General features: G+C 42.8%; 2 protein-coding genes and 2 pseudogenes across 4 annotated transcripts; all 4 read right to left on the reverse strand.

The window, feature by feature from the left end:
* Nucleotides 1-29,506: 29,506 nt before the first annotated feature.
* Nucleotides 29,507-55,962, reverse strand: LOC308648123 (signal-regulatory protein beta-1-like; annotated as a pseudogene). Its single transcript, XR_014024407.1, has 6 exons — nt 55,890-55,962; nt 38,592-38,944; nt 34,600-34,917; nt 33,788-34,108; nt 30,461-30,575; nt 29,507-29,855 (listed from the first exon to the last, which is right to left on the reverse strand). The product of XR_014024407.1 is annotated as a signal-regulatory protein beta-1-like (transcript).
* An 11,371-nt stretch (nt 55,963-67,333) lies between these two features.
* LOC308648124 (zinc finger BED domain-containing protein 4-like) lies at nt 67,334-70,417 on the reverse strand (the record flags this gene model as incomplete). The annotated part of the gene is made up of 1 exon (XM_081292825.1): nt 67,334-70,417. One exon carries the CDS (start codon nt 70,415-70,417, stop codon nt 67,334-67,336), a length of 3,084 nt encoding a protein of 1,027 aa, XP_081148951.1.
* Nucleotides 70,418-79,323: 8,906 nt separating this feature from the next.
* On the reverse strand, nt 79,324-231,371 carry LOC308646448 (signal-regulatory protein beta-1-like; annotated as a pseudogene). Its single transcript, XR_014024408.1, has 6 exons — nt 231,299-231,371; nt 181,594-181,947; nt 127,776-128,128; nt 90,847-91,200; nt 80,669-80,783; nt 79,324-80,049 (listed from the first exon to the last, which is right to left on the reverse strand). The product of XR_014024408.1 is annotated as a signal-regulatory protein beta-1-like (transcript).
* A 9,100-nt stretch (nt 231,372-240,471) lies between these two features.
* LOC308646450 (signal-regulatory protein beta-1-like) lies at nt 240,472-260,836 on the reverse strand. Its single transcript, XM_081289361.1, has 6 exons — nt 260,722-260,836; nt 250,177-250,530; nt 246,778-247,095; nt 245,954-246,286; nt 241,549-241,666; nt 240,472-240,964 (listed from the first exon to the last, which is right to left on the reverse strand). The coding sequence occupies exons 1-5, from the start codon at nt 260,792-260,794 to the stop codon at nt 241,551-241,553; spliced, it is 1,194 nt and encodes a 397-aa protein (XP_081145487.1). The 5' UTR covers nt 260,795-260,836; the 3' UTR covers nt 240,472-240,964; nt 241,549-241,550.
* Nucleotides 260,837-288,290: the final 27,454 nt, after the last annotated feature.

The following is a 288,290-nucleotide window of genomic DNA, read 5'->3' on the forward strand; positions in this document are numbered from 1 at the left end:
CTAGTGCCAGACGTAGCCTCCCGTGTCTCAGTTTCCCCACTGCTCCCAAGCCCCGCCTCCTTCGCAGTGGCTGACCCTAGGCTGGGATGGGAAGGGGCAGGACCACAGGGCCGGAGGGAGGATCTGATTGCTCTTCGGCAGACACTGGTGTTTTCACAGTGGCCAGGACATCTCCATGCCTGGCGTCCTACTTGACATCTACAAAACAAACTCACCCGTCATGTCCCTCTCATGCCTTCCTGGGTCCTTCCTGCATCCCTATCTCAGCGTGTGACACCTGCTGCACCTCCCTCTCCACGGTCACCCCTGGCACAGACAGCCTCATCCACTTTCCCTGTGTCAGCCATCTGCTTACCCTGAGGTGGTCCTGTTAAAGGAGAAGTGTGATCACGTCACACTTTCAGTGCCTTCATGTCACTCTCTTTCGGTGGCTTCCCATTACTCTGAAACCCTTCTCTCGTCCGCACTGATTTGGCCCCCGATCCTTTGCCAGCGGCACTCCAGCCTTCACTTATGTTTGGGCTCAGCTCCACTGATCTCTCTGCGGGCACTCGAAGTCCCCACTGTCCTCCTCTCTTTCTTCCTTAGGTCTGAGGACACTGGATCTCCTGGGGATCATCTTCCTCCTTTTCCTCCTTCCCCCTAGCATCCTTGGCAGAGTCTGTACTCACCATTTGTATTTCATACTAGTCTTGCTTAAGGAGAACACAGCTCAGTGAGAACAGGGCGTGGTCTTCTCTGTTCTCTGCTGAGGATGCTCAACAGGTGTTTCTGAACCAGGAGAGGGTGTGGATGGAGGAGGTGGGTCCCTGGGGGCGTGCTTTGGGTTTATGTTTTGTCCTGGCATGAAGACACTTTACCTGCTTCCTGATTGCCACATCCTGAGCTGCTCTCCTCTGTTGTGCCCTTCCCACCACGATGCCCGGCCTCACCTCTGGCCCACAGCTATGGAGTTGGCCGTCTAGGGACTGAGACCTCTGAAACCATGAGCCAAATAAACTTTCCCTCCTCTAATTGTTCTTGTCAGGTCTTTTGGCCACAGCAATGAAAAAAATCTGACTAAAGCCAGGAATCTCGACACTCACTAACCACCACAGCAGTGGCCACAAGCCAGCTCATCCCTGACCCCACCTCTGTGAGGCCAGAGGCCACCTCTCCCATGGATTCTGATCCTCTCCTTCTTCTGGGAGACCCTTTTGCAAAGCTTTGCTCAAGCTCTGCTTCCTTCTTTACCACGCAGAGCTGTTTAGTGGACTTCAGGAGATTCCTGGAGGACTACCTAAGACAGAATTGGGTGTTCCCCTCTTCCAGATGAAACGTGGCACCCTTGGGCCCTTCTTGTACTGGCTTCTTCCCCTAACCTTAGCCTGATTCTTGTCACTCTTGTCCTGTGTCCTTGTGCCTCCAGCTTCTCCTCAGCCCTCTGTTTCCTGCAGAATGAAGGCTGAGATTCCATCACCAGAAGCAACCTGTGGCCTAGGAGGAGAATCACAAGAGCAAGGGTGGCAAGAAGAGTTGTCAGAGGTCACACAGGAACCCCTCCTCACTTTCCCATCCGAGTCACTGAGGCCCATCGTGGTGACAACTATTCCTGCTGCACAGCGCACCCTCCCTGGCGCAGAAACCTGAGGCAGGAGCCGAGGAAAACATGCATCTCACCCTCCTCCACCATTAGGTACCTTGCACACCTTGCTTGCTCCCAGCATAGTCACATGACATGGTTTATTATCTCCATGTTGGTTAGGAAACTGAGGCTCAGAGATTGTAGGGTCACAAGGTGGTGAGACTGGAACCCACATGTCCATTCCTGCTGTCCCTCTAGATACAGGACAGGAGACCCAGACACCCAGACACTGGGAATCTGGAGCCTGGAAACCAGGAGAACAACAGCAGGGCATAGGAGCATGTCTACCCTGGTATTAAGTGGCATCTAGACATGCGCCTGTCGGGAGAGCTCAAGGCTGACTTGCTCCGCACCAAGACCTGGGTTCATGCAGGAAATGAGGAAACTTTAGAAACCTCTGGGCAAGAAATCATTAAGAGCATTCAAGGAAATACGGACTCACTGGTCTGGTAGGAGTCTCAAACATTCTCTAGTCCTCCTCATTGCCAGTACCCCAAATCGACTTTTTGGGTACATGAAGCCTTAAAAGTATATATAGCAGATCATAAATAGGAGCTCTCTCCGCAGAGTTGAATTGGGTGTAATTTATTTATTTATTTTTTTAAATTTAGTTGTCAATAAAACTTTTATTTATGTATTTGTTTATTTATATGGAGCACTGAGAATCGAAGCCAGTGCCTCACACATGCCAGGCAAATGCTGTACCACTGAGCCACAACCCCAGCTCTTGAATTTTAATATTTAGTTTTTAATAGATAATTACACAATTTTGGATTGTGTGTGTGTGTGTGTGTGTATGCTTGTGTGTGAGTGAAAAGAGCAAGCAAATGAATGAAAGAGCAAAAGTGAGAGTGTTGTGTATGCATGCAAGAGAGAGAAAGAGAGAGAGAGGGAGGAAGAGGGGGGAGAGAGGGCACTGCAGGATTTGCTGTCATAATGTAAATTTCGTGTTGGAGAAGAAAGTCTTAAAGAAAGATGATGTAGGCTCTTTAAATAAATCACAGAGGCCTTGCCATTGGCCTGGTGAGCAGAAGCCCAAATGTCCTTTTTGCAGAGACCTTCTGCTGCCCATCTTGTTCCACCTGGTAGGTGAGGACAAGGTCCTCCACGTGGTCAGTTTTCTTCCCTGGGATGAAGCTCTGCTTGCTGCATAGTCCGTCGCTGCCTTTGGTGGGGATTAGAGTCTCATCTGTCTGGGAGACATTTCCATTCTTCTGCCAGGTCCGCTGTGCATTCTGGGGCTAGAACTTCTTTGCCTCTTGTCTTTTGAGATGGGGTTTGAAAAATAGACATTGTTGGTGAAACGGAAATAGCTCAGGACAAATGCTCAGACTTCATGAAATATCAGATTCACCTTGCTCACTACTTGGTGGCCATTTACTTGCCACCTGCCTTGCCTGGTGACAGTCCCTAGCACATGCATGAGCTCATCCAACTCAGCATTTCTATGAAGAGGGTGCTGCAGGCTCGGTGTGGCCCACACTGCAGATGGCATGAGAGCTGAAGTCCTCTGGAGCCCGGGTCACCTTAGGATTGTGTTGGCATTACTACTGTTCTTCAGCTGAACACCTGGAGGGATGAAGGTTCCTCTCCATTTTTGAACTACTTCAGGGTGATGTTTTTCTGGGAAAGAAGCCACAAGACAAGCAGCTGAGATCCACAGTCTGCCCAAGTAGGGCCCAGTACCATGGGCCTATTCCCACAGCTAGAGAGGGTGAGGCCCCAAGAAGGACGATAGGTACCCAATTAGAGTTGGTGAGCCAGAAACTGTTCAAGGCATTTTATATAATTTTAAGTCTAAAAACTACTCAGAATTAAAATTGATCATGTCAGTTATATTTATGATCATATCATTTATTGATATCTAGAAAGTGGGTACTGGAAGAGGGCAGGAATATGTGAGCAGGTGCTCATATTTTCCTAGACTCAGGATGGAACACAGATTTCTCTGCTTTGTGGGTACCATAAGGCTTACAAAGACATCTTTTGATTTTTTAAAATTTTATTTCAAATTATTTTGAAATAATGGCACTTAACCTTGATTGTAAAGATAAGGAACAAGAGATGTAAATATTAATAAAATATTTCACTCTTCCTCCCCTTATTTTGAATTTTGATGTCCTATTTTACATGTTTTATGTCACAGATCTCTTAACATACTAATGTAGATATTGTTGTTTTTGGCAGATGGCAGTTATTCAATGAATGGGAGTCATGATTATTGAGGTAATAATACACCAGACCAAGTAGGAGACATACTCACCAATAATAGACACTTGGGTGCCCTGACCTGATTAGTACTCTGTGTCACTTAGCATCTGCAAGAGATTTCACTGATATAAATGGAAAAAGTCTGTGCTGTTGGGTTTGTTGGTGTCTCCAATTGCTTTTAGTAAAGGAATGTGGCCTTTCTGGAAATTGTAGGTTAAATCTGGGGTTGGATCAGATCCCTTGAATCGTGAGACAGGCTCCATTTGGGATTGGAACTGGCATGTTGCAATCCACGGTGATTGTCTCTCTAGGTGACATGGTCTGTAACATCTCAGTTTGTTGCACCTCGAACACCTTGTCTGTGATTTCTGGAAAGAAATGAAAATAATTTCTCATGGCTTGGATGCAGGTCATGTTTGGGTCTTGTACCTTCCTTCTATTAATGACATGCATGCATGCCCACACTAAGAACAGAAAAACCTAAACCCTCAGTGCTGCAAGAGGGGCATCGGTCCACTTCCTCAGTTCCGTTTCTCAGTTCCTGGCTAGTAAGAGGAAGGCACAGGAAGCGTGGGGCCATTGGGATGGGTTAGTGTTCATTGAGAGACACGAGTTGCTTTACTCATCCGGAAGTCAGAACTTACTCAAGTTTGGAGGTGGGTGCCACTGTCATTCTGCCACTTCGCTCCTCCAGTGAGTTTGGAATTGACCTTCATCTGTCCTCAGAATCTGTGCAGAAATTAGTGCTTAGAGAAGTCAAGAGATAGCACAATGGAAAGATGTGGTCACTGTTCCCGTGCACAGCCCCACTGCTCATCTCTTTAAGAGGGAAGAGAGGGACAGTTCACTTTCATGAAGAATAATAGAGTAGAGCTGGGCTCAGTGGCACATGCCTGTGATTCCAGGCACCCAGCGACTTGGGAGGCTGAGGCAGGAGAATGGTGAGTTCAAAGCCAGCCTCAGCGATTTAGCAAGGACCTTGGTAACTTAGTGAGACTCCATCTCAAAATCAAACATAGAAAGGGCTGGGGATGTGGCTCAGTGACAGAGCACCCCTGGATTCAATCCTCAGTACCAGAAAAAAAAAAAGAATAAGAGAGTAGAGCCTCAGGGGTTCTCAAAAATTGGAAGTAGTACTCCATGGACCCACATACCCCATATTGTGTTGAGTGGACAAATCATCAAAATCACAGGCTAAAAGGAATTTAGGGAGAGAGGTGGCAGGAAAGAAGTCTTTGTTCCCATCAGCAAGCTTCAGGGAAATCTATGGTGTTCTTTGATCAGTTGGATGCCACAGAATGTGCCTGGACTCAGGCCAACATTGCTGGGAAGGTCAGGGCTCCTGGCTGAGCAGGAGGACCCCTGATCTCACTGCATTCATGAGGTTACTTCAGAGGGAAGAGAGGAGAAGGAAACTTGGGTTGTCCTCAGGGAAGAAGAGAAGAGAGACGGAGGGAGTGGAATCTCAGGGAAGAGCTGGGAAAGGCCAGTGTCAGGAGCATGGCTTGATCCCTCCTGCAGGGCTTTCTGCACACAGGGCCCGGAGAGGGTGCTACACAAGGCCTCTCCTCTCGTCTCAGAATTCCCAGAAGCAGCTCCAGCCGTGGAGAGATGACATGTCTAGTCGTTGAATGTCTGTGTGGGCAACATGGCCCTAGACTGGAATAGGGTGACCACTCAGGTTCCTGCTGCCAGTACCCCAGGACATCCTGGATGGTGATGTGGGGTGGGTGAGGGGGGTCTTGTAGGCAGGTGGCATCTTCCTTCCTGGGGAGGTCTCTTTGTTTTGGCTCAGGGGATATTGGGCACTTGGAATCCAACTTCACTCATGTTGGAATTCCATTCTGAAGCCAGAAGATTAGAGTTCAGATTAGACTTCTTAGACTGAAAGCTCAGGTGTAAAGAATAAGTCTTACACAGTGCATATAGTGGAGGTCTGAGTTGTTCCTAAACTCTTAGAAAAAGTCATTCAGCCTTCCAGGTCTCAGTTTTGGAAAGCTGACCAACATACCCTTCTCACTCAATGTAACTGAATCTCAGTTTCACCTCCTGTAAAACACCTAGCTCGTAGCCATGCTGTATACAAATATATTATATTTTTGTTTGGGAATATCTCTTTTCCTATGACCTTCAGTTCTGGTGATGTTGACCATCAGGGAAGTGTGTGGCCTATAAAAAAAACATGGCTTGATTCAATACTTGGCACAAGACTCTAGAATAGCTTATCAGAAGGGCCATCGGTTAAATCCTAACCCACAGGGATTTTTTTTTTTTTGGTGGAAGTACAGTGTATCAATTTGGTGCATGGTACAGATTGTTAAAGATTCATCTTAATGAGCCCAGGGAATGGTGTATGAGGCTCACCTTTCACAGACACGAAGGTGTCTGGACCCATCATAAACCCCACGTGGGGATACTCTACCTTCACACAGTACTGGGTGCCTACGTTCTTCAGTGACACATCGCTGATGCAGACGGAATGATTTGTCTTTTCTGGCCAATTATTTTTTTGCCACTTGGGTTACTCAGGGGAAGTGGCTTCTACTGAAACTAGATTAATTGTTGTCCTCATCTGGCCTTCTTGAACCATGAGACAATCCCTTTTGGTGGCAGGGCAGACATTTGTAGGCCAAGGTTAGGACATCTCCAGTTTTGACTGACTCTGAATTCTCAGGCTGATCCACTCTGAATTCTTTATCTGAAGATCCTCTAAAGAAACCTGGGATAATCTCTCACATTCCTTGCCTTGTTCCAAGATGGCTTGAGAGTCTGATTCTAGGTCAGGGGCCTCATTACTCAACCTTTGGGTGAAACATACTAGCACCCTTCATTTTATTTTTCTTAATTTAATTTATTTTATTTAAAAAATGACAGCAGAATGTATTACAATTCTTGTTACACATATACAGCACAATTTTTCATATCTCTGGTTGTACATAAACTCTGTTGACACCAATTCATGTCTTCATACATGTACTTTGGATGATGATGTCTATCACATTCCACCATCCTTGCTACCCCCCTGCCCCCTTCCTTCCTCCCACCCCTCTGCCCTATCTAGAATTCGTCTATTCCTCCCATGCTCTCCCTCCCTACCCCACTATAAGTCAGCCTCCTTATATCAGAGAAAACATTCGGTATTTGTTTTTTAGGGATTGGCTAACTTCACTTAAACATTATCTTCTCTAACTCCATCCATTTACCTGCCAATGCCATGATTTTATTCGCTTTTATTGCTGAGTAAAATTCCATTGCGTATATATGCCACATTTTTTAATCCATTCATCCACTGAAGGGCATCTAGGTTGGCTCCACAATTTAGCTATTGTGAATTGTGCTGCTATAAACATTGATGTGGCTGTGTCCCTGTAGTATGCTGCTTTTAAGTCTTTGGGTAGCACCCTTCATCTAAAAACTATACGTAGGATGAGGAGAAGGGGACCAGGGAGGCTAGCACCTTCCTCCTCCATCAGGACAGGTAGATAGCATGGGACATAGTAGACACTAAATATTTTTCATGAATAGATGGTTGATTTCATTTAAAAATATGAGATTGAACCTGAGTCATATTTTTCTTTATGTCCTCCAATAAAATCCTGAGCTAGGGACAGTGTGCTGCTATAATGTGAATTCAGAGAATGACCTGCAGGTGGAGGCAGCTCCTGTTTTGAATCAGCTCTTCCACCAGGCAAAAACCCCTTTTCCAATTCCCTGCAAGTAAGCACTGAGCCATGCATTTTTCGAGGTTGATATTTCCCCTACAAGGTACCAATTGGTTCCCGGGACGTGCACGCATTGTAGATATTACAATGGTTTCAGCAAAACTCAATCTTCCCAGCACAATTGTGTTCCTTCATACATAATTACTCTTGCTTTGTGTTCTTGGGTATCACACAACAGCAGTGAGATTTGAATTCATGGGAGATACATAACATGTGCAAGATAAGTGCTACAAAACTCTGGAAACTTCTTTTGACTGATTTATTTTTGATTGAGTCCAGCGTAATTGTTTCCCATTGCTGAGTAACAAAACACCATAAACTTCATGGCTGCAAACGACACACATTCTTTTCAAGGCTGTGTGTCCATATTTCAGACACAGCTTAACTGGTTTTCTGTTTCAGGGTTTCACCAAGTACCAATCAAGGTGCCAGCTGGGCTGTATTCTGTTCTGGAGGTTAAACTGGGGAAGTTTCATTGTAAGTTCACACGGGTTGTTGGCAGAATTCTGGCCTTTGTGGTCATTAGATTGAGGCCCTAATTTCTGTGGGATGCTTACAATTCTTTGCTCTCTGGTCTCTCCATAGGCAGCCCACACTACTCCTTGCAACTCCTGGCTCCTTTCTATTTCAAGGCCAGCACGAGAGAGAAGAGAGAGAGAGAGAGAGAGAGAGAGAGAGAGAGAGAGAGAGAGAGAGAGAGAGAGAGAGAGACACTCCAGTACTCCGTGCAATAAGTTATGTTATGTAACCTAATATAATTGGAAGAGTGATAGACATGTCCTACTGGGTAGAAGAACATAACAAGTCCTGCCCACGCTCTAGGGGAGATTATATAAAGGTGTGAACATAAGAATGCAGAGGGCACTTGGGATCACCTTATAGCCTATGCACTATATTCAGCAAGCATGATTATAAAGTTAAATTTTTTTGGCCTCAGGTATTTTTTATTAACTTTTACCTTAATTTTTTTTTCTAGTGAAACTTAATCCTGAAGAATAGCAGGAGGAAGTTCTAGATTTATTCTTACCCTGTATAAAGTACCCAGCATATAAAAACCTACATACACACATAAACAAGCACATATATCTGCGTTATTAAAATTTCGTAGGGGGGAGTGTTATGGATTTAATCCATCTTCCAAATACATGTTGAAGTCTTCACCTTTGGGGTCTCAGAATATTAGAATAGGTGAATCTTGGAGGCCTGTGGAATTTCTTCCTGCCTGAGGAACGCCTTTTTTTGGCTCAGGAGATATTGGGCTTTTTGGTTACAAGCTTCACCCATGTTGAAATTCTGTCCTGAAGCCAAAAACTAAGATTCTACTGAAAGTTCAAAGTCAGGGATTAAGTCAAAATATATACAATGCCTATATGGGAGCCCAGGTTTGTTATTAAGTCCTTAGAAAACTGGGTCAGCCTTCCCTTTACAGAGGTGATCAGGTTTATCTTAAAGTCACTGGTAGTGGCCCTAATCTTACATGGCTGAAGTCCTCATAAAAAGTTGAAATTGGACACAGAGAGACCACAGAGGTAAGGCCATGTGAAGACTTGGAGAGAACACTTTCTACAACCCGAAGAATGATGTGAGGTTAATAGAAGCTGGGAGAAGGGAGGGGGGAACTCACAGCCCCAGGGGGAACCCACCCCAAGCACACTTTAATTTTGTGTATTTTGCCTTCAGATCTGTGTAAGCCACCCAGTTTGAGTCCCTTGTTGCAGCAACTACTGGAAACTAAAACAGGGTGTCAGGGAAGCAAAAAATATAGAAAGACTTCTTAGCAGGATGATTATGGAAAAAGAAAGTTTGAGAAACACTGAAAACACTGAAAGTAGGGGAGGGGAGGAAGAAAGGAGGCCATCATATAGTTCAGAGAGAGAGGATATTCCCTTTGTGTCCTTCTTGGTGTCCTGACAGATAGTCATGACCACTAAGGGGAAAGTGGGGCTCATTTCTTGTGTAGTGTGGGCGAATCAGACAGCTTGCAGCTACTAGTACCTGAAGGAGGCGGCAGCAGGGAGTGGGTCTGTGTTCTCATGCGGAGGTTGAGCGGGGAAGGTGTGTTCTAAGTTGGCCCAGGTTGTTGGTAGAATCCAGGTCTTTGAGGGGGTAGGTCTGAGGCCCTCGGCTCCTCCAGGCTTCCCTCAGGTCCTTGTCATCTAGGCAGTTTACACAATGGCTCTTTGCTTTTTCAAGTTGGTTTAGTCAGCTTTTTCTGCCACATTAACTAAAACACCTAACTGGCACAATTGTAAAGGAGGAAACGTTTATTTGAGGGCTCAGTTTCAGAGGACTCAGTCCATAGACAGCTGGCTCCATTCCTCAGGGTACAAGGTGAGGCAGGACACCATGGTGGAAGCAGGTGGTGGACGGAGGCAGCTCATGTGATGATCAGCAAGCAGAGAGAGACTCCACTTTCCAGATAAAAAATATATACCCCAAAGCCATGCCCCCAATGCCCTGACTCCTCCAGCCACACCCCACCAGCCTTCAATTACCACTCAACGAATCCCATCAGGTGATTAATTCACAGATTGGGTTAATGCTCTCATAACCCAATCAATTCTTCTCTAAATCTTCTTGCCGTGTCTCACACTTGAGCTATGGGGGATACCTCACATCCAAACCATAATGAAAGGTTAACAAAAGAGCAAAAGGAACTCTTAATGTAATGAATCCTTTGTAGCCTAATTCGTCATCATCACTACCAAGTGGAAGCTGAGGTGCATTCCTTCTCTAATTGTGAGCAAATCCTACCATTGACAGCTAATAGAATCTAGAGAAGGAGGCAGCAGGAGCTGGCCCAGCCAAGGGAGGGATCAGAGAGCTGCCTGCCTGCCTCTGTGTGGTGCTAACAGGACTCTTAAGCTATTGCCCTTGGTGGGGTGGATGGAGGGAAGGTGGCTGAATTTGGAGCAACACTGGGGAAGCTGGGCTGTCCTGACATGCCGCAGTCTGGCTGGGCACAAAATCACGAGCCACTCAAGCAGAAACAAACTTTATTTTTGAAAATGCCGCCAATACCCCGTACTCGTCAGGGAAGAACCCGGTCCACACACCCGGTCGTTTTCTCCTGGAACCGGGAACAAGTTCCTCCCCCGGAATTCCCTCCTACTGTACTTCCCCAACCAATGGGAACTCTCCAGGAGTCCCGTAGCAGGCCGAGGTGAACAGCAGGAGTCCAATATCCATATGAATGCAAATCTTAACATAATCATATCATCTCAATGGCTAGCTGGCGTCACCTTACAACCAAAAGTGCCATGCATCACATTACTTGGCTGTGGCTCTTAGCACTGACAGAACTCCGAATTCTGAAGTTAATTCAAAAGGAGGGTGCGAGAGAGATTTTTTTCAGAGCCCCAAAGGAAGCAGCATTGTTTGGGGGGCTGTGCTCAGACACGGGGAGTGTGGAGTTCCTGTGGGTGGGACTCAGCTCCCTCAGGGTGGGCTCTAACAAGCAAGGCCTTGGATGTGGCTGCTGAGCAAGGGTGCTTGGTTTGCTCTAAAATTCTTCAGAGCAGCTCCAGGTCGGGTAAGAGAGCAAGCCCACTCAGTGGCTTCTAGTGGGGAACTTGCAGGCCCAGGCACCCTCCAGTTCATAATAGGAGGCCCAAGACTGTACAGGCCAGGAGAGGCTCCAGAGATGCTGAGGTTCCAGAGGACAGAAGGCCTGCCTCTGTTGAAGGGATAAAGGGTATCTGAGGACAACCCCGTCTATGTTGAACCACTTCCTATTCAGCCAGAGGCCGCAGGGGTCCTCCAGCGGATGTGGATTTCAGGCCTCTTCAGTGAAAGCTGGGTTGATGATAGACATGATAGACACCCTCACCCTCCCTGGAGGAAGAGAACCTGCAGGAGGGTTACCAGGAAGGGACCCAGCGGTGATTCATTTCCTCAGTGGGTGTGAGAGGGAGGAGTCACCTTGGAGGAAATCTCAGCTGTATAAATAACTCCTCTTTTATGTTAATTTAGGATAAAAACTATTGGAATTAATGTACCCCGGATTAAGAGATATTAACACCATAATTAGTGGAAAAGTGATGAAAAATAATAAATTCTGTTATCTATTTATAATATACTATTTCCTATAAGGAGATTAACACTCATTAATGCTGAACCATTCTCCTCCTTTTTTTTTTTTTTTTTTTTGTACCAGGGATTGGACATAACTACTGAGCCACATCCCCATCCCTTTTTGTATTTCATTTTGAGACAGGGTCTAGTTAAGTTGCTTAGGGCCTTGCTAAGTTGCTGAGGCTGGCTTTGGACTTGCGATCCTCCTCCTCAGCCCCCTGAGCAGCTGGGATAATAGGTGTGCACCACCAGCCTCTTCCATTTTCAAGCAGCTAAAATTTAGGCCCTGTCCACAAGCCTGATAGAGAAATTCTAAAGTGAAAATTAGGTTTTGAACTTTAGCAACTCATACATTAGCACAGAAGAATGTATTTCCATATATAACACTATCTCTGTAACTAATGACACATTCAAATAGAATTTTCTATTTGTAGAATTTTAATGACATTATTTTCCTTTTATATACATTATTGCATATTTATATGTAATATTTACACTCTTCCTTTATGTCTATTATTTCTCTATGACTAGCATAAGAAGAGAAAGTTTTAGGCTTTATTGACTTAAGAAGAACATTTTAATTTGGCAATTAAAAAATTGACCTTATATAACTTTGGTATTTTGTGGAAAGGTAAAGAAAAAAATGAATACTTCTAAATCCACTGATCTCCCGTCCCTGTTCTACTGAAAAGTTGTAAAAAACTTGACAGATTATGAAGACCCAAGGGATGCTAAGACTCGATTGAGAAAAAGAAATTAAAATTATGCTTTACTTGTTACTGTTAGTTTTCCTGAAGAATAACTTAAAGAATAAAGGCTTCCAGGAGCCAGAGGAAGAGAAAGCAATGTTAAAAACAAAGTTGTAAAACCTCACCCAGCAAGATAGGCACAGGACATGTAGCTTTGGGTCAGTAATGGATATACATTTCCCTTCCTTTCTGCTAGGTCCCCACAGGCGTAATTTATCTCAGGTTCAGTAATTTCAAGAGAACTACAAATATAAATATGGAATTACAGAAATTTATATATTTCTCTAAGCAAGTAATGGGTGAGTATAAGACAAGTATCAGTTTCCAATATATCAGTTACAATTAAATCACCTCTTTTGATTATCATGTAAGTAAAACATTCATATTTCCTTAAGTTGACCTTTAAAAATATTATTTTTTAATATGACAGCAGGGTATATTTTGAAATATTATACATCCATAGAATAAGTATAACTCGTTCCAATTAAGATCCCATTATTGTAATTGTATATGATGTGGAGTTACATTGGTCTTATATTTATATATGAGGATAGGAAAGATATGTCTGATTAATTTTACTGTATTTCCTGTTACCATTCCCCCTCCTTTTCCTTCATTTCCCTTTGTCTAGTCCAATGAACTTCTAATCTTCTCCTTACTTATTGTGGGTTAGCATCCACATAACAGAGAGAACATTCTGCCTTTGGGTTTTGTGGGCTGGCTTATTTCATTTAGCATGCTATTCTCCAGTTCCATCCATTTACCAGCAAATACCATAATTTCATTCTTCTTTAAGGTTGAGAAATATTCCATTGTGTATATATACCACATTTTCTATATCCTTTCATCTGTTGAAGGGCACCTAGGTTGGTTCCGTATTAAGCTGACTTTTTGGACCCAATTTAAATTAATGTAAAGCCAGGAGATCAATAAAGCCCTTGTTAACCTTGACACCAAACAGAAGGGTGACATTTAGAATGGGTGTCTTTCATTTATCAAACCAACATATTTTTTTTCTTAAAGTGGGATATTTCTATAAATTGTTGGTAAACATTTATTAGGAGTATTCAAGGTTAGCCAAGTATCATGCCAAACCAACCCGCATGCCTGGGTATACTTAATCATAACTGTAAGATCTTCTCTTCTGTTTACCTCTTAAAGAGAGTTTCAGCTCTCCTTTTCAGCCAGGATTTCATGGAAATAAATTCTATGACCTTTAATTCTGCAATATTGTTAGCCTATAATAAAACAGTTATTGCTTATATACTATACATGATATAAAAATAAAGTATTAACAAGGTTGTGGGATTTTTCTGGTCCTGCATTGGTTTAATAGGACAGCCCTGGTGACCTTAAGGAGATTTGTAAAGAAACTCATGAACCAGTGATCTGAGCTCTTCCTCAGGCTCAGATCACTGTTAACTACTAAGGCATATGGACAATTTCAATGGCTTTCCTCTCTCTCTGTTGCTATTGCAGTTATCTGGTCAACCTGTGCTTATAGTTCATTCAGTTTCCTCTCCTGTCCATGATGAGGTACTCCAAGGATGCTTGGAAATGCATCACTGAAAAATGTCTTGGAATTACTCATCTATCATATACATCATCAATCCTGGAATGCAGCTCAACTGACCTAATTATTATACCTAAATCATGTTGGTAGCCATTAGTAACCTAAGCATTTGTTTTCAGTATTTGTTCTTTATGAGTTCAAAGGAAGATCAATATGTTTCCATGAATGTATACAATTCTTTATTCTCTTTCTGCAAATACCTAATTTATCTTCTTTCTTGCTGCACAACCATAACTATCATGGACAAGGAATTTTTTTTTTTTTACTTAGATTACTTCATTACTTTTACACACTTGATTAAAATATTTTTTCAGATTCTTATCTGTCATCTTCATATCTTCTTTAGTGTGATGTCCGGGTCTTTTCCCCATTTTAAAATAGAGTTTTCTTTTACTTATTAATGAATTTTAAGAGTTTTTTGGGTATATTTTGAATAAGAGTCTTTTATAAATTTGTGTTTTGCAAATATTTTCTCCTAGTCTGTGGAAGATTTGACTTTTTAGATTCAACACCAAGGCATAATTGATGAAATCATCAATCAGCTGGACATCATTAGAATTAATCTTTTTTGTTCTGTTGAAGACACTGTCAAGAAAATTTAAAATACAAATCACACACAGGAAGTATATGGGAAGTATTTGTACCTTCAGCTCAAATTTTCTCTGAATCTGTAACTTATCTAATTTTTTTAAAAGTTCAAGACATATACAATGTCATCTTGGTTTTCTCCTGTTAACTTGTAGGAGTTTTATAGCTTTGTGTTTCACATTTAAGTCTAGGATTTATTTTGAGTTAATTTTTGTGAAGGGTGTAAGGTCTGTGTCTAGATTCATCTTGTTGCATCTGGATATCCTGTTGTTCCAGTACTGTTTGTTGAAAAACCTCTTTTTAAAAAAATCTATTATATTACCTTTGCTCCTTTGAAAAAGATCAGTTGGGGGCTGGGGTTGTGGCTCAGCGGTAGAGCGCTCACCTAGCATGCATGAGGCACTGGGTTCAATCCTCAGCACCACATAAAATAAAATAAAAGATATGTGTCCACATTTCATTAAAAATAAATATTAAAAAAGATCAATTGACTGTATTTGCATGGGTATATTTCAGACTCTAGATTCTGTTAGATTTGTCAGTGTGTTGGTCACTGTAATTTTACAGAAAACGTTGAAGACTTTGTTCTTCTTCAATATTATGTTGGCTGGGGGCTGGAGATATGGCTCAAGCGGTAGCGTGCTCGCCTGGCATGCGTGCGGCCTGGGTTCGATCCTCAGCACCACATACAAACAAAGATGTTGTGCCCGCCAAAAACTAAAAAATACATTAAAAAATTCTCTGTCTCTCACTCTCTCTTAAAAAAAAATATTATGTTGGCTGTTATGGGTCTTTTGCTTCTCCAAATAAACTTTGAAAAAAGCTCATTAATATCCACAAAATAACCTGCATGAATTTTGATTAGCAAAGTATGGAATCAATAGTTCAACTTAGGAAGAATTGATATCTTGACAACATTGAATGTTGCTCTCCCTGAACGTGGGATATCTCTCCATTTATTTAGTTCCTTTTTAATTTTTCCCATTAATATTTTGATATTTTCCTTATATTGATCTTGTATATATTTTGTTGGATTTATACATCAATATTTTTATGCTAATGTCAATGATTACTTGTTTACTTTTAGTGTATAGAAATGCAGCTGATGGCTGTATGTTGATCTTTCATCCTGTCAACTTGTTGGACCCATTTTTCTAGGAATTGTTTTTTAGTAGATTCTTTGAAGTTTTCTATGCAGACAATTATGTCATCTGCAATAGGGGCAGTTTCATTTCCTCCTTTCCAATCTGTGTGTCCCTCACCCATATCTACACTTTCAACACTATGTTGAAAGAGGTGAGAGTGAACACCCTTGCTTACTCCTGATCTTAGAGGGAGAAACAATCTTTCATTACTAAGTGTAATTTGATATATAGGCCTTTGTGGATGCTCTTTTTCAAGTTGGGAAAATTCCTTTGAAATTTCTAGTTTGCTGAGAATTTTTTTTAAATCATGGAAGATGTTGGATTTTGTGAAATTATTTTTCTGCACTAAGTGATATGATCATGTGATGGGTTACAAAGACTAATTTTAAGATATTGAAACATTCTCGTATGCCTGGAATAAACCTAATTAGTTTCATGGTGCATAGCTTTACACATTGTTAGATTCTATTGGGTAATATTTTGTTGAGGATTTTTGCATGTAAGTTGATGACAGATATTGGTGTACAGGTTCTTTTTCTTTTCCTTTTTGAATAGTCAATTTGGTTTTACTATCAAGATTTCATAAAATGAATTGGAAAGTGTTACCTCCTATTTTCTGGAAGAAATGGTACAAAATTGGAGTTTGCTAAAATTTCCCAGTGGACCTGGGTGTCTCATATCTTTTATTCTTGTCCTTCTTCATACTCAAGTAATGGTCTTGCTCCTGCTCTCATTGGGTCTGAACCCTTCAAGTCACCCATGGTGGCAATTGGGACTCAAAACCTCTAAAAACAGGGACCAAAGGGACTGAAGAGGTGATTCCCCATGCCACTTAGATTTTACAGAATATGGAAGCAGAACCAGTCAGGGGTTAACTTCCATTGCAGACCTGGAGAGATTTCTAGAAGTGGCCACATCTGGCCAGTGTTCCCTGAGCACTCAAGTTTCTGTAAAATTTTAGTAATAATTGTTTCTTGGTGCCATATCTTTTATTTAAAATTTTATGTTTTATAAAGATATTTTTTCTTCACTGAGAAGGCAGCAGTCTTGCAGTGGGAACTCAGATGGGTGCTGTACTCAGCCCTGTGACTAGGAGTGTGAATCCATTACCTGAACAAATAGTTATGGGACATGTATGGCCACTGAGAGATTTTGCAAACTGGGGGCCACCCCAGTTTAATCTTCCTAAATTATGACTGTTCTAGGATGGGACAGAGAAAACTGTTCCAGAAGAAATTCTACGGGAATGGGTAGGAAGAGCAGATAAACAGGTTGGGGAAATCTCTGCCATACATATACCTGAGGGCTTTATTAGTCTGCCTTTTATTACTGTAATAAAATACCCCAGGCAGGCTAGTTTTAAAAAGAGAAGAGGTTTTATTTAGCTTACAATTTTGGAGGCTAAAATCTTGGATTGGATTCAGGCAAGGGCCCTGTTGGCTGTGTTACCTTGTGGCAGATGGAAATATTGGGAGTGCATGCAGGAGGAAGAGATCACATTGCCAAAAAGCAGACAGAAAGAGGACAGATAGGGCCAGACTCATGTTTTTCTAAGTACCCCTCTCCTGAAAACCAACCAGAGTCCTGTGAGAAATATCTTAATCCTTTCCAAGGGTAGTGAGCCCAGAGACCTAAGGACTTCACACTAGGCCCCACTCCTTGAAAATCCACACATCCCCCAACACTGCCACACGGAGGACTGACCTCCCAGCCCGTGAACCCTGGGAGAAGGAACCACATCCAGACCATAGACAGCTCTGCTCATCTGGGAGTCCCAGGAGCAGGGGGAACAGTAGGGAAGACAGATGGGTGGGGCGAGGAGGCAGGAATGGCCATCTGGGGGCCTGCAGAGCCTGCTCTGTCTGAATGCCTGCCCTGAAGAGGTCTTGGACTCTGTGCTCTGAGGAGAGAGGGCAGGGGACTGTGATGAGAGGAAAGGTCATGGGGCTGGGACACTCCTTCCTGTATAATTGCCAAATTGGACAGACAGGTTGCTGCAAGCCGGGAAGTTGCTGCTGGGGATGTCCAAGGTCACTGGAGCTGAAAGTCTTGACATCTGCAAGCACGTTCTCCTTCCTGAGCCTCTCCCTTCTCAGAGGTTCCTTCCAACCTCATGGCCTTTGCCCCTCTAGGAGCCCCAGAGACATGGACTGGACCAGAAGTTTCTGGAAGGTTTTTCTGCGTGCCATTTCTGCAGGAGCCCAACATCTGGGTCTCATGGGGATGCACATCAGCCAAGACATAGACTTGCCCTCATGGTGAGGAGAATGGGGTATTAAAGATACCCTTCAAAATAAACCTTGATGTCTTGTGTCTCAGGGGTGCCTGACTTTGCCACAATCCCTGCACATAAGACTGGACTCACTTTTCCCTTCCTGCACAAGAATCAGGGACAGCTGGGAAAGGGACTTGAGTTTTGGAGATAGGAGTCACTTGTGCTTCAGAGGATGGAGGTGGTTTTAAGGGCAGAGGGTGGGTATGGGGAATATCTCCAGGAGGAAAAGCCACATACTTAGGGACACGACTGGAAGGTGAGGACTCCGTCTCCTCTCTGTGCCGGGGTTGAGATAAACTCCAGGGCAAAGAGTGGAGGGTCAGAAGAAAGTGACCCAGAAAGAGGGAGAATCACGCATTTAGGCTTCCTTCTCTCTTACCTCTGCAACAGGTTGTATCCAAACATAAAAGTTGTTTTCAGAGACTCTGAACCCACACTTAGCAGGCACCACTTTAACGTGCCAGGAATAGCACCCCAGGGAGGGGTTCTATGGCGTTCTCCCTATGGCTTCCTTGTGACCCTGCCTCCTTATCAGGTCCTACTAGATGTTAAGGCCAAGAGAGTTGTTAGAACAGGAGGGAAAAGAGAAGCAGGTCCTGAACATCCTTGTGAGATAACAAGACTCTCCTTTCTCCTCGTTGTCTACATCCCATCCCATTGTCCTGAGATGATGATTCCATGCCGGAATCCCCATCCTGCCTCTATCACTCTGTCCTCCCTACACCTGGAATCTTCCCACCTTCCATTAGACTCTATGCTCTCTGGAAGGGAAGTACTGATAGGTTGATGGCCAAGTTGATGGCTTTGGAACCAGGTACAATCTAAGATCAAACCCTTGAATCCATCTCCTAGTAGCTGAGTAATATTGAACCCATAGTGCAAACCCATAAATTCTGCATCCTTCTTGATGTCTTCATTTGTCTACTGCAAAGACTCAAATCTGAGGTCAAGATCTGCACTCACAGACCTTATCATCTCCTGCCTCTTCCATGGTTATATGGTACCATCATCCACCTGATTGATCCAACTACAAAGAGACCAATATTCTACACCCTCACTACCAGGCCCTATTAAATTTGCCTCCTAAATCCCCCCTGAACCCATCTATTTCTCCATCTTTATCATCATCTTTTTTGCAACACATATCTGATCACCCCTTTCTCTTACATAAACACTTTTGTGAATTCTCATTGCTCCTGAGAATTCACAAAACAATCCATCCTTCCATGACTGACTTGCACCTTAATAGGCAAAGGGGCCTCCACCTTTCTGATGTCTAGCACAACCTCTTTGTGCCAGGTTGGGTTTCCTGGAGATAGGCCCTGACATGAAGATGGACAAGCAGGTCATTTCTCAGAGGACTTTTATAATCAACATGTGTGGAAGGGAGGAGAAGGAAATGGGATTGGGTAGAAGGAGACGTTAAGTGGCCATGAGATCCCAGTGAAGATTTTGATTGACCTCATATGGAGCTCTGGTTCTGGGATGTTTCTTGGGATTTCTAGGATGTTCTAGGATGTTCCTTGTTGTGAATTATGGAGAGAACGCAGCCTCTCTACCACTAGCTGATGAATCATCAATATGGCCTGTTCCCAGACGTTACCTTCAGCCAGGTGGCTCTGCCCACCTGAGGCAATCTCTACCAGGGCTGACAGCTAAGGACCATCTCCTGCAGCCCCAGGCACCAGGACATCCTCCACACTCTTCTCTGGAACATACTCTACCTGCCAAGTTTTGAATCCAGGATCTCTATTCACTAACCCCATGAGGTTCTCAAAGGTATCTCACTTCACACAGGTAATCCCCAATTCTCTGTCCCCACTCAGCCTGACCTGGGATTTGCAGATTGGAAAAGTGTAGGGTCACCTTGTGAGTGACTGAGAAGCAGCAGCCTCTGTCATCTCTGGGTGCCTGGGATTGGGGTGAGCTCCGGCAGAGGACAGAGAAGAGAAGGACACACGGGGCTTGTGAAGTGAGATGAAACCTGGACCCATAGCAAAGTCTCCTGCTACTCATTTCCCTGTGTTGTTTCCCAAGGGGGTAAAAGAGGCAAAGAGAACTAACCAAGGGAAAGGTGTTGAGTTTTAAAAATAGACAATATTTTAAACAGTTTGGATTTACAGAAAAATAAATGATAATAGAATCCCCATACACTCCTAAACATATTCCCTTAATGTTCAAATCTTACATGTGTGTGATATATTTATTATAATTAATGAACCAACATTGATACATGTTTATCATGATTATCCAAGGTTTATAGTTTGTTTAGATTTGTTTATTTTTTAAAATCTCATTTCCATTTCTCTATTCCAGGATCCCCGTAGGTTACAGTGTTTCATTTGCTTCTCGTGGCTGTGATATTTTCTTAGACTTTCCTTGATCAGATGACCATTTCTGTTTTGAGGAATGATTGACAGGTACATTGTAACATGTTCCTCTATTGGAACTTGTCTAGAATTGGTCTACTAGAATTTTTCTCATTTTTAAACAGGCGCTATGTATTTGGGGTTGAAATTTGCGGAGGTGACTTGTTTGCTGTTCTTCTGACCCATCAGTGAATGAAGTCCCATGTCTTGCTCCAAGTCTGACCTGGTGGTTTATTCCAAATGTGTCACAGCACTAGGAGTGGGGAATGTTCCATATTCAATCATTTATTTATATCAGTATGGATGCATCAATATTTCTTTAATATTCTGGGTTACAAGACAATGCTACTTTGTTTCGTTGCTCAACTTGTTTCAATTTGGCCAGGGGAGCTCCTTCAGTTGGATCCCATATTCCTTTGGCAAACTCTAATCAATGTTGCTTTTGGTTTTGGGTTTCTGTATTTTTTCCTTCTCCTCTTTCTCCTTCTCCTTCTCCTTCTTCTTCCACTTTCTTACTCACATAGTTTGGATCTAAATTCTTAAATGTCCCTGGAAGGCCCTATGTTAAATGTTTGTGCAAGAGCTTGGTGCAATTAGGAAGTGGTAGACCCTTTATGAGGCAGGCCAAGCTGGAGATTCTGGGCCTCAGGGGCATGCCCTGAAGGGGTCCATGGGCCCACAGTCCTTTGCTCTCTGTTTTTTCCCATCAAAGGTAACCAGCTCCCTCTGCCATGTTCTCCTGCCATGACTCACTGCTTCTCCACAAGCCCAAAAGCAATGGCTCAACAATCATGGATGGAAACCTCCAAACCAGAATCCAAAACAAATATTTCCTCCTTGTAAGTTGATAACCTCAGCTGCCTTTTGACAGTGACACAAGGTTGACCAACACATTTTTAGGGATGTTGAATTTTGATGGGATTTTTTCTTTCTATTGTTGTAGATAATGATGGGAGTTGTTGTTTCATATTTTTATATGCACATAATCTAACAATATAATTTGGCCAATATCACTCCCCAGGACTTCACCCCTCCCTCCTGTGGTGGGATTTTTAACACATGAAGAAGATAGTCTTTAGAGAAAGAGTTGGAGAATATAAGAGCCATGCCATTGTATAAGGAAAAGTATGTTGAAATATAAGATCTAGAAGAAATCAACATCCCCAATAATGTTTTTATTCATTTATTTAAAAATTTGAAAACTGTTTGAAAAAAACATTGCAGTTACTGACCTAGACATGGAGGCTTAGATGGTCCATTCCCTGTTAGAACTCACATTCTATTTGAGGAAGATGGACAAGCAAATACAGGCAGTTCTCACTTTGGGGCTGATATGCATGAATTTTAGTTGCAACAGTTTAATTAAATAACACAAATCCCCCAAAACATGGCTCAAATTTATTGGTCACCATAGGTTTATTGCAATTGCATCGAGCAAATTCCACACTAGCTCTTTCATCCACAAAGCATTATGGGGACACCAAATGGTCCTCCTCTTCAGTGACCCATCACTGTTGGCTCTTGGATGGGTCCTGTGACTGTCTCACTCAGTTTCCACACAGACAGTGGAGCTTGGTTGTCACGTGACTTCCTTGTCTCCCAGCAATGAACCCGCATGACATTTTCCAGAAATGAATAATTAAAAGAGGGACTTGCCAACAGACATGAAAGGACAGGAGAGGTGACAACGCTGGAAGTGAGATTCACACTGGACACAAGTGGAGTCAGGATAGAAGTAGCTGGCCATGGTGTGTGGACACGGATCCCACATGGGGACTTCCCTTGGGCATACGGAGGAACCTAGTGAAGGTGAAGTTACCCACATACACAAGGGGAGTGGTGGTGACCAAAAGGATGATAGTGTTAAAGGGGCTGATAATTCCCCAAGGCAGAGAAGAGGCTTGCTTTATATATTTTTTTTCCTTTTTTAAAATTTTTTTATTGGTTGTTCAAAACATTACAAAGCTCATGACATATCATCTTTCATACATTTGACTCAATTGGGTTATGAACTCCCATTTTTACCCCAAATACAAATTGCAGAATCACATTGGTTACACACTCACATTTTTACATAATGGCATATTAATGACTGTTGTATTCTGCTACCTTTCCTATCCCCTACTATCCCCCCTCCCCTCCCATCTTCCCTCTCTACCTCATCTGCTGTTGTTCAATTCTCTCCCTTGTTTCCCCCCCCTTTCCCCTCACAACCTCTTCTATGTAATTTTGTGTAACATTGAGGGTCTCCTACCATTTCCATATGCTTTCCCTTCTCTCTCCCTTTCCCTCCCTTCTCATGACTCTGTTTAATGTTAATCTTTTCTTCCTGCTCTTCTTCCCTGTTCTGTTCTTAGTTGCTCTCTTTATATCAAAGAAGATATTTGGTATTTGTTTTTTAAGGATTGGCTAGCTTCACTTAGCATAATCTGCTCTAATGCCATCCATTTCCCTGCAAATTCTATGATTTTGTCATTTTTTAGTGCTGCGTAGTACTCCATTGTGTATAGATGCCATTTTTTTTTTATCCATTCATCTATTGAAGGGCATCTAGGTTGATTACACATTCTAGCTATTGTGAATTGTGCCGCTATGATCATTGATGTGGCAGTATCCCTATAGTACGCTCTTTTAAGATCCTCAGGGAATAGTCCAAGGAGGGCAATAGCTGGGTCAAATGGTGGATCCATTCCCAGCTTTCCCAGGTATCTCCATACTGCTTTCCAAATTGGCCTTACCAATTTGCAGTCCCACCAGCAGTGTAAAAGTGTACCCTTTCCCCCACATCCTCGCCAACACTTATTGTTGTTTGACTTCATAATGGCTGCCAATCTTACTGGAGTGAGATGGTATCTTAGAGTGGTTTTGATTTGCATTTCTCTGACTGTTAGAGATGGTAAGCATTTTTTCATGTACTTGTTGATTGATTGTATGTCCTCCTCTGTGAAGTGTCTGTTCAGGTCCTTGGCCCATTTGTTGATTGGGTTATTTGTTATCTTATTGTTTAATTTTTTGAGTTCTTTGTGTACTCTGGATATTAGGGCTCTATCTGAAGTGTGAGGGGTAAAAATTTGTTCCCAGGATGTAGGCTCTCTATTTACCTCTTTTATTGTTTCTCTTGCTGAGAAAAAACTTTTTAGTTTAAGTAAGTCCCATTTATTTATTCTTGTTATTAACTCTTGGGCTATGGGCGTCCTATTGAGGAATTTGGAGCCCAACCCCACAGTATGTAGATCGTAGCCAACTTTTTCTTTTATCAGATGCAGTGTCTCTGATTTGATATCTAGCTCCTTGATCCATTTTGAGTTAACTTTTGTGCATGGCGAGAGAAAGGGATTCAGTTTCATTTTGTTGTATATGGATTTCCAATTTTCCCAGCACCATTTGTTGAAGATGCTATCCTTCCTCCATTGCATGCTTTTAGCCCCTTTATAAAATATAAGAAAGTTGTAATTTTGTGGATTGGTTTCTGTGTCCTCTATTCTGTACCATTGGTCCACCCGCCTGTTTTGGTACCAGTACCATGCAGTTTTTGTTACTATTGCTCTGTAGTACAGTTTGAACTCTGGTATCACTATACCTCCAGATTCACACTTCCTGCTTAGAATTGCTTTTGCTATGCTGGGTCTTTTGTTTTTCCATATGAATTTCATGATTGCTTTATCTATTTCTACAAGAAATGCCGTTAGGATTTTAATTGGCATCGCATTAAACCTGTAGAGAACTTTGGGTAATATCGCCATTTTGATGATGTTAGTTCTGCCTATCCATGAACAGGTACATTTTTCCATCTTCTAAGATCTTCTTCTATTTCTCTCTTTATGATTCTGTAGTTTTCATTGTATGAATCTTTCACCTCTTTTGTTAGGTTGATTCCCAAGTATTTTATTTTCTTTGAGGATATTGTGAATGGAGTGGTTTTCCTCATTTCCATTTCAGAAGTTTTGTTGCTGATATACAGGAATGCCTTTGATTTATGCATGTTGATTTTATATCCTGCCACTTTGCTGAATTCATTTATTAGTTCTAGTAGTTTCTTTGTAGACCCTTTTGGGTCTTCTAGGTATAGAATCATGTCGCCTGCAAATAGTGATAATTTAAGTTCTTCTTTTCCTATTTTTATGCCTTTAATTTCTTTTGTATGTCTAATTGCTCTGGCTAGTATTTCAAGAACTAAATTGAATAGAAGTGGTGATAGAGGGCATCCCTGTCTTGTTCCAGATTTTAGAGGGAATGCCTTCAGTTTTTCTCCATTTAGGATGATGCTAGCCTGAGGTTTAGCATATATAGCTTTTACAATGTTGAGGTAAGTTCCTGTTATCCCTAGTTTTTCTAGTGTTTTGAACATAAAGTGATGCTGTACTTTGTCAAATGCTTTTTCTGCATCTATCGAGATGATCATATGGTTCTTGTCTTTAAGTCTATTGATGTGGTGAATAGTATTTATTGATTTCCGTATATTGAACCAGCCTTGCATCCCAGGGATGAATCCTACTTGATCATGGTGCACAATTTTTTTGATGTGCTTTTGTAATCGATTTGCCAGGATTTTATTGAGAATTTTTGCATCCAAGTTCATTAGAGATATTGGTCTGTAGTTTTCTTTCTTTGAAGTGTCTTTGTCTGGTTTCGGGATCAGGGTGATGTTGGCCTCATAGAATGAATTTGGAAGAGCTCCTTCTTTTTCTATTTCTTGAAATAGCTTGAAAAGTATTGGTATTAATTCTTCTTTGAAGGTTTTGTAAAACTCCGCTGTATACCCATCCGGTCCAGGGCTTTTCTGGTTGGTAGTCTTTTGATGGCTTCTTCAATTTCTTCCTTTGTTATTGGTCTGTTTAAATTGTGTGTGTCTTCCTGACTCAATCTGGGCAGATCGTATGACTTAAGAAATTTATCAATATCTTCACTATCTTCTATTTTATTGGAATATAGGGTTTCAAAATACTTTCTAATTATCTTCTGTATTTCTGTAGTGTCTGTTGTGATATTGCCTTTTTCACCCCGTATGTTAGTAATTTGAGTTCTCTCTTCTTCTCTTCGTTAGCATGGCTAAGGGCCTGTCAATCTTATTTATTTTTTCAAAGAACCAACTTTTAGTTTTTTCAATTTTTTCAATGGTTTTTTTTTTGGTTTCAATTTCGTTGATTTCTGCTCTAATTTTAATTATTTCTTGTCTTCTACTACAATTGCTGTTGTTTTGCTCTTCCTTTTCTAGGTTTTTGAGGTGTAGTGTGAGTTAATTTATTTGTTGGTTTTTTCTTTTTTTGAGGAAAGAACTCCAAGAAATGAATTTCCCTCTTAAAACTGCTTTCATTGTGTCCCATAGATTCCAGTATGTTGTGTCTGTAATGTCATTTATCTCTAAGAATTTTTTTATCTCCTCCTTTATGTCTTCTGTAACCCATTGATCATTCAGTAACATATTGTTCATTTTCCATGTGATGTAGGATTTTTCCTTCCTTCTTTTATCATTGATTTCCAGTTTCATTCCATTATGATCAGATATGGTGCATGGTATTATCTCCACGCCTTTATATTTACTAAGAGTTGCCCTATGGCATAATATATGGTCTATCTTTGAGTAGGATCCATGTGCTGCTGAGAAGAACGTGTATCCACTTGATGATGGTTGATATATTCTATATATGTTGGTTAAGTCTAGATTATTGATTGTGCTATTGAGTTCTATAGTTTCTTTATTCAGCTTTTGTCTAGAGGATCTGTCTAATGGTGAGAGCGGTGTGTTGAAGTCACCCATAATTATTGTGTTGTAGTCTATTTGATTCTTGAACTTGAGGAGAGTTTGTTTTATGAACGTTGCAGCTCCATTGTTTGGTGCATACAAATTGATAATTGTTATGTCTTGTTGGTGAATGGTTCCTTTTAACAGTATATTGTGTCCTTCTTTATCCCTTTTGATTAACTTAGGTTCAAAGTTGATTTTATTCGATATGAGTATGGCCACTCCTGCTTGCTTCTGAGGGCCATGTGAGTGGTATGATTTTTCCCAACCTTTTACCTTCAGCCTGTGTATGTCTTTTCCTATCATATGAGTCTCCTGAAGGCAGCATATTGTTGGATTTGTTTTTTTGATCCAGGTTACTAGCTTATGTCTCTTGATTGGTGAGTTTAGGCCATTAACATTTAAGGTTACAATTGAAATATGATTTGTACTTCCAGTCATGTTTATTTATTTATTTATTTTAGTTTGGCTAGTTTTTACTTTTTGGTTATTTTCCTCCCCCTTTACTGAGATACCTCCTGCTGTTAGTTTTGGGCACTATTTTTCAATTCCTCTTCTTGTAGTATTTTGCTCAAAATGCTTTGCAGTGCTGGTTTTCTGGCTGCGAATTCTTTTAGCTTTTGTTTATCATGAAAGATTTTAATTTGATTGTCAAATCTGAAGCTTAATTTTGCTGGATACAGTATTCTTGGTTGGAATCCATTATTTTTCAGTGTTTGAAATACATTGTTCCAGGATCTTCTCGCTTTCAAAGTCTATGATGAAAAATCAGTCGTTAACCTAATTGGTTTACCCCTGAATGTAATCTGCCTCCTTTCTCTTGTAGCTTTTAATATTCTCTCTTTGTTCTGTATGTTGGCTATCTTCATAATTATATGTCTTGGAGTCGGTCTATTATGGTTTTGAATGTTTGGGGGTCCTGTATGCTTCCAGGATTTGGCAATCCATTCCATCTTTCATCTCTGGGAAGTTTTCTAGAATTATTTCATTTAATAGGTTGTCCATTCCTTTGGTTTGATTCTCTATGCCTTTTTCTATCCCGATGACTCTCAAATTTGTTTTTTTATGACATCCCATATCTCTTGAATAGATTGCTCATGGGATTTAAGCATCTTTTCTGTGTTGACTATATTCTTTTCAAATTGATAAACTTTGTCTTCATTATCTGATGTTCTGACTTCTACTTGATCTAGTCTCGTTTGCGTTTTTAATTTGGCTTATAGTTTCCTGCATTTCTAGGATTACTGTTTGATTTTTTTTTTTAAGATTTCTATCTCCTGGTAAAGCTCGTTCTTTGCCATTTGAATTTGTTTGTTTAATTCATTTTCAAAATATACTTTTATTGCTTGGACTTGCTGTCTCATGTCTTCTCTAATATTCCTTTCCATCTGAGTTAGGTATGCCTTGAGTTCTTTCCCTATCCATGTTTCTGATGCTTCTAGGTCCTCCTGTAGATTTAAGTTGTCTTGCATTGTTTGTACTCCTTTTTTCCCTTGTTTTTTCATGATGTTCACGCTACTTTCCAGCTCTATTTGATTGCTGTTTTTCTGCTCTCTTCTATAAATTTGTTTTGGTTTTTTATATCTCTGTTGTCTCTCCTTTGTGTTGGTAGACTATGCCTGCTAAAGTGGATTCCGCTGGGAAGGAATTCTGATGGCTGAGCTCCAGTGACGTCACCTCTCTGCTATGGCGGGCCCCAGGCTCCTTGCCGGGGTGTCCGAATGGGGGGGGTGGGACTGGACTGTCTCTGGTTGGTTTCAGCTCCCGGACACCGGCGGCCGGGCGGTCTCTAGCCGCCCAGTCGTGCGGACAGCGGGTGGGCTGTCGCCGGCAGGCGGGTGATCTCTAGCCCAGTTGCGCAGGCAGTAGGCGGATGATGGGTCGCCGGTGGGCGTGTGGTCTTCAGCCGCCTAGTCGCAGCAGCAACCGGCCAGCTGTCGCTGGTGGGCGGGCGATCTCTAGCCTCCCAGTCGCAGGGGCAATGGGCCGGCTGTCGCTGGAGGGCGGGCAATCTCTAGCCGCCCAGTCGCGTGGTTGGTTGCCGGCGGGGGGCGGACTCCAGCCGCCCAGTCGAGCGGGCCTGGCCTCTAGTCCCCTGGTTTCTCCTGCTAGACCAGATTTCCCCTGAGTGATGCCTCTCGGCAGTTCAAACTGTACTCTGGGCCTGCCATTTGTTGGGCGTGGAGGGTGGCTATTGAGAACCCCAGCACTCTATTGTTTTGATTTTTTTCCGCTTGCCCCTCCCCCCGTGCTGGCAAGACAGGTTTCATTTTCGCCCGCTGATGGGAGGGGGAGTTGAAGGTCGCGTGTCTCTAGTTTTCCCGGTGTCTTTATGCAGGCTTGCTCTGATAATCCCTCCCCCGGAGAGCCTAGGAGAGATTTTATGTGAATTCCCCGCTGTATGGGAGATGAGCTGAGTAACACACACCTGTTTTATTGTTGTAATCTGTGGAGAGTGGTGGTGGTTACTTCAGCTCTCCAAGATGGTGGCCGCTGGTTTCCTTGGTGGAGTTTCCGTTGTGGGGGATAGAACTGTACCGCTTCCTTCCCCGTCTGAAATCCCGAACTCAGCCCGGGGCTCCGTGAGTGCTCAGGTGGCAGGATTCCACAGAATCTGCAGCAACGTTTCTCCCTGCTTGCTGGTCGCTTCTCAGCGGCTCCCCGCCGTCTGTAGCCACGGGGCGGGCCACGCCAATCAGTCAGCCCGGATCTCCGGTCGCACAGTTGGCTTGTGTATGAGACTCAATTACCGGACCTCGGTGCTGGAAATCCTTCCTCTAGGTTTCGGTGCACCCCCATTTTGCTGTAAGTTCCTAACAAGATAGTTTTTTGTCGTTCTAACTCGTTATTCACCCGCGCAGTGGCGCGGTACACGGGGTGTGATGCACTCTATTCGCAGCCATCTTGGGAATCCGCTTGCTTTATATTTTAAAGAAGAACAAGATGGACACTCTTCAGACTCCTCTGGATAAATTTTTACAAAGAAAAACAACACTACCACTCAGTTTCTAATGTTTCCATTTACAGTACACTAAGTGCTCATCTTATTATCATTTACATTTCCCTATACATTTAAACTGACATTTAATTGACATAATGAGAGTTTTTAATATTCTGAAAAAAACTGTGAATGTGCAAGAACAATCACTGTTTTTCTTAATCTTCATGGAGATGGCCCAGGGTTTCTGTGGGCAGCAAGGACTGCCATCATCCAGTATAATGCTATTATTAATAAGTGCTAAGGAAGAAAATCACTCAGATTAAGGCAAACTTTTTTTCCTGGCTTTGAGGCATGGGACATCTATGTAAAGGAGAATGAGAATTATTCTTATTAAATAATTATGAGTTTCCTTTGAGAACCTCAACACCTTGCACCTCAAAAAGGCTGGGGACCAAGGGTAGGCAGGAAAAAGAAGGTAGAATGACTCTTGAGAGCGAGGACTTGGGGTGCTTGATGGCTGAGCCCAAGGCAAAGGAGGAGAGCCATCCTGATGTGGTCAGATGGGGCTTTCTTGTCACGTTCTGGGGAGGGGTCATGAGTTGCTGTCCAGAGGCAGGTCCCAGGGCCCTGCTCAGGACCATGAGTGCAGGCTTAGCTTGGGGCATCGAGGACTGGGCAGAGGCACAACAGGGGCCTGCGGGCTGGCTGGTGTCCTGGGAGGAGGCATTTGGAACAGTCTACAGAGGCTTCTGGGCAGCTCCTTCTCTCAGGCTGAGCACCATGGAGCAGGAGGAAGGTGGCAGAGACTGAGGGTCCCAGGCAGCAGGGCTTGGTGAAGGATCTGTGGGAAACATGTCCACATTTGGTTATCTGCTCACCTTTATCACACATCTCCTGAGAGCTCTGATGTCCTGATGTGGTCGTCCTGGGATGCCTGTGGTGAGTGGCCCATCAGCCCCAAGACAGGACTCTGAGTTCAGCCTCTCCTATGTCCTGACTGTCATTCTCTCTCTTTCAGCTCGGCCACACTGAAGGTCAGAAGGGGAGCAGCCCTGAGCAGCCCATCTAGAACTTCTCGACATTGCTTCCTACGGTAGAATCTTCCTGTCCATAGAGATCTAGTGGTGGACTAATCTAGAGGTGGCCTCCAAGTGACACACCCAATCTGATGCTCTTCATTGTGCCCCATTATCCCATCATCTCTGGGGCCCCTAGGAATCAATTCACACCCATTGACAACCCTTGACCTCCTCATCTCCTGCACACCCCACACACTTCCTGGGAGCTGGGACCCCACAGCAGTTTCCTGAGATCCTGAGGGTGCTGGGGGTGTGTGCCTGGTTCTCTAGACCCACTGACTCTGCAACTGTGCACAGGTGGGCTGCACTCCCCATGGCCCTGCCCTCTGCAGCAGCCTGTGCTCCACCCTCCCTCCTGGGGACTTACAGTCAGGACTTCTGCTTCCTGTGGACGTAGACGGCAGAGACACTGACGGCCAGTAGGATCTTGGGGCCAAACAACAGGGCGATGAGGTGTGAAACTAGTGTAGACATCACTATTCCTGAAAATCAAGGGACAAGAGGGACTCTTAGAGGGCCTCCTAGGTGTCTCCTCCCAGAAAACTGCACTTGCCCCAGGTGAGGCTATGGGGGCCCAACAGAGTTGTGAAACTTGAGCACACACATGGTGTCCTGGCTGCCAGAGTCAAGAGATTCCTCATTCCCACTCGCCCAGTCTCAGGTCCCAGGGTGTGCTACCTGAGCAAAGGTGAAAATGTGTGCTCCGTGCACACTGCCCACCCAGCCATGCTGGTTCCCTCCGTGAGCTTCACCATCCTGCGCAGAGGGGTTATCATCTCCTCCTATAAGGAAACGGATTCCTGGGGAGTTTACGGAGGGTCACTGTTTAGTGGAATCCAAACCAGAGAAGTCCCCCCTCCCCTTTAGCCTTATATGGTTATTCCTGAATTCAAGTTCTTTAGACCCAGAGAGTGATCCAGTGTCTCTGGGCCATGAGAACAATTTTCAATGAACATGCACACGGGATGGGAGCCGTCCCATGGTGAGAGAAGAGAGCAAGCCTGCCCGCTCAGTACTGTGGGTGAGCTCAGTGACGCTGTGTCTCAGGAGAGCATTCTAAGGAGCCTGCTAAGGAGGTGCAGGCTGCAATAACAAGATCACTGGCTGGTAAACAGTCTGGTGAATCAAGGAAAAGGTTCTCATACTTGGGAGTGGCCTCAGTCTCCAAATAGCAGACCTCCCCTCCAGTGCTGTGTCACCTGAAGTCTTTCTGTTGGACACACAAAGCCAGATCCTGGCTGGCAAGCAGACCTGTGGAGTCTTTGCATTTTTACCATTAGTCTTTTTTGCTTTTAAGATGATGCTAACAAAGATAGAAAATTTTTTTTATAAAGAAAGAAATGCTTCCTTGTCCTTAAGAAGGAGAGGACACTTCGCCCTGGTGCCCTGCAACAACAGCCTGTGCTCCAGGGTGAGTGGTGCTCTGGGACTCCCCCTCCGTGGAGGAGAGCTGCACTGCCTGCCCCCTCCTCCCTCTAGAAGGCACCAGCATCAGAGCCTGGCTGAGCAGGGAGTGGAAGGCCCCGCCCCTCTCCTCCCCTGAAAGCAGCTCTGGGGTTCCTCTGGCTTCTGTGGGGGCAGCTGAGATGCTGCTTCTTCTCTCACTCAGGTGGGAGGGACCCTGATGTTTATCCTGAGAACATTCCAGAAAGCTCCCTCATCCCCTATGCCCATCACAGAAGGTACTTCCTTTGGATTCCCAGCTCATAGTAGAGTCTGGGAATCGGATTCTATAATGTGAGTTTGAACCTGGGACTATCACCTGGGTGGTAACATGACCCCAGTGCTGGGGGTCAGTGGCACCTGGGCAGGCACTGGCCTGTGTTGAGGTGCCCTTGTTCACTCCTTTACCAGAAGTGAACATGTTGTCTAACCTCAGGAAGGGAATTCTTGGCATCTGGTGCTTGAACTTCAATTGGGAAATGGCTGTTATTAGGCTCTGGCTTTGGAGGGCTGGTTCTGCACATCAGTCCTTTGGGGAAAGACAATGAGAAGCTAAGTGTGAGGTGTATTGAAAATTCCAATATGGAATGGAGGCTGGACAGAGGTCCACAGGGTAAAGAGGAGGGAGAGGCCCTGAGGCAGGAGAACAGAGCAGCAGGTGGGTGGAGAGACAAGAGGTAGGACAGTAAGTGTGGGGAGCCATTCTGACACGTGATTGGGTGACTCCCGTTAAGGGCCTGAGGCACTCTGGCTGTGTCGGAGTTATCCCGACCCTTTCCTGATGAGAGAGCCCATCCGTGTGGGGGTGTGCGTAACCACTGACCCTGGAGACCCAATCACTGACCCTGACCTTGGAGTACAGCCCCCCCTCAACCTTCATTGGATGGAATTCTCCCCTGAATTTCTTGTCCCCCCAAATAAAAGGCTACTCCCCGGCGTGTTTGCTCTCTCTCTCTCCTGCTAGCCCAGAGTAATCCTCGCTGCCCTGCTGGGCGGCTGGAGGCGGGGAACCAGGGAGGCGAGCCGTCTCGGACCTAGCAATATAAAATAAGGTACTGTCTGTGTGTTTTATTTTGATCTCTTCTAACTAACTTAATGCCAGAACCTCAGTAATGAAACCACTGCGCAGGCCGCGTGGTAGAAGTAAGATAGGACGGTTCCCCTCCCTCTCCTTCTTTAATGTCTGTTGAAAGATCCATGGAGAGATGGACTGAGGTCTTCACAGTGGGGACTCTTGGGGTGATTTCAGGGACTGTAATGTATATTCATAAACTTTTGAATTATTCTATAATGATTAGGAATACGAGAGAGAGAGAGAGAGAGAGAGAGAGAGAGAGAGAGAGAGAGAGAGAGAGAGAGAGACAAGATATAGAAAGACCCAGTCAGTTGGAGTGGAGTGGAGACTCCATCAGGGAGATATCTTTTTTGTTTTGGGTACCAAAGATTGAACCCAGGGGTATTTAATCCCTAAACCACATCTGCAGCCCCTTTTAATATTTAATTTATAGACAGGGTCTTGCTGAGTTCCTTAGGGCCTTGCTAATTTGCTGAGGCTGACTTGGAAGTTGTGATCCTCCTGCCTCAGCCTCCTGAGCTGCTAGGATTAGATACCTCACTTGGCCAGGAGGTGTCTGTACCCTGCTTTTTCTGGGGTCCCTGAAATTTAGCCTATGGCTTCTGGAGGTGGCTGGCTACCTGTCATGTGCCATTTGGCAAGTGAGCACCATATCCCCGCTCTGGGCACATGAGTTCTCCAGGAGCCTGCTCATGTGGTCACAGATCCCATCCTTGTTCTCTGGGATGGCTGAAGTGTGGACACATTTCCCTTCTCCAACCAGGTCACATGCAAGCTCTGGGGATAGAACTTCTTTGCCTGGCAGGTGATAGTCACCTGGTTCTGTGTTATTGTGTGTTTTTGGGTGACCTCCACAGTGGATAGAAAGAGAGGTGGAGGGGGAGGACAATTAGAGTTGACAAGTGTCAGGTGAAGAAGGCAAGTGGCGGCTGCCAGGACAGGCCCATCCCCCATCCTCCCTTCTTCCTTAGTGTCCCTGTTTGAAGGCCCCATGAGATGTGTGCCCAACCCAACAGAGGAGACCCCCAGAGTGTGGGTGTGGGGAGCTGACTAAGACGATGCTGTTCCCAGGCTCTGGGTGCCCTGGGGGAAGGGGGGGTCACTGCTCTCACGTCACAACACACAGAGTCAAGGTGAAGTTTAAAAGCATTTGGTCAGCTGGGGTGGAGTACTCACCGGGGGTGTTGTCCCTGGGATCAGCAGAGACCTGCAGGGTGTAGCTCCTGGTGGTGGCCGGCTGCCCGTCATGCTCCACCCGGCAGGTGAACGTCACATCCTCCCTGTGCACAGAGGAGTTGACCAGCAGCCAGCTCGTCAGGTTGAAGGTCCCGTCTTTGTTCTCTGAGCGGGTCGAGCCTGTTTCTGTCCTGTACAAGTTTCCATTCTCCACCCAGGTCACCTGTAGGCTCCGGGGGTAGAAGTGCTTCACCTGGCAGGTGACGTTCACCTGGTTCCCTGCCATGGTGGGCTGTGGGGTGACCTCCAGGGTGGGCGGAACTGAAACAGCACAGGCAGAAGCTGTGACCTTATGGGACAGTCAGCTGAGCTCCTCCCAGCAGCGCAAGGGCCTCCCTCGGGACAGGGCCAGGCATGAGAGGGGCTCAGACACTGAGGGTTTGCACAGGAGTGAATCAGTAACCACAGGGCCTGCCACCCACAGGTGCCAAGTGACCAGCAGCTCCCCTGAGGGTAAGTGAATGAGGTTGAAAAGCCCAACTCCTGGCCTGCAGGAAGTGAGCAAATAGATGGAACCTCCCTGCACGTCAAGGCTCGGCTCTGGGAGGAGCTCAGCAGTGGTAGTTGCTGCTGGTCAATGAAATGAAGCCACCAGCTCATGCTGGTCACATGGTGGGAGTCCATATGTGAAGGCAGGTGGCAGCACTGCCGGGAATTAGAGCCCAGGCCACTGAGGTCCTGGAGCAAAGGCCCCTGGGGAGCAGCAGGCTGGGTGGGCAGTGTGGGCTGAGGTGGGGAGCAGGGTCCTGTACCTCAGATGGTGTCCGACAAGTTGGCAGTCCCACGAAGAGGGCTGCCCTGTAGGGTGACGTGGGCCACCTCACAGATGACCTGAGAGTGGACGTCTCCAAGGGCCAGGGTCACCTGGGCTGTGCTGGACACACTGTAGGACACACTTTCTCCCCTGGGGTCCACGCTGGTCTGGGTGTGCGAGAGCTCATTCCCATTTTTGAACCACTTGAGGGTGATGTTCCTGGGGGAGAAGCCGTGGGACTTGCAGGTGAAGCTCACCATCTGCCCAGGTGTGGCCCTGGTCGCAGGACCCGACACCATGGGGGGAGAAGGTCTGGCTGCAGAGGAGCATTGAGAGACAAGTCAGGTGATCAGGAGGCCACCTCTGACCACAGCGAGTGACACTGTGAAGACCCTTCCTAGACGTTGTCTTTGTTGTCATTATTATTTGCTGTCCTGGGGTCATCCTCAGGTGCATGCTGAACGTCTGCACTGTCACTGGGCTACATCTGTTATCAGGACCATGATGCATTTCTGAATCCTCCTATTAAAGCTCTCTGGGTGCTGTGCTCATCCCTGTTGGTGTCCCTACCCTCCCGAGTAGGCGAGCACAGTGTCCACCAGACAGTGAGGACCTGAAGCCCAGGAGCTGCTCCAGGGCTGAGGTCTTGCTTTCCTCTCAGCACCAGGGCTCAGGGAGGAACTGGGGACCTGTCTCTCCCTCTCTTAACAACTGATTCCTCTGGCCTGCCCTGGAAAGATTGGCACCCAGGGGAGCCATTTATAGAAACAAATTCAGGGTACAAATGGCACCAGGACACCACCATGAACATGGGAACAAGGCTGGGACTTGGCCCAGTGCCACATCAGTGAACTGGGAGTGTTGCAGGTCTCCTCCCAGGACACACTGAGCACAGCTGGCCTTGGAACATTATGGAGACGCTTCTGGGAACAAGCACATGCTGGGCGTGTTGGCCCAAGTCTGTCGTCTCAGCGACTGGGGAGGGTGAGGCAGGGGATTGCAAATTCAAGGCCAGCCTGGGACACTTAGCAAGAACTTGCCTCAAAATAAAATATAAAAAGGGTTGGGGATGTAGTTCAGTGTAGAGTGCCATGATTTCAATCCTCCACCCAAACTAAAAAAACAATATAAAAACAAAACAAACCCAGGTCCATCTTTTCTAGACTTACTCTGTTCAGGGCTTGACCACAATTCAGAATTCACCTTGATTGTTCGTCTTTTGACAAATATGCCATGGGTCTCACCTGGGCCAGAACTGAATTTGAGAAGGAGAGGAGGAAGGATCTTTTTCTGAGTCTGGGCTTCCCTGGGTCACTTTGCATTGAAGTCACAGGTCACTGAGTGCAGAGGAAGCCACAGGGCTAAGTTCATAACTGATGGCTAATCATAAGAGATGCAGACCCAGGCCCCTGGGCAGGTCCTGAGGGCACTCAGGTGAGAGGATGAGCAGGCCATCTGCCTGTGATCGGGTCCTCAGACCCAGTTCCTTTGGTGTCTCCAGATTGCTCCTCACTACCTACCACCTTCTATAGTTGTCACCAGGCAGCAAGTATCATGATCATTGGCATTAGAAATATTGACCTCACTGCCTGACACGTGTTACATGCATGGAAGGCACAATATGCAGGATGTCACTGAAGAAGCTGAGTCACCCAGACCCCAGCAGCCTGGACGTCCCTACAGGGGTTAGAGACTCTGATCAGTGGCCACTCATGAAGATCTGCTCAGCATCACGATGGCCTGAGCCCTCAGAGCGCCTCAGCTCTTCCATTCCCATATGCCTTGTGAGGGGGTCCTAGTGAGAGTCTTTTATGGGATAAAGTTCAGAGAGCGGGGTGCTGGTCAAGGGCACCAGGCTCAGGAGAAGGGAACAAAATAGACTCCTGTCATTCACAGGACCATTAATCTAGCACTTGTTTTTTTTTTTCCCCTGATCCTCACTGTCCCCTTCTGTAGAGAGTGATTAAAAACACCATCCTGCACGTGAAGTGTGAAGGCAAGGCACAGCACTGCATGCAGTAGGAGCTTAATAATGACACCTGTGGCTGTATCCTCACTCCTTCGAAAACCAGTCGTCAGAAGGAGCAACAAATGCAGTGGGGACCCTGGGAAAAGCTCCACCCTGTTCCTGCAGCTGCCAGGAGAACCCAAGTGAGGGGAGGAGCAGACACCCCACCCCCGTGATGGTGCTCCGCCTGTTTTCTTGTTCACTGCCCCCCCCCCAAGGTACCAAGAGTCTACCCAGGGCCTCAGGGTGCTCAGCAGGAAAGCACCCCGCCCTCTCCCTGTGTTCTTAAGAGTTTCCCACAGGAAACAAGGTGGCAAAGTGCTTCTCACATCACAAACAGCATCACAGGGGTTTCATCCACAAAAGCTGTTTCCATAACATTGGGATCTATGAAGGGACAAGGGACAGATGCCTCAGTGACATTTTGGGTCATCAAGGCAGGGAGGGCTGTGTGCTGAAGAGCCAGGACTCACTGGGTCCAGCTCCTGTTCAGAGGCAGACACTTATCAGTTGTGGGCCCCAGAATGACGCTGGATCTGAGCGGGCTCTGTCTGGAGACCCTGCCACAGATCCCAGGGAGCTGAGCCCAGCACGTGCTGTTCTGAAGCATCCGCACCTGAGAGGGCTCCCACGCTCTCCCTCATTGCCAGAGGAAAATCCTAACTATTCCCCAGGGGCTTCAATATATCTAGAGGTTGTGAATCCTGTGTGTGTATTAGAACCTTCTGGAGCTACTATTTTTAGTTGCTCAGATGCCCAGACCCATGTTAGACCTTTTAAAGCAAATTTTCTAGGTGATGCCTGGATCTGGAATATTTTGTCTTCTGTTTCCCAAGTGATTTTTATGTATAGGGAGTGTGTAGTTCCCTGACCCCACCCACCATGGTAATAGGAGCAACTATAACATCTGCATAGAAGAAGTCTTTTGCTCTTGTTCAAACAACAGAGCATCTCTGTGTCCTGCTGGGGCATCTCCCCATGGAAGGAGATCATGGCTGATCTTCAGGAGAGGTTTCCCACTCACTGTGGCTTCAGGGTGTGAATGTGAGGGGCTTCCTGAACCTGTGGGAGAGGGAGATAGAGCAGGGACGCTGCTCTCTGCCCAGTGGATCAGGTCAGGTCTGTATTGAGCCCCTCCTGTGCCCTGGCTCCTCTGTGGGGACAGTGTCCAATCCCAGGACAGCAAGAAGCTTCGGCTGAAATCAGATCTGGGCTCTGTTCCCGATGCTGGTATTAATGCTGTATGAAAGAGGGCTGCCTGGACCTCCAGCTCTACAGGGTGGGCACAGGTGTGAAGCCCACAGTGTGCTGACCCTCTCAGTCTCATGACTTAGGAAGAGCATGCAGGGCTTTATGTAAGAGCCACACAGTGAGCTCCTTTGCTTCCTGAACCTGAAACCTCTGTGTCAACCATATAGGGAACAAGTTCTGGTGAGTGACCCAGCTTCTGCTCCAACCCAAAATTAATTATGAGATCCCATCCTGTTATGGAGGGCCAGATCCTCAAGGGAGGTACAGGAATGCTACAGCTTACCTCCGCTGTTCCCAGCTTTTTCCAGAGTCTCTAGAGTGGCACTCAGTGGGTCCTGGGTGCTGGTGGTATAAAGAGAAGGCTCACCCCACGGGGCAGTGCTCTCTGAAGGCGGCACACGTGGTCTGGCTCTGTGATTGGCAAGTCCCTCAAACCCCCAGAGCCCTCAGCTGGGGAGCCACAGGACTGGGCCAGACTGGAAAAGGTCAGGGCTGTGGAGCAGGCAGGTGAGGGGTGCAGATGCCCCCCATTTGCCAGCCATGGAGCCTGGACCAAATAGCACGGCCTCTGTCCACAGGCCTCTGCCTCCCTGACCTGCAGAAGGGGTGACTGCAGGTCATGACATGAGCACCCAGTGTTGCTCCTGCTTCTCAGCTGTGGCCCCCAGGGTGGGGGGTGTGACCTCTGACCTCCTGTCCCACCCCAGGGAGGAGGAGGCAGCTGCACTCACCTCGCACAGACAACTCGGTGCCTGGTCCAGACTTATACTCCTTATCAACAGGGGTCGATCTCTGGAACTTCACACAGTAGTAGGTGCTGGCGTCTGCTGGGGTGACATTACTGATGCAGATGGAAAAGTCCCTGTTGTCCCTCTTTGTGGCATCTGAGAGATTTGTGACTTGGGGAAGTGGCCTTCCTTGGTGTTGTAGATCAACACCCGGCCTGGCCCTGACCCCTTAAACCACTGGATGGGCCCCACGGGGAGCAGGGAGGTCACAGTGCAGTGCAGAGTGGCAGACTCTCCAGCAGCGACAGACACTGGCTTCTGGGGCTGGATCGCCTGCAGCTCCTGTGCAGCCGCTCCTGGGGGAGACACAGGGTGGTCACTGCTCATCCTGGGGATCCTCTTGGTTTATCACGTGGAATCAGCAAAGCCTGTCACTGACTGAGTGCCCACAGAGTGGCCTTGAGCTCAGCACAGGGCGTGTCCTCACACTGAGCCTCCCCTGGCCTGCACCTCCACACTGTGAGACACCTGCCCTGAGGCCCAGAGCCCTGAGCAAGGTGGAGGGAGGGGACTTGAGGGCTGAGCCCTTCCCCTAAGCTCTCATGTGTCACCAACTACTTGTTGATCTTCCCTTTCTGACCACAAGCTCACTGCTACTTCATGGACCATGACACTGGGTGGGATCATGTAGCCCCCAAGACTCCTGAGTTTTGGAGGAGTGTGGGTACAGTTAGTGGGGCATGCATTTCACTGTGAGAGTCTCTGGCTCAGCTTCCCTGTTCCACAGAGATTCCAGCTCATGATGGGGTTTCCTCTTTCAGCCTGGAGAGATCATGGTGCATACAGCAATGAATGTGCAGCTCAATTATGAAATCAAACACTGCTTAAATTTGTGCTGGACTGGAGTTCAGGGTCCTGTACCTTGAATGGTTGCAGACAAATTGGCAGTCCCACAAACAGAAGCTCTCCCCACTCCAGGGTAATGTGAGCTACCTCGCAGATGACCTGGAAGTGGACATTCCTGGGGGTAGGTCACTGGGGCTGTGCTGGTCACACTGTAGGACACACTTTCTTCCGTAGGGTCCATGCTGGTCTGGATGTGTGAGAGTTCATTCCCATTTTGAACCAGTTGAGGTTGATATTGCAGGAGGTGGAGCTGTGGGATTTGCAGGTGAAGCTCACCATTTACCCAGGTACGGTCCTGTCTCAGGACCCGACACCATTGGGGGAGAAGTTCTGGATGTAAAGGGGTATTGACAGACAAGTGAGGTGATCAAGAGACCACCTTGGACCACAGCAATTGACACTCTGAAGACCCTTCCTAGATGTTATTATTGTTGGTATTATTATTTGCTGTGCTGGGGACTGACCCAGTGCATGCTAAGGATGTGCTCTGTCACTGGCTTCACCAGAAATGACAAGACATGATTTTTAAATTCTCATAAAGCTCTCTGAGTGCTGTGCTTATCCTGTGGGGTGTCCCTACCCTCCTGTCTCTAAATGAGCACAGGTGTCCAGCCAGGCAGTGCAGAACGTCATCCCGGGCACTGCTCCAGGCCTGAGGTCAGAGCCTTCCTCTCAGCACCAGGGCATTGCTACCAACCTGGGCCCAGGGAGGATCTTACAGCCCTGTTTTAGTCTTTGTTAACAACTGTGTCCTGCTGGCCTGCTCTATAATTTAGACACCTAGAGTAGTCATTTTTAGAAACAAATATAGGATACAAATGGCACAAAAACATCACCATGAACTTGGGAACCAGCTCTCCATGCTGAGACCTGGCCCAGCACCTCATCTGTGGAATGGGGTATTTGGCAAATCTTCCCCAGGCCACACTGAGCACAGTTGGCTTTGGATCACACAGAGCCGCCTCTGGAATCTCAGCAAATGTAGGAAATGTTGCTCAGAGACTGGGGAGGCTGAGGCAGGAGGATTGCAATTTCAAGACCAGGCTGGGAAACTTAGAGAGAACCTTCCTGTAAATAAAACATAAAAAGGGCTGAGGATGGAGCTCAGTATTAAAGCACTCTGGGGTCTATCCTGAGTTCCAAAACCAAAAGAAACAAACAGATGCAGATCCTTCCTTCTCCCATACATTATTCTGTGCAGGGCTCCTCCACAGGTGGTTCTGAATTCACCTCAATTGTTCTTTTTTCCACAACATGCCATGGGCCTCACCTGGTCCAAGGCCTGATTTTGAGAGGGAGAGAATGAAGGATGCTTTTCTAAATCTGGGATGGGACCTTAGACGGGTCCCATGGTGTCTCCAGATTGTTCAACACCACCCAGCACCTTCTACAGCTGTTGCTAGGCAGCAAATTTCATGAATGTTTGTATCAGCAAGTTTTTACGTCACTGTCTGATATACTCCCAACAATTGGAGTGCACAATATGGAGGATGTCCCTGTAGAATCGGAGTCTCCCAGACTCCAAGCCTGGAAGGCCCTACAGAGGTTAGGGACTCTAGTCAGTGGCCACTTATCAGGAGCTGCTCAGCATCCTGATGCTGGCCTGAGCCCTCAGAGCCCCTCAGTTCTTGTATCCCCACCTGCTTCATGAGGAGGTCCTAGTGAGAGCCCATTATGAGACAAGGCTCAGTGAGGGACATGGCTGTCCAAGAGCCCCAGGCTGGGGGAGAGGGAAGAGAGCAGATTCCTGTCATTCACACAGGAGGACAAGGTAACACCTGTTCTTTTCTACTAAGCCTCAGTGTCCCCTTCTATAGAGAGTTCTTAAAAGCACCATCTTGCAAGACAAGGATGAAGGCAAGGGACAGCACTGGAATGGAGTAGGTGCCCAATAAATGACATCTGTGGCTGCTATTGTCACCTTCTAAACCCACACATTCATTGTTTAGTAACAAATGCAGTGGGGACCACAGGAACAGTCTCCATCTTGTTCCTGCAGCTGCCAGCAGAAACCCAGTGAGAGGAGGAGCTGAAACCTGTATTCTTATGACGGGGCTCTGCCTGTATTCTTGTGTCCTGTGGCAACCCCCTGCTCCCCAGGTACTGAGAGTCTACCCAGGGCCTCAGGCATGCTCAGCAGGCCTCCTCCACTGAGCTGCACTCCCGCCCTCTCCCTGTGTTCTTAAGAGTCCCCACAGGAAACAAGGTGACAAAGTGCTTCTCACATCATGAACAGCATCACAGGGGTTTCATCCAGAGAAGCTGTTTCCATAAAGCGGGGCTCTGTGAAGGGACAAGGGACAGATGCCTGAGTGACATTTTGGGTCATCAAGGCAGGGAGGGCTGTGTGCTGAAGAGCCAGGATTCAGTGGCTCCAGCTCCTGTTCAGAGACAGACTCATATCAGATGTGGGCCCCAGGCTGACGCTGGATCTGAGCGGGCTCTGTTGGGAGACCCTGCCAAGGGCCCCAGAGAGCTGAGCCCAGCACGTGCTGTTCTGAAGTGTCCACGCCTGAGAAGGACTCCCACACTCTCCTTCATGGGAGACCAGCTTTACCTGAGGAAGTACCTCCAAACTTTCCCCTGGGCTTCAAGAAATCTAGCTCAGGGGTTTTCAGCCCTGGAAGTGTATTAGAACCTTCGGGAGTAACTATTTTTAGTTATTTAGATGCCTAGACCCATGTCAGACATTTAAATGCAAAATTTCTAGGTGAATTCTGGGTCTGGCAGTTTTTGGCTTCAGTTTCCCACGCGATTCCTATGCACAGCCAGTGGGGAGCCCCTGACCCCACCCACCACAACAGTAAGAACAAGTGTAACATCTCTGCAGGAAAAAGAATTTGGCCCTTATTCAAACGACAGAGCAGCTCTGTGTGTCCTGCTGGGGCATCTCTCTGTGGGAGGAGATCATGGCTGACCTTCAGAAGAGTTCCAGTCACTGTGGGCTTCAGGGTATGAATGTGTGTGGCTTTCTGAACCTGTGGGAGATGGAGGTGGAGAAGGGACATTGCTCCTTGCAATTGGTCAGGTCAGGGTCTGTATTGAGCCCCTCCTGTGCCCTGGCTCCTCTATAGGGACAGTGTCCAATCCCAGGGCAGCAGGAGCCTGGGTTGGAATCAGATCTGGGCTCTGTTCCCGATGCTGGTATTAACGCTGTGTGGAAGAGGCTGCCTGGACCTCCAGCTCTACAGGGTGGGCACAGGTGTGAAGCCCACAGTGTGCTGATGCTCTCAGTCTCATGGCTTAGGAAGGGCATGCAGTGCTTTATGTAAGAACCACACAGTGAGCTCCTGTGCTTCCTGAACTGTGAAACTGTAGGTCACCCATATGGGCAACACTGCCTGGTGAGTGACCCAGCTCTGCTCTTACCCTGCAGTGCCTGTGATGGCTGGTCCCGGAGTCACAGGGATCTACAGGCAGACCCAGGGAAAGGCCCCACATTTTAGCAGCCCCTCCACCAGGGCCCCAGGTCTACAGGGAACCTGAGCCTGTCAGAATCCTCTCAGGTGCTGTTCCAGGAGAGGAAGGAAGGAAAGCATGCCCTGCCCCCTCCCTGCTCTGGAGGCCTGGTCCTCAGGGAGGGACAGGAACAGTAGCCTGTGGGAGGAGAACGTTAGCCTGCGCTGCTCCCCACTGGTTCCAGAGCATCAGGTGCTCCCAGAGGGAGACATATGGTCCTTACTGTTCATCCTGGGGATCCTCTTGGTTTATCACGTGGTATCAGCAAAGCCTGTCACTGACTCAGTGCCCACAGAGTGGCCTTGAGCTCAGCACAGGGCATGTCCTCACCCTGAGCCTCCCCTGGCCTGCACCTCCACACTGTGAGACACCTGCCCCTGAGGCCCAGAGCCCTGAGCAAGGTGGAGGGAGGGGACTGAGGGCCTGAGCCATCCCCTGAGCTCTCATGTGACACCAACTATTTGTTGCTCTTCCCTTTCTGACCATAAGGTCACTGGCAATTCATAGACCAGGACCTGGGGTGGGGTCATGTGGCTCTCGAGACTCCTGAGTTGTGGGGAAGGTGGTGGGTACAGTTAGTAGAACATGCATTTGACTGTGAGTCTGTGGCTCAGCTTCCCTGTTCCACAGAGATGCCCAAGGTCATGATGGAGTGATCATGTTACATACAACAATGAATGCACGGCTCAAGTGAGAAATGTTGACATTGCTTAAGCCCTTAGCATACCTTCCCCACAGTATAATCACAGTGTGGAAGTTTTCTAATGCTGCTTTGAAAAATTCCTGCAAACCGCATGCCTAAAACAACAGAAATCTATCATGTTATCATTGTGAACATCAGAAGCCCAAATTTGCTACACTAGGCATCTACTCAGGGGTCGTGAGAGCTGATTCATTATGAGGCTCTGTTCCTAGCTCTCCACATTCCAGGGGCTGCCTGAGCTGCATCCCCTTGTTTCCCATCCTCTTGTTCCTCCACCTTCTTGCCTTCCCCATCCCATGCTCATCCCTCCTAAGGTTCTCTCATCAGGACCCTAGTGACCTATTGGGCCCAACTTGAGAAGAGACCAGCAATTTGTTGTCTCAAACATGCTTGAAGAAAAATATGGACAGAGTAGAAAAGGAAATCTGGAATATGAACAGCAAATTGAGAACATCAACAAAGAGACAGAAAGTGTAAAGAAGAACCAAAGGAGAGAAATTTTGTAGTTGACAAGCTCCAATAACTCAGAAGTGCCCTACAGATTCCACCACAGACTTGAACAGGCAGTTAAAAAAATCACAAAATGTGGGGCAGGAACCATAGACATTGCTGACTCCACAATTCAGAAAAGAAAAAAGGGAATCTTAAAAAGAACCTAATGTCTATTCAGGCTATCAGCAAAGTGCACTGACACACATATGAGAACCCCAAAAGAGACAAGAAAGAAAAAAAGGCAACAGTTTATTTGAAAAAGAAATGTCTTCCACACTCTTGAATGTAATCAAGTATACGAGTGTACTAGTCCTCAGTACTGAACAAACTCCAGGTACCATCAACTCGAGGACCCACACTGAGGCACATTGGAAACCAATCTGCCAAAGCTAAAGTCAAATAATATTGAAGCAGAAAGAGAGGCCTGTCCACCACATACAGGGTTCCTCCTAAGGTTTGTATCAAGTTCTTAATGATGGGAACCAGAGGCAGCAAGATGATGTGTCTTAAGTATTGGAAAAATAAAAGGTACCAAGAACTTTCTACCTGGAAAAACAGTCCTTCAACATGAATGAAAAATTAAGATATTCCCATACGACCAAAAATTGAGGTGGTCACTACTTCTAGAAACATCCTGCAAGAAATTCTAAAGGAGGCCTTTGGATTGAAATGAAAGGATGCTGGATAATAAGGCCAAGATGTACCACAAAATAAAGATCTGTCATATCATGAATATTTTAAGCTTCCTGATGTCCCATCATCCCCCCACACAGATGTGAACACTCCTTCTGGCAACAGGTATGTCATTGCAATATGCTATTCTCAGCCACGAGTTACCTTGCTGCTCTCCCTGGATGGGGATCTAGTGGCATTCACACACCTGTGAAATCCCTCACAATGTTGACTTGGGTACTCTGCAGGGATCTCAACAAGGCACTAGCTCAGGGTTCTCTCTAGGAACTGTGTTCCTGGTAAATCCTTGATTCTTGTGCCTCTCCAGGTGCAGTTCCCACAGCTCTGTTGGCGTGATCCTTGGGTAGCTCATCAGTGGGATTAACTCTCCCATTGACAACACAGTGGTGTTGAGGGAGAGAGGTTCTAACATCATGTTCAAAGTCTCTGGGTCATGGCCTCTGACTGCTCATGTCTTTCTACCTGGCTGTCCTCAATGGCTCCACCATGTTGCACAGCTCTCTGGCCTGCTGGCTGGTTTGTGTAGCTCTCTGAAAACTCTCCACCTTACAGTGCTGCTCCTGTCCCAAACCCAAGAGTGTCCACTGAGATACCAGCTCCTAGCCTTGACCCCAGCTGCAGAATCATCCTACCATTGGAATCTGGAACACCAGAACATGTGAATTGGCTCTTTACCAGTGCACTGGTGTAGGAATGTGATTTGAGGAAGGACCTCTGCTGGTGGGTGTGTAGGTCCATGAGGTGCTGAGTATCCATTACTGAGTGCTAGTGTGAGAGTCAAGGGGGCAGAGGGCTACACAACAGCTGGATGTGCCTGTCCACAGTGTCCAGCATGTGGTGAGTGGCATTAGGAAAGGTAATTCATTCTGTTCCCCTTTGACTTCACATGGTCCCCCTCCCAACAACAGTCCTCCATGAAACCCCCTAAATGTCCATGCTGCTCTGTGGGAAGCTCCTTTTCTTCTGCATCCTTGGAGCTGCTGATCTCCACCTCCCACCCCACCCGTGGCTGCCATCACAGGTGATGGGTGGCTCCTGGTACAAGGAGAACAGGGGAAGGAGCATTTTGAGCCCTCTCTCCTTCAGATGCCCAAAGAAGTAATTTGAGGTTATAAATCTCCCTGAGCAACGTGCTTGGAATTTGAAGTGCTGCTGCTATTCACAGGCGAATAAATAATTTTAAAGACCCTTGAGATCACTACTGCTCCTCTGGATGGTGACCCTGACCCTCTGGGTTAGTCAACTTTGTATCGCTGCAATCAAATACCTGACAAGAACAACTTCACAAAGGATAGACTATTTTGGACTCACAGTTTTAGAGGTCAGTCCTTTGTCAACTGTCATTAAAGCAGGACATCCATAATATGAGGGCATGTGGTGGACAGCTCCTTAGTCCATGGCAATCAGAACCAGGAAGAAGAAGAAGGAGAAGGAGAATGAGAAGAGGATGAGAATGAAGAAGAATTAGAAGAATAAGGAGGAGGAAGAGGAAGAGGCAGAGGAGAAGGGGGAGGGAGTGAAGGGGGAGGGGGATAAGAGGGGAGGGGGACAAGGGGGTGGGAAAGAATGGAAAGAAAGGTGGTGTAGGTGGGAAGAGCAAGTACACATGGAAATCCATGGACAAGATACAGTCCTCAGGGACAAGCCCCAGGGACCTACTTCCTCTAGCCAGTCCCCACCTGCCTATAGGACCACCACACTGGAATTCCATCTCACTCCTGTCAGAATGGCAATCATCAAGAATATAAACTACAGATGGTGGTGAGGATGGGGAAAAAGGAACCCTTACTCAGTGTTAGTGAAAATGTCAGTTACTAAATCACTATGGAAATCAGTGTGGAGCTTCCTCAAGAAACTAAAAACACAACTACTGTATGATCAGCTCGACCACTGCTTGGTATTTATCTTAAAAGAATTGAAGTCAGGGGCTGGGGCTGTAGCTCAGTGGTAGAGCAATTTTCTCACATGCACGAGGCCCTGGGTTTGATCCTCAGCACCACATAAAAAAATAAATAAATCAATAAAAGAAAGGTATTGTGTCTATCTACACCTAAAAATATTTAAAAAAAGATTGAAAGTCAGTATCTTGTAGAGAACTGTAGAGACACATGCTTACCTACTGTTATGGTTTAGACATGAGGAGTTGCTCAGAAGCTCATGTGAGACAATGTAAGGAAGGTTAGAGGTGAAATGATTGGGTTATGAGAGCCTTAACCTAATCAGCATCTTAATCCCCTAAAAGGGATTAACTGAGGGTGCCTGCAAGCAGGTATGGTGTGGGTGGAGGAGGGGGTCCATAGGGGCATGCCTTTGGGGTCTATATTTGGTCTGTGAATGCAGGTTTATCTTTTTATGCTTCTTGGTGGCCAGACCTGCTTTCCTCTGCCACATACGTCTGGTATGCCTCAACTCCATGTGCCCCAAGGAAAGCTTCCATGGGCTGAGACCTCTGAAATTGTGAGCCTCCAATTTAATCTCTTTTCCTCTTCGAATTATTCTTGTCATGTCTTTGAGTCACAGTGGAAAAAAAGATGACTAAGACACCCATGTTTGTCACAGCACAGCTCATAATAACCAAGTCATGGAATCACCTCAGTGTCCTTCAACAGATGAATGGATAAACAATATGTGCTATATTTACACAATGGAGTTTTATTCAACCATAAAGAAGGAGGAAATTATGTCATTTTCGGGAAAATAAAAATTAAAAACACGAGACACCCCTGTTATTTCCTTCAACCAGAGCAAAAGTAAATTCTGCTTGGAATCTCTCAGACACTTAAAATGACCATAAGCTGCTTCATGGCTTTAGAAACAAACTTCTTCCCCTCATGCTCTTGTCTATGTATTATTAAAGCAGCAGATGTCTCCTGGTGATCTCCTGGCTCTCAAGGACTTAGAGGCTCCGGGAACAATGACCACCTGAATTTCTCCCCACAACTACCAAAGAATCATCAGGACAGGAGAGAGCCAAGCCTAGATCTTGGTGTGTCCCACCTGCAGGATGGTGTGGCTTCCCATGCTAGGCTCCTTACACAAAGCTTGGGTATCAAAGGGTGTCACCTCCCAACAGGCCCCTTGATACCTGGAGCCCTAAGAATTAACCTAGTGGACGTAATGGAAATCCATGGACTGTAGGAATGGCACAGCCACCCGTCATACACCCTGGAACTCAGTGGGATGTGGCTCCCTCCACCCCTTAACCAGAGCCTCCCTCTAAAGCATGGGAACCAAGGACAACACACCTTGCAAAGCCCAGGCAGTCTCCTGAGCTCAGGGCAATTCACCTCTCTGCTCCACCCCTGGAAGTGGCTCCCATTTCAATCAGAGTGAGAGGAACAGCCTTGAACACAGCAGGGACATCTGCTCTCACACCCTGTGCAGTTTCTCTATCAGGAAGCCCTTCTGCCAGAAAACCTCAGGGCCACTCCTGCCCCTCCTCTAAATTTCTGCTCAAATTCCCCTTCTCAGTGATGCCCGCCCAGACCACCCCATTTGCGGTATCTCTCTCCCACAGTTTCTCCAGTTCCCTTATTCAGCTGACTGATTTCACTTCTCATAGATCACTGTTTGGTATGTTACACGATTTACCTATTTTTTGTGTATATTGATCACAACCATTGTCCTTAGAGTGACCTTGGTTACACAGGGCAATTACTTTTTCTCTTTTGTGCCCAATGCATTTCAAGTTCCTGAAATAGTTCCTGGCACATAGTAGGTGTCCAATCAATGTGTGCTTCATGTGGGAATTGCTCAGTGCAACCCTCCCTGCATTGCAGAAGTCTATTGAAGGGAATGCATTTTGTAGAAATAGCCACAAGTTAAGGTTCCCATAGAGAATATTTAGCAAAACAAGAAACATTTGCCAAATATAGGCAGGAAGTAGAAGAGCCCAGGAGAATAAAAACACAAACCCTCTTCCCCTCACTCCACCATCCTCTACACCCATTGGTAGAAACTTCAGAAAATTCATAAATCACCCAACTTGTGCCTCATTTACTAATTTCACATACCTCTTAAGATGAAAACACAACTTTCTTTTTGCTTTCAAAAAAAATACTAAGATGGAATCAATATAAAATTCCTGTGAGGTCTCTAGACCACTCATGATGACCGTAAAATGCCCCAGGGCTTCAGAAGCAAGAATCTGCCCCCTGCCCCATGGTCTTGTACTATACGCCATTAAAACAGATGTCTGGCCACATGTAGGGTCAGGGCCACAGAGTTTGAGAAGATGGTGGGTGAACCACAAGCTCCAGATCAGAGCATCTGCATTCAAATAACACCCCTAACCCTAACCATTGAATGACCCCGGAGCTCCTGGTGCTTCTCTTTCTCAGCTGTAAATTGGGGTGACCAGAGTGTCTGCTGTGGGCATCATGATCACATGAGAGCTGTAGAGCATTTCAATGGAGTGTGGTCCATGGTGAGTGTTCAAGAAATTGAAAGTTATTACTCAGTTGATTTCCTGAGGCCTGGAGCCTTCCCCTGGCCCCCTATGATGTAGATTAGGGTAGGACATCGTCACAGCCTGTGTCAGTCATCTTTTCATTACTGTAAGTAATACCTGAGACAAATCCACTTATGAAGAGAAAAATATGATGAGCTCACAGTTTTAGAGGTTTCAGTCCAGCATTGATTGGCTCCATGGCTATTGGGCCTGTGGGAGGCAGCAAATCAATGGAGGGGAAGGTATGATGGTTGAAGTCATGTATCTCAAGGCAAGACTAGAGAGAGAGAGAGAGAGAGAGAGAGAGAGAGAGAGAGAGAGAGAGAAGGAGAAAGGGAGACATTGCTCCCTGCATGGCCTTAATCAGGTCGCCTCACCTCTTGGGGTCTCAGGAGTTATTAGAACTTAACATTGATCCTCTGGAAAGGTACTCTGTGAGCTGAATATTATAATATGCAGGTCATTCTTGTAAGCTGTTTGAAGCATCAGCTGATGTGATGTCTCTAGTCCCATCTTCAGAGGACATGTCCACAGAGACAGTGCTCAAGACCTTTGGTCTGGGCTCCAAACAATGCCCTGTCCTTGTCATGATAACAGAGCCTGTGTTTGTCCTGAGTCCCTGGGAGTCCATGGGCAGAGCTGACCTAGGGGCCAGTGTGGAGAGCCATTCTGACACGTGATTGGGTGACTCCCGTTAAGGGCCTGAGGCGCTCTGGCTGTGTCGGAGCTATCCCGACCCTTTCCTGATGAGAGAGCCCATCCGTGTGGGGGTGTGCGTGACCACTGACCCTGGAGACCCAATCACTGACCCTGACCTTGGAGTGCAGCCCCCCCTCAACCTTCATTGGATGGAATTCTCCCCTAAATCTCTTGTCCCCCAAATAAAAGGCTGCTCCCAGGCATGTTCGCTCTCTCTCTCTCCTGCTAGCCCAGAGTAATCCTCGCTGCCCTGCTGGGTGGCTGGAGGCGGGAACCAGGGAGGCGAGCCGTCTCGGACCTAGCAATGTAAAATAAGGTACTGGTTTGTGTGTTTTATTTCGATCTCTTCTAACTAACTTAATGCCTAGAACCTCATTAATGAAACCACTGCGCAGGCCGCGTGGTAGAATTGGCGCCCAACGTGGGGCATTCTGAATTAGTTAGATTGAGTGGGAGCGCGCGCTAAAAAGATAAGGAAAAGAATAAAAAGGAAGATAAAAAAGAAATAAAGATAAAGGAAGATAAGGAATAAAGATAAAGATAAGGAAGAGGTGACATTTGGGTCACAAAAGTACCGGGAGATATTGAAGGAAAGAGACATTAAATTACTTAAAATGGGAAATTCTACTTCTTCGGATAAGGAAATGTATCTGACTATTTTAGACAGTATAATTAATCAGAAAGGAAAACAGATAAAGAAAACTCAGTTATTACAATTCTTAAAGATTGTAGGTGAATATTGTCCTTGGTTTTGTGACCAAGAGTCTCCAAATTTACTTACTTGGGAGAAATTAGAAAGGAAAAAAGTTTGTCTTTTTAAAAATATGGGCCAGAGTTCACAGCCCCCTGAAGACCTTTTAAAAGGCATTCAAGGAGCTGTTAAGTCTATTCAGATGGAAAATCAGCCTGAGGCTGGGTTGATTTCCTTTCCCTTGAGCCATTTTAGAACAAAAGCACTAGGGACCAAGGTTAGAAATGTGAACTTAAAGTCGCAGCCCCATGCGGAGAATTCAAATGGCGCGGATCAGCCCGCTTTCTCACCGCCGCCGGCATTTCCTCCTAGCAGGAGCCCGGGAATTCCAGGGGAGGTCACACAGTGTGACGTCATCGCGCCGGCCATGGGGGCCGCCATCTTTAGATATACCGGAGCAAAACAAACAGTTTCCATGCCGATCATGGGGGCCGCCATCTTTAATTTTACCGGAGCAGAACCACAGTTTCCGTACAAACCCCTAATGATTTTCAAGGCTTTTAAGAGAGATATTTCAGCCTATGGGATCATTACAGCCAGGACTTCCCTCCCCCACAGCCATTCCTTTAGATTATAGCTTGATGGTAATAGATTTAAAAGACTGTTTTTTCTCTATAAGGTTACATCCTGAAGATTGTGAAAGATTTGCTTTCACTGTCCCAGCAATTAATTTTAAGGAACCTGTTAAAAGATATTGTTGGAAGGTACTTCCTCAGGGAATGCGTAATAGCCCTACACTGTGCCAAAAATATGTTGATCAAGCGATAGATCCCATAAGAAATAGCTTCCCTGATGCATACATTATTCATTTTATGGATGATATATTATTGGCTCATACTAATCCAGAAGTACTTTCAGAAATTTTTACTCAGCTAGAGACTTCACTTACAGCAATGGGTTTATGTATAGCTCCTCAAAAAATTCAAAATGTATCTCCTTTTCAATATCTAGGTCAGATAATTCAAGGGAGTACAATCCATCCTCAAAATCTTCAGATAAGAGTTAAGGAGTTACATACCCTAAATGATTTTCAAAAACTATTAGGAGATATTAACTGGCTAAGACCATCCTTAAAGTTAACTACTTCTGAGTTAAGTCCTTTATTTCAGATATTACAAGGAAATCCTTCTCCAACCTCTCCACGTCAACTAACTTTAGAAGCTAAGGCAGCCTTAAGGAAAGTGGAAATTGCAATTAAAAATGCACAGCTTACTAGAATAGATCCTAAAGAAATAATATATTTATTAATATTTCCAACCGAGCATACCCCAACAGGAGCCATATGGCAAAGATTAGGAGTTATTGAATGGATTTATTTATCTCACTCCCCTCAAAAAACATTAATTCCTTTTCATGATTCTATAGCTCAATTAGTAATTAAGGGTAGAACTAGGATTTTACAATTAATTGGATCTGAGCCTGATATCATAATTATTCCATTTTCTGTTCAACAGACTAATTGGCTTTTTCAAACTTCTAGTTCATGGCAGATAGCTTTTGCAGATTTTCCTGGCCAGATAGATAGCCATTATCCTCGTGATAAGATTGTACAATTTGCATCATTAACATCACTTATTTTTCCAAAGATTGTACGTTCTCATCCAATAGAGGGAGCTTTATCAGTGTTCACAGATGGTTCCAACTCTGGTAAGGCAGGTTTCTTCAGCCATGTTCACACAGAGGTAATACAAACTTCTTATACTTCTGCTCAAAGGGCAGAGCTTCAAGCTCTGATTTGTGCCTTAGATTATTTTTCAAATGAGCCTATTAATATCTATTCTGACAGCTTATATGCAGTCGGAGTTACCAAAAATATTGAAACCTGAGTTATTGGGTTTACTTCATCACAGGAGTTATTTGAATTATTTCATAATTTACAAAAGACAGTGCTAATGCAAAAGTACCCATGTTTTATTGGACACATCCGTGCCCATACTAACCTTCCTGGACCTCTAATTGCAGGTAAGGACAAAATTGATAAATTAGTAGCCTTTTGTCAACAGATGTCTTCATATGACTGTGCACTAGCTTCCCATTCCTTGCATCATCAAAATGCTTCTAGCTTACGTAAAAAATTTAGTATTACTAGAGAACAAGCCTGTCAGATTGTAAGCCAATGCCCTAAGTGTGTTATTCACACTCCATCTCTGCCATCAGGGGTAAATCCCCATGGATTAAAACCAAATCAGATATGGCAAATGGATGTAACTCATATTCCTCAATTTGGTAAGCAATGTTATGTGCATGTCATAGTGGACACTTATTCTAGATTTATTTTTGCTACAGCACGTACTAAGGAAAATACTCAACATGTAATTTCTCATTGCTTAGCAGCTTTTTCCATTTTAGGGTGCCCTATGCAGATTAAAACAGATAATGCTCCAGCTTATGTAAGCTCTTCTTTTCAACAATTTTGCCAAGAGTTTGAAATTAATCATAAAACAGGAATTCCTTATAACCCCCAAGGTCAAGCCATTGTAGAACGAGCTCATTTATCTATTAAGCTTCAATTACAAAAATTGAAAAAGGGGGAATAAGACAGTGACTCCCCAAAATAGCCTTAATCATGCCTTGTTTGTTTTAAATTTTTTAAACTGTGACACAGAAGGTCACACTGCTGCTGAGAGGCAAATGTCTCCCTCAGTAACAGGCCCTTTAGGCAGAGTTCTGTGGAAAGATTTACAGACTGGTCAGTGGAAGGGGCCGGACCCGGTAATAACATGGGGCCAAGGGCATGCCTGTATTTTTCCAGAAGGTGCTTTCCGTCCTATTTGGGTGCCTGAATGTGCTATCAGACATGGAGGAAATAGAACCCAGACTCAAGCGACTGAGGATCGAACCGGAGGAGCCACAACCCAGAAGGAGGAGATATCGGAAAAGGATGAAGAAAAACCAGATTGAACCAGCCAAAAAGCTGATTTCATGGAAAGATGTAAAGAAGCTAACAACCCAGGCTTCCCAAATACTTCGACGCCTAGGAAAGAACAGGACCCCAGTATTGATGGTAGCAACAGTAATTGCCCTACTGGGCTGTCAGGTAAAAGGGAATCAAGTAGACACTTATTGGACATATTTCCCAGATCCACCCCTGGTACACCCAGCTGTGTGGACTGGAGAATCTATTCCAGTATTTACTAATGACTCATTCATGATGGGAGGATTTACAGATACTCATATTACTCCCAATCATGTGACTAGATTTAATTATTCTGGCTACAGTGCCCAATTGCCTTTATGTTGGTCACATGATAAACATGCTGGCTGTCTGAAAGTATCATTTGAAGAAAAGACAGCAATTGGTAAACCTAGACTGACAAATAATTCTATTTATGGAGACTTAAAACCTAATACTAGATCAGTAATTAAGATGGGACTTTCCCATAACAAGCCAGTCATTTCTGCAAAACCTCCACCGGTACCCCACTGTCCAAATAGTTCTACAATTGAAATTGGCACCTTTCCTAAATGGATGGATTATATAAATACCTTTCCTGTACAACATAAGGTGTCTAAAGCTAGTGGGTATATTTTAGACTGGTCTCCAAAAATTGATAAGAGACAATTACAAAGAAATTCTGCTATGACACCTGCAGGATTTGTTAGTAATATTTTGACTTATAGTGAAGGAGGTATTCAAAAAGATATTTGGCGTTTAATTGCTGCCTCAGAATATTTACATTTTACAGATAAACCTTTACCAAAATTTGTTGGCAAGAACTGTAAAGAGGGATCTTGCTATGGCCTAAGAGCCTGTATCCAATCTCCTTATGTTTTAATTATTGGAAATATAAAAGTTAAATGGATAGATGACAGATATTTTGTTACTTGCAATAAGTGCAACCTAACCAATTGTATTTCTAGGTATAATGGAGGAAAAGGAGTGCTGATACTTCATCAGCCCTCTTTTGTTTTATTACCTGCTAATATTTCAGAGCCATGGTATACTGATGCTGGTTTACAAGTCCTGCAGCAAATTCATGCCCAGCTAACAAGACCTAAACGTGCTATTGGAGTCATAATTGTTGGTGTCTTAGCACTGGTCTCATTTATTGCCTCAACTGTCTCTGCATCTCTGACATTGTCTCAGAATATTCAGCATGCAAAATTTCTTAATAATTTAGCTCAAAATACTTCCAAGGCTCTGCGTAATCAAGTAAATATTGATGAAAAGATTGAGACTAAATTAAACGCCTTAGAGGCGACTGTTATAAACATTGGTAATGAACTTTCAGCCTTAAAATTTAAGGAAAGGCTTAAATGCCATGCTAATTATAAGTATGTATGTGTTACAGCTGCCAAGTACAATGCTTCTCTCTGGGATTGGGAGAAGGTTAAAAACCATTTATTAGGTATTTGGCAAAATAGTAATAATAGCTTGGATATTCTGGAACTTCATCACCATATCCAAGACATTCAAAATAATAGAGCTGAATTTTCAGATCCTTCTTCTTTGGCTAACCAAATATTGAAGGAGTTAAATGGATTCAACCCTGGAAATATTCTTAAACACTCCACTTGGTACATTATTGGATTATTCTCTTTGCTGTTAATTCTCTTTTGTATTGTAACTATAGGATGGCGAGTCTTCCAATCAAGAATCCGGGGACTCCAGAGAGTGAACCGCCTCCTCATTGTTAAGAAAAGAAAGGGGAAATATGTGGAGAGACATTCTGACACGTGATTGGGTGACTCCCGTTAAGGGCCTGAGGCGCTCTGGCTGTGTCGGAGCTATCCCGACCCTTTCCTGATGAGAGAGCCCATCCGTGTGGGGGTGTGCATGACCACTGACCCTGGAGACCCAATCACTGACCCTGACCTTGGAGTGCAGCCCCTCCTCAACCTTCATTGGATGGAATTCTCCCCTAAATCTCTTGTCCCCCAAATAAAAGGCTGCTCCCAGGCGTGTTCGCTCTCTCTCTCTCCTGCTAGCCCAGAGTAATCCTCGCTGCCCTGCTGGGCGGCTGGAGGCGGGAACCAGGGAGGCGAGCCGTCTCGGACCTAGCAATGTAAAATAAGGTACTGGTTTGTGTGTTTTATTTCGATCTCTTCTAACTAACTTAATGCCTAGAACCTCATTAATGAAACCACTGCGCAGGCCGCATGGTAGAGGCCAGGACACAGGAATCTCCCCAGACAGAGCTCACTCACCTGTGAGTCCCAGCAGGAGGGTCAGCAGCAGGACAGGACAGGGACGCTGGGGCCGGGAGGCAGGTGCAGACATGGTGGAGCCCTGAGGAGCCTGCCCTGTCCCAGGGTCTGTGCTGGGGAGATCCCTGACTCTGCTCTCTGGAGAGAACTGACACTCTGCCTCCCTAGTTGCAAGAGGAAGTGACAGTGACAGAGTGGCAATTTCCTCCAAAATTGAGAAGTAGAAACCAGGAGCACAGACCGCAATGGTTAAGGGTCTCTCATGCTGCAATTTCATAAGGAATTGGACAGACCTCAAGGAACAAGGCCTCCCTAGGCCTGTACTTGTCCACTAGGCCCCTCGTGGCTTCCTGGGCCTTAGTGATGGTGTTTGGGAGTCTCAGGACAGGCAGGATGTGCCCCAGCCTTGTGACCCTGAGACCCTGGTGTGGCTGGCTGGTGGCCTCACTCTGCAGCAGTCTCACTAAGCGCTACTCAGCAGAGGGAGGAGGAGGGGTCCTGGGGCCTGCTCAGTGTGGGGGAGGAAGTGGTCATTTCCTTCAATGGCCACCCATTGCGCACCTTTATTATATTTTTTAGAGGATTACTGTTACCTATATAGTTGGTTCATCCTGACAAAAACCATACATTCATGGAATTTGGTTTCAGCTCTGGATCCCTCCTTTCCCCTCCCAATCTCTCCTCCTTCCTCATCTCTACTAGACCTCCTTTTGTTCATTTCTATATTTGTTTTTGATTGGTCCTTTTTATTTATGCATAAAGGTGAAATTCCCTGTGGAATATTTATATTTGCAACTAAACATGATTTTATCCAAAGTACATGTATGAAGACTTCCTCCCCCTTTCTGTTTCTCCTCTCTGACTCCTTTTTTTTTGTTATTTGTTTTATTTTTTAAATACATGACAGCGGAATGCGTCACAATTCTTATTACACATATAGAGCAATTTTCATGCCTCTGTTTGTATATAAAGCATGTTGACACCAATTTGCATCTTCATACATGTACTTTGGATAATGATGTCTATCACATTCCACCATCCTTGCTAATCCGTGCCCCCTCCCTTTTCCTCTCACCCCTTTTCCCTATCTAGAATTCATCTATTCCTCCCATGCTCCCCTCTCTACCCCACTATGTGTCAGTCTCTTTATATCAAATAAAATATTCAGCATTTGTTTTTTTTTTTTTTTTGGATTGGCTAACTTCATTTAGCATTATCTTCTCTAATGTCATCCATTTACCTGCAAATGCCATGATTTTATTCTGTTTTATAGATGAGTAAAATTCCATTGTATATATATGCCATATATATTTTTTATCCATTCATCCAGTGAAAGGCATCTAGGTTGGCTCCATAGTTTAGCTATTGTGAATTGTGCTGCTATAAACATTGATGTGGCTGTGTCCCTGTAGTCTACTGTTTTAAAGTCCTTTGTGTATAGTCCAAACAGAGGGATAGCTGGGTCAAATGGTGGTTCCATTCCCAGATTTCCAAGGAATCTGCATAATGCCTTCCATATTGGCTGCACCAATTTGCAGTCCCACTAGCAGTGTATGAGTGTGCCTTTTCACCCACATCCTCACCAAGACTTACTGTTGTTTGTCTTCATAATAGCTGCCATCTGACTGGGGTGAGATGTTATCTTAGAGTAGTTTTGATTTGCATTTCTCTAATTGCTAGAGATGATGAACATTTTTTCATATATTTATTGATTGATTGAATATCCTCTTCTGAGAAGTGTCTGTTGAGGTCCTTGGCCCATTTAATGATTGTATTATTTGTTTTTTTGGTGTTTAGCTTTTTGAATTCTTTATATACCCTAGAGATTAGTGCTCTATCTGATGTGTGAAGGGTAAAAATTTGCTCCCAGGATGTAGGCTCTCTATTCACCTCACAGATTGTTTCTTTTTCTGAGAAGAAACTTTTTAGTTTGATTCCATCCCATTTATTGATTCTTGGTTTTAATTCTTACATTATAGATGTCTTATTAAGGAAGTTGAGGCCTAATCCCACATGATGAAGGTTAGGGCCTACTTTTTTCTTCTATTAGACACAGGGTCTCTGGTTGAATTCCTAAGTCCTTGATAGATTTTGGGTTGAGTTTTGTGCATGGTGAAAGATATGGGTTTAATTTCATTTTGTTTCATATGGATTTCTAGTTTTCCCAGCACCATTTGTTGAAGAGACTGTCTTTTCTCCAATGCATGTTTTTGGCAAATTTGTCTAATATAAGATAATTGTAATTTTGTGGGTTAGTCTCCGTGTCCTCTATTCTGTACCATTGGTCTACCAGTTTGTTTTGGTGCCAATACCATGCTGTTTTTGTTACTATTGCTCTGTAGTATACTTAAGTTCTGGTATAGCAATGCCACCTGCTTTGCTTTTCCTGCTAAGGATGCTTTAGTTCTTCTGGATCTCTTACTTTTCCAGGTGAATTTCATGACTGCTTTTTCTATTTCTATGAGGAATGCCATTGGGATTTTGATCAGAATTGCATTAAATCTGAATAATGCTTTTGGAATTATGGTCATTTTGATAATATTAATTCTGTCTATCCAAGAGCAAGGTAGATCTTTCCATCTTATAAGGCCTTCTTTGATTTCTTTCTTTAGGGTTCTGTAGTTTTCACTGTATAGATCTTTCACCTCTTTTGTTAATTTGATTCCCAAGTATTTTATTTTATTTTTTTGAGGTTATTGTTAATGGGGTAGTTTTTCTCATTTCCTTCTCAGAGGACTTGTCACTGATATACAGAAATATAGGTGTTGATTTTATAACCTGGTACTTTGCTGAATTCATTTACTAGTTCTAGAAGTTTTCTGGTGTAATTTTATGGGTCTTCTAGGTATAGAATCATATTGTCAGCAAATAGTGCTAATTTAAGTTCTTCTTTTCCTATCCATATCCCTTTAATTTCTTTCATCTGTCTAATTGCTCTGGCCAGTGTTTCAAGGACTATGTTAAATAGAAGTGGTGAGAGAGGGCATCCATGTCTTGTTCCAGTTTTTAGAGGGAATGCCTTCAATTTTTCTCCATTTAGAATGATGTTGGCCTGGGGCTTAGCGTAGATAGCCTTTACAATGTTGAAATATGTTCCTGTTATCCCTAGTTTTTCTAGTGTTTTGAACATGAAGGAGTGCTGTATTTTGTCAAATGCCTTTTCAGCATCTATTGAGATGATCATATGATTCTTATCTTTGAGTCTATGGACGTGATGAAATACATTTATTGATTTCTGTATGCTGCACCAACCTTGCATCCCTGGGATGAATTCCACTTGATCATGGTGCAGGATCTTTTTGATATATTTTTGTATTTGATTTGCCAGAATTTTATTGAGAATTTTTGCATCTATGTTCATTAGAGATATTGGTATAAAGTATTCTTTCTTTAATGTGTCTTTGCCTGGTTTTGGAATCAGGGTGATATTGGCATCCTAGAATGAGTTTGGAAGTGCTGCCTCTTTTTCTATTTCCTAAGATAAATTGAAGAGTATTGGTATTAGTTCTTCTTTAAAGGTCTTATAGAACTTGGCTGTGTTACTGTCCCATCCTGGTCTTTTCTTGGTTGGTAGACTTCTGATGGTGTCTTCTATTTCCTCATTTGATATTGGTCTGTTTAAATTGTGTATTTCTTCCTGATTTATTCTGGGCAAGTCGTATGACTTAAGAAATTTGTCGATGCCTTCACTATCTTCTATTTTATTGAAGTATAAGTTTTCAAAATAATTTCTAATTATCCTCTGTATTTCTGTATAGTCTGTTGTGATATTACCTTTTCCATCACGTATGCTGGTAATTTGGATTCTTTTTCTCCCTTTCTTCGTTAATGTAGCTTAAGTTCTGTCAATTTTGTTTATTTTTTCAAATAACCAACATTTTGTTTGTCAATTTTTTCAATTGTTTCTTTTGTGTCGATTTCATTGATTTCAGCTCTAATTTTAATTATTTCCTGACTTCTACTGACTGTGTGAGTGGTATGATTTATCCCAACCTTTCACCTTCAGTCTGTGTATTTCTTTACCTATCAGATGAGTCTCCTGGAGGAAGCATATTGTCGGGTCTTTTTTTAATCCAATCTGTTAGTCTATGTCTTTTGATTGGTGAGTTTAAGCCATTAACATTCAGTGTTACTATTGAGACATGGTTTGTATTACCAGCCATGTTATTTATCTTGACTTGATTTTCTTCTTTGATTAGTTTTTCCTTTAGGGTACTACCTCCCTCTGCTGATTTTCATGGTTGTTTTTTGTTTCCTCTTCATGGAACATTTTTCCAAAGATGTTTTGTAGTGTCAATTTTCTAGCTATAAATTCTTTTAACTTCTGTTTATCATGGAAGGTTTTTATTTCATCTTCAAATCTAAAGCTTAAGTTTGCTGGATACAAGATTCTTGGTTGGCACCCATTTTCTTTCAGAGCTTGACATATGTTGTTCCAGTATCTTCTAGCTTTCAGGGTCTGTGTTGAAAAATCTGTCCTTATCCTACTTGGTTTTCCCCTATATGTAATATGATTGCTTTTTCTTGTGGCTTTTAAAATTCTCTCCTTATTCTGTTTGTTGGGCATTTTCATTATAAAGTGCCTTGGTGTGGGTCTGTTGTGATTTTGTACACTCAGCATCCTGTAGGCTTTTTGAATTTGGATTTCCAATTCATTCGTCATGTTTGGAAAATTTTCTGATATTATTTCATTGAATAGATTGTTCATTCCTTTGGTTTGGACCTCTATGACTTCCTCTATCCCAATAACTCTTAAATTTGGTCATTTTATGCTATACCATATTTCTTAAATGTTCTATTTGTGGTCTATATTTTTTAAAAAAATTAATTAATTTATTTTAATTTGGTATATATGACAGCAGAATGCATTTTGATTCATTGTACACAATTGTAGCACAACTTTTCATTTCTCTGATTGTACATGATGTAGCGCTGCACCATATATGCAGTCATACACATACCTAGGGTAGTAATATCCATCTCATTCCACCATCTTTCCTGCCTCCATGTCCCCTCTCCTCCTCCTCCCTCCCCTTTGCCCAATCAAAGTTCCTCCATTTTTCCCCTGCCTACCACCACCCCCATTATGGATCAGCATCCACTTATCAGAGAGAACGTTTGTCCTTTGGTTATTTGGGATTGGTTTACCTCACTTAGCATAATATTCTCCAACTTCATCCATTTATTTGCAAATGCCATAATTTTATTCTTTTTTAATGCTGAGTGATATTCCATTGTGTATATATACCACAGTTTCTTTATCCATTCACTTATTGAAGGGCGTCTAGGTAGGTTCCACAGTTTAGCTATTGTGAATAGAGCTGCTATAAACATTGATGTGGCTATGTCACTTTAGTATGCTAGTTTAAAGTCTTTTGAGTATAGACCAAGGAGTGGGATAGCTGGGTCAAATGGTTCCATTCCAAGTTTTCTAAGGAATCGCCAAATTGCTTTCCAGAGTGGTTGCACCAATTTGCAGTCCCTCCAGCAATGTATGAGTGTGTCTTTTCCTCCATATCCTCACCAACACTTTGTTTGTATTCTTGATAACTGCCATTCTGACTGGTGTGAGATGAAATCTTAGTTTTGATTTGCATTTTTCTAATTACTAGATATGTTGAACATTTTTTCATATATTTGTTGATTGATTGTATATCTTCTTCTGAGAAGTGTCTGTTCAGCTTCGTAGCCCATTTATTGATTGGGTTGTTAGTTTTTTTGGTGTTAAGTTTTTTGAGTTCTTTATATATCCTGGAAATTGGTGCTCTATCTGATGTGCATGTGGCAAAAATTTGCTCCCCAAATATAGGCTCTCTCTTCACTTCACTGATTGCTTCTTTTGCTGAGAAGAAGCTTTTTAGTTTGAATCCATCCTATTTATTGATTGTTGATTTTATTTCTTGTGCGTTAGGAGTCTTGTTAAAGAAGTTGGGGCCTAATCCGACATGATGAAGATTTGGGCCTACTTTTTCCTCTATTAGGCACAGGGTCTCTGGTCAAATTCCTAGGTCCTTGATCCACTTTGAGTTGAGTTTTGTGCATGGTGAGAGACAGGGGTTTAGTCTCATTTTCCTGCATATGGATTTCCAGTTCTCCCAGCACCATTTGTTGAAGAGGCTCTCTTTTCTCCAGTGTATGTTTTTGGTGCCTTTGTCTGGTATGAGATAACTGTATCTATGTGGGTTTGTCTCTGTGTTCTCCATTCTGTACCATTTGTCTACATGTCTATTTTGGTGCTAGGAATTCCTTTTTTTAAAAAAAGATTTTTGTAGTTGTAGATGAACAGAATGCCTTTGTTTGTTTATTTTTATGTGGTGCTAAGGATCGAACCCAGTGCCTTACACATGCTAGGCAAGTGCTCTGCTACTGAGCTACAGCTTCAGTTCCCCAGGAATTCATTTTTTTTTATTTTTTAATTTTTAATTTTTTTTATCATTTTTAATTGGTTGTTCACAACATTACAAAGCTCTTAACATATTATATTTCATACATTAGATTGAAGTGGGTTATGAACTCCCAATTTTTACCCCAAATGCAGATTGCAGAATCACATCGGTTACACATCCACAATTTTACATAATGCCCTATTAGTAACTGTTGTATTCTGCTACCTTTCCTATCCCCTACTATCTCCCCTCCCCTTCCCTCACATCTTCTCTCTCTACCCATCTACTGTAATTCATTTCTCTCCTTGTTTATTTTCCCATTCCCCTCACAACCTCTTATATGTAATTTTGTATAGCAATGAGGGTCTCCCTTCATTTCCATGCAATTTCCCTTTTCTCTCCCTTTCCCTCCCATCTCATGTCTCTGTTTAATGTTACTCTTTTCTTCCTACTCTTCCTCCCTGCTCTGTTCATAGTTGCTCTCATTATATCAAAGAAGACATTTGGTATTTGTTTTTTAGGGATTGGCTAGCTTCACTAAGCATAATCTGCTCTAGTGCCATCCATTTCCCTGCAAATTCCATGATTTTGTCGTTTTTTAGTGCTGTGTAGTACTCCATGGTGTATAAATGCCACATTTTTTTATCCACTCATCTATTGAAGGGCATCTGGGTTGGTTCCACAGTCTAGCTATTGTGAATTGTGCTGCTATGAACATTGATGTGGCAGTATCCATGTAGTATGCTCTTTTAAGGTCTTCAGGGAATAGTCCAAGAAAGGCAGTAGCTGGGTCAAATGGTGGTTCCATTCCCAGCTTTCCCAGGAATCTCCATACTGCTTTCCAAATTGGCCACACCAATTTGCAGTCCCACCAGCAGTGTACAAGTGTACCCTTTTCTCCACATCCTCGCCAACATTTGTTGTTGTTTGACTTCATAGTGGCTGCCAATCTTACTGGAGTGAGATGGTATCTTAGGGTGGTTTTGATTTGCATTTCTCTGACTGCTAGAGATGGTGAGCATTTTTTTCATGTACTTGTTGATTGATTGTATGTCCTCCTCTGAGAAGTGTCTGTTCAGATCCTTGGCCCATTTGTTGATTGGGTGATTTGTTATCTTATTTTCTATTTTTTTTGAGTTCTTTGTATACTCTGGATATTAGGGCTCTATCTGAAGTGTGAGAAGTAAAAATTTGTTCCCAGGATGTAGGCTCCCTATTTACCTCTTTTATTGTTTCTCTTGCTGAGAAAAAACTTTTTAGTTTAAGTAAGTCCCATTTGTTGATTCTTGTTATTAACTCTTGTGCTATGGGTGTCCTATTAAGGAATTTGGAGCCCGACCCCACAATATGTAGATCGGAGCCAACTTTTTCTTCTATCAGACGCAGAGTCTCTGATTTGATATCAAGCTCCTTGATCCATTTTGAGTTAACTTTTGTGCATGGCGAGAGAAAGGGATTCAGTTTCATTTTGTTGTATATGGATTTCCAGTTTTCCCAATACCATTTGTTGAAGATGCTATCCTTCCTCCATTGCATGTTTTTAGCCCCTTTATCAAATATAAGATAGTTGTAACTTTGTGGATTAGTCTCTGTGTCCTCTATTTTATACCATTGGTCCACCCGCCTGTTTTGGTACCAGTACCATGCTGTTTTTGTCACTATTGCTTTGTAATATAGTTTGAAATCTGGTATCGCTATATCGCCTGATTCACACTTCCTGCTTAGAATTGCTTTTGCTATTCTGGGTCTTTTATCTTTCCATATGAATTTCATGATTGCTTTCTCTATTTCCACAAGAAATAACGTTGGGATTTTGATTGGCATTGCATTAAACCTATAGAGAACTTTTGGTAATATCACCATTTTGATAATGTTAGTTCTGCCTATCCATGAACAGGGTATATTTTTCCATCTTCTAAGATCTTCTTCTACATCTCTCTTTAGGGTTCTGTAGTTTTCATTGTATAAATCTTTCACATCTTTTGTTAGGTTGATTCCCAAGTATTTTATTTTTTTGAGGATATTGTGAATGGAGTGTTTTTCCTCATTTCCGTTTCAGAAGTTTTGTCGCTGATATACAGAAATGCCTTTGATTTATGTGTGTTGATTTTATATCCTGCCACTTTGCTGAATTCATTTATTAGTTCTAGTAGTTTCTTTGTAGACCCTTTTGGGTCTTCTAGGTATAGAATCATGTCGCCTGCAAATAGTGATAATTTAAGTTCTTCTTTTCCTCTTTTTATGCCTTTAATTTCTTTCATCTGTCTAATTGCTCTGGCCAGTGTTTCGAGAACTATATTGAATAGAAGTGGTGATAGAGGGCATCCCTGTCTTGTTCCAGATTTTAGAGGGAATGCCTTCAACTTTTGTCCATTCAGAATGATGCTAGCCTGAGGCTTAGCATAGATAGCTTTTACAATGTCAAGGTAAGTTCCTGTTATCCCTAGTTTTTCTAGAGTTTTGAACATAAAAGGATGCTGTACTTTGTCAAATGCTTTTTTTGCATCTATCGAGATGATCATATGGTACTTATCTTTAAGTCTATTGATGTGGTGAATAACATTTATTGATTTCCGTATATTGAACCATCCTTGCATCCCAGGGATGAATCCTACTTGATCATGGTGCACAATTTTTTTTTATGTTTTTTTATTCGATTTGCCAGAATTTTATTGAGGATTTTTGCATCTAGGTTCATTAGAGATATTGGTCTGTAGTTTTCTTTCTTTGAGGTGTCTTTGGTTTTGGAATCAGGGTGATGTTGGCCTCATAGAATGAATTTGGAAGAGCTCCCTCTTTTTCTATTTCCTGAAATAACTTGAAAAGTATTGGTATTAATTCTTCTTTAAAGGTTTTGTAAAACTCCACTGTATACCCATCTGGTCCTGGGCTTTTCTTGGTTGGTAGTCTTTTGATTGCTTCTTCAATTTCATCCACTGTTATTGGTCTGTTCAAATTGTGTGTATCCTCCTGACTCAGTCTGGGCAAATCATATGACTTAAGAAATTTATCGATGTCTTCACTATCTTCTATTTTATTGGAATATAGGTTTTCAAAATAATTTCTAATTGACTTCTGAATTTCTGTAGCATCTGTTGTGATATTGCCTTTTTCATCCCGTATGTTAGTAATTTGAGTTCTCTCTCTTCTTCTCTTCGTTAGCATGGCTAAAGGTCTGTCGATCTTATTTATTTTTTTGAAGAACCAACTTTTAGTTTTGTTAACTTTTTCGATAGTTTCTTTTGTTTCAATTTCATTGACTTCCGCTCTGATTTTAATTATTTCTTGCCTTCTGCTACATTTGCTGTTGTTTTGCTCTTCCTTTTCTAGGGCTTTGAGATGAAGTGTGAGCTCATTTATTTGTTGTTTTTTCTTTTTTTGAGGAATGACCTCCAGGCGATGAATTTCCCTCTTAAAACTGCTTTCATTGTGTCCCATAGATTCCGATATGTTGTGTCTGTATTTTCATTTATCTCTAAGAATTTTTTGATTTCCTCCTTTATGTCTTCTGTAACCCATTGATCATTCAGTAACATATTGTTCATTTTCCATGTGATGTAGGATTTTTCCTTCCTTCTTTTATCATTGATTTCCAGTTTCATTCCATTATGATCAGATAAAATGCAAGGTATTATCTCCACCCCTTTATATTTACTGAGGGTTGCCCTATGGCATAATATATGGTCTATTTTTGAGAAGGATCCATGTGCTGCTGAGAAAAAAGTATATCCATTTGATCATGGTTGATATATTCTATATATGTCAGTTAAGTCTAGGTTATTGATTGTGGTATTGATTTCTATAGTTTCTTTCTTTTTTTTTTGGAAAACTGCAAATAAAAAGTTTAATTTCAGAAACTGAATCCATCATTTATAAATACACTAAAGCACAGTCCCCTCGAATTGAGAGTGAGCGAACTTACAGTATTCAACAGAAGGACAGCTTCCTAGGGGGCCATGGCAGAGGAGCACGTCGCCTCACCCACAGCACCCAGTGGTCTGAAGTGACGTAGAACAGGAACCTTTTTCAGATGTTAAAGCAAACACTGACAACTGAATCTGACAACTGATAATTTCACTCTGATGTCCTGGGATTCTAAAATACCCCAGTGATGGCTGAATCTTCCCTATTATAAAAAAAGAAAAATCTAAACGCCTAAGGCTAGCCTCACCATTGTAGCCTGCCAGACACCCCCGTTGGTCACCACTGCCTCCAGGGCCCGGCTGTGTCCCAGCACCTGGGTCAGCGCACACAGAGCTCCACTGCTCAGGGACGCTCAGTCAGAGGCGCCAGACGCGGTCAACGGGCCCCCTGTTGCACTGCCACGCTCTGCACCGGCTGAACCCTTAGCAGGGACACACACGGGACTCTGAGCTCAAGGAGTCAGGACAGACAGTCGGGGACCTCTGAGTGAATGAACGGACCGTGCAACCCTGAATGCAAAGACCTGAAACGGAACGTGTCCGTGACCACGTCACTGCAACTGCACACTCCACGAGTCACCCAAGTACAGTTTTGTTTTCAAACGCTTTGTCTCTGTGGTAAGCAGTTAGCTTCCAGAATATTCTCTCCACTCCGACACATTTTAGAGCCTGCAGTTAAAACTGCCCAGTCAGGATGGCTTAAGCTCCACCTCCTATTTACAGGTTTCATTTCACAGCCACAAAAGCTGTTTTGTTGCAATTAAAGCAATATTTAACTAAAATACAGTACCTGATTCATGGTTTTTACACAATTGAATAAAAAGCCTACAGGATAAAACTGTTTACATCTTATCTCCATTCTAGGAACACACATTTCTGACCCCTAACTTTTAAAAAATGCTGCAGTCATGAATTAAAACCTGATCACCCCACTTCACAACCCACGAGACGGGCTGCTTCCAGTGGACTCCCAACACGCTGCGCCCTGGCCCGACAGGAGTAAGGCACGTGTGACGTTACGGTGCGAGCCGGCGGGTGGCCCCGGATGCTGGCCTGGTGTCCCCCCTGGCCCTGTTGGGCGGGTCACAGCCAGCACTGCCAAGAGCACGTCTGGTCTGGCAACTCCGTCGTGAGTTCAATACTGAAAGTAGATCAAGGGAAGATTCACTTTCAAAAAGATAAGTTTTTCAAAATGCTCCATCATGAGCCGGGGCTGGCCAAAGCTGCCATTCTCTGTAGGCGTGCTGAACAGCTTTTCCGAAGGGACGGTACTTGGGGGACAGCCCAAAAATCTGACAGCCAAAGTGGACAGCCCAGGCCAGGATGACCGCTTGAGGTTCCAATAGGCAAGTGGGTCACAGCTGTGCTCCAACACCTCCTCCTCCAGGTAGGCGAGCACCATGTCTTCCGGCAGCCTCTCCCGCCGTTCTTGCCCCTCCACCTTGGCCACCAGCGACCACAGGCTCTCCCCTCCGCCAGAGTCCCTTGACGGGGGCCCTGAGTCACAGCCATCGGAGGCAGCTGTGTCCTCTGAGGTAGAATTCAGTAGTTCTAGCTCCCTGATTAGATCCTGCCTGTACTGCTCCACCTCCTCCTCCGTGAACAGGGAGGCTTTGTAGCGAGGGTCCAGCAGCGTGGCAAAGACGTACCTGGGGTCGTGGAGGGTGGCAGACAGGCGGCTCGCCATGGCTTCCTTCAGCGACTTCAGCATAGTATCGATGCCCATCATCTCTCCAAAGAGCATCTCAACCTTCCTGCTGAGGATGTGGATCATGGGGATGACCTGGCTCAGAGTGGACACGTGGGCACTCATCTCCCGGCTGGCAGCATCAAAGGGCCTCAGCGCGTGACACACGGACTGCATGACCTCCCACTGGTCGCAGCTGATCAGCTCTCTGAAGCTACACTCGATGGACATCTTGTTAATGGCCCTCTTCTGCTCCAGCAGGCGCTCCAGCATGTGCAGGGACGTGCTCCACCTGGACGGCACGTCCTGGACAAGGTGGTGCTGTGGCAGCTCATACTCTCGCTGCAGCACGGCCAACTTCTCTCTGGCCGTGGGGGAGCACTGGACACGCTCACACAGCTTTCGGGCGGCGCTCAGTAGGCTCTGCACCATCCTCTGGCTCTTGATGGCTTCACTCACGATCAGGTCCACCGTGTGGCTGAAGCAGGGCACGCTCGAGTGCTCTGCCTCGGTCAGAGTCTTGCTAATGCTTGGGTTGTCAGTGACCGTGATGCCCACCTGGAGGCCAATGGATGTCACCCAGGCTTCCCACCAGCACTCCAGCTGCTTCTGGATGCTGCCACCGCCATGGTCACAGTCAATCTGCGACACATCCAGAAGTGCTGAGCAGTGGTGGTCCTCACAGTGCGGGCGGGCCGCGGATGCGAAGGTGACCCAGTGGGCAGTGAGGGCCAGGTACTCACGGCTCTGGGTGCCCGTCCAGATTCCCGATGTGAAGTGGACCATGCCACTCTCAGCCTCCCTCAGCTGGGACAGGACCATCTGCTTCACGCTGTCGTACATGCCCGGGATGGCCGTGCTACAGAAGTAGGAGGGCGGGGGCACGGAGTACTGGGGCCTCAGGTACCCCAGCAGCCTGTTGAAGCCAGCGCTGTCCACGAGGGAGTAGGGCTGGAGGTCCAGTGCGATCATCTCTGCTATCAGGCTGGTGATTTTTTTGGCAACTGGGTGAGAGTCATAGAACTTCTCAGTGGGGTCATCGAAGGAGGACGTGCCTGACAACTCTGTGCTCAGTGGTCCCTGGACTCCTGGAGAGCGGGACAGGGTGGTCTCCGGGTGGACATCGGCCTTGAGCACACGGCCGTGGAACCTCTGTAGGTGCCTCAGGAGGCAGCTGGTGCCCAGGTTGGTGGGCTTCTTGCCCCTGCTGATGGTCAGGCCACAGTGCAGACACACCACCTTGGTGGAGTCCGCAGAGCAGACGAAGTGGTTCCACAGCTTGGAGGTCTTCTTGCTGCTGACGGGAAACACGGCCTGGTGGCTCCTCCTGACCATGGCTGGCAGGGCCGGCGTCCTGGAGGAGCAGCTTTCTGCAGAAGCCAAAGTGGCATATGGAGAGTTCGCCAGACTGGCACCCAGGAAGCCCTTCTGGGTCCCGACCACCTCGGGGTGGCATCGGTACAGATGCGGCATCAAGCAGCTGGTGCCCACATCCCCCTTCTTCCCCCGGCTGATGACGCAGCCACAGTAGTGACACACGGCCTTCAGACTGTCCGTGGGGGCCAGGGAGAAGTGGTGCCAGACCTCCGACTTCAGCCTCTTCATGACCTTCTTGTTCTGCTGGAAGACAGCACCAGGCTCGCACCTCCTTGGGCTCGACCCGCTGGCCTGCTGCTTCTCAGGAGAGGCGCCCATAGAAGCCTCGCCCACGTCCTCGGAGGATGACAGCACGGACATGTCCGTGCCGAGTGTGTCTCCAGGCAGGTCCTCAGCCAGCCTGTCTGGGGACGAGGAGGCCGAGGGGCACTCTTGGACCAGCTTTCCTGGAGAGGACGACATGGAGTCCGGCTCCCCGTCTGGAGGCAGCAGGGTGGGCAGCAGGGTGGGGGGCGTGGGGTACAGAGGCAGGATGCCCGAGCCGCCCCCATTTTCCTGTAGGACGATGGAGCGGTGTGCTCTCCACATGTGCCGGATGAGGCAGCTGGTGCCCAGGTCCTTCCCGTTCTTGCCCCTGCTGAACTCGTTCATGCAGTGCACGCAGACGGCCTTGGAGCTGTCCAGTGGGGACAGGTAGAAGTGCTTCCAGACGGCCGACCTCCTCCTCGACCCCGATGTGCTCCTGGGAAGGCGAAGGCTTCTCTCTGCCACGCCCTCTGCAGTCTCGTCGTAGTGGAGTGGGGCAAGGTGGGGAGAGGACCCCGCCAGGGCCTCCTCTCTGCTGTACTTCTCAGTGACCGGCACATCAGAGACCTCAGAAGAGACCATGGACACGGGTTCCTCCTGCATGCGGTCAGGGGACGGGATTGTAGCTGCCATCTTGTGGGCAAGTCTGACGGGCGAGAGTGTGGAGGCCAGGTCCCCGACGTCCGCGGGCTGCGGAGGAAGCAGGAGCGAGGGTGAGGGCAGGGAGGAGCTGGTGGACACGCTCCCGTTCTCCTGCGCCAGCTTGGTGGGGTGCGCCCGCCGCACGTGCCTCATGAGGCAGCTGGTGCTCAGGTCCTTCTCTTTCTTGCCCCTGCTGAACTCCTTCATGCAGTACCGACATATTGCCTTGGTGCTGTCTGGGGGGAGATGAAGAAGTGCTTCCATGCTGGCGACTTCTTCCTGGAGCTGATGTGGCGGCTGGAGAGCAGGCTCTGGGCCACGGCCTCCATGGCCACTCTGTACAGCGTGCTGCTGTACTGGGGGAGCAGGGCCCCGCAGCCATCCTCACTCTCAGCAGGGAAGCAGGGGCCACCCGCCCGGCCCTCCGCCTGCTCCTCCCCACTGTCCGTGTGCCTCACATCCTCCCGCTCACCCTGAAAGTCCACTCCTTCCAAACAGCGGCTGGGAACTGGATCATCTTCTTCCTCCTCTATTTTGAAACTTATTTTACCAGAAACACAATCACTGTCCCCTCTGGGATGAGAGCCCTGGTTGTCCTCCATGGCCAACCATAACTACCCCAGCTCCTTCCTCATGCTAGTGTCTCAGGTCAGCGGAGAGCTGCTCTGAGTGCCCCAGTGCGCCGGCCCAGCATCACCTTCACCCTGTCACAGCCGTTCAGTCTCTAGGCTGTTGCTGTGAGTGCTCCGTGCTGGGCCTGGCCGTGGGGACGCTCGGCTGCACAGGGGAGACTGGCTGCGGGTCTTGAAGTCAGGGTCCCCACCACCTCGACAGCACACACAGCCCTCCTGCATGTCTGCATTCATGCTTCCAGAGGTCCACTTCCCAGTTCTCACTCTGCAAACTCTAGGCCTGCCAAGATCTGGGCGCCAGCTCGGCGCAGCGCGGTCTGCATGCTGGGGAGGAGGAACGGCGCAGCGCTGCGGGCGCGCCCATTCATTAGCCGCTTTGTCTGCCCCCGCTGCCCCTCCCGCAGCCCCGGCCCCTCCGCCGCCAGACGCTGTGCCCCTCCCAGGGCCCTGTGCGGCGCAGGGGCGGGGCTGAGGCGGGCCCTTCTATAGTTTCTTTATTCAACTTTTGTTTGGAGGATCTGTCCAATGGTGAGAGAGGTTTGTTGAAGTCACCCATAATTATTGTGTTGTGGTCTATTTGATTCTTGAACTTGAGAAGAATTTGTTTTATGAATGTCGCAGCACCATTATTTGGTGCATAAATATTGATAATTGTTATGTCTTGTTGGTGAATGGTTCCTTTTAACAGTATATAATGTCCTTCCTTATCCCTTTTGATTAACTTAGTCTTGAAGTCGATTTTATTTGATATGAGGATGGCCACCCCTGCTTGCTTACGAGGACCGTGTGTGTGGTATATTTTTTCCCATCCTTTCACCTTCAGCCTGTGTATGTCTTTTCCAATCAGATGTGTCTCCTGGAGGCAGCATATTGTTGGATTTGTTTTTTTAATCCATGATACCAGCCTATGTCGCTTTATTGGAGAGTTTAGGCCATTAACATTCAGAGTTACTATTGATATATGGTTTGTACTTCCAGCCATGTTTGATTATTTATCTTTTTTTTCTAATTTAGTTTGTTTCTCCATGATTATCTTTCCCCCCGCCCTCTGTCTTTACTGAGGCACTTCCCACTGATGGTTTTGGTTATTGTTTTTCATTTCTTCCTCGTGTAGTGTTTTGCTCAAGATGCTTTGCAATGCTGGTTTTCTGGCTGCAAATTCTTTTAACTTTTGTTTATCGTGAAAGATTTTTATTTCATTGTCATACCTGAAGCTTAATTTTGCTGGATACAGAATGCTTGGTTGGCATCCATTGTCTTTCAGTGTTTGAAATACATTGTTCCATGACCTTCTTGCTTTCAACGTCTGTGATAAAAGAAATCTGTTGTTAACCTTATTGGTTTACCCCTGAATGTAATCTGCCTCCTTTCTCTTGTAGCTTTTAATATTTTCTCTTTGTTCTGTATATTGGATATCTTCATAACAATGTGTCTTGGCATTGGTCTACTGTGATTTTGTGTGCTTGGTGTCCTGTATGCATCTACAATTTGTATATCTGTTTCCTTTTTTTTATTTCTGGAAAGTTTTCTGTAATTATTTCATTCAGCAGGTTACTCATTCCCTTGGTTTGAATCTCTGTACCTTCTTCAATCCTGATGACTCATGAGTTTGTTTTTTTTATGTTATCCCATAACTCTTGGATGTTTTTCTCGTGATTTTTTACCAGCCTTTCTGAGTTGGCTAGACTCTTTTCAAGATGATATATTTTGTCTTCATTATCTGACATTCTGGCTTCTACTTGCTCCACTCTGTTAGTGATACTATCAATTGAGTTTTTAATTTGGTTTGTTGTTTCCTTCATTTCTAGAATTATTGTTTGATTTTTTAATAATCTCTATCTCCTGATAAAGATGCTTAACTTCTTCTTTTAACTATTTATGTAATTCGTTTTCAATATGTTCTTTCACTGTTTGAATTTGCTGTTTCATATCCTCTTTAAGGTTCCATTCCATCTGTCTAAGGTGTTCCTTGAGTTCTTTATATGACCATTATTCTGATGACTCTAGGTCCTCCTGAATATTTAGGCTGTTCTACATTGTTTGCACTCCTTTTCTTCCTTGCTTTTTCATGCTGCTCATGTTACTTCTTGTTCTGTTTGACTGCTGAGTTACTGTTTACTCCTATAAATTTATTTGATGGTTGGGAGGAAAGGAAGTAGAAGGAAAGGGAAGAAGTCACTAAAGAGAATGAGAGTAGCAGGTAGAATTCAAGGAAGGGGGAATAAGAAAATTGAAAAGAAATGAAAAGACAAAAGAAGAAAAAATAGGAAAAAAAAGAAAAAAAATTTAAAAATAATAATAATAATAATAATAATAATAAAATAAAAATTAAAATTAGAAGAAAAAAATTTAAAATAAATTTAAAAAACAACAAGAAAGAAAAATGAAAATAAAAAAAAAAACCCAAATCAAAAAAAAAAGAAAAAAAACTAATAAATGCAGTCTTAGAGTTTGATTAACTTCTCTTCCAGTAGGTGGAGCTGTGCCCACCAGGCCAAGCTTCTCCTGTCAATATGCGGGAACCAATCACTGTGCAGCAGTTCCTCCTCCCAGACTGGGCGAGTCTCCAATCCTGAGTGCCTAGGGCCTCCTCTTGTGCCTAGTCACTTTCCCACTTTTCCTCCCTCTCACGGGTGCCGCTCACCACAATACTGGCTACACGCCAGGTCTGCTGCTCCCGGGAGCCCTGTTTTCATGAACGACTGGGCACACTCTCCCTGTTTGCCATTCCCTCAGACCCTAAGTTTGTAGAGCTAGAGGCTGAGAATCCTCAGCAAATTTTACTTGCCCTCCGGTAGCCACGTCCCCGGTAGCTGGTGCAAGAGACCTCAGTTGTCAGCACTGGTGGGAGCGGTAGCCGGGAGTTCTGCGCCGTGGGTCCCGCGCCACGTCTGATTCCCTTGGTCTGGCTATCGCACTCACGGGAGAGCTGGGAGGGGCCCTTAAGGTTTCCCCGATGTGTGGAGAGGGAAGGCTAGGGAATTACACACCTGTAGCCGCAGGTTTCAATGAAGTTATCTCCTCCGCCGCAGTCTCTCTGTATTTTTTTTCAAGATTATATATTTTGTCTTTATTGTCTGATGTCCTATCTTCCAAGTGGTTTACTTTGTTTGTGATGCTTTCTTTTGAGCTTTTAATTTGGTTTATTATTTCCTTCATTTTGAGGATTTCTGTTTTTTTTTTTAGCACATCTATCTCCCTGTTGGGGTGATCTTTTGCTTCCTGTATTTGTTTATGTAGCTCCTTGTCAAAGTAATATTTCACTGCCTGTATCTGCTCTCATACATCTTCCTTGAGTTCTCAGATCATTTTAACCATGTACATCCTAAACCCCTTCTCTGTCATTCCTCCGGCTGTGGCTGCCAAGGATTCTAATGATATGGTGTCTTCATTTGTTTGGGGCACTTTCTTCCCTTGTCTTTTCATTTTGCTCCTGTGTCTTCCTTTCCAGGGTCTAGATTGTTATTGTTTTGATCCTAAAGGTTTGTAGTGCTCTTGTATGGCTTCAAGACCTCTCCTTTGTGGGGAAGGACAATGTTAACAGATCCCAATTTCAATAATATACCACCTATGAACTATTGTTGTTTTTAGACATTTACAGTTTAGTCTCGATGTACAGACATGTTGGATTAAATTTTTATCTAAAATATAATCAGTAGTTTTGTAAAACGGTTACAGTTTCTGACAGTGGACAATAAACTGCACATGGCATTTAGGATGATATGTTGAGGAGGCAGAATGTGAAGATAGAGAATTAATATATCTTAGGAAGTATGAAGGAGAAATTTAGTGAAGAGGGTCAGTAGCAAGAGAATAGACAGGAAGTAATTTAGGGTAGGCAAGTATGTGGGATGACAGTAGAGTACATAAAACAAACCCACATATGTATTTAGAAAAATACAGATGTCAAACAGTAAAATTTGGAGTGGGAAAGAAAAATGAAAGAAGAGAAAAGGAAAAAAAAGGGGCATATAGAACACCTCTGTATTATATTATTCAGATGACTCAGTCCTCAAAGTCCTGTTTCATGCAAAGTTCTTGGTTTCACATATGTTGGGGATGTGAGGGCCGGAGATGGAGGGGTAGAAGAGAAAAAAACCAACCAACCAACTAACCAATCAAAAACTTGAAGGAAGAAGCCAGGGCTGTAGCTAACTTTAGAGATCCCTATCTTTCCGGCTTGTCTTCTCCTCCAGTAGGTGGCACTGTCTGCTGTAAGCTGGTGTCTCTGCCCTCTGGATCATGGAGGTGACCTGGATGGGAAGACTGGTCCTGGCACAGGGAACCTGGATGTGGGGGGTGCCACTCACCAGTCCCTGCAGAAAGACTGCACCTCATGGATCTCTTTTTGAGACCGCTTGTTCATGTGAGGTGAGTGCCCGGTACTATCTCCCTCTCTTGCCTGGAGATTCCCCAGTTCCTGTTCTCTCCCTCTCCCCCAGCAGTTCCCAATCGAGGAAACTCTCACCCCGGGGTTCCTGTAGGCAGCTCCCTGGTCGCACTGCACACCTATGTTGGGCAGCTACTGTGTTGGGTTACGACCGCTGGGGAATGAGTAAGGTTGGAAACCTGGTACCTGGCCTCTGGAGATCCGATCTGGGAACTGCCCCTAGGTGAATGGTGAGAATGTTGAGCCAAGATGGCAGTGGTCTGCTTTCAGTGCCGGGGTGCCTGGTGAGGTGGGGGGAACCTGGAGAGGTGGGGGGAGCCTGATGAGGTGGGGGAGCCTGGAGAGGTGGGGGGAGCCTGTGGAGGTGGGGGGAGCTGGGCGATGGCATTGTGCTGTGGGTAGGTAGCAGGTGAGTGACCTGTGTGGGAGCAGAGCGAAGTCTTGGCGATCTGCAGATGTGTTGATAGGTGATTCTGCTCAGGGACTCACCGAGTTTTGCATGGACTGGAATTTCTGGCTTTGGGTCTTGCTCCAACACCGGGCATCCTACTTGTACACTGAGGCCCAGATCCCTGCATGGGGTCACAGCGCTGGTGATTTCTGCAGAGAGCAGCTGGCTAGGGGTCCTCTAACACTCTCAGAATGTAGTATTCTGAGTAGGCAAATCTGCGGGTCTGGAGGTGTGGGGTGCCGGTAATGCGACAGCTCACTCCCTTCCTGCCATCATGTTTGAGAGCACTCTCTGACTCTTGATCTCCTTCTATGATACTGACCTTTCTTATATTTTTATTATACCCTTCCCTGCTCTCCTTGAGAAAAAATATCCCAACATTGATTTTCTGAGTCTGACTTATCTCACATAGCACAATGTTCTCCATTTTCATTTAATCACCACCAAATGCCATAATTTTATTCCTTTTTTTTTTTTGGCTGAGGAGATCTCCATTGCATATAAAACCACAGTTTCTTAATCCATTCATCTATTGAGAGGCACATGGTTTATTCCATAATTTAGCTATTGTGATTGTGCTGTGATAAACATTTAGCTGGCTGCATCCCTGTAGGATGCTGATTTTAGATCTTTTGGGAAAACACTAAGGAGTGGGATAGCTGGGTCATGTGGTGGTTCCATTCCTAGTTATTTGAGGATTCTGCACTCTGATTTCCTGAGTGGTTGCCTTCATTTGCAGTCTCACCAACAATACAGATTTCAGTGAACATTTCACATACATCCTTGCCAACACTTACTATTATTTGTAATCTTAGCATTTGCCGTCTGACTGGAGTGAGATAAAATTGTATTGTAGTGTTGATTTGCATTTCCCTGATTTCAAGGACTGTTGAAATTTTTTTCAAATACATATTGGCTGTTTGTGTTTCTTCTTTTGAGACATTCCCTTCATCATTTCCTTTGCTGTGCACCAGGTGTTAACTGATGGCATCCCACTTATTGATTCTTGATTTTCTTTCTTGCACTTTGAGGTTTCATTAAAGAACTTTTCGCCAGAACCTACATGATGGAGTGTTGGCCCTGTGTTTCCTTTTAGCATTTGCAAGGTTTGTGGACTAATTCTCAAATCTTTGATGCATTTTCATTCAACTTCTGTGCAGGGTGACAGATATGGATCTAGTTTCAATTTTCTACATGTAGCAGCTCTCCAGTTTTCCCAGCACCATTTGGTAAAGAGGGTTTTTTCCAAAATGTATCTTTAGCACTTTTGTCAAATATCAGGTAGCTGTCAGTATGTGGGTTTGTCTCTGTGCCTTTATCCTTTTACAGTGGTTTTCATGTCTGTTTGTTGCCAATGCCAACAAATTTGATTTTGTTACTACAGCTCTGTAGTATAATTTCAGGTCAGGTCTGGTGATGGTCCCTGCATCACTTTTCTTGCTTAGTATTGCCTTGGCTATTCTGGGTCTCTTATTCTTCCAAATGCATTTAAGATTTTTTTCTAATTCTGTGAATAATGTTACTGTCATTTTGATGAGGATTACATTGAATCTGTATATGATTTTTGGTAGTATGGCCATTGCTCTTGGTAGTAGGGCCATTTTGAGATATTAGTACTGCCTTTGAGAAAACATGGGAAATTTTTCATCTTCTATAGTTTTCTTCAATTTTATTCTTCAGTGTTCTTTAATTTTCATCTAAAGCTCTTTTAATTTTTTGAAAAGATTAAGTCCCATGACCTTTATTTGTTTGAGTTTTTGTGGGAATGGGATGGTTTTGATGATTTCTTCTTTGTCTAAATCACTGTTAAGAGTATAGGAAAGCAATTGATTGATGGTTATAGATCTCGTATCCTTCTCCTTTGTTGAATTTATTTATAAGCTCTAGAAATTTTCCAGTGGAGTTTTTGGGGTCCTCTAGGTATAAGATTATTCATTTGCAAGCAGATGATTTACTCTGTTCCTATTTGTATCCCTTAATTTCCATCTCTTGCCTAATTGTTCTGTCTAGTGTTTCAAGATTTATATTGCACAGGAATGGGGAGAATGGATAACTTGACTTGCTCTTCATTTTAGGGAAAATGCATTTAAATTTTCTCTACCTACTGTGATGTTGGTTGAGGTGTGTTATTCAAAGCTTTTAAAATGCTAAGGTATGATTCTCTGTCCTCACTTTCTCCAGCATTTTTAACATGAATTGATGTTCAAAAGATCTTTTCTGCATCTATTGAGATGGTCCTGTGATTCTTGCCCTTAATTCTGTCTAATTGGTAAATAACATTAGTTGATTTGCATATGTTGAACCAACCTAGCCTCCCTGGGATGAAACCCATTGATCATGCTGTATTTGCATCTTGATATGTTTTTCATGCAGGTTGGTAATATTTCATTAAGTATTTTTGCATCTAGGTCCATCAGTGATATTTGCCTGGTTTTCATATAAAGATTATTCTAGCTTCATAGAGTGCATTTGGGAGGGTTCCCTCCTTTTCAATTTCATGGCACAATTAGAGAAGGACTGGTGTTAGTTTTTCTTTAAAGGTGTGGTAGAACTTACCTGACGATGCCTGTGGTCCTCGTCTGTTCTTTGTTGGAAGCCTTTTACTTGCTGTTTGAATTTCACTCCTGACACTGTTCTGTTTTGGGGTTCAATCTGGGCAGGTCACATGTATCTAGGAATTTGTCAATACCTTCTAGATTTTTCTGTTTTTTTTTTTTTTTTGAGTCTGAATTTTGCACATAGTGTCCAGACTTCCTCTGGATTTCAGAAGTGTTTCCAGTGATGTTTCCTTTTTCATCTTTAATTTGATAAATTTGGGTCTTCTCTCCCTTCCTTTGGTCATTTGGCTAAGGGATTTTCAATCTTATTTAGCTTTTCAAAAAACCAGCTCCTCCTTGCATTGATCCTCTGTGTTGTTTTTCATTCTCAATTTCATTAATTTCTGCTCTGATCTTAATGATTTCCTATCCTCTACTCTTTCTGAAATTAGTTTGTTCTTCCTATCCTAAGACCTTGAGTTAGAGTATAACCTTATTTATTTGATATTTCTTTATTTCATTTAGGTAGGCACTCAGTGATTTAGATTTTCTTATTAGAGCTGCTTTCATAGTGTCCCAGAGATTTAGATATGTTGTATCTCTGTTTGAATTTGTTTCTAAGAATTTCTTCATTTCTACTTTCTTTTCCTCTTTGATCCATTCTATATTTAAAGATTAACCCACACAGAAAAAAGCACAATGAGGACAGGAGAGGTGACAATTGTGGAAATGAGATTAAACTGGGCACAAGTGGGTCAGAAGAGAAGCAGCTGGCCGTGGTGTGTGGACATGGATCCCGCATGGGGACTTTCCTTTGTGGATGGATGAATCTAGTGAATTGACATTACCCACATACACAAGGGGAGAGGTGGTGACCAAAAGGGCAATGGTATTAAAGGGGCTGATAAATCACCCAGGTAGAAAAGATGCTTGCTTCACATCTTCCAATAAAGAAGAACAGGCCAATTTGCTGAAATTCCTCTGGGTAAGCTTTTATAAAGACACAGAACACTAACACTCAGTGTTTCTAATGTTTCAAATGACTGGGCACTATGCCTTCATTTTATTATGGTTTTCGTTTCCCTATATGTTTAAACTGACATTTAACTGATATTTTGTGTCTTTCATATTGTGACAAACGGGTGAAAAGGTGGAAGAACCATCGTTATTTTCATGATTACTGTGGAGATGGCTTCCCAGGGTTTTGGTTTCAGTTTGCATGGTCATTTTGACAATCCTGCTCTTCCAGGGAGAGAAAGACTGCCTTCATCCAGGACAATACTGATGTTCATAAGTGCTAAGGAAGACAATCACTGGGTTCAAGGAGCACCTTTTTCTTTCTGGGTTTGAGGCATAGGACAGTTAGGTAAAGAGGAAGGAGCATAATTTTTCATATTAAACAGAATGAGTTTCATGTGAGAACCTCAACAAGGCTGGGGAGAAGGCGTAGGCAGGAAAAAGATGGCTGAGTGACCCTTGAGAGCAAGGACTTGGGGTGCTTGATGGCCAAGCCTAAGGCAGTGGAGGAGAGGCATCCTGACGTGGTCAGGTGGGGCTGGCTTGTCACATTCTGGAGAGGTCTGATGAGTACTGCTCAGAGGCAGGTCCCAGGGCCCTGCTCAGGACCATGAGTTCAGGCTTAGCCTGGGGCATTGAGGACTGGGCAGAGGAGCAACAGAGGCCTGCGGGCTGGCTGGTGTCCTGGGAGGAGGCATTTGGAACAGTCTACAGAGGCTTCTGGGCAGCTCCTTCTCTCAGGCTGAGCACCGTGGAGCAGGAAGAAGGTGGCAGAGACGGAGGGTCCCAGGTAGCAGGGAGTGATGAAGGATCTGTGGGAAACAGGTCCACATTCAGGTATCTGCTCACTATTCCTGAGAGTTTTCTGAGAGCAATGATCCTCATGTGGCTGTCCTGGGACACCTGGTTTTATTGAAACTCTGACCCCAAGACAGGACTCTCAGTCAGCCTCTCCTGAGTCCTGACTCCCCTTCCCCCCTTCCCTCCCCACTGCAGTGGGCCACAATGAGAGTCAGAAGTGAGCACCCTGAGAGCAGCCCACCTAATCTTCTCAGCATTGCTCTGTATGGTAGAATATTCCTGCACATGGAGGCCCAGCAGTTGACTATTAGACTAATCTAGAGGTGGCCTTGAAGGGACACACTCAATCTGCTGCACCTCTTTGTACCCCCATGACACATCATCTCTGGACCCCCTAGGACTCAGTGGACACCCATTGCCAACCCTTGACCTCCTCATCTCCTGCACATCCCACACACTTCCTGGGAGCTGGGACCCCACAGAAGATGCCTGAGATCCTGAGGGTGCTGAGGGGTGTGTGCCTGGTTCTCTAGACCCACTGACTCTGCAGCTGTGCACAGGTGGGCTGTACTCCCCCGGCCCTGCCCCCTCTGCAGCAGTATGGGTGCACCCTCCCTCCTGGGGACTTACAGTCAGGACTTCTGCTTCCTGTGGACATAGACGGCAGAGACACCGACTGCCAGTAGGATCTTGGGGCCAAACAACAGACCTATGAGGTGTGAAACTAGTGTAGACATCACTGCTCCTGAAAATCAAGGGACAGTGGGAGCCATTAGGAGGACTCTTATGTGTCCATTCCCAGAAGTCTCTACTTGCCCCAGGTGAGGCTACCTGGGCCCCCCCCCCCAATTGTGAAGCAATAGCACACACATCCTGTCCTGGCTGCCATAGTCAAGCCTGAGGCAGAACCTGGTCAAGGGGTCCCTTATTCCCACCCACCCAGTCCCAGGTCCCAGGTGTCCTCCCTGAGGGAAGGTGAAATTGTGTGCTTTGTGCCCACTGCCATCCCAGCCAGGATGATTCTGTATTGAGCCTCTGTGTCTCATGGAGATGGATCATCTCCTCCTGATAAGGACACTGAGGCCTGGGAGTTAGGGAGGTCACAGCTTAGAGGAACCCAAACCCAGAGAAGCTCCTCCATGGAGTCCTATATGGTGACACCTGAGATCATGTTTTTGGACCAAACAAATGCCCAGTGTCTTCAGGCCCAGAAAACTATTTTCAGTGGGGCATGCACATGGGGTGAGGGCCCTTCCCTGGTGAGAGGAGAGGGCAAGGTTGCTGGCTCAGGTCCATGGGTGAGCTGAGGGGATCTGGGTCTCAGCACCTTGGGGAGCCTGCTAAGGAGGTGCAGGATGAACTAAGAAAACCGCTGGCTGAAAAAGACTTTCATGGGTCAAGAATATGTTTCTCCTATGTGGGAGGGGCCACAGTCTCCTAATAGCAGACCCCCCTCCAGTGCGATGTCACCTGAAGTTTTTCTGTTGGACACACAAACCAGATCCAGGGAATTAGACCTGGGGAGTCTTTTCTTTGTTGCCATGAGCCATTTTTTCCTTTTAAAATGATGCTAACAAAGACGGAAAAGTATTTTATGAAGAAAGTAATGCTGTTGGATCCTTAGGCAGGAGGGGACACCTCACCCAGTAGGGCTGCTGCCCTGCTGGGGGCCATGGTTCTCAGCTGAGTGCTGCTCTGGGGCTCCCCCTCCGTGGAGGAGAGCTGCACTCCTGCCCCCTCCTCCCTCTAGAAGGCACCAGCATCAGAGCCTGGCTGAGCAGGGAGTGGAAGGCCCCCCGTCCTCCACTGATAGCAGCTCTGGGTACCTCTGGCTTCTGTGAGGGCAGCTGAGCTGCTTCTGCATCTCTCTGCAGGTGGGAGGGACCCTGATGTTGATCCTGAGAACATTCCAGGAAGCTCCCTGATCTCCTGTGTCCATCACAGAGGGCACTTCCTATGGAAACCCAGCTCCAGGAGAGGTCTGGGAATCAGACTCTACACTGTGCGTTTGAACCTGGGACCCATCAGCTGGCTGGTAACATGGCCCCATGGGGGTCAGTGACACCTGGGCAGGCAGTGGCCTGTGGTGGAGGTGCTGAAGTGAACCTGCTATTGAACCTCAGGAAGGGAACTTGTGGCATCTCGTGCTTGAACATGAAGTGGCTGCTATTAGACTCTGGCTTTGGAGGGCAGAGGTCAGCAGAGTAAGTAGGAGAGAGAGGCCGTGAGGAAGGAGAACAGAGCATCTGGTAGGTGAACACCAGTCCTTTGGGGAAAGACAGTGAGAAACTAAGCGTGAGTCATCAGAAGGTAAAGGTGAAGTCTGGGAGCCAAAGGAGTTCCTGGTGGATTTTTTGTCCCCTGGAGCCAGAGGGCAGCAAAAGCAGAGGTTTGGTTCCTGGATGTAATTCCAACAGTAGTAGAGATTCAGAGGAGTTGACATTCTCAGGTTCAAGGGCTCTTACTGATAGGGAAGTTGAGGAAGCTGGAAATGAACGTTAGGGCCACATGGATCAAAGCACACGTAGACCTTCAGTGGACGTCTGGATTGCTGGCCACAGTCTCAGCAGGATGGCTGCCAATTAACTCTGCCCCAAAGACATCCAGGGCCATCTTCCATGTTCCATCCCAACAAAAATGCCTCTCCTGCATCATGTAATCCTCACCACATCCCAGAAAGTAGAAGTGCTGTAGTTCCATGTTACAGAGAGGATCTGGGATGCGCCAGGGCACACCTCCCATGGGCTGGCCCTCAGGATGCACTTTTTATGCTGGTGTCCAGGTGTGTCACAGGAAACTGGGAGAGTCTCAGACCAATAACTGAAGCCTCCCCCCACAGAAGCAATAAAAAGAAGATTGATATAAACCCGAAGTAAGCAGAATAAAGGAAATAATAAAGAAAAGACTCAAAATTCAATAAAATGGAATACAGGGAAGTAATAGAGAAAATCACTGAAACACAAAGTTGATCCCTTTGAAAGATCAATAAAATAGAAAATTCTCTTGCAAAATTGATGAAAGATGAGAGAGAGAGAGAGAGAGAGAGAGAGAGAGAGAGAGAGAGAGAACATGGCAGGAAAGAGGACTCCCTAGTAACATCAAGATTTAACATTGTGTATTGCTACAGATTCTGCAGATATTAGACTGATAATAAAGAGATATTAGGTTCAAATATGCAGTTACAAAGTTGACACCTTAGGTAAAATGAACTGAAAATGCTTCAAGAATCACAACCTATCCCAATACACCCAAAATGAAATCTAGCATGTAAGTGGTCCTAAACTGCTAAGGAAATACATCATTTAAAAAGTTGGCAAAAGCTTACTGATGCCCAGGTGGTTTCCTAAGGAGGTTGTACCATGCATTTAAGGATGAATTAAAGCCAATTTTGGTGCAGAGCAAAGAGGTATAAAAGGAATTTTGAAAAATTTGAATACATACTCCAATAATTTTTAATGATTAGAGAAAATTATCATTATTATTTTTTTAACTGGGATAGTGCTGTTGGATTTGTAGAAGAATGTCCTTCATCATTTGACAACTCCAGCTGTGGACTCCTGGTACTGGTGTGCATACATGTCTAAGTTTTTAGCAGATGTGTTTATGAAGCTTCCATGTATCTCCTACTATGAGGAAAATTGCATTTGCTTCCTATCATTACTCTTCCTTCAAGACAGGGACAAATCATGGACCAGTGTTGACCCAGCACATGAAGCCCAAGATAGGGCATCTGGAAGGAACTTGCACCTTGAAAGAGTTTTTTTGGAGTCCAGACCTGCTATTGTGGTTACATAGGAAATAATACACATTGGGCTACAGAATGGGGTCTCCAGACAAGTATGGGTCTTTGGGACAATTTTTCATGGGAGAAGGAACATTGTTTTTAATTAGCAAAAGTTTGCTGTATGGGCTGGTATTGGCCCTGTCCCCAGCAACTTAGATTTGCATTGAGTAGTATGGATATTCTCTCCATGTGTCAGGGCAGGAAGCCATCAGCCACGTTCCCATTGCTCTCCAGGGCGGTCCTAGTTTCCCTTTCTGTCAACTCCTAACACACAGGTAGTTGGAGCATCAAAGGACAATATACACAAGCAGAAATTTGCATGTTGTGATGAGGCTTTGAGGGTTGTCATTACAATAGGTCTGTGACCACAAATCAGGAGGAATTCAATAAACCTGTGGAGACCACTCAAGGTCACCTAGGGGCCTGGTCCAAACAGTCTCCACCTCCCCAGGGAGTCCTTTCCAGATTTCCCCTAGAGGAGCCAGAGTCTGCTTAGTAAGGATACAGATGTGTATGGAAAATTCTTTTCTTTTTTTTTTTTTTTAGAGAGGGAGAGAGAGAGAGAGAGAGAGAATTTTTTAATATTTATTTTTTAGTTTTCGGCGGACACAACATCTTTGTTTGTATGTGGTGCTGAGGATCGAACCCGGGCCGCATGCATGCCAGGCGAGCGCGCTACCGCTTGAGCCACATCTCCAGCCCTGGAAAATTCTAATACGGAATAGAACCTGGGCAGAGGTTAGCAGGGTAAGTAGGAGAGAGAGGCCCTGAGGAAGGAGAAGAGAGCAACTGGTAGGTGGACAGACAAAAGGCTGAACAGTAGGACAGGAGGGTTCCCCTCCCTCTCCTTCTTCTCTAATATCTATTTATGTCAGAGGATCCATGGAGAGATGGACCAAGCTCTTCACAGGGGAGACTCTAGGGGTGAGGAGTGGGGGATTGCCAGTGAATGTAAGGTATATATACACACTTGATAATTATTCTACAGTGAATAGGAATACTACCTGTAGCACTAAAAAAAAAAAAGATAGAAGATAGTAAAGACCCAGTCAGCTGAAGTGGACATTCCACCAGGGAGAATCTTTTTCTTTTTGGTGTTGGAGATTGAGCCCAGGGGTGCTTATCCACCCAACCATGTCCCCAGCCCTTTTCAATATTTATATACAGACATGGCCTCTATGAGTTGCTCAGGGGCTTGGTGAGTTGCATAGGCTGACCTGGAATTTGCCTTCCTCCTGCACCAGCCTCCTGAATGGCTGCGATTGGACACCCAGCCTGGCCAGAGAGGTGACTGTACCCTGTTTCTTCTGGGGGGGGGCGGAGATATCCAGCCTATGATTTCTGGAGGTAGCTGGTGGCCTTTCATGTACCAGCTAGCAGGTGACCACCGCATCCCCACTGTTGGCACAAGAGTTCACCAGGAGCCCCCTCATGTGGTTACAGGTACTGTCCATGGTCTCTGTGATGACTGAGGTGGTTTCATCTTGGACACTTCCATTCTCCAGCCAGGTCAGATGCAAGCTCAGGGGATAAAACTTTTTTGCCTGGCAGGTGACAATCACCTGGTTCTGTGTCACTTGTGTGTTTTTAGGTGACTTCCATAGTGGGTAAAAAGAGAGGTGGAGGGCGAGAGCAATTAGAGTTGACAAGTGGCAGGTGCCAGGACAGGCCCATCCCCCATCCTGCCTTCTTCCTTAGTGTCCCTGTTTGAAGGCCCCATGAGATGCGTGCCCAACCCTACAGAGGAGACCCTCAGAGTGTGGGTGTGGGGAGCTGACTAAGACGATGCTGTTCCCAGGCTCTGGGTGCCCTGGGGGAAGGGGGTCACTGCTCTCATGTCACAACACACAGAGTCAAGGTGAAGTTTAAAGCAATCGAACACCTGGGAGAGGCCTCACTGGGGGTGTTGTCCATACCTTGCTCCCTGAAGCTTGAAGAGACCGTCAGGGTGTAGCTCCTGGTGGTGGCTGGCTGCCCATCATGCTCCACCCGGCAGGTGAACGTCACGTCCTCCCTGTGCACAGAGGAGTTGACCAGCAGCCAGCTCGTCAGGTTGAAGGTCCCGTCCTTGTTCTCTGAGCGGGTCGAGCCTGTTTCTGTCCTGGACACATTTCCATTCTCCACCCAGGTCAGCTGTAGGCTCTCAGGGTAGAAGTGCTTCACCTGGCAGGTGACGTTCACCTGGTTCCCTGCCATGGTGTGCAGGGGGATGACCTCCAGGGTGGGTGGAACTGAAACAGCACAGGCAGAAGCTGTGACCTTATGGCACAGATGCTGAGCTCCTCCCAGCAGGGCAAGGGCCTCCCTCGGGACAGGGCCAGGCATACAGAGGGGCTCAGACACTGGGGGTTTGCATGGGAGTGAATCACTAACCACAGGGCCTGCCACCCACAGGTGCCAAGGGACCAGCAGCTCCCCTGAGGGTAAAAGTGAGTGAGGTTGATAAGCAGAATTCTGGCCTGAAAGAAGTTTAGCAGAATAGATGGAACCCCCCCCCCCCCATTCAGCAGTGGTAGTTTCTACTGGTTGATTTAATGAAGCCAGTAGCACATGCTGGCCATGGGGCAGGAGTTCACATGTGATGGCTGGTGACAGCACTGCTGGGAATTAGACCCCAAGCCACTGAGGTCCTGGAGAAAAGGCCCCTGGGGAGCAGCTGACTGGGTGGCCAGTGTGGGCTGGAGCAGGGAGTAGGGTCCTGTACCTCGGATGGTGTCAGACAAGTTGACAATCCCCTGAAGAGGAGGGCCCCCCTCCAAGGTGAAATGGGCCACTTTGCAGATGACCTGAGAGTAGATGTCTCCAGGGGCCAGGGTCACTTGGGCTGTGCTGGACACACTGTAGGACACACTTTCTCCCCTGGGGTCCACGCTGGTCTGGGTGTGCGAGAGCTCATTCCCATTTTTGAACCACTTGAGGGTGATGTTCTGGGGGAAGAAGCCGTGGGACTTGCAGGTGAAGCTCACTGTCTTCCCAGGTGTGGCCCTCAACGCTGGACCTGACACCACAGGGGGAGAGGGTCTGGCTGTGAAGGGGATTGACAGACGAGTCAGGTAATTGGGAAACCCCTGCTGCCCACAAACCGGTGACATGGTTAACAATCGTCCCCGACGTTATTGTTGGTGTTCTTATTTGCTGGGCTGGGGATTGAGCCCAGGTGCATGCTGAGCACATGCTCTGTTACTGGGCTACAACCACAGTGACAAGACATGATTTTTTTAATGCTCCTAATAAAGCTCTCTGGGTGCTGAGCTGATCCCTGTATTGTGTCCGTACCCTCAAGTCCCTGGGTGAGCCCAACTATGTAGCAACACAGTGAGGAACGTCAGCCCAGGTGCTGCTCCAGGCCTGAGGTCAGAGCCTTCCTCTCAGCACCAGAGCATTGCTACCAACCTGGGCCCAGGGAGGACCTCACAGCCCTGTCTCACCCTTTGTTAAAAACCTTTTCCTGCTGGCCTGCCCTGGAATGCTTGACACCAAGGAAGGTCATATTTAGAAACAAATGCAGGGGACAAACAGGACCAGGACACTAAAATGAACATGGGGACCAGCTCTTCATGCTGAGACGTGGCCCAGCACCTCATCTGTGGGATGGGGTGGTTGGCAAATCTCCTCCCAGGCCACACTGAGCACAGCTGGCTTTGGATCACACAGAGCTGCCCCTGGAATCTCAGAAAACTGTAGGGCATGTTGTCCAGAGACTGGGGAGGCTGAGGCAGGAGGACTGCAATGTCCAGACCAGACTGGGAAACATAGCGAGAACCTGCCTCAAAATATATAATAAAAAAGACTGAGGATGAAGCTCAGTATTAAGGTGCCCCTGGTTTCAATCCTGAGTAACAATAACAAAACAAACAAAAACAAACAGGTCCATCCTTCTCCCAGACTTTACACTGTGCATGTCTCCTCCACAGGTGGTTATGAATTCACCCCAATTGTTCTTCTTTCCACAAGTATGCCATGAGACTCACCTGGGCCGAGGCCTGAATTTGAGAAGGAGAGGATGAATGGGAGCTTTTTTTTGAATCTGGGCTTCTCTGGGTCAATTGGCATCGGAGTCACAGGTCAGTGAGTGCAGAGGAAGCCACAGGGCTAAGTTCATAACTGATGGCTAATCATAAGAGATGCAGACCCAGGCCCCTGAGCAGGTCCTGAGGGCACTCAGGTGAGAGCATCAGGAGGCTGCTTGCCTGTGGACAGGTCCTCAGATGGGTCCTTTGGTGTCTCCAGATTGTTCATCACCACTCAACACCTTCTAAAGCTGTCACCAGGCAGCAAAAATCATGAAGGTTTGTATCCGCAAATACTGACCTCACTGCCTGACATGCACCCAACTCTCAGAGGACACAATATGCAGGATGTCACTGAAGAAGTGGAGTCACCCAGACCACACCAGCCTGGAAGGCACTACAGGGGATAGAGACTCCATTCAGTGGCCTCTTATCAGGAGCTAATCAGCATCCTGATGCTGCCCTGAGCCCCCAGAGCCCCTCAGATCTTGATAACCACCTGCCCCATGAGGAGGTGCTAGTGAGAGCCCATTATGAGACAAGGCTCAGAGAGGGAAATGGCCAGCCAAGGGCATCAGGCTGGGGGAGAGGGAAGAGAGCAGACTCCTGTCATTCACACAGGAAGACAACGTAACACCTGTTCTTTTTCTGCTGAGCCTCAGTGTCCCCTTCTATAGAGAGTTCTTAAAGCACCACCCTGCAAGACTAGGGTGAAGGCAAGGGACGGTGCTGGAATGGAGTAGGTGCCCAATAAATGACATCTGTGGCTGCTATTGTCACCTTCTAAACCCACACACTCATTGCTTACCAACAAATGCAGTGGGGACCCCAGGAACAGTCTCCATCCTGTTCCTGTGTCTGCCAAGAGAGGAGGAACAGAAATCAGGCCTCGGTCCAGGTGAGACCCATGGCATGTTGTGGAAAGAAGAACAATTGAGGTGAATTCATAACCACCTGTGGAGGAGCCCTGCACAGAATAAACCTGTGTGAGAGGAGGAGCAGAAATCCCTGGATGATGATGAAGCAGTGGTTTTCTTGTCCCCCCCAGCCCCCCAGGGAGGTACTGAGAGTCTACCCAGGGCCTCAGGGTGCTCAGCAGGAACCAGCACTGAGCTGCACCCCCGCCCTCTCCCTGTGTTCTTGAGTCCCCACAGGAAACAAGGTGGCAAAGTGCTTCTCACATCATGAACAGCATCACAGGGGTTTCATCCAGAGAGGCTGTTTCCATAAAGAGGGGCTCTGTGAAGGGACAAGGGACAGATGCCTGAGTGACATTTTGGGTCATCAAGGCAGGGAAGGCTGTGTGCTGAAGAGCCAGGACTCAGTGGCTCCAGCTCCTGTTCAGAGACAGACTCATGTCAGATATGGGCCCCAGGATGACGCTGGATCTGAGCGGGCTCTGTCGGGAGACCCTGCCAAGGGCCCAGGGAGCTGAGCCCAGCACGTGCTGTTCTGGAGCATCCACAGCTGAGAAGGGCTCCCACGCTCTCCCTTACTGCCAAAGGAAAAAACACCAGCTTCCCTTCCATGTGTTCAGGACATGGATCTCAGGAGCCCTGGCTGTGTGTTAGAACCTTCTGGAGTAAGTAAAATCTTCAGATGCCCAGACTCATGTTGGAATTTAAAATCAAAACGTCAAGGTAAATCCTGGGTCTGGGAGTTTTTGTCTTCAGTTTCTCACATGATTCCTATGCACAGCCGGTGGGGAGCCCCCGACCCCACTGACCACAGCAGTAAGAAAAAAAATATAACATCTCCACAGGAAGAAGTCTTTTGCCCTTGTTCAAACAATGGAGCAGCTCTGTGTGTCCTGCTGGGGCATCTCCCTATGGAAGGAGACCATGGCCAACATTCAGCAGAGGATCTCTAGTCACTGTGGGCTTCAGGGTGTGAATGTGAGTGTCTTCCTGAACCTGTGGGAGAGGGAGGAGGAGCAGAGACGCAGCTCCCTCCCAGTGGGTCAGGTCAGGGTCTGTGTTGAGCCCCTCCTGTGCCCTGGCCCTTCTGTGGGGACAGTGTCTATTCCCAGGGCAGCAGGAGCCTGGGCTGGAGTCAGGTCTGGGCTCTGTCCCCTCCTGGCATTAATGTGCTGTGTGAGAGAGGGCCTGCTGGGCCTCCAGCTCCCCAGGGTCAACAAGGGTGGGCACAGGTGTGAAGGTCCATGTGTGCTGACCACCTCCGCCTCATGGCTTAGGAAGGGCATGCAGGGAGTCTTGTAGGAACCACACAGGGAGGACCTGTGCTTCCTGAACTGGGACCCCTGTGTCACCAACATGGGGAACATTCCCTGGGGAGTGACCCAGCTCTGCTCCTGCCCTGCAGGGCCTGTGAGGGCTGGTCCCTGAGACACAGGGATTTACAGGCAGACCCAGGGCAAAGGCCCAGACTCTTGGCAGCTCCTCCACCAGGGCCCCAGGTCTACAGGGAACCTGAGCCTGTCAGAATCCTCTCAGGTGCTGTTCCAGGAGGGGAAGGAAGGAAAGCATGCCCTGCCCCTCCCTGCTCTGGAGGCCTGGTCCTCAGGGAGGGACAGGAACAGTAGCCTGTGGGAGGAGACCTTTACCTGCTCTACTCCCAGCCCTTTCCAGAGCATCCAGAGTGCGGATTGGCACACAGTGGGTCCTGGGTGCTGGTGGCAAAAAATAAGACTCATCCATACAAAGGCAGTGCTCTCTGTAGGCAGCAGACATGCTTTGGCTCTGTGATTGGCAAGTCCCTCAAACCCTCAGAGCCCCCTGCTGGGGAGCCACAGGTCAGGCCAGACTGGAAAAGGTCAGGGCTGTGGAGCAGGCAGGTGAGGGGTGCAGATGCCCCCCATTTACCAGCCATGGAGCCTGGACCAAATAGCACAGCCTCCACAGGCCTCTGCCTCCCTGACCTGCAGAAGGGGTGACAGCAGGTCATGACATGAGCACCCAGTGCTGCTCCTGCTTCTCAGCTGTGACCCCCAGGATGGAGGGCGTGACCCCTGACCTCCTGTCCCACCCCAGGGAGGAGGAGGCAGCTGCACTCACCTCGCACAGACAACTCGGTGCCTGGTCCAGACTTATATTCTTTATCAACAGGGGTCGATTTCTGGAACTTCACACAGTAGTAGGTGCCGGTGTCTGCTGGGGTGACATTACTGATGCGGATGGAAAAGTCCCTGTTGTCCCTCTTTGTGGTATCTGAGAGATTTGTGACTCGGGGGAAGTGGCCTTCCTTGGTGTTGCAGATCAACTCCCGGCCTGGCCCTGCCCCCTTAAACCACCAGACGGGCCCCACGGGGAGCAGGGAGGTGACAGTGCAGTGCAGAGTGGCCGACTCTCCAGCAGCGACAGACACTGGCTTCTGGGGCTGGATCACCTGCAGCTCCTGTGCAGCCGCTCCTGGGGGGAGACACAGGGTGGTCACTGCTCATCCTGGGGATCCTCTTGGTTTATCATGTGGAATCAGCAAAGCCTGTCACTGACTGAGTGCCCACAGAGTGGCCTTGAGCTCAGCACAGGGCGTGGGTCCTCACACTGAGCCTCCCCTGGCCTGCACCTCCACACTGTGAGACACCTGCCCCTGAGGCCCAGAGCCCTGAGCAAGGTGGAGGGAGGGGACTTGAGGGCCTGAGCCCTCCCCTGAGCTCTCATGTGTCATCAACTAATTGTTGATCTTCCTTTTCTGAAGGGTCACTGGCCCTTCATGGACCATGACATTGTGTGGGGTCCTGTGGCTCTTGGGTCTCCTGAGTTTTGGGGAAGTGTGGATACAATTAGTGGGAAATGCATTTGACATGAGTCTTGGCTCAGCTTCTCTGTTCCACAGAGATTCCAGCTCATGATGGGGTTCCCTCCTTCAGCCTGGAGTGATCATGGTGCATACAGCAATGAACGTGCAAATTAAGTAGGAAATGAAACTTTGCTGAAGCCCCTGGCATATCTCCCCACAGTACGACCACCTTGTGTAAGTTTCTAATGCTGCTGTGACAAAGGACTGCACAGCTAGTGCCTACAGCAACAGAAATCTATCATGTCATGGTCGTGACCATCAGAAGACAAAATTCTCGGTCACTGGGTCCACCCAGGGGTCCTTGTGAGAGCTGTTTCCTTAGGAGGCTGTTCCCTGCTCTCCACACCCAGGGGGCTGCCTGGGCTGCTTCCCCTTGTTTCCCATCCTCCTGTTCCTCCTCCCTCTTGCCTCCCCCGTCCCACGTCCTTCCCTAGCTCTTACCCTCCTGCCTCCTCCTCCTCAGGACCCTAGTGATCTATTGGGCCCCACCTGAAAAGACACCAACACTGTGAAGCAGCTGTCTTCAACATGCTCCTGGAAAATTGGGATGAAGTGGAAAGAAAATCTAGAATATGATCAGCAAAATGAGAACATCAACAAAGAGAGAGAATGTATATATAAAAAAAGAGAAATATGGGAGTTGATAAGCTCAATTAACTCAGAAGTTCACTGGTGTTTCCACAACAGGTTTGAACAGGCAGTTGAAAAAAAATCACAAAATGTGGAGCAGGATCCATTGACCTTGCCGATTCTGCAATTCAGGGAAAAAACAAAACAAAACAATACCTCAGAATCTTAAAAAAAAAACTAAAGTCCATTCAGGATGTCAGCATTGACAAACATGAGAATCCCAGAGATTCAAGAAAGAAAAAAAAATGACAAAAGTTTATTGGAAAGATAAAAGTTCTCTACAATCTTGAATATGATCAAGTATTTGAATGTTCTAATCCAAGATACTGAACAAACTCCAGGAACCATCAATGTGAGCAAACCCACACTGAGGCCACTGGAAACCAATCTGCCAAAGATGAAATAAAAGAGAAAATACTGAAGCTGAAAGAGAGGCATGTCCACCAGATACTGGAGAGCTTCCTGAGTTTTAAAAAAAAAAATTTAAATTTTTATGTAAGTTTATGTAAGTTATATATAAGTATATATGTGTACATATATGAGTTTTGACCACTAACATTCAGGGTTATTATTGAGACATGATTTGTATTCCCAGCCATTTTTGTTTATTTTTGTTATTTAATGTGACAGCTCTGTTGGGGTGATCCTTATGTTGCTCATCAGTGGGATCAACCCTCCCATTGACCACACAGTGGAGATGAGGAAGGGAGGAAGTAACGGGCAAAGTCCCTGGGACATGGCCTCTGTCTGCTCATGTATTACTCCCTATCTGTCCCCAAGGCTCCACTGTGTTGCACAGCTCTCTGGCCTGCTGGCTGTTTTGTGCTCTGCTTTGTGAAGCTCTCTGTTGCTTTTTCAGAGAGCTTATAATGGTCTTCACCTTAGAGTGCTGCTTCCATCCCAACCCCAAGAATGCACATTGAGATACCAGTTCCCAGCCTTGACCCCAGCTACAGAATCATCCTACCATTGAAAGGAACACCTGACGATGTGAATTGGTTATTTATCAGTGTACTGTGTGGGAATGTGATTTGAGGAAGGGCCTCTTCTGATGGGTGTGCGAAGAGGTATTAGGGGAATTAGGTAGTGAATTTGATCATTTTATGTTATATGCATGTATGAATATGCCAAAACCCATTATTTTGTCAAATTCATATATGCTCCACCATCCAAAAATAACAAAACAGTTTAAAAAAAGAAAGAGGAACAAAGGCCCCTGGCATTTCCCCAGATACTTTTCTAGGCAGAGGAGGGGGATTCCTGTTTGCAGAGCAATGATGTGGGAAGCTTCAAGCAATGTCAGCATCATAGCTGCTATAAAAATTCACTGTGGAGGGATCCAAGAAGATGGGCCAGAAGGAGGCACATTCTGTGTCACTCTGTCACCGGGGACCCAAGTAGTGAGAGTATACTGCTTCTCTGCAAGTGATTTTTCTGCTTCTGAACAGGAATAATGGCCACTGTGTGCATGCAGGGCTCCAGGCCTCAGTGTCAGAGTAGGTCTCCCAACTACTCACCCACCCAGAACTACTGGGTGCCCAAGCAGGACCATCAGCATCAGCACCCACACAGAACTTATGGTCACCCACATGAGAAGAAATCCAGAATGCTGCTTCCACGCAAGACTCCTGGAAGCTACCCGTATGTGGGAACTCTGGCCACCACTCCTGTGTGAACCCCCATCTACTAATGTTGGGCTCCCCTGGTTGCCTCCGTCTTGGGACTCCACAGCAATGGAGATAGTCCCCTATGCACAGTAGCCTGCCTGCACCTGGGGACTTCACCTAGGCTCTGAAGACAGCCAGCTTGTCACGAATACATTGTTCATTGCCATCTTCCAGCTCCTCCCATCTGACCTGACACCCCATTGCTGAAAGAAGCTGCCTCCATCTTGGGTCACATCTTGGGGGCAAGTCCCAGTTTGGAACTCTGGCTGGCCAGGTTCTGGGCCCATGAGTTGGAAAGCAGCCTATGTGGCCTATGTGAGGGATTCTCAGGGTCCAGCACACTGAACCAGGATACAGTGGTTAGCACACTACCTGCACTCAGCCCAATCACCATGGTAACCTGGCCTCCCTCAGGTGTACAGCATGTTTCTTTCCTTCTGCTTTTCTGCCATTGACTTTTTAGACCATTGGCCACCACTCGTAAGCATGTTGCTAGCTCACTGGGTTATGTGACCCTCAGATGAATCTGCCCAGTAACAGGCTATGCATAAAAACTTGCCTATGCAATAATAAAGTGGATTGAGTTCTCTGAAACTGATCTCTGGAGGTCTCTTTTCGGCTCCATTGCCACACCTTCCTCAGCTCTTTGGTGGGCTTTGGCTGGACCTAGTGAGCCCTCAGCCAGGTACCCAGTTTCTACCCCCTCTCTCAGCAGCTGCTAGCTCAGCACAGTGACTGCCCAACACAAAACAGCTCTTGTAACATGCCCAAAGTGCCCCCCACAAGATTCCCAGAGAAAAATGTCCCTTATTATGAACTAGTAAGGGAGAGGGTGAGTGTGATAGAGTTTAGAGACTAACATAGAGACCAGGAACTGGGAGTCCTTCAGGCGAGATAAGGAGATAAGACCAGGTGCTCACATCACACAAGTGGGCCCAAAAAGAGATCCTTGAGGTGCAATCTTCCTTTGTGGACTGGCAGGTGCCACACTTTAATTTCTGGTGCCCTCCTCCCAGGACCAACCCTCCCTCCCTGATTTCCTTCACTGTCCTGAGGGTGGAGATACCAGCTAACAACAGACAACCCTCCCATTGGATGAGAAGGGAAGCAGGGAAGATCCTGATCTCCAACCAAAATATTCCTGATTTCTTCCTTCAAGATTATTTTTCTTTCCTTTTTCTTCTCCCTCTCTATTTTCCCTCCCTCATCCTCAACATATGTGAAACCAAGTACTTTGCATGAATTGGGATTTTGAGGACTGGGATACTGAATAGTATATCACAGTTGTGTTGTATATATATTTTTTCCCTCCAATTTTTACCATTTTACCATTTTAAATTTTTATTAATGCATGTGTTTTTTAAATGTATTCTACATAGTTCCCACTTGTCTACCTAAAATTACTTCCTCTCTATTCTCCTGCTACTAACCTTCTTCTTTAGATTTCTCTTTCACACTTCTTAAGATATAATAACTCTATATCCTCACCTCCTACCTCCTCAGCATATCATCCTACAACTCACCCCCAGAGTCTTTGTCCACTGTCAGAAAATGTAAACCCTTTTACAAACCTATGGATTATATTGTAGATAATAATTGAATTCAACATTTCTGTATATTATGATCAAACTGTAAATGTCTTAATAGCAACTATTTGCTTTAAGGCTGTATATTGTTTATATTGGGATCTATTAACATTGCCTTTTGCCTCAAAGGAGAGGTATTGGGACCCTACAGGAGCACTATAATCCTATAGGGTAAAAATGGTAACACCTTGGATCTGCAGTGCTAGAAGGGAAGACACGTGAAGAACATGAAAAGACAAGGGAAGAAAGTGTCCCAAATAAACCAAGATACCACTTATTAGAATCCATGGCCAGCACAGCAGAGGAAATTACATAGAAGGAGTTCAGGATGTACATAATTAAAATTTTTTGTGAATTAAAAGATGATATAAAAAAGCAAACACAAGCAGTAAAAGATCATTTTGAGGGGTTGGGGATGTGGCTCAAGTGGTGGCGCGCTTGTCTAGCATGCGTGAGGCACTGGGTTCGATTCTCAGCAGCACATGGATCCTTCTCTAAAATAGATCATATGTTATGCCACAAAGCAAATCTTAGTAAAATATAAAAAAGTAGAGACACTACTCTGCATTCTATCAGATCAATATGAAATGAATTGGAAATCAATGATGAAATAATAAATAAAATCCACTCCAGAGACCAGAGGAGGAAGCCCGGTGCCGTGCCAGACCAGAGGAGGAGCCTGGGGCCAGCCCTGTGCGCTAGTCCAGAGGAAGCCCATCAACCCATCAAAGGGGGTGTAGCTACCAGCACGGTTCTGCAGCTGATCCAGGTACCCGGTTTCCAACTCCCCCACCCTTAGCTGCGATAACTCAAAATATTTCCCACAAGCTTTTGGGGGGGGGGGTGTAGCTATCAATGCAAAGCAACAACTGTACAGGCACCTGGTTTCCACCTCAGAGACTAGAGTAGGGAGGATACTGGTGGAAGCTCATGTCCTTTCACACTGGCTACATCCACCACCCTGAACACAGAGGCTCAAGCTAGGAATAGACAATGTCACCTACTGGAAGAAAGGAAAACAGAGTTCTGAGAGACTTTTTAAAATCTTTCTCTCTTCTCTCTCTTTCACAACCTCAACATATGTGAAACCAAGAACTGTGCATGAACAACTGAATCACCAAAATAATATAATATAGAGGAATTGCATATGCCCTGCCTCCCCCATTTTTTCCTTTTATCTTCCTTACTTTCTTTTTCCTTCTCTCTCTTTTCTCTTTTCTTCCTTGTTTTTTCTTTTTCTTCATTCTTATTCCCTCTATCCCACTTTCAACCCCCTAACTTTTACTATCTATACATAGGGTAACTATCTAAATACAGATAGGAGGTTGAATCTATACATTCTTCCATAAATTACCAGTCTATTGGTTAGAGTTTTCCAAAGTTGCTAAGTTAGATTAACTTCATACCCTCACTCCTTTCCCCCTAAGTATAACATCTTTAATCTGAAATTCAGTTATCTATATGCCACCAGATACGGTATGCCTTTTTGAAACTAATGACTATATTTTTAAATAATAGTTGAAACAAATATCTGTAGACTTAGATTCTAACTATAAATGTATTAATAATGAAAACTTGTGCTTAGATGATGTACTGTTGATATTGGGAACTGTTAACATTGTCTTTCTCCCCAAAAGAGGGATTTTGGAGCTATACAAGACAATATACACATATAAGGGGAAAACCATTAACACAACAGTTTCACAAAGCTAGAAAGAAACATGAGCAGTATGAAAAGACAAGGAAATAAAGTACCACAAACGATGCAGGTCAATTCAACATTAGAAGAGGTAATATCTGCAGCAGATGGAATGTCAGACAAAGAGTTCAGGATATACATGCTTCAGATGATCTGGATTCTCAAGGAAGACATTAGACAGCAAAATCAGACAATGAAAGATCACTTTGACAATGAATTACATAAACAAATCCAAGAAGCAAAAGATCAACTCTACAGGGAGATAGAGGATATAAAAAAACAAAACAAAACAGAAATCCTGGAAATTCAGGAAACAATAAACCAAAATAAAAACTCAAATAAAAGTATTACCAGCAGAGTAGAACACATAGAAGATAGAACATCAGACAATGAAGACAAAGTTGAAAAAGAACATAGACAGCTCAGCGAGAATGTTAAGAAATCATGAGCAAAACATCCAAGAAATATGGGATAACATAAAGAGACCAAACTTAAGAGTTATTGGGATACAAGAGGGTATAGAGGTCCAAACCAAAGGAATGAGCAATCTGTTCAATAAAATAATACTAGAAAACTTCCCAGACTTAAAGAATAAAACAGAAATCCAAATATTCAGGACGCTGAATGTACAAAATCATAAGAGATTCACACCAAGACACATTATAATGAAGATGCCCAACATACAGAATAAGGGGAGAATCTTAAAAGCCACAAGAGAGAGGAAGCAGATCACATTTAGGGGTAAACCAATCAGGATAACGGCTGATCTTTCAACACAGACTCTGAAAGCTAGAAGATCCTGGAACAACATATTTCAAATGCTGAAAGAAAATGGGTTCCAACCAAGAATCATGTATCCAACAAAATTAAGCTTCAGGATTGAAGATGAAATAAAAATCTTCCATGATAAACAAAAGTTAAAAGAATTTGCAACTTGAAAACCAGCTCTTCAAAACATCCTTGGCAAAACATAACAGGAAGGGGAAATGAAAAATAACAATGAAAACCAACAGCAGGAGGTAGTACAATAAAGGAAAAACTAATCAAAGAGGAAAAACAAATCATGTTAAGTAACATAAATAAACAAATATGGCTGGAAGTACAAACCATATCTCAATAGTAACCCTAAATATTAATGGCTTAAATGCACCAATCAAAAGACATAGGCTAGTAGACTGGGTTAAAAAAATCCAATAATATGCTGCCTACAGGAGACTCATCTGATAGGAAAAGACATACACAAACTGAAGGTGAAAGGTTGGGAAAAATCATACCACTGATATGGACCTCTGAAGCAAGCAGGGGTGTCCATACTTGTATCAAATAAAATAGACTTCAAGCCAAAGTTAATAAAAAGGGATAAACAAGGACACTACATACTGCTCAAGGGAACCATACACCAACAAGACTTAATGATCATTAATATATATGCCCCAAACAAGGGTGCAGCTACGTTCATCATCTTCTCAAGTTCAAGAGTCAAATAGACCACAACACAATAATCATGGGAGATTTTAACACACCTCTCACCACTAGACAGATCTTCCAAACAAAAGTTGAATAAAGAAACCATAGAACTCAATAATACAATTAATAACTTAGACTTAATTGACATATACAGAATATACCACCCAAGATCAAGCGGATACACTTTCTTCTCAGCAGCACATGGATCCTTCTCAAAAATAGACGATATATTATGTCACAGGGCAAATCTTAGCAAATACAAAGGAGTAGAGACACTACCATGCATTTTATCTGGTCATAATGGAAAGAAATTGGAAATCAATAATAAAATAAGAAAGAAAAATTCCTACATCACATGGAGAATAAACAACATGATTCTGAATGAACAAAGGGTAACAGAAGACATCAAAGAGGAAATTAAAAAATTCTTAGAGGTAAATGAAAACTCAGACACAACATATCGAAAACTCTGGGACACTATGAAAGCAGTTCTAAGAGGAAAATTCATTTCATGGAGTTCATTCCTTAAAAGAAGGAAAAGCCAACAAATAAATGACCTCACACTACACCTCGAAGCCCTAGAAAAAGAAGAACAAATCAGCAGCAAATACAGTAGAAGGCAAGATATAATTAAAATCAGAGCTGAAATCAATGAAATCGAAACAAAAGAAACAATAAAAAATTGACAAAACTAAAAGTTGGTGCTTTGAAAAAATAAATAAGATTGATAGACCACTAGCCATGCTAACAAAGAGAAGAAGAGAGAGAACCCAAATTACTAGCTTATGGGATGAAAAAGGCAACACCACAACAGACACTTCAGAAATACAGAAGGTAATTAGAAATTATTTTGAAACCCTATACTCTAATAAAATGGAGGATAGTGAAGGCATTGATAAATTCCTTAAGGCATATGAGCTACCCAGATTGAGTCAGGATGATATAAACAATCTAAACAGACCAATATCAAGTGAGGAAATAGAAGAAGCCATCAAAAGACTACCAACCAAAAAAGCCCAGGACCAGATGGATATACAGCAGAGTTTTACAAGAACTTTAAAGACGAACTAATACCAATACTCTTCAATTTATTTCAGGAGATAGAAAAAGAGGGAGTACTTCCAAATTCATTCTATGAGGCCAATATCACCCTGATTCCAAAACCAGATAAAGACACTTCAAAGAAAGAAAACTTTAGATCAATATCCCTAATGAATATAGATGCAAAAATCCTCAATAAAATTCTGGCAAATCGGATACAAAAACATATCAAAAAGATCATGCACCATGACCAAGTGGGATTCATCCCCAGGATGCAAGGATGGTCCAATATACGGAAATCAATAAGTATAATTCACCACATCAATAGACTTAAAGATAAGAACCATATGATCATCATGATAGATGCTGAAAAAGCATTTGACAAAATACAGCATCCCTTTATGTTCAAAACTCTAGAAAAACTAGGGATAACAGGAAATTACCTCAATAAGGTAAAAGCTATATACACTAAGTCTCAGGCCAGCATCATTCTAAATGGAGAAAAATTGAAGGCATTCCCTTTAAAATCTGGAACAAGACAGGGATGCCCTCTCTCACCACTTCTATTCAACATAGTTCTTGAAACACTAGCCAGAGCAATTAAACAAACAAAAGAAATTAAAGGCATAAATATAGGAAAAGAAGAACTTAAATTAGCACTATACGCTGATGACATGCTCCTATATCTAGCAGACCCAAAAAGTTCAACCAAGAAACTTCTAGAACTAGTAAATGAATTCAGCAAAGTGGCAGGATATAAAATCAATACCAATAAATCAAAGGCATTCCTGTATATCAGTGACAAATTCTCTGAAATGGAAATGAGGACAACTGCTCCATTCACAATATCCTCAAAAAATAAAATACTTGGGAATCAACCTAACCAAAAAGGGGAAAGGGCTATACAATGAAAACTACAGAACCCTGAAGAAAGAAATAGAAGAAGACCTTAGAAGATGGAAGGATTTACCTTGCTAATGGATTGGTAGAATTAATATTATTAAGATGGCCATATTACCAAAAGCATTTTACAGATTCAATGCAATTCCCATCAAAATCCCAATGACATTCCTTGCAGAAATAGAAAAAGCAATCATGAAATTCATCTGGAAAAATAAGAGACCCAGAATAGCTAAAGTAATTCTAAGCAGGAAGAGTGAAATTGGTGGTATCATGATTCCAGATTTTAAACTATACTATAGAGCAATAGTAACAAAAACAGCATGGTACTGGCACCAAAACAGGCTGGTAGACCAGTGGTACAGAATAGAGGACACAGAGACAAATCCACAAAATTACAACTACCTTATATTAGACAAAGGTGCCAAAAACATGCAATGGAGAAAGGATAGCATCTTCAACAAATGGTGCTGAGAGAACTAGAAATCCATATGCAACAAAATGAAATTGAATCCCTTTCTATCATCATGCACAAAAGTCAACTCAAAATGGATCAAGGAGCTAGGAATCAGACCAGAGACTCTGCATCTAATAGAAGATAAAGTTGGCCCTAATCTTCATCACTTGGGGGCAGGCCCCAAATTTCTTAATAAGACACCTATAGCACAAGAGTTAAAACTAAGAATCAACAAATGGGATGAATTCAAAATAAAAAGTTTTTTTCTCAGCAAGAGAAATAATATGTGAGGTGAATAGGGAGCCTACATCCTGGGAACAAATTTTTACCCCTCAAACATCTGATAGAGCTCTAACCTCTAGGGTATACAAAGAACTCAAAAAGTTAAACAACAAATAACCCAATAACAAATAACCAAATAACCCAATCAACAAATGGGCCAAAGACTTGAACAGAAACGTCTCAGAAGAGAATATACAATCAATCAACAAATACATGAAAAAATGCTGACCATCTCTAGCAATCAATGAAATGCAAATTAAAACTACTCCAAGATACCATCTCACTCCAATAAGAATGGCAGCCGTTATGAAGTCAAACAACAAGTGCTGGTGAGGATGCGGGGAAAAAGGTACACTCATACATTGCTGGTGGGACTGCAAGTTGGTGCAGCCAATTTGGAAAGCAGTATGGAGATTCCTTGGAAAGCTGGGAATGGAACCACCATTTGACCCAGCTATTCCCCTTCTCAGACTATACCCAAAAGACCTAAAAAGAGCATACTACAGGGACACAGCCACATCAATATTTATAGCAGCACAATTCACAATAGGTAGAATGTGGAACCAACCTAGATGCCCTTCAATAGATGAATGGATTAAAAAATGTGGCGTTTATACACAATGGAATATTACTCAGCACTAAAAAATAACAAGATCATGGCATTTGCAGACAAATGGATGGCAATAGAGCAGATTATGCTAAGTGAAGTTAGCCAATCCCTAAAAAACAATGCTGAATGTCTTCTCTGATATAAGGGGGATGACTCAAAATGGGATAGGGAGGAAGAGCATGAGAAGAAGACTACCACTAAATAGGGAAGAGAGGTGGGAGGGAAAAAGAGGGGGAAAAGAGGGAGTTGCATGGAAGATGGAAGGAGAACCTCATTGTTATACAGAATACATATATGATGTCGTGATGAGAAAAAGAAAAAAAAGTGTGTCACATTAGATTGGATAGAGAGAAAGGATGGGAGAGGAGGGGAGGAGTAGGGAGGATAGGAAGGGCAGCAGAATAGAATAGACAATATGAATGATGTATGTACATTCCATGTATGTATTATATGTCAAAATACATTCTGCTGTCATGTATGACTAATTAAAACGAAATAAAAATAAATCGCATGGCAAAAAAAGGGAAAGAGAAAAAATATAATGAAAACAAAACAAAAACAAAAACAAAACAAAAACGACAACAAAAAGAATCAGAGAATTACGTTTTACAGAGAGCACTTTAGCCTATGGTTTAAAAATAGGGGATTCAATAATACCAAAAGACAAGGAATGTTTTCTATGTGGTTGATCCTATGACCAAAGGTAAACAAAATGATCCCAAATCCAAAGCAAATGCATTTCCCATCTGTGTAGTACAAGGAAAACCAGTAAAGCGTGATCTTGACTTTGATGGTCCAAAAAAAAAAAAAAAAAAAGAAAGAAAATCCACTCCAAAACCTGGAGACTAAATTAAATAATATGCTACTGAATGAACAATGGGTTTCGGAAGACATCAAGGAGATTAAAAATTTTTTAGAGGAGAATGAGATCACAGATACAACATATCAAAATCTCTGGGACACTATGACAGCAGTTCTAAGAGGAAAGCTCATTGCATGGAGTTCATTCCTTAAAAGAAGAAAAAGTCAACAGATAAATGACCTCACTTTACATCTCAAAGCCTTAGAAAAAGAAGAACAAATCAACACCAAATGCAGTAGAAGACAGGAAGTAATTAAAATCAGAGCTGAAATCAATGAAATTGAAACAAAAGAAACAATTGAAAAAAATTGACAGAACAAAATGTTGGTTCTTTGAAAAAATAAGTAAAATTGACAAACCCTTAGACATGCTATTGAAGAGAAAGAGAGAGAAAACTCAAATCACCAACATACATGATGAAAAGGGAAATATCACAACAGACACTACAGAAATACAGAAGATAATTAGAAATTATTTTGAAAACTTGTACTCCAATAAAATAGAAAATATTGAAGGCATTGAAAAATTTCTAGAGTCATATAATTTACCCCAATTGAATCAGGATTATATACACAATTTAAACAGATGAATTCCCAGTAATAAAAAAAGATGATGCCATCAACAGTCTACCAACCACGAAAAGCCCAGGACCAAATGCATACACAGCCAAGTTCTACAATACCTTTAAAGATGAACTAATACCAATATGCTTCAATTATTTTAGGAAATTAAAAAAAGAGGGAGAACTTCCAAACTATTCTATGAGGCCAATATCACCCTGATTCCAAAACCAGGCAAAGAAACACAGCAAAAAAGAAAACTTTAGACCAATATTTTTAATAAACATAGATGCAAAAATTCTAAATAACATTCTGGCAAATCAAATATAAAAACATATCAAAAAGATTGTGCACCATAGTCAAGTGGGTTTCATTCCAGGCATGCAAGGTTGGTTCAACATATAGAAATCAATAAATGTAATTCATCACATCAATAGCCTTAAAGATAAGAATCATATGATTATCCCAATAAATTCAGAAGACAGTTCACAGAATACAGCACCCTATTATGTTCAAAACACTAGAAAAATTAGGGATAACAGGAACATATCTCAACATCAAAAAGGCTATCTATGCTAAGTCCCAGGCAACATCATTCTAAATGGAGAAAAATTGAAGGCATTCCCTTTAAAAACTGGAACAAGACAGGGATGCCCTCTTTCCCCACTTCTATTGAACATAGTTCTTGAAATACTGGTCAGAGAAATTAAACAGATGAAAGAAATTAAAGAGATACACATAGGAAAAGAAGCACTCAAATTGGCACTATTTGCCGATGATATGATTCTATACATAGAAGACCCTAAATGTTTCACCAGAAAATTTCTAGAACTAGTCAATGGATTCATTAAAGTAGTAGGATATATATTCAACACCCATAAATCAAAGGCATTTCTGTACATCAGTGACAAATTCTCAGAAAGGGAAATGAGGAAAACTACCCCATTTATAATAGCCTCAAGAAAAAAACAAACAAACAAACTTGGGAATCAACTTAATGAAATAAATGAAAGACCTCTACAAGCATAAAACTACAGAATGCTAAATAAATAAGTCAAAGAAGACCTTAGAAGATGGAAAGATCTACTTTGCCCTTGGATAGGCAGAATTAATATTAACAAAATGACCATACTTCCAAAAGCACTATATGTATTTAATACAATTCCAATCTAAATCCCGATGACATTCCTCATAGAAATAGAAAAAGCAGTCATGAAATTCATCTGGAAAAATAAGAGACCCAGAATAGCTAAAGCAATCCTTAGTAGGAAGAGTGAAGCAGGTGGCCTTACTATACCAGACCTTAAACTATACTACAGAGCAATAGTAACAAAAATATCATGGTTTGGCACCAAAACAGACTGGTAGACCAATGGTACAGAATAGAGGACACAGAGACTAGCCCACATGGTTACAGTTATCTCATATTAGACAACGGTGCCAAAAATACATTGGAGAAAAGATAACCTCTTCAATAACTGGTGCTGGGAAAACTGGAAATCCATATGCAACAAATTGAAATTAAGCCCCTTTCTCTCACCATGCACAAACTCAACTCAAAGTGGATTAAGGATGTAGGAATTAAAGAAGAGACATGTGACTTATAGAAGAAAAAGTAGGCCCAAATCTTCATCATCTTAGATTAGGCCCTGACTTTCTTAATAAGACTCCCATAGTGCAAAAATTAAAACCAAGATTCATTAAATGGGATGGATTCAAACTAAAAAGCTTCTCAGCAAAAGAAACAAATCAGTTAGGTCAATAGAGAGCCTACATCTTGGGAACAAATTTTTACCACTTGTACATTAGATAGAGCACTAATCTCTAGCTTATATAAAGAAGTTAAAATTCTTAACTTAACCAGAAAAATAAATAAAAAGCTCCACAAATAATTCAATCAATAAATGGTTCAAGGACCTGAACAGACACTTCTCAGAAGATGATATATAATAAATCAACAAATATATGAAAAAATGTTCAACATCTCTAGCAATTACAGAAATGCAAATCAAAACTACTCTAAGATTTCATCTCACTGCAGTCAGAATGGCAGCTATTAAGAATACCAACAACGATAAGTTTTGGTGAGGATATGGGGGAAAAGGCACACTCATATATTGGTGGTGGGACTGTAAATTGGTGCAGCCAATCTGGAAAGCAGTATGGAGATTCCTTGGAAAACTAGGAATGGAATCACTATTTGACCCAGCTATCCCATTCCATGGTCTATACCCAAAGGACTTAAAAACAGCATACTACAGGGACACAGCCACATCAGTGTTTATAGCAGCACAATTCACAGTAGCTAAACTGTGGAACCAATCTAGGTGCCCTTCAGAAGATGAATGAATGAAGAAAATGTGGTGTATATTCACAATGGAATATTATTCAGCATTAAAAGACATAAAATTATGGGGTTTGCAGGTAAATGGATGGAGATGGAGAATATAATGCTAAGTGAAGTTAGCCAATAACAAAAACAACAAATGCCAAATGTTTTCTCCGATATAAGGAGGCTGATTCACAGTGGGGTTGGGAAGGGGAGCCTGGGAGGATTAGACAAACTCTAGATAGGGAAAGGGGTGTGCAGGGAAGGAAAAGGGCATGGGAGTAGAAAAGATGGCAGAATGAGATGGACATCATTACCCTAAGTTCATGTTTGAAGACATGAATGGTGTAAATATACTTTGTATAGAACCAGAAAAAAAGTGAAAAAAATAAAAGATTCACTATCAACATAGGCTTGGAGCCCAATTAGGGGAGAAGTCTGGAGTCTCCAGAGTAGCTTTTCATTAGAGAAGGATCTCACAGCATCTCCCAGCAACCCCAGAGCCCAGGCTGCTCTAGCTTGGTGCTGTCTTAAGAAGTGAGATATTGTCTGAATTTATTGCTTGAGGGAATAAAACAACTATATGTCCTCTACTCTGGCACCCCACAGTTGATGAAATGAGAATGGAATAGAATAAGAAATCAATGATAAAAAATAGAAACTACTCTAACACATGGAGAAAGATAATACACCCTTGAGTGACCAATGGATAGTAGAAGAAATCAGAGATGAAATAAAAATACTTAGAGGTAAACGAGAAGAGTAATACAACATGTCAAAACTCTGGGACACTGTGAAGGCAGTGCTGAGAGGAAATTTCACTGCATTGAGCTCATTCATTAAAAGAACAGAAAGTCACAAAATAAATAAGTTAGTGTTATATCTGAAGTCCTAGAAAAACAAGAAAAAAATCAACACCAAACACAGAAAAATACAGGAAATAATTAAAAGATGATGTCAATAAAATTGAAACAAAAACAATTTTAAACATTGAAAAGGAAAAGTTTGGTTCTTTGAAAAAAGAAACAAAAGTTATAAATGCTTAGCCAAGCTAACACAGAGAAAGAGAGAGAAAACTCAAATTATAAAAAATTGTAATAAATAAGTAAATAATTCCATGGACACTGCTGAAATGCAGAAGATAATCAGAAACTACTTTGAAAATATAAACTCTGATAAAACAGAAAATCTTGAAGACATTGACAAATTTTGAGACATATATGATCTATCCAAATTGAATCAGAAAGACATAGAAATGAAGATGACACCAAAAGCTGACCAACAAAGAAAAAGACCAGATGGATTCTCAGCCTAGCTTGAACAGATCTTCAAAGAAGAAATAATACTAATGCTCCTCAAATTATTCAATGAAATAGAAAAGGAGGGAACCCTTCCAAACTCATTATATGAGGCTGGTATCATCCCTAATACCCAAACCAGACAAAGCCACATCTAGGAAAGAAAATTTCTGAACAATATCCCTGGTGAACATAGATACAAAAATTATTGATAAAATACAAATAACATAAAAACATATTAAAAAGATAATGCACCATGGTCAAGTGAGGTTCATCCCAGGAATGCAAAGTTGGTTCAACATATGGAAATCAATAAATGTGATTTATCATGTCAATAGACCTAAATACAAGAACCAGTTTATTATCTCAATAGATACAGAAAAAGTATTTGACAAAATTCAGAATAAATTCATATTCAAAACACTAGAAAAACTAGCGATAATGGGAACATACCTCAACATTGTCAAAGCTATATATGCAAAACACAAGGCCAACACCATTCTATATAACAAAAAAATGATAGCATTTCCTCTATAAACTGGAAAAAGACAGGGACACCCTCTCACCACTTTTATTCAACATCGTCCTTGAAACTCTAGCCAGAGCAATTAGACAGAAGAAAGAAATTAAAAAGATACGCATAGGAAAAGAAGAACTCAGACCATCTCTGTTTGTCGCTGACATGATTCTATACATAGAAGATCCAAAAAAATCCCACCATAAAACATTTCTCAAAAATGAATTCAGAAAACAGAAAGATATAAAATTAACACTCATAAATAAATTGCATTCCTATATATCAGTGATGAATTAACTGAAAAAGAAGTTAAGAAAACCATCCCATTCAGAATGGCCTCAAAAATACTTGGGAATCAATCTAACAATGAAAAGTACAAAAACACTAAATAAAGAAATAGAATAGTACCTTAGAATGTGGAAAGCTCTCCTGTGTTCTTGGATAGGCAGAGCTAATGTCATGATGGCTATACTACCCAAAGCACTATGCCTATTTAGTGCAATACATATTATAATTCCAATAATGTTCTTCAAAGAAGTAGAAAAAGTAATTGTGGAATTCATTTGAAAAAAATAAGAGTCCCACAATAGCAAAATAATCCTCAGCAAGAAAAGTGAAGCTGGAGGCATCACAATACCAGACCTTAAATTATACTACAGAGTGATAGTAACAAATCAGCATGGTTTCAGCATCAAAACAGACATGAAGACCAATGGTAGAGAATAGAAGACAAACAGATGCACCCACATACACAGTTCTCTCATACTAAACAAGGCACCAAAAACCTACCTGGAGAAAAGAGAGCCTCTTCCCAAATGGTACTGGCAAAACTGGACAGCTGCATGTAGCAAAATGACATTAAACCTTTATCTATAACCCTGCACAAAACTTAACTCAAGTGGATCAAGGATGTAGGCATTACATCAGAGACCTTGTGCCTACTAGAAGAAAAAATAGGGTCAATTCTCCATCATATCAGCTTAGGAAGCAAATTCCTCAATAAGACTTCTAAAGTGCAAGAAATAAAATCAAATATCAATAAAAGGGATGATATCAAAAGTTCAAAGCTTCTTTACAGCAAGGGGAACATGAAGAAGTTGAACAGAGATCCCACAGAACGGGAGAAAATTTTTGCCACCAACATCTTAGATACAGCATTAATCTCCAGGATATTTAAAGAATTCAAAAACTTAACACCAAAACAAACAAACAACCCAGTGAATAAATGGGAAAGGAATGGAACAGTCACTTCAGAGACAAAGAAATATAATCAGTCAACAAATATATGAAAAATGTTCAATATCTCTAGCAATTAGAGAAATGTAAATTAGTACTTCAGTGAGATTCCATCTCACTCCTGTCAGAATGGCAATTATCAATAATACAAGTAACAATAAAATGTTGGCAAGGATGTGTCGGGGGGAAAGGTACATTCAAACATTAATGCTAGGACTGCAAATTGGTGCAGTAAATGCACAACCAGTGTAACCCCACAGCATGCACAACCTCAAGAATGGGAAGTTATACTCCATGTATGTATAATATGTCAAAATACATTCTACTGTCATGTATAACTAAAAAGAACAAATTTAAAAATTAAAAAAAGACCAACACTCACCCCTGTTATTCCATTTAAGCAGCAGACAGAAATTCCCCTTGGAGGCACTGGACCACTCCTCAGGATCATAAACTGCCCCCTGGCTTTGGGAAATTCTTCCCCTCACGGACTTGTCTACATATCATGAAAACAACAGATGTCTGGGGACCCCTTGGCTCTCTAGGGCTTAGATGCTCCATGATCACTGCTCACCTCAACTGCTCCCCACAGCTACGAAAGCATCATCAGAAGAAGATAAAGCAAAAACTAGACCATCTGGCCTTTCCCACTGGCAGGATGGGGTGACTTCCCTAGGCTTAGACCCTTAGACAAAGCCTGGGTATCAGAGGGGGTCACCTCCCACCAGGCCCCTTGGCTAGCTGGAACCCTAAGAATTAACCTAGTGGACATAATGGAAATCCATGGACTGTAGGAATGGCACAGCCACCCGTCATACACCCTGGAACTCAGTGGGATGTGGCTGCCTTCCACCCCTAACCAGAGCCTCTCTCTAAATCATGGGACCCAAGGACAACACACCTTGCCACAGCCCAGGCAGCCCCTGAGCTCAGGGCAATTCACCTCTCTGCTCCACACCTGGAGGTGGCTCCCATTTCAATCAGAGTGAGAGGAACAGCCTTGAACACAGCAGGGACATCTGCTCTCACACCCTGTGCAGTTTCTCTATCAGGAAGCCCTTCTGCCAGAAATCCTCATGGCCACTCCTGCCGCTCCTCTAAATCTCTGCTCAAATTCCCCTTCTCAGTGATGCCTGCCCAGACCACCGCTTTTGCAGTGCCTCTCCCACTCGTTCTCCAGTTCCCTTATCCCACTGATAGTTTTTAAGTGGCATTGATCACTGTTCAATATGTGATATGATTTACCTCTTTGTTGAGTGTTGATCTCCACCATTGTCCCTAGAGGTACCTTAGCTACACAGGGCAAATCCTTTGCCTCTTTTATGCTCAACACACTGAAAGTTTCTGTAAGAGTTCCTGCACACAGTAGGTGTACAATAAGTGTGTACTTAGTGTGTGAATTGCTCAGTGCAACCCTCCCTGCATTGCAGAAGTCGATTTTCAGTGGATACATTTTGAGAAATGGCCACAAGTTGAGTTTCCCACACAGAATACTTAGCAAAACAAGAACTGTTTGCCAGATATAGGCAGAAAGTAGAAGAGCCCAGGAGAAAAACCACAAACCCTTTTCCTCCACCATTCTCTACAACCATTGGCAGAAGCTGTACAAAATGTGTAAATCAGTCTACATGTGCATCATTTACTAATTTCATATACAAATGTAAACCAGGCACCCTTCTTATTGCCTTCAAAAAAAGAAGAAAGAGAAGAAACAAGATCCAAATCCTCTTGGGGTCTCTAGACCACCATGATGAGCATGAGATGCCCCAGGTTTTTGGAGCAGACATCTGACCCCATGATGTCATGCTACACACCATTAAAACAATGTCTGGCCACATGTAGGGTCAGGGCCACAGAGTTTGAGAAGATGGTGGGTGAACCACGAGCTCCAGATCAGAGCATCTGCACCCAGACCCCAGCCCTCGCACTGCCCCTCAATGACCACGGAGCTCCTGGTACTTCTTAGCTGTAAGGTGGGTGGCCAGAGTGTCTGCTGTGGGTGTCATGGTCACGTGATGAGCTGTACAGCATTTCAGAGAGTCTGGCCCATGGTGAGTGTTCAAGAAATTGAAAGTCATTACTCAGTAGATTTCCTGAGGCCTGGAGCCTTCCACTGGCCCCCTATGATGTAGATGAGGGTAAGACATCGTCACAGCCTGTGTCAGTCAACTCTTCATTACTGTAAGTAATACCTGAGACAAATCCACTTATGAAGAGAAAAGTAGGATGAGCTCACAGGTTTAGAGGTTTCAGTCCAGCATTGATTGGGCCTATGGCTATTGGGCCTGTGGGAGGCAGGAAATCAATGGAGGAGAAGGTATGATGGGACAAAGACATGTACCTCAAGGGCAGACTATGAGAGAAAGAGAGGGGGGGGGCAGGGAGGGGGGATCGCTTACTCCATGGCCTTGAGGAGATCACCTCCCCTTGGCTATCTCAGAAGTTATCAGGATTTACACATTGATGCTCTGGAGAGATGTTCTGTGAGCTGAAGGATTATATTATGCAGGTGATTCTTGTCACTGCTGTTTGAAGCATCAGCTGATGTGACGCCTCTTGCCCCACCTGCAGGGGAGGCCTCCCAGAGACGCTGCTCAGGACCCTTGGTCTGGGCTCCAGAGAATGCCCTGCCCCAGCCTCCATGGCAGAGCCTGTGCTTGTCCTGAGTCCCTGGGAGTCCATGGGCAGAGCTGACCTAGGGGCCAGGACACAGGAATCTCCCCAGACAGTGGTCACTCACCTGTGAGTCCCAGCAGGAGGGTCAGCATCAGGACAGGACAGGGACGCTGGGGCCAGGAGGCAGGTGCAGACATGGTGGAGCCCTGAGGAGCCTGCTCTGTCCCAGTGTCTGTCCTGGGGAGATCCCTGACTCTGCTCTCTAGAGAGAACTGACACTCTGCCTACTCTGTTTCAAGAGGAAGTGACTGTGACAAGCAATTTCCTCCAAAATTGTGAAATAGAAACCAGGAGCACAGACAGCAAAGGGTAAGGGTCTCTCATGCTGCATTTTCAGAAGGAATTGGAACACACCTTGCAGGAAGAAGGCCTCCTTCCCTGGGCCTGTACCTAGGCCCCTCACGGTTTCCTGGGTCTTAGTGACTTTCTATTTGGGAGTCACAGGACAGGCAGGATGTGCCCTGGACTCTGACCCTGAGACCCTGGTGTGGCTGGCTGGTGGCCTCACTCTGCAGCAGCTACACACAGAGCTACTCAGCTAGAGGAAGGAGGGGTCCTGGGGCCTGCTCAGTGTTGGGGAGGAACTGGTCACCTCCTGCCATGGCCAATCACTGCAAAGCATTTTTTCTGTAAAGGATCATAGTTCCCCATAACAGTTGGGTGCATCCTGACAAATCCATACGTGCATGGAATTAGGGATCAATCCTGGATCTCCCTTTTCCTCTCCTGTGCTCACCCCACACCCTCCTCCTTCCTAATTTCTACTAGACTTCCTTTTGCTCATGTCTTCATTTATTTTTCTTTGGTTCTTTTGATTTATCCATAAATGTGAAATTCCCTGTGGTTTTATTTATATTACACTTAACATAATTTTAGAAGAATTCCTTCTGCATTTCCTTCCTTTTCCATCCCTCCTCTTAGACTCTTGATCTCCTTCTGTTCTACTGACCTTTCCCACATCTGTGTGGTATCCTGTCCTTCTCTCCTTCTTTCCTTATTACACTCTAGTGTGCAGAGCTGAGAGAAAACATTAGACCTTTGACTTTCTGAGGGTGACTTCTTTACTTAACATGATGTTCTCCATGTCCATCAACTTACTGTCAAGTGCCATGATGTCACTCTTCTTTGTGGCTGAGGAGAACAGGAAGTGACCATGACGGAGTGAGAAGCAATTTCCTTCAAATTGTGAAGTAGAAACCAGGGAGCACAGTTTTTTAATCTCTTTATCTATTGACAAGCACCTGGTTGATTCTATGATTTAGCTATTGTGAATTGTGCTGCTATAAACCTCTATCAGCCCCATCCCTGTAGGATGCTTATTTTAGATGTTTTGCAAAAGTTCCAAGGAGTGTGTTGGCTGAGTCATGTGGTGGTTCTATGCCTAGTTATTTGAGGATTCTCCTTTCTGCTTTTCTGAATGGTGGTCTTCATTTGCTGGTCCACCAACAATGTACATTTCAGCATACATTTCACCTGCATCCTCACCAACACTTGTTTTTATTTCTAATCTTGGTATTTGCTGTCTGACTGAAGTTTTGATTTGCATTTGGTTACAAGGAATGTTGACAATTTTTTTCATGCACATATTGGCTATTTGTGTTTTTTCTTTTGAGAAGTTTCTGTTAGTCTTTTGGCCCATTTGTTTTTTGGGTTATTGTTATTATTAGAATTTAGATCGAATGTGTTGGAGTTCTTCACATACTCTGAGTACTAGTCCCCTGTTGGGGGAGTGGCTGGCAAAGCTCCTCTCCCTTCTGTAGGCTCTTTCTTTATTCCCTTCATCATTTCCTTTGCTGTGCACAAGATGGTAACTGACGGCATCCCACTTATTGACTCTTGATTTTCTTTCTTGCTCTTGGGGGTTTCAGTAAAGAAGTTGTGGCCAGCACCTACAACGATGGGCCTATGTTTTCTTTAAGCATTTGCAAGGTTTCTGGACTAATTCCCAAGTCTTTGATCCATTATGATTTGACTTTTGTGCAGGGTGAGAGACACAGATAGATCTATTTTCCTTTTTCTACATACATCTAGCGTCCAGTTTTCCCAGCACCATTTGTTAAAGAGGCTTTTTTACAAAGTGTATTTTTAGCACTCTCGTTGAGTATCCCTAGACAGCTGTGAGTGTGTGGGTTTGTCTCTGTGCCCTAATATCCCTTTACACTGGTCTTCATCTCTATTCATCAAAAAAAATTTGTAGCCAATGCTAGGCTGGTTTTGTTACTATGGTTCTGTGCTATTATTTCAGGTCAGGTATCTTGATGCCCCCTGCATCATTTTTCTTGCTTAGTATGGCTCTTGGTATTTCATGTCTTTTATTGTTCCGAATAAATTAAAGAATTGTTTTTTCTAATTTTGGGAGGAATATTATAGTCATTTGGATGGGATTGCATTGAATCTTGGTAGTATGGCCACTGCTCTTGGTAGTATGGCCATTTTGAGATATTAGTTCTGCCTGTGAAAAAACATGGGAAGTTTCTTCATCTTCTACACTTTTCTTCAATGTCATTCTTCAGTGTTCTTCAATATTCATGTAGAGCTCTTTTGCTCCTTGAGTAGATTAGTTCCCATAACCTTTATTTTTATTTTTTATTTTTTGTGAATGGGACGACTTTGATAATTCCTTCCTTGGCTGAATCACTGTTAGAGGACAGGAAACCAATTGATTTATGGGGGTAAATCTTGTGTCTTTCTCCTTTGATGAATTGATTTATATCTCTGTTAATCATCTGATGAAGTATTTGGCATCCTGTAGTGTCAGCATCATGTCATTTCCAAGCAGATGGCTTGTTCTATTTCTATTTGAATCCCTTAATTTCCATCTCTTGCCTGAGTGCTCTGTCTAGTGTTTCAAGATCTAAATTGCACAGGAGTGGGAAGGGTGGACAACCTTGACTTGTTCTTTATTTTAGTGAAAATGCATTTAAATTTTCTCCATTTGGTGTGATGTTGGTTGACATTTGACATTCACAGCTTTTACAATGCTGAGGTAAGATTCTTCCATCCTAACCTTCTTCAGCATTTTAATCATGAATTGATGTTCAAAAGATCTTTTCTTTACCTATTGAGATGATCTTGTGATTCCTGTCTATAATTCTAAGTGGTGAAAAACATTTATTGATTTGTGATTATTGAACCAACCTAGCCTCCCTGTGATAAAACCCATTGATCATGCTGTATTAGCATCTTGATGTGTTTTTCATGAAGGTTGGTAATATTTCATTAAGTATTTTTGCATCTATGCCCATCAGTGGTATTGGCCTGAAGTTCATTCTATGTGTCTCAGTCTGGTTTTCACATAAATATTCTACTAGTTTCAGAGAGTGCATTTGGGAGTGTTCCCTCCCTTTCAATTTCATGAAACAGTTAGAGAAGGATTGGTGTTAGTTCTTCTTTAAAGGTGTGGTAGAACTTAGCTGATGATGCATGTGGTCCTCGTCTGTTCTTTGCTGGAAGCCTTTTTATTGCTGTTTGAATTTCATTCCTGACACTGCTCTGTTTAGGTTTTCTGTATCTTTTGGGCTCAATCTGGGCAGGTCACTGTGTCTAGGAATTCGTCAATGTCTTCTAGATTTCCTAACTTCTTTGAGTCTGAATTTTGCACATAGTGTCCAGACTTTCTCTGGATTTCAGAAGTGTTTCCAGTGATGTTTCCTTTTTCATCTCTAATTTGATATATTTGGGTATTTTCTCTCTTTCTGTGGTCATTTGGCTGGGACATTTTCAATCTTATTTAACTTTTTAAAGAACCAGCTCCTCCTTGCATTGATCCTCTGTGTTTTTTTTCATTCTCAATTGCAATAATTTCTGTTCTGATCTTTATGATTCCCTATCCTCTACTCTTTCTGAAATCAGTTTGTTCTTCCTATCCTAAGGCTTTGTGTTAGATTATAACCTTATTTATTTGATATCTCTTTATGTCATTCAGGTAGGCATTCAATGATTTAGATTTTTATATTAGAGCTTCTTTCATAGTGTCCCAGAGATTTAGATATGTTGTATCTCTGTTTGAATTTGCTTCTAAGGATTCTTTATTTCTACTCTCATTTCCTCTTTGATCCCTTCTATATTTAAAGACTAATCAACACAGAAAAAAGCACAGTGAGGACAGGAGAGGTGACAATTATGGAAATGAGATTAAACTGGGCACAAGTGGGTCAGAACAGAAGCAGCTGGCCACGATGTGTTGACATGGATCTTGTATGGGGACTTTCCTTTGCAGACAGATGAACATACTGAAGGTGACATTACCCATATACATAAGGAGAGTGGTGGTGACCCAAAGGGCAATGGTATTGAAGTGGGCTGGTAATTCATCAACGTAGAAAAGATGCTTGCTTTGAATATTCAAATATAGAAGAACAAGGCCTGCATGTTGACACTCCTTTGGATAAGTTTTTACCAAGGTACAGAACACTAACACCTGGTGTTTCTGTTTCAAATGAGTGTGCACTAGGCCCCATTTATTATTGTTTATGTTTCCCTATATGTTTAAAGTTACATTTAACTGATATTTTGAGTGTCTTTCATATTTTGATAAATGCTGAAAAGTTGGAAGAACCATGATTATTTTTCATGATCACCATGGAAATATCTTCCCAGGGTTTTGGTTTCAGTTTTCATGATCATTTTTATAATCCTGCTCTTCATGGAGAGACAAGACTGCCTTTATCCAGGACAATAGTGTTGCTCATAAGTGCTAAGGAAGAAAGTCTCTCAGGTTAAGAAGAACCTTTTTCTTTTTTTCCTGAGTTTGAGGCAAAGGACACTAAGGTAAAGAGGAAGGAGAATAATTTTTTCTTATTAAACTAGAATAGTTTCATGTGAGAACCTCAACAAGGCTGGGGAGGTGGGGTAGGCAGGTAAAAGATGGCTGAATGACTCTTGAGAACTAGGACTAGGGGTGCTTGATGGCCAAGCCCAAAGCAATGAAGGAGAGTCATCCTGACTTGGTCAGGTTGGGCTTGCTGGTCACATTCTGGGGAGGTGTCATGAGTTGCCAACCAGAGGCAAGTCTGAGGGCCCTACTCAGGACCATGAGTGCAGACTCAGCCATGGGGCATCAAGGACTGGGCAGAGGTGCGACAGGGGCCTGTGGGCTGGTGTCCTTGGAAGAGGCATTTGGAGCAGTGTCTACAGAGGCTTCTGGACAGCTCCTTCTCTCAGGCTGAGCACCATGGAGCAGGAAGAAGGTGGCAGAGACAGAGGGTCCCAGGTAGCAAGGAGTGATGAAGGATCTGTGGGACACATGTCCACATTCAGGTATCTGCTGACGATTCATGAGAGTCTCCTTAGAGCTATGAAGTCCTGGTGGGGCCATCCTGGCATGCCTGTGGTGAGTGAACCAACAGCCCCAGGTTAGAACTCTAGAGTCTCTCTTGCATTCTTAATCCCCTTCCCTCTCCCTGCAGTGGGCCGCAATGAGGGTCATAAATGAGCACCCTGAGAGCAGCCCACCTAGGTCTTCTCAACATTGCTCTGTATGGTAGACAATTCCTGTGCATGGAGGCCCAGCAGTTGACTATTGGACTAATTGAGAGGTGGCTTCCAAGGGACAGCCAATCTGCTGCATCTCTTTGTTCACCCTTGGCCCATCATCTCTGGACCCCCTAGGACTCAGTGGACACTCATTGCCAACCCTTGACCTCCTCATTTCCTGCACATCCCACACACTTCCTGGGAGCTGGGACCCCACAGAAGTTGCCTGAGATCCTGAGGGTGCTGAGGGGTGTGTGCCTGGTTCTCTAGACCTACTGACTCTGCAGCTGTGCACAGTGGGATGCCACTTCCCCTTACCCTGCATTCTGCAGCATTCTGGGTGCACCCTCCCTCCTGGGGACTTACAGTCAGGACTTCTGCTTCCTGTGGACATAGACGGCAGAGACACCGACTGCCAGTAGGATCTTGGAGCCAAAGAACAGGGCGATGAGGTATGAAGCAAGAGTAGACTTCACTGCTCCTGAAAATCAAGGGAAGTGAGAACCATTAGGAGGACTCCTATGTGTCCATTCCCAGGAGCCTGCACTTGCCCCGGGTGAGGCTACCTGGGCCCAACGAAACTAAGAAGCAATAGCACACACATCCTGTCCTGGCTGCCATAGTCAAGCCTGAGGCAGAACCTGGTCAAGGGGTTCCTTATTCCCACCCACCCAGTCCCAGGTCCCAGGTGTCCTCCCTGAGGGAAGGTGAAATTGTGTGCTCTGTGCCCACTGCCATCCCAGCCAGGATGATTCTGTATTGAGCCTCTGTGTCTCATGGAGATGGATCATCTCCTCCTGATAAGGACACTGAGGCCTGGGAGTTAGGGAGGTCACAGCTTAGAGGAACCCAAACCCAGAGAAGCTCCTCCATGGAGTCCTATATGGTGACACCTGAGATCATGGTTTTTGAACCCACGAATGCCCAGTGTCTTCAGGCCCAGAAAACTATTTTCAGTTGAGAAATGCACATGGGGTGAGGGCCCTTCCCTGGTGAGAGGTGAGGGCAAGGTTGCTGGCTCAGGTCCATGGGTGAGCTGAGGGGACCTGGGTCTCAGCACCTTGGGGAGACTGCTAAGGAGGTGCTGGATGAACTAAGAAAACCACTGGCTGAAAAAGACGTTCCTGGGTCAAGAATATGTTTCTCCTATGTGGGAGGGGCCACAGTCTCCTAATAGCAGACCCCCCTCCAGGGCTCTGTCACCTGAAGTCTTTCTGTTGGACACACAAACCAGATCCAGGGAATTAGACCTGGGGAGTCTTTTCTTTGTTGCCATGAGCCATTTTTCCTTTTCAAATGATGCTAACAAAGATGGAAAAGTATTTTATGAAAAAAGTAATGCTGTTGGATCCTTAGGCAGGAGGGGACACCTCACCTTGTGGGGCTCCTGCCCTGTTGGAGACCTCAGTTCTCAGCTGAGTGCTGCTCTGGGGCTCCCCCTCCGTGGAGGAGAGCTGCACTGCCTGCCCCCTCCTCCCTCTAGAAGGCACCAGCATCAGAGCCTGGCTGAGCAGGAAGAGGAAGGCCCCCACCCTTCCACTGAAAGCAGCTCTGGGGATCCTCTGGCTGTCTATGGGAGAAGCTCAGCTGTTGCTTCCTCTCCCACTCAGGTGGGAGGGACCATGATGTTGATCCTGAGAACACTCCAAGAAGCTCCCTGATTCCCCGACCATCACATTGGGGGAACTTCATATGGAATCCCAGCTCCAAGAGTGGTCTGGGAATTGGACTCTACAATTTGAGTTTGAACCTGGAACTCATCAGCTGGCTGGTATCACTACACCAGTGCTGGGGGTCAGTGGCACCTGGCCAGGCACTGGCCTGTGTTGAGGTGCCCTTGTGCACACTTTCACCAGAAGTGAACTTGTGGATTAACCTCAGGAAGGAGATTCTTGGCATCTGGTGCTTGACCATGAATTGGGAAATGGCTATTATTAGGCTCTGATATTGGAGGGTTTTTTTCTGGGAATCAGTCCTGTGGGGAAAGACAACGAGAAAGTAAATATGAGTCATCAGAAGATAAAGGTGAATTGTGAGAGCCAAAGGAGTTCCTGGTGGATTTGTGGGGTTTTGTCCCCTGGAGCCAGAGGGCAGTAAAAGCAGAGGTTAGGTTCCTGGATGTAATTCCAACAGTAGTAGAGATTCAGAGGAGTTGACATTCTCAGGTTCAAGGGCTCTTCCTGATAGGGAAGTTGTAGAAGCTGGAAATGAAGGTTAGGGCCGTATGGATCAAAGCACACGTAGACCTTCAGTGGACTTCTGGGTTGCCGACCACAGCTGCAACAGGATGGCTGCCAATTAACTCTGCTCCAAAGACATCCAGTGCCATCTTCCATGTTCCATCTCAATAAGAATGCCTCTCCTGCATCATGTAATCCTCACCACATCCCAGAAAGGAGAAGTGCTATGGTTCCATGTTACAGAGAGGATCTGGGATGCGCCAGGGCACACTTCCCATGGGCTGACCTTCACACAGAAGCAACAAAAAGAAGATCAATATGAATCTGAAGTAAGCAGAATAAAGGAAATATTAAAACTAGAAAAGTGTCAAAATTCAATAAATGGAAGTAATAGAGAAGATAATTGAAACACGAAGTTGATCCTTTGAAAGATCAATAAAATTGAATATTCTCTTGCAAAAGTAATTACAGATATGAGAGAGAGAGAGAGAGAGAGAGAAGAGAGACAGAGAGAGAGAGAAGAGAGACAGAGAGAGAGAGAGAGAGAGAGAGAGAGAGACACTCTCTAGTTACACCAAGATTGAACATGGTATATTGCTACAGATTCTGCAGATATTAGACTTATAATAAAGAAATATTAGGTGCCAATCTAAATTTGACACCTTAGACAAAATGGACCAACAATGCTTCAAAGACACCCAATCTACCCCAATATACCCAGAATAAAATCTAGCATGTGAAAGGTCCTAAACTTCTAAGTAATTACATCATTTTAAAACTTGACAAAAGGTTTCCTGATGCCCAAATGGTTTTATATGGAGATTGTACCATGTATTAAAAGATTAATTAAAACCAATTTTGGTGCAGAGAAGAGCTATAAAATGAATTTTGAAAAATTGGAATATATACTTCAATCATTATTAATGATTAGAGAAAATACCATCATTTTTATTAGATTTGTAGAGGAATGACCCTCATCATTTGAGCACTCCAGGTGTGGACTGCACTTGTACTATTTTGCACACCTGTCTAAGTGATTAGCACAGGAGTTAGGCAGCCTCCATATATCTCCTACTGTGAGGAAATTGCATTTGCTTCCTGTCATTACTCTTCCTTCAAGAAGGGACAGGGAAGAATCAGTAGCCCATTATTGACCCAGCAGCACAGGAAGCCCATGATAGGGCCTGCTGGAAGGACCTCTATCCTGAAAGAGTCTTGTGGATTCAGACCTGCTCCTGTGGTTCACAGGGAAATAACACACATTGGACCACAGAATGGGGTCTCAAGACAACTGAGTCTTTGAGACAATTTTTCATGGGAGAGGGAACATTGTTTTTAATTAGCAAAAGTTTGCTCTATGGGCTGGTGTTGTCTCTGTCCCCAGCAACTTGGATTTGCCTAGAGTAGTACATGTGTCAGGGCAGGAAGTCACCAGCCACGTTCCCATTGCTCTCCAGGGCTGTCCTAGTTTCCCTTTCTGTCAACTCCTAACACACAGGTAGTTGGAGCATCAAAGGACAATATACACAAGCAGAAATTTGCATGTTGTGATGAGGCTTTGAGGGTCGTCATTACAATAGGTCTGTGACCACAAATCAGGAGGAATTCAATAAACCTGTGGAGACCACTCAAGGTCACCTAGGGGCCTGGTCCAAACAGTCTCCACCTCCCCAGGGAGTCCTTTCCAGATTTCCCCTAGAGGAGCCAGAGTCTGTGTGGTGAGGACACAGATGTGTATGGGAAATTCTAATATGGAATAGAAGCTGGGCAGAGGTCAGCAGGGTAAGTAGTAGAGAGAGGCCCTGAGGAAGGAGAACAGAGCAACTGGTAGGTGGACAGACAAGAGGCTGAACAGTAGGACAGGAGGGTTCCCCTCCCTCTCCTTCTTCTCTAATATCTATTTATGTCAGAGGATCCATGGAGAGATGGACCAAGCTCTTCACAGGGGAGACTCTTGGGGTGAGGAGTGGGAGGTTTCAGAGAAGGTAACGTTCTAATGTAAGTTTATAGACTTGAGAATTATTCTACAATGAACAGGAATACTACCTTTAGCACCAGAAAAAAAAAAAGAAAGAAAGAAAGACAAAAAGAAGATGGAAAAGACCCAGTCACCTGGAGTGGACACCAGAGAATTTTTTTTAAAATTTTTGGTACTGGATATGGAACCCAGGGGTGCTTATCCATTCAACCATATTCCCAGCACTTTTTAATATTTTATTTAGAGATAGGGTCTCGATGAATTGCTTAGTGCCCCACTAAGTTGTAGAAGCTAACTTGGAATTTGCCTTCTTCCTGCACCAACCTCCTGACCCACTGGGCTTAGACACTGAGCTTAGCCAGGGAGGTGTCTGTCCCCTGCTCCTTCTGAGGAGTGGAGATATCCAGTCTATGGTGTCTGGAGGTGGCTGGCTGGCCTTCATATACCACCTAATGGGTGACCACCACATCCCTACTCTGGGTACAGGAGTTCTCCAGGAGGCAGCTCACTTGGTTAAAGGTCCTATCCATGGACTCTGTGATGACTGAGGTGGTTTCCATATTGGACTCGTTTCCATTTTCCAACCAGGTCACATGCAAAATCAGGGGTTAGAACTTCTTTTCTTAGCAGGTGATGGTCACTGGATTGTGTCACTGCAAGTTTTTGGGTGACCTCCAAGGTGAAAGAGAGGTGAATAGGGAGGGCCATGAGGATGTGACAAGGGTCAGGTGAAGAAGGCAAGTGGCAGCTGGCAGGACAGGCCCATTCCCCCCTTTCTCCTTAGTGTCCCTGTTTGAAGGCCCCATGAAATGTGTGCCCAACCCTACAGAGGAGACCCCCAGAGTGTGGGTGTGGGGAGCTGACTAAGACGCTGCTGTTCCCAGTTTAAAGTTTAAAGCATTTGGTCAGGCCTCATCAGGGGTGTTGTCCAGGCCTTGCTCCCTGGGACCAGCAGAGACCTGCAGGGTGTAGTTCCTGGTGGTGGCTGGCTGCCCATCGTACTCCACCCAGCAGGTGAACGTCACATCCTCCCTGTGCACACAGGAGTTGACCAGCAGCCAGCTCATCAGGTTGAAGGTCCCGTCCTTGTTCTCTGACAGGGTCGAACCTGTTTCTGTCCTGTACAAGTTTCCATTCTCCACCCAGGTCAGCTGTAGGCTCCGGGGGTAGAAGTGCTTCACCTGGCAGGTGACGTTCACCAGGTTTCATGCCATGGTGGGCAGTGGGGTGATCTCCACGGTGGGTGGAACTGAAACAGCACAGGCAGAAGTTGTGACCTTATGGGACAGACAGCTGAGCTCCTCCCAGCAGGGCAAGGGCCTCCCTCAGGACAGGGACAGGCATGCAGAGGGGCTCAGACACTGAGGGTTTGCACGGGAGTGAATCACTAACCACAGGGCCTGCCACCCACAGGTGCCAAGTGACCAGCAGCTCCCCTGAGGGTAAAATTGAGTGAGGTTGACAAGCCCAACTCCTGGCCTGCAGAAGGTTAGCTCTACTAAGAACTCAGTTGTGTTAGTAGCTGCTGGTCAATGAAATGAAGACACCAGCACATGCTGGCTACAAGGCATGAATCCATACATGCATGGCAGGTGGCAGTACTGCTGAGAATTAGAGCCCAGGTCACTGAAGTCCTGGAGCAAAGGCCCCTGGAGAGCAGCAGTCTGGGTGGCCAGGTGTAGACTAGGGTCAGGAGCAGGGTCCTGTACCTCAAATGGTGTCAGACAAGTTGGCAATCCCAAAAAGAGGAGCTCCCCCTGCAAGGTGAAATGGGCAACCTGGCAAATGACCTGAAAGTGGACATCCCCGGGGGACTAGGGTCAACTGGGCTGTGCTGGACACACTGTAGGACATAGTTTCTCCCCTGGGGTCCACACTGGTCTGGGTGTGCGAGAGCTCATTCCCATTTTTGAACCAGTTCAGGGTGATATTGTGGGGGGGAGAAGCCGTGGGGCTCGCAGGTGAAGCTCACCGTGTGTGGCTCTGGTCACAGGACCTGACACCACAGGAGGAGAAGGTCTGGCTACAATAGAGCAGTGACAGACAAATCAGGTGATTGAGAGACACCCTCTGACCACAAGTGAGTGACACTGTGAAGAATCTTTCTCCACATAATCATTGTTATTATTATTATTATTACTATTTGCTGTTGTGCTGGGAATCGGCCCCAGGTGATGTTAAGCTAAGCACATGCTCTATCACTGGGCTACACCAGAAATGACAAGACATGATTTTTTAAATGTTCCAAATAAAGATTGCTGGGCACTGAGCTCATCCCTATACTCATGTCCCTGAGCGAGCACAGCTGTCTAGCAAGACAGTGAGGAACGTCAGCCCAGGTACTGCTCCAGCCTGAGGTCAGAGCCTTCCTCTCAGCACCAGGGCACTGCTGCCAACCTGGGCCCAGGGAGGACCTCATGGCCCTGTCTCACCCTTTGTTAACAACTGTGTCCTGCTGGCCTGTCCTGGAATGCTTGACACCAGGGGTGGTCAGTTTTAGAAACAAATTCAGGGGACAAATGATACCATGAAACCACCATCAACATGGGAACCAGCTCTCTGTGCTGAGACCTGGCCCAGCACCTCATCTGTGGAGTGGGGTGGTTGGCAAATCTCCTCCCAGGCCACACTGAGCACAGTTGTCTTTGATCACACAGAGATGCCCCTGGAATCTCACCAAATAGTAGGGCGTGTTGTCCAGAGACTGGGGAGGCTGAGGCAGGAGGACGGCAATGTCCAGACCAGACTGGGAAACATAGCGAGAACCTGCCTCAAAATATATATATAAAAAAAAAGGGCTGAGGATGTGGCTCTATTAAGGTGCTCCTGGTTTCAATCCTGAGTTCCAAAACTAAAAACAAAATATAAAAAAAACAAAACAAACCCAGGTCCCTCCTTCTTCCAGACTTTATTCTGTGCAGGGCTCTTCCACAGGTGGTTATGAATTCACCCTCATGGTGTGATAGTAGGAGCAAATATGACTCCATTTTGTTTTATGACTTCATCCTCTAAAACAACCATGCCAAGTAGAGGAGTCATGACTGGGGCAAAATGTTCTTTTCCTTTTGCTATAGAAAACTTTAAGAACACAAAACTACCTAATGGGGCATCGTTTCTGTAACTAGGGTAAATGGGCTCTGTTTCTGTAACTGGAGTGACTGGGCTAACTGTGATTGGTTAGGCTTCCCTCCGCTCGACTGCACTGTCCCGCTTCTGTAACCTGGCTTGCTTGCATTGGCTAGACCCCCGAACATCCCTTTTACAGTTTTCAGGCTTATAAGGAGTGCCCTTGCAATTGTTCTGGGCTGATCAGGGAACAGCTTTATGTTCTGGTCAGCGCCACCGGTGTGCTTCAATAAAGGCTTGATTCGATTATATGTGAGTGGTCTGGAAGTCAGTTTATGAAACCCTGGGACGAAGCTTTAACTATAACAATGGCCCACTTTCTACAATATGCCATGGGCCTCATCTAGCCAGGCCTGGATTTGAGAGGGAGAGAATGAAGGAGTTCTTTTCTGAATCTGGGCTTCCGTGGGTCACTTTGCATTGGAGTCACAGGTCACTGAGTGCAGAGGAAGCCACAGGGCTACGTTCATAACTGATGACTAGTTTCAAGACATGCAGATTCAGGCCCCTGAGTAGGACCTGAGGGCACTCAGGTGAAATTATCAGGAGGCTGCTTGCCTGTGGACAGGTTTCAGATGGGTCCCTTGGTGCCTCCAGATTGCTCATCACCACCCAGCACCTTCTACAGCTGTCACCAGGCAGCAAAAATCATGAAGGTTTGTATCAGCAAATATTGAGCTCTCTGCCCGACTGGCACCCAACATTGGAGCGCACAATATGGAGGGTGTCACTGAAGAAATGGAGTCACGTAGACACCAGTATCCTGGAAGTCCCTACGGGAGTTAGAGACCCTAGTCAGTGGCCACTTATCAGGAGCTGATCGGCATCCCGATGCTGGCCAGAGCCCTCAGAGCCCCTCAGCTCTTGTATCCTCATCTGTTCCTTGAGGGGGTCCTAGGGAGATCCCATTCTGGATCAAGGCTCAGAGGGGGACATGGCCGGCCAAGGGCATCAGGAGGGGAATAGGGAAGAGATGAGGCTCCTGTCACCCACACAGGAGGACAAAGTAACTCCTGTTATTTTTCTGATGAGCCTCTATGTTCCCTTCTATAGAGAGCTCTTTCTTTTTAAATATTTTTTTTAATTGTAGTTGGACACAGTACCTTTATTTCACTTATTTATTTTTATGTGGTGCCGACATTCGAACCCAGGGTCTCGCATGTGCGAAGTGAGCTCTCTATTGCTGAGCCACAACCCAGCCCATATAGAAAGTCCTTTTTTTAAAAAAAATTTTTGGTTGTTGATGGACATTTATTTTATTTATTTGTATGTGGTGCTGAGAATCGAACCCAGTGCCTCACATGGGCTAGGCAAGTGTGCTACCACTGACGTTGCGTGCCACAACCCCAGCCCTAGAGAGTTCTTAAAAGCACCTCCCTGCAAGACAAGGGTGAAGGCAAGGGGCAGCACAGGAATGGAGTAGGTGCCTAATAAATGACATCTGTGGCTGCTGTTGTCACACCTTCCAAAACACAGCCATTGTTTAGCAACAAATGCAGTGGGGACCCCAGGAACAGTCTCCATCTTGTTCCTGCAGCTGCCAGGAGAATCCCAGTGAGAGGAGGAGCAGACACTCACAGAGGATGGTGCTCTGCCTGTATTCTTGTGTCCTGTGCCCCCCCACCCCTGCCCTCAGGTACTGAGCGTCTACCCAGGGCCTCAGGTATGCTCAGCAGGAACCACCACTGAGCTGCACCCCGCCCTCTCCCTGTGTTCTTAAGAGTCCCCACAGGAAACAAGGTGGCAAAGTGCTTCTCACATCATGAACAGCATCACAGGGGTTTCATCCAGAGGGGCTGTTTCCATAAAGAGAGGCTCTGTGAAGGGACAAGGGACAGATGCCTCAGTGACATTTTGGGTCATCAAGGCAGGGAGGGCTGTGTGCTGAAGAGCCAGGACTCACTGGGTCCAGCTCCTGTTCAGAGACAGACTTATGTCAGATGTGGGCCCCAGGATGACCCTGGATCTGAGCGGGCTCTGTCGGGAGACCCTGCCAAGGGCCCAGGGAGCTGAGCCCAGCACGTGCTGTTCTGGAGCATCCACAGCTGAGAAGGCTCCCACGCTCTCCCTCATTGCCAAAGGAAAAAACACCAGCTTCCCTTCCGTGTCTTCAGGACATGGATCTCAGGGGTCAAGAGCCCTGGCTGTGTGTTAGAACCTTCTGGAGTAAGTAAAATCTTCAGATGCCCAGACTCTTTGGAATTTAAAAGCAAAATGTCAAGGTAAATCCTGGGTCTAAAATTTCCCTCATCAGTTTCCCATGTGATTCCTATGCACAGCCAGTGGGGAGCTCCCGACCCCACCCCCCACAACAGTAAGAACAACTGTAACATCTCCCCAGGAAGAAGTCTTTTGCCCTTGTTCAAACAACAGAGCAGCTCTGTGTGTCCTGCTGGGGCATCTCCCTATGGAGGGAGATCATGGCTGAGATTCAGGAGAGGATCTCCAGTCACTGTGGGCTTCAGGGTGTGAATGTCAGTGGCACCTGAACCTTGGGAGATAGATGAGGAGCAGAGACACTGCTCTCTGCCCAGTGGGTCAGGTCAGGGTCTGTGCCCCAGGTCAGGGTCTGAGCCCCTCCTGTGCCCTGGCCCCTCTGTGGGGACAGTGTCTATTCCCAGGGCAGCAGGAGCCTGAGCTGGAGTCAGGTCTGGGCTCTGTCCCCTCTTGGCATTAATGTGCTGTGTGAGAGAGGGCCTGCTGGGCCTCCAGCTCCCCAGGGTCAACAGGGGTGGGCACAGGTGTGAAGGTCCATGTGTGCTGACCACCTCCGCCTCATGGCTTAGGGAGAGTATGCAGAGCCTCCTGCAGGAACCACACAGTGAGCACCTGTGCTTCCTGAACTGGGACTCCTGGGTCACCCACATGGAGAACACTCTCTGGGTGAGTGACCCAGCTCTGCTCCTGCCTTGCAGGGCCTGGAGGACTGGTCCCTGAGACACAGGGATTTACAGGCAGACCCAGGGCAAAGGCCCAACCTCTTGGCAGCTCCTCCCCAGGGCCCCAGATCTTCAGGGAACCTGAGTCTGTCAGAATCCTCTCAGGTACTGTTCCAGGAGGGGAAGGAAGGAAAGCATGCCCTGCCCCTCCCTGCTCTGGAGGCCTGGTCCTCAGGGAGGGACAGGAACAGTAGCCTGTGGGAGGAGAACTTTACCTGCTCTGCTCCCAGCTCTTTCCAGAGCATCCAGAGTGCAGATTGGCACTCAGTGGGTCCTGGGTGCTGGTGGTATAAAGAGAAGGCTCACCCCACGGGGCAGTGCTCTCTGAAGGTGGCACACTTGGTCTGGCTCTGTGATTGGCAAGTCCCTCAAACCCTCAGAGCCCTCAGCTGGGGAGCCACAGGGCAGGCCAGACTGGAAAAGGTCAGGGCTGTGGATCAGGCAGGTGAGGGGTGCAGATGCCCCCCATTTGCCAGCCATGGAGCCTGGACCAAATAGCACGGCCTCTGTCCACAGGCCTCTGCCTCCCTGACCTGCAGAAGGGGTGACAGCAGGTCATGACATGAGCACCCAGTGCTGCTCCTGCTTCTCAGCTGTGGCCCCCAGGATGGAGGGCGTGACCCCTGACCTCCTGTCCCACCCCAGGGAGGAGGAGGCAGCTGCACTCACCTCGCACAGACAACTCGGTGCCTGGTCCAGACTTAAACTCCTTATCAACAGGGGTCGCTTTCTGGAACTTCACACAGTAGTAGGTGCCAGCGTCTGCTGGGGTGACATTACTGATGCAGATTGAAAAGTCCCTGTTGTCCCTCTTTGTGACATCTGAGACATTTGTGACTTGGGGAAGTGGCCTTCTTTGTTGTTGTAGATCAACTCCCGGCCTGGCCCTGCCCCCTTAAACCACTGGACGGGCCCCACGGGGAGCAGGGAGGTCACAGTGCAGTGCAGAGGGGCCGACTCTCCAGCAGCGACAGACACTGACTTCTCAGGCTGGATCACCTGCAGCTCCTGTGCAGCCGCTCCTGGGGGAGACACAGGGTGGTCACTGCTCATCCTGGGGATCCTCTTGGTTTATCACGTGGAATCAGCAAAGCCTGTCACTGACTGAGTGCCCACAGAGTGGCCTTGAGCTCAGCACAGGGCGTGTCCTCACACTGAGCCTCCCCTGGCCTGCACCTCCACACTGTGAGACACCTGCCCCTGAGGCCCTGAGCCCTGAGCAAGGTGGAGGGAGGGGACTTGAGGGCCTGAGCCCTCCCCTGAGCTCTCATGTGTCACCAACTGTTTGTTGCTCTTCCCTTTCTGACCACAAGGTCACTGGCTCTTCATGGACCATGACACTGAGTGGGGTTATGTGGCTCTTGAGACTCCTGAGTTTTGGTGGAAGTGGTGGGTACAGTTTGTGGGACATGCATTTGACTGTGAGTCTCTGGCTCAATTTCCCTGTTCCACAGAGATCTCAGCTCATAATAGGATATTCTCCATCAGTCTGGAGTGATCATGTTACATACAACAATGAAACTGCAGCTCAATTAATAAATATAAGATTTCTGAAGTCCCTAAAGTATCTTCCCAAATATAATCACATAATTTAAGTTTTCTAATGTTGCTATAAGAAATGACTACAAACCTGGTGCATAAAAAATAGAAATCTATCATGTTATGTTGGTGTATATGAATAATCTAAATTTGTTGTCACTGGGAATCACCCAGGGGTCCTCATGAGAGCTGTGTTTCATTACGAGGCTGTTTTTTTTTTGCTCTCCACATTAATGTGGGGGTGCCTGATCTGCTCCCCTTGTTTCCAGTCCCCCTGTTATTCCTCTCTCTTGCCTCAACCATTCCAAGTCCTTCCCTACCTCTTACTTTCCTGCATTCTTCTCATCAGGACTCTAGTGTTCTATTAGACCCAAGCTGATAAGAGACTACTACTGTGAAGCAGCTGTCTCCAACATGCTCTAGGAAAATATGGACAAATAAAAAAAAGCAATCTGGAATATTAATAGCAAATTGAAAACATCAAGGGGTGGGGCAGAGGAAGGAGAGAGAAAGAGAATAAAAAGGAACCAAACAAAAGTTTGGAAATTGATAAGCTCAGTTAACCTAGAAGTTTACTAGACGTTCCAACACAGGTTTAAACAGACAGTTAAAAATTCCCAAAATGTGGAGCATAAACCATTTCCATTTACTGAGTTTGTAATTCTAAAAAGAAAAAAATGAATCTTAAAAACGAACAAAATTCCTTTCAGGATATCAGCAAGTGCACTGATACACATATTAGAACCCCAGAAAACAGGAGAAAGAAAAAAAGTAGTGCAAAATCTATTTGAAAAAAAAAAATCCTCTACAATCTTGAATGTGATCAAGTATATGAGTGTACTAATCTAAATACTGAACAAACTCTAGGAATCATAAACTGGAGCAGACCCACAGTGAGACTGTGGAAAAAAAAATACTTGAATAGAAAGAGAAGCATGTTCACCCTCTACAGGAGGTCCTCCTAAGGTTTTTTTAAATCAAGTTCTTAATGACAGGAATGCAAGGTAGTATGATGATGTATGTGAAGTGTCCAAAAAAGAAAGAAAGAAAGAAAGAGAAAGAAAGAAAGAGAGGAGGAAGAGAAAGAGGCTTAGGAGAAGGAGGGATGGAGGAAGTAGAGAATTTTATACCTGGCACAACTGTCCTTCCAACAAGAATGAGAAATGAAGATATTCCCTGATAGACGAAAATAAGCAGGTCTAGAAATGTCCTGCAAGAAATACTAAGGGAAGCCTTTAGGTTGAAGTGAAAGGATGTGAGCTATGAGAACAAGTTGTACCACAAAATAAAGACCTTTGGTGTCACAAATATTTTAAACTTCCTGATGCCTCAATATCCCCACAAGCAGATGTGAACACTCTATTCAGCCAACAGATACATCAGTGCAATAAGCTGGTCTCAACCATGAGTTACCTTGTTGCTGTCTCTGGACTGGGATCTAGTGACATTCACACACCTGTGAAATCTCTCACAATTTTGATTTGTTTGCTCTGCAGGGACTTCAACAAAGCACTTCCCCAGGGGTTCTCTCTAGGAACTCTGTACTAAAAAATTCTTAATTTCTGATGTATTTCCAAGAGTAGTTCCTACAGCTCTGTTGGGATGATCCTTATGTTGCTCATCAGTGGGATCAACCCTCCCATTGACCACACAGTGGAGATAAGGAAGGGACGTTCTGAAGTCAGGTGCAAAGTCCCTGGGACATGGCCTCTGATGGCTTATTCCTTACCCTGACTATCCTCAATGGCTCCACCATGTGGCATAGCCCTCTGGCTTGCTGGCTGTCTTGCGCCCTGCTTTGTGCAGCTCTTTGTTGCTTTTTCAGAGAGAGGAAAATGGTCTCCACCTTACAGTGCTGCTTCTGTCCCAACCCCAAGAATGCACACTGGAATACCAGCTCCTAGTCTTGACCCCAGCTGCAGAATCATCCTACCATTGGAATCTGGAACACCAGACCCTGTGAATTGGCTCTTTACCAGTGCACTGTGTGGGAATGTGATTTGAGGGAGGATCCCTGCTGGTGAGTGTGTAGTTCCATGAGGTGCTGAGTGTCCATTGCTGAGTGCTAGTGTGAGAGTCAAGGGGGAAGAGGGCCACACAACAGCTGGATGAGCCTGTCCAGTGTCCTGCACATGCTGGAGTGGCCTTAGTGAGAGGTGATTCTTTCTCTTCCCTCTGGACTTCACGTGGTCCTGCTCTCAACCACGGCCATCCATGACCCCCCTCAATGTCCATGCTGCTCTGCGGGCAGCCCCTTCTCTGCTGCTTCATTGCTGCTGCTGATCTCCACCTCCCACCCCGTCCATGGCTGCTGTCCAAGGTGATGGGTGACTCCTGGTACAAGGAGAACAGGGAAAAGAGAAATTTAAACCTCTCTCCTTTAGATGCCCAAAGAAATAATTTGAGATTACAAATCTCTCCTGGGCAATGTGCTTGGACTTTGAAGTGCTGCAATCAATGACAGGCTAAGAGTCTCTCCCTTATAATTATGTGGCTCCAAATAAAGAATTAAAAGACACAATGAGTCCACTATTGCTCCTCTGGATGACGACCCGTGCCCCTCTACATTAGTCAAGTTTGTATCACTGTGATCAAGAACAACTGAGAGGAGGAAATGTTATTTTGGGATCAGAGTTTCTCAGGTCAGTCCATTGTCAGCTAGCACCAAGGCAGGACTTCCATGGCAGGAGGGCATGTGGTGAAGAGCTGCTCAGTCCATGGAGGTCAGTGCAAGGAAAAAGTGAGGAATGGAGGGAGGGAAGGGAGAGAGAGGAAAGAGGAAGAGAGAGAGAGAGAGAGAGAGAGAGAGAGAGAGAGAGAGAGAGAGAGAGAGAGAAGAAAGGGATGGAGTAAGATAGAGAAAAAGGAAGAAAGGTGGAGGTGGGAAGAGCCAGTGTGCATGAGGATCAGAAACAAAATACAATCCTCAGGGCCATACCCCCGGGACCTACTTCCTTCAGCCAGCCCGCACCTATAGTTACCCCCACATTGTGATTCCATCTCCCTCCTGTCAGAATGGCAATCATCAAGAACACAAACTATGGATGGTGGTGAGGATGTGGGGGAAAAGGAACCTTTACTCACTTTTAGTGAAAATGTCAATTAGTAAACCCACTATGGAAATCAGTGTGGAGCTTCCTCAAGAAAGTAAAAACAGAAATACTGTATGATCAATTCTAAAACTTCTTGGTATTTATCTTAAAGAATTGAATTCAATATACTGTGGAGGCACACGCATACCTATTGGAATGAGATGGGCATCATTACCCTAGGTATATGCCCATCTCACACATGGTGTGACTCTACACAGTGTACAACCAGAATGAAATGTTGTGCTCTATTTGTGTACACGTAATTGAAATGCATTCTTCTGTCATGCATAACTAAGTAGAACAAATTTACAAAGTGGAAAAAAATATATATTTGTCAAATATAGGCAAGAAGCAGAAGAGCATAGGAGTAATAAACCACAAAACCTCTTTCTCTTATTCCAGCATTTTCTACACCCATTGGTGGGCAACATATCCCTTACTTACTAATTTCACTTAAAAATTAAAAGAAGACCCTCTTATTGCCTTCAACAAAAGAAAGAATGAAAGAAAAGAAACAAGATCAAAATTGTCTTGGGTCTCTAGACCACTCAAGATGATCATAAGATGCCCCAGGGATTTGGAAGCAAAAATCAAATCCCATGGTCTTGTGCTACACTACATTAAAACACAATGTTTGAGAAGAGGAGTGGTTGAACCATGAGCTCGGGATCAGACCGCCTGCCTGGAACCCCCAGTCCTCGCACTGCCCCTCAATGACCACGGAGCTCCTGGTGCTTCTGCTTCTTATCTGTAAGGTGGGTGACCAGAGTGTCTGCTGTGGGTGTCATGATCACATGACATGAGAGTTGTACAGCATTTCAAGAGAGTCTGGCCCATGGTGAGTGTTCAAAAATTCAAAGTCATTACTCAATAAACTTCCTGAGGCTGAGAGCCTTCCACTGGCCCCCTATGATGTATGAACATCGTCACAGCCTGTGTCAGTCAACTCTTCATTACTGTAAGTAATACCTGAGACAAATATGTTACCTCATCTACAAGTTGGGGTGACCAGAGTGCCTGCTTTGGGTGTCATGATCACATGACATGACAGCTATATACAGTATTTTTTTCAAGAGAGTGTGGCCCATGGTGAGTGTTCAAAGAATTAAAAATCATTACTCAGCAGATTTCCTGAGGCCCGGAGCCTTCCCCTGGCCCCCTATGATGTAGATAAGGTTAAGGACATCGTCACAGCCTGTGTCAGTCAACTCTTCATTACTGTAAGTAATACCTGAGACAAATCCACTTATGAAGAGAAAAGTAGGATGACAGCTCACAGTTTTAGAGGTTTCAGTCCAGCATTGATTGGCCCCAAGGCTATTGGGCCTGTGCAAGGCAGTAAATCAATGGAGGAGAAGGTATGATGGGACAGAGCCATGTACCTCACGGCCAGACTATGAGAGAGAGTCAGAGAAAGCACATCCTCCATGGTCTTAAGAAGGTCACCTCAACGTGCCTCTTGGGATCTCAAGAATTTCAGGATATAAACAATGGTCCTTCTGGAAAGTTATTCTGTAGGTGAAATATTATAATATGCAGGTGATTCTTGTCACTGCTGTTTGAAGCATCAGCTGATGTGACGCCTCTGGCCCCAGCTGCAGGGGAGGCCTCCCAGAGACAGAGCTCAGGACCCTTGGTCTGGGCTCCAGAGGATGCCCTGTCCCAGCCTCCATGGCAGAGCCTGTGTCTGTCCTGAGTCCCTGGGAGTCCACAGGCAGAGCTGACCCAGGGAGCAGGTCAGAGGACTCTCCCCAGACAGAGCTCACTCACCTGTGAGTCCCAGCAGGAGGGTCAGCAGCAGGACAGGACCAGGACTCTTGAGCTGAGAGGCAGGTGCAGACATGATGGAGCCCTGAGGAGCCTGCTCTGTCCCAGAGTCTGTGCAGGGGAGGTCACCGAATCTGCTTTATGGAGAAATAGATGCCCAGCTTCTGTTGTTGCAAGAGGAAGTGATGGAGTGACAAACAATTTCCTTGAAGGTTGTGATGTAGTGACCAGGGAGCACAGGCAGCAAAGTTCAGGGTTTCTCATGCTCAGTTTTCAGAAGGAATTGGACAGGTCTTGAGGAACAAGGCCTCCTTCTTCTGGGCCTGTACTGGGGTTCACAAGGCCCCTCGTAGCTTCCTGGGTCTTAGTGACAGTCTATTTGGGAGTCCCAGGACAGGCAGGATGTGTCCTAGACTGCTGATCCTGAGACCCTGGATGTGGCTGGCTGGTGGCCTCACTCTGCAGCAGCTACACACAGAGCTACTCAGCAAAGGAAGGAGGAAACTCCTGAGGTCTGCTCAATGCTGGGGAGGAACTGGGTCACCTCCTGCCATGGCCAATCATTGCAAAGATTTTTTTCTTTAGAGGATTATGGTTACCCATAACAGTTGGGTTCATCCTGACAAAACCATGCATGCATGGAATTTGGGGTATCATTTCTGGATGCCCCCTTTTTCCTCCTGTCCTCACTCTACACCCAATTCTTCTTCCTAATTTCTACTAGACTTGCTTTGACCCATGTCTTCCTTTATTTTTTATTAGTTCTTTGGATTTATACAAAATGTGAAATTCCCTGTGATATATTTTTATTTGCACATAACATGATTTTTAAGGAATTAATGCTGCATTTCCTCTCTTTTTCCATCCTTCCTCTTTGATTCATGATCACCTTATTCTATTCTACTGACCTTTCCCACGTCTTTATTCTATTGTATTCTTCTTTCCTTCTTTTCTTTATTTAACTCTAGTGTCCACGGCTGAGAAAACATTTGATGTTTGGGAGTGTGACTTATTTAACTTAGCATGATGTTCTCCATTTCCATTCATTTACCAGCAAATGTCATAACATCATTCTTCTTTGTGGCTGAGAACAGGAAGTGACCGTGATGGAGTGACACGCAATTTCCTTTAAAATTGTGAAGTAGAAACCAGAGAGCACAGTTATAAAAAGCATGGTTTCTGAATCTGTTATAGACCGGCACCTGGTTGATTCTATAATTTAGCTATTCTAAATTATGCTGCTATGAACATTTAGGTGGCTATGTCCCTGTAGGATACTGATCTTTGATCTTTGGAAAAATATCAAGGAGTGGGATAGCTGGTCATGTGGTGGTTCCGTTCCTAGTTACTTGAAGAATCTACGTTCTGCCTTCCAGAATGGCTGCCTTCATTTGCAGTCCCACCAACAATGTATGAGTGTACTTTTTCCCCTCATCCTCACCAACACTTACTATGATTTGAAATCTTGGCATTGGCCATGTGATTAGAGTGAGATGAAACCTCAGTATAATTTTGATTTGCATTTCCTGGATTACAAGGAATGTTGAAAAAATTTTCATATATATATTGGCCATTTGTGTTTTATCTTTTGAGAAGTTTCTGTTTAGTTTTTTGGCCCATTTGTTTTGGGATTATTATTATTTTGATGATTTAGGCTGTATGTATTTGAGTTCTGTATATATTCTGAATATTAATCCCTGTTGGAGGAGTGGCTGGAAATGATCTTCTCCTATTCTGTAGGCACTTTCTTCATTTCCTTCATCATTTTCTTTGCTGTAAACAGATGTTAACTGACAGCACCCCAGTCATTGATTCTTGGTTATCTTTCTTGCAATTTGGGGGTTTCATTAAAGAAGTTGTTGCCAGAATCTACATGATAAGGTATTGACTTTATATATTTTTTTCTTTTTTTAGCATATGCAAGGTTTCTGGACTAATTCCTAAGTCTTTGATCCATTTTTATATGACTTCTGTGCAGAGTGACAGATATGGATCTCATTCCATTTTCTACATGTAGGAGCTATCCAGTTTTCCCAGCACCATTTGGTAAAGAGGCTTTTTTACAAACTATATTTTCAGAACTTTTGTCAAATATCAGATAGATGTGAGTATGTGAGTTCGTCTCTGTGCTTTCTATTCTCTTCCATAGGTCTTCACGTCTATTTGTTGTCAATACCATGCTCTTTTTGTTACTATAGCTCTATAGTATAATTTCAGGTCAGTTCTATAGTAAAATTTCAGGTGATGACCCCTGCATCATTTTTCTTGCTCAGTATGGCTTTGGGTATTCTGTGTCTCATATTTTTCCAAGTGTATTAAAGAATTTGTTTATTCTAGTTCTGTGGAGAATGTTATTATTATTTTGATGGGGATTGCATTGAATCTGTATATTAATTTTGGTAGTAAGGTCATTTTGAGTAATTAATTCTGCTTATGCAAGAACATTGGATGTCTTTCCATCTTCAAAGGTTTTCTTCAATTTCAATCCTTAGTGTTCTCTAATTTTTACTGTAGAGCTCTATTATCTCATTGGTTAGATTAATTTACATGACTATTTTTTTCCTTGAGGTTTTCTGAATGGGTGGCTTTTCTGATTTATTCTTTGGCTGAATCACAGTTGGAGTATAGGAAAGCAACTGATTTTACAAATGTAGATGATGTGTCCTGTTCCTTTTCTGAATTGATTTATAATTTCTAGAAATCTTCTGATGCAGTTTTTGGGGTCCTCTAGTTAGAGGATCATGTCATTCACAAGCAGATGGTTTCTTCTTTTCCTATCTGTATCCCTTAATTTTCATGTCTTGCCTGATTACTCTGTTTGGTGTTTCAATAACTACATTGCACAGGAGTGGTGAGAGTGGACAACCTGTCTTGTACTTAATATTAGATGAAGTGCATTTAATTTTTCTCCATCCGTGGCTCTGTCATTCATAGCTCTTATAATGCTGAGGCAAGTTTCTTTCTTCCTCACCCTCTCCAGAATTTGTAATATGAAGGGATGCTGGTTTTTATGAAAGGTCTTTTCTTTACCTATTGAGATGGTCCTGTGATTCCTGCCCTTAATTCTGGCTAAGGGGTGTATATCATTTATTGACTTATGTATGTTGAGCCAACCTAGCATTCAGATTTGGTTGCATGTGCCCACACCCATTTTGGAATTCTGGTAAAGGTCTGTGGTCATGGTGCCAGCAGGTTTACCACCATAAGAGTCTTTGTCTGGGGACTCCAGGCAGTATTTGCAGGTCCAGTGTTGGTATTCCTATGGTTTTGGAGGTGCCTGGAGTCTTCCTGCTGGGAGTGCTGGTGTCCCTTGTCTTGCTGCTACATCTCAGGGTTGCTCCTTTGCATGAGTGTATCCCTGGTGGTCTCTCTGCAAGGAGGAACAGCAATGAGATCTTGGGATGACAGCTTCAGAGAGCCTGCAGTCTCTGAAGCTCAGATCTATTGGATGGAGACTGGGTTTGCAAGAGCTAATCTGGGTCTGGTGATCCAAGGGGACATTAGAGACAAGGCTGAGAAACTTTTGAATGCTGAGACAGTTTGGCTTTTTATCAAGATTTATTTTTGCAATTTGCTAATATCTCCACCATACTTGTAACAGTGTGTTCTCTATGCATCAGTGTGTGGAAGACAATGGTATATGAATGGTGTTTTGCATTTTCATTGTATTCTTATGTCTTTCATTTCCCCCTTTGTTCATATTCTTTCTCTCATTTGTCTGTTTTCTTGAAATTTCTTTCCAACTTTTCTCCAACCAACAGAAAATCTCTGTTAGCTTCTCTCCCACTATTCCTGTCAATTTTTGCTTCTAGCTTCTCTCATCCTCCCTCATGAACATCATGTACTATGCTACTTCTGTTCTCTCATCCACCATTTGAAATTGTAAATCATTGTAGCACATTTTCTGTTTACACTATAGAGAGTTATTGAACTCATCATTTGGGTGTAATGCTTGAAAGGAGAAGAAGCCTTAGTGGGGAGCTATAAGGTTTAAGGCTATATTTTATTTATACTGGATGCTATTGATACTGATCTCACCATTAAAGGTGAGATACTGGAAACTTTCAGGGACACAGGGTAGAATTTGTGCTGCCTTAGGTCTATATTCCTAAATGGGAAAATACATGAACAACATGAAAAAAAAAACCAAGGGAATAAAGTGCCCCAACAAACCAAGATGCTCCAATGACAAAAGCCACTGATAACACAGTAGAAGGAATGTTCAAGAAGGAGTTCAGAATGTACATAGTTCAATTGATCTGTGAAGTAACAGATAGTATAAGAAATAAAATCAAAGAAAAAATACAGGAAGTAAAACATCACTTTAATAAAGAGTTAGAGATTGGGAAAAAAGCAGAAATTCTCAAAATGGTGGAATCAGTAAATAAAATTATAAAATCAATAGAAAGCATCACCAGCACACTAGATCCCTTGGAAGACTGAATCTCAGACAATAAAGACAAAATATATACCCTTGAAAGTATAGTTGACCCTGAAGAGATGATGGTAAGAAACCATGAAGAGAAGAATTATGGGATAACATGAAAACACCAAATTTAAGAGTTGTCAGAATAGAAGAAGGAGCAGAAATACAAATCAAAGGAATACACAATTGTTTCAATAACACAATAGAAGAAAAATTTTCACACCTAAAGAATGGAATGGAAAATCAAATACAAGAGGCTTACAGAACTCCAAATGTACAAAATTATAGTAGAACCATTACATGACACATTATAATGAGAATGAATAACATAGAGAATAAAGATAAAATCTTACAAAGACTGTGAGAGAAAAAATGAAATTACATATGGGGGAAACCAATTCAGATCTCAACTGATTTATCAATCAAGACCCTCAAAGCTAGTAGGTCCTAGAATAATATATTTCAAGCTGTGAAATATAATGGATAACAACCAAGAATTTTGTACCCAGCAAAATTAAATTTCAGATTTGAAGATGAAGTTAAAACCTTTCACACTAAAGAAAAATTTTAAAAATTCTCAACTAGAAAAAGCTTTCTAGTTACACAACAGAACATTCTCAACAAAATATTCTATGAGGATGAAGTGGGAAAAAAGGTGAAAACCAGCAAAGGGAGGATCTACACTAAAGGAATATTTAATCAAAGAAGACACTAAGTCAAATTAAGAACCAGAAATAAATCAAAAGGACAAAGGATAGAAATCATATCGTAATAATAACCTTAAATATTTATGGCCTAAAGTCATCAATCAAAAGGCATATATAAGCAGATTGGATTATGAAGCAGGACCCAACAATATGCTGTCTTCAAAAGATTCACCTCATGGGCAAAGGAATTCACAGGCTAAAGGTGAAAGGATGGGAAAAAACTTATCACTCATTGATTGCATAAACAAGCAGGTTTTCATTCTAATCTCAGATAAAGTAGACTTCATATCAAAGTTAACCAGAAGAGACAAAGAAGAACACTTCATACTTCTTAAGGGAAGTATGTATCAGCAGGACATACAAATTATAAATATTTATGCCCCAAACAATGGAGCATCTACGTTCATCAAATAAACCCTTCTCAATTTTAAGAGTCAAGAAAACCAAAACACAATAAAACTGGGTGACTGTAACACAGCTCTATCACTACTAGACATATCTTCCAAACAAAAGCTAAATAAAGAAACTATAGAACTAAATAATACAATCAATAATTTAGACTTAACAGACATATATAGAATACTTCTTTCATCAACAAACAAATATACTTTGTTCTCAGCAGCACATGGTTCATTCTCTAAAATAGACCATATCTTATGCCACAAAGAAACTCTTATTTAAAACACAAAAATAAATAAATAAAACAGAGATAATATTCTTTATTTTATTAGATTACAATGGAATAAAATTAGAAATCAGTGATAAAATAAAAATAGAAGCTAGTGTAACAAATGGAGACTAAATAATATACTATTGGATAATGAGTGGATAGTAGGAAAAGTCAAGGATGAAATTTAAAAAAATTCTTAGAGGTAATTGAGAATAGCAATACAACATATTTCTGGGACACTATAAAGGCAGTACTGAGAAGAAATTTTATTGCATTGAGCTCATTTATTAAAAAAAATAAGTCAACAAATAAACTAACACTACACCTCAAACCCCTAGAAAAAGAAAAACAAATCAACACCAAAAGCATTAGAAGACAGGAAATAATTAAAATAAGAGCTGAAATCAAATAAATTAAAACAAAAGAGATGATTGAAAACAAATTGTTGAACCAATGAGTTGATTCTATGAAAAAAAATAAAGAAAATAGATAAACCCCTGGCCATGCTAAAAGGAAAAAAGAGATAAAGCAGAAGAAGAAAAAAAATGAGAGATAACTCAAATTACTAAAATACACGAAGAAGAAGAATATGTTAAAATGGACCTGTCTGAAATACAGAAGAAATTGAAACTATTTTGAAAATTTATAGTCCAATGAAATAGAAAATATCAAAGACATTGACAAATTTCTAGAGACATATGCACCATCCAAATTTAATGAGGAGGTCATGCATGATTTAAACAAAAATTTCAAGTAATGAAATAAAAAAAATGCCATCAAAAGCCTAACAAAGAGAAGCCCAGGACCAGACATATTCTCAGCCGAGTTCTGCAAGACTTTCAAAGGAGAATTAACATCAATACAGTTCAAAATATTCCAAAAATAGAGAAAGAAGGGAACCCTTCCAAACTCTTTCTAGGGGGCTAATATCACTCTTATACCAAAACCACATAAATACACACCAAGGAAAGAAAACTTTAGATCAATATCCCTGATGAACATAGATGCAAAAATTCTCAATAAAATTCTGAAAATCACATACAAAAACATGTTAAAAAGGTGCACTATGATCAAGTGAGGTTCATCCCACGGAGGCAGGGTTGGCTCAACATATGGAAATAAGTAAACATAACTTATTATATTAATAGGCTTAAAAACAAAAATTATATGATCATCTCAATAGATGAAGAAAAAGTATTTGACAAAATATAGCACACCTTCGTGTTCAAAAATACTAGAAAAACTAGGGATAGTAGGAACATATTGTAATAAAAACAAAAAGAGAGAGAAGCAAGATACAGAGGCCAAATAAAAGCTCCTCACCCAAGTTCCAGCTTTATTTATATAAATAGATCACATTAGGTCATTGATATTATTAGAATATATTGCTTATTGTATAAAGTAACTGTGATGTGGGCATGTTTAAGCCCAGTGACACATTGACGTTATCTAAGAGTGTTCCTTTATTACCAGAAGCTGATGTCTGAGATTAAGGTCAGCATCTGGCACAGGTCCTCCTCATGAAGAATATTACTATAGCAGTTAGGCTTTGAGAATTTATTAGTCATCTTACCAGTTTCTTGGAGAAATGGCAGAATATTCAAAATTTTGGAAACAGGCTACCTGTTACCCTCCCCCAGGAGTTTGCTCACCAGAAGAGTGCTTCTTGTACGTTTCCCCAGCCAGAATCTCAACCTTGTAAAAGCTATATATACTACCCCTAAGGCCAGCATCATTCTATTTTTTATTTTATTTTATTGGTTGTTCAAAACCTTACAAAGATTGCAGAATCACATCGGTTACACATCCACATTTTTACATAATGTCATATTAGTAACTGTTGTATTCTGCTACCTTTCCTATCCTCTACTATCCTCCCTCCCCTCCCCTCCCATCTTCTCTCTCTACCCCATCTACTGTAATTCATTTCTCTCCTTGTTTTTTTCCCCCATTCCCCTCACAACCTTTTATATGTAATTTTATATAACATTGAGGGTCTCCTTCCATTTCCATGCAATTTCCCTTTTCTCTCCCTTTCCCTCCCACCTCATGTCTCTGTTTAATGTTAATCTTTTCCTCCTGCTCTTCCTCCCTGCTCTGTTCTTAGTTGCTCTCATTATATCAAAGAAGACATTTGGCATTTGTTTTTTAGGGATTGGCTAGCTTCACTTAGCATAATCTGCTCTAGTGCCATCCATTTCCCTGCAAATTCCATGATTTTGTCATTTTTTTAGTGCTGCGTAGTACTCCATTGTGTATAAATGCCACATTTTTTATCCATTCATCTATTGAAGGGCATCTGGGTTGGTTCCACAGTCTAGCTATTGTGAATTGTGCTGCTATGAACATCGATGCGGCAGTATCCCTGTAGTATGCTCTTTTAAGGTCTTCAGGGAATAGACCAAGAAGGGCAATAGCTGGGTCAAATGGTGGTTCCATTCCTAGCTTTCCCAGGAATCTCCATACTGCTTTCCAAATTGACCACACCAATTTGCAGTCCCACCAGCAATGTACAAGTGTACCCTTTTCTCCACATTCTCGCCAGCACTTGTTGTTGTTTGCTTCCTAATGGCTGCCAATCTTACTGGAGTGAGATGGTATCTTAGAGTGGTTTTGATTTGCATTTCTCTGACTTATAGAGATGGTGAGCATTTTTTCATGTACTTGTTGATTGATTGTATGTCCTCCTCTGAGAAGTGTCTGTTCAGGTCTTTGGCCCATTTGTTGATTGGGTTATTTGTTTTCTTATTGTTTAATTTTTTGAGTTCTTTGTATACTCTGGATATTAGGGCTCTATCTGAAGTGTGAGGAGTAAAAATTTGTTCCCAGGATGTAGGCTCCCTATTTACCTCTCTTATTGTTTCTCTTGCTGAGAAAAAAACTTTTTAGTTTAAGTAAGTCCCATTTGTTGATTCTTGTTATTAACTCTTGTGCTATGGGTGTCCTATTAAGGAATTTGGAGCCCGACCCCACAATATGTAGATCGGAGCCAATCTTTTCTTCTATCAGACGCATAGTCTCTGATTTGATATCAAGGTCCTTGATCCATTTTGAGTTAACTTTTGTGCATGGCGAGAGAAAGGGATTCAGTTTCATTTTTTTTGCATATGGATTTCCAATTTTCCCAGCACCATCTGTTGAAGATGCTATCCTTCCTCCATTGCATGCTTTTAGCCCCTTTATCAAATATAAGATAGTTGTAATTTTGTGGATTGGTTTCTGTGTCCTCTATTCTATACCATTGGTCCACCCGTCTGTTTTGGTACCAGTACCATGCTGTTTTTGTTACTATTGCTCTGTAGTACAGTTTGAAATCTGGTATTGCTACACCTCCTGATTCACACTTCCTGCTTAGAATAGCTTTTGCTATTCTGGGTCTTTTATTTTTCCATATGAATTTCATGATTGCTTTATCTATTTCTATAAGAAATGCCATTGGGATTTTGATTGGCATTGCATTGAACCTATAGACAACTTTTGGTAATATCGCCATTTTGATGATGTTAGTTCTGCCTATCCATGAACAGGGTATATTTTTCCATCTTCTAAGATCTTCTTCTATTTCTCTCTTTAGGGTTCTGTAGTTTTCATTGTATAAATCTTTCACCTCTTTTGTTAGGTTGATTCCCAAGTATTTTATTTTTTTTGAGGATATTGTGAATGGGGTGGTTTTCCTCATTTCCAGTTCAGAAGATTTGTTGCTGATATACAGGAATGCCTTTGATGTATGCGTGTTGATTTTATATCCTGCCACTTTGCTGAATTCATTCATTAGCTCTAGTAGTTTCTTTGTAGACCCTTTGTGTCTTTTAGGTATAGGATCATATCATCCGCAAATAGTGATAATTTAAGTTCTTCTTTTCCTATCTTAATGCCTTTAATTTCTTTTGTCTGTCTAATTGCTCTGGCCAGTATTTCGAGAACTATATTGAATAAAAGTGGTGATAGAGGGCATCCCTGTCTTGTTCCAGATTTTAGAGGCAATGCCTTCAGTTTTTCTCCATTTAGAATGCTGCTAGCCTGAGGCTTAGCATATATAGCTTTTATAATGTTGAGGTAAGTTCCTGTTATTCCTAGTTTTTCTAATGTTTTGAACATAAAGGGATGCTGTACTTTGTCGAATGCTTTTTCTGCGTCTATCGAGATGATCATATGGTTCTTATCTTTACGTCTATTGATGTGGTGAATAACGTTTATTGATTTCCGTATATTGAACCAGCCTTGCATCCCAGGGATGAATCCTACTTGATCATGGTGCACGATCTTTTTGATATGTTTTTGTATACGATTTGCCAGAATTTTATTGAGGATTTTTTCATCTAAATTCATTAGGGATATTGGTCTGTAGTTTTCTTTCTTTGAGGTGTCTTTATCTGGTTTGGGGATCAGGGTGATATTGGCCTCATAGAATGAATTTGGAAGTTCTCCCTCTTTTTCTATCTCATGAAATAGATTGTGGAGTATTGGTATTAGTTCTTCTTTAAAGTTCTTGTAAAACTCTGCTGTATATCCATCTGGTCCTGGGCTTTTCTTGGTTGGTAGTCTTTTGATGGCTTCTTCTATTTCCTCCACTTGATATTGGTCTGTTTAGGTTGTTTATATCTTCCTGACTCAAACTGGGTAGTATATATGCCTTAAGGAATTTATCGATGCCTTCATTATCTTCTATTTTATTAGAGTATAGGGTTTCAAAATAATTTCTAATTATCTTCTGTATTTCTGAATTGTCTGTTGTGATGTTGCCTTTTTCATCCCATAAGCTAGTAATTTGGGTTCTCTCTCTTCTTCTCTTTGTTAGCATGGCTAGTGGTCTATCAATCTTATTTATTTTTTCAAAGCACCAACTTTTAGTTTTGTCAATTTTTTTGATTGTTTCTTTTCTTTGATTTCATTAATTTCAGCTCTAATTTTAATTATTTCTTGCCTTCTACTGTATTTGCTGCTGATTTGTTCTTTTTCTAAGGCTTCGAGGTGTAGTGTGAGGTCATTTATTTGTTGGCTTTTCCTTCTTTTAAGGAATGAACTCCATGAAATGAATTTTCCTCTTAGTACTGCTTTCATAGTGTCCCAGAGTTTTCGATATGTTGTGTCTGAGTTTTCGTTTACCTCTAAGAATTTTTTAATTTCCTCTTTGATGTCTTCTGTAACCCTTTGTTCATTCAGTAGCATATTGTTTAATCTCCATGTGTTGTAGGATTTTTCCTTTCTCATTTTATTATTAATTTCCAATTTCATACCATTATGATCAGATAAAATGCATGATAGTATCTCAACTCCTTTGTAATTGCTAAGATTTGCCCTGTGACATAATATATGGTCTATTTTTGAGAAGGATCCATGTGCTGCTGAGAAGAAAGTGTATCTGCTTGATGTTGGGTGGTATACTCTGTATATATCAATTAAGTCTAAATTATTAATTGTATTATTGAGCTCTATGGTTTCTTTATTCAACTTTTGTTTGGAATATCTGTCCAGTGGTGAGAGAGGTGTGTTAAATTTTCCCATGATTATTGTGTTGTGGTCTATTAGACTCTTGAACTTGAGAAGAGTTTGTTTGATGAACGTAGCTGCACCATTGTTTGGGGCATATATATTAATGATCGTCAAGTCTTGTTGGTGTATGGTTCCCTTGAGCAGTATGTAGTGTCCTTGTTTATCCCTTTTGATTAACTTTGGCTTGAAGTCTATTTTATTTGATACAAGTATGGACAACCCTCCTTGCTTCTGGGGTCCGTATGAGTGATATGATTTTTTCCCAACCTTTCACCTTCAGTCTGTGTATGTCTTTTCCTATCAGATGAGTCTCTTGTAGGCAGCATATTGTTGAATCTTTTTTTTTAATCCATTCTACTAGCCTATGTCTTTTGATTGGTGCATTTAAGCCATTAACATGGGTTACTATTGAGATATGGTTTGTGTTTCCAGCCATATTTGGTTATGTTTGTTACTTAACATGATTTGTTTTTCCTCTATGTTTAGTTTTTCCTTTACTGTACTACCTCCTGCTGTTGGTTTTCATTGTTATTTTTCATTTCCCCTTCCTGTTATGTTTTGCCAAGGATGTTTTGAAGAGCTGGTTTTCTAGCTGCAAATTCTTTTAACTTTTGTTTATCGTGGAAGATTTTTATTTCATCTTCAATCCTGAAGCTTAATTTTGCTGGATACATGATTCTTGGTTGGAACCCTTTTTCTTTCAGCATTTGAAATATGTTGTTCCAGGATCTTCTAGCTTTCAGAGTCTGTGTTGAAAGATCAGCCGTTATCCTGATTGGTTTACCCCTAAGTGTAATCTGCTTCCTCTCTCTTGTGGCTTTTAAGATTCTCTCCTTATTCTGTATGTTGGGCATCTTCATTATCATGTGTCATGGTGTGAATCTCTTATGATTTTGTACATTCGGTGTCCTGTAGGCTTCTAGTATTTGGATTTGTTTTTCATTTGTTAAGTCTGGGAAGTTTTCTAGTATTATTTCATTGAATAGATTGCTCATTCCCTTGGTTTGGACCTCTATACCCTCTTGTATCCCAATAACTCTTAGGTTTGGTTTCTTGATGTTATCCCATAATTCTTGGATGTTCTGCTCATGATTTCTTAACATTCTTGCTGAGCTGTCTATGTTCTTTTCAAGTTGAAAAACTTTTGTCTTCGTTGTCTGGAGTTCTATCTTCTAAGTGTTCTATTCTGCTGGTAATACTCTCATTTGAGTTTTTAATTTGGTTTATTGTTTCCTGCATTTCCAGGATTTCTGTTTGTTTGTTTTTTATATCCTCTATCTCCCTATAGAGTTGATCTTTTGCTTCTTGGATTTATTTATGTAATTCATTGTCAAAGTGATTTTTCATTGTCTGAATTTGCTGTATAATGTCTTCCTTGAGAGTCCAGATCATCTGAAGCATGTATATCCTGAACTCTTTGTCTGACATTCCATCTGCTGCAGATATTACCTCATCTAATGTTGAATTGACCTGTATTGTTTGTGGTCCTTTCTTTCCTTGTCTTTTCATACTGCTCATGATTCTTTCTAGCTTTGTGAAACTGTTGTGCTAATGTTTTTCCCCTTATATATTTGTATTGTTCTTGTATAGCTCCAAAATCCCTCTTTTGCGGAGAAAGACAATGTTAACAGTTCCCAATATCAACAGTACATTATCTAAGCACAAGTTTTCATTATTAATACATTTATAGTTAGATTCTAAGACTATAGATATTGGTTTTAATTATTACTTCAGAATATATTCATTCATTTCATAAAAGGCATACCCTATCTGGTGGCATATAGAAAACTTAATATCAGACAAAGGATGTTATACTTAGAGGGAAAGGAGTGAGGGTATGAGGTTAAACTAACTTAGCACCTTTGGAGAACTCTAATAAATAGACTGGTAATTTATGGAAGAATGTATAGACTCAACCTCCTATCTGAATTTAGATAGTTACCCTATGTATAGATAGCAAAGTTTAGGAGATTGAAAGTGGGATAGAGAGAATACGGATGAAAAAAAAAAGAAAAAAAATAACAAGGAAGAAAAGAGAAATAAGAGAAGGAAAAGGAAAGTAAGATAGAAATAAAGAAAAAAATGGGGGGAAGGTGGGGTATATGCAATTCCTCTATATTATATTACTTTGGTAATTCGGTTGTTCATGCACAGTTCTTGGTTTCACATATGCTGAAGTTGTGGAAGAGAGAGAAGAAAAGAGAGAAAGAAAGAGGGGAAAAAAGTCTCTCAGAACACTGTTTTCCTTGCTTCCAGTAGGTGGCGTTGTCTATTCCTAGCTTGAGCCTCTGTATTCAGGGTGGTGGGTATAGCCAGTGTGAAAGGAAATGAGCTTCCACCTGTATCTTCCCTGCTCTAGTCTCTGAGGTAGAAACCAGGTGCCTGTACAGTTGTGGTTTTGCGTTGATAGCTACAACCCCCCAAAGCTTGTGGGAAATATTTTGAGTTATTGCAGCTAAGGGTGGGGGAGTTGGAAACCGGGTACCTGGATCAGCTGCAGAACCGTGCTGGTAGCCACACCCCTTTTGATGGGTTTTAAGGGTTGATAGGCTTCCTCCAGGCTAGCACTAGGGGCAGGGCCGGACTTCCTCCTCCCGTCTGGTTTGGCGCCCCAGCATCATTCTCAATAGAGAAATTGAAAGCATTCTCTCTGAAAACTGGAACAACACAAGAAAGTCCTCTTTTATTATTTTATTTCAACATCTTCCTTGAAACTCTACCCAGAGCAATTAGACAGAAGGAGAAAACTAAAGGAAGACAAATAGATAAAAAAAAAGAACTCAAAATATCACTATTTGATGAGGACATGATTTTATATCTAGAAGATCCAACAAATTCCACAAGAAAACTTCTAGAACTAATAAATAAGTTAAGAAAAGTAGCAGAATATAAAATCAACACCCATAAATCAAATGCATTCCTATATATCAGCAATGAATCCACTGAAAGAGAAATTAGGAAAACTACTCCATTCCCAATAGCTTAAAAACAAACAAACCTGGGAATCAATCTAACAAAAGAGGTGAATGACGTCTACAATAAAAACTACAGAACACTAAAGAAAGAAACTGAAGAAACCCTCAGAAGAAGGAAAGATATCACAAGCTTCTGGATAGGCAAAATTAATATTGTCAAAATGACCATCCTACTTAAAGTTTTATACATATTTAACACAATTCCCATTAAAATCCCACTGATATTCTTTACAGAAATATAAAAAGAAATCATAAAATTTATTTGGAAAAATAAGAGACCCAGAATAGCTAAAGCAATCCTCGGCAAGAAAAGTGGAGCAGGAGTCATCACAATACCAGACCTCAAACTATACTGCAGAGTTATAGTAACAAAAACAGCATGGTATTGGCACCAAAATAGACTTGTAGATCAATGGTACAGAATAGAGGACACAGAGATAAACCCACATAAATAAAGTTATATCATACTAGACAAAGGTGCCAAAAACTTTCACTGGAGAAAAGATAGCCTATTCAACAAATGGTGCTGGCAAAACTGAAAATCCATATGTAGCAAAATAAAATTAAACCTCTCTCACTCACCCTACACAAAAATCAACTCAAAGTGGATCAAGGACTTAGGCACTAGAACATAAACCCTGCACCTAATAGAAGAAAATATAGGCCCGAATTTTCAACATAGTTTCCAATTATCATCTGTATTTCAATATTATTTGTGTTGATATTTCTTTCTTCAACACAAACTTTAGTAATTTGATTTTCTGTATCTCTTCATTAGCATGACTCAGGATTTATAACTTTTTTTTTCAAAAAAACATTTTTTGTCATTAAATTTAATTGTTCTTTTTTCTTGTTCTATTTCATTGATTCATCTTTAATTTTAATCACTTCCTGTCTTCTACTGCTTCTGGTGTTGGTTTGTTTGTTTTTTCTAGGTCTCTCAGTTGTAATGCTAAGTTATTTATTTGTTGACTTTCTCTTCTTTAATGAATGAGCTGAAGGCCTTGAAGCTTTCTCTCAGCACTACTTTTAAGTGCCCCAGAGATTTTGATGTGTTGTTTTGCTATTCTCATTTACTTCTAGTTATTTTTTATTTTTTTCCTGATTTCTTCTGCTATCCTTTGGTTATTCAATAGTATGTTATTTAAGTTCTAGGTGTTAGAGTAGTTTCTATTTTTTATTACATCATTATTTTATTTAATTCCATTATTATCTGATAAACTGCAAGGTATTATCTCTATTTTTTAAAATTTACTAAGAGTTGCTTTGTGGCCTAAGATATGGTGTATTTTAGAGAAGGACCCATGTGCTGCTGAGAAGCACGTGAATTCAGTCAATGATGCATGAAATATTGTTTATACATCTGTTCAACCTAAATTATTATTTGTATATTTTTAGTTCTGTAGCTTCTTTAGTTTTTGTTTTGTGGATCTGTCCAATAATGAGAGAGGCACTTTAAACTCACTCAGTATTATTGTGTTGTGATCTGTTTGATTCTTGCTACTGTGAAAGATTTTATGATGTATGTAGAATCTCCATTGTTTGGGGCATAAAGATTTATGATTGTTATGTCTTATTTATGTATAATTCCCTTAAGCAGTTTGAAAAAGCCCTTGTAGTCCCCTTGATTGACTTTGGCTTGAGGTCCATGTTGTCTGATACGAGGATAGAAACCCCTCCTTATTTGTAAGATGCTTCTGAATGATATGTTTTCTTCCAAACTATTACATTCAGTTGGTTCTATCTTTCCCTGTGAGGTGAGTCTCTTGAGACAGAATATTGTTGGGAGTCTTTTTTAAAATTCAATATGTCAGTCTATGTCTTTTGATTGATGAGTGTAGGTCATTTACATTCAATGTTATGGAGAAATGATGTTTATTCCCTGTCATTTTTAGGTATTTCTGGGTTTTACTTTGAATTAATTTCTCCTTTGATTGACTATTCTTTAAGTAGTTCTCCCTTTGAAGATTTTTAACATATATTTTTCATTTCTTCTTCATGAAATATTTTATGGAGTATGTTTTGTAGTGTAGGATTTCTAGTTATGAGTTATTTTATCATGCAAATTTTTTAATTCATTGTCCATTATGAAGGATAATTTTGCTGCATATATATACTATTCTTAGTTGACATATATTTTTTTCAGCTTGCTTGTGGGAGATGGAGGAGGAGAAGAGATGCTGCTCACTGCCCAGTGGGTCAGGTCAGGATCTGTATTGAACCTCTCCTGGGCCCTGGATCCTCCATGGGGATGGTGTCTATTTCCAGGGCTGCAAGAAACCTGGGCAGGAATCAGGTCTGGGCTCTGTTCCCGATGCTAGCATAAATGTGCTGTGTGAAAGAGGTCCTTCAGTTCCCCAGGGTCAACAGGGGTGGACAAAGGTATAACGTTCCGTATAGTGTGCTGACCATCTAAGACTCATGCCTTAGGAAGAGCAGGCAAGGCCTCTTGCAACAAACAGAAAGTGAGCACCTGTGCTTCCTGAACTGGGAACCCTGTGCACCCACATGAGTAATGTTGCCTGGTAATGGACCCAGCTATGCTCATACCCTGCAGGGCTTGTTAGGGCTGGTCCTTGAGACACAGGAATTTACAGGCAGACCCAGGGCATCGGCCCCACCTCTTGGCAGCTGCTCCAATAGGGCTTCCAGGTCTACAGAAAACCTGAGCTGGTCAGAATCCTCTCAGGTTGCTGATCCAGAAGAGGAAGGAAGGAAAGCATGCCCTGCCCCCTTCCTGCTCTGTAGGAGCCTGGTCCTTAGGGAGGGTTAGGAACAGTAGCATGTGGAAGAAGAATGTTAGCCTGTACTGCTCCTGACTTTCTGCAGAGCTTACAGAGTGCAGTTTGGAATCCAGTGGACCTTGGTGCTTGGGGCAAAAAGAAGACTCACCCATACAGGGGAAATGCTCTCTGAAGGCAGCAAACATGGTCTGGCTTTGTGACTGACAAGTTACTCAAACCCTCAGAGTCCTCAGCTGGGGAGACACAGGGCAGGCCAGATGGAGACAGTCAGAGCTGTGGAGCAGGTAAGGGGTGCAGATGCCCCCCATTTACCAGCCATGGAGCCTTGACCAAACAGTATGGCCTCCACAGGCCTCTGCCTCCCTGACCTGCAGAAGGGGTGACAGCAGGTCAGGACATGAGCACCCAGTGCTGCTCCTACTTCTTAGCTGTGGCTCTCAGGATGGAGGGCATTACCTCTGACCTCTTGTCACACACCAGGGAGGAGGAGGCAGCTGAATCACCTCGCATAGACAACTCCATGCCTGGTCCACACTTAAACTTCTTATCAGTGCACAATTCCTGGAACTTCACACAGTAGTATATCTGTGAGTGTGACATTACTGATGCGGTTGGAAAAGCCCATGTTGTCTCTCCTAGTGACATCTGAAAGATTTGGGACTCAGGAGAAGTGGCCTCCTAAGAACTTGTAGATTAACTCCCAGCCTGGCCCTGCTCCCTTAATCCACTGGATGGGCCCCACGGAGAGGAGGGTGGTCACAGTGCAGTGCAGAGATCACTCCGAAATTTGGGAGTTGATAAGATCAATTAACTCAAAAGTTCACTGGAGATTCCACAACAGATTTTAACAGGCAGTTAAAAAATCACAAAATATGGAGCAGGAAACATTGACATTGCTGAGTCTGCAAATCAGGAAAGAAAAACAGAATCTTACAAAGAACCTAGCTTCCATTCAGGATATCAGGAAGTGCACTGACACACACATGAGAACCCTGGAAGAGATGAGAAAGAAAAAAGAAGCACAACAGTTTGTTTGAAAAAGAAATGTATTCCACAATCTTGAGTGTAATCAAGTATATTAATGAATTAATCCAAGGTGCTGAACAAACTTCAGGTAACATCATCTCAAGAAGACCCCCACTGAGGCACATTGGAATCCAATGTCCCAAAGGTAAAGTAAAGAGACAATGGTGAAGCATAAAGAGAGATATGGTCACCACATACAGGACATCCTCCTATGGTTTTTATCAAGTTCTTAGTGATGGGGATGAAAGGCAGGGAGATGATGGACCTGAAGTGCTTAAAAAAATAAAAAGTTACCAAAAATTCTATATCTGGCACTACTGTCTGTCCAATAAGAATAAAAAATGAAAATATTCCCAGAAAAAAAAACCTGAACAGGTCTCTAGAAACATCCTGCAAGAATTCTAAAGGGAGGCCATTAAGTCAAAATGTACCACAAAATAAAGATCTGTCCTATCACAAATATTTTAAATTTTCTGATTCCTCAACATCCCCACAAAGAGATGTGAACATTCTATCAGGCAACAGGTGTATCATTTCAATTGGACTGTGATCTAGTGACATCAACATGCACTTGTGAAATCCCTCACAATGTTGGCTTGTGTTCTCTGCAGGGACCTCCAACAAAGTATTTTCCCAGGGGTTCTCTCTAGGAACCGTGTTCCTGAAAAATCCTTAACTTCTTGTGCCTCTCCTGGTTTATTTCCTATGGCTCTGTTGGTGTGGTCCTTAGGTGGCTCATCGGTGGAATTCACTCTCCCATTCACAACACAGTGGAGATGAGGAAGAGAGGTTCTAAAGTCAGGTGCAAAGTCCCTGGGACATGGCCTCTGACTGCTCAGGCCTTATTCCCTTGCTGTCCCCAAAGGCTCCACCAGTTGCACATCTCTCTGCCCTGCTGGCTGTTTTGTGCCCTGCTTTGTGTAGCTCTCTGTTGCTTTTTCAGAGTATTGCTAATACTCTACATCTTACATTGCTGATCCTGTCCCAACACCAAGAATGCACACTGAGATTCCAGTTCCTAGTCTTGACCCCAGCTACAGAATCATCCTACTATTGGAATTTGGAACACCATATCACTAGAATTGTCAGGTGTCTCCTTGTACAAGGAGAATAGGTTAGGAGCAATTTGAGCCCTCTCTCCTTAAGATGCCCAAAGAAGTAATTGGAAGTTATAAATCTCCCCTGGGCAATGTGCTTGGACTTTGAAGTGCTGCTACCATTGACAGCCTATGAGTCTCTCCCTTGTAATTAACTGGTCACAAATAAAGAATTTAAAAGTCACAATTAAGACCCCTTCCCCTCTGTATTAGTCAAATTTGTAACTCTGTGATCAAACACCTGACAAGAACAACTTAGAAGAGGGTGGGTTATTTGGGTTCACAGTTTCAGAGGTTAGTTTTTGTCAACTGCATGAGGGTAGGATGTCCATAACAGGAAGAAAAGTAGTGGAAAGTCAGTGCCAGGAAGAAGAAGAAGAAGAGGAAGAAGAAAAAGGAGGAGGAGGAGGAGGAGAGCGAGAGTAGAATGAGAAGAATAGAATAAAAGGTAGTGTCAATGGGAAGAGCAAGTGCACATTATAGTCCAGGGACAACATGCAGTCCTCCCATTCATGCCCCAGGACCTACTCTTTCCACCAGTCCACACCACATTTTGATTCCATATCATGCCTATCAGAATGGCAATCATCAAGAATACAAACTATAGGTAAGGATGTGGGAAAAAAAGCAACTTTTACTCACTGTTAGTGAAAATGTCAATTAGTAAACCCACTATGGATATCAATGTGGAGCTTCCTCAAGAAACCAAACACATGGTCAAATCTATCACTCCTTGGTATTTACCTTAAGGAATTAAAGTCAGTATAGTGTAGAGAACTGTAGAGGTATATTGATGTTTAGACATGAGGTGTTGCTCAAAAGCTCATGTGAGACTATCCAAGAAGCTATGGAGATAAAGTGATTGGGCAATGGGAGCCTTAACCTAATCAATGTCCAGTTGGACAATGTTTTCTCTGATATGTGGATGCTAACACACAACAAGAGAGGGTGGGGAGGGAAGCATAAAATTTCATTGGATTAGACAAAGGGGAATGAAGGGAATGGAGTGGGAGATGGGAACAGGAAAGACAATAGAATGAATCAGACATAACTTTCCTATGTTCATATATAAATACACAACCAGTGTAACTCTAGAGCATGTACAACCATAAGAATAAAAAATAAACAAAGTTGATAAACCATTAGCCATGCTAATGAGAGAAAACTCAAATCCCAAAAGGGATTAACTGAGGTGTGACTACAAGCATGTATGGTGTGCCTGGAGAAGATAAGTCCATGGGAGCATGCCTTTGGGGTCTAATATTTGGTTTGCGAATGAAGTTTTATCTCTTTCTGCTTCTTGGTGGCCATGTCCTGACCTGATTTTTCTGCCATAAACTTCTGGTATGATGTTGTGCCTCAATTTGAAACTTGAGGAATGGAGCCTCTATGGGCTAAGACCTCTGAAATTGTGAGCCCCCAAATTAATCTTTTTCTCCTCTAATTATTCTTGTCATGTCCTTGGGTCATAGCAGAAAAATAGATGCCTAAGACATCCATGTTTATCACAGCACAGCTCATAATAACCAAGTCATGGAAACACCGAAGTGTCCTTCAGTGGATGAATGGATAAACAATATGTGCTATATTTACACAATAGAATTATATTCAACCACAAAGAAGAATAAAATTATGTCATTTTCAGAAAAGGGAATATAACTGCCAATCATCATATCAAGCAAAATAGGACAGACTCAGAAAGACAAGTAATGTTTTCTTTTGTATGTGGAAGACAAAGGGGAAATCCAGGGTATCTTGAAAGTAGAAGAAAGGGAAGAAAATCATGCTAGTGGAAAAGGAGGGTGCATAGAGGTATTAGGGGCCTTAGAGAGTCAATTCAATCAGATCATATCTTATGCATACATGAATATGCCATAAGGAAACACATTATTTTGTAAAATTCCAATATGCTCCACCCTCCAAAAAAATAAAACAGTAAAAAAGAAAGAGGAATCCCTGGAAGTCACACAACCCCACTTCTGCAATTCATTTGTGATGAGACCACAGAGCCCTGTCTATATAATTAAAGAGAGGGGCAACAAAAGGATGTGCCAACATTGATAAGCATGTAGAACTGTATTGCCAAGGTAAATTTTGAAAAGAAAATTGGTCCTAGTATTGATCAAATCTTTTTCTAATCTTACCAACATTTTCCCCTAACTCTGTTGATTTTCAAAAGTCATGTTAAAACCTTAAAAAGAAAAAAAGAAAGAAAAAAAGAAAGAAAAAGAAAAAGAAAGAAAGAGGAACTAAGCCCTCTAGCGTTATGTCCATGCTGCCTTCCAGGCAGAGGAGGTGGGACTACTCTTTGCAGAGCAATGATGGGCCAAGCTATGTCAGCATAATAACTGCTCAACACATCTATAATGTCTACACAGTTAGGGTAGCAACAGGGGGTTTCCACAGTAGCTTTGCATTGCAAAAGGATCTCACGTCATCTCCCCCACCATCCCCAGAATTCCCTATTTGCCAATGACATGATTCTATATTTAGAATTCCCCATAACTCCATCAGAAAATTTCTAGAACTTGAAAAAAGAGTTCAGTAAAGTAGTAGGCTATAAAATTGACACTCGTAAATCAATTGCAGTTCTATACATTGATGATAAATCAATTGAAAGAGAAATTAGAAAAACTCTCCCATTCATGTTAACCTTTAAAGAAATTGAGAATCAATCTAACAAAAGAGATGAAAGACCTCTACAATGGAAACTACAGAACATTAAAAAAAGAACTTGAAGAAGACCTCAGAAGATAGAATGATCTGCTGTAACTTGGTGCCATCTTAATAAGTGAAGTACTGTCTAAATTTTTACTGCTTGAAAGGATCAAAAATCACTGTGTATCCACCACTCTGATACCCCACAGTTAATAAAATAATAATAAAATAAAATTAGAAATCAACAATAAAATAAAAAATAGAAGTAACTCTCACACCTGGACACTAAATAATATGCTGTTGGATGACAAATGATTGCAAAAGAAATCAGGGATGAATTAAGAAAAATACTTAGAGGCAAATGTGAATAATTACACAACATATCAAAACATCTGGGATTGTAGGAAGGCAGTTCTAAGAGAAAAATTCGTTGCATTGAGCTCATTCTTAAGAAGAAGGAATGTCACAAAATAAATAACTAACATTACTCTCAAAGTCCTAGAAAAAGAAAAAAAAACAAATCAACACCAAAGCACTGGGAGGCTAGAAATAATTAAAATAATAGCTGAAGTAAAAAATTGAAACCAAAATCTATTAAACAAAAGACAAAAACAAAAAGTTGTTTCTTTGTAAAAAAATAAATAAAAGTGATAAAACTTTGGCCAAGCTAACAAAGACAAAGATAGAGAAAACTCAAATAAATTTGTGATGAAAGTAAAACATCACCACAGATGATACTGAAATACAAACAATAATCAGAAACTATTTAAAAAATTTATACTCAAATAGAAAATCTTGAAGACACTGGCAAATTTCTAGAGACAAATGACCTATTTGAATTAATCAGGAGGACATAGAAAATTTAAACAGATCAATTTAAGCAATGAAATTTAAGATGCCATTTCAAGTCTACCAAGAAAGAAAAGCCCTGTATCAGATGGATTCTCAAAGAAAAACTAATACCAATTCTCCTCCAATTGTTCTATGACAAAGAAAAAGAGAGCTCATTTCAAGAAGCTAATATCACCTTGATACCAGAAAGACACATCAAGGAAAGAAAGCTTTAGACAAATATCCCTCGTTAACATAGATGCAAAAATTATTAATAAAATACCACCAAATCATATAAAAACACATGAAAAAGATAGTGCACTATGATCAAGTGGGGTTCATCTCAGGGATTCATGTTGTCTCAACACACAGAAATCAATAAGTGCAATTCATCATCACATCAATAATTAAAGATAAGAACCAAATGATTATCTCAGTACATGAAGAAAAATCATCTGACAAAATTCAGCATCCATTCATGCTCAAAACACTAGAAAAACTAGGGATACTAAGAATATACCTTATAAAGACTATATATGCTAAACCTAAGGCAGATCATTCCATATAGAGAAAAATAGAAAGCATTCCCTTGAAAAACTGAAACAAGACAGTGATTCCCTGTTTCACCACTTCTACTCAATAGAGCTCTGGAAAATCTAGCCATAGAAATTATACACACACAAAAAAGAAAGAACTTAATGGAATACATATAGAAAATAGTAACTCACATTATCCCTATCTGCCAATGACATGATTCTATATTTAGAATTCCCAAGAACTCCATCAGAAAATTTCTAGAACTTGAAAAAAGAGTTCAGCAAAGTAGCCTCTAAAATTGACACTCATAAATCAATTGCAATCCCATACACTGATGATGAATCAACTGAAAGAAAAATTAGAAAAACTCTCCCATTAATGTTAACCTTAAAAGAAATTGAGAATCAATCTAACAAAAGAGATGAAAGACCTCTACAATGGAAACTATAGAATATTAAAAAAAAAGAAATTGAAGAAGACCTCAGAAGATAGAATGACATCCTCTGCTCCTGGATAGGCAGAATTAATATTGCCTAAGTTGCCAGCCTACCAAAAGTGCTATAAAGATTTAATGCAGTTCTCATTACAATTCCAATTACACTCTTCATAGAAATATGAAAAGCAATCATGAAATTTATTCAGAACAATAAGAGGCCAGAATAGCCGAAGCAATTCTTATTGAGAAAAGTGATGCAAGAGGCATCACAATAGCAGACCTTAAATTATACTTCAGAGCTGTAATAATAAAAACAGCATGGTATTGGTACCAAAACAGACATGAAGACCAATGGAACACAAGAGAAGACACAGAAGCAAACATACATAAATAGTTATTTCATACTAGACAAAAGCACCATGAACACATTGGAGAAAAGATAGTCTCTTCAACAAATTGTTCTGGGAAAACTGGAAATGCATATGTAGCAAAATGAAATTAAACCCCTATCTCTTACCCTGCATAAAAATAAAGTCAAAGCAGATCAAAGACCTTAGTATTAGACCAAAGGCCTTTAACCTACTAGAAGAAAATGTACACCCAACTCTACATCACGTCAATGTAGGAACTGACTTCCATAACAAGACTCCTAAAGTACAAGTGCAAGAAAAAAAATCAGAAATAAATAAATGGGATAATGTCAAACTATCTTCTTCACAGCTAAGAAACAATCAGGAATGTGAAGAGAGAGCCAACAGAATGGGAGAAAATCATCACCACCTGTACCTCAGATACAGCAAAAATCTCCAGTATAGAAAGAACTTAAAAATTTTTAATACCTCCCACAAAACCCCAAATAATCCAATCAATAAATGGGCAAAGAAACTGATCATGCACATCACAGAAGAAGAAAATATGATTGGTCAACACATATTTTTAAAAAGTTTCAACATTTCTACAAATTAGAAAATGCAAATTAATACTTTACTGAGATTCCTTCTCACTCCAGTCAGAAGGCAATTATCAAGAATACAGGTAAAAATAAATGTTGGCCAGGATGTGGGGAAAAAGATTCACTCAGACACTGCTGGTGGGACTGCATATTGGTACAACTGCTCTGGAAAGCAGTATGAAGATTCTACAGAAAACTTGGAATGGTACCACCCTTTGACCTAGTTATTCCACTCTTTGGCATATACCTAAAGGTCTTAAAAGCAGACTACTACAGTGATGTGGCCATGTCAATGTATATAGTAGCTCAACTCAAAAAAATAAAGCTACAGAATCAACTTAAGTGCCCTTAACAGATGAAGAAATAGGAAGAACCAGGGAGAGGCCCACCCTGCCACACTTTGTGCCCCTGTTCTGGGGTTCTTTACTTACCAAAGCTTGGCTGCATAGCCCACCATCAGAGTACATATAGGCTTGAGGCTGCCCCACCATGAAACTGGAATATCACCGCTTCTATCAAGGGACAACAATAAGGACCTGGTAAGATGTCACCAATGTTCTCTGTGGCCTGGATACACCAGAGGTTTCTCTACTAGGAGTTATAACAGTTATCCTGTTGCTGAGGTAACAGGAATTCTTGCCTGGGGTTGCCTATCTCTTGTTTCTCCTACTAACAACCAACTTCTTATGATTACTCTCTCACTAGTCATATAACCTAATACCTCTGTATTCTCACATCCTAACTCATAAACATCTCAGCCAACCTCCCAGACCCCCTTCTACCATTAGAAACTGTAAACCATTACACAAACCTATTGACTATACGGTAGAAGATAACTGAACTCATCATTTCTGATTATAGTGACAAAATTGTAAATGTAAAAACAGAAGCTAACTGATATATGACTGCATGTTGGGTACATTGAGTGCTGTAATATTGATCTCTCCCTTAGTAGTGAGGTATTGATAACTTAAAGGGAAACTATAATACAATAGGGCAGAAGCTGTAATACCTTGGATCTACACTGCAAGTGAAGAAGACACATAGACATCATGAAAAACCAAGGGAGGAAAGTGCCCCAAACAAATCAAGATATTACAACAACAGAATCCATAGATACTGCAGTAGGTTAAATGTCAGAGAAGGAGTTCAGAATATACATAACTAGAGAAGGAGTTCAGAATATACATCACTAAAATGATTTGGGAATTAAAAATGACCTAAGTGAGCAGATGCAGGCAAAAATCGATCACTCCAACAAAGAGATAAGAGAGCAAAGACAGGTTACAAGAGAATACTTCAAGATATAGGAATTCTGAAAAGAAAAACCCAGAAATCCTTGAAATTAAAGAAACAATAAGCCAATTAAAAACTCAATAGATAGCCTCAACAACAAACTAGATCATTTGGAAGATAGGACCTCAGACAGTAAAGACAAAATATACAGTGTTGAAAATAAAGTTGACCTCACAGTGAAGATGGTAAGAAACCATGAACAGAATATCCAAGAATTATAGGACACATCAAAAGACCAAATTTAAGTTTTATTGGGATAGAGAAATGTTCAGAGATTCAAACCAAAGAAATTCACTATCTCTTCAATGAAATAATATCAGAAAATTTCCCAAGCATGAAAAATAAATTGGAAAATCAAATACAACAGGCCTATAGGATACCAATTGTACAAAATTACAACAGATTTACACCAATACACATTATAATAAAAAATGCCTAGCATACAGAATAAGGATAGAATTTTTAAGGCCGCAAGGGAGAAAAATCAGATTACCTATATGGGAAGACCAATTCAGATCTCAGCAGATTTTTCAATGCAGGCCCTCAAAGCAAAGAGAGCCTGGAACAACATATATCAAGCTCTGAAAGATAATGAATGCCAACCAAGCATCTTATATCCACCAAAATGAAGCTTCAGATTTGATGATGAAATAAAAACCTTCCATGATAAACAAAAGCTAAAAGAATGTACAGCAACAAAGCCTACATTATAGAACATTCTTGGCAAAATATTCCATGAGGAGGAAATGAAAAACAACAATGAAAATCTGCAAGGGGAAGAACTACTATAAAGGAAAATCCAACCAAGGAGAAAACAAGTCAAGCTAAATACCAAAAATAAACAAAAATTATCAGTAATATAAATAATCTCTCAATAATAACCCTGAATGTTAATGGCCTAAAATCACCAATTAAAAGGCATACACACACACAAGGCATACACATCACACACACAAAAAAATTCCAAAAATGTGCTGCCTTTGAGAGACTCATCTCATAGGAAAAGATGCCCACAGACTAAAGGTAAAAGGTTGGATAAAATACACCATTCCCATGGTTCATGTAAACAAGCAGGAGTTTCCATCCTCATACTTGACTTCAAGCCAAAGTTAATCAAAAGAGATAAAGATGAACACTTCATACTGCTGAAGGGAACCATACATCAACAAGACACAACAGTTATAAATATATATGCCCCAAACAATGGAGCATCTATGTTCATCAACCAAACTCTTTTCAATCTTCAAGAGTCAAATAGACACTACAAGATAATTTTGGATGACATTAATGCATCTGTTTCACCATTGGAGAGATCTTCTAAACAAAAGCTAAACAAAGAAACCAAATAACTCAATAAAACTATCAATAACTTTGACTTATCTGAAATATATAGAATATTATTATCCATCAACATGTGTATACACTTTCTTCTCAACAGCACATGAATCCTTCTCTAAAATATACCATATATTATGCCACAAAGCAACTCATATTAAATACAAAAAAGTAGGGATACTACTCTGTATTCTATCACACCACAATGGAATGAAATTAGAAATCAATGATAAAATTTAAAAAAAAAAAAGCTACTCCAACACCTGGAGACTAAATAATATGCTACTGAATGAACAATGGGTGGCAAAAGACATCAAGGAGGAGATTTAAAAATTCTTAGAGATAAATTGAGAACACTGATACAACATATTGAAAAAAATCTGGGACACTAAAAAGGCAGTACTAAGAGGAACGTTCCTTGCATGGAGTACATTCCTTCAAAGAAGAAAAAGTCAAAGAAAAAGTCAACAAACAAATGACCTGACATTATATCTCAAAGTTCTAAAAAAAGAAGAACAAACAAACACCAAAAGCAGTAGAAGACAGGAAATAATTAAAATCAGAGATGAAATCAATGAAATTTAAACAAAGGAAACAATCAAAAAAATTGACAGAACAAATAGTTGGTTCTTTAAAAAATAAATAAATAAAATGGATAAACCATTAGTTATGCTAATGAAGAGAAGGAGAGAGAAAACTCAAATCACTAACAGTCATGATGAAACAGGAAATATCACAATGCACACTACAGAAATACAGAAGATAATTAGAAATTATTCTGAAAATTTGTACTCCAATAAAATAGAAAATATCAAAGACATCGACAAATTTCTAGATGCATATGATACACCCAAATCAGGATCATACACACAATTTAAACAGATAAATTTTAAGCAAGGAAACAGGATTCCATCAGAAGCCTAGCAACCAAGAAAAGCCCAGGACTGGATGGATACACAGCTGTGTTCTACAAGACCTTTAAAGAAACTAACACCAATACTTCTCAAACTATTTCATGAAATAAAAAAAGAGGGAACACTTAAAAAACATTCTATGAAGCCAATATCATCCTGATCCCCAAACCAGACAAAGACACATCAAAGATAGAAAACTTCAGACCAATCTCTCTGATGAGTATAGATAGAAAAATTCTCAATAAAATTCTGGCAAATTGAGTACAAAAACATATCAAGAAGATAGTGCACCAAAATCAAGTAGGGTTCATCCCAGAGATGCAAATTTGGTTCAACATATGGAAATCAATAAATGCAATTCATCACATCAATAGACTTAAGGGGACAAGTGCATGGAGTACTGGATACATGGCATATGTTAAGGGTGTGTGAGTGGCAAGCTACTCCCTTCATGTTAGGCATGTGAGCCTCAAGCCACTCACCCCATAGCCACAGCCCTGAGCATGAGGCCATGTTGTAGTCCTGGCCCTTCCTCCACTGCCCACTCCTTAATTGGTCACTGCAAGGACATTTAGCTGATATTGCATTGGTGGCTGGCAGTAATCTGCTTAGCTATTGCTATCATGTATATGTACATGATAACTGCACAATAAAATTAGACCTGCTTCCTGCTTGGTCTCTGGAGGTGTTGATTAGAGACTCTGCAGCCACACTCTCCTCTACCCTGTTCCATGGACCTCCTCGATGAATGAGAGAGATCCAACAAATAGACTCAAAGATAAAAAACATATGATCATCTCAATAGATACAGAGAAAGCATTTGACAAAATACAGCACTTCTTCATGTTCAAAACACTAGAAAAACTAGGAATATCAGAAAAATACATCAACATTGTAAAGCCTATCTATGATAAGCCCCATGTCAACATCATCCTAAATGAAGAAAAATTGAAAGCCTTCCCTCTAAAAACAGAAACAAGACAGGGATGCCCCATTTCACCACTTCTATTTAACATAGTTCTTGAAACTCTAGACAGAGCAATTAGACTGACAAAAGAAAATAAAAGAATATGGATAGGAAAAGAAAAACTCAAATTAGCACTATTCGCCAATGACATGATTCTATACCATAGAAGAAAAAAAATCCCACTAGAAATCTTCCAGAACTAAAAAATTAATTCAGCAAAATATCAGGATACTGTCTACTTTTGTTATTTAACTTAACTTGGTTTTCCTCTTTGATTAGTTTTTCCTTTATTGTGCTACCTCCCTCTGCTGGTTTTCATTGTTGTTTTCCATTTCCTCTTCATGAAATATTTTGTAAAGGATGTTTGTAATGCCAGTTTCCAATCTATAAATGCTTTTAACTTTTGTTTATAATGGCAGGTTTTTATTTCACCTTCAAATTTGAAGCTTAATTATGCTGGATACAAGATTCTTGGTTGGAACCCATTATCTTTCAGAGCTTGAAATATGTTGTTCCAGGATCTTCTAGTTTTCAGGGCCTGTGTTGAAAAATCTGCCATTATCCTAATTGGTTTACCCCTATATGTAATATGATTGCTTTCTCTTGTGGATTTTAAAATTCCCTCCTTATTCTGTATGTTGGGCATTTTCATTATAATGTGTCTAGGTGGGGATCTGTTGTTGTTTTGCACATTCGGCATCCTGTAGGCTTCTTGGATTTGGATTTCTGTTTCATTTTTCATGTCTGGAAAGTTTTCTGACATTATTTCATTGAAGAGATTGATCATTCCTTTGGTTTGGACCTCTATGCCTTCCTCTATTCCAATAACTCTTAAATTTGTTCTTTTCTATGCTATCTCATATTTCTTGGATGTTCTGCTTGTGTTTTTTTTTATCATTCTTTTCAAGATGATATACTTTATCTTCATTGTCTAATGTCCTGTCTTCTAAGTGGTCTACTCTGTTGGTGATGCTCTCATTTTAGTTTTTAATTTGCTTTATTATTTCTTTCATTTCAAGGATTTCTGGTTTTTTTTGTATAACCTCTACTTTCCTGTTGAGTTGATCTCTTGCTTCTTCGATTTGTTTATGTAGCTCATTATTAAAGTGATCTTTCACTGCCTGTATTTGTTGTCTAATGTCTTCTTTGAGATCCCAGTACATTTCATCAATGTATATCCTGAAATCTTTCTCTGTTATTTTTTCTGCTGTAGCTGTCAGTTCTTCTAATGATGTGTTGTCTTGAATTGTTTGTGGTACTTTCTTCCCTTGTCTTTTCATGTTGCTTGCGTTTCTTTTTTTCCAGCTCTGTGGGTCTGGTGTGTTATTATTTTTACCCTGTAGATTTGTAGTGTTCTTGTATGGTTCCAAGATCTCTCCTTTTTGGGGAAGGACAATGTTAACAGATCCTAATATCAACACTACATCACCTATGAACAAATCATTGTTATTAATACATTTATTAGTCTCAATGTCCAGAAATGTTGGATTCAATTATTTAAAATATAATCAGTAGTTTTATAAAAGGTGTACAGTTTCTGGTGGCAGACAGTGAACCGGGGGTTGGGCATAGAACAATCTGCTAAGGGGGAAAGATGTGAGGGTATTGGGCTAATATAACTCAGGAAATTTGAAGGAAAACTCTAATGAAAAGGGTTAGAAGCAGGGGAATAGACAGGAGGTGATTTAGGGTAGACAATTACTTGGGAGGACAGTAGAGTACATAAAAACAAAGGCACATATGTATTTAGAAAATTACAAGATGTTAAAATAGTAAAATTTGGAGGGTGAAAGAAGAAGAGAGAAGAAAAAGGGAAAGAAAAAAGAAAGAGAAGAAAGAGAAAAAAAGAAAAAAGAGAGAATAAAAAGGGGGGCCTTATGTAATTTCCCTATATTATATTTTCCAGGTGACTCAGTTCTCAAAGTTCTATTTCATGTAAAGTTCTTGGTTTCACATATGTTGGGGTTGTGAGGTTCAGAGGATAGAAGTGTAGAGGAGGAAGAAGTATAAGAAGAAAAAACAACAACAACAAAAAACCTCTTAGAATTCCGTTTCCTTCCTTTCTGCTTCTCTTCTCTCCCAGTAGGTGGGGTTGTCTATTTAAGCTGGAGTCTCTGTCCTCAGGGTGGTGTAGGTAACCAGGGTGAGAAGACTTGAGCCCCGCTCCCCCCATTGTCTCCCCCTCCTGCCTTGAGCACCCCAATCCTGGTCTCTCTTATTTGCTTCAGGTTTTTTAGACCCCTCCCTTACTTTGCTTATCACCCTCAGGTTCCTGCCGGGTGGGTGGTGCCCTGGTCTCACAGAGCTCCAGTTCAGCTGAGAGTGGTTTTTGCGCTGGGCAGTAAAGGTGCCGAGTAATCACAGCTGGGGGTGGGGTTGGGGAGGAAGTTGGAAACCAGGTACCTGTTCAAATGGAGGTCCACGCTGAGAGCTACACCCACCAAAAAAAATGGCGAGAGAGGTTTTCCAAGAAGGAGTCGGTCTGCTTCTTGCGCCAGGATGTCTGGTGAGGTGGGGGGAGCTGGGATGGCCTTGTGCTGTGTGATTACAGCCGTGTGGCCTGCGTGGGAGTGGAGAGCAGCTGATAAGGTGGTTCTGCTCTGCTGCTTGAGAGCCGTGTGCACTAGAACTGCAGGCTTTGGGTCCGGAGTCCAGAGTCTTACTGGAACAGAGGCTCTGATTTCTGTGCAGGTGGTTGGTAGTAGATCTGATGGTTTCTGTGAAAATCCCCTGTCTAGGAGTCCTGTTGTACTTTCTGAGATGTTGTATTCCGTCTAGGTGAGACCTGTCTGACTCTTTTCTTGGTTTAATTCCACAGAGCAGCCAGAAACAGTACCTCCTCTATTCCGCCATGTAGTCTTGAGCTTTTCTTTGTTGGAAGGCTTTTAATTGCTCTTTGAATTTCATTCCTTGATACCATTCTGTTTAGGTTTTCCATACCTTTCAGGTTCAGTTTGGGTAGGTCACATGTATCTGGGAATTTGTCAATGTCTTCTAGATTTTCCAATATTTTTGAGTCTAAATTTTCAGCATAGTATCTGTCCAATGTTCCTGGATTTCAGAAGTTTTTCCAGTGATATTTTCTTTTTGTCTCTACTTTGATTGATTTGTGTCTTCCTTCTCTTACTTTTGGTCATTTGGCTGAGAGATTTTCAATCTTACATATCTTTTAAATGAACCAATTCCTCCTTGCTTTGAACCTTTGTATTCTTTTTCTTTCTTAATTTCATTAATTTCTTCTCTAATCTTAATGATTTCCTATCATCTGTTCTTTTGGGAATTATTTTGTTCTTTTCCTAAGATCTTGAGTTGGAGTATGAACTTATTTATTTGAAATTTCTTTATTTCATTAAAGTAGGCACTCAGTGATTTAGATTTTCCTGCTAGAACTGCATTCATAGTGTCCTAGAGACTTAGATATGTTGTACCTGTGTTCTCATTGCTTCTGAAATTTCTTGGTGTCTACTCTCATTTTTTTGATCCATTTTATATTTAAAGAATAAGCAACTGAGATGAAAGTGCAGTGAGGACAGGAGAGGTAATAATTCTGGAAGTGAGATTAAACTGGGCACAAGGGGTCAAAACAGAAGTTGCTGGCCATGGTGTGTGGACACTGATCCTTCATCAGTGGCCTTTTGTGTGGCAGATAGAGGAAACTGGTTAAAGTGGCATTACCTACCTACACTAGAGGGAGGGAAACAGTGGTGCCCAAAAGGGTGATGGTATTAAATGGGGCTAATAATTGACCAAGGTAGAAAAGATGCTTGTTTCACATCTTCAATTAACCAGGTGGACATAGTTGAAACTCCTGCAGATAAGGTTTTACAAATAAATAAATTACTAATGCTCAGTGTCTAGTGTTTCAAATTGCTGTTCACTAAGCTCACATTTTATTATTATTTACATTTCCCTATATGTTTAAACTGACATTTAACTGATAATTTGAGTGTTTTCAATATTTTGAAGAAACACTGTAAAGGTTGAAGAATGATAGTTATTTTTAACGACTGCTATGGAGAGTCCCAGGGTTTCAGTTTGCATGGTCATTTTTACAATCCTGCCCTTCCATGGAGAGTGGTGACTGCCTGTATCCAGGACAACATGATGTTCATAACTGCTAAGGGAGAAAATATCTCAGGTTATGGGGCACTTGTTTTTCTTTCTGTGTTCGAGGCATAGGACACTTAGTTAAAGAGAAAGGAGAATAACTATTTGTATTAAACCATTTGAGTTTCTTTTGAGAAACTCAACAAGGCTGTGGAGGAGGGGTAGATAAGAAAAAGAAGACAGAATGACGAATGACTCTTGAGAGCAAGGACTTGGGGTACTTGATGGCCAAGCCTACGGCAATGGAGGAGAACCATCGTGACATGTTCAGGTGGGGCTTGCTTGTCACATTCTGAGGGGGGTGTCATGAGGTGCTACACAGAGGCAGGTCTGCAGACTCAGCCATGGGACATCGAGGGCTGACAGAGGAGCATCAGGAGCCTGTGGGCTGGTGACTGTTCTGGGAGAAGGCATTTGGAGCAGCATCTATAGAGGCTTCTCAGTAGCTCTTTTCTCTCAGGCTGAGCACCATGGAGCAGGAAGAAGGTGGCAGAGACGGAGGGTCCCAGGTAGCAGGGAGTGATGAAGGATCTGTGGGAAATATGTCCACATTCAGTTATCTGCTCACCATTCATAAGAGTCTCCTTAGAGCTATGAGGTCCTGGTTGACCCTTGTTAGATGCCTATCTTGAGTGAACCAGCAGCCCAAGAACACACCTGTCAGCCTCTCCTGTGTCCTGATTCCCTGCGGGTTAGTCACACTAAGAGTCACAAGGGGAGCAGCCCTGAGAGCAGCCCACCTAGAACTTCCCAACATTGCTCCATTTGGTAGAACCTTCCTGTCCATGGATGCATAGCATTGGACTATTGGTCTAATCTAGAGGTGCTATCCAAAAGACACACTTAATCTGCTGCCCCTCATTGCATTCCCTCAGCTCATCATCTCTGGAGCCTTAGGACTCATGGACACCCATTGCCAACTCTTGACCTCCTCATCTCCTTCACACCCCTCATACTTCCTGGGAGCTGGGGTCCCACAGGAGTTGCCTGAGATCCTTGGGGTGCTGAGGGATGTGTGCCTGGTTTTCTAGACTCACTGACTCTGCAGCTGTGCACAGGTGGGCTGACACTCCCCCTGGCCCTGCCCCTTCTGCAGGCTGTTGTCCACCTTTTCTCCTGGGTACTTACAGTCAGGACTTCTGCTTCCTGTGGATGTAGATGGCAGAGACACTGACTGCCAATAGGACCTTAGGGCCAATAAATAGGGCTATGAGGTATGAAGAAAGAGTAGACTTCATTGCTCCTGAAAATCAAGGGACAAGAGGGGCTATTAGAGGGACTCCTAGTTGTCCATTCTCAGGTGCCTGCATTTGCCCCAGGTGAAGCTACCAAGGCCCCCAAAGTTGTGAAGCTTTAGTGCACACACCCTGTACTAATGTCCTGGTCAAACCAGAGGCAGAAGTCCAGTCAGAGTTTTTTCATTCCCACTCACCCAGCCTTAGGTCCCAGGGTGACCCTCTGAGGGAAGGTGAAAATGTGAGCTTGGTGCACATTTCCCACCCAGCTATACTGGTTACCTACTTGATTCTCAGTCTCCTGTGCAGAGGGATTATCATCACCTCTTGATAAGGAAATTGAGGTCTGGGGAGTTTCAGGAGGGTCACATCCTAGAGAAATCCAAACCCTATATGGTGATTCCTGAGACCATGTTCCTTGGACCAAGGGAATGGTCCAGTATTTCTGGGCCATGAGAACAATTTTCAATGGGGCATTCATATGGGGTGAGGGCTGTTCCATGGGAAGAGAGGAGAGCCAGGCTGCCCACTTGGTACTGTGCGTAGCTCAATGGACCTGTGTCTGGGGACCTTGGGGAGCCTGCTCAGGAGGTGTAGGATAAACTAACAAAATTGCTGGCTGAAAATTACTTTTGTGGGTCAAGAAAACATTTCTCATACATGGGAGGGGCCACAGTCTCCAAATAGCAGACCATCCCTCCAGTTCTATGTCACCTAAAGTCTTTCTGTTGGACACACAAAGCCAGATCCTGGCAAGCAGACCTGTGGAGTCTTTGAATTTTTACCATTACCCATTTTTTTTCTTTAAATGATGCTAACAAAGATGGAAACATTTTTAATAATAAACAAATGCTGCCAAGTCCTTAAGAAGGAGTGGACTCCTCAACTCCTGCTGCCCTGCTGGAGGCCAAGGTTCTCAGCTGAGTGCTGCTCTGGGACTCCCCCTCCGTGGAGGAGAGCTGCACTGCCTGCCCCCTCCTCCCTCTAGAAGGCACCAGCATCAGAGTCTGGCTGAGCAGGGAGTGGAAGGCCCCGCCCCTCTCCTCCACTTAAAACAGCTCCACCTTTCCTCTGACTCTCTGTAGGAGCAACTGAGTTGCTGCTTCTTCTGTCTCAGGTGGGAAGGACCCTGATGTTGATCCTGGGAACATTTCAGAAAGCCCCCCGATCCCCTATGTCCATCACAGAGGGCACTTCCTATGGAAACCCAGTTCCAGGAGTGATCTGGAAAACAGGCTCTACCATGTGAATCTGAACCTGGGACTCTTCAGCTGGCTGGTCACATAGATGCCAGATCTGGTGGTCGGTGGCACCTGAGCAGGCACTGGCCTCTGGTGGAGGTGCTATTGTTCACACTTTGCAAAAGTGAACTGGTTTTCTTGGCATCTGGTACTTGAACATAAATTGGGAAATTGTTGTTATAAGACTCTGGCATTTAAAGGCTGTTTCTTGGCATCAGTTCATGGGAGAAAGATAATGAGAAGCTAAACATGAGTCATCAGAAAGTAAAGGCCAAGTGTGAGATCCAAGGGACTTCTTGGTACTCTTGTAGATTTTTTGTCTCCTGGAACCAGAGGGCAGCTGAAGCAGAGGTTACATTCCTAGACATAATTCCAAAACTAGAAGAGCTACAGAGGAGATTGCATTCTCCAGGCTCAAGGACTTTCCCTAACGGGGAAGTTGTAGACGCTACATATGAAGGTTAGGGCCATATAGATGGAAACACTCGAAGACCTTCAGTGGACTTCTTGGTTGGTGATCACAGTCACAGCAGGATGGCTACCAATTAATTCTGCTCCAGAGACATCCAGTGCCATCTTCCATGTTCCATTCCAACAAAAATGCTTCCTGTGCATCATGTAATCCTCATTCCATCTGAGAAAGGAGAAGTGCTATGGTTCCATGTTACAGAAAGGATCTGGAAGGCACCAGGCCACACTTCTAATGGGCTGGCCCCCATTTTCAGTTTTCATGCTGGTATCCATGTGTGTCAGAGGAAATTGGGAGAGTCTCAGATCAATAACTGAAATGTTCTACCACTGAAGTAACAACAACATGAAGAAAATATACCCTATTCAAGCAGAATAAAGGAAATAATTAGGAAAAATCCAATAAAATAGAATACAGAGAACTATACAGAACATAATGGAAACACACAGTTAGTCCCTTTGAAAGATCAATGAAATTGAAAATGTCTTGCAAAACTAATGACAGAAAAAAAGAAAAAAGAAAGAGAGAGAGAGAGAGAGAGAGAGAGAGAGAGAGAGAGAGAGAAATGGAAAGGACACACTACTAACATCAAGATTGAACAGGGTGGTTGCTACAGATCTTGCAATCTCAGGTATAAATAAAGTTGACCCCTTAGATAAAATGGACCAAAATGCTTTGAAAAGCACCATGTACCCCAATATACTCAAATTGAAATTTGGCATGGCAATAACCCTAAATTGCTGAAAAAGTACATCATTTTAAAATTTGGGGAAAGACTTCTTGATGCCCAGATGGTATCCTAAGAAATTTTTACCATACCCTTAATGACGAATGAAAAAAAAATTGGTGCAGAGAAAAGAGATATAAAAAGAATTTTGAAAAACTTGAATACATACTGCAATCCTTTTTAATGATTAGAGATAATTATTATTAATTTTATTAACTGGGATAAGGCCATTGGATTTGCATACAAATGTTCTTCATCATTTGGCCATTCTAGCTGTGGATTTCACTGACACTGTGTTCATTCCTGATTAAACACTGGTCGATGGGCTTAGGCAGCTTCCATGCATCTACTATCAAGGAAATTGCTATTCACTTCCTATCACTACACTTCCTACAAGAAGGCACAGGGACAAATCAGTAGTCCAGTGTTGACCTAGCCCATGAGGTACATGGTAGGCATGCTGAAAACAACCTGGAACTTGAGAGTCTTGTGAAGTCCAGACCCACTCCTGTGGTTACACAGGGAAATAACTCACATTGGGTCACAGAATGGAGTCTCCAGATGACTCTGGTGTTTAAGACAATGTTCATGGGAGAGGGACATTTCTTTAATTAGCAAAAATTTTTATTATAGGCTGGTGTTGGCCCTGTCCCCAGGGACCTTAGTTTTGCATTGAGTCATGTAGAAAGTCACCAGTGGTCAGGGCAGGAAGTCATCAACAGTGATTCCATTACTCTCCAGGGCCATTCTGGTTTCCCTACTGTAAACTCCTAACATACAGGTAGTTGAAGCAAAAATGAAGGATATACACAAGCAGAAATTTCCATGTTGTGAGCATGCTTTAAGGGTCCTCATTACTATTGGTCTGCTATCACAAATCAGAAGGAAAAGATCTGTGGAGTCCACTTAAGGTCACCTAGGGGCCTGGTCCAAACAGTCTCCACATCCTCAGGGAGTCTTTTTCAGATTTCCCCTAGAGGAGCCAGTCTGCTGGGTGAGGATAAAGATGTGTATGGAAAATTCTCATCTGGAACGGAAGCTGGGCAGAGGTCAACATGGTAAGGAGGAAGAGGAGGCCCTGAGGAAGGAGAACAGAGCAATTGTTAGGTTCAGAGATGAGAAGCAGGACATTAGGACAGGATTGTTCCCTCCCTGCATTTCTTTTTAAATATCTGTGTATTTCAGAAGATCCATGGAGATTTGTACCAAACTCTTGACAGTGGAGACTCTTGGAATGAGGAGGGGAATTGCAGGTGAATGTAAGGTTCTAATATATATTTATAGACTTTAGAATTGTTCTATAATGAATAGGAATACTAACTTTGGCAGTATTTAAAAAAAGATACAGGATATAAAAGACCCAGTCAGTTGGGTGAGATGGCTCACGCCCGTACTCAGTGGCTTGGGAGGCTGAGGCAGAAGGATCACGAGTCTAAGCCAGCCTCAGCAAAAGCAAGGCCCTGAGAAAGTCAGCAAGATCCTGTCTCTAAGTAAAATACAAAATAGGGTGGGAATGTGGCTCAGTGTCTGAATGCCCCTGAGTTCAATCCCTGGTACCTCCCACCCCCAAAAAAGATCCTGCCAGCTGGAGTGGAGACCCCACCAGGGAGACATCTTTTTCTTTTTCATACTAGAGGTACTTAACCAGTGAACCACATCCCTAGGCTTTTTTTAATATTTAATGTCCCCACTCTGGGCACATGAGTTCACCAGGAGCCAGCTCAGTGGTTAGTTCCGATCTTAATTATCTGTGATGACTGAGGTTTCTGTCCTGGACACATTTCCATTCACATTCAGGTCACATGCAAGCTCAGGAGGTAGAACTTGTTTGCCTGGCAAGTGATAGTCACCTGGTTGTGTGTCACTGTGAATTTTTGAGTGACCTCCAAGATGGGTGGAAAGAGAGGAGGATGGAGAGGGCCAAGAAGACATGACAAGTATCAGATGAAGAAAGCAAGTGGTGAGTGCCACAATGGCCCATCCCCCATTCTGCTTTCTTCCTTAGTGTCCCTGTTTGAAGGCCCCATGAGATGTGTGCCCAACCCTACAGAGGAGACCCTTAGAGTGTGGGTGTGGGGAGCTGACTAAGACGCTGCTGTGTTCCCAGGCTCTGTGTGCCCTGGGGGAAGGAGGGGTCACTGCTCTCACAACACAGAAAATATCAAGGTAAAGTATAAAAGCGTTAGATCAGCTGGGAGAGGCCTCCGCAGGGGTATTGTCCAGGCCCTGCTCTCTGGGGCCAGCAGAGACCTGCAGGGTGCAGTTTCTGGTGGTGGTTGGTTTCTCATCATGCTCCACCTGACAGGTGAACGTCATGTCCTCCCTGTGCACAGAGGCATTGACCAGCAGCCAGCTCATCAGGCTGATGGTCCTGTCCTTGTTCTCACAGAGGGTCAAGGCTGTTTCTCTCCTGGACATGTCGCCATTCTCCACCCAGGTCAGCTGTAGGCTCTGGGAGCAGAAGTGACTTCACCTGGTTCCCTGCTGTTGGGGTTTAAGTGTGCAGAGTTTAGCTCCTTCAGCCTGACACTTTGCAAAGAGCTGTGGCTGTGATTTAGGTCAGCTGAGGCAAGCCTCAGCTAGGAGGAGGAAAAGTTCTCTTCCCCTTATCGCAATTCACAAGCTCTGCATGGTTTGGCCTAGAGGAAGAAGCTTCCTGCATACTGGACCTGGGAACAGTATATTCGGGGATTAGATAATGTCTACAAAGAACTTTGGGAGGGTACTTATCAAATGAACAGGAACAGTCTGAATTTAGCTCTGTGTACCCGCTGAGACATGATATTTGGGCAATGTAGATGAAATGTTACTGAAGAATTGCTTGCTTTGTTAGAAGAAGAATATAAAAGGAACTTACAAATAAACCTCAGCATGCAGTTGCAATTGCTGCCTTGGCTCTGCATCCCCTGTGTCCCGGTGATTTCGCGACCCTTACCCAGGGACCCAAACGCACTAGACGTTCACACCCTGCCATGGTGGGCTGTGGGGTGACCTCCAGGGTGGGCAGAACTGAAACAGCACAGGGAGAAGCTGTGACCTTATGGCACAAACAGCTGAGCTCCTCCCAGCATGGCAAAGACCTCCCTCGGGACAGAGCCAGGTGTGAAGCAGGGGCTCAGACACTGAGGATTTGCGCAGGAGTAAATCACTAACCACAGGGCCTGCCACCCACAGGTGCCAAATGACTAGCAGCTCTCCTGAGGGTAAAGTGAGTGAAGTTGACAGGCCCAACTCCTGGCCTGCAGGAAGTGAGCACAACAGATGAAATGACCCTGCACCTTGAAGCTCCACTCTGTTAGGAGCTCAGCAGTTCTAGTTGCTTCTGGTCAATGAAATGAAGCCACCAGCTCATGCTGGACACAGGGCAGGAGTCCACACTAGCACCGCAGGTGGCAGTAATGCTGGGAATTAGAGCACAGGTCACTGAGTTCCTGGAGCAAAGGCCCCTGGGGAGCAGCAGTGTGGGCTGGGGCAGTGAGCAAGGTCCTGTTTCTCAAATGGTGTCAGACAGGTTGGCAGTCCCACAAAGAGGAGGGCTCCTCTGCAGGATGACATGGGCCACCTTGCATATGACTTGAGAATGGACATCCCTGGGAGTAAATGTCATCTTGGCTATGCTGGACCTACTGTAAAACACAATTTCTTCTGTGAGATCCATGCTGGTCTGGGTGTGCGAGAGCTCATTCCCATTTTTGAACCACTTGAGAGTGATGTTGTTGGGGGAGGAGCTGTGGGACTCCCGGGTGATGCTCAACGTTTGCCCAGGTGTGGCCTTGGTTGCAGGACCTAACACCATGCGGGGAGAGGGTCTGGATGCAAGGAAGCATTGACAAACCAGTTAGGTGATCAGGAGACCCCGTCTGAGCACAAGCATGTGACACTTTGAAGAACCTTCCTAGAAGTTTTTGGTGTGGTGGCTGTTACTGTTGTTATATTATTATTATTTGCAGTGCTGGGGAACATCCTCAGGTGCTGCTAACCATCTGCTCTGTCACCCATAAGCACAACAAGATTTCATTTCTTAATCCTCCTCATGAAGCTGCCTGGGTTCTGAGCTTACCCGTGTGGTGTCCCTAGTGTCATGCCTCTAGGAGAGCACAGCTGTCCAGCCAGTGAGGAGTATCCACCCAGGTGCTACTCCAGAACTGAAGTCACAGCCTTCTTCACAGTATTAGGACACTGCTACCAACTTGGGCTCTGAAGAACTTACTGACTTGTCTCTGTAACAACTGTTTCCTACAGCCCTGACCTGGAATTTTTGACAACCTATTGAGGGCCACAGCCAAGTTGGGATGATGCATGGCATCTTGCCAGAAGGGAGTGGTTGAGAGGTGATGCCAGCGAGCCATTGAGATTGATGGTTATGTTAAGCTGTGTATTCAATTGTATATAGACCCTTGCTGTCAGCCTCCAGCGCCCACTACTTTGGAGTTCTCCCGGGGATTCCTGGGGAGTTCGAGTTGGTGGGTGGAGTTCCAGTGGAAGGAGTTCCGGTTGGTGTGTGGTGTGCCTGGAAGGGCCGCGTGGGTGGAGTTCGCGTGAGTTTGGAAATAAAATTTGTTCCTGCTTGAGTGGCTCATGATTTGTGCCCAGCCAGACTGCGGAATTTGGTGGCCTGTGTGGGGAATGCCTGAAGCTTGGGGGTAAGTGAAATTGCTCGCCCCTGAGGGAAGGCGAGATAATGGGTGACCATTTCAAAAAACAATGTGTTCTTGTTTTGATTTGTTTTGTTTTTGTTTCAAGGTGCCTGTCCATAGAACTTTCTCAGGAAAACTGGGAAAATGGTTGGCTCAAGGTTTGAAGTTGTTCAGCCCTGAGGAAGAGATAGAGATAGACCATGAAAATACATTTCAAGAAAATAGGAAAATTGATACAATGAATTTTTGTTCCATTTTTGTTTCATTCTGTTTTGGTTTTGTTTTGTGTTATCTTGTTGGGTTGCATTATCTTTATAGTAGTTTAGAAATTAGTAAAAAACAAACTGAAAGAGGGTTAAGTAAATTGTTAGAGATCCAGAATATGGTAAAAAACATGTTAGATCAAGCAAAAGAGAAGGTCTCTCGAGCTAGTCAGACAGAGGAAGAAAATTTAAAGGAAGAAGGGCCATCAGGAGGGAAAAACTTACAACAGGAGGCTGCTACTAACACCTTTCTACCACCAGAGGGCGTTAGTGTCCAACCAACAGCTCCACCTATAGAGACAACATATGCTGGGGGGCCCCCAACCCCCATAGTTGATAGATGGGATCCTGAGACAGGACTTCAAAGATTAGCATGCCCTGTACTTGAGCAGGAAGAAGGGCAGCGAATTCACTGTGCTTTAGATTTCAAAACAGTGAAGCAGTTAAAGGAGGCTGTAACAACCTATGGTCCCCAAGCACCCTTCACTGTAAGCATGGTTGAATCCATTACCAACCTGGACATGATGCCAGCAGATTGGGCTAGTATGTGTAAAGCTGTGCTAAATGGAGGACAATACCTGCTATGGAAGGTTGCTAATGAGGAATTTTGCACAGAGACGGCTAGGCAAAATGCAGCAGCTGGTTATCCTCAGAGAAATCTAGATATGTTGTTAGGAAAAGGACCTTATGAGGATCAGCAACAACAAATTAGATATGATCTGCTATATACTCACAAATTGCTGCAGATGCAGTTAGGGCATGGAAGACTTTACAAGGACCTGGAGATTTACAAGGTCAGTTATCTAAGGTAATACAGGGACCTAATGAACTTTACGCTGAATTTGTAGATAGGCTTATTCAAACAGCTACCAGAGTTTTTGGGGATACAGAACAAGCAATGCCATTAATAAAACAACTGGCTTATGAGCAAGCAAATTGTTGGTGCAGAGAGGTCATTAGACCATGGAAACATGAAGATTTAAACACATATATTAAATTATGTAGAGACATTAATGAACAAGGGCAAGTCTTGGCAGCTGCAGTACAACAGGCTTTAGATGCCAGGCCAAAAATATGCTACAATTGTGAGCAAACAGGACATTTTAAAAGGAATTGCAACATAGGAGCAGGGTTTAACAAAACTAGGTATCAAAGGGATAGAATACCGGGTATTTGCCCACGATGCTGTGGAGGGAGACATTGGGCTAAAGAATGCCGTTCTCAAACAACCATAGAGGGTACTCTGTTATCAAAAAACGGACAAGAACCAGGTGTTTACCCATGATATCATGGAGAAAGTCATTGGGCTCCATTGCCAAAAAAACGGACAGGAGGGCCCAATGCTCTGGGGCCCACGACCACAAATATACAGAGCACTGGAGGAACCCAGCAACACCATCAGGGTAGTGCCTAGGACACATTATCCATCAGATCTCTCAACAGAAAAACCAGAGGGAGCACAGGGTTGGACATCTGCTCCTCCGCCAGGGCAGTACTAACTCTAGAGATGGGAGTTCAAATCATTCCCACAGGGGTAAAAGGACCTCTTCCCCAAGGAACAATAGGCTTATTATTGGGATGAAGTTCTTCTACTGTAAAAGGACTTATGATAAGTCCTGGGGTAATTGATCCTGATTATAAAGGTGAAATAAAATTATAGCCAGTTCTCCAAAGGGTATATCAGTAATTTCACCAGGAGATAGAATAGCACAGTTATTAATAATACCCAGCCTACATGATAAATTTTCTAGTCATACTGTAGAAAGAGATTCCAAGGGATTAGACCCCACAGGTGTAGATTCGGCTATGCTTTCTTTAAATTTAGATTCTCGCCTGATGCTAAAACTAAATATTCAAGGACATGAATTTAATGGGCTACTGGATACAGGTGCAGACCTTAGCATCATCTCTCATCAAGAATGGCCAAAACATTGGCTATTACAATAAGCCACTCAAACTCTTCAAGGCATAGGAGTGGTGACTAATCCCCATAGAAGTGCAATGGTATTAGATTGGAAGGATCCTGAAGGATGTGAAGGAACTATACAGCCATATGTATTGGATCATCTTCCTATAAATTTATGGGGACAAGATGTCCTAGATCAATTAGGTTTGACATTAACAAATAACATCAATCCAAATGCGCCCACTATTATGGCTAGACAAGATTTTAGGAAAGGAAAAAAGATTAGGAGAAAAAGGACAAAGTATAGTGGTGCCATAAAAGAAGATCAAAAAATAGATAGACATGGATTGTGTTTTCAGGAGGGGTCACTGAGACAATAAAAAATACTTGGAAATCAGAAAGACCAGTGTGGGTTCCTCAGTGGCCCCTGACTAAAGAAAAGATACAAGCAGCCTATGATCTGGTCAAACAACAATTAGCGGAGGGACATATACAACCTTCCATATCTCCCCATAATACTCCCATTTTTTTGTCATCGAAAAGAAATCTGGTAAATGGAGATTATTGCAAGATTTAAGAGCCATTAATAATGAGATGGTTATTACGGGACCTGCTGAATCGGGGATTCCCCAATTGTCTGCTTTGCCAAAAACCTGGTATGTTTTAGCTATAGATACTAAAGATTGTTTTTTTTTTTTGTCAATTCCAATTCATCCTGAGGATAGTCCACGTTTTGCATTTACTGTCCCTGCACTGAATCATGAAGGTCCCAATCAGATATTTGAATGGAAAGTATTCCCTCAAGGGATGGCTAACAGCCCAACTATGTGTCAAATTTATGTTAACAAAGCAATCCATCCACTTAGAAATCAAAATACTGAACTACAAATATTTCACTATATGGATGATGTGTTGTTAGCACACAAAGATAAAAACACATTGCTAGAATGTTATGCCACACTTACAAACTTATTAAAAAATTATAATCTAGAGATAGCAATAGATAAAGTACAATTAAATTTTCCAATTAATTATTTAGGAGTTCTATTATCCTCAACCATGGTCTGTCAACCAAAAATTCAAATACAAGTAGATAAACTCAAATCACTTAACGATTTTCAAAAGTTATTAGGAGACATAAATTGGATAAGGCCTTATCTAGGTATACCAACAGGAGAGTTGGGACCTTTATTTGATGTCCTAAAAGGTCCATCAGATCCAATTTCACCCCGCATGTTAACGCCTAAAGCAAGAAAGACATTAAAAATCATTGAAACATATATGGAAAATATGCATTTGGATAGAACTGGTATAAGTTTGCCTTTATTATTTATTGCACTACCAACAAAAAATATTCCTACAGGAGTATTTTGGTAAGAAGGTCCATTATTATGGATACATTTATCTTATTCTCCTAACAATATTCTTACTAGGTATTCTGAGGCTCTAGGACAATTAATACTCAAAGGAATAAAAGCAGCAAAGGGAGTGTTTGGAATTTCTCCCAATAAAATTATTACTCCATATACTATGGATCTAATTGATGAATTAGCTAATGAGTTAAATACTTGGGCAATAATCATGTGCAAATCTAATGTTTCATTTGATAATCACTTACCATCTAATCCTTTGCTGTCTTTTTGGTCTGCGTATCCTGTAGTTTTTTAAAAATAACAAGAAAAACACCTATCATGAATGCTCCAAATATATTCACTGATGGGTCAAATAATGGTACAGCAGCAGTAGTTACCCCTGATCAAACTTTTACATTTTTTAGTACCCAAACAATCAGCTCAAAAGGTAGAGCTTAATGCAGTATTACAAGCTTTTGTGATGTTTAAAGATTCTGTATTTAATTTATTTTCTGATAGTCAGTATGTAGTTAGTGCTATAGTATCCCTTGAAGATGCTGGTAGGATTTTCCCTTCCTTTACTGTTTTCTCTTTGTTTTCCACTATACAAATCTAATCTGGGACAGAAAAGATCCATTCTTTATAGGACATATCAGGGCACATACAGGATTGCCTGGAGCCCTTAGTTTTATCTGCTAAATCATTGCCCCAAACTTGGGCAATGATTTAGCAAATAAAACTACACATGACATACATATTTTATCTACACTAGAAGAAGCTACACATTTTCATAAAAAGTTCCATGTCAATGCTAATACTTTACAAAAGCATTTTAAAATAACTAAGGAACAAGCTAGACAAATAATAAAACAATGTCAAAATTGTGTGACCTTTTTACCACAAGTTAATCTTGGAGTCAATCCTAGAGGACTGATACCTAACCATATTTGGCAGATGGATGTCACACACTTGCCAGAATTTGGAAAATTAAAATATTTGCATGTTACAGTTGATACTTCTTCTGGATTTTTGATGGGCTCCCTTCATGCTAGAGAAAAAACTATAGATATTATAGCTCATTGCTTACAAAATTTTGCCACTATGGGCGTTCCAAAACAGTTAAAAATAGATAATGCCCCTGGTTATACTTCTACCTCTTTTAAACAATCTTGCCCATCATTTGGCATTACTCATATAACAGGAATCCCATACAATCCACAGGGACAAGGCATAGTTGAAAGAGCTCATCAAACTATTAAAATGTACTTATTAAAGCAAAAAGAGGGAATTGGGAAGGGGTATATATCCCCCAAAGATAAACTTAAAATAACCCTTTTTACTCTAAACTTTTTAAATTTGGATTCATCAGGGCTTAGTGCTGTGGAAAGGCACATGTGTCCAAAAAATGTACATAAGCCAAAGGTACTTTGGAAGGATATTCTAACAGGACAATGGAAAGGTCCTGACCCAGTGATTGTCTGGAGTCAGGGGTCTGTTTCTGTGTTTCCACAGGGAGAACAGCAGCCGATTTGGATTCCAGAGAGACTAACTAAAGCGATTTCTACAGACCAAAAAGAAGATCACTTGGCTCAAATCCATAACAGCTGATATCCTTACATCTGCAACAGTGGTTCTTCCACACCTGGAGGCTAATGAATAATGAACACCATTAAAGCCTATTTCAAATGTAAAAAACCTTGGGCTTGCTTGTGGGAATACCTTCAGACCCATTATGCAAGTTATAGGAAAAGGATGAGATATCAAAAGAAGAGTCAAACTCAGGTGGTAACCAGGATGCTTTTTTCAATATTTATTTTATTATTGCCTTTTCCCACATCATGAAGTTCTATTTTATTTTTTGAGCTCATAGAGACTTAGGTTAATGTTTTTCTGATCAGTTCTATTTTTTGACTGTGGAGTTTTTAAACATTGCAATGGAGATTTCACCTGTGAAAAGCTACAAGGCCTTTACTATTATGTTATGTGTTGTATGTATTGTGTTATGTGTGTTGTATGTCTGTATGTGCATATGTCCATATATCATATATGAGGAGCACTCATGAAAAAATGAATCCAAATATATTTTTTTATTCACGTGATTTAAATGGTTTAATTTAAATTGGTAAACAGCTGTTGAGGATTGTTTTAATATGTGAACAAAAAAAGAGGTTAACAGATCTGTTTGTTTACTTTCACCTTTCCTTTTCATTATATTTAATAATTCTGTTCAGTATAATGTAAATTGTGTAGAAAATTGCTTTCTTTTAGTGCCTGCTGGAATGTTACATAATTTTTTTTTAGCCATCATTGCCAGAATTCCTATCTTCATCCCAGTGCTGGTGAAGACAAAGATAAAACTAATCTACAGTTTCTTCAATAGCTATCACAGTAAACTGTATAAACTGATGCATCAATGAATAATAACTTAACAAGTGATGCTCAATCACGGAGTCGATTTACTTTGAGAGGAAATGGACATATTAATAGATTCCTCTGCTTTTAACTGCTTGCAGAACTTGCCTGGACTATGTATTACTTGTATGCATTGTGAACTATCTATTGGTGCAGCGAATTGTGGTAGGGCTCAGGTATCTTTGCTGATGGTGTCATCGGTGGTACAATTTTTCCAAAAGGAACCGTCATTTGGCTTGGTGTGGCATTTTTCATCCTCCTCCCTTCTGCTTGTGATGGTCTAAAATTTGGGGGCCAACACAGGTGAGGCAAAGAACCTCATCCCCCCACACTGGCACCAAGGCAAAATTTGGGGGCCAAGAGAGGTGAGGCAAGTCCCTCAAACCCTCAGAGCCCTCATCTGGGGAGCCACAGGACAGGCCAGACTGGAAAAGGTCAGGGCTGTGGAGCAGGCAGGTGAGGGGTGCAGATGCCCCCCATTTATCAGCCATGGAGCCTGGACCAAACAGCATGGCCCCCTCAGGCCTCTGTCTCCCTGACCTGCAGAAGGGGTGACCGCAGGTCATGACATGAGCACCCAGTGCTGCTCCTGCTTCTCAGCTGTGGCCCCCAGGATGGAGGGCGTGACCCCTGACCTCCTGTCCCACCCCAGGGATGAGGAGGCAGCTGCACTCACCTCGCACAGACAACTCAGTGCCTGGTCCAGACTTATACTCCTTATCAACAGGGGTCGATTTCTGGAACTTCACACAGTAGTAGGTGCCGGCGTCTGCTGGGGTGACATTACTGATGCGGATGGAAAAGTCCCTGTTGTCCCTCTTTGTTGCATCTGAGACATTTGTGACTCGGGGGAAGTGGCCTTCTTTGAAGTTGTAGATCAACTCCCGGCCTGGCCCTGTCCCCTTAAACCACTGGGTGGGCCCCACGGGGAGCAGGGAGGTGACAGTGCAGTGCAGAGTGGCCGACTCTCCAGCAGCGACAGACACTGGCTTCTCAGGCTGGATCACCTGCAGCTCCTGTGCAGCTGCTCCTGGGGGAGACACAGGGTGGTCACTGCTCATCCTGGGGATCCTCTTGGTTTATCACGTGGAATCAACAAAGCTTGTCACTGACTCAGTGCCCACAGAGTGGCCTTGAGCTCAGCACAGGGCGTGTCCTCACACTGAGCCTCCCCTGGCCTGCACCTCCACACTGTGAGACACCTGCCCCTGAGGCCCAGAGCCCTGAGCAAGGTGGAGGGAGGGGACTTGAGGGCCTGAGCCCTCCCCTGAGCTCTCATGTGTCACCAACTGTTTGTTATTCTTCCCTTTCTGACCACAAGGTCACTGGCATTTCAAGAACCATGACATTGGGGGAGGGGAGGGTCATGTGGCTCTTGAGACTCCTGAATTGTGGGGGAAGTGGTGGGGTCAAGTTAGTGGGACATGCATTTGACTGTGAGTCTGTGGCTCATCTTCCTTGTTCCACAGAAACCCCCAAGTTCATGATGGCATTTCATCTACCAGCCTGAAGTGATCATCTTGCTTACAACAATGTACAGCTCAATTAAGAAATGAAACATTACTCAAGCCCCTTCCATAACTACCCACACTATAATCACATTATGTAAGTATTCTTGTGTTTCTGTGAGAACTGACTGCAAACTAGTGTCTAAAACAACAGCAGTTTTTCTATTATGGTTCTGAACATCAGAAGTCCAAATTTTCTCTCACTGAGCATCCACCCAAGGTCATGAGGTCTGTTTTATTACTAGGCTCTTTCCCTGCTCTCCACATGCAGGGGGGTCCCTGAGCTGCTTCCCCTTGTTTCCTGTCCTCCTGTTGCTCCATCCTCTTGTCTCCCCCATCTCAAGTCCTTCCCTAGCTCATTTCTCCTGCCTCCTTCTCATCAGGACATATAGCCAAAGTAGAAAAGGAAATCTGTAAAATGATCAGCAAAGTGAGAACATCAACAAGGAGAAAATATAAAAAGGAACCAAATAGAAATTTGGGAGTTGGTAAGGCTCAATTAACTCTGAATTTAATTATAGATTTCACCAGACTTGAACAAGCAGTTGAAAAATCCCAAAATGTGGAAGAGAAACCATTGACAATGCTCACTTTGCAGTTCAGAATGGGAAACAGGAATTAAAAAAAAATTTCATTCAGGATACCAGAAAATTACACTGACACACATATGAGAATTCCAAAAGAGAAGAATGAAAAGAGAAGGGGCAAAACCTTATTTTAAAGTGAAATGCACTTCACTTTCTTAAATGTCATATAATATATGAAAGTACTAATCCAAGATGTTGAACAACCTCCACGTTCCATCGACTTGAGCAGATCCACGCTGAGGCACATTGTAAACCAATCTGCCAAAGCTAAAGTAAAAGAGACAACACTAAAGCAGAAAGAGAGGCCTGTTCACCACATACAGGGTTCCTCCTAAGGTGTTTATCAAGTTCTTAATGATGGGAACCAGAGGTAGTAAGATGATGCATCTACAGTGTTGAAAAAAAAAAGGTACCAAGAATTCTCTACCTAAGAGAAAAAAACAGTCCTTCCAACATGAATGAGAAATGAAGATATTTCCAGAAAAAAAAACTGAGCATTTCACTCCCTGTAGAAATGTCATGCAAGAAATTCTAAAGGGAGACCATTAGGTTGAAGTGAAAGGATGTTAGATAATAAATCCAAGTTTTACCAGAAAATAAAGCTCTCCTGTTGTATCATGGATGTTTTAAACTTTCTGATGCCTCAGTATCCCCAGAAACAGATGTGAACACTCCCATAGGCAACAGGTACATCAATGCAATAAGCTATTCTTGGCCATGAGTTCCCTGGTTGCTGTCCCTCGACTGTGATCTAGTGACATACACACACACACACACACACACCCACAGACATCTGTGAAATCTTTCACAGTGTTGGTATCTGAGTTCTGCAGGAACTCACAATGAGACACTGCCCAGAGTTTCTTTCTCTAGAAAACTGTTTTGCTGATAAATCCCTAATTTCTTGTGCCTCTCCAGGTGCAATTTCCAATGCTCTGTTGGCATGGTCCTTAGTTGGCTCATCAATAGGATTAACTCTCCCATTGACAATACAGTGGAGAGGAGGAAGGGAGGTTCAAAGGTTAGGAGCAAAGTCCCTGGGGCATGGCATCTGACTGCTCAGGACTCACTCCCTGGCTGTCCCCAGTGGCTGTACCATGTTGCACAGCTCTCTGGCCTGATGGCTGTCTTATGCCCTGCTTTGTGCAGCTCTCTGTGGCTTTTTCAGAGAGTTTATAACCCTCTCCATATTATAGTGATACTTCTGTCCCAACCCCAAGGATGCACACTGGAATACCAGTTCCTAGCCTTGACCCCAGCTGCACAATCATCCTACCATTGGAATCAGGAACACCAGACCCTGTGGAATTGGCTCTTTAGCAGCACACTGGAGTGAGAATGTGATTTGAGGAAGGACCTCTGCTGGAGGGTGTGTACTTCCATGAGGTGCTGAGTGTCCATTGCTGAGTGCTCTTGTGAGAGTCAAAGCAGTAGAGGGCCAGTATACAGGTATATGAGCCTGTCCACAGTGTCCAGCATGTGGTAAGTGGCATTTGTGAGAATAGTAATTCATTCTCTTCCTTCATGACCTCACATGGTCCCTTTCCCAAGGAGAGTCCTCCATGACACCCCCTAAATGTCCACACTACATGTGCTGGCAGACCCTTCTCTGCTGCTTTCTTGATGCTGTTGATCTCCATCTCCCATCCCATCCATGGCTTCCATCCAAGGTGATGTACAAGGAGAAGGGGGAAAGAGCAATTTGAGCCCTCTCTCTTTAAGATGTCCAAAGAAGTAATTAAAGATTATAAATCTCCCATGGGCAATGTACTGAAAACCACTGACATGCTAAGAATCTTTCCTCTTAAATTGAATTGTAACAAAATAAAGAACTTAAAAGATGTAGTTCAGACCACTATTGCTCTTCTGTCCTGAAAGGAGGGTGCATGTTGGAGAGTACCTCAGGTCATGGCAGCCAGAACCAGGAAAGAGAGTAATTTGTGGTGGTGGGAGGAGCATGCAGCAGAGCAAGTGAACACCAGGATCCACGGACAATATGCAACCTTGAAGGACATGCCCCCAATGACCTGCTTCCCCCAGTAATCCCCGCATGTCTAGGGTACCACCCACGGCTCATTAAAACTAAAATCCATCAGGTGGATTGATCCATATTTGGTTGCAGCTCCATAACTGAGTCATTCCCCTCAGAACCTGCTGCAGTGTCTAATACACAGGGGATTTCAAGGAATGCAACACATCCAAACATAGCACCCTGTGAGTCTGAATGGTACACCCTTGGAGAAAGGTCACTGCTCACAATAGGGAACACTCCAGAGAATGAGAAGCTTGTCAGTTAAGAGTGAAATAGATTGAGAAAAATTTAGCCACCCAGGGTATAAATCATGGGCAATATTTTGCTCAAGAAGAAAAACGTGTGGGCAAAGGGGCAGATTATCCTTTTGTAGGGTCACCCCAAGGACAGACCCCTTCTGAGGACACCAAATCTTTCTATTCCTGATTTTTATTTCCTTTTAGCAACCAGAGGCAGACACTGTTGCAGTAGGTAAGAAGATAAAACATAAAAAAAGAAGGGGAAAGGCTGTCACTTTAGATACCTACTAACTCAGAATAATCAAAAAAAGAATTTTAACTCTTGTGCTCATTCCAGAGAGAGCAAGGTAGATTTAGAATATGCATCAATTTAAAAAGAAGATATAGGGCATAAAATAAATGGGAGTGAAATAAAGTGTAAGCAATGTAACATTTTATGCAGTTATGTAATAAGTTAACCACTGAGAGGGATTTAGAATGGTGGGCCAGAGGGGACAGAATTCTGTGTCGCTCCATGACCTGGGTCTCAACTAGTGGTAATATTGTTTCTCTGAGAGTGATAGAGGCCCCCCTCCACAGCTGTTCCCACACAGGAATCAAGGCCCTGTGCTTGTGCAGGACTCTGGGACTCAGCATTAGAGCAGGACTCCTGACTCCTGGCTACTCAAACTGCATGTCTCCCTGGTACATTAGTGGGACCACCAGCATCAGAACTGGTGCAGAATTCCCAGATGTCACTCCCATTGGGGACACTCAGCCTCTACCCATCTGCAGGAACTCCATCTACCACTCCCGTGTGGATTCCCATCCATCTTGGAACTGGGAAGCTATTGCCCTAGGCCCCTACAGGCACAGTACCCTGTCTGCACCTGGGGACATCCCACAGGCTCGAAAGACAGCCAACAGCCATAACACTGCATGCCACAGAGCTCACCTTTGAACCCATCACACAATGACATTGACTGGCTCCCCCAATCCGAACTGAGACCCCATTGCTGAAAGCAGCTGCCTCCAACTTGGGTCACTTCCATCACCATCTTTAGTTGGGGCAGCTACCATTTCGGAACACTGGATAGCCAGGTACCCATAGTTTATAATTCCCCCCAATCCCAAACAGCCGCTAACCCGGCACAGTGACTGCCCAATACAAAACTGCCCTCAGCAACAGGTGCGCAGCCACCAGAGGGTGACACACAAAACTCCCAGAGAGAAACCTTCCTTATTAGGAAGTAGAAAGGGAGAGGGTGAGGGAGCTATACTTTAGAGACTAACTTAGAGGGCAGGAACTGTGAGGTTTACAGGCAAGATTAGGAGATAAGACTAGGTGCCCACATCACAAAAGCATGATGTTTAACCACACTTCTTTCATCACTGGATGGATATTCCACACAAAAGTTAGACAAAGAATCTATATAACTCAATAATACAATCAATAACTTAGACTTAACTGACGTATACAGAATATTTGATCATTCAACGAGCCTATATACTTTCTTTTCAGCAGAACATGGATCCTTCTCTAAAATAGACCATATATTATGCCACAAAATCTCTCTTAGCAAATACAAAAAAGTAAAGATACTACCCTACATTCTATCAGATCATATGGAATGGAAATAGAAATCAATGATAAAATTTTAAAAAGCTACTCCAACACATGGAGACTAAATAATATACTACTGAATAAACAATGGGTTGCAAAAGACATTGAGAAGGAGATTAAAAAATTCTTAGAGGCAAAGTGAGAACACTGATGAAACATATCAAAATCTCATGGACACTATAAAGGCAGTACTAAGAGGAAAGTTCATTGCATGGAGATTATTCCTTCAAAGAAGAAAAAGTCAACAAATAAATGACCTGACATTACATCTCAAAGCTCTAGAAAAAGAAGAACAAAAAACACCAAAAAGAGTAGAAGACAGGAAATCATTAAAATCAGAGCTGAAATCAATGAAACTGAAACAAAGGAAACAATTGAAAAAATTGATAAAACAAAAAGTTGATTCTGTGAAAAATAAATAAAATGACACCTCCTATTCATGCTAATGAAGAGAAAGAGAGAGAAAACACCAATTACTAACATCCATGATGAAAAAGGAAATATCATAATGGGCGCTACAGAAATACAGAAGATAATCAGAAATCATTTGAAAAACTTGTACTCTAATAAAGTAGAAAATACCAAAGTCATCAACAAATATCTAGAATCATATGATTTTCTTAAATTGAATCAGGATGATATACACAATTTAAACAGATCAACTTCAAGCAATGAAATAGATGATGCCATCAGAAGCCTACCAACTAAGAAAGCCCAGGACTGGATGGATACACAGCTGAGTTCTATAAGACCTTTAAAGAAGAACTAATACCAATACTCTTCAATTTATTTCAGGAAATAGAAAAAGAGGCAGCACTTCCAAACTCATTCTAGGATGCCAATATTACGCTGATTCCAAAACCAGACAAAGACACATTAAAAAAAGAAAACTTCTCTGATGAATATAGATGCAAACATTTTCAATAATTCTGGCAAATCAATACAAAAACATATCAAAAAGATAGTGTACCATGACAAAGTGGGATTCATCCCAGGGATGCAAGGTTGATTAAACATAAGAAAATCAATAAATGTAATTCATCACATCAATAAACTTAAAGATAAGAAATAAATGATCATCTCAATAGATGCAGAAAAGACATTTGACAAAATACAGCACTCCTTTATGTTCAAAACACTAGAAAAACTAGGGATAACAGGAACATATCTCAACATCTTAAAAGCTATTTATTGCTAAGCCCCAGGCCAACATCATTCTAAATGGAGAAAAATTGAAAGTATTCCCTCTAAAAACTGGAACAAAACAGGGATGCCCGCTTTCACCACTTCTATTTAACGTAATTCTTTAAACAATGGCCAGAGCAACTAGACAGATAAAAGAAATTAAAGGAATATGAATAGGAAAAGAAGAACTCAAATTAGCACTATGTGCTGATTATATGATTCTATACCTAAAAGACTCAAAATATTCCACCAGAAAACTTCTAGAACTATTAAATGAATTCAGCAAAGTAGCTAGATATAAAATCAACAATCATAAATCAAAAACATTTCTGTACATCATTGAAAAATCTTCTGAAAGGGAAATTAGAAAAACTACCCCATGTACAATAGCTTAGGAATTAAACCAGAGACACTATGCCTAATAGAAGGAAGGCCCAAATCTGCATCATGTCAGTTTAGGCCCCAACATCCTTAATAAGACTCTTATAGTGCAAGAATTAAAATCAAGAATCAATAAATGAGATGGATTCAAACTAAACAGCTTCTTCTCAGCAAAAGAAGTAATTAGCCAGGTGAATAGAGAGCCTACATTTTGGGAGCAAATTTATACCACATGCATATCAGATAAAGCACTAGTCTCTAATATATATATATATATATATATATATATCAAATCTTAACACCAAAAAACATAACCCAATCAATAAATTGGCCAAGGAACTGAACAGACACTTCTCAGAAGAGGATATACAATCAATCAACAAACATGAAAAAACATCTCTAGCAATTAGAGAAATGCAAATCAAAATACTCTAAGATTTCATCTCACTCCAGTCAGAATGGCAGCTATTAAGAGTACAAACAACAATAAGTTTTGGCAAGTATGTGGGTAAACAGGCACATTCATAGATTAGTGGTGGGACTGCAAATTGGTGCAGGCAATATGGAAAACAGTATGGAGATTTCTTGGAAAACTGGGAATGAAAACACCATTTGACACAACTATCCCACTCCTCAGCTTATACCCAAAGGACTTAAAAACAGCATACTACAAGGACACAGCCACATCAATGTTTATAGAAGCACAATTCACAATAGCTAAACTGTGGAACCAACCTAGATGCCCTTCAGTAGATGAATGGACAGGGAAACTTTGGTATATATACACAATGGAATATTATTCATCATTAAAAGAGAATAAAATCATGGGATTTGCAGGTAAATGGATGAATTTGGAGAATATAGTGCTAAGTGAAGTTAGCCAATCCCTAAAAAACAAATGCTGAATATTTTCTATAATATAATAATGTTGGTTCATGGCGGGGTTGGGAGAAAGCATTGGAGGATTAGATGAACACTAGATAGGGCAAAGGGGTGGAAGAGGAAGGGAGGGGGCATGGCAGGTAGGAACGATTGTGAAATGAAATGGACATCATTACCCTAAGTACATGTATGAAGACATGAATGGTGTAATTCTAATTTTGTAAAACAAGAGATATGAAAAATTGTGCTCTATGTGTGTACTATAAATCGAAATGTATTCTGCTGTCATATACAACAAATTAGAATAAAAATGAAAGAAAATAACCCATTTGATAAATGGGTAAATGAGCTGAGAAGGTACTTCTCAAAAGAGGATAGAGAACAGAGAAAGGAGAACAAGGGAGGAAAGTCAGGATGGGAGGGGAAAGGGGAGGATAAAGAAGGAGATCATGAACTGAAATTGAATTCCATGCATGCATGAGTTTGTCAAGATGAACCCAACTACTATGTATAACTATAAAGATCTATTAAAGATATGTCCCACTAAAATTTATCTAAAAAGTACAAGGAGCCAAAATATCTAAGAAAAGGTGTTCATCATTCTTTTTTTTATTGGTTGTTCAAAACATTATAAAGCTCATGACATATCATCTTCCATACATTTGATTCAAGTGGGTTATGAACTCCCATTTTTTACCCCAAATACAAGTTGCAGAATCACATCGGTTACACATCCACATTAACCATCAGGAAAATGCAAATCCAATCCACATTGTGATTTCATCTTACCCCAGTCAGAATGGCAACCATCAAGATGCAAACACTATGGTCACTTTGTGATCCTGCATTCCCTACCCCCATGATGTGATGCTCTGAGAAGTGAGCTGATGCCAGTGCTATGCACATGAATCTCCTACTCTTATGCTAACTAAACCTCTTCTCTTCCTCTTCTTCTAAAAAAAAAAGAATATTAACAATAAATACTAGTGAGGATGTGGACAAAAAACCCAAACCTCATACTCAGTATTAGTGAAAATGCAAATGGAAATCAGCATGGAAGTACCTCAAAAATCTAAAAAGAGAACTATCATTTGATCTAGTTACAGCATTCTTTGGTATTTATCTGAAAGAATTAAAGTCAGCATACTGTAGAGATACATGAACACCCATGTTTATCACAGCACAACTCACAGTCACCAAGTTATGAAATCACCTAGCTGTCTGTTCACAGAGGAATGGATGAAGAAAATGTGCTATTAAAACCCAAGGAAATAATTTGGTTTTTGGTACTGGTGATTGAACCAGAGAACCTAAACCAATAAACCACATCCTCAGCCCTTTTTCAGCATTTTATTTTGATAAATGTTCCTGCTATGTTGCTTACTGTGGGGACAGGTGCATGGAGTACTACATACATGGCATATGTTAAGGGCATCTGAGTGGCAGGTCACTTTCCTCATGCTAGGCACATGAGCGGCAGGCCACATACCCCACAGGCACAGCCCTGGGCATAAGGCCATGTGTTGCAGTCCCTGAGCTGGCTCCACAGACCACTCCTCAGTCACTTCAAGAACAGCTGCAGAAATTTCATTGATGGCTGCCTGTAATCTACTTAGCTACTACCTGAGTTTATATACATGGTAACTGTAAAATAAAATCAGACCTGCTTCCTGCTTGGTCTCTGGAGGTTTTGATTAGTGACTCTGCAGCCACACTCTCCTCTATCCTGTTCCATGGTCCTCCTTACTGAATGAGAGAGAGAGCCTACACACCTTAGGGCCTCACTGAGGCTGGCTTTGAACTTGCAATCCTACTGCCTCAGAATCACAAGTTGCTAGAAATAAAGGCATGTGCCAGCATGCTTGGCACACAAAGGAATTTTATTCAACCATGAAGAAAAGAAAACTTATGTCACTTTCAGGAAAAGGAATGGTACTGGAGACCATCATGTCAAATGAAATAAGCCAGACTCAGAAAGAAAAGTACTGTATGTTTTCTATATGGAAGATACAGGGAAAAAATACTATGGTATCATGATTGTAGAATAGAGACCATTGGTATAGAGGAAGAAAAGGAAACTGGGGAAAGGGGAAAGAAGGGTACAGAGAGGTATTATGGAGTGAATTTAATCATATTATACACATGCATGAATATGCCACCAAGAAACACATTATTCTGTATAATTAATATGAATACCCCAAAAATGCAGGAAAAGAGAAGAGGAAAATGAACAAAGCACCATAATGTTGTTCACCCTGTATCCCCAGCCAGCAGAGGTGGGACTCCCTTTTGCAGAAGAAGGTTGAAGAAGAATGTCCAAGTAACTTCATCACAATGGATGTCAGCATCATGCCTATTGGAAAGGTTCATAGTCAACACAGGCTTGCAGCCCAGTTATGGGAGCAGGCTGGAGTCTCCACAGTAGCTGTGCATTGGAAAAGGATCTCACATCATCTCCCCACCAACCCTAGAACCCAGATTGCTGCAGCTAGGTGCCATCTTAAGAAGTGAGGTATTGTCTAAATTTGTACTGCTTGAGGGAAACAAAAACCACTGTCTATACCCCACTCTGGTACCCTACAGAAAGCCACCACATAAACACCAGTTGTTGCATTCTCACAAATCCAGGTAAACCTAGCAGACCAGCGGTGATCCCAAAACTCAGGTGTGCTCTTTGCCCTGTGTTCCAGCAGATGGCTGTGATAGCTCAGTGGGGAATGAATGGGTAGCTCCCTCCAGAACTAAGAAAAGAGCTCTCATCCTCAGGGGTTACGAGTACAGCCATGTGTGTGTGGTTTTGTGCCAATGCCAGGACAGGTACCCAGCTGGTACTGGCTTCCATTGTGCCCCTATGCCATGTCTATGTGCTCTACTCATGTCTATCAGCTCTACTAAGGAGGCTGATAGAATGCTCAAAATAGGGGGCACTGTGGTTTCACTCTGCTCCTCCCTGTGCAGTGTATGGTGTCAACCATTGCCTGATCTGTGGGAAGGTATTTATGACCCCCAAGTTATGCTGAAGCTGCTTATGCCAGAGGATATTTCCAACAGCAGAGTGGCAGAGAAGTTGTCCATCACCCAACTGATGCCATCACCCCCATTGTTGAACATGCTTCAGAATGGCCATCCCTTATCCAGTGCTGTGTGAACCTGAATCCTAACAGAGTTTCCTCACCTGCTACAGTATGCACTTTGCCCAAAGTCAATCTTACAGCCCAAGTACTATGGGAGTCCATATTGTGGTCCTTGGCTGGAAAAAAAGGCAGCATTACATATCAAACCAGCAAGACACATCTCCAGGAAATAGCCTTTTACTCTATGAGGTTCATCCCATCAAACTAGGACAAATAACTGATCCATCAGATGCCCAAATCCCAATATAGGAGCATATGAAACATGATAAAGATCAAAATAATTCTAGCAATCTATCTAGCAATAGATTCCAAAGAAACTGATCTTAAAGAAGTACCTGATAAAGAATTTGAAAAATTATAGAGAAGATCAATGATATTCAAGAGAATACAATTATAAATATACTTGCACCTAATGGTGGGATTTCCAATTTGGAAAAATCAACATTGGATCTGAATGGAAAATGAGGCTAGTTTACAATAATAGTGGGAGATTCGACACCTCCTTTTCACCAATGCACAGATGGTTCTGACCAAAAAGCAACAGAGAAGAATCAGATTTCAACTCTACTCTAGATCTCAGGCCTTACACATAGCAAAGCATTCACCACACCTGCAGAACATACTTCCTTTAGTTCAGCATGTGGAATTTTCTCCAGAAGAGATCATGTATTAGGACACAAAGCAGTCTCAAGAAATCCAAAATGTCAAAATTATATCATATATCTTCTCTGGCCACAGTGGAACAAAAGCAGAAATTAGTAGAAATCATGGAGACTTAAAAACATGATCTGCAATGAAAGATAGGCCACTATAGAAAAAAAAGGAAATTAAGTATTTCTTGAAACAAATGGAGATAGAAACACAAACATATAGAATCTCATGGGATACAACAAAAGCAGCTCATCTTACATCACTAACTTTCAAGTAAAAGCAAATTAAGGGATTTCAGTAAACAACCCATAGAACCTGCCAAAATTGAGCCATTGATACACTGAAAACCTAGATTAAAATAATGAATAGTGAGATTGAATCAGTAATAAAAAGTTACCCAACAAAGGTAAGGCCAGGCCCACATGGCTTTACTGCTGAATTACACATCAATCATTTATGTAAAATCCAATTTCAACTCTGCTCAAATTATTACAAAAATCAAAAGGGAGAGAAGAATTTCAAACTCATTTTATGAGGTTAGCACCTTGATTCCCTAAACGCACAAAGAAAAAATAACAGAAAAGTAAAGACCATTATTCCTGATGAATGTAGATGCAAGAATTCTCAAAAAACTACCAGGATATCAAATCCAATAACAAAACAAGATCATTTCCCTGACAACTTGGATGTATCCCAATGATGCAAGGTTGTTTCAACATGCATGAACAATAAATGAGATATTTCACATCAACAGAGTGAAGAAGAATTCATATTATCATCAGAATAGACTCAGAAAACCATTTGATCAAATCCAACTTTTGTTCATGATAAAGACTCTGAACAAACTAGGTATAGAAGAATTGTAATTCAACATAAGGGAGACTAGATATAAGAAACCCAGAGTTGTACTGAATGGGGAAAAGCTGAAAGCTGTTCATTCAAGATATGAAACAGGACAAGTGTGTTCACCATCATTGCTAATATTCAGAACAGTACTGGAAGGTTTAGACAGAGCATGAAATCAAAAGACAGAAATTAAAGTTGCAAAAATATGGTAGAAATCGAATGATCCCTGTTTATGGTGGGACTCTCTATAAGCAAATGTCTAAAACTTCCACAAAGATATGACTAAAACTTAAAAAAATCAATAAAATTGCAGGACACAAATTTCATATTCAAAAACCAGAAGCATTTTTATGGATCTATAAAGATTTTTGAGAACTAAATCAGAAAAGTAATCGCTTTTACAATAGCAACAACACACACACACACACACACACACACACACACACACACACATATATATCTTATGAATAAATTTACTAAAGATGTAAAAGTTTTCCACAATTAAAATTACAAAACATGATTAAAGACATTTAAAAAAATAGAAAAGCTGCTTTTATGGTTTGTGTCTCTAATGTCACCTGAAATACTGATATGTTAGACAACTCAGGGCTGTGCAGAGGAGAAATAATAAGATTATGAGAGCTATAACCTCATCAGTGGATTAAAAGATCAGAGTAGATTCACCCATTTAATGGATTAATACTTTGTATGAAGTACTGGGTCTTAATTATAGGCAGGTGGGATGTCCGTGGAAGATTAGATCATTGGGGGTGGAGTCTTGAGGACTATATTTTCACCCCAGTCCCTCCCCCCATCTCTCCTTCCTGGATGCCATGTGCTGAACAGCTTTCCTCCACCATTCCTTCTTGTCATGATATAACAAACTGCTTCACCTCCATCCCAGAGCAATGAAGATGACTGAGAATGGATTGAACCTCTGAAATGTTAGCTGAAAATGAGCTTTTGTTCCTTTAAATTGTTCTTTTTAAGTATTATGGTCATAGAAGTAAAAAGATAGGTACTATTCCCTCCTGTGGTCATGGATTCGAAGAATTAATATTGCTCAAGTGTCCATACTACATGCTTTATGCATGTAAGAAATATCTTTCTGAATCCCTTAAAATAAACAACTAATACATGTTAATGTGGACTAAAGTACAATGAAATATTAAATGAATATTAAATATTAATATGAACATATTCAGATAAACAATAGTTAATATGGCACAGCATATGTTAAAACCACACATTCAAGTATTGAAATTAATTACCCCAAATCAAATATATGACATGGTGATTGTCATCTTTGCTTCTTCATTTTAATGGTCAATTTCACTTATTATTATGGCTCCAAAATAATATACAGCAGATCATGGTGTCTTACTATGATACTTTGTGGCCACATTCACCAAGCACCCATACTAAACCACAAAAATTATTAAAATTTTTGATTGTACTCAAAAACAACTAGTAAATATTTTACTTTTATAAAGTGAAATTTTCTGTATAGGAAACAACATAAGGTCCCCTCAGCTGCCATTTGCTTCTACCTCTGAAGGAACACTTACATCCTTCCCAGGAATCCATGGGGTACATCAAAAGTCTTTTCAGCACACATAATAATTGTGGACAAGATCACAATTACCATGGCCTGCATGGAGTTAATTTAGTCATCCAGGGTCGTGAAGGGGTTAGAAAAGATAAAGAAATACTTATATAGAGACAGTTGGTACCAGGTGGGACATTATCCTCAGATGGAGGAACAGAGACCCAGAACTAGTACAGCACATTTATAATGTAGGTTTCATTATCCAAAGGTTTTTATGGGAAAGATTCCACAAAGCAGACAGTCTTGATGGTTGTGGTCACTTGAGAGGCAATGTGGTTATTTTATGATACCTAGAATTCTCTATCCCTGCCAACTGGTATCTGAGATCAAGGTCAAGACTGATGTAGCAGCAAGACTTTGCAAAGAGCCTCCTCAGGAAGGGCATGACCATAGCAACTGGGCAATCTTGAAATGCATATATGCACAGGAAGTTCCCAGGGCAAACACAGCCATGTCACCACTCTTCACCCTCAGTAACACCTTTTCTCAGGAGTACAGTTAGAGCCTTAAATCAATAACATCTTCCAAGGATGCACTTATTAATGACAAGTGACACACTATCATAGATCCTTGTGGTGTCTATTGGCAACATACTTCTTGCTTACTTTTATATCCCAATTAAAACCAACATACAAAGAAGGTTCAAGATGACAGAATAGAGAAGGTCACTTTCCTGGTTGCTCCATGGCATGAAATAAAAAAAAAAAAAAGATAGGCATCAAAGATACCGCCTGACTAAACTTAAAGACATGCTGTACAATATCCTTGTTTGTGAATGAAGTTGCATTTCCTCTGGCTGCATGCAGAGGACAAAGGAAGGAACAATTTTGAGGTCATGCATTGGGGTTGACAGCTGGGAGAGCTATTCCTGGCAAACCTGAGTTTGGTCTGAAATACAGACCTGGCAAACCCACACTTCATGACACAGGGTGTGCAAAAGTGACCAGGAGAAATTCAAGCCTGAGAGAATTTACACAGGGGACAACTGTCTGGGGAAACTCACCCCTGTCTTTGACCTCACCCTCCAATCTAACTAATTTCAGGACTGGCTGGGAGAAATGTGCCTGACTGGAATGTGAAATGTGGGGGTGGGAGGGATTGAGTTTGGATACTGAACACAAGACCAGGAAAGGTGGCATACACATGTGATATAGTGGACTAAAAACTGGCTTCTCCATCACACAAGTGGAACTTAGGGAAGATATCTGGCATGCAATCTTCTAACATGGACAATTGCTGGTCCTGGAGGTACAGTGATTTAAACTCATCAAATCAGTTTGAAATCAGTGAAGAGCATGGAGGATAACTAAGCCTAAACCTGGTGCCCAGGAGTTCTACCTATAGTTTTACCTCTCTCACTCCAGGAATACCACCCTGAGGGGAGAGGAAGCATCACACTCCAGATGACCCCAAGTAACACTGCTGAGAAGGGAATCTGAGCATCTTTTGAACTCCAATGGGGGAAAATATTTTTAAAGTGAGATTATTTTTTTCTATTTTATTTTTTTCATTGTGATTTTAATGGTTCATGATCATTAAAATATATCCATATTTGGTTTCCCCTCTCATTTCTAGCATTTTTTGAAGCCAATTATTTTTCATGCATCAGTTTTTGAGGACTTGGCTGTTTGATTAGTATATTTCAGTTTTGTATTCTCTTTTATTTTTAACATATATGTGTGTATGTGTGTGTGTGTGTGTTCTCTCACTTGTCTGTTTCTCTTCATTATCTTTGTCTCTTTTCTTCAGAAACAGACAATCTCTAATTTTCTCTCTTCCACTTTTCCTTTAAGTTTTATCTTTTCTCTCTGCCTACAAAATCATCACTTCTGTTCTCTCACTTCTTTATTCTTCATCACTTCTGTTCTCTTTTGTCCACCATTAGAAAAAATAAATCTTTTGTGAACTTACTGTTTTTATTGTAGGCAATAACTGATCATATGATTTTCTGATTATTTTGACAATTAACCTGTTACCATAGCAGTAACTATTTGCTTAATGTTGTATATTCTTTGCATTGGTTGTTGTTTTTATTTCTCTCTCCCAAACTATGAGTTACTGGTAACTTTCAGGAACACTGTTCGCTCACAGGGTAAAACTTCAGCTACCTGTAGATGGGCAGAGACAGAAACAACATGAAAAAGCAAGGGGAAAAATAGCCCCAAATAAGCCCAAATACTTAAATAACAGAATCCATCAACAATATAGTGGAAGAAATGTTAGAAAAGGAGTTTATAATGTACATAGTTAAACTGATCTGGGGGGTAATGGATGATATAAGAGTGAAATCAGAGAGAAAATACAGGAAGTGAAAGACAACTTCAATAAAGAGAAATCTGGAAAAATATCAATTAGAGATCCTCAAAATAAAAGTATTAATAAACCAAATTGAAAATTCAATGGAAAGCAACACCAACAGGGTAGACCACTTGGAAGAGAGTTTCAGGCAATGAAGACAAAGCATGTGATCTCAAAAATAAAATGGACCATGGGGAAAGATGTGAAGAGACTATGAACACAGAATTTCCAAGAAATATGAGATAATGAGAATAGACCAAATATAATATTTATCGGGCTAGATAAAACCTCAGAGATACAAAGAAAAGGAATGTGGAATCTTTTCAATGAACTAATATCAAGAATTTTCCTAAAGCTTAACAATAAAATGGAAAATCAGAGGCCTACAGGACCTCAAATATTCAACATTATTACAGACCCACACCAAGTCACATTGTTATACAAATCCTACCATAAGGAATAAGGATAGAATTTTAAAACCTGACAGAAAAAAAATGCCAGATCACATTTAGAAGAAAACCCATCCTGATCTCAGCTGATTTCCAAACCCAGACCCTCAAACCTAGCTGGTCTTAAAATGATATATACCAACTCTGGAAAAAAAATAGATGTTAATAAACAGTACTATACCCCCAAAAATCTATGCTTCAAAATAGATTATGAAATTAAAGCTTTCCATGATAAACAAAAGTAAAAAGAATTCATATCTAAAAAGCCTGCGGTATAAAGCATACACTATAAAATATTCTATGAAGAAGAAATGGAAAATAAAAGTGAAAATCAGGAAACAGTCTATAAAAGAATGGTAAGTCAAAGGAGAAATAAATTCAAAATAAAAACCAGAAATAACTAAAAAATGATGGAGAATAAAAAAATTTCTCAGTTATAACATGGAATATAAATGGCCTTCACTCTTGAATCAAAATACATAGAGTCACAAATTAAATTAAAAAACAAGACCCAATAATATGCTGTCTCAAGAGACTAACCTCATAGTTAAAGACATCACTAATGGGAGGTCATATATGGGAAAAAACATATCACTCACATGGATCTTAAAAAGAAGCAGGGGTTTCTATTCTCATTTTATATAATGGGAACTTCAAGCAAAAGTAAATCAGAGGGTACAATTAAGACCATTCATACTGCTTAAGATAATTATACATAAGTAAGACATAGCAATCATAAATATATATTCCCCAAACAATGGAACATCTACATACATTAAGCAAACCCTTCACAATAGCAGGAATCAAATAGATCACAACACAATAATACTGGGTGACTTTAATTTGCCTCTCACATTATTGGACAGATCCTCCAAACAAAATCTAAGGAAGATACAGAATTAAATAATACAATTAATAATTTAGAATTAACAGACATATGCAAAATAGATCACTCATCATTGACTGAATACACTTGCTTCTCAGCAGCACACAGATCATTCTCTAAAATATAGGTAGGCCACAAAGCAACTCTTAGCAATTAAAAAATAGGGACAATATCTTGCAATTTACCAATAGAAGTTGATGATGATGATGAAAGAAAAATAAAAATGACTCTAACCCTAGACCATAAATAACACATTATTGAATGTTCAAAGGATAGCAGAAGTAATTAGGGATAAAACAAAAAAAATACCTAGCGGTAAATGAGAATAGTGAAACAACATGTCAAAATGTCTGGAGCACTTGAAGATAGTACTGAGAGGAAACTTCAAGGCTTTGAGCTCATTCATTAAAGAATAGAAAAATCAACAAAATAACCTACATTACAACTGAGAGACATAGAAGAAAAGAACAAATCAACACCAAAAGCAGTAGAAGACAAGAAATTATTAAAATCAAAGCTGAATCAATGAAATTGAAATTTAAAACAAAAAGAGCAATTAAAATTATCCATGAAACAAAGTTGGCTTTTTGAAAAAATAAATACAACTGTTAAATCCTGAGTCTTGCTAACAAAGAGAAAAAGAAACTCAAATTAATAAAATTTGTGTTGAAGAAAGGAATATCAACACAGATAGCACTGAAATACAGATAATAATTGGAAACTATATTGAAAATTTATACTTCAATTAAATAGAAAATCATGAAAAACACTGACAAATTTTTAGAGACATAAGACCTACCCAAATTAAATCAGAAGTTATGAAATATTTAAAGAGATCAATTTCAAGGAATGAATTTAAAGGTGCCATGAAAAGCTGCCCAACAAAGAAAAGCCCAGGACCAGATGGATTCTCAGCCATGATCTATCATGTCTTCATGGAGAAACTAACAACAATCCTTAAATTATTCCATGAAATAGAAAAAGAGAGCACCCTTCCAAATTCATTCCATGAACTTAGTATCACACTGATAACAAAACCACACAAAGACACATCAAGGAAAGAAAACATCAGACCAATATCCTTCATGAACATAGATGAAAAAATTCTCACAAAAATTTTGTCAAATCACATACAAAAAAATTTAAAAAATAGTGCACCATGATTAGGTGGGGTTCATCTTAGAAATGCAAGGTTGGTTCAACAGACAAAAATAAATAGATGTAATTGGTCACATCAATATATTTAAAGATAAAAATCATATGATCATCTCAATGAATGCAGAAAAATCATTTGGCAAAATAGAGCACCCCTTCATGTTCAAAACACTAGGAAACTAGAGATAGTAGAAACATACACCAATGTTGTGAAAGCTAAGTATGCTAAGCCCAAGGCCAAAATCATTCTGATTATAGAAAAAGGGATAGCATTGCCTCTAAAAACTGGAATAAGACAGGGATGCCCTGTTTTCACCACTAATATTTAGCATAGTCCTGGGAAATATAGCCACAGCAATTAGATAAAAGAAATTAAAAGAATACAAATAGGATAAAATGGGGCTGGAGTTGTGGCTCAGTGGTAGAGCACTTGCCTTATACATGTGAGGCACTGCATTCGATTCCCAGCACCACATATAAATTAAAAAAATAAAATAAAGGACCATCAACAACTAAAAAAATATTCAAAACAAACATAGGACAAAAGGATCTCAAGCTGTCACTATTTGCCAACAACATGATTCTATAAATGGAAGATACAAAAAAATCCACCAGAAAACACCTAGAGCTAATAAATGAATTCAGCAAAGTAGCAAAATAGAAAATCAACACCATAAATCAAATGCATGAATCAATAAAATTGAAATTTAAAACAAAAAGAGCAATTAAAATTATCCACAAAGTTGGTTTTTGAAAAAATAAATACAACTGTTAAATCCTGAGTCATGCTAATGAAGAGAAAAATAAACTCAAATTGATTTCCATACATCAGTGATGAATCAACTGAAAGAGAAATTAGGAAAACTATCACAATTGCAATAGCCTCAAAAAATAAATAAATAAATAAATAAGATCCTTGAGAATTAATCTAACAAAAGAGGTGAAAGACCTCTACAATGAAAACTACAGAACACTAAAGAAGAAAACTGAGGAAGACCTTAAAAGGTGGCAAGATCTCCCATGCTCTTGGATAGGCAGGATTAATATTGTCAAAATGGCCATACTACCTAAACTGTTATACAGATTTAATGCAATTCCTATTAAAATCCCAATGACATTCTTCATAGAAAGAGGAAAAAGCAGTCATGAAATTCATTTGGAAAAATAAGAGACCCAGAATAACCAAAGCAATCGTTAGCAAAAAGAGTGAAACAGAAAGCATCACAATAACAGACATTATACTATACTAAAAAGCAGTAGTAAAAGAACCATCATGGTATTATCACCAAAACAGACATGTAGAGCAATGGTACAGAACAGAATACATAGAGACAAACCCACATTGATACAGTTATCTCACACTAGACAAAGGTGCCAAAAATATACATTGGAGAAGAGATGGCCGATTCAACCATTGATGCTGGGAAAACTGGAAATTCATATGTAGCACAATGAAATTAAACCTCTGTCTCTCACCCTGCACAAAACTCAACTCAAAGTGGATCAAGGACCTAGGAATTAGACCAGAGATCTCTGCCTAATAGAAGAAAAATGGGTCCAAATCTTTATCATGTCAGCTTAGGACCTGACTTTTCTTAACACAATTCCTGAAGCACAAGAAATATAATCAGGAATCAATAAATGAGATGGATTCAAACTAAAAAGCTTCCTCTCAGCAAAGGAAACAATCAATAACATAAAGAGAGCCTACAGAGTGAGAGAAAATCTTTACTGCACACACATCATATAGAGTATTAATCTCCAGGATATATAAAGAACTCAAACAACTTAACACCAAAAGAAAAAAAATAACCCAATCAATAAATGGGCAAAGGAACTGAAAAGACACTTCACAGAAGAAGAAATACACTTGATCAACAAACATGTGCAAAAATGTTCAACATCTTTAGCAATTAGAGAAATGGAAATCAAGACTATACTGAGATTTCATCTCACTCCAGTCAGAATGGCAATTATCAAGAATACAAGCAACAATATGTGTTGCTGAGGATATGGGGGCGGGGAGGTACACTCCTACATTGCTGGTGCAGCCAATCTGGAAAGCAGCATGGAGATTCCTAAGAAAACTTGGAGTTGAATCACCATTTGACCCCGCTATCCCACTCCTTGGTTTATACCCAAATGCCTTACAACCAGCATACTATAGCGGCACAGTAAACACATCAATGTTTATAGCAGCTCAATTCACAATAGCTAAACTATGGAACCAACCTAGATGCCTGCCATTCAACAGATAAATGGGTAAAGAAAATGTGATATACATACATAAGAGGATACTACCCAGCCTTAAAAAAGAATATCATGCTAAGTGAAATAAGCCAATCTCCAAAAACCAGAGGCTGAATGTTTTCTTTGATATGTTGATGCTAATTCATGATAAGGTGGGGGGCACTAAAGAAGAATAGAGTTACCTTAGATTAGGTAGAGGGAAGTGAAAGGAGGGGAAGAGAAGAAAGGGTATGTGGGAATAGGAAGTAGAGTAGAATGAAACATACACTATTATTATCATTATCATTATATGTATATTATGACTGCATGACCAATGTGATTCTACAACATGTCACTCAGAAAAATGAGAAATTATACCCCTATGTATCTCAAAGTGCATAAATGTATTCTACTGTCATGTATAACTAACTAAAACAAATAAAAAATTTAAAATTAAGAAAATAAATGAGATTATGATATTTGCAGGTAAATTAGTGTAGTTGGAGTCTATCATGCTAAGTGAAATAAACCAATTCCAAAAATCCAAAGATTAATATTTCTTTTTTATGTGGATGCTGATCCATAATAGATGAGGGGCTAGTGAAGAATACAGAAACTCTGGATTGGGCAGAGGGGAATGAGGGAAGAGGAAGAGGTGTGGGGGTAGGAAGGATGGGGGGATGAGATGGACATTATTACCCTATGCACATATATGATTGCATGAACAGTGTGACTCTGCATCATATACAGTCAATGAAATGAGAAGTTGTACTTCATTTGTGCACAATGAGTTGAAATGCATTCTGCTGTCATGTATAATATTTATAACAAAAGAAGACCCCTAAAGTGCAAGAAGTAAAACCAAGAATCAACAAACTCAAAAGCTTCACAGCAAAGGAAATAATCAAGAATGTGAACAGAGAGCCTACAGAATGAGAGAAAAATCTCTGACACCTGCACCTCAGATATATCATTAATATCCAGGATATACAAAGAACTAAAAAAATTAACACACACCACACAAAAAAAAGGAAATTCTAAAAAACCCAAACAATCATGAGCTATGTAATGCTTTAAATAAACAATAAAAAACCCAAAAAATAGATGAATAAATTAGTGAAGAAACTTAACAAGCACTTCATGGTAGAAGAAATACAACGTTCAAAAATATATATTTTAAAAATATTTAACATCACTAGCAATTTGGGAAATGCAAATTAAAGCTACATTTAGACTCCATCTCACTCCAGTCAAGATGACAATTATAAAGAATACCAGTAACAATGAATGTTGGTGAGGATGTGGGGAAAAGGCACACTCATACATTGCTGGTAGGACTGCAAATTCGTGCAACCCCCCTGGAAAGCAGTATGGAGATTCCTTAGAAAACTTAGAATGTAACTATCATCTGGCTGAGTTATCCCACTCTTAATATATACCAGAAGGACTTAAAATCAGCATACTATAGTGACAAGGCCACATCAATGTTTACAGTAGCTCAATTCACAATAGTTAAGCTATGGAACCAACCTCGATGCCCTCAAGAGAAAAATAGATAAAGAAAAAAATATTAAAAATATATACATAATGTGATATTACTCCATCATAAAGAAGAATGAAATTATGGAATTTGCCAGTAAATTGATGGAACTGGAGATTATCATACTAGGTGAAATAAGCCAATCCCAAGAAACCAAAGGCCAAATATTCTCTCTGATATATGGATGCTAACCAATAACACAGGAGAGTAGGAATGGGGAGTATGAAGTTCACTGGATTTGAATTAAGGGAAGGGAGCAGGGATGGGAATAGGGTAAATAGTAGAATGAATTGGCCATCAGCTTCCCATGTTCATATATGATACAGCCACAAGAATGGGAGGTCGCACTCCATGTTTGTATAATATGTCAAAATGCACTCTATGTCATGTATATCCAGAAAGAACAACTACAAATTTTTAAAAACCCAACACACACCCCTTCAATCAAGCAAAGCCAAATTCCTCTTGGAGTCTAGACCACTCACAAGGACCATAAACTGCCCCATGGCTTTGGAGGCAAACATCTGACCCTTGTGGCTTCGAGTTACATATCATGAAAATCTTTACTGCACACACATCAGATAGAGCATTAATCTCCAGGATATTTAAAGAACTCAAAAAACTTCTTGAGTGACTTCTTGGCTCTCTGGGACTTAGATACTCCAAAACCTCATCACCACCCAAGCTCCCCACAGCTGCCAAAGCATCTTCAGGACAGGACAGAGCGAAACCTAGATGTTCTGGTGTGTACCACATAGGATGGGGCAGCTTCCCCATGCTTAGTTCCTTACATGAAGCCTGGATATTAGAGGGGGTCACCTCCCACGAGGCTCCTTGGCTAGCTGTGGAGCCCTAAGAATTATCCCAGTGGGCAATAGATTAGATTAGGTAGAGGGAAGGAAGACTTCATTTATTAATCCTCCTAATAAAGCTCTGTGGGTGCTGTGCTCATCCCTTTGTGGTGTCCCTACCCTCCTGTCTCTAGGCAGCGCAGCTGTCCAGCCAGACAGTGAGGACCATCAGCCCAAGGGCTGCTCCAGGCCTGAGGTCAGAGCCTTCCTCTCAGCACCAGGGCATTGCTATGAATCTGGGCTCGGAGTGGAACCTGTGGACATGTCTCACTCTTTTTAATATCTCTTAAAATATCTGTTTCTGCTTGCTTGCCCTGGAAACTTTGCCACTGAGGGTGACCATTTATAGAAAGAAATGCAGGTGACAAATGGCACTAGGATGCCATTAGGAACACAGTTACAAAGCTGTCCATGCTTCAACGTGGCCTAGTGCCACATCAGTGGAATGGGGTGGTTGGCATATGTTTTCCCAGGTCACACTGGGCACAGTTGGCTTTGGAACACTCTGGTGATGCTTCTGGAAAATGAGCAAAGAGCTGGGCATGTTGGCCTACACCTGTAGTTCCAACAACTGGGGAGGCTGAGCAGAAAGATTGCAAGTTCAATGCCAGCCTGGGAGACTTAGCAAGAACCAGGCTCAAAATAAAAATATAAAGGGCTAGAGACATAGCTCAGTGGTAAGGCAAACTTGGGGTGAATACTCAGTATAAAAACAGAACAAAACTAACAAACCTGGCAAACCCAAATCCATCCTCTTCCATAGTTTGTTATTAATTCAGCCCAATTGTTATCCTTTAAAGAAATATAGCATTGGTCTAACATGGTTCAAAGCCTGAGTTTGAGAAGGAGAGGATGAAGAGCTGCTTTTCTGAATCAGGGCTTCATTGGTCACTTTTGTATTGGAAACACAGGTCACTGGGTGCTGAGGAAGTCACAGGAATAAGTTCATAACTAATGACTAGTTTCAAGATATGCAGACTCAGGTCCCTGAGCAGGTCCTGAGGCACTCATGTGAGACATCAGGTGGCTGCTTGCCTATGGACAGGCCCTCAGACGGGTCCTTTGGTGTCTCCAGGTTGCTCATCACCATCCAGCACCTTCCAGAGCTGTTGCCAGGCAGAAAAAATCATGCAGGTTTGTATCAGCAAATGTTGACCTCCTGCCTGACATGCATCGAACACTTGGAGGGCACGATATGGAGGGTATCACTGAAGAAGTGGAGTCACCCAGGACCCAGGAGCCTGAAAGTCCCTACAGGGGTTAGGGACTCTAGTCAGTGGCCACTTATCAAGAGATACTCAGCATCCTAATGCTGGCCTGAGCCCTCAGAGCCCCTGAGCTCTTGAATCCCCACCTGCCCTGTGAGGAGGTCCTAGTGAGAGCCCATTGTGGGATAAGGCTTAGAAAAGAGTGTGGCTGTCCAAGGCACCAGGCTGGGGAAGAGGGGATAGAGCAGACTCCTCTAAGACATGCAGGACCATTAATATAATGTCCTTTTTCTGCTGATTCTCAGTGTCCCCTTCTGTAGAGAGTGATTGAAAGTACATCCTGCAAGATTAAGGTATCTAGCAAGGTGAGGGGATGATTTTGGTGTGCAGTAGATGCCTAATAAATGACACTTGTGGCTGCTATTGTCACACCTTCTGAAACCACACACTCATTGTTTAGCAACAAATGCAGTGGGGACCCCAGGAAAGTTCTCCATCTTGTTCCTGGAGCTGCCAGGAGAACCCCAGTGAGAGGAGAAGCAGAAGCCCCCAATGGTGGTGCACCACCTGTGTTCCTGCCCTCCCCCCCAGGTATTGAGAGTCTACCCAGGGCCTCAGGGTGCTCAGCAGGAACCAGCACCCCCGCCCTCTCCCTGTGTTCTTAAGAGTCCCCAAGGAAACAAGGTGTAAAAGTGCTTCTCACATCATGAACAGCATCACAGGGGTTTAGAGAAGCTGTTTCCAGAAAGTGGAGTGACAAGTGCCAGATGCCTCAGTGGCATTTGGTGTCCTCATGGCAGGAAGGGCTCTGTGCTGAGGAGCCAGGACTCATAGGCTCCAGCTCCTGTTCAGAGGCAGCCACATATTGGAAGTGTGTCTGACGGTGGATCTAAGTAGGCTCTGTAGGGAGACCCTGCCCCAGGCCCCAGGGAGCTGAGCCCAGCACGTGCTGTTCTGAAGCATCCGCACCTGAGAGGGCTCCCACGCTCTCCTTCATGGGGGACCAGCTTTACCTGAGGAAGCCCATCAGAACTTTCCCTATGTCTTCAAGGTATCTAGCTCAGGATTTGTCAGCCTTTGCTGCGTATTAAAACCTTCTGGTGTAACTATTTTTAATTACTCAGATGCCCAGACTCAAGTCAGACCTTTTAATGCAAAATTTCTAGGTAAACTCTGGGTCTGGAAGTTTTCTTCTTCAGTTTCCCACATGATAACTCCGCACAGCAAGTTGGGAGCCCCCGACCCCACCCACCACAACACTGAGAACAACTGTAACATCTCCACAGGAAGAAGTATTTTGCACTTGTTCAAACAACAGAGCAGCTCTGTGTGTTTTTTCTGGGGAATTTCCCTGTAGAAAGAGATTATGGCTGACATTCAGGAGAGGTTCTCCAGTCAGTGTGGGCTTCAGGGTGTGATTGTGAGTGGCTTCATTAACTTGTGGGAAATGGAGGGGGAGAAAATTTGCTTCTCCCTGCCCAGTGGGTCAGGTCAGGATCTGTGTTGAGCCCCTCCTGTGCCCTGGCCCCTCTGTGGGGACAGTGTCTATTCCCAGGGCAGCAGGATCCTGGGCTGGAGTCAGGTTGGGCTCTGTCCCCTCCTGGCATTAATGTGCTGTGTGAGAGAGGGCCTGCCTGGGCCTCCAGCTCCCCAGGTCAACAGGGGTGGGCACAGGTGTGAAGGTCCATGTGTGCTGACCACCTCCGCCTCATGGCTTAGGAAGGGCATGCAGAGAGTCTTGCAGGAACCACACAGTGAGCACCTGTGCTTCCTGAACTGGGACTCCTGGGTCACATACATGGGGAATGTTGCCTGGTGAGTGACCCAGCTCTGCTCCTGCCTAGCAGGGCCTGTGAACAAAGGCTCCAACCTCTTGGCAGCTCCTCCACCAGGCCCCAGGTCAACAGGGAACCTGAGCCTGTCAGAATCCTCTCAGGTGCTGTTCCAGGAGGGGAAGAAAGCATGCCCTGCCCCCTCCCTGCTCTGGAGGCCTGGTCCTCAGGGAGGGACAGGAACAGTAGCCTGTGGGAGGAGAACTTTACCTGCTCTGCTCCCAGCTGTTGCAGACAATCCAGAGTAAAGTTTGAAACACAGTGGGCCTTTGTTATTTTGGTATAAAGAGGACTCACCCCCACAGGGCAGTGCTCTCTGAAGGTAACAGATGTCGTCTGGCTCTGCGATTGGCAACTCCCTCAAACCCTCAGAGCCCTCAGCTGAGGAGCCACAGGGCAGGCCAGACTGGAAAAGGTCAGGGCTGTGGAGCAGGCAGGTGAGGGGTGCAGATGCCCCCCATTTACCAGCCATGGAGCCTGGACCAAATAGCACGGCCTCCACAGGCCTCTGCCTCCCTGACCTGCAGAAGGGGTGACCGCAGGTCATGACATGAGCACCCAGTGCTGCTCCTGCTTCTCAGATGTGACCCCCAGAGTGGAGGGTGTGACCCCTGACCTCCTGTCCCACCCCAGGGAGGAGGAGGCAGCTGCACTCACCTCGCACAGACAACTCGGTGCCTGGTCCAGACTTATACTCCTTATCAACAGGGGTCGATTTCTGGAACTTCACACAGTAGTAGGTGCCGGCGTCTGCTGGGGTGACATTACTGATGCGGATGGAAAAGTCCCTGTTGTCCCTCTTTGTGGCATCTGAGAGATTTGTGACTCGGGGGAAGTGGCCTTCCTTGGTGTTGTAGATCAACTCCCGGCCTGGCCCCGCCCCCTTAAACCACCAGACGGGCCCCACGGGGAACATGGAGGTCATAGTGCAGTGCAGAGTGGCCGACTCTCCAGCAGCGACAGACACTGACTTCTCAGGCTGGATCACCTGCAGCTCCTGTGCAGCCGCTCCTGGGGGAGACACAGGGTGGTCACTGCTCATCCTGGGGATCCTCTTGGTTTATCACATGGTATCAGCAAAGCCTGTCACTGACTGAGTGCCCACAGAGTGGCCTTGAGCTCAGCACAGGGCGTGTCCTCACACTGAGCCTCCCCTGGCCTGCAGCTCCACACTGTGAGACACCTGCCCCTGAGGCCCAGAGCCCTGAGCAAGGTGGAGGGAGGGGACTGAGGGCCTGAGTCCTCCCCTGAGCTCTCATGTGTCACCAACTGTTTGTTGATCTTCTCTTTCTGACCACAAGCTCACTGGCCCTTATGGACCATGACATTGGTTGAGCTCCTCCTGTGCCTCAGGTTTCCTGAGTTTTGGGAAAGTGGGAATTAGTGGGAAATGTATTTGACTGTGAGTCTTGGCTCAGCTTCCCTGTTCCACAGAGTTTACAGCTCATGATGGGGTTCCCTCCTTCAGCCTGGAGTGATCATGGTGCATACAACAATGAATAAGAAATGAAACATTGAGCTGCCCGGCTCCCTCGACCCCTTCTCCTTCTCCTCTCCACCTTTCCGCTTTGCTTCTCCCCCACCGCCTCTCTTCCCACGCTCAGTCCCTAAATCTAGATATCAATTTCTTTCCCCCACCCCGCCCACTCTACCGCGTGTCCAGTACCCGGCCTGCGTGGCCCCGAGGCGCTGCCTCCCCTCTCCCAGCCCGCACCCCCTCCCCGGGGGTCCCGAAGGCCACAGCTGGGCCGCCACCGCGCCGCCGCCGCCGCCGCTTCCCGCGGAGCACCATAGAGCAGACTCTTCACCACGCGAGTGAGCTGCTGAGTTAAATGGAACAGCTGATAAGATGAGTGACAATTTAAAATCTAAGTGATCCAACATGGCGGCAGACGCGGAGAGATCAAGTCTCTAACCCCTTCAGCTGCGCGAGCATAGGGAGAAGTAAACTGTCAAAATACTGTTCGCTCAGGACCACTAGGCACTGTTGAGCTGAAGAGGATCCCAGGCGAACAGTCTGCCCCTCTCAGAACACACCGAGCCCGGATTGTGCTGCATTCTAGTTCTGGTTCGCCTGCTTCTAGTGACTCAGCACTAATGATCCCGCTGAAATAACTAGTCGGCCCACCTGAACTCACAGAGGTAAAAGCCAACTGAGCACGATAGTCAGACCCAGGGTATCCCTCTGCTGACAACAGAGGTTCCTTGCACCAGCTACCAGGGGAGTTGCTACCTGAGGGCAAACAAATTCGCTGGGGGTCCTCAGCCCCAAGCCCTACAAACTTAGGGTCTGAGGGAGGCAAACAGAAAGGGTGTGCCCAGGCATCCATGGAAACAGGGCTCCCAGGAGCAGCAGACCCGGCGTATAGCCAGTATTGTGGCGAGCTTCACAGGTGAGTGGGGCCTGGCTTGACGAACCACAAGAGAAGGCCCTAGGCACTCAGGATTGGAGACCCGCACAGTCTTGGAAGAAGAGCTGAGGAACAGTGATTGGTTCCCACCCATCAAGAAGAGAAGCCTGGCCCAGTTCCCACCTACTGAAAGAGAAGTTAATTGAGCTCTATGACTGCATTTATTATTATTATTATTATTTTTAAATGATTATTATTGGTATCTTTTTTAAATTTTATTTTCACTTTTTGTTGTTGATGTTGTTGTTGCTCTTCAACTTTCTTATTAATGGTTTCAATTTTTTAAAATTCTTTTTATTCTATTATTATTACTATTATTTTTTAAACTTTAATTTCCATTTGTTTATTATCATTATATATATATATATATATATATATATATATATATATATATATACATTTTTTGGTTTTAAATTTTTATTTTTTTGTTTTTTCTTTCTTTTCACTTTTTTCTTTTGTCTTTTCATTTCTTTTCAATTTTCTTATTCCGCCTTTCTTGAATTCTACCTGCCTACACTCACTCTCTTTAGTGACTTCTTCCCTTCCCTTCTAATACCTCTCCTCCCAAGCATCAAATAAATTTATAAGAGTAAACAGTAACTCAGCAGTCAAACAGAACAAGAAGTATCATGAGCATAAAAAAGCAAGGAAGAAAAGGAGTACAAACAATGAAGGACAGCCTAAATATTCAGGAGGACCTGGAGTCATCAGAAAAATGGCCATATAAAGAACTCAAGGAACACCTTAGACAGATGGAAAGGAACCTTAAAGATCACATTTAAAATGAATTACATAAACAGATAAAAGAAGAAGTTAAGCATCTTTATCAGGAGATAGAGATTATACAAAAAATCAAACAATAATTCTAGAAATGAAGGAAACGATAAACCAAATTAAAAACTCAATCGAGAGTATCACTAACAGAGTGGAGCAAGTAGAAGCCAGAACGTCAGATAATGAAGACAAAATATATCATCTTGAAAAGAGTCTAGCCAACTCAGATAGGCTGGTAAAAAATCACGAGAAAAACATCCAAGAGATTTGGGATAACTTAAAAAAACCAAACTTACGAGTCATCGGGATAGAGGAAGGCACAGAGATTCATGCCAAGGGAATGAGTAACTTGCTGAATGAAATAATTACAGAAAACTTTCCAGAAATAAAAAAGGAAACAGATATACAAATTGTAGATGCATACAGGACACCGAGCACACAAAATCACAGTAGACCAATGCCAAGACACATTGTTATGAAGATATCCAATATACAGAACAAAGAGAAAATATTAAAAGCTACAAGAGAAAAGAGGCAGATTACATTTAGGGGTAAACCAATAAGGTTAGCAACGGATTTTTCATCATAGACGCTGAAAGCGAGAAGATCCTGGAACAACGTATTTCAAACACTGAAAGACAATGGATGCCAACCAAGAATTCTGTATCCAGCAAAATTAAGCTTCAGATACGACAACTAAATAAAAATCTTTCATGATAAACAAAAGCTAAAAGAATTTGTAGCCAGAAAACCATCATTGCAAAGTGTCTTGAGCAAAACTCTACACGAGGAAGAAATGAAAAACAATAACCAAAACCATCAGCGGGAAGTGCCTCGGTAAAGACAGAGGATGGGGGGAAAGCTAATCATGGAGAAACAAACTAAATTAGAAAAAAAAAAGAGATAAATAATCAAACATGGCAGGAAGTACAAACCCTATATCAATAGTAACTCTAAACGTTAATGGCTTAAACTCTCCAATAAAGCGACATAGGCTGGTATCATGGATTAAAAAAACAAATCCAACAATATGCTGCCTCCAGGAGACACATCTGATTGGAAAAGACATACACAGGCTCAAGGTAAAAGGTTGGGAAAAAATATACCACGCACACGGTCCTTGTAAGCAAGCAGGGGTGGCCATTCTCATATCCAATAAAATCGACTTCAAGACTAAATTAATCAAAAGGGATAAGGAAGGACATTATATACTGTTAAAAGGAACCATTCACCAACAAGACATAAAAATTATCAATATTTATGCACCAAATAATGGCGCTGCGACGTTCATAAAACAAACTCTCCTCAAGTTCAAGAATCAAATAGACCACAACACAATAATCATGGGTGACTTCAACACACCTCTCTCACCATTGGACAGATTCTCCAAACAAAAGTTGAATAAAGAAACTATTGACCTCAATATCACAATCAATAACCTAGACTTAACTGACATATATAGAATATATCAACCATCATCAAGTGGATATACTTTTTTCTCAGCAGCACATGGATCCTTCTCAAAAATAGATCATATATTATGCCATAGGGCAACCCTCAGTAAATATAAAGGGGTAGAGATAATACCATGCACTTTATCAGATCATAATGGAATGAAACTGGAAATCAATGATAAAAGAAGGAAGGAAAAATCCTACATCACATGGACAATGAACAATACATTACTGAATGATCAATGGGTTACAGAAGACATAAAGGAGGAAATCAAAAAATTCTTAGAGATAAATGAAAATAGAGACACAACATATCGGAATCTATGGGACACAATGAAAGCAGTTTTAAGAGGGAAATTCATCGCCTGGAGGTCATTCCTCAAAAAAAGGAAAAACCAACAAATAAATGAGCTCACACTTCATCTCAAAGCCCTAGAAAAGGAAGAGCAAAACAACAGCAAATGTAGCAGAATGCAAGAATTAATTAAAATCAGAGCAGAAATCAATGAAATTGAAACAAAAGAAACTATTGAAAAAATTAACAAAACAAAAAGTTGGTTCTTTGAAAAAATAAATAAGATCAACAGACCCCTAGCCATACTAATGAAGAGAAGAATAGAGAGAACTCAAATTACTAACATACGGGATGAAAAAGGCAATATTACAACAGATGCTTCAGAAATACAGAAGACAATTAGAAATTATTTTGAAAACCTATATTCCAATAAAATAGAAGATAGTGAAGACATTGATAAATTCCTTAAGTCATATGATTTGCCCAGACTGAGTCAGGAGGATACTCACAACTTAAACAGACCAATATCAATAGATGAAATAGAAGAAGCAATCGAAAGACTTCCAACCAAGAATAGCCCAGGACTGGATGGGTATACAGCGGAGTATTACAAAACCTTTAAAGAAGAATTAATACCAATACTTTTCAAGTTATTTCAGGAAATAGAAAAAGAGGGAGCTCTGCCAAATTCAGTCTATGAGGCCAACATCACCCTGATTCCAAAACCAGACAAAGACACCTCAAAGAAAGAAAACTATGGACCAATATCTCTGATGAACCTATATGCAAAAATCCTCAATAAAATTCTGGCGAATCAGATACAAAGGCACATCAAAAAAATTGTGCACCATGATCAAGTAGGATTCATCCCTGGGATGCAAGGATGGTTCAATATACGGAAATCAATAAATGTTATTCACCACATCAATAGACTTAAAGATAAGAACCATATGATCATCTCGATAGACGCAGAAAAAGCATTTGACAAAGCACAGCATCCCTTTATGTTCAAAACATTAGAAAAACTAGGGATAACAGGAACATACCTCGACATTGTAAAAGCTATCTATGCTAAGCCTCAGGCTAGCATCATTCTGAATGGAGAAAAATTGAAGGCATTGTCTCTAAAATCTGGAACAAGACAGGGATGCCCCCTATCACCACTTCTATTCAATATAGTTCTCAAAACACTGGCCAGAGTAATTAGACAGATGAAAGAAATTAAAGGCATAAAAATAGGAAAAGAAGAACTTAAATTATCACTATTTGCGGATGACATGATTCTATACCTAGAAGACCCAAAAGGGTCTACAAAAAAACTACTAGAACTAATAAATGAATTCAGCCAAGTGGCAGGATATAAAACCAACACACATAAATCAAAGGCATTTCTGTATATCAGCGACAAAACTTCTGAAACAGAAATGAGGAAAAACACTCCATTCACAATATCCTCAAAAAAAAAATAAAATACTTGGGAATCAACCTAACAAAAGAGGTGAAAGACCTATACAATGAAAACTACAGAACCCTAAAGAGAGAAATAGAAGAGGATCTTAGAAGATGGAAAAATATACCTTGTTCATGGATAGGCAGAACTAACATCATCAAAATGGCAATATTACCAAAAGTTCTCTATAGGTTTAATGCAATGTCAATCAAAATCCCAATGGCATTTCTTGTAGAAATAGATAAAGCAATCGTGAAATTCATATGGAAAAATAAAAGACCCAGAATAGCAAAAACAATTCTAAGCAGGAAGTGTGAATCAGGTGGTATAGCAATACCAGATTTCAAACTATATTACAGAGCAATAGTAATAAAAACAGCATGGTACTAGTACCAGAACAGGCGGGTGGACCAATGGTACAGAATAGAGGACACAGAGACTAATCCACAAAGCTACAACTATCTTATATTTGATAAAGGAGCTAAAAACATGCAATGGAGAAAGGATAGCATCTTCAACAAATGGTGTTGGGAAAACTGGAAATCCATATGCAACAAAATGAAACTGAATCCCCTCCTCTCGCCATGCACAAAAGTCAACTCTAAGTGGATCAAGGAGCTAGATATCAAATCAGAGACTCTCCGTCTGATAGAAGAAAAAGTTGGCTCCGATCTACAGATTGTGGGGTTGGGCTCAAAGTTCCTTAATAGGACACCCATAGCACAAGAGTTAATAACAAGAATCAACAAATGGGACTTTCTTAAACTGAAAAGTTTTTTTCTCAGCAAGAGAAACAATAAGAGAGGTAAATAGGGAGCCTACATCCTGGGAACAAATCTTTACTCCTCACACTTCAGATAGAGCCCTAATATCCAGAGTATACAAAGAACTCAAAAAATTAGACAATCAGAAAACAAACAACCCAATCAACAAATGGGCCAAGGACATGAACAAACACCTCACAGAGGAGGACATACAATCAATCAACAAGTACATGAAAAAATGCTCACCATCTCTAGCAATCAGAGAAATGCAAATCAAAACCACCCTAAGATACCATCTCACTCCAGTAAGATTGGCAGCCACTATGAAGTCAAACAACAACAAGTGCTGGCGAGGATGTGGAGAAAAGGGTACACTTGTACATTGCTTTTGGGACTGCAAACGGGTGCGGCCAATTTGGAAAGCAGTATGGAGATTCCTGGGAAAGCTAGGAATGGAACCACCATTTGACCCAGCTATTGCCCTTCTCAGACTATTTCCTGAAGACCTTAAAAGAGCACACTACAGGGATACTGCCACATCGATGTTCATAGCAGCACAATTCACAATTGCTAGACTGTGGAATCAACCCAGATGCCCTTCAATAGATGAATGGATAAAAAAAATGTGGCATTTATACACCATGGAGTATTATGCAGCACTAAAAAATGACAAAATCACGGAATTTGCAGGGAAATGGATGGCACTAGAGCAGATTATGCTTAGTGAAGCTAGCCAATCCCTAAAAAACAAATACCAAATGTCTTCTTTGATATAATGAGAGCAACTAAGAACAGAACAGGGAGGAAGAGCAGGAAGAAAAGATTAACATTAAACAGAGACATGAGGTGGGAGGGAAAGCGAGAAAAAAAGGGAAATCACATGGAAATGGAGGGAGACCCTCATTGTTATACAAAATTACATATAAGAGGTTATGAGGGGAATGGGATAACAAACATGGAGGGAAATGAATTAAAGTAGATGGGGTAGAGAGAGAAAATGGGAGGGGAGGGGAGGGGGGATAGTAGAGGATAGGAAAGGTAGCAGAATACAACAGTCACTAATATGGCAGTATGTAAAAATGTGATGTATAACTGATGTGATTCTGCAATCTGTATTTGGGGTAAAAATGGGAGTTCATAACCCACTTGATTCTAATGTATGAAATTTGATATGTCAAGAGCTTTGTAATGTTGTGAACAACCAATAAAAAAAAAGAAATGAAACATTGCTGAATCCCCTCACATATCTCCCCACAGTATAACCACATTGTGTAAGTTTCTAATGCTGCTGTGACAAAGGACTGCACAGCTAGTGCCTATAGCAACCGAAATCTATCATGTTATGGTCGTGAACATCAGAAGCCCAAATTCGCTGTCACTGGGCCTCCACCCAGGGGTCCTCATGAGAGCTGTTTCCTTATTAGGCTGTTCCCCGCTCTCCACACCCAGGGGGCTGCCTGGGCTGCTTCCCCTTGTTTCCCATCCTCCTGTTCCTCCTCCCTCTTGCCTCCCCATCCCATGTCCTTCCCTAGCTCTTACTCTCCTGTCTCCTCCTCCTCCTCAGGACCCTAGTGATCTATTGGGCCCCACATGATAAGAGACCAGCACTGTGAAGCAGCTGTCTCCAACATGCTCTAGTAAAATTGGGATGAAGTAGAAAGAAAACGTAGAATATGATCAGCAAATTGAGAACATCAACAAATAAAGAGAATGTATTTAAAAAAAACAGAAATTTTGGAGTTGATAGGCTCAATTAACTCAGAAGTTCACTGGAGATTCCATAACAGGTTTGAACAGGGAGTTGAAAAAAATCACAAAATGTGGAGCAGGACCCCTTGACATTGTTGAGTCTGCAATTCAGGGGAAAAAAAGGAATCTAAAAAAAGAACCTAAATCCATTCAAGATGTCAGAAAGGGTATTGACAAACATGAGAATCCCAGAGGTACAAAAATGAAAAAATAATAATAAAAGTTTATTTGAAAGAGAAATGACCTCCACAATCTTGAATATGATCAAGTATATGAATGTTCTAATTCAAGATACTGAACAAACTCCAGGGACCATCAACGTGAGCAGACCCACACTGAGGCCACTGGAAACCAATCTGCCAAAGCTAAAGTAAAAGAGAAAATACTGAATCAGAAAGAGAGGCCTGTCCACCAGACACAGGAGAGCTTCCTGAGGTTTTTATCAAATTCTTAATGATGGGAATCAGAGGCATAAAATGATTGATCTAAAGTGTTGAATAAAAAATGTACCAAGAATTCTATCCCTGGCACAACTGTCCTTCCAACAAAAATGAGAAATGAAGATATTTTCAGATAATAAAAGCTGAGTAGGGCACTACCTCTAGAAATGTCCTGCAAGAAATTCGAAAGGAGACCATTTGGTTGAAATGAAAGTATTGTAGATAATGAGGCCAAGGCATACCAAAAAATAAATATCTTATACATGTTTTAAATTTTATGGTTCCCAATATCCCCACAAACAGATGTGAACACTTCATTCAGCCAAAAAGACTCAACCATAAGTTCCCCTGGTCTGGGATCTAGTGACATTCATACACCTGTGAAATCCCTCACAATATTGGCTTGTGTGCTCTGCAGGGACCCCAACCAGGCACTTGCCCAGGAGTTCTCTCTAGGAACTGTGTTCCTGAAAAATCCTCAATTTCTGGTGTCTTTCCAGGTGCAGTTCCCACAGCTCTGTTGGGGTGATCCTTATGTTGCTCATCAGTGGGATTAACCCTCCCATTGGCCACAGAGTGGACATGAGGAAGGGACGTTCTGAAGTCAAGAGCAAAGTCCCTGGGGCATGGCCTCTGACTCCTCATGCCTCACCCTGGCTGTCCCCAATGGGTCTGACAGGTTGCACAGCTCTCTGGACTGCTAGCTATATTGCACACTGTTTTATGCAGCTCTCTGTTGCTTTTTCAGAGAGCTGCTAACACTCTCCACTTTACAATTGGTTCTGTCCCAACTCCAAGAATGCACATTGGAATACCAGTTCCTAGCTTTGCCCCAGCTGCAGAATCATCCTACCATTGGAATCTGGAACACCAGACCCTGTGAATTGGCTCTTTACCAGTGCACTTGTGGGGGAATGTGATTTCAGGAAGGACCTCTGCTGGAGGGTGTGTAGTTCCATGAGGAGCTGAGTGTCCATTGCTGAGTGTCAGTGTGAGAGTCAAGGGGGCAGAGGGCCACACAACAGCTGGATGAGCCTGTTTACAGTGTCCACCATGTGGTCAGTGGCATTCATGAGAAAGGTTAACTGGTTCTTTTCCCTCTTGACTTCACATGGCCGCCCTCCCAAGGACAGTCCTCTGTGACTCCCCCTAAATGTCCATGCTGCACTGCTGGAAGCCTCTTCTCTGCTGCTTCCTTGATGCTGCTGATCTCCATCTCCCACCCCGTCCATGGATGCTGTCCAAGGTGATGGATGGCTTCTTGTACAAGATCAGGGGAAGGAGCAATTTGAGCCCTCTCTCCTTCAGATGCCCAAAGAAGTAGTTTGAGGTTATAAGTCACCTTTGGAAAATGTACTTGGACTTTGAGGTGACAGGCTAAGAATTAAATGGTCACACCAGGAATAGTGGCACACATCTGTAATCCCAGAGGCTTGGGAGGCTGAGGCAGAAGGATCCCTAGTTCAAAGCCAGCCTCAGCAAAAGTGAGACACTAAGCAACTCAATGACACCCTGCCTCTAAATAAAATACAAAATTTTATTTAGAGGGCTGGGATGTGGCTCAGTGGGTGAGTGCCCCTGATTTAATCCCAGGTAACTCCCCCCCCCAAAAAAAAAGGTACATGGTCACAAATAAAGAATGTACAAGACATACTTGTGTCCACTATTGCTCCTCAGGATGAGGACCCCTTTTCCTCTGCATTAGTGAACTTTGTAAGTGTCTCTCAAATGATGAATGGATAAAGAATATGTGCTGCATTTACACAATGGAATTATATTTAGCCATAAAGAAGAATGAAATTACACCACATTCAGGAAGAAGAATGTAGCTGGAGATCATGATGTCAAGAAAAATAGGCCAAACTCAGAGAGACAAATAATGTTTTCTTCTGTATGTGGAAAATAGACAGGGGAAAAAAACAGGGCTTCATGAAAATGAAAAGGAGGGAGGGAAATAGGGAGGGAGAAAAGAGGGTATAGAGAGGTATTAGGGGCATTAGGAGTGAATTTGATCATATTATGTTATATGAATATGCCACAGGGAAACCATTATTTTGTAAAACTCATATGTGCTCCACCCTCCAAAAAAATTAAACAGTTCAAAAGAAAAAGGAACAAAGCTCCCTGGTATTTTCTCAGCTACATTCCAGGAAGAGAAGGTGAAACTCCCCTTTGCAGAGCAATAATGAGGGAAGTTCCAAGCTATGTCAGTGTCATAGCTGCTGAAAAAGGTTCACAGCCAACACAGGCTTGAGGACAGTTAGGGAGCAGCCTGGAGTCTCCACAGTAGCTTTGCACTGGAAAAGGATCTCACATCATCTCCCCACCAACCCAAGAGCCCAGGCTGGGGTAGCTTGGTGCCATCTTTAAAAGTGAGGTATTGTCTGAATTTGTACTGCTTTGTGGGGATCAAAAAACCACTGAATATCCCCCAATCTGATACCCCACAGCTGATGAGTGAGAATGGAATAAAATAAGAAATCAATCATTTAACAAAAGAAGTTACTCTAACACCTGGAGACAAAATATTACACCTTTGAATGACCAATGGATAGTAGAAGAAATAAGGGATGAAATAAAAGAAATACTTAGAGGTAAATGAGAATAGTAATACAACATATCAAAAACTCTGGGACACTGTGAAGGCAGTGCTGAGAGGAAAGTTCATTGCATTGAGCTCATTCATGAAAAGAATAGAAATTTCACAAAATAAATAACTTAATATTACATCTGAAACCCTAGAAAATCAAGAAAAATATCAACACCAAACACAATGCCAGACAAAAAAATAATTAAATAAGAGATGAAATCAATAAAATTGAAACAAAAACAATTTTACACATTGAAAAAGAAAAAGTTTGGTCCTTTGGAAAAAAAAGAGATAAATGTTACAACCACTTAGCCAAGCTAACCAAGAGAAGGAGAGAGAAAAGTCAAATTATAAAAATTCATGATGAAAAAGGAAATATCACCATGGACACTACTGACATGCAGAAGATAATCAGAAACTGTTTTGAAAATATTTACTTTAATAAAATAGAAAGTATTGAAGACATTGACAAATTTTGAGACACATATGATCTACCCAAACTGAATCATAAAGACATATAAAATTCAAACAGATCATTTTAAGCAATGAAATTGAAGTTGTCATCAAAAGATGACCAACAAAGAAAAGCCCAAGAGCAGATGGATTCTCAGCCTAGTTTGAACAGATCTTCAAAGAAGAACTAACATCAATGCACCTCAAATTATTCCATGAATTAGAAAAGGAGGGAACCCTTCCAAACTCATTATATGACGCTGGTATCACCTGGATACCAAAACTAGACAAAGACACATCAAGGAAAGAAAACTTCAGATTAATATCCCTGGTAAACAAAAATGCAAAAATTCTTAATAAATACTGACAAATAACATAAAAAACATATTAAAAATATAATGCACCATGATCAAGTGAGGTTGATGTTCAAGGATGAAAGGTTGGTTCAATATATGGAAATCAATAAACGTAATTCATCATGCCAATAGACTTAAAGACAGGAACTACTTTATTATCTCAATATATACAGAGAAAGAAAGCATTTGACAAGATTCAGAATCAATTCATATTCAAAACACTAGAAAAACTAGTGATAGTAGGAACATACCTCAACATTTTTAAAACTATGTATGCAAAACACAAGGTTAACACCATTCTAAGTAAAGAAAAGCTGACAGCAGCATTCCCTCTATAAACTGGAAAAGACAGGGATGCCCTCTCACCACTTTTATTCAACACCTTCCTTGAAACACTGGCCAGAGCAATTAGACAGAAAAAAGGAATTAAAGGAATATGGATAGGAAAAAAAGAACTCAAACCATCTCTGTTTGCCACTGATATAATTCTATATGTAGAAGATCCAAAAAATTACACCAGAAAACATCTCTCAGAAATTAATTCAGAAAGCAGAAGGATATAAAATTAACACTCATAAACAAATTGTGTTCCTCTATATCAGTGATGAGCTAACTGAAATAGAAATTAGGAAAACCATCCCATTCATAATGGTCTCAAAAATATTTGAAAATCAATCTAACAAAAGAGGTGAAAAACCTCTACAATGAAAAATACAAAAGAAAAATACAAAAATACAAAATACAAAATACAAAAATACAAAAGAAAGAAATTGAATAATACCTTTGAATGTGGAAGGATTCCCCCCACATTCTTGGATAGGCAGAGCTAATACTGTCATGATGGCTTTATTACCAAAAGCACTGTGCCTATATAGTGCAATACATATTATAATTTCAATAATGTTCTTCATAGAAATAGAAAAAGAAGTGTGAAATTCGTTTGGAAAAAAAAAGAGTCCCAGAATAGAAAAATAATTCTCAGCAAGAAAAATGAAGCAGGCAACATCACAATACCAGACCTTAAAGTATACAACAGAGCTATAGTAATAAAACAGCATGCTTTCAGAACCAAAACAGACATGAAGACCAACAGTAGAGAACAGAAGACAAACAGATACAGCCACGTATACAGTTCTCTCATACTAGACAAGGCACCATAAACTAACATTGTAGAAAAGGTAGCCTCTTTGCAAGTGGTATTGCCAAAATTGGAAAACTTCTTGTAGCAAAATGAAGTTAAACCGCTAACTCTAATCCCGCACAAAACTCAACTCAAGTGGATCAAGAACCTAGGTATTACACTAGAGACCTTGTGCCCACTAAAAGAAAAAAGTAGGCCCAACTGTCCATCATATCAGCTTAGGAAACAAATTCCTCAACAAGACTCCTAAAGTGCAAGAAGTAAAATCAAGAATCAATAAATGGGATGATATCAAACTAAAAAGCTTCTTCACAGCAAAGAGAACATCAAGAAGTTGAACAGAGATCCTACAGAATAGGAGAAAATTTTTGGCACTGGCACCTCAGATACAGCATTAATCTCAAGGTACATAAAGAGTTCAAAAAACTTAATACCAAAATAAACAAACAAACAAATAACCCAATCAATAAATGGGAACGGAGCTGAACAATCGCTTCATAGAAGAAGAAATATAATCAGTCAAGAAATATGTGAAAAAAAATGTTCAACATCTCTAGCTATTAGAGAAATGTAAATTAATACTACACTGAGATTCCATCTCACTCCAATCAGAACGGCAATTATCAATAATACAAATAACAATAAATGTTGGCAAGGATGTGGGGGGAAAGGTACACTAAACATTAAGGGTGGAACTGCAAATTAGTGCAACCACTCTGGAAAGCAGTATGGAGATTCCTCAGAAAACTTGGAATGGAATCACCATTTGATCCAGCTAACACAATTCACTGTCTAAACCCTGTGGGGACAAGTGCATGGAGTACTGCATACATGGCATACAGTAAGGGCATCTGAGTGGCCAGCCACTCCCCTCATGCTAGGTGTATGAGCATCAGGCTGCTTACCCTGTAGGCACAGCTCTGGGCATGAGGCATGTGTTGCAGTCCCTTGTGTATGCTCCATGGCCCACTCCTTGATTCGTCACTACAAGGACAATTAGCAGATATTGCATTGGTGGCTGCCTAAAATCTGCTTGGCTATTGCTTGAGTATATATCCATGGTAACTGCACAATAAAATCACACCTGCTTCCTGCTTGGTCTCCGGAGGTCTTGATTAGTGACTCCACAGCCACACTTTCCTCTACCCTGTTCCATTGACCTCGTGGCTGAACAAGAGAGAGCCCACGCAGCTGGTGCATGAACAGGGACCTGAGGTGAGCTTGTAAAACAGGGTGTGGCCCCTCAGAGAGCAGTGCGGAGGGGAAATGGGAACCTACCTAGGTCCACCAAAGACTTACATATGCAAGTGATGTGCACTCTCTTAGATACTAGAGGTTTAATCCTGAATAAGAGAGAAGCCCAGAGGTTCTGGGCATTGTGATTGAAACCAGTCCATGGATAAGTGCTGCTGATGTTTTTGATTCTAGGATATGGGACAAGATAATGGCAAAAGTGCAGCAAGCTGAAGTGAAACAAGGGTATACTTTACCACTATACTTTTTTTCTATTGTTACAGTCATTCAGCAAAGTTTAGGGAGCCCTGCAACAGGGCTCCCTGAGGGAAGATGAGACTGTAAAAGACAGACAAGTAGAAAAAAGTGGGAACAAAAATCTACCTTAAAGCAAGCAACTGTAGCTGGCACAGAAAGTGGACGCAAGAATCTACTTCAAAGCAAGCAACCACAACAGGTGCAGGAGGGAGAGAGGTAGAAAACGGTATAGCTAGCCTTCACGGTGCATGAAGAGGTCACCTCAAATGATGCAGGTGCGCCTTCTACTGAACAGCAAAGATCATATCCTAAGTCAATGGCAACTGCTTTCTTATGAGGCAATGCCAAAGCCAGCAAGGGACTATGACAGTTTAGAAATGACCAGGCTGCTGGACGGCCCAAGATATGGTCTTCCCAAAAACCCATTCCAGGAGGCCAGAGATACTTTTGAAGATCTACGTAAGATAAGAGATAAAAAGTGGGGTAAGGGAGTACAAGCCTTCCCAGTCAACACGGCCCCCACACCACAGCACCCTGCCACTGGGTATCCACACGCATTGGGTACCCTGAAGGAATTAAAGAAGGCAATAAAAGAAGATGGGCCCTGGGGGCCATTTGCAGAGCAAATGCTCAAATCACTTGAACTTAATTGCTCTCAAGACTGGAAAGACCTAGCCAGAGCGGCTCTTGAGCCTATAACATTTTGAAGTGGGAGGCATCCTTCTATGATGAAAGTGAACAGCAGGGGGACTGCAATCACACCACAAATGTTAACCTCCCAGCTGAATGCTTGCAGGGAGAGGGAATCTACAGTTCCCCTGCAGTACAGGCATTTCAGCTAGGTGAGGCTCTGTAACTCCAAAAGCCTGGAGGAAGTTACCAGCTTGGGGAGGTACGTTTCTGTACAGGGGTTAAGGCAGCAAGCCACTGAGGACTTGCCCCAGTTTATTGACAGGGTAAACAAGGCGGTGGAAGGGAAGGTGTCTCATGAAACAGCTAGGGCAGGCTTAGCCAAGGAGTTGATCTGGGACAGAATAAATAAGAAACATAAAGCAGCAGTGGCACCAGTACAAAATGGCACACTGGATGACTGGATCTGGGCAATCCAGAATATAGGGACAAAAGCAGCTGAAACCCCTCTGCTGACCTCAGCCATGGCAGTTGCATAAAAGCAGGACTAAAGAGGCTTGCAGACAGCTAGTCAGAGATGGCAAAAATGTGCATCTTTTCTCCCCATTGGTCCTTTAAAACCTGCTGGAGAGAATCCCCAAGAGTTAAGATCTAAGGCTTTATGGCAAATGGATGTCACTCATTTTGCTCCTTTTGGAAATTTAACATATATTTATGTAATTATTGATGTCTATTCAGGCTGTGTAGTGGCCACAGCCTCCACAGGATAAACCACAAAAAGGGTCATCTCCCATCTACTTAAATGTTTTGGAATTATGGATGTTCCCATGTCTATTAAAACTGACAATGGGCCAGCCTATACTCGCAAGACATTTTAAGCAGATTGCAATGATTGGTATATACAGCACTTAACTGGAATCCCATACAACCCTTAACTCAAGGCATCATAGAAAGAACACACAGGGAATTAAAGACCATGCTACAAAAGAGAGGGGGGAACCTATACCAAGTCCCCTCGAAGTACTTTGAAAAGAATCTTATTTGCTTTCAATTTTCTTTCAATTTCAAATTTTTCTACAGAAATGGCATTGGGCACTATTATGCATACAAACAACAATAATTGTTGATGAGGATGTGGGGGAAAAGGTACTTTCATACACTGCTGGTAGGACCACAAATTGTTGCAGCCCTTATGGAAGGCCGTATGGAGAGCCCTTGGAGAAGTGGGCTTGGAACCTCCATTTGACCCAGCTGTCCCTCTCCTTGGTCTACACCCAAAGGACTTTAAAACAGCATACTACAGAGACACAGCCACAGCATTGTTTATAGCAGCACAATTCACAGTAGCTAAACTGTGGGACCAATCTAGATGCCCTTCAATAGATGAATGGGTAACGAAAATGTGGCATATGTACACAATGGAATATTATTCAGTAATAAAAGAGAATAAAATCATGGCATTTGCAGGTAAATGGATGGAGTTAGAGAAGATAATGCTAAGTGAAGTTAGCCAATCCCCAAAAAACAAATGCCAAATGTTTTATTTGATAGTGGGTTAGGGATTGGGAGCCTTAAAGGAATAAATGAACTCTAGATAGGGCAGAGGGGTTGGAAGGAAAGGGGAGGGGCATGGGGTAATTAATGATGGTGGAAACTGATGATCATTACTATCCAATGTACATGTATGAAGACATGAATTGGTGTGACTATACTATGTATACAACCAGAGATATGAAAAATTGTGCTCTATTTATGTAATAAGAATTAACATGCATTCTGCTGTCATATAAATAAATAAAATTCACACAGACAAAAAAGAAATAGCATTGGGCCATAAGCATTGCCCCCTCCCTCACAGAGCCCTCCCATCTACCTATGGTCTCATGGAAGGATCCCATAACAAATGCATTGGATGGTTTGGGGCCCCTCCTAACCATGAATGGAGGGTTTACATATGTTAACATGAGCCTCACCCCATCTGGGTGCCTGCCAGAAAGTAAAGCCCTGGACACCCAGAACCACCAACCAAGAAGATAAAGAGGCTAACTCTGGAGGAGAAACCTCACAAACAAAGGATTCAACAACTCAAATGGACCTCACGTAAAGTAACCTGTGATATTAAAGGTCTTGTTGAACAAGCCACCAGAGTGGCCTCTTTGCTGGGTGGCAATTCCATCCCTGAGCCTATGATGATGGTCCTAGTGTGTGCAATGCTCACTCCTAACAGTGAAGCCTCCCATGAGTTAAATTGAGCTTTGATCACTAGGCCACCATTTTAGCAGTGGCTAATTGGGAAGGGGCTTTACCCAAGCTTTTCTCTAATAATTCCAACCTTATTGATCCTGAGTCATCCATCCAGGAGGCAAATGTACCCTGGGATACTAGCATTTCCATACCTACTCTGCCCATTTGTTTCTCCATAGTAGATAATGAAACCATAATCCAGACAGTCCCCTCAGTTTTGCTCTTGCCAATGAAACTATTGTAGATAACTATAATTGTAGATAACTATAATATGTCATATGTTGGGCTGTCTCTCACTTACCTTAGAGTTACAGTTAATGCTACCTATGGCCATGGACTCCCCCATGGCAAATGCAAGAAACCCTTGTTGCCAACATGCCCAATAACACTTTTTGGAAAGCCCCTCTCAGATAGTAATAGCATCCCATGGAATATATGTGTCACAGCCATACCTTATCTCCTTGATAAGAAAAATTTCTTTGGGGAAGAACAACATCTATGCACCTGGGTGTGCACAGCCCCCTGGCACATAACTGATGTGTACCAAAACCATATGGGCTACTGTAGTAACTGCTACACGGGATAAGCCGTTACCAACCGGTATGCAGGAAATCAGTATGGCATGATGGATATCACGTCAATATTACTAGCTGTTAGACCTGTCAAATGGGCAGCAGCTGCTGGATGAATGGGTCTATACTGAGTCTAGATCCTGACCATGGATTTGCTTTTGTGCCAAATTATACCCATACCCACTAAGCACAAGCTTGTGTTACGCCACCCTGTGTTGTGCTAATAATCAATGATACTGATAGCATAAATGTCACTCATACAGAGATCCCTTGTGCAGTCAATACATCCTGCTGGTTCATGAATTGTCTAACCCCTGCTATGAAAGCTAAATGCCTATTTATCCTCAGCATGCCCCCAGCAATCTAGCCTCCAGTGAATGGAGAAGTCCATGGGACATGGAGATGAAGAATCTTCTGAATCAGATCCTACATCAGACAAAGCATGCAATTAGCCTCATTAAGGCTGGGATTACTGCCCTGGTAGCCGCCATCACCGCCACAGCTACTGTGGCTACTTCACTCACTGAGTATCCAGTCTGCTCAGACTGTAAACAGTTTGTCTACTGCCATGGCAGAAACCTTTGCCATTCAAAATGACTTAATTAAACTGTCCTGAGCCACTATTTTAGTCATTCGGCAAGAACTAGACCTCCACCAGGAACATCTAGATATTCTGTTTATGTTGCAAAAGCTCACTTGTGACCCTGAATGCCATAGTATTTGTGTCACCCAATATGCTGTATCTGAAAATGTAACCTGACACTTTTCTAATTTTTCTTAGTATATTAAGGGCGCTTGGGATGCTAAATATGTTATGACTATGCATAACCTTACTAAGGCAATTGTCAAAATCAATGAGACTAAAGTGTCTATCTTGACAACCTCTTTCTTTTTCCAGGGGTTGACTGAACATTAGAAAACCCTGACAGCCAAATTAAGTAATCCTTATAATGCTATTACCCTGGCCCCACCGTTCAAAATAATGATAATATTTTCTTGTGTTGTGAGACGCTTATGTAACCATGTAAAGGCCACCAAATGAAAAACAGCAAAGCTGGCTGAAGTCCTTGCAGCACAGTCAGAGGGGGGAGATGTGGAGACAAGAGCATGGAGTACAGCATACATGGCATACATTAAGGGCGTCTGAGTGGCAGGTCACTCCCCTTGGGCTCGGCGTGTGAGCGGCAGGAAAAGACACAGCCCTGGGCGTGAGGCCATGTGTTCCAGCCTCTGTGCTTGCTCCATGGCCCACTCCTCGACTGGTCACTCAAGGACAGTTAGCAGACATTGAAGGCTGCCTGTAATCTGCTTAGTGACTGCCTGAGTGTGTGTGTGTGTATGTGTGTGTGTGTGTGTGTGTGTGTGTGTGTATAATATATATATAGTAACTGTGCAATAAAATCAGACCTGCTTCCTGCTGGTCTCTGGAGGTCTTGATTAGTGACTCCTCCACCACACTCTCTGTACTCTGTTCCTGGCTGGATGAGAGAGAGCCCACACAATATTCTAAGAACATTAAATCAGCAACTAAAGTGGCATGGCCACATCACTGTTTAAAACAACTCAATTCACAATAGCTAAGCTATGGAACCAATGCAGGTGCTCTTCAACAAATAAATGGATAAAGAAAATATGGTGCATATACTTAATAGAATATTACTGAGCCTTAAAGAAGAATGAAATTATGACATTTGCCAGGAAATGGGTGGAACTATCATTCTAAGTGAAATAAACCAGTCTGAAAGAAAAAACAAAAGCCAAATGTTGTCGCTGATATGCAGAGGCTACCACACAACAATGGAGCATGAGGAGGGAAAAACAGAAGTTCACTGGGTTTGACAAAGAGAAATAAAAGGAAGTGAGTGGGGGTAGAAATAGGAAAGTCAAAATGAATCGGACATAAATTATTATTGCACAACCAGTGTAACTTCACAGTATGTAAAACCACAAGAATGGGAAGTTATACTCCATGTATGTATAATATGTCAAAATACAGTCTAGTGTCATGTATATCTAAAGTGAACACATTTAAATTTTTTTAAAAACACCAACACACACCCCTGTTATTCTTTTAAACAGCAGACAGAAATTCCCCTTGGAGGCACTGGACCACTCCTCAGGATCATAAACTGCCCCCTGGCTTTGGAAAATTCTCCCCCTCATGGACTTGTCTACATATCATGAAAACAACAGATGTCTGGGGACCCCTTGGCTCTCTAGGGCTTAGATGCTCCATGAACACTGCTCACCTCAACTGCTCCCACAGCTACAAAAGCATCATCAGGACAAGATAAAGCAAAACCTAGACCATCTGGCCTTTCCCACTGGCAGGATGGGGTGACTTCCCCATGCTTAGACCCTTACCCGAAGCCTGGATATCTCAGGGGGTCACCTCCTACAAGGCCTCTTGGCTAGCTGGAGCCCTAAGATTTAACCTAATGGACGTAATGGAAATCCGTGGGCTGTAGGAATGGCATAGCCACCTGTCATACACCCTGGAACTCAGTGGGATGTGGTGCCTTCCACCCCTTAACCAGAGCCTCCCTCTGAAGCATGGGACCCAAGGACAACACACCTTGCCACAGCCCAGGCAGTCTCCTGAGCTCAGGGCAATTCATCTCTCTGCTCCACCCCTGGAAGTGGCTCCCATTTCAATCACAGTGAGAGGAACCCCTTGAACACAGCAGGGACATGTGCTCCCACACCCTGTGCACATGGGGTTTCTCTGTCAGGAAGCCCTTCTGCCAGAAAACCTCAGGGCTGCTCCTGCACCTCCTCTTAATTGCTGCTCAAATTCCCCTTCTTGGTAATGCCTGCCCCAACAATCCTATTTGCAGTGCCTCTCCCACTCGTTCTCCAATTCCCTTATGCCACTGATTGTTTCAAGTCACATTGATCACTGTTCAATATGTGATATGATTTACCTCTTTGTTGAGTGTTGATCTCCACCATTGTCCCTAGAGGTACCTTAGCTACACAGGGCAAATCCTTTGCCTCCTTTATTCTCAATACACTGCAAGATTCTGTAACAGTTCCTGCACACAGTAGGTGTACAATAAGTGTGTACTTAGTGTGTGAAGTGCTCAGTGCAACCCTCCCTGCATTGCAGAAGTCGATTTTCAGTGGATACATTTTGTAGAAATGGCCACAAGTTGAGTTTCCCACACTGAATATTTAGCAAAACAAGAACTGTTTGCCAGATATAGGCAGGAAGTAGAAGAGCCCAGGAGAAGAAAACCACAAACCCTTTTCCTCCACCATTCTCTACGCCCATTGGCAGAGCTGTACAATGTGTGTAAATCAGTCCACATATACATCGTTTACTAATTTCATATACAAATGTAAACCAGGCACCCTTCTTATTGCCTTGAAAAAAAGAAGAAAGAAAAAAAACAAGATCCAAATCCTCTTGGCGTCTCTAGACCACCATGATGAGCATGAGATGCTCCAGGTCTTTGGAAGCAGACATCTGACCCCATGATGTTGTGCTACACACCATTAAAACAATGTCTGGCCACATGTAGGGTCAGGGCCACAGAGTTTGAGAAGATGGTGGCTGAACCACGAGCTCCAGATCAGAGCATCTGCACCCAGACCCCAGCCCTCGCACTGCCCCTCAATGACCACGGAGCTCCTGGTGCTTCTGCTTCTTAGCTGTAAGGTGGGTGAGCAGAGTGTGTTCTGCTGTGGGTGTCATGGTCACATGATGAGCTGTACAGCATTTCAGAGAGTGTGGTCCATGGTGAGTGTTCAAGAAATTGAAAGTCATTACTCAGTAGATTTCCTGAGGCCTGGAGCCTTCCACTGGCCCTCTATGATGTGGATAAGGGTAAGGACATCGTCACAGCCTGTGTCAGTCATCTTTTCATTACTGTAAGTAATACCTGAGACAAATCCACTTATGAAGAGAAAAGCAGGATGACAGCTCACAGGTTTAGAGGTTTCAGTCCAGCATTGATTGGCCCCAAGGCTATTGGGTCTGTGGGAGGCACCAAATCAATGGAGGGGAAAGTATGATGGGACAAAGCCATGTATGTCAAGGCTAGACTATGTGTGTGTGTGTGTGTGTGTGTGTGTGTGTGTGTGAGAGAGAGAGAGAGAGAGAGAGAGATATCACTTACTCCATGGCCTTGAGGAAGTCACCTTATCTTTGATGTCTCAGAATTCATCAGGATATAAACATTGATCTTCTAGAAATGTATTATGTAGGCTGAAATATTACAATATGCAGGTGATTCTTGTCACTGCTGTTTGAAGCATCAGCTGATGTGACGCCTCTGGCCCCAGCTGCAGGGGAGGCCTTCCAGAGACAGAGCTCAGGATCCTTGGTCTGGGCTCCAGAGGATGCCCTGTCCCAGCCTCCATGGCAGAGCCTGTGTTTGTCCTGAGTCCCTGGGAGTCCACGGGCAGAGCTGACCCAGGGAGCAGGTCAGAGGACTCTCCCCAGACAGTGGTCACTCACCTGTGAGTCCCAGCAGGAGGGTCAGCAGCAGGACAGGACAGGGACGCTGGGGCCAGGAGGCAGGTGCATACATGATGGAGCCCTGAGGAGCCTGCTCTGTCCCAGGGTCTGTGCTGGGGAGATCCCTGACTCTGCTCTCTAGAGAGAACTGACACCCTGCCTCCCTTGTTGCAAGAGGAAGTGACAGTGACAGAGTGGCAATTTCCTCCAAAATTGAGAAGTAGAAACCAGGAGCACAGACAGCAATGGTTAAGGGTCTCTCATGCTGCAATTTCATAAGGAACTGAACAGGCCTCGAGGAACAAAACCTCCTTTTCCCTGAGTCTGTGCTAGTTCACTAGGCACCTCATGGTTTCCTGGGCCATAGTGACAGTCTTTCTTGGAGTTGCAGGACATGCAGGACATGTCCCAGACTACTGACTCTGAGACCCTGGTGTGGCTGGCTGGTGGCCTCCCTCTGCATCAGCTACACACAGAGCTACTCAACAGAAGGAGGAGGAGGCTTCTGAGATCTGCTCAGTGTGGGGAGGAACTGGGTCACCTCCTTTCATGGCCAATCATTGCAAAGCTTTTTTCTCTAGTGGATTAATAACACATAACAGTTAGGTTCATTCAGACAAAACCATGCATGCATGGAATCTGTGCTATCAATTCTGGACTCCTCCTTTCCTTCCCATCCTCACCCCACATCCCCTCTTCCTTCTTAATTTCTTCTAGACTTCCTTTTGCTCATGTCTTCATTTATTTTTGATTATTTTGATTTATACAAAATGTGAAATTTCCTATTATGTACTTATATTACACATAACATAATCTTTAAATAATTCATTCTGCATTTCCTTCCATTTTCCATCCCTCCTCTTTGACTCTTGTCCTCCTTCTTCTATTCTGCTGACCTTTCCTATATCTTTATTATATCCTCTCCTTCTCTCCCTCTTTCCTTTATTTAACTCTAGTGTCCACAGCTGAGAAAAAAACTGACCTTTGATTTTCTGAGCGTGACTTATTTCACTTAGCATGACGTTCTCCGTGTACATCAATTTACTGGCAAATGCCAGAATGTCATTTATCTATGTGGCTGAGGAGAACAAAAAGTGACTGTGACAGTGAAAATCAATTTCCTCCAAAATTGTGAAGTAGACACCATGGAGCACAGTTATAAAAAGCACAGTTTCTTAATCCGTTCCTCTCTTCACAGGCACCTGGTTGATTCCATAATTTAGCTATTATGAACTGTGCTGCTATAAACATTTAGGTGGCTGGGTCCCTGTGGTATGCTGACTTTAGATCTTTTGGAAAAATACCAAGGAGTGGGATAGCTGGTCATGTGGTGGTTCCATTTCTGGTTATTTGAGGATTCTCCTTTCTGCTTTCCAGAATGGTGGCCTTCATTTGCAGTCCCACCAACAGTGTATGAGTGTACATTTTCCCCTCATCCTCGCCAACACTTACTGTGATTTGTGATCTTGGCATTTGCTGTCTGACTGGAGTGAAATGAAACCTTGGTGTAGTTTTGATTTGCAATTTCCTGATTACAAAGAATGTTGAAAATTTTTTCATATACATATTGGCCATTTGTGATTCTCTTTTGAGATGTTTCTGTTTAGTTTTTTGGCCCATTTGTTTTTGATTATTATTATTAGTAGTGTTATTATTATGACTTAGGTTGCATGTATTGGAGCTCTGTGTATATTCTGAATACTAGTCCCCCGTTGGGGAGTGACTGGAAAACTCCTCTCCCATTCTGTAGGCTCTTTTAATTCCCTTCATCATTTCCTTTGCTGTGCACAAGACGTTAGCTGATGGCATCCACCTTACTGATTCTTGGTTTTCTCTCATGCACTCTGGGAGTTTCATAAAGAAGTTGTTGCCAGCACCTACATGATGGAATGTTGGCCCTATGTTTTCTTTCAGCATTTACAAGAATTCTGGACTAATTCCTAAGTCTTTGATGCATTCTGGTTTCTCCTTTGTGCAGGGTGACAGATATGGATCCAGTTTCATTTTTCTTTTTTTAATTAGAAATATATAATAGCAGAATGCATTTTGATCAGTTGTATACAACTTTTCATTGCTCTGGTTGTTCACAACGTAACATCACACCATATGTGCAGTCATACATGTACCTAGGGTAATGATGTCCATCTCATTCCACCATCTTTCCTGCCCCCATTCCCCCTTCTAACCCCCACTTACCCTTTGCCCTGTCAAAGCTCCTCCATTTCCCATGCCCCCACCCCCACTATGGATCAGCATCTACTTATAAGAGAGGATATTTGGCCTTTGGATTTTGGGGATTGGCTTACTTCCCTTAGCATGATATTCTCCAACTCCATCCATATATTCTCTTTTAATGCTGAGTAATATTCCATTGCGTAAATATACCACAGTTTTTTATCCATTCATCTGTAGAAGGGCATCTGAAGTTGCTTCCACAGTTTAGCTATTGTGAATTGAGCTGCATTAATATTGATATGGCTGCGTTAGTATAGAATGCTGATTCTAAGTCAGCATTTAAGTCCTCAAGGACAGACCAAGGAGTGGAATAGCTGGGTCAAATGGTGGTTTCATTCCAAGTTTTCTAAAGAATCTCCATACTGCATTCCATATTGGCTACACCAATTTGCAGTCCCACCAGCAGTGTATGCATGTGCCTTTCTCCCCATATCCTTGCCAACATTTATTGTTGTCTGCATTCCTAATAGCTGCCATTCTGACTGGAGTTTTGATTTGCATTTCTCTATTTACTAGAAATGTTGAAAATTTTTCATATATTGGTTGATTGATTGTATATCTTCTTCTGGGAAGTGTTCAATTCCTTAGTCCATTTATTGATTGGGTTATTTATTTGTTTGGTTTTAAGTTTTTTGAGATCTTTATATATCCTGGATATTAGTGCTCTATCTGATGTGTGAGAGATTAAAATTTGCTTCCAAGATGTGGAGACTCTGTTCAATGTGCAGATTCTTTCTTTTGCTGAGAAGAAACTTTTTAGTTTGAATCCATCCCATTTATTAATTCTCGGTTTTAATTCTTGCACTATAGGAGTCTTATTAAGGAAGTTGGGGTCTAATCCCACATGAAGGAGACTAGGGCCAACTTTTTCTTCTATTATATGCAGGGTCTCTGGTTTTATTCCTAAGCCTTGATCCATTTTGAGTTGAGTTTTGTGCATGCTGAGAGATAGGGATTTAATTTCACTTTGTTTCATATGGATTTCTAGTTTTCCCAGCACCATTTGTTGAAGAGGCTATCTTTTCTCCAATACATGTTTTTGGCAACTTTGTCTAATATAAGAGAATTGTAATTTTGTGGGTTAGTCTCTCTGTCCTCTGTTCTGTAGCATTGGTTTATAAATCTGTTTTGGTGCCAATACCATGCTGTATTTGTTACTATTGCTCTGTAGTATAGGTTAAGGTCTGGTATAGTGATGCCACCTGCTTCACTCTTCCTGCTAAGGATTGCTTTCGCTATTCTGGGTTTTTATTTTTCCAGATGAATTTCATGACGGCTTTTTCTATTTCTAAGAGAAATATCATTGGGACTTTGATCAGAATTGCATTAAATCTGTATAGTGCTTCTGGTAGTATGTTCATTTTGATAATATTAATTCCGCCTATCCAAGAGCAAGGTGGATCTTTCCATCCTCTAAGGTCTTCTTTTTTTTTCTATCTTTAGGGTTCTGTAGTTTTCATTATATAGATCATTTACTTCTTTTGTTGATTTGCAAATATTTTATTTATTTATTTATTTATTTATTTATGGCTGTTATAAATGGGGTAGTTTTCTTCATTTCCCTCTCAGAATATTTGTCACTGATATACAGAAATGCCTTTGATTTATGGGTGTTGATTTTATATCCGTCTTCTTTGCTGAATTTATTTACTAGTTCTAGAAGATTTCAAATGAAGCTTTTTGGGTCTTCTAGTTATAGAATCATATCATCAGCAAATAGTGCTAATTTAAGTTCTTATTTTCCTATATGTATCCTTTTAATTTCTTTCATCTGTCTCATTGCTCTGGCCAGTGTTTCAAGAACTATGTTAAATAGAGGTGCTGAAAGAGGGAGTCCCTGTCTTGTTCCAGTTTTTAGAGGAATCCATTTTTCTCCATTTAGAATAATATTGGCCTGGGGCTTAGCATAGATAGCCTTTATGATGTTGAGATAAGTTCCTGTTATCCCTAGTTTTTCTAGTGTCTTGAACATGAAGGGGTGCTGTATTTTGTTAAATGCTTTTGCTGCATCTATTGAGATGATCCTATGATTCTTATCTTTGAGTCTATTGATGTAATGAATTACATTTATTGATTTCCATATGTTGAAAACTTGCATCCCTGGAATAAATCCACTTGATTGTGGTGCACAATCTTTTTGATATGTTTTTGTATTTAATTTTCCAGAACTTTATTGAGAATTTTTGCATCTATGATCATTAGACGTATTGGTCTGAAGTTTTCTTTTTTTGATGTGTGTCTGGTTTTGGAATCAGGGTGATATTGGCCTCATAGAATGAGTTTTGAAGTGCTGCCTCTTTTTCTGTTTCCTAAAATAAATTGAAGAGTATTGGTGTTAGTTGTTTTTTAAAGGTCTTATAAAACTTGGCTATGTATCCATCCAGTTGTGGGCTTTTCTTGGTTGGTAGTTTTCTGATGACATCTTCTATTTCATCACTTGATATTGGTCTATTTAAATTGTGTGTATCCTCTTGATTCAAACTAGGCAAATTGTATGATTTAAGAAATTTGTTAATGAGTTCAATATTTTTTTATTTTACTGGAGTATAAGTTTTCAAAATAAATTCTAACTATCCTCTGTATTTCTGTAGTGTATGTTGTGATATTACCTTTTTCATCACATATGCTGGTAATTTGAGTTTTCTCTCTCCTTCTCTTCATTAGCATGGCTAAGGGTTTGTCAATTGTATGTATTTTTTTCAAAGAAGCAACTTTTTGTTTTGTCAATTTTTTTAATTGCTTCTTTAATTTTGATTTCATTGATTTTAGCTCTGATTTGAATTATTTTCTGGCTCTACTGCTTTTGCTTTGATTGTTCTTCTTTTTCTAGGGCTTTGAGATGTAATATGAGGTCATTTATTTGTTGACATTTTCTTCTTTTAAGAAATTAAATCCATGCAATGAGCTTTCCTCTTAGTACTGCTTTCAGAGTGTCCCACAGATTTTGATATGTTGTGTCTATGTTCTCATTTACCTCCAAGAAATTTTTAATCTCCTCCTTGATGTCTTCTGCAACCCATTATTCATTTAGTAGCATATGGTTTAGTCTCTAGGTGTTAGAGTTGTTTTTTATCATTTATTTTGTCATTGATTTCCAATTGCATTCCATTATGATCTGATAGAATGCAGGGTAGTATCTCTACTTTTTTTGTATTTGCTAAGAGTTGCTTTGTGGCATAATATATGGTCTATTTTAGAGAAGGATCCATGTGCTGCTGAGAAGAAAGTGTATCCACTTGATGCAGGTTGAAATATCCTATATACGTCAGTAAAGTCAAAGTTATTAATTGTATTATTGAGATATATAGTTTCTTTATTCAAATTTTGTTTGGAAGATCTATCCAGTGGTGAGACAGTTATGTTAAAGTCATCCAAGATTATTGTGTTGTGGTCAATTTGACTCTTGAAGTTGAGAAGAATTTGTTTGATGACCATAGCTGCTTCATTGTTTGAGGCATATATATTTATGATTGTTATGTCTTGTTGATGTATGGTTACCTTGAGCAGTATGTAGTGTCCTTCTTTATCCCTTTTGATTAACTCTGGCTTGATGTCTCCTTTATATGATACGAGAATGGAAACTCCTGCTTCTTCCACAGTTCATATGAGTGGTATGATTTTTCACCTTTAGTCTGTGTTTATCTTTTCCTATCACATGAGTCTCCTGGAGGCAGCATATTGTTGGGTCTTTTTTTTAATCCAGTCTGCTAACCTAAGTCTTTTGATTGGTGAGTTCAATTTGCTAAATTTCAGGATTATTATGGAATCATGGTTTGTATACCCAGCCACATTTGTGTATTTTTGTTATTTAACTTGACTTGATTTTTTTCTTTGTTTATGTTTTCCTTTAGGGTACTACCTCCCTCTGATTGTTGTTGTTCGTTTCCTCTTCATGGAATATTTTGCCAAGGATGTTTTTTAGTGCTGGTTTTCTAGCTATAAATTTGTTTAACTTTTGTTTACTGTGGAATGTTTTTATTTCATCGTCAAATCTAAAGCTTAATTTTGCTGGATACAAGATTCTTGTTTGACATCCATTTTCTTTCAGAGCTTGTTATATGTTGTTCCAAGATCTTCTAGCTTTTGGGGTCTGTGTTGAAAAATCTGCCATTATCCTAATTTGTTTTCCACATATGTAATCTGATTGCTTTCTCTCATAGCTTTAAAAATTCTCTCTTATTCTGTATGTTGGGTATATTTTATTATAACGTGACTTGTTGTGGATCTGTTGTGATTATGTGCATTTGGTGTCTGGTAGGCTTCTTTAAATTAGATTTCCAATTCATTCTTTATGTTTGGAAAGTTTTCTGATATTATTTCATTGCATAGGTGGTTCATTCCTTTGGTTTGGAACTCCATGCCTTTCTATATCCCAATAAATCTTTAACTTGGTCTTTTTATGCTAGCCCATATAAATCTTGAATGTTCTGTTCATCGTTTTTTACCTTTATCACTGTATGATCTATGTGCTTTTTAAGATTAGGTGTTTTGTCTTCTTTATGTAATGTCCTATCTTCCAAGTGATCTACTCTGTTGGTGATGCTTTCATTTGAGCTTTTAATTTGGTTTATTTTTTTCTTCATTTCAAGGATTTTTCCTTCTTTCAGCACCTCTATCTCCTTGTTGAGGTGATATTTTGTGTCCTGTATTTGTTTTTGTAGCTCCTTGTTGAAGTGATCTTTCACTGTATTGGCTCTCTTATATCTTCCTTGAGTTCACAGAACATTTTAACCATGTCCTTCCTAAACTCCTTCTCTGTCTTTTCTTCTACTGTGGCTGCCAATGATTCTAATAAATGTGGTGTCTTGATTTGTTTGGGGGCACTTTCTTCTCTTGTTTTTCATGTTGTTCATGTGTCTTCCCTTACAGCTCTGTGGGTCCAGAGTGTTATTATTTTTACCCTATAGGTTTGTAGTGCTCTTGTAGGGTTCCAAGACCTCTCCTTTGTGGGGAAGTGCAATGTTAACAGATCCCAATATAAACAACATACCACCTATAAATAATTTGTTGTTATTAAGATGTTTACAGTTTGGTCTCAATGTACAGAAATGTTGGATTCAATTATTATCTATAATATATTCAGTAGTTTTGTAGAAGGGTTTACAGTTTCTGATGGAGGAAAATGAACTTGGGTTTAGGCATAGGATGATATGCTGAGGAGTAGTCTGTGAGGATATAGAGTTAATATACCTTAGAAAGTGTGAAAGAGAAATCTAATGAAGAGAGTTAGTAGCAATAGAATAGACAGGAAGTAATTCAGGGTAGAAAAGTACATGAGAAGACTGTAGAGTACATTAAACAAACACACACATGTATTTAGAAAAATACAGGATGTTAAAATGGTAAAATTCAGCAAGGGAAAGAAAAATCAGAAGAAGAAGAAGGAGGAGGAGGAGGAGGAGGAGGAGAAGGAGAAAGAAGGAGGAGGAGGAGGAGAAGGATAAGATGCGCATATACAACATTTCTATATTATATTATTCAGATGACCAAGTCCTCAAAATCCCATTTCATGCAAAGTTCTTGGTTTCACATATGTTGGGGATGAGAGGGTGTGAAGATAGAGGGTAGAAGAAAAAGAGAAAAAAAATACTTGAAAGAAGAAACCAGGATTTTCACTAGATTTGGAGATCTGTATCTTTCCTGCTTTTCTTGTCATCCAATAGGTGGGGTCATCTGTTGTAAGCTGGTGTCTCTGCTCTCAGGATGGTGGAGTTTACCAGGGAGGGAAGACTGGTCCTAGTGCAGGGCGACTGGAAGCAGGGAGTGGCACCTGCCAGTCCCTGCAGGGAGACTGCACCCCACGTGTCTCTTTTTGGGACCGCTTGGATGACTTGAGCGCCCTGTACTGTCTCCCTCTCTTTCCTGGAGATTTCCCAGTTCCTGGTCTCCTGTTAGGCTCCACACTTTAGCCCTGTCTCTCTCTCCCTTAGCAGTTCCCAATCAAGGACCCTCTCACACTGCAGCTCCCGCGGGCGGCACCCTGATTGCACTGCACACCTGTGTTGGGCAGCTTTGTTGGGGTACCACAACTGGGGAGGAGGGGGGAAGTTGGAAACTTGGTACCTGGCCACTGGAGATAGGATCTGGGAGCCGCCCCCATCTATTATGGCGAGAATGTTGAGTCAAGTTGGAGGCAGTCTGTTTCCAGCACAGGGATGTCTAGTGGGTTGGGGGAGCTGGGAAATGGCTTGTGCTGTGGGTAGGTAGCACCTGAGTGACCTGTGTGGGAGTGGGGCAAAGTCTTGGACTTCTGACGATTGTTGATGGGTGATTCTGCTAAGGCGTTCAAGCCCTGTGTTGGCTAGAACTTCAGACTTTGGGTGTGGGGAGTCCAGCTTGAACGCTGAGGCCCAGAGCCCTGTGCAAGGGTCACAGCGCTGGTGATTTCTGAGGAGAGCAGCTGCTTAGGGGTCTTCTAACACTCTCAGAGATGCGGTATTCTGACTAGGTGAGATCTGGATCACAGAGCAACACAGAATGCTGCCTCCCTCTGGCCCACCATCTTCCTCCTCTTCTGCCTTTCCATTTTTGAGACTGTTCTATTTCTAGTCTTCAGATAAGAGTTAGCTGGGCCATGGACCTGCTCCTCTTGGCTGTGGGCTGCTACCCACAAGGGCCAGGCCCTGGAAGCAGGGAGGGGCCCACCAGGGAGCCTGGAGCTGGAAATGGGATTGGGGCTGAAGCTCTGGGTGAAGTTGTTGGGCAGCCTCTGACCCCTGGCCTCTGAGGGAGGCTTTTGAAGATCATTATTTTTCATGGTCAGTATGGAGATGGCTTCCCAGACTTTCAGTTTGGAAGGTGACTTTTACACTCCTGCTATTCGTGGAGAGCAATGACGGCCTTTAACCTGGACAATACTGATGTTCATAAGTGCTAAGGTAGAAATCACTCAGGTGGAGGAGAACCTTTTTTTTTCTTTTTTTCTGATTGTGAGGCAGAGGACACTTAGGTAAAGAGGACTGAGAATATTTTTTCTTATTAAACCAGTATGAGTTTCTTTTGAGGAGCTCAACAAGGCTGTGAAGGAGGGCTTGGCAGGCAAAAAAAAAAAAAAAAAAGAGAGAGAGAGAATAAGTCTTGAGAGTGAGAACTTTGGGTTTTGATGGCCAAGCCCAAGGCAATGAGGAGGGTCATCCTGACGTGTTTCGATGGGACTTGCTAGTCCCATTCTGGGGAGGGGTCATGAGTTGCAGCCCAGAGGCAGGCCCCAGGGCCCTGCTCAGGACCATGAGTGCAGACTCAGCCATGGGGCATAAAGGGCTGGGCAGAGGAGCATCAGGGGCCTGTGGGCTGGTGGGTGTCCTGGGAGGAGGCATTTGGAACAGCATCTACAGAGGCATCTCCACAGCTCCTTCTCTCAGGCTGAGCATCACAGTGCAGTAAGAAGGTGGCAGAGACTGAGAGTCCCAGGCAGCACAAATGAGGAAGGATCTGTGGGAAACATGTCCACATTCAATTATCTGCTCACCATTCATGAGAGTTTCCTGAGATCAATCATATCCTCATGTGACTGTTCAGGGACATCTGTCTTGAGTAAACCAAGCCCCAAAACAGGACTCTTAGCTCAGCCTCTCCTGTTTTCTAACTCCCCTTCCTTTTCCTACAATGAAAGTCAAGAGAGCAGCCCTGAGAACAACCCATCTAGAATTTATCAACATTGCTCCATATGGTAGAATATTCCTGTCCATGGAGGCCGAGCAGCTGACTATTGGACTAATCTAGGGGTGGATTCCAAGGGCCACACCAAATCTGCTGACTCTCATTGCACCATTTCAGCTCATCCTTTCTGGAGCCCTTGGGACTCAGTGGACATCCACTGCCAACATTTACCTCCTCATCTCCTGCACACCTCACACACATCCTGGGAACTGGGACCCCACAGCAGTTTCCTGAGGGGTGTGTGCCTGGTTCTCTAGACCCACTGACTCTGCAGCTGTGCACAGGTGGGCTGCACTCCCCCTGGCCCTGCCCCCTCTTCAGCAGCCTGTGCTCCACCCTCCCTCCTGGGGACTTACAGTCAGGACTTCTGCTTCCTGTGGACGTAGAGGGCAGCGAAACTGACTCCTAGAAGGATCTTGGGGCCAAGGAAGAGGGCTATGAGGTATGATGAAGCAAGTGTAGACATCACTGCTCCTGAAAATCAAGGGGAAATGGGGAGCCATTAGAAGGACTACTACATGTCTATTCCCAGGAGCCTGCACTTCCCCCCGTGAGGCTACCTGGGCCCAACAAAATTGTGAAGCTTGAGCTCACACACCCTGTCCTGGCTGCCCTGGTCAAGCCTGAGTCAGAAACCTGGTCAAGAGGCTCCTTATTCCCATTCACCCAGCCTCAGGTCCCAGAGTGTCCTCCTTGAGGGAAGGTGAAAACATGAGCTCCATGCACACTGCCCACCTGCCATGGAGATTCCTACTTGATCCTCACCATCTCATGGAGAGCGATCACCATCTCCTCCTGTTATGGAAACTGAGGCCTGGGGAGCTTAGGGAGAGTCCTGGCTCAGAGGAATCCAAACCCAGAGAAGCTCCTCCCTGGAGTCCTTTATGGTGAAACCTAAGATCATGCTTTTTGTACCAAAACAATGTCCATGTCTTCATGCCAAGAAAACTATTTTCAATGAGACATGCATATAGAGTGAAGACCATTTCATGGTGCCAGAGGAGAGCCAGGCTGCCTGCTCAGTACCATGGGTGTGTGAATGACCCTGTGTCTCAGGACCTTGGGGAGACTGATAAGGAGGTGCAAGATGAATTAGTAAAATTGCTGGCTGAAAAACACTTTTGTGGGTCAAGAAAATGTTTCTCCTATCTGGGAGTGACCAAAATATCCAAATAGCAGGCCACCCCTCCAGTGTTGTGTCACCTGAAGTCCTTATATTGGACACACAAAGCCAGCTTCAGGAAGCAAACCTGGGGAGTATTTTCTTTGTCACCATGGGCCACTTTTCCTCTAAAATGATGCTAACAATGATGGAAAATTTTTATGTAAATAAAGAAATGCTGCCAGGTCCACAGGAAGAAGTAGACACTGCTGTGCTACCAGGCGGGTCATGGTTCTCAGCTGAGTGCTGCTCTGGGGCTCCCCCTCAGTGGAGGAGAGCTGCACTCCTGCCCCCTCCTCCCTCTAGAAGGCACCAGCATCAGAGTCTGGCTGAGCAGGGAGTGGAAGAGCCCCCCCCCCTCCTCCTCTGAAAGCAGCTCTGGAGTTCCTCTGGCTTCTGTGGGAGCAGATCAGCTGCTGCTTCCTCTCCCATTCAGGTGGGAGGGACCCTGATGTTGATCCTGAGAACATTGCAGGAAGCTCCCCAATTCTCCCGTCCATCACATTGGGAACTTCTTATGGAAACCCAGCTCCAGAGTAGATCCTGGGCATAATTCTAATAGTAGCAGAGTTTTAGAGGAGTTTACATCCTCAGGTTCAAGGGCTCTCCCTGATGGGGAAGTTCTAGAAGCAGGAAATGAAGGTTAGGGCCATATGGATCAAAGCACTCGAAGACCTTCATTTGACTTCTGGGTTGCTGACCACAGTCGCTGCAGGATGGCTGCCAATTAACTCTGCTCCAAAGACATCCAGTGCCATCTTCCATGTTTCATCCCAACAAAATGACTCTCCTGCATCATGTAATTCTCACTGCATCCCAGAAAGGAGAAGTGCTGTGGTCCCATGTTACAGAGAGGATCTGGGATGCACCAAGGCACACTTCCAGGATGAAGTTTTCATGCTGGTGTCCAGGTGTGTCACAGGAAACCAGGAACAACTCAGATCAATAAATGAAGCCTCCTCCCACAGAAGCAATAAAAGAAGATCCATATGAACCCCAAGCAAGCAGAATAAGGGAAATAATAAGGAAGAGAAAAGAGTAAAAATTCAAAACAATGGAATACAGGGAAGTAATAGAGAAGATAAATGAAATACAAAGTTTCATTTATCTTCTTTAAAAGATCAATAAAATCCAAAATTCTCTTGCACTGATGATAATGATGATGATGATGATGATGATGATGATGTGTGTGTGTGTGTGTGTGTGTGAGAGAGAGAGAGAGAGAGAGAGAGAACATTAGTAACATCAAGATTGAACAGGATGCAGGGTGTATTAGGAGAGATTATGCAAATATTAGACTGATAATTAAGGACATATTAGGTGCAAATCTGCAGTTATGAAGTTGACACAATACATAAAACAGACTAAAACTGCTTCAAGAAGCTCAAAACACCCCAATACACTCAATATGAAATCTAGCATGTAAATGGTCCTAAACTTCTAAGGAATTACATCATTTTTAAAATTTGGAAAAAGGCTTCCTGATGTCCTGGTGGTTTCCTAAGGAGATTGTACCATGCACTTAAAAATGAATTAAAACCAATTGTGGTGTAGAGAAAAGACCTACAAAACAATTTTTGAAAAATTTAAATACATACTCCAATTATTTTTAACAATTAGAGAAATTATCATTATTTTTATTAATTGGAATAAAGCTTTTGGATTTGTAGAAGAATGTCCTTCATCATTTGAGCATTCTACCTCTGGACTCCACTGGCACTGGTGTGCATTGCTAACTAAGTGATTAGTAGATGGGAATAGGCAGCCTCCATGTATCTCCTAACATGAGGAAAATTGTCTCTCACTTTCAATCATTACTCTTCCTGCAAGAAGGGACAAGGATAAATCAGTGGCCCAGTATTGACCCAGCACATGAGGCCCATGGTGGGGCATGCTGGAAGGAACCTGGACTTGAAAGACTCTTTCAGAGACCAGACTTGCTCCTGTGGTTGAACAGGGAAATTATGTACATTGGGCTACAGAATGGGGTCTACAGACCACTGTGGGTCTTTTGGACAATATTTATGGGACAGGAAACATTTTTTTAATTAGCAAAAATGTTCTCTATGGGCTGGTGTTGACCCTGACCCCAGTGACTTTAGATTTGCCTACAGCAGTTTAGATAGTCTCCATGTGTCAGGGCAGGAAGCCATCAGCCATGTTCCCTTTGGTCTCCAGGGCTGTCCTAGTTTCCCTTTCTGTCAACTCCTAACACACAGGTAGTTGGAGCATCAAAGGGGAATATACACAAGCAGAAATTTGCATGTTGTGATGAGGCTCTGAGGGCTGTCACTTCAGTCGGTCTGTTATCACAAATCCTGGTGCAAACAGTCTCCACATCCACAGGGAGTCCTTTCCAGTTTCACCTAGTAGATACCCCATTTTTTGAATGAGGCTACAGATGTGTAGGAAAACTCCAATACTGAATGGAGGCTAAAGAGACTCTGAGGAAGAAGAACAAAGCAACTGACAAGTTGATAGACAAAAGGCAGGGCAGTAGGAGAGGACAGTCCCCCTCCCTCCCTTTCTTCTTTAATGTCTGTTTATATCAGAAGATCCATGGAGAGATGGACCAAGCTCTTGACAGTGGAGACTCTAAGGATGAGAAGTGGGGGATTGCAGGTGAATTTAATGTTATAATACATATTTATAGACTTGCGAATTATTCTGTAATGGATAGGAATACTAAATTTAGCACTAAAAAAAGATACAAGACAGAAAAGACCCAGTCACCTGGAGTGGAGACCCCCCCCCCCGGGAGATATGTTTTTCATTTTGGTCCTGGAGGTTGAACCCAGTGGTGCTGATCCACACAACCGCACCCCCAGCCCTTTTTAATATTTCTTTAGAGACAGGGCCTCGAGGAGTTGATCATGGCCTCACTAAGTTGCAGGTGCTGACCTGGAGTTCACCTTCCTCTTGCTTCAGCCTTCTGAGCTGCTCGGATTAGACACTGACCCTCACCAGGGAGGCGTCTGTACCCTGCTCCTTCTCAGGGGTGAAGATATTGAGCCTATAGTTTTTTGAGATGGCTGCCTGTGTTTCATGTACCACCTGGCAGGTGACCCCCACGTCCCCACTCTGCACACAGGAGTTCACCAGGAGCCCACTAATGTGGTTACAGGTCGCATCCTTGTTCTCTGTGACGACTGAGGCAGTTTCCATCTTGGACATGTTTCCATTCTCCAGTCAGGTCACTTGAAGCTCAGGAGGTAGAACTACTTTCCCTGGCAGGTGACCATCACCTGGTTCCATCACTGTGTGTTTTGGGGGGAATTCCATGAGGGTGGAAAGAGAGGAGAAGTGAGAGGGCCATGAGGACGTGACAAGTGTCAGGTGAAGAAGGCAAGTGTCAAGTGCCAGGACAGGCCCATCCTCCACCCCTTCTTCCTTAGTGTCCCTGTTTGAAGGCCCCATGAGATGTGTGCCCAACCCAACAGAGGAGACCCCCAGAGTGTGGGTGTGGGCAGCTGACTAAGACACTGCTGTGTTCCCGGGCTCTGGGTGCCCTGTGGGAAGGGGGTCACTGCTCTCACGTCACAACACACAGAGTCAAGATGAAGTTTAAAGCATTCAATCAGCTGGGATGCAGGCCTCACCGGGGGTGTTTTCTGTGCCTTGCTCCCTGGGGCCAGCAGAGACCTGCAGGGTGTAGCTCCTGGAGGTGGCTGGCTGCCCATCATGCTCCACCCGGCAGGTGAACGTCACGTCCTCCCTGTGCCCAGAGGAGTTGACCAGCAGCCAGCTCGTCAGGTTGAAGGTCCCGTCCTTGTTCTCTGAGCGGGTCGAGCCTGTTTCTGTCCTGGACACATTTCCATTCTCCACCCAGGTCAGCTGTAGGCTCTCAGGGTAGAAGTGCTTCACCTGGCAGGTGACGTTCACCAGGTTCCCTGCCATGGTGGACTGTGGGGTGACCTCCACGGTGGGCGGAACTGAAACAGCACAGGGAGATGCTGTGACCTTATGGCACAGACAGCTGAGCTCCTCCCAGCAGGTCAAGGGCCTCCCTCGGGACAGGGCCAGGCATGAGAGGGGCTCAGACACTGGGGGTTTGCACGGGAGTGAATCACTAACCACAGAGTCTGCCACCCACAGGTGCCAAGTGACCAGCAGCTCCCCTGAGGGTAAGTGAATGTAGTTGACAAGCCCAACTCCTGGCCTGCAGGAAGTTAGCACAATAGATGGAACCTCCCTGCACGTCAAGGCTCGGCTCTGGGAGGAGCTCAGCAGTGGTAGTTGTTGAGGGTCAATGAAATGAAGCCACCAGCACATGCTGGCCACATGGTGGGAGTCCACATGTGAAGGCAGGTGGCAGCACTGCCCGGAATTAGAGCCCAGGCCACTGAGGTCCTGGACAAAGGCCCCTGGGGAGTAGCTGGCTGGGTAGCCAGTGTAGGCTGAGGTGGGGATCAGGGTCCTGTACCTCGGATGGTGTCAGACAAGTTGGCAGTCCCACGAAGAGGGCTCCCCTGTAGGGTGATGTGGGCCACCTCACAGATGACCTGAGAGTGGACATCCCCAGGGGCCAGGGTCACCTGGGCTGTGCTGGTCACATTGAAGGACACACTTTCTCCCGTGGGGTGCACGCTGGTCTGGGTGTGCGAGAGCTCATTCCCATTTTTGAACCACTTGAGGGTGATGTTCCGGGGGGAGAAGCCGTGGGACTTGCAGGTGAAGCTCACCATCTGCCCAGGTGTGGCCCTCTTCCCTGGACCTGACACCATGGGGGGAGAAGGTCTGGCTGTGAAAAGGATTGACAGACAAGTGAGATGATCGGGAGACCCCTTTTGAGCACAAGTGAGTGACACTGTTAAGGATCGTCCAGACATTGTTCTATGCAGGGCTCATCCACAGGGTGTTCTGAACTCAGCCCACTTGTTCCTCTTTCCACAAATATTCCATGGGCCTCACCTGGGCCAAGACGTGGATTTGAGAGGGAGAGATGAAGGGGTGCTTTCTGAATGTGGGCTTCCCTGGGTCACTTGGCATTGGAGTCACAGGTCACTGAACAGGGATGAGTTCATAACTGATGGCTAATTACAAGAGATGCAGACCCAGGCCCCTGGGCAGGTCCTGAGGGCCCTCAGGTGAGAGCAACAGGAGGCTGCTTGCCTGTGGACAGGTCCTCAGACGGGTCCCTTGGTGTCTCCAGATTGCTCACCACCACCCAGCACCTTCTCCAGCTGTCACCAGGCAGCAAATATCATGAAGGTTTGTATCAGCAAATGTTGAGCTCCCTGCCTGACATGCACCCATCCCAGAGGGCACAATATGCAGGGTGTCACTGAAGAAGTGGACTCACCCAGACCACACCAGCCTGGAAGGCCCTACAGGGGTTAGGGACTCTGTGGCCACTTATCAGGAGCTGCTCAGCATTTGAAGGCTGGCCTGAGCCCCGGAGCCACTCAGATCTTGATAACCACCTCCATGAGGAGGTCCTAGTGAGAGTCCATTATGGGACTAGGCTCAGAGAGGGACATGGCCAGGCGAGGGCCCCAGGCTGGGGGAGAGGGAAGAGATCAGACTGCTCTCCTCCACACAGAGGATAAGGCAACAACTTTTTTTTTTTCTGCTGAGGTTCCTTATCCCCTTTGGCAGAGTTCCTAAAAGCACCACCCTGCAAGAGGAGCTTAAAGGCAAGGCACAGCTCTGGCATGCAGTAGGACCTAATAAATGAAACCTGTGGCCCTATCCTCACTCGATCTGAAAGCACACATTCATTCTTTAGAAGCCAGAGGAGCAACAAATGCAGTGGGGACCCCAGGAAAAGCCTCCATCCTGTTCCTGCTGCCCCCAGGAGAACCTGCGTGAGAGGAGGAGCAGACACCACAGGATGACGGGGCGCCACCTGTTCCCCCCCCCCCCAGGTACTGAGAGTCTACCCAGGGCCTCAGGGTGCTCAGCAGGAACCAGCACTGAGCTGCACCCCCACCCTCTCCCTGTGTTCTTAAGAGTCCCCACAAGAAACAAGGTGGCAAAGTGCTTCTCACATCACAAAAAGCATCACAGGGGTTTCATCCAGAGGGGCTGTTTCCATAAAGAGGGGCTCTATGAAGGGACAAGGGACAGATACCTGAGTGACATTCTGGGTCACCAAGGCAGGGAGCGCTACATGCTGAAGAGCCAGGGCTCCTTGGCTCCAGCTCCTGTTCAGAGGCAACGTGTATCAGATGTGGGCTCTGGGGTGACCCTGGATCTAGGGGGCTTCATTGGGAGTCCCTGCCACAGGCCCCAGGGAGCTGAACCCAGCACTTGCTGTTCAGCAGCGTCCACACCTGAGAAGGCTCCCGTGCTCTCCTTCATTGCCAGAGGAAAGAACCCCAACTTTCCTTCTGTGTCTTCAGGACATCTACCTCCAGAATCGACAGCCCTGGCCGTGTGTCAGAAACTTCTGTAGTAAGTGAAAACTTCAGAAGCCCAGACCCTCCTCAGACCTTTTAAAGCAACATTCATAGGTGAAGCCTGGGTCTGGGAGATTTTCTGTTCAGGTTCCCCAATGATTCCTATGCACAGCCAGTGGGGAGCCCCCGAGCCCACCCACCATGACAAGAAGAGCATCAATAACATCTCCCCAGAAGAAGGCTTTTTCCCTTATTCAAACATCCGAGCAGCTCTGTGTGTCCTGCTGGGGCATCTCCCCATGGAGAGAGATGTGGGTGACACTCAGGAGAGGTTTCCTACTCACTGTGGCTTCAGGGTGTGAATGTGAGGGTCTTCCTGAATCTTGGGAGAGGGAGGTGGAGCAGACACACTGCTCCCTGCCCAGTGGGTCAGGTCAGGTCTGCATTGAGCCCCTCCTGTGCCCTGGCTCCTCTGTGGGGACAGTGTCTATTCCCAGGGCAGCAGGAGCCTGGGCTGGATTCAGGTTGGGCTCTGTCCCCTCCTGGCATTAATGTGCTGTGTGAGAGAGGGCCTGCCTGGGCCTCCAGCTCCCCATGCCAACAGGGGTGGGCACAGGTGTGAAGGTCCATGTGTGCTGACCACCTCAGCTGCATGGCTTAGGAAGGGCATGCAGAGAGTCTTGCAGGAACCACAGGGAGAGGACCTGTGCTTCCTGAACTGGGACCCCTATGTCACCAACATGGGGAACACTGCCTGGTGAGTCACCAAGTTCTGCCCCTGCCCTGCAGTGCTTGTGAGGGCTGGTCCCTGAGACACAAGGATTCACAGGCCAACCCAGGGCACAGGCCCAACCTCTTGGCACCTCCTCCCCAGGGCCCCAGGTCTACAGGGAACCTGAGCCTGTCAGAATCCTCCCAGGTGCTGTTCTAGGAGGGGAAGGAAGGAAAGCATGCCCTGCCCTCTCCCTGCTCTGGAGGCCTGGTCCTCAGGGAGGGACAGGAACAGTAGCCTGTGGGAGGAGAACTTTACCTGCTCTGCTCCCAGCTCTTTCCAGAGCATCCAGAGTGCAGATTGGCACACAGTGGGTCCTGGGTGCTGGTGGTATAAAGAGAAGGCTCACTCCCACAGGGCAGTGCTCTCTGAAGGTAACAGATGTGGTCTGGCTCTGTGATTGGCAAGTCCCTCAAACCCTCAGAGTCGTCAGCTGGGGACCCACAGGGCTGGGCCAGACTGGAAAAAGTCAGGGCTGTGGAGCAGGCAGGTGAGGGGTGCAGATGCCTCCATTTACCAGCCATGGAGCCTGGACCAAATAGCACGGCCTCCACAGGCCTCTGCCTCCCTGACCTGCAGAAGGGGTGACCACAGGTCATGACATGAGCACCCAGTGCTGCTCCTGCTTCTCAGCTGTGGCCCCCAGGGTGGAGGGCGTGACCCCTGACCTCCTGTCCCACCCCAGGGAGGAGGAGGCAGCTGCACTCACCTCGCACAGACAACTCGGTGCCTGGTCCAGACTTATACTCCTTATCAACAGGGGTCGATTTCTGGAACTTCACACAGTAGTAGGTGCCGGCGTCTGCTGGGGTGACATTACTGATGCGGATGGAAAAGTCCCTGTTGTCCCTCTTTGTGGCATCTGAGAGATATGTGACTCGGGGGAAGTGGCCTTCTTTGAAGTTGTAGATCAACTCCCGGCCTGGCCCTGCCCCCTTAAACCACCGGACGGGCCCCACGGGGTGCAGGGAGGTGACAGTGCAGTGCAGAGTGGCCGACTCTCCAGCAGCGACAGACACTGACTTCTCAGGCTGGATCACCTGCAGCTCCTGTGCAGCCGCTCCTGGGGGAGACACAGGGTGGTCACTGCTCATCCTGGGGGTCCTCTTGGTTTATCACGTGGAATCAGCAAAGCCTGTCACTGACTGAGTGCCCACAGAGTGGCCTTGAGCTCAGCACAGGGCGTGTCCTCACACTGAGCCTCCCCTGGCCTGCACCTCCACACTGTGAGACACCTGCCCCTGAGGCCCAAGCCCTGAGCAAGGTGGAGGGAGGGGACTTGAGGGCCTGAGCCCTCCCCTGAGCTCTCATGTGTCACCAACTGTTTGTTGTACCCTTTTTCTGACCACAAGGTCACTGGCATTTCATTGACCATGACATTGGGTTGGGTCATGTGGCTCTTGAGTCTCCTGCGTATTGGGGAAGTGGTGGCTACAGTTAGTGGGAAATGCATTTGACTGTGAGTCTTGGCTCAGCTCCCTGTTCCACAGAGATGCCAGCTCTTGTTTTAGTTTCCTCCTTCAGCCTGGAGTGATGATAGGACATACAACCATGAACGCGCAGCTCAAGTATGAAAGAAAACATTGCTGAAGCCCCTTGCGTATCTGCCCACAGCACAACCACATTGTACTCTCCTTGGCTGATCCCAATGGCTCCACCATGTTGCACAGCCCTCTGGCCTGCTGGCTGTCCTGCGCCCTGGGTTGTGCAGCTCTCTGTCACTTTTCCAGAGAGAGGAAAATGCTCTCCAACTCAGAGTACTGCTCCTATCCCAACCACAAGAATACCCACTGAGATACCAGCTCCTAGCCTTGACCCAGGCTGCAGAATCATCCTACCATTGGAATCTGGAACACCACACCCTGTGAATTGGCTCTTTACCAGTGCACTCTGTGGGAATGTGATTTGAAGAAGGACCTCTGCTGGAGGGTGTGTAGTTCTGTGAGGTGCTGAGTGTCCATTGCTGAGTGCTCCTGTGAGAGTCAAGGGGGCAGAGGACCACACAACAGCTGGATGTGCCTGTCCATAGTGTCCACCACCTGGTGAGTGGCATTGATGAGAAAGGTAACTGGTTCTCTTGAATCTTGACTTCACATGGTCCCCCTCCCAAGGACAGTCCTCTGTTACCTCCCCCGAAATGACCATGCTGTTCTGTGGGTAGCCCCTTCTCTGCTGCTTCCTTGATGCTGCTGATCTCCATCTCCCACCCTGTCCATGGCTGCCATCAAGGTGATGGGTGGATCCTGGTACAAGGAGAACAGGGGAAGGAATAGTTTGAGCCCTCTTTCTTTCAGATGCCCAAAGATATAATTTGAGGTTATAAATCACCCTGGGCAATGTGCTTGGATTTTGAGGTGACAGGCTAAGAGTCTCGCCCTTTAAATTAAATAGTCTCACAAGGCACAGTGGCACCCAGAGGCTTGGGAGGCTGAGGCAGGAGGATCCCTAGTTCAAAGCCAGCTTCAGCAGAAGTGAGACACTAAGCAACGCAGTGAGACCCTGTCTCTAAATAAAATACAAAATAGGGCTGGGGTGTGGCTCAGGGATTGAGTGCTCCTAAGTTTAATCTCCAGAAACCACCTCCCCCGCCCCCCAAAATTTAAATGGTCACAAATAAAGATTGTACAAGACATACTTGTGTCCACTCTTGCTCCTCAGGATGACAACTCCTGTCCGTCTGCATTAGTCAACTTTGTGTCATTGTGATCAAATACCTGACAAGATGAACTAATGGAGAAAAGGCTACTTTGGGCTCACAGCTGCAGAGGCCAGTCTACTGTCAACAGGAACCAGGCAGGATGTCCATGACAGAGTGTAAGTCCATGCATGGGAGAAGGTGAAGGAGAAGGGGTGGGGGAGGAGGAGGAGGAGGAGGAGGATGAGGAGGAGGAGGAGAAAGGCAGTGGTGGTGGGAAGACCAAGTGGACATGAAGATCCAGGGACAAAACACAGTCCTTGGGGACATGCCCCAGGGACCTACTTCCTTCAGACAGCCCACACCTGCATAGAGTTCCCACCATATTGCGGCAACATCTCTCTCCTGTAAGAATGGCCATCATCAAGAATCCAAAATATAAATGGTGGTGAGGATGTGGGAAAAGGGGAACTCTCACTAACGTTAGTGAAAATGTCAACTAGTACACCCACTATGGAAGTCAGTGTGGAGGTTTCTCAAGAAACTAAAAACAGAACTAGTGTATGATCAAATCTGATACTGCTTGGTATCTATCTTAAAGAATTAAAATCAGTATAGAGTAGATAGGTATCGAGGCACATACATACAGATTGTCATGGTTTAGACATGAGGAGTCCCTCACCAGCTCATGTGAGACAATGCAAGAAATCAGTTGAAATGACTGGGTTATGAGAGCCTTAACCTAGGCAGGGTCTTAGTCCCCTCATAGGGATTAGCTGAGGGGTGACTGCAAGCAGGTCTGGTGTGGCTCAAGGAGGTGGGTCCATGGAGGCATGCCTGTGGGGTCCACATGTGGTCCCTGTAGGGAGCTCTGTTTATTTCTCTCTCTCTCTCTCTCTCTCTCTCTCTCTCTCTCGCTCTCGCTCTTGCTCTCACTCTCTTTCTCTGCTTATTGGTGGCCATGTCCTGACCTGCTTATTCTGCTACATACACCTGGAATAATGTTGTGCCTTGACTCTATCCCCGAGGAATGGAGCCTCTATAGGATGAAACCTCTGAAATTGTGAGCCCAAATTAATCATTTCCTCCTCCAATTATTCATGTCTAGTCTTGGGATCATGGCAAAAAAGACGACTTAGACACCCATGCTTATCACAGCACAACGCACAATAACCAAGTCATAAAATCACCTCTGTCTCTCAAATAATGAAAGGATAAAGAAAATGTGCTACATTTACACAATGCAAATTTATTCAGCCTTAAAGAAGAATGAAATTACACCATGTTCAGGAAAAAGAATGTAGCTGGAGAACATCATGTCAAGCAAAATAGGCCAAACTCAGAGAGACAAGTATGTTTTCTTCCATATGTGGAAAATAGACAGGGGGAAAAAGGGGGCATCATGAAAGAGAAAGGGGGGAGGGAGACAGGGAGGGAGGGAGAAAAGAGGGTACAGAGAGGTTTCAGGGGCATTAGGAGTGAATTTGATCATATTATGTTATATGAATATGCCACAGGGAAACCCATTATTTTGTAAAATTCATCTGTGCTCCATGCTCCAAAAAAAATAAAATAGTAAGAAAAAAAGGAACAAAGACTTGGCATTTTCCCAGCTGCTTTCCCAGACAGAGGGGTGGGGCTCCCCATTGCAGAGCAATGATGAGGGAAGGTCCAAGCTATGTCAGCGTCATAGCTGCTGGAAAGGTTCACAGCCAACACAGGCTTGAGGACAGTTAGGGAGCAGCCTGGAGTCTCCACACTAGATTTGCATTGGAAAAGGATCTCACATCATCTCCCCATCAGCCCCAGAGCCCAGGCTGGGGTAGCTTGGTGCCATCTTACAAAGTGAGGTATTGTCTGAATTTGAACTGCTTTGTGGGGATCAAAAAAACCACTGAATATCCCCCAATCTGATACCCCACAGTTGATGAATGAGAATGGCATAAAATAAGAAATCAATGATTAAAAAAAGAAGCTAATCCAGAGTATACAAAGAACTCAAAAAATTAGACAATAAGATAACAAATAACCCAATCAACAAATGGGCCAAGGACCTGAACAGACACTTCTCAGAGGAGGATATACAATCAATCAACAAGTACATGAAAAAATGCTCACCATCTCTAGCAGTCAGAGAAATGCAAATCAAAACCAACCTAAGATACCATTTCACTCCAGTAAGATTGGCAGCCATTATGAAGTCAAACAACAAGTGCTGGCGAGGATGTGGAGAAAAGGGTTCACTTGTACATTGCTGGTGGGACTGCAAATTGGTGTGGCCAATTTGGAAAGCAGTTTGGAGATTCCTGGGAAAGCTGGGAATGGAACCACCATTTGACCCTGCTTTGCCCTTCTCGGACTATTCCCTGAAGACCTTAAAAGAGCATGCTACAGGGATACTGCCACATCGATGTTCATAGCAGCACAATTCACAATAGCTAGACTGTGGTACCAACCCAGATGCCCCTCAATAGATGAATGGATAAAAAAAAATGTGGCATCTATACACAATGGAGTACTATGTAGCAATAAAAAATGACAAAATCATAGAATTTGCAGGGAAATGGACGGCACTAGAGCAGATTATGCTTAGTGAAGCTAGCCAATCCCTAAAAAACAAATACCAAATGTCTTCTTTGATATAATGAGAGCAACTATGAACAGAGCAGGGAGGAAGAGTAGGAAGAAAAGAGTAACATTAATCAGAGACATGAGATGGGAGGGAAAGGGAGAGAAGAGGAAAATTGCATGGAAATGAAGGGAGACCCTCATTGCTAAACAAAATTACATATAAGAGGTTGTGAGGGGAATGGGAAAATAAACAAGGAGAGAAATGAATTACAGTAGATGGGGTAGAGAGAGAAGAAGGGAGGGCAGGGGAGGGGGGATAGTAGGGGATAGGAAAGGTAGCAGAATACAACAATTACTAATAGGGCATTATGTAAAATTGTGGATGTGTAACCGACGGGATTCTGCAATTTGCATTTGGGGTAAAATTGGGGGTTCAAAACCCACTTCAATCTAATGTATGAAATATGATATGTCAAGAGCTTTGTAATGTTGTGAACAACCAATAAAAAAAAGAAGCTACTCTAACACCTGGGGACAAAATATTACACTTTGAGTGACCAAAAATAAGGATGAAATTTTAAAAACCCTTAAGAGGTAAATAAGAATAGTAATACAACATATCAAAAGCTCTGGGACCCTATGAAGGCAGTGCTAAAAGGAAAGTTCCTTGCATTGAGCTCATTCATTAAAAGAATAGAAAGCCACAAAATAAATAACTTAATATTACATCTGACGCCCTAGAAAATCAAGAAAAAAATCAACACCAAACACAGTGCAAGGCAAAAATAATGAAAATAAAAGATGAAATCAATAAAATTGAAACAAAAACAGTTTTCCACATTAAAACACAAAAGGTTGATTCTTTGAAAAAAAAAAGAGATAAATGTTATAACTGCTAAGCCAAGCTAACCAAGAGAAGGAGAGAGAAAACTCAAGTTATAAAAATTCGTGATGAAAAAGGAAATATCACCATGGACACTACTGAAATGGAAAAGATCATCAGAAACTGTTTTGAAAATATATATTCTAATAAAACAGAAAATCTTAAAGACATTGACAAATTTTGAGAACCATATGATCTACCCAAACTGAATCAGAAAGACATAGAAAAGTGAAACAGATCATTTTAAGCAATGGAATTGAAAATGCCATCAAAAGCTGATCAACAGAGAAAAGCCCACACAGATGGATTCTCAGCCAAGTTGAACAGATCTTCAAACAAGCACTAACACCAATGCACCTCAAATTATTCCAAGAAACGGAAAAGGAGGGAATCCTTCCAAACTCATTATATGAGGCTGGTATCACCCTGATAACAAAACTAGACAAAGACACATCAAAGAAAGAAAACTTCATATCAATATCCCTGATGAACATAGCTACAAAAATTCTTAATAAAATACTGATAAATTACATAAAAAAACATTAGAAGATAATGTACCGTGATCATGTGAGGTTCATCTCAGGAATGCAAGGTTGGTTCAACATATGGAAATCAATAAACATAATTCATCATGTCAATAGACCTAAAGACATGAACCACTTTATTATATAAATTGATACAGAGAAAGCATTTGGCAAAATTCAGGATCAATTAATATTCAAAACACTAAAAAACTAGTGATAATGGGAACATACCTCAACATTTTCAAAGTTATATATGCAAAACACAAGGCTAACACCATTCTAAACAATGAAAAGCTGACAGCATTCCCTATATAAACTGGAACAAGACAGGGATGTCCTCTCACCACTTTTATTCAACGCCTTCCTTGAAACACTGGCCAGAGCAATTAGACAGAAGAAAGAAATTAAAGGGAGACAGACAGGAAAAGAAGAACTCAAACCATCTCTCTTTGCCACTGACATAATTCTATATGTAGAAGATCCTAAAAATTACACATCTACAATGAAAAGTATTCTATAATGAAAAGTACAAAATACGAAAGAAAGACCTTAGAATGTGGAAAGATTCCCCCTACGTACTTGGACAGGCAGAGCTAATACTGTCATGATGGCTATACTACCAAAAGCACTATGCCTATTTAGTGCAATACATGTTATAATTCCAATAATGTTCTTCATAGAAATAGAAAAAGCAGTTGTGAAATTCATTTGAAAAAGTAAGAATCCCAGAACAGAAAAATAATCCTCAGCTAGAAAAGTGAAGCAGGAGACATCACATCAGACCTTAAATTATACTACAGAGCTATAGTAACAAAAACAGCATGGTTTCAGCACCAAAACAGACATGAAGACCAATGGTACAGATTGGAAGACAAACAGATGCACCCACATGCACAATTCTCTCAAACTAGAAAAGGCACCATAAACCTATGCTGGAGAAAAGATAGCCTCTTCCCAAATGGTACTGGCAAAACTGGACAGCTGCATGTAGCAAAATGACGTTAAACTGCTGTCTCTAACCCTGTCCAAAACTCAACTCAAAGTGGATCAAGGACCTAGGCACTACACCAGAGACCTTGTGCCAACTAGAAGAAAAAATAGGCCCAACTCTCAATTATATCAGCTTAGGAATCCACTACCTCAACAAGACTCCTAAAGTGCAAGAAGTAAAATCAAGAATCAATAAGTGGGATGATATCAGACTAAAAATCTTCTTCACAGCAAGGGGAACATCAGGAAGTTGAACAGAGATCCTACAGAATGGGAAAAAAATTTTGCCACCGGCACCTCAAACACAGCATCAATCTCAAGGATATATAAAGAATTCAAAAAACTTAACACCAAAACAACAAACAAATGACCCAATCAATAAGTGGGAAAGGAACTGAAGAGTTGCTTCACAGAAGAAGAAATATAATCAGTCAACAAGTGCATGAAAAAATGTTCAACATCTCTATCAATTAGAGAAATGTAAATTAGTACTACAGTGAGATTCCATCTCACTCCAGTCAGAATGGCAAGTATCAATAATACAGGTAACAGTAAAATGTTGGCAAGTATGTGGGGGGGAAAAGGTATACTAAAAGATTAATAGTGGAACTGCAAATTGGTGCAACCACTATGGAAAGCAGTATAAAGATTTCTTAGAAAACTTGGAATGGAATCACCATTTGATCCAGATAACATAATTCACTGTTTATACCCTAAGAACATTAAATCAGCAACTGCAGTGACACGGCCACAGCAATGTTTAAAACAGCTCAATTCACAATAGCTAAGCTATGGAACCAACCTAGGTGCCCTTCAACAAATAAGTGGATAAAGAAAATATGGTGTATATACACAATAGAATATTACTCAGTAATAAACAAAATGAAATTATGGCATTTGGCAGTAAATGGATGGAGCTCTCATGCTAAGTGAAATAAGCCAATCTCGGGAAAAAAAATCAAAGGCCAAATGTTGTCTCAGATATGCAGAGGCTACCACACAACAAAGGAGAGTGAGGAAGAAAGAATAGAAGTTCACTGGATTTGACAAAGAGAAATAAAAGGAAAAGAGTGAGGATAGGGATAGGAAAATCAGAATGATTCAGACATGAATTTCCTATATTCATATATTATTGCACAACCAGTATAACCCCACAGCATGCACAACCACAAGAATGTGAAGTCATACTCCATGTATGTATAATATGTCAAAATACATACCACTGTCATGTATAACTAAAAAGAAAAAATTTAAAAAATGTTTTAAAGGACCAACATATGTCCCTGTTATTCCATGTAAGCAGCAGACAGAATTTCCCCTTGGAGTCCCTGGACCACTCCTCAGGATCATAAACTGCCCCCTGGCTTTGTTAAACTCTTCCCCTCATGGACTTGTCTACATATCATGAAAACAACAGTTGTCTGGGGACCCCTTGGCTCTCTAGGACTTAGATGCTCCATGAACACTGCTCACCTCAACTGCTCCCACAGCTACAAAAGCATCATCAGGACAAGATAAAGCAAAACCTAGACCATCTGGCCTTTCCCACTGGCAGGATGGGGTGACTTCCCTAGGCTTAGACCCTTAGACAAAGCCTGAGTATCACAAGGGGTCACCTCCCACCAGGGCCCATGGCTAGCTGGAACCGTAAGAATTAACCTAGTGGACATAATGGAAACCCGTGGGCTGTAGGAATGGCACAGCCACCCGTCATACACCCTGGAACTCAGTGGGATGGCTGCCTTCCACCCCTTAACCAGAGCCTCCCTCTGAAGCATGGGAACCAAGGACAATACACCTTGCCACAGCCCAGGCAGCCTCCTGAGCTCAGGGCTATTCACCTCTCTGCTCCACACCTGGAGGTGGCTCCCATTTCAATCAGAGTGAGAGGAAGTCCCTTGAACACAGCAGGGACATCTGCTCTCACACCCTGTGCACATGGGGTTTCTCTGTCAGGAAGCCCTTCTGCCAGAAAACCTCAGGGCCACTCCTGCCCCTCCTCTAAATCTCTGCTCAAATTCCCTTCTCAGTGATGCCCGCCCAGACGACCTTATTTGCAGTACCTCTCCCATTCATTCTCCGATTCTCTTATCCCACTGATAGTTTTTAAGTGGCATTGATCACTGTTCAATATGTGATTTGATTTACCTCTTTCTTGTGTGCTGCTCACCATCCTTGTCCCTAGAGTTACCTTAGCTACACAGGGCAAATCCTTTGCCTCTTTTATTCTCAATACACTGCAAGTTTCTGTAACAGTTCCTGCACACAGTAGGTGTACACTCAGTGTGTAATTAGTGTGTAAATTTCTCAGTGCCACAACCCTGCATTGCAGAAGTCGATTTGCAGTGGATACATTTTGAGAAATGGCCACAAGTTGAGTTTCCCACACAGAATACTTAGCAAAACAAGAACTGTTTGGCAGATATAGGCAGGAAGTAGAAGAGCCCAGGAGAAGAAAACCACAAACCCTTTTCCTCCACCATCTATACACCCATTGGCAGAAGCTGTACAAAGTGTGTAAATCAGTCCACATATGAATTGTTTACTAATTTCATATACAAATTTAAACCAGGCACCCTTCTTATTGCCTTGAAAAAAAGAAGAAAGAGAAGAAACAAGATCCAAATCCTCTTGGTGTCTCTAGACCACCATGATGAGCATGAGATGCCCAGGTCTTTGGAAGCAGACATCTGACCCCATGATGTTGTGCTACACACCATTAAAACAATGTCTGGCCACATGTAGGGTCAGGGCCACAGAGTTTGAGAAGATGGTGGCTGAACCACGAGCTCCAGATCAGAGCATCTGCACCCAGACCCCAGCCCTCGCACTGCCCCTCAATGACCACGGAGCTCCTGGTGCTTCTGCTTCTTAGCTGTAAGGTGGGTGACCAGAGTGTCTGCTGTGGGTGTCATGGTCACATAATTAATTGTATCACATCTGAAGAGAGTCTGGCCCATAGTGAGAGTTCAAGAAATTGAGTTGTTACTCAGTTAATTTCCTGAGGCTAAGGGACTTCCACTGCCCCCCTATGATGTAGATGAGGGTATGGACATCGTCACAGCCTGTGTCAGTCAACTCTTCATTACTGTAAGTAAATCCTGAGACAAATCCACTTATGAAGAGAAAAGTAGGATGAGCTCACAGGTTTAGAGGTTTCAGTCCAGCATTGATTGGCCCCAAGGCTATTGGGTCTGTGGGAGGCACCAAATCAATGGAGGAGAAGGTATGATGGGACAAAGCCATGTACCTCACGGCCAGACTATGAGAGAGAGAGAGAGAGAGAGAGAGAGAGAGAGACAGACAGAGAGATCACTTGCTCCATGGCCTTGAGGGTGTCACCTTTGGTATCTCAGAAATTATCAGGATATAAACATTGACATTCTGAAAATGTATTTTGTGAACTGATATAATATGCAGGTGATTCTTGTCACTGCTGTTTGAAGCATCAGCTGATGTGACGCCTCTGGCCCCAGCTGCAGGGGAGGCCTCCCAGAGACAGAGCTCAGGATCCTTGGTCTGGGCTCCAGAGGATGCCCTGTCCCAGCCTCCATGGCAGAGCCTGTGTTTGTCCTGAGTCCCTGGGAGTCCACGGGCAGAGCTGACCCAGGGACAAGGACAGAGGACTCTCCCCAGACAGTGGTCACTCACCTGTGAGTCCCAGCAGGAGGGTCAGCAGCAGGACAGGACAGGGACGCTGGGGCCAGGAGGCAGGTGCATACATGATGGAGCCCTGAGGAGCCTGCTCTGTCCCAGTGTCTGTCCTGGGGAGATCCCTGACTCTGCTCTCTAGAGAGAACTGACACCCTGCCTCCCTTGTTGCAAGGGGAAGTGACAGTGACAGAGTGGCAATTTCCTCCAAAATTGAGAAGTAGAAACCAGGAGCACAGACAGCAATGGTTAAGGGTCTCTCATGCTGCAATTTCATAAGGAATTGGAACACACCTCCCAGGAACAAAGCTTCCTTCCCCTGGGCCTGCACTAGTACCTAGGCCACTCATGGTGTTCTGGGTCTTAGTGACAATCTATTTGGGAGTCGCAGAACAGGCAGGATATGCCCCAGACTCCTGACCCTGAGACCCTGGTGTGGCTGGCTGGTGGCCTCACTCTGCAGCAGCTACACACAGAGCTACTCAGCTGGAGGGAGGAGGGGGCTCCTTGGGCCTGCTCAGTGTTGGGGAGGAACTGGTCACCTCCTGCCATGGCCAATCACTGCAAACCTTTTTTTCTGTAAAGGATCATAGTTCCCCATAACAGTTGGGTGCATCCTGACAAAACCATACGTGCATGGAATTAGGGATCCATTCTGGATCTCCCTTTTCCTCTCCCCTGCTCACCCCACACCCTCCCCTCCTTCCTAATTTCTACTAGACTTCCTTTTGCTCATGTCTTCATTTATTTTTATTGTTTCTTTCAATTTATGTATAATTGTGGTGTATTTATATTACACAACATAATTTTAAAAGAATTCCTTCTGCATTTCCTCCCTTTTCCATCCCTCCCCTTTGACTCTTGATCCCCTCTGTCCTACTGACCTTTCCCACATCTGTGTGGTATCCTGTCCTTCTCTCCTTCTTTCCTTATTACACTCTAGTGTGCAGAGCTCAGAGAAAACATTAGACCTTTGACTTTCTGAGTGTGACTTCTTTACTTAGCATGATGTTCTCCATGTCCATCAACTTACTGTCAAATGCCATGATGTCATTCTTCTTTGTGGCTGAGGAGAACAGGAAGTGACCATGATGGAGTGACAAGCAATTTACTTCAAAATTGTGAAGTAGAAACCAAGGAGCTCAGTTATAAAAATCACAGTTTCTTAATTCATTTATCTATTGACAGGCTCTGATTGACTCCATAATTTAGCTATTGTGAATTGTGCTGCTACAAACCTTTAACTGGCTCCATCCCTGAAGGATGCTAATTTTAGATCTTTTGGAAAAATACCAAGGAGTGGGATAGCTGGGTCATGTGGTGGTTCCATTCCTAGTTATTTGATGACTCTCTACTCTGCTTTCCTGAATGGTTGCCTTCATTTGCAGTCCCACCAACAATGGATGAGTGTGCATTTTCCAGTCATCATCGCCAACACTTATGATCTGTAATCCTGGCATTTGCCTTCTGACTGGAGTGAGATGAAGCTGTATTGTAGTATTGATTTGCATTTCCCTGAGGACTAGGTATGTTGAGATTTTTTTTCATATATATATTGGCCATTTGTGTTTCTTCTTTTGAGATGTTTCAGTTTGGGTTTTTGTCTCTTTGGTTTTGTGGATTCTTGTTATTATTATGACTTAGGTTGAATGTACTGGAGCTCTGTGTATATTCTGAATACTAACCCCCTGTTGGGGGAGTGACTGGAATGATCCTCTCTTCATCATTTCCTTGCTGTGCACCAGATGTTAACTGAGAGCATCCTCCTTACTGATTCTTGGTTTTCTTTCTTGCATCTTGGGGGTTTCATTAAAGAAGCTTCACCAGAACCTACATGAGGGACTGTTGGCCCTAGTTTACTTTAGCATTTGCAAGGTTTCAGGACTAATTCCTAAGGCTTTGGTCCATTTTGATTTGACTTTTGTGCAGGTTAGAGATGTGGATCTATTTCCACTTTTCTACATATATCTAGCACCCAGTTTTCCCAGTAACTTTTGGTAAAGAGGCTTTCTAACAAAGTGTCTCTTTAGCACTTTTGTCAAATATCAGATAGCTGTGAGTATGTGGTTTGTCTCTGTGTCTTCTGATTTTACACTGGTCCTCATGTCTATTTGTTGCCAATGCCATGCTGTTTTATTTCGTAGGTTTATATTATAATTCCAGGTCAGGTACTCTGATGCCCTCTGAATCATTTTTCTTGTTCAGTATAGATTTGGCTATTCTGGGTCTCTTATTCTTACAAATGAATTAAAGAATTGTTTTTTCTAATTTGGTAATGAATGTTATTGTCATTTTCATGAGTATTTCATTGAATCTGTATATTACTTTTGGTAATAAGGCCATTTTGAGATACTAATTCTGCTTATGCAAGAACAGGGGATGTCTTTCCATTTTCAATCATTTCTTTTTTCTTTGATCTATAATTTTCAATGTAGAGCTCTTTCACCTCATTGGTTAGATCAGTTCCTATGACTTTTTTTTTTATTTTGAGATTTCTGAATGGGTGGTTTTTTTCTGATTTGTTCTTTGGTTGAAATCATTATTGTTGTATTGCAAAGCAATTGATTTATGGGTGTGGATCTTGTGTCCTTCTCCTTTGCTGAATTGATTTATTATCTCTAGAAATGTGTCTAGGGATTTTTTTGTGGTCTTCTAGTTATACAATCATGTCATTCACAAGCAGATGACTTCTTCCTTTCCTATTTGTGTCCCTTATTTCCATCTCTTGTCTGATTGCTCTCTCTGGTGTTTCAATAACTAGGTATAAACAGAGGTGGGGTGAGTGGACAAGCTTGTCTTGTACTTAATATTCCATGAAGTGCATTTAATTCTTCTCCATTAAGTATAATGTGAGCTGTGGCTTTGTCATTTACAGCCTTCATAATGCTAAGGGAAGTTCCTTCCATTCTCACTTCTCCAGCATTTGTAACATGAAGGGAAGCTGAATTTTATGAAAGGTCTTTTATTTATGAATTGATATGGTCCTGTGATTTCTATCCTTAATTCTGCCTAAGGGGGGGGGATAACATTTATTCCCTTGTGTATGTTGAGCCAACCTCACACCCCTGGGATGAGACCCACTTGATCAGGGTGTATTACCACCTTGATGTGTTTTAGGCAGTTTCATAATATTTCATTAAGTATTTTTGCATCCATGTCCATCAAGGCTGTTGGCATGAAGTTATATTTCCTTGATGGGTCTTTGTCTGATTTTGGTAGCAGCATTCGTGTTATTTCTTGGTTAAAGGGGTGGTAGAAATCAGCTGGGAACCCATGTGGTCCTGGTCTTTTGTTGGAAGGCTTTCCATTGCTGTTTGAATTTCATTCCTTGATGTTGGATTATTTCAGTTTCCCATGTTTGGGGGGTTTAATTTAGACATGTCACGTGTGTCCAGGGATTCGTCAATGTCTTCTAGATTTTCCACTTTTTTGGAGTCTAAATTTTCAACATAGTGTCCAATGTTCCTCTGGATTTCTGAAGTGTCTCCAGTGATATATTGTTTTTCATCTCCAATTTGATTGATTTGAGTCCCTTCCCTCTTTCTTTTGGTTATGTAGCTAAGGGTTTATCAATTCTGTTTATCTTTTCAAAGAACCAACTCCTGCTGTAAGGGTCTGGCGAAACGTCGGAGGAAGAGACCACAAGAGACTGTCTTATGCAACAGCAGAAGGGTGGGTTTATTTGGAGACCAGCATGCTGGGGCCCGAGCTCTCTATAGCAAAGAGAGATAGAGCCCTGAGAACAGCTTGAGCAGAGCTTATATACTTTCCCTGGAGAGGGCAGCGAGAGAAGTTACATTTTGTAGTTTGGCAGTTGGGGACAGCTCATTCTGGGAACAAGATTAGCAGACAGTCCACAGTTGGGGACAGCACATCCTGGGAACAAGATTAGCAAACAGTGTTTTGTTAAGCATATAGAAAAATGGAGTGACAAGTACCTATTTTATTAACCTTTCATTCCCCACTTCTTCTTCTGGCTACTTTTAATTATAAAAGTGATCATTGGGGGGTGTCACATTCCGTGTCTGCTAGTGGGGTATATTGTTGTCTGATTACCATAAGTTTGATTTGTCCAATTTGGGCCTGGAGAAAGGAAACTACACGGTTGAGCAAACAGGGTCCTAGTGTTAGCAACAATATAAGAATTATTAGAGGACTGGCCAGGGCTGATAAAAGCGTAGTTAACCAGGGGGACTGTGTGAACCAAGACTCATACACCCTTTTTGGGTCTCTTTCTCTCTTTGACGCTCTTCAAGGCGTCTTCTTAGTTTACTCATAGATTTTTTACAACTCCAGTATGGTCGGCATAAAAACAACATTCTTCCCTTAATGCAGCACAAAGGCCCTCTTCTCTCATGAAGAGGAGGTCCAACCCTCGCCTGTTCTGTAAAACAACTTCGGAGAGAGAGGTTAAAGATTCCTGCAAAGCTGTGATGGAGCTTTCTAATATCTTTAAGTTTTGGTCCATTGCTGTTTCTAATTGGGTCATTTGTTGTGTCCCACGGACCAGGGCAGTGGTCCCTGTGCCCACCCCTGCAGCAATTCCCATTCCTAATAAGATGGCTAAAGTGAGGGATACAGGTTCCCAGCGGAACCGGGTTGTATGTTCCTCTATTTGATCTTCAAATGAATCTGCGTCATGATAGAGCACTCTGGGAAACATCTGCACCATTACACAATAATTTACAGAGTTGTCAAATATCTGGGCTGAAATGCAAGGAGTCAACCCTGTGTCACATGCCCACAAAGTTACATTATCAGGAGTAAGGAAACCCTGTGTGATGCCAATATTTTTTGTCTGGATACATAAGTGTTGTTTACTTTTAGGTGGAGACCCTATACATAAGCCTGCCCCGGTTACTTATGGGAGGGTTAACTTAGGATTTTCACCCCAATTACAGGAGGAACTCTGCGCTTTTACTGCATAAGTCCCATCAATTGCTATCCCTTCATAATAAGGAGGAGCAGAGGAGAGACAGAGCCAACAAGACTGAGTGAGATCTGGTTGTGTGAAATTCAGCACCGCAAAGGTTCCTTCAATTAGCCTCCAGGGAAAGGGATTGACTTCACTCTGAATTGGGGAAGTAAATGAAGGTGAAACTTGAGGAGTATGGGAAAGTGAAAGGTCCCTAGTAGGTTTAGGTTCGGGTGGTCTGTGAGGCCCAATTTCTGGCTTGATGGGATTGGGTCCTATGGCCAAGGGAATTTCTTTTCTCTCCAACCTGATAGTGAACCAAAGGCCAAAATCATATCCTGTGGTGTAAAATCGCATTCCATAGGTTTTTCCTGAAAGCCATGCCCAGACATTTTGGTTTCTTCCTTTGGAGGTGAAGGTTATATTTAGGGGGTTGCATAGGCTATTTGTGTTACATGGAGTAGGGTCAACTAGTCCAGAAGTTTCCGCTTGGGGGCTCTGTTTAAATGGGAGACATTGTTTGGGATTTAACTTAGTATTATTTCTTCCTACCCAAATCAGACTATCAGGGGAGTTTGGGTTCCACCAGACAGCCCCTGTATGCTCACATCCCCATGACTTACAGAAGAAGTCGGCTTTTCCCCCACACAGCCGTGACTGTTTGTGGCTTCGATAGTCCGCCGGGCAAACATAATAATCCAGGCTAGCCAACCTACATCTGGCTTGCATGTCTCTACATCCATAATGTTTGTTTCCATTATCTATGGTACGGAGGGGATTTAATGGAATTTTAGTGGGATCTTTTTCATCAGGGATATCCCAATAGGAAAGACCTATAGCCAGCTGACAAACATCCGGGTGGAGAGATGGCCACCAGGTCCCTAAGGGGGCTGTGTGCGAGACAGACCATACTTCCTGTCCAGTAGGATTTATGATCAGCCATCGCTGCTGAACGGGCTGATGAGGATTAGGACTACTGATGGTCAAGGGGAGGATCCATAGCCCTACCCACATGGCGAATACGCAATTTGAGAGGGTTACCAGTCTTTTCCAATTTCCAGCCAGAGTCTGGACAGGGAGCAGGCTTGAGATGAGAGGCATGGATCCAGGAAGTGATTCCATCTACCTTTACCGCTGTAGGTGTTATAAGTAGCAACTGGTATGGTCCTTTCCAGCGGGATTCCAGGGATGACACCTGATGTCATCTTACGTAGATGAAGTCTCCTACTTGATATCGGTGTGGAGTCCCTTCGTCGCCAGGTTGGTAGGCAGTGGCCAGCTGTTTCCACAGGTATTGCTGGGTTCTTTCAAGAGCTTTTAGTCTGTCAAGCAAGGGGGTGTGAAAGGAATCGTTAGGTCTTAGAGTTGGGGTCAGGTACCTTACTGAAGGAGGGGCACCATAGAGAATTTCATAGGGGGTAAGGTTACACAAAGAAACAGAGGGAGTATTTCTTGCACAAAAAAGTGCATAAGGCAGGAGCATAGTCCAATCTTTTATGCCAGTCTCCAAGCTTAATTTTGTCAAGGTCTCTTTAATGGTTCTATTCATTCTTTCTATCTGCCCTGAGCTCTGGGGTCTATAAGCGCAATGTAACCTCCAATTAATCCCCAGGGTCCTGGCTAACCCCTGACTTACCTGGGCCACAAACGCCAGTCCATTATCGGACCCTATTACCTTAGGCAGGCCGTATCTTGGAAAAATATCTTCCAGGATCTTCTTGACCACCATTTGCGCCGTTTCTTTTTTTGCGGGGAAGGCTTCAATCCATCCTGAAAATGTATCTACAAAGATTAGGAGATATTAAAGTCCATACCTTGCTGGCTTAATTTCAGTAAAATCCACTTCCCAAAATTGTCCTGGTTTGGTTCCTTGAATGTGCCTTCCTGCAGGAAGCTTGGAAGGGTAAGCATTAACCAATCGATAGACCCGACAGGCTTTTGTTACCCGTTCAGCTATTTCCTTTCGCTGTGAGCCGGTTAGTGGAAAACTCTGTTCTTGATCCTTTAGGAATGCCTGCAGTTTCTTTGAACCAAGGTGAGTGAGTTGATGTACATTCTTAACGTACTGTAAGGCTTTCTGAAATTGCAGGCTGGGCTCAGTAAGGTCGAGGAGTTCAGTGTCTGTGTCCTTATGTTCCCCCGGTTTGGAAAGTGTTAACATGGTTACTCCGTTTAGGGCTGCCAATTTAGCCTCTTTATTTGCCCTCCTGTTCCCGACCGCTACGGGATCGTTTCCTTTCTGGTGTCCTGGACAGTGCACTATAGCTAGTTCTTTAGGGCTTTGTATTGCTGAGAGGAGGTGGAGGATCTCATCTTTGTTCTTTATTTCTTTTCCCGCCGAGGTTAATAGTCCCCTTTGCTGGTAGATAGCCCCATGTATATGAGCGGTAGTGAAGGCATAGCGGCTATCTGTGTATATGGTGGCCTTTTTGTCTGTTGCTAGCTTTAATGCCTTCGTGAGGGCGATCAGCTCTGCCTTTTGAGCCGATGTTCCCTCCGGGAGGCTAGAGGACCAGATGACTTCAGTTCTGCTAACTATTGCTGCCCCAGCCCACCGCTTACTGTCCTGGAGAAAGCTGCTGCCATCAGTGAACCATATGACCTCAGGGTGGGGCAGTGGCTGATCCTTTAAATCCCGTCGTATACTGGTTTCTTCTGCCAGTATATGTTGACAGTCATGAGTGACGGGTTCTGATGATTGTTCAGGTAGTAGTGTAGCCAGGTTAAGCGGGGCGGGGGGTCCCAATATTATTCTGTCCTTGTCAAGCAACAGGCTCTGATAGTGTGTTATTCTAGAGTTTGATAGCCATCTGTCTGGTGGCTGGCGGATGATGCTCTCTAGGGCATGGGGGGCTATAACGGTTAGCTTCTGCCCCAGCGTTAACTTATCAGCATCTTTGATTAGTAGGGCCGCCGCTGCTATAGCTTTTAGGCAATGGGGCCATCCACTAGCCACTGGGTCCAGCTTTTTAGATAAGTAGGCTATAGGCCTTCTCCAAGGTCCTAAAGTTTGAGTGAGCACTCCTCGTGCTATTCCTTTCTTTTCCTCAATGTAGAGAGTAAAGGGTTTTACTACATCTGGGAGTGCTAAGGCCGGAGCAGATAGCAGCGCCCTTTTGATGTTATCAAAAGCTTGTTGGTGTTCAGGGTTCCATTGGAATTGGGCATTTCCCTTTAACAACAGGTATAAAGGAGCAGCTAAGGTTGCAAACCCAGGTATCCATAACCTGCAAAAGCCAGCAGTCCCAAGAAACTCTCTGAGTTGCCTCTTATTAGATGGGGGTGGTATCTGCACAACAGTTTGTTTTCTGGGCTCAGTGAGCCATCGTTTACCGCCCCTAAGGGAATAGTCCAGGAAGGTTACTTCTTGCTGGCAAATTTGGGCCTTTTTGGCAGAAGCTCTATACCCGAGTTGAGCAAGCTCGGATAATAGTGCTTGGGTCCCAGACTCACAGTTTTCCTTGGTGTCTGCTGCCAGTAGCAGGTCATCCACATATTGGAGTAGGGTGACTTCAGGGTGCATGGTTCTGAAGTTATTGAGATCTCTGTAGAGGGCTTCATCAAAGAGAGTGGGGGAGTTTTTGAACCCCTGTGGGAGTCTGGTCCAAGTTAGTTGACCAGATGTTCCGGTTTCTGGGTTTACCCATTTGAAAGCAAATAGCAACTGACTATCTTTGTGCAGAGGCAAGCAAAAGAAAGCATCTTTTAAGTCCAGGACAGTATACCATTTTCGCTCAGGGTTAAGGGTGCTAAGCAGATTGTACGGATTAGGTACTGTGGGGTGAATGTCCTGCACTCTGTTGTTGATCTCTCTTAGGTCTTGAACGGGGCGATAGTCCCCGGTTCCTGGCTTTTTTACTGGTAGCAGGGGAGTATTCCAGGCCGATTGACAGGGCCTTAGGACCCCTAAGGCCAGATATTTCTGAATATGGGGCCTTATTCCATCTTTAGCTTCTTTGCTCAGAGGATATTGTTTAATATTAATTGGGGAGACTGAGGTTTTTAACTCCACCATTATTGGAGGTTGTTTTACGGCTAGGCCTAACCCAGCAGTTTTTGCCCAGGCATCTGGGTAATCTGTTATCCATTTCTGGGGTAGCTTGCCTGTTTGATCAGTCTTGGGGGGTGTGAAGAGTTGATGTTCATCTCTTACTGACATAGTTAAAGCCATGACTAAAGGAGTTTTTACTGAAGGATTTAGAAATTCCATTTGGGGGCCTTCAGGGTTAAAAGTTATTCTGGCCCGGAGTTTGGTGAGCAGATCTCTGCCCATCAATGGGGCTAGGCATTCTGGGATCACTAGGAAGGAGTGATGGACTTTTCCTTTCCCCAGGTCCATGGTCCTCTTAGTTGTCCAAGCCCGATATTTACTGCCGTTAGCCCCTTGAACTAGAGACCTTTTAGTTGATAGAGGGCCCAATGGGGCCTTAAGGGCTGAGTATACTGCCCCTGTATCCACTTCAAAGTTTACTGGGGTCCCCTCCACTTCAAAAGTTACCCTGAGCTCGGGGAGGAGATCCGAGCCCCGACTTTCCTAGTCATCCTCCAGAGTCAGAATGGCTGGTTGGCGTGGCTGTTTCTTTCTAGGGCACTCTTTGACCCAGTGTCCTTTTTCTCTACAGTAGGCACATTGATCTGAGGCCAGATGTGGCTTCTGGCATGGGCCCAGGTATCCCTTTCTGTCTCCCTGTCTCCTAACTTCTGGCCTATTTGTTGTTGTGACCAGGACCTTAGTCAATGCCTCAGTCTGTCTTTTGCTTCTTTCATCCTCCCTTTGCTCCCTTTCTTTCTCCCTCCTTTGTTCCTTCTCTTCCTCAGTTTCTCTCTTATACTATACCTTCTTGGCTTCTCTGACTAAATCTCTCAAAGTCATATCTTGTAATCCATCTAAGCATTGTAACTTTCTTTTAATATCCAGGGCAGTTTGCCCAATAAAGGCCATCGTGACAGATGCCTTTTGACCCTCTGCCTGAGGATCAAAAGGAGTATATCTCCTATATGCCTCCATAATTCTCTCCAGAAACATAGAGGGTGATTCATTAGGCCCTTGAATAATCTCTCTTACCTTGGTCAAATTAGTTGGCTGTCTAGCGGCTGCTCGGAGACCCGCTATTAGAGCCCAGAGATAAGTGGACAGATGCTCCCTACCTTTAAAGGTGTTGGGGTCCCAATTGGGTCGGTTCAAGGGGAAGTTGTGTCGGTCGCCCATCTGGTCCGAGGATATTTTTTCTTGCTTCCAGGAGGATTCTCTCTCATTCCTCTGTCATGAAGAGAGTGCCTAAGAGTTGTTGGCAGTCATCCCAAGTAGGCTGATGTGAAAACATCAATGACTCGATCAGACTTGTGAGCTGGGTGGGGTCCTCGGAAAAAGGGGGATTGTTATTTTTCCAGTTATATAGATCTGAAGAGGAGAAAGGCCAATACTGGTAGACTTGCATTTCTCCACCATGGCCATCCTCTATCATTGGCCCATGAGGATGGAGGGGAAGTATCATGGGGGCTTCAGGGTTTTTAATCATTCGCTGCCAGCGAGTTCCTTTAGCTGGGCCAGCTTCCTCCAGAGGAGGAGGGGCTATGTGTGCCTCAGGGAAGTCATCTGGAGGATGCTGGGCTGGCTTAATCTCCTTCAATGGTGGAGAAGCTGAGTCAGCAGCAGGGGAATCACTTAGAGGGTGTTGGGGGTTGGGGAACGGAGGCAGGGGATAAGGAAAGGGAGGAGAGTCCAGCAGAGTCAAATCTTGAGACTCAGGGAGAACAAAGGGTGGAGGAGGAGGTTTGAGAGATAGAATCGTGGGGGGAGGGGTAGGAGCAGGAACAGGGACAAGGAAAGGCTTCACCCATGGAGGAGGAGATTTGCAGAGGTCCTGCCAAGTTAAGATATACGGCTGTTGATCTGGATGGCTATGTGGTCCCGGCTGAAAGACAAAGACAATATCTCTGACTTTTCAAATTAGTGGGAAGTAGAAAGATCCTTCTGGAGGCCATCCGACTCCAAAGGTGGGCCATTCTGAGGCACAGAGAGTCTGCCAGGTCCGGCGTTTTACTGAAAAAGAAAGATTCTGAGCCCTTATGCGGACTTCAGTCCAGTGATCAAGGGTCAGGGACAGAGGCGTGGAATGACTCTGTCCCATAATGAAAGTTACTTGAACAAAGACAGGGAAAATACAAACATGACACAAACACGGACACACAGTAAACAGTAAACATGTAACACAAGTTCAGAGGCAAAGATTAAAAACAGTGAATTCAACCTGAGAGAAAGAATAGTTGCTGGCAAGACCAGACGGGTTGGCAGCAGAATACAGATGAGGGCACCTTTTCCCTCCCAGATGGGGGCACCTCCGTCCCCCCCAGAGTTTCCCAAAGCGTCCCTTGAGGAGACGTGGTCTGTGGCTTCAGGGACACGTCTATCCACCACCGCCAGGGGGAGCTCACGCTCTCCGCTGACAACCACACTCTGCCAACCCAAAACCAGAAAACCAGAAAAACCAGAAGGCTCTGAGAGCTCACGCTCTCAGACTCTGAGCGATCGCAAAGGAAAAACAAGAAGGAGAAGAAGGAGGAGGAGAAGAAGAAGAAGATAAGGCGCCTTACTTACCCCCCTAAAGGAGTCTTGTTGAGGTCTCCCTGTCCGGCGATGCGCAGTTCCCGGCCAACGCACAAAATGTAAGGGTCCGGCGAAACGTCGGAGTAAGAGACCACAAGAGACTGTCTTATGCAACAGCAGAAGGGTGGGTTTATTTGGAGACCAGCATGCTGGGGCCCGAGCTCTCTATAGCAAAGAGAGATAGAGCCCTGAGAACAGCTTGAGCAGAGCTTATATACTTTCCCTGGAGAGGGCAGCGAGAGAAGTTACATTTTGTAGTTTGGCAGTTGGGGACAGCTCATTCTGGGAACAAGATTAGTAGACAGTCCACAGTTGGGGACAGCACATCCTGGGAACAAGATTAGCAAACAGTGTTTTGTTAAGCATATAGAAAAATGGAGTGACAAGTACCTATTTTATTAACCTTTCACTGCTTCCATTGATGCTCTGTATTGTTTTTTTCTTATTTTCAGGTTCCATAATTTTGGCTCTGAACTTAGTTATTTGCTACCTTCTATTGTTTTTGAAATTATGTTGTTCTTTTTCTAAGTACTTGAGGTACACTATAAGCTTATTTATATGAGATCTCTTTATTTTTAAATAAATAAAGCAGTTTCTCTTAGAACTGCTTTCACAGTGCCCTGAGATTTATCTTTGTTATACCTCTGTTCTCATTTGCTCTCATTTGATTTCTACCTTATTTCCTCTTTGGTCCATTTTATGTTTAAAGAATAGGCAACCAAGATGAAAGTAGAGTGAGGAAAGGAAAGGTGGCAATACTGGAAGTGAAACTAAACTGGCCACAAGAGGATCAGAACAGAAGTAGCTGGCATAGAGTGTGGACACGGATCCCACATGGGGACTTTCCTTTGGCTTCACCTAGTGAAGGTGACGTTAACCACATACATGGGGGCGTGGTGGTGCCCAAAAGGGTGATGGTTATAAAGGGGGCTGATAATTGACCAAGGCAGAAAAGATGCTTGCTTCACAACTTCTATTAATAAGAACCAGGCTGCAACATTTTTTTATCCATTCGTCTATTGAAGGGCATCTAGGTTGGTTCCACAGTCTTGCTATTGTGAATTGTGCTGCTATGAACATCGATGTAGCAGTATCCCTGTAGTATGCTCTTTTTAGGTCTTTAGGGAATAGACCGAGAAGGGGAATAGCTGGGTCAAATGGTGGTTCCATTCCCACCTTTCCAAGAAATCTCCAAACTGCTTTCCAAATTGGCCACACCAATTTGCAGTCCCACCAGCAATGTACAAGTGTACCCTTTTCTCCACATCCTCGCCAGCACTTATTGTTGTTTGACTTCATAATGGCTGCCAATCTTACTGGAGTGAGATGGTATCTTAGGGTGGTTTTGATTTGCATTTCTCTGACTTCTAGAGATGGTGAGCATTTTCTTCATGTACTTGTTGATTGATTGTATGTCCTCCTCTGAGAAGTGTCTGTTCAGGTCCTTGGCCCATTTGTTGATTGGGTTATTTGTTTTCTTATTGTTTAATTTTTTGAGTTCTTTGTATACTCTGGATATTAGGGCTCTATCTGAAGTGTGAGGAGTAAAGATTTGTTCCCAGGATGTAGGCTCCCTATTTACCTCTCTTATTGTTTCTTTTGCTGAGAAAAAACTTTTTAGTTTGAGTAAGTCCCATTTGTTGATTCTAGTTATTAACTCTTGTGCTATGGGTTTCATTTATACACAATGGAGTATTACTCTGCATTAAAAAATGACAAAATCATAGAATTTGCAGGGAAATTGATGGAATTAGAAAAGATAATGCTAAGTGAAGCTAGCCAATCCCTAAAAAACAAATGCCAAATGTCTTCTTTGATATAAGGAGAGTAACTAAGAACAGAGTAGGGAGGAAGAGCATGTGAAGAAGATTAACATTAAACAGGGATGAGAGGTGGGAGGGAAAGGGAGAGAGAAGGGAAACTGCATGGAAATGGAAGGAGACCCTCAGGGTTATACAGAATTACATACAAGAGGAAGTGAGGGGAAAGGAAAAAAAAACAAGGGGGAGAAATGAATTACTATAGATGGGGTAGAGAGAGAAGAGGGGAGGGGAGGGGGGACAGTAGAGGATAGGAAAGGCAGCAGAATACAACAGACACTAGTATGGCAATATGTAAATCAGTGGATGTGTAACCGATGTGATTCTGCAATCTGTATATGGGGTAAAAATGGGAATTCATAACCCACTTGAATCAAAGTGTGAAATATGATATGTCAAGAACTATGTAATGTTTTGAACAACCAACAATAAAAATTTAAAAAATAAAATAAAATAAAAATTAAAAAATTCTTAAAAAAAATAAGAACCAGGCTGACATGGCTGAAACTCCTCTGATAAGTTGTTACAAAGTAATAAAACACTAAGGCTCAGTGTTTCTGATGTTTCAAATTACTGTACTTGGGGGGGGGGGCGGTCTCGCTGAATGACCTGCATTCTCCTTCACGTGATCGAAAGAGGCTCTGTTGGTCACTTTCATAGTGACCTGGATATTGCCCCATCCTCAAAGTAGCAGAATGTGTGTTCACATGTAGGTGAGTAGCCCATGGATTGAGCTATGCTCACCTGTTCCTTTGGGATAGAATATTCCATGGAAACACCCTTTGTGTGTCCCCTTCTCTTGCTCTACATTTGGGTGTGGCCTTCCTAGATGTCAGTCAACCTGCTGACAGCAGACATCATGAAGCTAGACTCAGCCCCCTGAAACATGACCCATTGCCTCATTAGAATAGCTTTCCTCAATAAAGGTGTTCAGCACATGCTTGCTCTTTTTTTCTGCAGACCCTTAAGGTCAGAGAAGCTGACACAGAACCCCAAAGAAAAAGGAATCTCTGTATCTTGTGTGGTTATTTCATGCAGCCCAGTTCCCCTGGAGTGATCCTGAGTGTTTTAGTCCCAAGGAACACGACACTGTACACCAAGCACGCGTTTTATTATTGTTTACATTCCCCTATACATTTAAACTGACATTTAACTAGTGTTTTGAGTGCTTTCACACTGTAAAGGTGGAAGAACGATCATTATTTTTGTTAATCATTATGGAAATGGCTTCCCAGGGTTTGAGTTGCACAGTCATTTGTACAATCCTGCTCTTCCATGGAGAGTGGTGACTGCCTTTGTTCAGGACAATATGCTGCTCATAAGTGCTAAGGGAGAAAAATCACTCAGGTGATTTTTTTATTAAACCAGAATGAGTTTCCTTTGAGGAGCTCAACAAGTCTGGGAAGGAGTTGTAGGCAGAAAAAAAGAAGGCAAAATGACTCTTGAGAGCAATGACTTGGGGCATTTGATGGCCAAACCCAAGGCAATGAGGAGAGCCATCGTGCATGTTCAGATCATGCTTCCTTGTCACATTCTGGGGGGCGTCATGAGTTGGTGCCCAGAGGCAGGTGCCAGGCCCCTGCACAGCACCATGAGTGCAGACTGAGTCGTGAGGCATCGAGGACTGGGCAGAGGAGCAACAGGAACCTGTGGGCTAGTGGGTGTCCTGGGAGGAGGCATTTGAGCAGAGGCTACAGAGGCTTCTGGGCAGCTCCTTCTCTCAGGCTGAGCACCATGGAGCAGGAAGCAGGTGGCAGAGACTGAGAGTCCCAGGCAGCAGGGCTTGGTGAAAGACCTGTGGGAAACATGTCCACATTCAATTTCTGCTCTCCTTTATCACACATCTCCTGAGACCTGGGAGGTTCTGGTTGGCCCTCCTTGGATGCCTGTCTTGAGGGAACCCACAGTCCGAGGACAGGTCTCAGCTCAGCCTCTCCTGTGTCTGACTGCCCTTCCCTCTCCCTGCAGCTTGGCCACACTGAAGGTCAGAGGGGAGCAGCCCTGTGAGCTGTGGGAGGCCACTCTGAATGATTAGTGTTCTCTGTCCCAGAGCGGAGAGGCTTTGACTATCACTACATCTCATAGTGGACATTTCCCGGGTCCTGAGTTGAGGACATGTCTTAAGACAGAGATGTGTCTGTCGCCCTTCAACTCCTTGAGTTGAGTTATACTTATCTGTCCTTGTAACCCTGTCCCTCCTGACCTTTTTTTTGGATAGAACTTTCTAAGAAAGCCCACTTCCAAACATGTTCACTCTCTCTTGCCAGACTCTCATGACTTTCTCTTGCTCTCCCATTTGGGTAGCTTGAGGCCAAGAGTGGAGGAGCCGTCCTGAAGCGTGTTTAAAGGTAAAGGGCGTGTCTGTGTTTTATTTGGTGTCCCTGGAAACTTACATGAGCGACCTTAATTTCAGCTGCCCACTCGGGTCAGGGGCAGCAAGTGCCACCCCAAACCAGGGACTGCTCAGCGGTGAATTTCCAGGTCGACTGAGACAGCACGCTATAGAAATTTAGTGAACCATGATTTTTTGAGGGGTCACAGAGGAAGCAGACAGTTTCAGAGCCAGGGACGTTCAAGAATTATCAAGGGCAGTCCCATATCTTCAGATAAAGAAATGTATTTAACAATTCTGGAGATGATAATCAATCAGAGAGGAAAACAAGTCAGAAGGACCCAGCTAGCTCAGTTCCTGGAAATGGTTAACAAGGTGTTCCATAGTTTTGAGAGCAAGACTCACCAGATTTATATACTTGGGAGAGACTAGGTAGAAAATTATATAAAGGCTGCCTCTCTGCAAGCTGTCTAAAAGTACAGTAGAGAGTGTGCAGAAGGTCTGGATCCCTGTAGAAATGTGTCTTCTTGGTGATCTAGATCAGGACCAGTGGGCCCCAGGATCTATTGAAAGGGCTGCAAAGAGCTGTTAGGAGTCTGGAGCAGGAGAAATGGCTGGAGGCTGCTTCGAAGTGTTCTCTGTCTGTCTGGGACTGAGGGCAAAGGAAGTTTTCTTTCAGTCTGCAGCTCACAAACCACAGCAAGTTGCTTCAGGGCAAGACCTAAAACCAAAAGTTCAGTCTCCTCTGAGCAGGACAGACCCAGCAGCTTAGAGGAGCATCAAGGGGCATCAGTCAGATTATTGTGAGGCAGATTCAAAATGGAGAGGAGCAAGATGGACAGGAAGATACAGACAAAAAGGAGTCACAATCTGAGGGGACTCAGTCAGAAGGTGAGGAAAACCTAGAGGAGGGTTTTGCTAAATTACATCTAGCACTAGCTGGGCCGGCACCCACCATCCGAATTCGGCTGCTCTCCTCTGGGAGAACAGGGTTCAATAATTACTATGAACTGATGGTCACCATGCTTATGCCCCTACAACGTGGCCTTAGAAGAGCACAGGAACAAAACCAGCGTGTCCACATGCATGATGCAGTTCCCTTTAAGACTCTAAAGGAGCTCAAAAGCACTTGGGATACCTATGGTCCAAACTCATCTTTTGTGCAAAGCCTCCTTGATTCGTTATGCCACAAGCATTTTTGGTGGCAAAGGCTTGCCTTTCCGAGGGTGATTACCTTTTTTGGTTGATCTCACTGGACTGATTATTGTACCAAACAGGCTGAGAGGAACAGGAAGCAAGGCTTTAATGCCCCTTTGGAGATGTTAATGGGAACTGGGAAATTTGCAGACCTAGAGAGACAATTGAATTATGATCTAGCCATTTATGATCAGATCACTGCATGTGCCTAAAGAGCATGGCTCCAGATATCTTCCTGGGATCAAGCAAAGTTAGATTTTAGCCAGATAAAACAGGGATCAGAAGAACAATTCTCCGACTTTGCAGCGCACCTGTACCAGGCAGCAAACATTTCAATTAGGGATTCAAACGCCTCAGAATTCATAGTTACACAGCCAGCATTTGAAAACTCCAGTAAAGTTCATCAGGATATCCTCTGACTCCATTGAAAGAAAAATACAGTTTCTGAATTTATTCACCTTTGTGCAGATGTTGGTTCTACACAATCACAAGGTTTTATGCTCCTGAGACTTTAAGCAGGTACTTCAGTGCCAATCTCAGAGACACCCACCTCAAGGGTGGTGTTTTATTGTGGCAGGACTGGACATTTGGCACAGGACTGGAAATCACCTTGCAACAGGGCAGAAACCTCTCCCAGTTCTCACAGGTGGCATTATGGAACAAAAATCTGCATGCCAAGAGAGAATGGGAACAGATATGGCCACGTTCTGCCTCCATTTCTGACTTCACTTCTGCCTCCTTCAGGGCCACAAAACAGGGGGCAGGCCCTACCCAAGGCCCGAAAAAGTATCGGGGCTCTGCAGTATATGCAGGAGGAGGAGTTAGAGTCGCAGGCCTTGAAGTCATCACAGCCAACCATGGTGGATCTCACTATTACCAGCCAGCTCCACCCAGACAGTACTTTATGACCAGCCATGGTAATAGATGTCACCTCTCAAATGGGACCACAGCAAGTTCCTACTGGAATCCGTGGGCCATTTCCCCAAGGAACCATAAGCCTAATTTGGGGATGAAATAAATTTAAAGAGGAAATTCAAGTAATGCCAGGAGTTATTGATTCAGATTTTAGAGATGAGCTAACAGTCACTGTGAAATCAGAACATGCCATTCGGCTGTCTAATAAAGACATGGTGGCACAGTTAGTGCTTTTATCTTGCTGTTCTGCAGGCAGTCCACTTAAGATCTCAACTTCTGTGCTCCTGGACAGAGTGTACTGGGCCCAGTTAATCCAGGAGGACCACCCCCTACTAGAACTTACAATCAATCATAAAAAATTTTGAGGTGTCCTAGATACTGGGACAGATAAATCTGTTTTATCTCTCTGATTTTGACAAAAAAAAAAAAAACTGGCCTTACATATTGTGCCTGCCAATTTAGAAGGCATAGGACAGATCTCGCAGCCTACCCAGCGTGCTCAGTATCTTCACTGGGAAGACCAAGAGAGTAATACTGGAATTTTTAAGCCTTATGTTTTGGACACATTACCAGTAAATTTATGGGGTAGAGATATTTTAAGCAGCTTAGGATTATTATTAGTAACTTCAAATCCTTTCATGTCATTTGAGGGATTTAATTAAGGATCAACTCCTAGGGAAATTGAGAGAAACTTACAGGATGAGTACCTACCTATGACCCAATCTCCTTGATAGACATTAATTAATTAAATTTTTGGTAGGGGCCCTGAACTTTTCCCCAACCCAAAATACAGCAAAAAAATTAATTGGCTCACGGAAGACCCAATCTGGGTTAGTCAGTGACCCCTAACAGGGGAAAAATTTAAAATAGTCCATCTGTTAGTTGAGGAACAGCTTCAAGCTGGTCATTTAGAGCCTAGGCTCAGCCTTTGGAACACACCCATCTTTGTAATTAAGAAAAAATGTGGTAATTGGAGATTATTACAAGACCTTAGATCTATTAATTGGACCATAGAGTCCATGGGAGTGTTACAATCTGGGCTTCTTTATCCTACAGCTATTCCTTTAGATTGTTATTTGATAGTAGACCTAAAAGATTGTTTCTTCTCTATACTTTGCACCCAGATGACTGTAAAAAGTTTGCCTTTAGTGTCCCAGCAATTAATTGTAAAGAACCAGTTAAAAGATATTTCTGGAAAGTGCTGCCTCAGGAAATGTGTAACAGTCCTACACTATGTCAAAATTTTGTGGCACAGGCTACCATGCCTGTGAGGGAAAAATTCCCTGATGCATATATTATTCATTTTATGGATAACATACATTTAGCTAATGATTATTCAGGTGTACTTTAAATTTTTTTTTCCAGTAGAGACTTCATGCACAGCAATGAGTTTGTGCATTGCACCTCAGAAGGTGCAAAGGACATCTACATTTCAATATCGAGGTCATGTGATTGAAGGACATACGATCTGTCCTCAAAACTTACAAATAAGACTCAAGGAGTTTCACACCCTTAAAGATTCTAAAAAGTTATTAGGAGATATTAATTGACTGAGGCCATCTTTAAAGCTAACTACTTCAGATTTAAGTCCTGTATTCCAGATATTACAGGGAGCTCCTTCTCCAACTTCTCCTCGTCAGCTCATAGCAGAGGTGAGAACAGCTTTGAGGAAAGTTGAAATTGCTATTAAAAATACTCAGCTTAATAGAATTAATACTTAAGAGCCTATATGTTTATTGATATTTCCAACTGCTTATGCTCCTACAGGGCAATATGGCAAACATTGGGAGTTATTGAGTGGATTCATTTAGCCCACTCTCCTCAAAACTCATTAACCCCTTTTCATGATTTTGTTGCTCAATTAGTGATAAAGGGCAGAACAAGAGTCTTATAGCTAGTTGGATCAGAATCTAATATTATAATCACTCCTTTTTCTGCTCAACAGAATGATTGGCTCTTTCAAATTTCTAATGTTTGGCAAGTAGCTTTTGCTAATTTCCCTGGTAGATAGAAAGTCATTATCCTTGTGATAAAATTATTCCATTTGCATTGGTAACGCCATTCATATTTCCAGGGATTGTAAGTGTCCAATCCATAAATGGTGCACTGACAGCATTCACTGATGACTCAAGCTCAGGTAAAGCAGGTTTTTATAGTCATGCTCATTCAGAGGTTATACAAACCTCATATCCTTCTGCCCAAAGAGAAGAACTACAAGCTCTCATTTGTGCTTTAAGTCACTTTGCAAATGAGCCCATCAATATTTATTCTCACAGCTTATATGCAGCTGGAGTTGCAAAAAGTATTGAAACATCAGTTATTGGGTATACACCATCACAAGAGTTATTCAGTTGTTCCATACTCTACAAAGGATGGTGCCAATGTGAAAGCACCCATGTTTTATAGGTCACATAAGGGCCCACATTGATCTTCCAGGGCCTCCGACATCACGTTATGATAAGATTGATAAATTGGTTACTGTTTGTCAACAAATGCCTTTGTATGACTGTGCACAAGCTTCTTTGCATCATTAAAATGCTTCTAGCTTACATAAAAAAATTAATATAACTAGAGAAAAAACTCATCAAATTGTACATCACTGCCTGCAGTGTATTATACACAATGGATGGAATTCACATTCCTAAATTTGGTAAACAATATCAAGTATATGTAATTGTAGATATTAATTCTAGATTTACCTTTTCTAGAGCCTGTGCAAAAGAAAATACTCAACATGTTTTTTCTCATTGTTTACCTGCCTTTGCAGTATTAGGATGTCCTTTAGATTAAAGCTGATAATGCACCAGCTTATGTAAGTTATTGGAGACTCAAAACCTTATATCAGATCAGTTACTAAAAAGTGATTTTCTCAGAACAAACCAGTCATCCCAGCAGAACGTACATGAATTCTTTATTGTCCTAACCATTCTGTGATAGAAATTGGCACCTTTCCTAAGAGGATGGATTGTCTATGTTTCCATAGACATAAGGTGTCTAGAAATAGTGGGTATATTTTGGACTGGTCTCCTAAAATTGACCAAAGGCAGTTACACAAGGGTACTGCCATGACTTCTGGAGAATTTGTTAGCAACATCTTGACATTCAGCCAAGTGGCATTCAGAAAGAAATCTGGCGCTTAATTGCTGCCTCAGAATTCTTACATTTTATTGACGGAATTTGTAGGGAAAAACTGTAAGGAAGGTTTTTGTTATAGCTTACAGGCCTGTGTTCAATCTCCTTACATTTTAATTACTGGAAATGTAAAAGTTAAAAGAAAAGACGCTACATATCTTGTAACATGTCATAAATGTAATTTAACTAACTGTATCACCAGATATAATAGAGGGAAGGAAACACTGATACTTCATTAGCCCTCTTTTGTCTTATTGCCAGCTAATATTTCAGAGCCATGGTATGCTGATTCCAGTTTTCAAATATTACAACAAATACATGCCCAGCTATCCAGACCTAAATGTGCATTTGAACTCCCAATAGTGGGAGTTATTACCTTGGCTTTCTCTATGGCTTCAACAGTCACAGCTTTGGTGGCCATATCTCAAAATATTCAACATGCAAATTTTCTTAATAATTTGGCTCAGAATACTTCCAGGGCTCTTCATAATCAAATAAATATTGATGAAAGGATTGAGACTGAGCTAAATGCCTTACAGGCTTCTGTCATAAATATTGGTAATGAATTTTCAGCTTTGAAATTCAAGGAAAGATTTAAATGTCACAGTAGCTATAAGTATGTGTGTATTACAGCTGCCAAATTCAATGCTTCCCAATGGGATTTGGAGGTTAAAAACCATTTTGTTGGGTATTTGGCAAAATAATAATAACAGCTTGGATCTTTTGGAGCTCCATCATCATATTCAATATATACAAAAAAGTAAGATTGATTTTTCAGATCCTACTTCTTTAGCTGGTCAAATACTTAAAGAATTGAATGGCTTTAACCCTGGAAACATTATTAAACATTCTGCATGGATTAGACTCTGTGTCCTCTATTCTGAAACATTGATCTACTGATCTCTTTTGGTGCCAATACCATGCTCTTTTTGTTACTATTGCTCTGTAGTATAGGTTAAGGTCTGATATAGCGATGCCACCTGCTTCACTCTTCCTGCTAAGGATTGCTTTAGCTATTCTGGGTCTCTTATTTTTCCAAGTGAATTTCATGATTGCTTTTTCTACTTCTATGAAGAATGTCATTGGGATTTTGATCAGAATTGCATTAAATCTGTATAGTGCTTTTGGTAGTATGTTCATTTTCATAATATTAATTCTGCCTATCCAAGAGCAAGGTAGATCTTTCCATCTTCTAAGGTCTTCTTTGATCTCTTTCTTTAGGGTTTTGTAGTTTTCATTGTATAGATCTTTTACCCCTTTCATTAAGTTGATTTCCAAGTATTTTTATTTTTTTCAGGCTATTGTAAATGAGATAGTTTTCCTCTTTTCCCTTTCTGAGGATTTGTCATTTCTGGTATACAGAAATGCCCTTGATTTATGGGTGTTGATTTTATATCCTGCTACTTTGCTGAATTCTTTTACTAGTTCTAGAAGTTCATTCAGCTTTTTGGGTCTGCTAAATTTGGAATTATATTGTCAGCCATAGTGCTAATTTAATTTCTTCTTTTCCTGTACATATCCCCTTAATTTCTTTTGCTCTCTAATTGCTCTGGCCAGTGTTTCAAGAACTATGTTAAATAGAAGTGGTGAAAGAGGGCATCCCTGTCTTGTTCCAGTTTTAGAGGGAATGCCTTCAATTTTTTCCCATTTAGAATGCTATTGGCCTGGGGCTTAGCGTAGATAGCCTTTATAATGTTGGGATATGTTCCTGTAATCCCTAGTTTTTCCTAGCATTTTGAACATGCAGGGGTGCTGTATTTTGTCAAATACTTTTTTTCATCTATTGAGATGATCACATAATTCTTATCTTTGAGTGATGTAATGAGTTACATTTATTGATTTCTATGTTGAACCAACTTTGCATCCCTGGGGTGACTCCCACTTGATCATGGTACACTATCTTTTTGATATGTTTTTGCATTTAATTTGCCAGAATTTTATTGAGAATTTTTGCATTTATATTCATTTTAGAAATATTGGTCTGAAGTTTTCTTTCTTTGATGTGTTTTGGCCTGGTTTTGGAATCAGGGTGATATTGGCCCCAGAGAATGAGTTTGGATGTGCTGCCTCTTTTTCTATAATCTAAAATAATGGAAGAGTATTGGTATTAGTTCTTCTTTAAAGGTCTTTAAAGTTCAAAGTACCAGGATATAAAATTAGTCTTCTTTAAATTCTTTCTTTAAAAAAAAAAAACAGGAGTGTAGAACTACAGAACTCTGCCTTGTATCCATCCACTCCTGGGCTTTTCTTGGTTAGTAGGCTTCTGATAGTGTCTTCTATTTCATCACTTGATATTGATCTTTTTATATTGTGTATTTCCTCCTGATTCAAACTAGGCAAATCGTATGACTTAAGAAATTTGTCGACGCCTTCAATATCTTCTATTTACTGGGTTATAAATTTTCAAAATAATTTCTATCTATCTTCTATATTTCTGTAGTATCTGTTGTGACATTACCTTTTTCATCACATATGCTGTTAATTTGAGTTTTCTCTCTCCTTCTCTTCCTTAGCATAGCTAAGGGTCTGTCTGTTTTATTTATTTTTTCAAAGAACCAACGTTTGTTTAGTCAATTTTTTCAATTATTTCTTTTGTTTCAATTTCATTGATTTCACTTCTAATTTTAATTATTTCCTGCCATCTACTGCTTTGGTGTTGATTTGTTCTTCTTTTTCTAGGGCTTTGAGATGAAAAGTGAGGTCATTTATTTCTTGACATTTTCTTCTTTTAAGGTATGAATTCCATGCAGTGAACTTTCTTTTTAGAACTGTTTTCATAGTGTCCCAGAGATTTCCATATGTTGTGTCGATGTTCTCATTCACCTCTAAGAATTTTTTAATCTCCTCCTTGATTTCTTCTGCAACCCATTGTTCATTCAGTAGCATATTGTTTAGTCTCCAGGTGTTGGAGTTGTTTTTATTTGTTATTTTGTCATTGATTTCCAACTTCATTCCATTATGATCTTATAAATTGCAGGGTAGTATTTCTACTTTTTTGTATTTTCTAAAATTTGCTTTGTGGCATATTATGTGGTCTATTTTAGGGAAGTATTCATGTGTTGCTGAGAAGAAAGTGTATCCACTTGATGCAGGTTGAAATATTCTATATATGTCAGTAGTCTCAAAGTTATTAATTGTACTATTGAAATCTATAGTTCTTTATTCAACTTTTATTTGGAAGATCTATTCAGTGGTGAGAGAGGAGTCTTAAAGTCACCCATTGTTGTTTTTTCTTTTCTCTTCATGGAATATTTTTTGAAGGATTTTTTGTGTTGTGGTCAATTTGACTCTTGAACTTGAGTAGAATTTGTTTAATAAACATATCTGCTCCATTGTTTGGGAAATATATAGTTATGTTTGTTATGTCTTGCTGGTGTATGTTCCCTTGAGCAGTATGTAATGTTCTTCTTTATCCCTTTTGATTAATGTTTACTCAAAGTCTACTGTATGTGATTAGAGATTGGACACCCCTGCTTACTTCAGCAGTCCTTGTGAGTGGTATGATTTTTCCCAACCTTTCACCTTCAGTCTATGTATGTAATTTCCTATCACATGAGTCTCCTCAAGCCAGCATATTGTTAGGTCTTTTTTTTTTTAAATCCAATCTGCTAGTCTAAGTCTTTTGATTGGTGAGTTTAAGCCATTAACACTCAGGGTTATTATTGAGACATGGTTTGTATTCCCAGCCATATTTGTTTATTTTTTGTTATTTAACTTGACTTGATTTTCTTCTTTGATTATTTTTTCCTCTTAGGGTACTACCTCCCTCTGCTGATTTTCATTGTTGTTTTTTGTTTTCTCTTCATGGAATATTTTTTGAAGGATATTTTGTAGTGCCAGTTTTCAAGCTACAAATTCTTTTAATTTTTGTTTATCACAGAAGGTTTTTATTTAATCATCAACTCTTAAACTTAATTTTGCTGGATACAAGATTCTTGGTTGGCATCCATTTTCTGTCAGAGTTTGATAAATGTTGTTCCAAAATCTTCTAGCTTTGAGTTCTGGATTGAAAAATCTGCAGTTACCCTAATTGGTTTTCCCCTATGTGGTAAACTGATTCCATTCTCTGGAGCCTTTTAAAATTCTCTTTAAAATTCTCTCGTTATTCTGTATGTTGGCCCTTTTTATTATAATGTGTGTTGGTGTGGATCTGTTGTGATTTTGTACATTTGGCATCCTTGAATTTGGATTTCCAATTCATTCTTTATGTTTGGAAAGTTTTGGGGTATTATTTCATTGAATAGATGGTTCATTTCTTTGTTTTGGACCTCTATGCCTTCCTCTATCCCCATAACCCTTTAATTTGGTCTTTTTTATGTTATCTCATATTTCTTGAATATTCTGCTTGTGGTATTTTTCCCTTTATCCCTGTGTAGGCTACATTCTTTTTAAGATTATATATTTTGTCTTCATTGTCTGATGTTCTATCTTCCAAGTGGTCTACTTTGGTTGGTGATGTTTTCATTTGAGTTTTTAATTTAATTTATTGTTTCCTTCATTTCAATGATTTCTTTGGGGTGTTTTTGTTGTTGTTGTTGTTTGTTTGTTTGTTTTAGAAGCTCTATTTCCCTGTTGAGGTGATCTTTCACTTCCTGTATTTCTTTTTGTAGCTCCTTGTTGAAGTGATCTTTCATATTTGCTCTCTTAGAACATTTTAACCATGTACATTCTGAACTCCTTCTCTGTCTTTTCTTCTGCTGTGGCTGCCAATGATTCTAATAATGTGGTCTTTTGATTTGTTTGGGGCACATTCTTCTCTTGTTTTTTCATGTTGTTCATGTGTCTTCCCTTACAGCTCTGTGGGTCCAGAGTGTTATTGTTTTTACCTTATAGGTTTGAAGCACTCTTATAGGGTTCCAAGACCTATCCTTTGTGGAAAAGGACAATGTTAACAGATGCCAATATCAACAACATACCAACTATGAACAATTTGTTGTTATTAACATGTTTACAGCTTGGTCTCAATGTACAGAAATGTTGGGTGAAATTTTATATATAATGCAATCAGTAGTTTTATAAAAGGGTTTACAGTTTCTGACTGTGGACCATGAGCTGGGGGCAGGGCATAGGATGATATGCTGAGGAGATAGGATGTGAGGATATAGAGTTAATATATCTTAGGAGGTGTGAAAGAGAAATCTAATGAAGTTGTTTAGTAGCAAGAGAATAGACAGGAAGTAATTTAGGGTAAACAAGTACATGGAAAAGACAGTAGAATACATAAAACAAACACATATATTTAGAAAAATATAGGATGTTAAAATCTTAAAATTTGGCAGAGGAAAGAAAAAAAAAGTGGGGGTTGGGCACATACAACACTTCTATATTATATTATTCAGATGACCAAGTCCTAAAAATTCTATTTCATGCAAAGTTCTTATTTTCACATATGTTGAGGATGTGAGGGTGAGAAGATACAAGGGTAGACTAAAACGAGAAAAAAATACTTGAAGGAAGAAACCAGGATTGCTTCTAGTTTTAAAGATCCATATCTTTCCTGCTTCTCTTGTCATCCAATAGGTGGGGTCATCTGTTGTAAGCTGGTGTCTCTGCTCTCAGGATGGTGGAGATTACCAGGGAGGGAAGGCTGGTCCTAGTGCAGGGTGTCTGGAAGCAGGAGTGGCACCTGCAAGTCCCTGCAGGGAGACTGCACCCCACGTGTCTCTTTTGGGGACTGCTCAGATGACTTGAGCCCCAGTACTATCTCCCTCTCTTGCCTGGAGATTTCCCAGTTCCTGGTCTCCTGTTAGGCTCCAAACATTAGCCCTGTCTTTCTCTTCCTTAGCAGTTTCTCTTCCAATCGAGGAGCCTCTCACATGGGGGACTCCCACGAGCGGTGGCCTGGTCACACTGTGCACCTGTGTTGGGCAGCTACTTTGTTGAGTTACCATCACTGGGGAAGGGGGAAGTTGGAAACCTGGTACCTGGCCGCTGGAGATCCAACCTGGGAGCTGCCCCCACCTAATATGGCAAGAATCTTGAGCCAAGATGGAGGCAGTCTGGTTCCAGCACAGGGGTGTCTGGTGGGGTGGGGAGAGCCAGGCAATGGCTTGTGCTGTGTGTAGATAGGAGGGGAGTGATCTGTATGGGAGCAGAACAAAATCTGGGAGATCTGAAGATGTATTGATAGGTGATTCTGCTAAGGCGTTAGGGCCCTGAATTGGCTAGAACTTCAGACTTTGGGTGTGGGGAGCCAGGAGTCCTGCTCGAACACTGGGCATCCTGCTTGAACACTGAGCCCCAGAGCCCTGTGCGGGTTCACAGCTCTGATGATTTCTCCGGAGAGCAGCTGCTTAGGGGTCTTCTAACACTCTCAGAGATGCGGTATTCTGACTAGGTGAGATCTGGATCACAGAGCAACACAGAATGCTGTCTCCCTCTGGCCCACCATCTTCCTCCTCTTCTGCCTTTCCATTTTTGAGACTTCTCTATTTCCAGTCTTCAGATAAGAGTTAGCTGGGCCATGGACCTGCTCCTCTTGGCTGTGGGCTGCTATCCCCAAGGGCCAGGCCCTGGAAGCAGGGAGGGGCCCACCAGGGAGCCTGGAGCTGGAAATGGGATTGGGGCTGAAGCTCTGGGTGAAGTTGTTGGGCAGCCTCTGACCCCTGGCCTCTGAGGGAGGCTTTTCAAGATCATTATTTTTCATGGTCA

The sequence above is a fragment of the Spermophilus citellus genome, assembly GCF_964194105.1.
Source record: "Spermophilus citellus genome assembly, chromosome: 4".
Lineage (NCBI taxonomy): Eukaryota > Metazoa > Chordata > Mammalia > Rodentia > Sciuridae > Spermophilus > Spermophilus citellus.

Coding starts and splice junctions, on each gene's coding strand:
- LOC308646450 (XM_081289361.1), bottom strand. CDS start 260,794: ATGTATGCACCTGCCTCCTGGCCCCAGCGTCCCTGTCCTGTCCTGCTG. Junction 250,531..260,721: donor CCTCCTGCTGGGACTCACAG/GTGAGTGACCAC, acceptor TGTCTCCCCCAG/GAGCGGCTGCACAGGAGCTG. Junction 246,287..246,777: donor CTTGTCTGACACCATCCGAG/GTACAGGACCCT, acceptor GTGCTGTTTCAG/TTCCGCCCACCGTGGAGGTC.